Below are 288358 nucleotides of genomic sequence, written 5' to 3' on the forward strand. Positions count from 1 at the left end.
TATGTTTCCTTCTCACTTATATATAAAAGGGAGCCAAATAGAAATACTGAAAAATAAAGAAACCTAATATCAGATAAAAGGATTCCTTAAAAAATAAATAAGCAGACCAGGTAGAGTTGAGAGTAGAATTTGTGAACTTGAAGACAGGTAAAATAAATTGTCAAAACAGAAACAAAGACAACAATTTGAAAAAATAAGTACATAATAAAAGATATAAAAAAATCAATGGTATAACATCTAAGGGGTCTTCAAAAATGTATGGGAAGTGTGTATTATGACAAAACTGTGTGTGGATTTAAATATTATTTTACACCAAACAAGCTTGTAATAATTTGCTGTAACATGCCTGAACAAGATCTAGTTTGAGGCATTAAGAAGGATAAGACACCAGTTTAAAAAGAGGCCCTACCAGAGCAACATGAATTCTGCTAAAATTGAAGGAAACATAACGTCAAATTGATGGTGAAGTGTGGGTGAAAGAATAGTGAAATTGTTGATGCTTTGCAGAAAGTTTATGAGGTAAATAATTCAAAGAAACCAGCAGTTTACAAATGGATAACTCATTTTAAGGAGACATGAGATAATGTTGAAGATGAGTCCCACACCAATAGACCATCTACAACAATTTTTGAGGAAAAATTCACATTGTCTGTGCCCTAGTTGAAGAGGATAAATAGTTAACAGCAAAAACAGTAACCAACATCATGGAAATCTAAACTGGTTCAGCTGACACAATTCTGGCTGAAAAATTAAAGTTGAGCAAACTTTCCACTCGATGGTTGCCAAAACCATGGTGCCCAGATCAGCTGAAAACAAGAGAAGAGCTTTCAATGGAAATTTTAAACAAGAAGGATCATGATCCTGAAACATTTATTTAAAGAATTGTAACAAGAGATAAAACATGTCCTTACCAGTATGATCCTGAAGACGCAGCATAATCAAATCAATGGTTACTAAGAGGAAGAAGTGGTCCAGTCAAAGCAAAAGCAGACCAGTCAAGAGCGAAGCTCATGCAACAATTTTTGGGGATACTCAAGGCCTTTTGCTAGTTAACTTTCTGGGGAGCAAAAGAACATAACATCTATTTATTTTTAGAGTGTTTTGAGAAAGTTGGTCAAAGCTGAGGCAGAAAAATGCCTGGGAAAGCGTCACCAGAGTCCTTCACCATACTAATGCTTCTGCTCATTACTCTCATCAAACAAGGGCAATTTTACAAGAGTTTTGATGGCAAATTATTAGGCATTCATCTTACATTTCTAATTTGGTTTCTCCTGACTTCTTTTCATTTTTTTAAATCTTAAAATATCCTTAAAGAGGATTTTTTTTCTTTGGGAATGGACTAAATTACTCACATCATCACTTAGAAAAATGTTTTACACTTGATGAAGCTTATGTTGAGAAACAAAGTTTATATTTTATATTTTTATCTTTTAACCCCATTTTCCATGAGTTAAGTCCTCTTATATGTGTAATTGGAGATCCTAGATTTAGAAAGATGATAAAACAATGCATGAAAATTATTTAATGGCCAGTGATTTTTCTAAAATTAATGAAAGTCAATAGACTACATAACCAAGAAGCTCAGCAAACCCAAGGGGAATAAAGAAAAACAAATAAAAATAAACATATAACAGTAAGCATTCAACTAAAAAATAAAAACATCTAGACATTATCTTTTTATAGCTGAAAAAGGAAACTTTGAGACATCCCAAGGGAAGGGGGAACATTGTATCCTAAGGAACAAAGATAGGAACTACAGAACTTTTTTTTTTTTTTTGTCAACAAAGGCACAAACCAGAAGACGATGGAATAACATTTTTAAAGTTTTGAAATAAAAAGTCTGTAAGTTAAGGATTCTATAGCCAGTAAATTTTTTTAAAAATAAAAGTAAAATAAGCACTTTACTTAGAGAATCAAACCTGACAGAATTTATTTTCAGCAGACATGCAGTACAAGAAATGTTAAAAGAATTTCTTCAGAAAGAATAATATAATGCTAGATAAAAATTTCTGTCTATATAAACAAAAGTTATCCGAAATGGTAAAAATTAGGTTAAACTTAAAAGTCACTTATGTCTAAAGCATAAAGTTTAAAGTTTAAGCATAAAGTGTTGAGTTTATTATATAAAAGTAAAATGAATGACATCAATAACATAAAGAATAAGTAAAAGAAATTTAAAATATATATTGTATATACTATATTTTAAGTGGTGTATATTATATACTATATTTTAAGTGGTTGATATGCTTTGGCTGTGTCCCCACTCAAATTTCAATTTGAATTGTATCTCCCAGAATTCCCATTTGTTGTGGGAGGGACCCAGGGGGAGGCAATTGAATCATGGGGGCCAGTCTTTCCCGTGCTATTCTCATGATAGTGAATAATTCTCATGAGATCTGATGGGTTTATCAGGGGTTTCCACTTTTGCTTCTTCCTCATTTTCTCTTGCTGCCATCATGTAACATACGTCTTTTGCCTCCTGCTATGATTCTGAGGCCTCCCCAGCCATGTGGAACTGTAAGTCCAATTAAACCTCTTTTTTCCCCCCAGTCTCAGGTATGTCTTTATCAGCAGCATGAAAAAGGACTAATACAGTGGGGTATTATTTAAGACTGTGATACTGCAGACTATGACAAAGAATAAATGGGACAAAAAGAAAGCAACTAATGCCAGCAACAAACAAGTTTAATTCAAAATTAAAATCACAATATCATTTACATTACCACCCCCAAAATAAAATACTTACATATACACCTAACAAAATATATACAATAGCTATATTGAAAGCACTAAAATACCATGATAAAAGAATTCTAAGAACAAAATAATATTCCATGTTTATGGATAGGAAGACTCAATAATTTCAAGAAGTTTGTTCTTTCCAACTTGATGTATAGATTCAGGGCAATCCCAATGCAAATCTCTGCAAACTATAATACAGATATTGAAATACTGATTTTTAATTTTATTTGCGGAGGCAAAGGGTCTAGAATGCCCAACATAATATGGAAAGGGAAGAATGAAGTCAGAATGCTGACATTACATGACGTCAAGACTTACTACAAAACTACAGTAATTAAGACAGTGTGGTATCAGTGAAAGAACAGACAAATAGTTCAATGGAGTACCATAGAGAGTCCTGAAATATAACCACACAAATATAGTCAATTGATGTTTGACAAAAGAGCAAAGGCAATAATATAGAGAAAAGATAGCCTTTTCATCAGAAGGTGCCAGAAAAATTGGACTTTCACACACACAAATAAATCTAAACATAGACCTTATCACCCTTCTCAAAAATTAACTCAAAATAAAACATAAATCTAAGTGTAAAATGCAAAGCTATAAAAGTGTGAGAAGATAACATAGGAGAAAATCTAGACAACCTTGAGTTTGTCAGTGACTTCTTAGCTGCAACACCAAAGGCAGGATCCATGAAGAAAATAATTGATAAGCTGAACTTAATTAAAATTAAAAACTTTTGTTCTGATATTGTCAAGACAATGAGAAAACAAACCATATAAATTGGAAACCTCTCCACTCCATGCTCAGGCAGATTTCCAGGCACATACTCACCTGGATCAGCAGCCTGAACCACTCCACCTTTCTTGTACACAGACCACGGTGTAGTGTGGCATATTTTCCAGGCATTTGGAGTCCCTCTCACTGAAATTAGTAGCCTGAGTTGCCCCACCCTTCCAGTGCAGAGATCTGGTTGCAGAAGGGTCCTCTCTGTTCAGTGTCCAGGTAGATGTCCAGGCATTTGGAACACCCACTTGCCTGGGTCAGCAGCTTGAGTCACCCACTCTTCTTGTGCAGAGACCATGAAGAAGTGGAGCCCTCTCTCTCCACACCTAGGAATATCTCCAGGCATTAGGAGCACTCATTTGCCTGGGCCAGAAGCTTGGGCCAACCCATCCTTCTTGGGCACAGATTGCAGTGCAGGGTGTTCTCTGCTCCACACCTAGGCAAATCTCCAGGAATTCACAGGACCTACTCACTTGGATCAGCAGCCTAAGTTACCTCACCCTTCATGTGCAGAGACCATGGTAAAATAGAGCCCTGTCTGCCCTATGTCCAGGCATGTGTCCAGGCATCTGGAGCACTCACCTACTTGGAATTGTAGTTTAGCCCAACCTCCTCCTCACGCAGAGAACTTGGGGCTGAGATGGTTTCCCAGCTTCATGCCTAAGTACATGTCTGGGTGCTTGGTGGCTGTCCACTGAATTCTCCCTCAGTGCTGAAGCTTGTGCTTCCTATGGGGAAACATGTAGATGGGCCTGCCTAAACTGATCTTCACCATCTTGGCACCCAAAGAGGCTGAGCAAGAAGCTCAGACCACTGTGCACTCCATGGATCAACCCATTTCCTGAGGCAACAGAGAGCTTCTGCCAGTAAACAAGGAGCTAGTATATATCTAGCCACTTTGGATATAGGTGGGTTTTTTTTGTTTTGTTTTGTTTTGTTTTAACCCAGAAGCACCATCTACCAGCTTGTAGATCAAACTGCACAGCTCAATATGAAATATGCTAAAAGAAGTGAATACGGAATTAGAAACAAAACCAAAATCTGCTACCCAACATTCTCTAAAGTCCTACACAACATGGTGGGGGGAAGGAGGGAAAGGCAAAGGAAAAAAGTAATAACATAGGCAAAGAAAGAAAAGAAAAAAATTCTACCTGTGAAAATAATTACAAAAATTAGAATTGTCAGTGTCTCTGGATGAAAAGAAACCAGGGCAAGAATTCAGGCACCATGAATAATCTGAATATAATAACATCATCAAAGGATCACGTTAGCTCTCTAGCAATGGTCTCTAACCAAAATGGAAATTCAGAAATGGCAGTTAAAGAAATTCAGTGCATGGTCTGCAAGAAGTTGACAAGATGTAAGATAAGGTTAAACATCAACATAAAGGAATTTGTAAAGCAACCCAATAAATGAAGAAAGAGATAAGCATCTTTAAAAGAAATAAATCAGAGCTTCTGGAATTGAAAAACTGACCTAAGAAAATTCAAAATATATTATAAATACAAAATACAACACAAAACAAATTGCAATAACTTTATCAGTATACTATATCAAGCAGAAGAAAGAATTTTAGAGCTTAAGGCAAGTTTTTCAAAGTAACCTAGTCAGACAAAAATAAATAAAAATATTTATAAAAAATAAACAAAGTCTTCAAGAAATATGGCAATATGTAAAGCAACTCAACCTATTAATTACTGGCATTCTTAGAAGAGAAGGAGAAAAACTCAACAACCTGTAAAGTATTCAAGAAAATTTCCCAAATGTCATTAGAGAGGTAGACATCCAGTTAGTTACAAGAAATCCAGAGCACGCCTGAGAGATACTTTGCAAAGCAAACATCACCAAGATATATAGTCATCAGACTATATATCAAAGTCTATATATCAAAGTCAACACTAAAAAAGTCAACACTAAAAAAAAATCTTGGCCTGCTGCAGTGGCTCATATCTGTAATCCCAGCACTTTGGGAGGCCGAGGCAGGCATTCGAGGCCAGGAATTTGAGAACAGCCTGGCCAACCTGGTGAAACACCGTCTCTACTAAAAATACAAAAATTAGTCAGGCATGGTGGTAGGCACCTGTAGTCCCAGCTATTTGGGAGGCTGAGACACAAGAATTACTTGAACCGGGAGGTGGAGGTTGCAGTGAACTGAGCTCGCACCACTGCACTCTATCCTGGGCAACAGAGCAAGAATCTGGAATCTGGAATCTGTCAAAAAAAATCTTAAAAGCAGCTAGAGAAAAAAGTCAGATCACATAAAAAGGGACCCTAATCATGCTAACAGCACATTTCTAAGCAGAAACCTTATAAGCCAGGAGAGATTAGGGGCCCATTTTCAGCATTCTTATAGAAAACTAATTCAACCAAGAATTTCATATCCCACCAAACTATGCTTCTTGAGTAAAGAAGAAATGAAATATTTTCTAGACAGGCAAACAAGAAATTCCCTTTTTTTTTTTTTTTTTTTTTTTGAGGCACAGTCTTGCTCTGTTGCCCAGGCTGGAGTGCAGTGGCGTGATCTCGGCTCACTGCAAGCTCACTGCAAGCTCCGCCTCCCAGGTTCACGCCATTCTCCTGCCTCAGCCTCCTGAGTAGCTGGGACTACAGGCACCTGCCACCACGCCCGGCTAACTTTTTTGTATTTTTAGTACAGATGGGGTTTCACCGTGTTAGCCAGGATGGTCTCAATCTCCTGACCTCGTGATCCGCCTGCCTCTGCCTCCTAAAGTGCTAGGATTACAGGCTTGAGCCACTGCACCTGGCCAGAACTGCCTTACAAGAAATTCTTAAGGAAGTTCTAAACAAGGAAATGAAAGAAAGATACCTACTACCACAAAAACACACTTAAGTAAATCACCAGCAGACCCTAGAAAGCAACCACAAAATAGGAACTACAAGGCAACTAGCTAACAACATAATGATAGGCTCAAAACTTCACATATCAATATTAACCTTTAATGTAAATGGTCTAAATGCCTCATTTAAAAAGTACAGAGTTGGAAGTTGGACAAAAAAAAAATTGAGATCCATCCAGCTGTTGTCTGCAAGGGACCCATTTCACATGTTATGGTATCTATAGGCTCAAAGTGAAGGGTTAAATCTGTATCCTAGAAACAGAAAACAAAACGGAAGGAGTTGTTTATTCTTATATCAGACAAAACAGACTCTAAACAAACAACAGCAGAAAGGGACAAAGAAGGGCATTACACAATGGTAAAAGTTTCAATTGAACACGACTTTACTCACTTAAATCTATATGCACCCCACAATGAAGCACACAGATTCATAAAACAAGTACTTCTAGATCTGTGAAATCTTTTACAGCCGCTTTTCCCAGCACCATTTATTAAATAGGGAATCCTTTCCCCATTTCTTGTTTTTGTCAGGTTTGTCAAAGCTGAAACTGGATCACTTCCTTACTACACCTTATACAAAAAATAATTCAAGATGGATTAAAGACTTAAACGTTAGACCTAAAACTATAAAAACCCTAGAAGAAAACCTAGGCAATACCATTCAGGACATAGGCATAGGCAAGAACTTCATGTCTAAAACACCAAAAGCAATGGCAACAAAAGCCAAAATTGACAAATGGGATCTAATTAAACTAAAGAGCTTCTGCACAGCAAAAGAAACTACCATCAGAGTGAACAGGCAACCTACAGAATGGGATAAAATGTTTGCAACCTACTCATCTGACAAAGGGCTAATATCTAGAATCTACAAAGAACTCAAACAAATTTACGAGAAAAAAAACAAACGACCCCATCAAAAAGTGGGCAAAGGATATGAACAGATACTTCTCAAAAGAAGACATTTATGCAGCCAACAGACACATGAAAAAATGCTCATCATCACTGGCCATCAGAGAAATGCAAATCAAAACCACAATGAGATACCATCTCACACCAATTAGAATGGCGATCATTAAAAAGTCAGGAAACAACAGGTGCTGGAGAGGATGTGGAGAAATAGGAACACTTTGACACTGTTGGTGGGACTGTAAACTAGTTCAACCATTGTGGAAGTCAGTGTGGCGATTCCTCAAGGATCTAGAACTAGAAATACCATTTGACCCAGCCATTCCATTAGTGGGTATATACCCAAAGGATTATAAATCATGCTGCTATAAAGACACATGCACATGTATGTTCATTGTGGCACTATTCACAATAGCAAAGACTTGGAACCAACCCAAATGTCCATCAATGATAGACTGGATTAAGAAAATGTGGCACATATACACCATGGAATACTACGCAGCCATAAAAAATGGATGAGTTCATGTCCTTTGTAGGGACATGGATGAAGCTAGAAACCATCATTCTCAGCAAACTATCGCAAGGACAAAAAATCAAACACTGCATGTTCTCACTCATAGGTGGGAATTGAACAATGAGAACACTTGGACACAGGAAGGGGAACATCACACTCCGGAGCCTGTCATGGGGTGAGGGGAGTGGGGAGGGATAGCATTAGGAGATATACCTAATGTAAATGATGAGTTAATGGGTGCAGCACACCAACATGGCACATGTATACATATGTAACAAACCTGCATGTTGTGCACAGGTACCCTAGAACTTAAAGTACAATAATAAAAAAATAAAAAATAAAAAAAATGCACACAAAATGATAAAACAGTTAAAAAATAATTAACACCATCAATAAATTACAATTATCATGCACTGCAGTTTAAAAAAAAAAAAAAGAAATCTTTTACAGCCACACAACAGAAGTGGGGATTTCAACATGGCAACTGCCAGCATTAGACCAGCCTGGGCAACATGAAGAAACCTCATCTCTACAAAAAGTACAAAATTTTCCAGGTATGATGGCATGTTCCTGTAGTCCCAGCTACAGGAACTGAGGATGCTGAGGTGGGGGATCACTTGAGCATCAGGAGGTTGAGGCTGCAGTTAGCCGTGTTTACGCCAGTGCACTCCAGCCTGGGTGACAAAGTGAGACTTTACCTTGAAAAGAAAATAAAAATTCAAATTAATACTAATGGTTTTTAAAAATGGGAAAATATCTTTAAAAGAGCATAAGGGAGTATATTATAAACAGTATTATGCCATTTGCTTAAAATTTTTGGATAAAATCAACAAATCCTTTGAAAGTTATCAATTACGAGAACTGAAGACAATAAGAAATGGTAAATCTGAATTACCTATATTATTAAGAGGAAATTAAAACAATAATGCAAAACCTTCCTATGAAAATGTTAGGCCTAATCTTTCACTAGTGAAAATGTGAGCATATTAAAAAGATATAATGTCAGTGTTACTAGCCCTTTCAGAAAAGAGAACTAAGAGGAAAAATGTTCTAAGTCATCATATGAGGCTAGAATTTCCATGGTACCAAACCCAGAGAAGAATATTACAACAAAAAAGAAAACCATAGTCCAATAATCCTAACCATTGAAGATTACAATAGTCAGTAAAACATTACCAAGTCTAGTCCTTCAAAATTATAACATTTAATGGCCTAGTTAGCATTATCACAGGAAGGCAAGTTTGTTTTTTCATTCATAAAGCATTTAATATGTAATTAGCAACATTAATAAAATTGTCACATGGAAATTTACTTTAATAGAATGGTAGCCTCCAAGTATACTCTTGGAGGAAGAGTGACCCCAGAAGTCATGGAACTGAAAGGTTTACAGAGCAAGTTAAAATGCTCTATTCACATGATTTACTAAATCAATTAAAAACATACAGCATCAAGTGAGATGAGTTAGATGGGGATAAGTTATCCCATTTACAAAGCATGCAAACAGGTATGTGTTGCATATACATCATGGAATACTATGCAGCCATAAGAAAGAACAAGATTATGTTCCTTGCAACAATGTTGATGGAGCTTGAGGACATTATTCTAAGGAACTAATACAGGAACAGAAAAAAAATACCACATGTTCTCACTTATAAGTGAGAACTAAACATTGAGTACAGATGGCCACAAAGAAAGGAAGAACAGATACTGGGGCCTACTTGAGGGTAGAGGGTAGAGGGTTGGAGGGGGAACAGAATAAAAAAAACTACCTATCAGGTACTATGCTTATTACCCTGGTGACAAAATAATCTGTACACCAAATGCCTGTGACATGTAGTTTACCTATATAACAAACCTGAGCATGTCCCTGACCCTAAAATAAAAGTTACAAAGAAGAAGAAAAAGTATGTATATATTGAAATTAAATCTTTCTATTTTCTAAGAAGTGGAGGACGTTAACTTATTTTGATTTTAAATTGGTGACTTTTTACTGAGGACCAAATTCACATATTTGCCCAGCCTTGGAAAATGCAGTGCCATTGCAGTATCTGTCTTTGTCTCCTCTGCATAACACAGATGCCATCCTTCCAAGAAACTACTATCTTATCCTTAATAGTTTAAATGATTTTTGCCTACGCCCCCCAACCTCATTTTTGATCTGCTTAACAAATAAAATCTGTGATAGAATTCTGGAGCCTGTGCCTGGGCATGATGTCAGAAGAAAGGCAGTTTTGTTATGTTTTGATTTGTTTCCCCCAATTCTGAACTGTTTAATATTTCACCTAGACTACAGGTTTGATTTCCTTTACTTGCATTGCTGATGCCTAGATAAGAAGGTTCCAGGTGTGCTTTAATTTTATTTCCTTTGAAAATACAATATTATACTGTATTGATTTAAATATTTTGATAACATAAGCAGTTATGGAGATGATGGCATACAAATGAATAGTTGATGGGTCCTGGAGTCCCACTGCGTGAGTCTGCATTTTAAATTTGTCAATTCTAGCTGCATGACTTGGGCAAATTATTTTAATCTGTTTGGGCTTCCCAGTCCTAAAGGGGAATAGTATTAGTTTTGCCTTCAAGTGCTTGCGAAGAATATTTGGTAAAATAATACATGTAAAGGACATGGAAGTGTTTCTGGCACAGATTAAGCCCTCCATACTATAAACCATATTGTTATACTTAATATTAAGTGAAAACATCAGTGATATATTTAAAGATTTTAATATTTGCATTAGTTTGAATTTTATAACTGCCTTTGTATTGATGAAGAAATATATGATAAAATATTAAGTAAAAGTTATTCTGAGTCTAATGCATGTGTAATGCATGAAAAGCTTGACACAAAAAGTAAGTGGTTTGGAGAAATCAGGAAAGGGGGCAAGCTTCAGTGACTCTCAAAATATTGGGAGACTAATAGCATAGACTATCAAAAAAGACAGATTTGTCACAGACTTACAAATAAATTACTGAAGACAACATTAGTAGACTAACCTACTTTCAACACAACATGAAACTTTATTCCAGATTAATTTCCAACTTTTAAAAATACTATATTAACTTTTCAGTAAATATGTGTGTAATATCTGCAATGGAAAAGTTGAAGAAAGCATTGTAACAGAAAAGTCCACCAGTATATCTGTCTCTTGCATTCAGTGTATACCATAAAAAGTAGCAATAGTATCCACTAAAAGCAGAACACAACAGCTAATATGAAAATGTCCAAGTAGTAAAAGACTCCTGAAACTGAATTCACTGAAGTTCATTCTATATTATGGATTGTTTTGAATTGATGCAAATGTATATGATATATGCATATGTTTGTATACTTTGCATGTATTTTAGGAATTCATTCAAAATCATTTTGCGTGTGATTTGATTTTTATTTATGAAAGTTATTGAAATATGACCCTTTTATAATCTAATTATGTTGAAAGGCACAGGGCTGTATTAGATAGTTTGAAGAATTTTAACAGCACATACACTTATTTAATCCATAGTCCTACCAGGTTATAAAATACTTTTGTGTACCCAGAAAGTTATCTTGGTGCCCCATTTTTGCCAATCATAGTGTCTACTAGAAGCAAACATCATTCTGATTTCTACCACCATAGATTAATTTTGCTCATTCCAGAACTTCATGGAAATCATGCAATATGTCCTCTCATGCCAAGCTTCCTTCATCCAGCATAATATATTTTTGAGATTCATCCATTTTGTTCTGTGTATAAGTAATATGTTCCTTTTTGTATCGCATTTTGTATATTTATTTACTGCTAGATATTTGTGTATTGCATTTTTGTATTGCATTTTGTATATTTATTTTACTGCTAGATATTTGGGCTGCTTCCTGTTTTTAGCTATTATGACTAGTGCTGCTGTGAATCATCATGTATAAGAATTTTTCTAGACACTTTTCTTTGTCTAGAGCAAAGGATGCATGAATAGTGGATGAGTAAATGGATTCCTGGGTCATAAGGTGGGGCATGTTTTAATTTATTAGAAATAGCCAGAGCATTTTTCAAAATGATTTTACCATTAATTCCCATAAACAAAAGGTAGGAATCCTGGTTGCTGTACATCCTGGGGAATATTCAGGATTTCAAGTATTTCATTTGATCAATTCTACTAGGTATGTGATATCACACAGTGAATTTAATATCTATGTATCTCATGACTATTGATATTGAGAACTTTTCAAATATTATCTTCTATTGTGAAATGCCTGTTCAAGCCTTTTGTCCCTTTTTTGGTGAAATCATTTGTCTTTTTATTATTGAGTTAGGGGCTTTCCTTATATATGTATTTAAAATAACTTTGTCAACTGTAAATATTTGGAACTATTTCTCCCACTGTCAGTTGTAGGAGAAATATTTCTAAATTTCTAAAAAATTCAGATTCTAAAAGCTGTCTTTTGAAAAACAGATTTTTTACTTTTATAATGTCTGATTGATAAACTTTTTCCTTTATGCCTAGTGACTTTTGTGTTTTTTATGAGATACATTTGACACTTTAATATCACAAAGAGTGTCTTTTTTAGAAGCTTTATAGTTTAGATTTTATGGTTAGGTCCATCTCAAATTGATCTTTTGCTTTTGTTGTAAGGTAAGAATTGAGGTGCATTTTCTTTTCATTTTTTATATGTGATTGTTCCATTACTATTTATTTATTTATTTATTTATTTGTTTGTTTATTTATTTATTTATCTATTTATGAGACAGGTCTTTCTCTGACTCCCAGGCTGAAGTGCAGAGGCATGATCATAGCTCAGTAGAACTTTGAATTCCTGGGCTGAAGTAATCTTCCCTCTTTAGCCTCCCAAGTAGCTGGGACTTCAGGCATGCATCACCATACCCAGCTGTTTTTTCAAATTAATTTTTGTAGAGATAGGGTCTCACTATGTTCCCCAGGCTGCCACTATCATTTATTGAAAGAAGTTTTATTTCCCATTAAATTGTTTACTGCTTCTTAAAAAACTAATTGACGTTGTATATGTGTGATTATTTCTAGACTATTCTGTATTGAAATCAATCAGTATTAGTTCTTATATTTTATTTTTTTTTAAAAAAATATTGGTTAGTCTTTTCATTTCTATATAAATTATAGAATTACACTGTCAGTTACTATTAAGAGCCCTGCTTATGTTTTGAGTTGTTTCATGGTGAATCAGTAGATCATTTTAGGAAGACTTGACATCTTAACATGGGGTACTCCTCATTCATGAGGTTCTAATATGGCGTCTCTTTGCTGACACCTTTTTCTGGCCCCATTTGTCCTCAATTCAAGAATATAAATAAAACCCACAGTTAATTAGAGGCTAATCTGTATGATACAGTAATGACAGGTACAAATTATTTCATCTTTCCAACAGAGAAAGTATGTGTCATTGAGTTGGGGCATCTTCCATCTTTGGGTCCCTTTGTTCAAACCTCAATTCTGGTCCTTATACCATTCACGGGGAAGGCTAGTGCAGCAGAAAGTGAGAGACCAGGCATATAAACATTGCTTATCCCAAGACTCAGGTAGGATTACTTTGTTATATATGCAATCATGGATAGTGGTTGTCTTTTGATATAGGATGTGAAAGCCTGAAGTTTCAGGAGCTAAAAATGGGTAGGAGGCAGATGTTTGTGATTCCTAACAGGAGGGTGGACCTGTTGTGTTGTTTTGTTTTGTTTTTCTCAGTAAACCATCAAGTGGACAGTCATATCCAGTCATATCAGCTACACCTGCCCGTTTTCAGAGATCTAAGCAGTCTTGCATAGAATGTGTTAATGATGACCATAGACATAGCTCAAACACAGTAAGACTCAAGAGTATAGAAATCTAAAGTCTCTGGTTGTTGAGACAACCAGAGGAGTGATCTGAAATAAAGCCATATAAAGAACTTTCTGTTTTAAGTTGAGATGGGTTCTTGCTATGTTGCCCAGGCTGGTCTTGAACTCCAGGGCTCAAGCAATCCTCTCATCTCGACCTCCGAAAGTGCTGGGATTACAGGCATAAGCCACCATGACCAGCCTGAAGAAGTTTTTTAATGAGAATTTTTCTCATAACCATAGAAACACAGATTCAGATTTATTTCTGAAAAATGGAATGATGTGATACATATTAATGAATATTATTTGTTATTATAGGAAGTGGAATATATAGGAGATCTATTTTCAAATGGACCCTCACTCAATAAAAAATAGATAAATAACTGCAGTGGATTGAAACTCATTTCCCTTATTCTTTATCTTTCTTCTCCTGCTTAAAGGACAGTTGTTTGGGATGATTTAAATGAGCACTTTCTCAGTTTCATTGAGAGTAATTTGCTACAAACATTTACTATCAAAATGTTCAAATTAGAGATATTTAAATGGTTGTGTAAAAAGATAAAATGGGGAGATTTCCATTTATGTTTTAAAAATGTAATACATGGATTAAGAAATTATTTTCTCTTGGCTCTGATGCATTAGAGGTTGATTATGTACTTTAATTTGTTATCAAAACATAATTTTTACATCTAATATATGAATATTTTTATAAAATAGCTCTATTATAAGAAAATGGATGACCTATACCTATTTATAAGTTGATAACAGAAATCAAATATACATTTTTTTGTACTATTAATACCAGATGTTTTCACTGAATACAAAGATTTGACAAAGCATATTCTGGAATGCCTATGTGAAACTTAATCTATAAATTAAAATTATAATGTTAATTAAACATTTATTATCTTAATGGGATTTTTCAAAGCTGTGGTTAATTGAATTTATTACTAGAAGCTGCTAATCTCTGAGATTTACATTTAACAGTAGGATGATCTTAATTTGCCCCATTATTTTGCCAATTTTAACTGATATTTCCAGTTATTTCAATATTATTTTGTTTTGCATTCTGATATATAAGTGAGCGAAAATTGCCTCTTTGTAGCCCTGGGATACTTATTTCTTCATTGCAGGCTGAGATCCATAACTAAAAACCCACCACTGCCAAATTCGACATTTTATACATTAAGGCACTTTAAAAATGGACCAAAAAAAGAAGACTTTTAGCCATTTAGACCCTACTTGTTTTGAACACCTTTGTAACCTCAACCAAAATCTGATGGGAATAAATAAGCTCGGGGCTATATAAAGATTCCAAGCTGTCATTGCCCTTCTGACAATGTCATTGCCCCTCTGACCCTGAGACTCCCCACCATGCTACTGAGTGACATCACTTAAATCTATAAGCCTCCTCTCTAATCTTCACCCTGGAGTCGCTCACTCAACTCCTCTTCTGAGTATTCACCCCCACCCCATAGCCTCTGAATAGACTCCAGCTGTGAGGGACTCACCCTGCAAATCAGCTTGTCAAAGCACTGTCCCATAAAGCTTCTGTGTGCTACTGCACACACGGTCATATCTTTTTCCTTGATTAGCCCTCAAATCCTGAAACCTCTTATACATGTTTATAATAAATGAAAAGATGTATTCTGATTAAACAATATTTTAAACATATAGTTGGATTTATTTGTTGCTATATCCACCACATTTAAAAATGATTCATTAATTCAGTGAAAACCATTCTGCAATTTGTTTGGAACCATGTGAAAACAAAATCAGATTTACCTATAATTTTTTTTTATTTTAAAAGCTATTATTGTATTATTGTATAGACATCAATGAAAAGCCAAAATTTACACCTTCTAGTCAACAAATGTGAGCAGTCCAAAACCGAGTTAAATAAATAAAGCAGGGAGAAAATGATCAGAATCCATTCTTGATTGCCTAAGGAATAATTAAATTACCAGCTCACCCTCCTTGTTATTTACACTAGAAAACACCATTGAACTTTAAAATTATTCTCATAATTTGATATCACCTTCTGTGGCCTGTGAAATCTCTTCTCTTTTTCAAAACATTGTTAATTTTTGTCTTCTTTATACTATTGCACGATGTGCTTCTTTTATAACATCATACTTTACTATATTGTAGTTTATTTTTTCAAATTTGTTTTCTGTTTCAGGCTATGACTTCTGGAGGTGCTATGTGTTATCCATCTGTTTTTCTAAATACCTTGTACAATTCATATCACATAGTAGGCTCTAAATAATTGTTACATAAATATTTGAAAATAAAGCATCATTATATATAACGACATATACATACATATACACATATAAAAGTATATTTTGCAAAAAACAAGAGCCCAGGGATTACAATTTGCTCAGTTCTAACATGTGAGGGCTTATCATGAAAATGCCGACGTGTCATATTCATGTGAGCCATTTGTATTTTTAAATATAAATCTCCTTCATTATGATCTTTAAAAATTTGGTTTTGGTTAAGTACAGTCTGGAAACTAAGTGTGGAGAGAAAGAAAACCAGACCAAGGTTATTCAAATACATTTGAAAAAATTAAGTTAATGTGAATTGTTTCGAATGGCATTTATTCTTTTTAATTTTTTGTATTGTGATTAAAATAACATTATGTTAAACATAGATTATATACAATCCAAGGTAATTGACAGTTGCACTGCATCCTTAACTAAAAAAGTGATATCATGCTTCCTAACAAAGTTTGTAACATATAAAAGAGAATAAACTTGCATACACAATGAAGTAGCTTAGTCTCATCTCTCTCTTTTCCTAACACATTCAACATATGCCACACAGTGGACTTTAATTTCATTTTGAATTACATATGAACAGGTAACATTATAATAAATATTATTAAAGTATTATTGATTGAACCTAGATACCAGAAAATTGGCTGGAAGTTGGCTGATCAAGTAGATATCAAGCTTAAAAACTGAGAAGTGACTAATAATTGCATTCCTGTAGAATGTGAAGGGTGTTACAAACATCTTGTTTACTGAGAAACACAAGTGTTGGATTGCACTGGAATCATTCAATTAAGTAGAAAGAGGCATTTAAATGCAAAGAGAGAACTTACTTAAAAATAAATAAACCACAATTGTAGGAACTAAGTTTTGGAAAGCCTTTACTTTAAAAGCTTCTTAGAATTAATATCTGAATTGCATGAAATAAGATACGAGAAGATAATAAGGCAGAAAGAATAAAGGGAGATTTAATGTTAGAATATAAGAATGAAAATTCATAAAAGACTATCAAAAGATACAATCAGTAAAAAGAGGTAAGATAAAATGTCACATTGACACTAGGAGAAACCACTGAGCATACTTGTTCACAAGATAGGGACAAAAATGAAAAACATAAGAGTAAAAATGTTATCATACTTAAGGCCATATGGAGTTTTACATTTAATAAGTGCTTTCTGAATATGAGTCATGGAGCTAAAATTCGACAGATTTTATACTATTTAGACCCACAATAAGCAGTTTGGAAGGAACTTTTATTCACTCGGTTTCATAGAGAAGGAAGGTGAGCCCCCGGGAGATTTAAAACACTATTGGAGTTACATGACTATTGAACCAAATTAAAGAATAGTAGGACTTTATACGAAACATTCACCATGGAGGCCATTCTTTTAAATATTGCCCCAAAACCTTGACAAATTATATTGTCTAAGTTTCGTATTTCCCATATATCAAAGGGAAGCGTAATAGTTTCATATTCATAAAATTGTTATGAGGATAATTAGATAGTGGTGAAAGCAATTGCAAGGACCCAGAAGATAATATATTCACAAAATGTTATTCCTATTACCGTGATTATTATAAATTTCACCCTAGCTCTTCTCCTTATTGGTCAATATTCTTTGTGAACTCCTTTTCATATCATAGATAAATGTAGAATTTTTATATACAATTATAATGGCTTTTATTTGGACATATTATTTCATGCTGCATTAAACAGATGTTTCACCATCTGGTCTGAGGATATGATGACTCTTAGCCCAGGCTGCACCATTTTGTAAACCCTCGCCATTTCGCAAACCCAGTCAGAGTGGAAAATTCCACTGGGGCTCAGGCTGTGAGAAACATCCTGCCGGGCAAGTCCTAAGCCTAACCGCCTGATCTCAGGAAATTCCTCACTTAGCAACAGCTAACCACACTGCCCACCCCACTTCACAACAAGCCCAGATCTCTCCCACCCGGACCTAAACTTACCCAGTCTGTAAGCGGGGGCGGGCTCTGGCGCTAGTTGGTGTCCCCCCTCCGCGGGTGTTTGTTCGATAAACCTGTGTTGCTGTAGAGCCGCCTCCGTCCGTTTTTTCTCCCGTTCCTGCTCTAGCAATGACATTATACCAAATGTAACTGGTAAGCATCATTCTTTGAAGAAAAGTAATTTACGATACTGTAAGAGGGGCTTCAGTTAATGCGGGGGTGGGGGTGGGGAATTAGATATGGCGGCCTGACATCATTTTAATATGTCTGGCACAAGACTTAAAATATTTGCCAAAAAAATGGTTATATTTTTTGATCTTGACAAATTATATCTCAAGTTCAACTGAATTAAATCCCTGCCAAAAACAGATACAAAAGCAACAACAGCAACAAATAACAAGAAAACAACAATGGGCTATTTTTAAAAACAAGCAAGACAAGTTTTAAAAATATTGAAAAAAAATAGAGCAATTCATAGTTGCAAACATAGCTTTTAATATAAAATATATTATAAAGCTGCAATATTTCAGGGACTATGAAATGTGTAGCAGAGTCAACAAGTAAACTGATGCTAATATAACCCTGAATAATCCATAAATATTATGTTTAGTGTTTGGAAAATATAATTTTATAGGGTTATTTAATAAGTTGTTCCAAGATAATTTATGAATTATTTGCATAAAGTTATGGTAAATCTATGCATCACATCATTTATTGAAAATAAATTTTATTTAAATGTATGTGTGCATGTGTATGAGGTGTGTGTTCTTGTGTGTGTGTATGTGTGTGTACTATACACACATTTGAGACATCCTCACTCTAAAAGAAATAGATTTCTTTTTTATTTTCTGCTGAATTAAATAAGATTATGAACTATTTCATATTGTTTTGAAGCAGTACACTAAAAATCATCTACAATTTTCTATCCTCTTTTTTCTGCCTATATAATTACTGTGCTGAATTCTATTTTGGTTTTTCTCTTTAGTTTTGTGATGGTTTTCCTGACTCTGTGTATCCATAAAGAGCATATTAGTTTTACTTGATTTTATATATTGACATATGTTGTGTCTATTCTTCTGTGACTTCCATTTGGGCTTAAATTATTTGAAAATTCGTCTATGTTGATAAGTGTAGTGGTCAGTGAACTGATTTTCACTGCTGTAGTAGTATTATGATATACTAATGTGCATGTTATTTATCCGTATTATAATAATAGTGCAAATGTTTTACATATTTTGTTATGACAGCAATCCTCTAAAGACGTTTTTGCACTCTTCTATACTTCCAATAATTTGTTTTGTGTATGTACCAACTTGTCAAATGTCAGGGTGAAAGATATTTGCTCATTTAACTTACATAGTTAACCCAAATTGCAACATCTGTTTGTGCTAATTTTAAAAGGAACTTTATATAATCGAAGTCGTTTTGTAAAATGACTGCCCAAACTCAACTCACAGATAAGGGAATTTTATTTTTAGAAACAATAGCCTCCAGAAAAATAGCTTCCTTCTAAAAGTGGTCAAATGCAAAACACAAGCCAGGCATAGCTCATCTCTGTAATTCAAGCACTTTGGGAGGCAGAGGGGAGAGGATGGCTTGAGGCCAGGTGTTTGAGACCAGCCTGGACAATGTAGCAAGACACCCCTCTCTCTCTAAAAATTAAAAAAAAAATTAACCTTGCATGGTGGCATGCACCTGTAGTCCCAGATACTTGGGAGGCTGAGATAGGAGGATTGCTTCAGCCCTGGAGGTTGAGGCTGCAGTGAGCCACAATAGCGCCACTACACTCCAGACTGGGTGAGAGAGCAAGACCCTGTCTCAAAAGAAAAAATAAATAAACAAACATTTGTTAAAACATTTAAAATAATTATATAAGACAAAATAATCTGTAGGTGTATGTTGGGACTATATTGATTCTTACTGTTTTTCTCTAAGTCCTGAAGAGCGTAGGTTCAGCTTAGCTTTGTTTTATAGAAAAAGTCTTTGTGTTACATTTTCTTTTTTTTTTTAAATTTTATTATTATTATACTTTAAGTTTTAGGGTACATATGCATAATGTGCAGGTTAGTTATATATGTATACATGTGCCATGCTGGTGTGCTGCACCCATTAACTCGTCATTTAGCATTGGGTACATCTCCTAAAGCTATCCCTCCCCCCTCCCCCCACCCCACAACAGTCCCCACAGTGTGATGTTCCCCTTCCTGTGTCCATGTATTCTCATTGTTCAATTCCCACCTATGAGTGAGAATATGCGGTGTTTGGTTTTTTGTTCTTGCAATAGTTTACTGAGAATGATGATTTCCAATTTCATCCATGTCCCTACAAAGGACATGAACTCATCCATTTTTTATGGCTGCATAGTATTCCATGGTGTATATGTGCCACATTTTCTTAATCCAGTCTATTATTGTTGGACATTTGGTTTGGTTCCAAGTCTTTGCTATTGTGAATAGTGCCGCAGTAAACATACGTGTGCATGTATCTTTATAGCAGCATGATTTATAGTCCTTTGGGTATATACCCAGTAATGGGATGGCTGGGTCAAATGGTATTTCTAGTTCTAGATCCCTGAGGAATCGCCACACTGACTTCCACAATGGTTGAACTAGTTTACAGTCCCACCAACAGTGTCAAAGTGTTCCTATTTCTCCACATCCTCTCAAGCACCTGTTGTTTCCTGACTTTTTAATGATTGCCATTCTAACTGGTGTGAGATGGTATCTCATTGTGGTTTTGATTTGCATTTCTCTGATGGCCAGCGATGGTGAGCATTTTTTCATGTGTTTTTTGGCTGCATAAATGTCTTCTTTTGAGAAGTGTCTCTTCATGTCCTTCACCCACTTTTTGATGGGGTTGTTTGTTTTTTTCTTGTAAATGTGTTTGAGTTCATTGTAGATTCTGGATATTAGCCCTTTGTCAGATGAGTAGGTTGCAAAAATTTTCTCCCATTTTGTAGGTTGCCTGTTCACTCTGATGGTATTTTCTTTTGCTGTGCAGAAGCCCTTTAGTTTAATTAGATCCCATTTGTCAATTGTGGCTTTTGTTGCCATTGCTTTTGGTGTTTTAGACATGAAGTCCTTGCCCATGCCTATGTCCTGAATGGTAATGCCTAGGTTTTCTTCTAGGGTTTTTATGGTTTTAGGTCTAACGTTTAAGTCTTTAATCCATCTTGAATTAATTTTTGTATAAGGTGTAAGGAAGGGATCCAGTTTCAGCTTTCCACATATGGCTAGCCAGTTTTCCCAGCACCATTTATTAAATAGGGAATCCTTTCCCCATTACTTGTTTTTGTCAGGTTTGTCAAAGGTCAGATAGTTGTAGATATGTGGTGTTATTTCTGAGGGCTCTGTTCTGTTCCATTGATTTATATCTCTGTTTTGGTACCAGTACCATGCTGTTTTGGTTACTGTAGCCTTGTAGTATAGTTTGAAGTCAGGTAGCGTGATGCCTCCAGCTTTGTTCTTTTGGCTTAGGATTGACTTGGTGATGAGGGCTCTTTTCTGGTTCCATATGAACTTTAAAGTAGTTTTTTCCAATTCTGTGAAGAAAGTCATTGGTAGCTTGATGGGGATGGCATTGAATCTATAAATTACCTTGGGCAGTATGGCCATTTTCACAATATTGATTCTTCCTACCCATGAGCATGGAATGTTCTTCTATTTGTTTGTATCCTCTTTTATTTCATCGAACAGTGGTTTGTAGTTCTCCTTGAAGAGGTCCTTCATGTCTCTTGTAAGTTGGATTCCTAGGTATTTTATTCTCTTTGAAGCAATTGTGAATGGGAGTTCACTCATGATTTGGCTCTCTGTTTGTCTATTATTGGTGTATAAGAATGCTTGTGATTTTTGTACATTCATTTTGTATCCTGAGACTTTGCTGAATTTGCTTATCAGCTTAAGGAGATTTTGGTCTGAGACAGTGGGGTTTTCTAGATATACAATCATGTCATCTGCAAAGAGGGACAATTTGACTTCCTCTTTTCCTAATTGAATACCCTTTATTTCCTTCTCCTGCCTAATTGCCCTGGCCAGAACTTCCAACACTATGTTGAATAGGAGTGGTGAGAGAGGGCAGCCAAGATGTGTTACGTTTTTGAATTGCACAAAATTGCGTGATGCTTTAGCTTACACTAACTGAATTTCCCAGCTTGTTGTTCACCTTACATTTTTAATTGCCTTTTCTATCTTTCTGTCTAATTAGAAGATTGTTTCTTCTCTTGTAGAGTTTTTTTTTTCAAAAAAAATTTAATAAAACATTTTGTTTTATTTTTCTTAACGACATCTTTCAATGAATTCATTTCGTCCTTATCCGAATGAGACTGCTTCACCTTGATCCTGCTAATTAGCTGTCACTATGCCATTTTTTGTCTTTGGATTAGATCTGCTGTTTGCCTACCTCTCTTTTATAGATATCATTTTTTGTGATGGTGGTGTTTTTGTTTTGTTGTCTTTTCCTGTGTTTGTTGGAAAGGGGATGGGTAGAGAGAAAGAACTGTTCGTTTTGTTCTTATGGTCCACATACCTGAATAATTTTTATCAGAAACTTTTTGTAAGAGGTAAACTTTCCATATCCTCAACAATGACACATGACACATTTTATGACAAAGGGGATGTCAGCAGAAATATTGTATTTCTCAGAAAGTTTTGCTTTTGCTTTACCGACCTTGCTCAGTGGCCATCTTGGGACTGACAGTGAATAAAATGGCAAGAGAAACTGGAAAACCCTGGCATTTATATGTTTGAGCTGGTGCATCTGCTCCGAACTCCCAATACCCAAACGTCTTGTTATTTGATAAAAAAAAAAACACCGTCATCTGTGAATAGTCACTATTACTTGCGTTTTCTATTATGTGTGAAAGAATAGAAGTCTAATACAGACAATGTATATATGAGAGTGTGGGTGAGTTATCTGTGATATGTTACATGTATATATGTGGACAGGTCAATATGGAGCTGTAGAATGTGAAAAAAAAATACCAAATGATGTATTTTTAGTTGTTGACATAGATTACTTTTAAATGATACAGGAATGATGTCAGTTGGACAGAACTTCACATGAAATGATGCATGATACAAATCCTTAAGAATATGTAGGTCACTGTCCAGTAGTAGTGAAAGGGGTAAGTGAGTATCAGCAAGCACTTGGGCAATATAGTCAATGGCATAGTGAGTAATTTTCCAGTGGCTGAAAAAAAAAATAGAAATCAGTAAAATTGAACATCAGGAAGTCACAATGCATATAAAACAATATAGGAAAATGCATAGATAAAAGCTCTTTGCTTTATAAGTTTTTTTTTTTCAAATATTGCTAATGTAGGATTTTTCTCGGCTCCTTTGTCAGACTCGTGACAAGGGTGAATGTTTACTCAGCCCACCGCACTCAGCTCCTTGCAGGAGGGATCACATGAGCAAGCGAGGGCAGGACCCAGCCAGCCACTCTGGAAACTGGTGGGAGCAAGCTGTGTGTGGGGCCCACGGCCAGACCAGGTGTGAGTGAGTGAGTAGAGGATCCAGCCAGCCACTCTGGACACTGGTGGGAGCGAGCTTCATTCAGGGCCCATGGCAGCGCCAGGTGAGGATGCCTGTGACCCTGAACCCCAGAGGGAGTGTTACAGTCCTCTCTTAGCTCCTCTGTCTGTTGATGGCTATGTGTTAATAGCTCAGTTGGCTCCTTACCTCATCATGTGGGGCAACTGCCCTCCACTGGCAATGGCATAGGGACAGTGTGACAGCCTTTTTGGGTACCTGCACTCAGTGGGTACCAAGCTCTTGTCAGGCATCTAAGGAGAATGAGGTCACAAGGACACTTGAAGGATGGTGAAGGCAGATAATTTTACTGAGCAGTGGAAATGGCTCTCAGCAGAGAGGGGAGCTGGAAAGGGGACAGGAAGGGCAGGTAGTCTTTCATGAAGTCAGGTGGTCTTCTCCCCTATGTCTGGCTATCTCTTCCCCAAAGTCAAGCCATCTCTTTTCCCCAAAGTCTAGCCATCTCTCCTCTGAAGTCAAGCCATCTCTCCTCTGTACTGACAGAGTCTGGGGTCTTCAGAAAGAACCAATCGGGAGAGAGTGGGCAAACAGGAATGAAAGTTCTCACTTTGGGCTGTGGGTTTCATGCTACTTTGGCTCGAAGGTGGGCTTTCACTGGGGACCTGCCCCTGTCTGCCTAGAATTTCTCTGCCTCCTACCTCTATCATTGCTTTGAGTGTTTAACATTTCCAGATAAGCCCCAAAAGAGAATGTCATTCCCCTGTGGTTTTACAAGTCCATTCTTCCTCAAACTCCAAGGACAAAATCACTGAAGTATACCACTATTTGTGTAAGTAATAAAACTTCAAAATTTATATTAAATTTGCATGAGACACTAATAATATATGTTGTTCTAACTTGTAAAATGGAAGGAAGGAAGGAGGAAGGTTTCTTGTGAAGTTGTAGTTTGGCTGAAAACAATTACAAATAATTTAATTATTATGATTTGGAATAATGATACTTTTAGCTTGAATGTTCAATTTAGCCTTAATAATTCAGCAACTCTGCAATCTCCATCTCAGTGCAGTTCTATCATTTTCAAATTATAAAGGCCAAGAATACTATTAAATGTATTGACTTTCATCTTTACTTACAGATATATGAGTAGCCTCTAAAACTGACAAGCAAATAGGGTTAAAATTGCTTCCTACAAGAAAGCACAGAAGGAAAATGCTAAAGCCAATAAAAAACCAAAAATGTCTTTGATAACATCACAGTCACTCTACAGGATAACTAAGCCTCAGAACATTTGCCAATTCACATAAATTATCTTTGGAATGTTCTAACCTTTGAAATAAAATGAAAATAGCTACTAGCTTTATCTACATGACATGACTGGGTTTGTTTTAGCAAAATAACAACAGAAAAAAACCATATCTGATAGCAAAATTCTTACAATAATCTCAAACTCTGCATTAAACTCGGGGGAGATTTGCATCTTTGTATACAAAATCATTTGTGGGCAAAGTTTCAAAATAAATGAGATGTAAATTCTATGAATTTCATTATGTTACTAAATTGGAAACCAGTTATGCATATAGAGACTTAGGTGCACTGAGTTGAGAAATAATGCAGAGACTACACATTATATTGGATGGACATTTTCTACCCTTCATTTTTTGAAGAGAAAGATGATATTTAAGTTGGGTTTAGAGTTGAAAAGATTGTCTAGTGCAACTCACATAATCTGTTTTACTTGCATATGTTTCACATTTGTCCTTTGGTGGGTTGCTTGTGTTTTGAAGAGTATTGAAATTATATGAGTTTTTCAATTCTTAAACCTAAAACATATTTCTGTCGCCAGTAAGCTTCTCTGTTGATCATACAATGTTGCCCAACAAAGTGAGCAGTTTGAACCATTAGTTTTCAATAACCAATAATCTTGGGCATATTGTGAAATGCTCTATTTTGTTTTGTGTCCTCTCCACCATCTCCAGGAACAAAAGTTCCATTTATTAAATATAAAATAATTGAGTATCTGAATGCTGAACATTCTTCATGAATATCTTAGCACTTTATTTGTTTGGAAACACATTTTAATGTTGTTGGTAAAGAAAACATTACTCAATTATTCAGAATTTAATTATGGATCATCTTGATCTAAGGTGATATTTCATAGACTCATTTATGATAGTGGTGCAATTACACAAGGCATCTGTGTGACAAATCTCATAGATATGCAGAGATTAATGTATAGCATAAAGATCAGTTGGCTACAACTTACGGAGTCCTGAGCAATTAGTATATTGCCAATTATTACTTTTTTTCTTTTTGAAAATTTTAGTTAGAGATATGGCTTCTGTCTGTTGCCCAGGCTGGTCTTGAACTCTTTGGCTCGAAGCAATCCCCATGCCTCAGCCTCCCAAAGTGCTGGGATTACAGGCATAAGCCACTGCATCTGAAATATACATGTTTTTTTTGAGTAGCAGAGCCTTTATTTCTATACTTTCTGATAGGTACTATAGCACTGATTATAATTCAGAGGTTTGATGTGAATAATATGTTGTATAATATATGCAAATATTTCTGCAATTTTAAAGGGGCTTTATAAATTCCACCTTTATTAATGCAGCAATCTTTATTAATTTTTTATTGCTATTTATACTCATTAAATTTTTTGATATTTGCTTGAAGCCATTCTTTCACTCTGATAGCTTTCCATGTGTTTTAATAATCGTAATAATTTTAATCATTAATTTATCAATGTGTCATGTGCTAAAAGATTTAGAGATGTATAAATCAGTGTAGTAAAGTTGATATAAATATATAAATACATATATACTTTTTGTTTTTTTACTGTAGGCTTTTCCTTTTACCATTATTAGGCAAATAATCATTGTGATTTGCTGTCGTTTCTACAAATCCAAAACAATAATTATATGCAATCATAAATTGCTCAATAAGACTAAAATTCTATTATTAATTTAAAGTAATAAAATTGAGTCACTTAATTCAAGCCATATATTCACTGAACACCTGCTATGTGTAGTGCATTCTGCTGTATACTTGCAAACTTTTAAGCTTTATGAGGATTATATGCTAACTTCTTTGTACAAAAGTATCTCCTATTTCAAATTTGTTCTTATCATCTTTTATCTTGCATTAACATGATGAAATTGGATTTTTGTTTATATTCTCACTTTTTGAAAATCTTCCAGTATCATGTCAAGAAACTTTGAAGGATCTGAGATTTTAGATTACTTCTACACTAACAAGTTAGCCATGATTACCGGACGAAGAGGCAGAACTTACAGAGACAATAACTTTATTAGAGCACCATAAGCTTATGAGTATCATGTTTGCCTTGGTCCCATCCTCTTTCTCCAAGTCCCACGAGAATAACACAGAGGTGTCTACTTGATACTGCACATACAATGTTTTTGCTTCACAACTGATTAATTGCAGTGTTACAGAACCTGATTCTTTTGCAGTAGGTTATTTAGCAGATCTGCCCTTTTGCCCAAAAGGAGAACTATTTCTGTCTTCCAAGGCTATTCTATACAAATAACCTTGAAAAGACAGTCTAGAACAAAGACAAATCAGTGCCTCTGCTCACAAACATGCAAAAACATGAGACATCATGAAGAATTGTCTCCCAAGATATTATATCTTGAATTTTGAAAAGAGAAACATAATGCCATCTGAATTTATGTTATGCTTCTATTCAGATATGCTAATACATGCTGCTGTAACAAGGAGTCCTCATTTAACTTACTGTGTCCAAAATGAGTTTCCAGCAGTCCTCCATCTTGATACGTGCTTCAGTATCACTTACACAGAAAGGGTGGACACGGTAAGTCACTTGCTTGCTCTTAAAGCTTCTTCTTAGAAGTAACATAACTACTTTCATACATATTCATTTGCCTCAGCAAGACACACAGTCATATTTAGCTTCCAAAAAGGTTGGAAAGCACAATTTTATCATGTCCCAGGAAACTGATCAACACTAATTGCAAGTCTACATGTTCATGGAAGGAAGAGACAACTCTTATGTTTGTAATCAGATCTGGTGATGGCACCAATTTTTTCCAATGTGATGTTTTCATAATAGTCAATAGAAGACGAGAAACAAGGCAATTCCTGTTTGAGAACAGGATATCTTCTTTCAGAATGAGAAAATGGTGTCTTCCTTGCCAATTATTTTCTCTGTCCATAGGGCCACAGGGCAGTTTCAACTGCCCGCCAGAATAATGTGTAAAGACCACAAAATAGTCAGCTCTTCACAAAACAAGTATTGTAATAGATATCATTCTGCTATCATTCAGCTGTGATAACATAATCTCATTCGCTTTCACTCCAACATGCTACTCACTGTACTTCCATACACTCTCACCCTCTCACCTTGAAGAAATCTTTGAAAATACTGTTCAAAACTGTGGCACCATTCTGAATTCCAGTCCTTGACTTAAATCAATTTTCAAGAGCATTAGATAAGCAGAGGTCTTGTCTTAGTTTTATATGACAATGTAATGAAATGTATTGAACCACTTTGTCTTAAATATATAAACAGAAAAAATAGCATAAAAATGAAGAGTTGGAAAATATAGGGATCATTACTAAACTGATGAAAAGCTATTCCTCAGACACATTTTATAGAGTTGAAAAGATTTCAAAATTGCTAAATAACTGTAGCAAAGACAGTGCAAGTTTGAACAATCTGTAGCATAATGAAATGTCTCAGATATTAAACACAAATAGAAAAAAATGCATTTTGTTTATTAAATTGTAGGATTTTGCATATTAAAACATTAAAACTGTCTGTTATTATTTTGTGTAAACTTGAGGAAATTCCTGGCTTATCTACAGGAGAAAATTATTACACAAATAATGCAGTATACTTTAAAGCAAGAAAGAATTGTTTTTTGTTCTTTTAAAATTTATTGACTGCTGGAAGAATAATGAGATAAAGTAATAATAATTTTTTCAGGTTTATTGAGGTATAATTACATAGTAAAAATTATATATATTTAAGGTGTACAATTTCATGTTTTAACGTAGGTATACATTTTGAAATACTCACCACAATCAAGTTCTAATATATATTTTAGGCTAGGAAGCAAGAGTGGAAAATGAAACATATTTAGTTCTCACTCAGTGTCCCAGGGGATTCAGGATTATAATGCTCAGAGAAAGTAGTGAGAGCTATAAGCACATTGAAATCATAGGACAATAGCTCAACTTCTATGAAGCTCAAAGTCTACTACTCTAAGGTAAACATCTCTAGTCATTTGTCTATCTTGGGCTTCTTTTGTCCTATCTTCTCTTCTCACTCATCCTTCGTGCCTCATATCATTCTCAGTTACATGCTTGCCTGCCTTCCTACCCTCCTACCATTCCTTCTCTTCTTTCTTCCTACCTTCCTTGCTTCCTTTCTTCTTCTCTCCTTCCTTCCTTTCCTTCTCTCCTTTCTTTCTATTTCCATTTCTTTTTGCAAGATCTTGTCCTCATCTGCCACTGCAGTATTTCTAGTGTATTAGTTTTCGCTTGCTGAGGTAACAAACTACCAAAATGTGGTGGCTTAAGACAGCAAACATTTATTATTTGACGGTTCTGGAGGTCAGAAGTGAAATGAAATTCATTGGGCTGAAATCAAGGTGTCAGCAGGACTGCATTTTTTCTAGAGTCTGTAGCTAAGAATCTGTTTCTTTGCCTTTTTCAGTTCCTAAAGGTTATCCACATTCCTTGGTTCATGACCATCAGCCAGCAATTACATCACAGCAACCTCTACTGCCCTTTGGTACACCTCCCTCTCTGGCTATAATTCTCCTGCCTTCTTCTGTCAATTATAAAAAAAAAAAAACCCTGTGATTTCATTGGGCCTATCTGATTCATACAGAATCATCTGCTCACCTCAAGATTCTTAACCTACTAACATCTGCAAAGCCCCTTTTGTCATATTTACAGGTTCTAGGAGTTAGGATGTAGATGTCTGTGGTAGGCTATTATCCTGCTTACCATATCCAACAAATTGCCTGAAGTCAAGGTTCTCCTGAAAAAAAACAGAAACAACAGTTATCTATCTATCTATCTATCTATCTATCTATCTATCTATCTATCTATTGATTGACCTGTTTCTATTCTATAGCTGTTTCTATTATTCTGTAATCTATGTCTATTCTATAGCTCTATCCATCTATAGAGACATTCTGGATACACTGCTTCTGAATAATACTATCTTCCATTAGATCTTAACTCCTATAGATGGGTCAAAGTCTGTGAGGTGGTCTGAAGTCGTAGGGTTCTCCTGAGTACTTTCAGCACTTAATACCCATTGTGTTATCCACACGATAAGGGACAAACTTTTATTCTGCCATTTACAGACATGTATCAAAGTAGCTGATGTCACAGCATCATAAAGAGTGCTAATTGAATAACAACCTATTTTATTTTTCATATGTGCCTCTCTTTTCATAATAGGACACAAGGGTTCATGGGTGGTTAGCCTCAAAGACAAATATTAGTGATGAACATCATGCTGTACTCAGAATTGCTTCTCTTGACTGATAATGAAAGCTTTTTCACTAAGCCACGCTTGACTGCCTGACTCTTCTGTTATGATGAGCCCTCTCCCAGGATGCTCCTCAGGGGTTTATTACAATCGACTTCTGGAGCAGGCTGCCAGACATATAGAGACACGTCTGAATTCCGCATATGAACAGAGCATAGACTAAAGCTATAACACCTTCTCTTCTCCCAGGCCACTTCCAAGCTTCTGAAAACTGGTTTTGCCCCTAAAACCTTAATACATTGTAAAATTAACACTGTTATGTTTGAATCATAGCATTTTAGAAAAATGAAATAGTGATTTTGAAGCTACTGCTTGATAATACAGAAGAGTAAATGTCTATGCAAGGACATGAAGTACTTATATTTTTAAACTTTAAAAAGGAAAGTAACTAGACATTGGGCTTCCTTGTCATTTAAAGCAGCAGCCCCCAACCTTTTTGGCACCAGGGACCAGTTTCATGGAAGACAATTTTTCCATGGACCCGGTGTGGGGAGATGGTTTCCAGATGATTCAAGCACATTACATTTATTGTACACTTTATTTCTATTATATTACTATAATTATATAACTCAATATAATTCAGAATTGGTGGGAACCCTGAGCTTGTTTTTCTGCAACTAGTTGCTCCCATCTGGGGTTGATGGGAGAGAGTGACAGATCATCAGGTATTAGATTATCATAAGGAGTGCATGACCTTGATCCCTTGCATGTGCAGTTCGCAATAGAGTTTGCACTCCTGTGAGAATCCAATGCTGCAGTTGATCTGACAGGAGCTGGAGTTCAGGCAGTAATGTGAGTGATGAGGAGGGGCTGTAAATACAGATGAAGCTTCGCTGGCTTGCCTGCTGTTCACTGCTTGCTGTATGGCTTGGTTCCTAACGGGCCATGGACTAGTACTGGTCTGTGGCCCAGGGACTGTGGACCTCTGATTTTAAGAAGTAAGATAGCAACAAAAATAAGGATTTGTTAATTCAACAACATTGTGAATGTTTAGGAATGTCTTTTAATTTCACAGTGTTTATTTTTTGGCTGTGTTTTCTAATTATCTGTTCTATTTAATATAGAGCTCCTAAAAAGGAGTGTGAATGAAGACAGTGGTCTGCCTGCTGCCAATTTTAATGAAAAAGAAACCTCAAAAAAGTAAAGTAAGTGATGCAAAATCTGAAAAAGATGATGTCTGAATTCGATGGTCTTAAGAAAGGAGAGTATATAAATGTCTAGGATACAGAAATGGTTCCTTTAGCTTCAAGGAACCTATGTGGGGTTGCCTGAAATTTGTCTCTGTAATGGCACATGTGTGGAAGATACTGTGTGTCATTAATAACTGATTCTGTGCCAATTGGAAGTATTATTAAATTACTGTGCGCAGCATTTGATAGCAAAATAATGGGATGTTTCTTACATATTCCTAGGTATTTCTGAATTTACTCTGCTGGTTTTATATAAAACATGAACACTGGAAAATAGAAAACAAGTATCCCAAAATCCTTTCCTAGTGTGTGTGCCCATACCTCTCACTTAATGATTTCGCATTATTGATAAATTTCCTCATTGATATACTGCTCCATTTTATTAATCTTGAATTGGGCAAAAAAAGATGTAGTTGCTGCAAGGCATTTTCATTTGCCATCGTTTTCTCAAGGGCTCATATTCCTACATCTTCTGAAATACCTAATTAACTCTCGTTTAATATGAGCACATGAAGAATATAAATGGAATAAATTACTACTCATTGAAACTCAAATATTTCCAATTGAATAAATATTTGACAGAATATTAAGAGCTTTTTGAAGCTGTTTCACATAACCACTTAGAAACTATGAATCCAGGACCCACTATTTAAAAAGTACATTACCAACATTAAGCATCTTGTTCATTGTAAGTCTCATTGATATGTCGAGTGACAGTATTAAATTAGTGACTAAATAAAGCTTACTATATCTAGGGTTAAAAAAGAAGGTTGGATTTACTTTCTGATTTGTCTGATTTTTATGTAATGACAAAAACCTTTTTTCAAGAGCATAAAGTTAACCAATTTATGTTATACATGATAAACAGTGACAGTATACTACTGCACATATCTACCCGTAATAGAGAGGCAGACTTCCAAAGCAAATGAAATCATGATCATTAAATTAAAATAACCTAGGTTCAATATATGCCTTGTCATCTCCTGGATATGAACAAAATTACTTCATTTCTCAGAGACTCAGTTTCCCTGATTGAAAAATGTGAGTAATAGTAGCATTCTGTTGATGCTGTTATTAGTCAGTTCAGTATAACATCATAGAATATCACAGACTTGGTGGCTCAAGCAACCGAAACTTATTTTTTCAAAGCTCTGGAGTCTGGAAGTCCACGATCAAGGTGCTAGCAGGGTTGGTTTCTAGTGAGGCCTCTCTTCCTGGCTTGCAGGTGGCTGCCTTCTTACTATTAGTTTGATGCAAACGTAATTGCATATTTTCCCATTAAAAGTAATGGCAAAAAACACAATTACGCTTACACCAACCTAATATATCCTTCCATAGCCGTTTCTGCGTGCACACACTCCTCATGTCTCTCTTTTTATGAGGACCCCAGTCCTATTGGGTTAGAGTCCCACCTTTATGACCTAACTTAACCTCAATTACCTCCTTAAAGGTCTTATCTCCAGCTAAAGTCACACTGGGGGTCAGAGCTCCAACATGTGAATTTTTCCGGGCAAGGTAGCACATCCCATAATAGTTTTGTTTTAGTGATTAAATGGTATATGGCATGGATACTCAATGTTTAATTACACAGTGGAAACTCAGAAGTGTTAACTGTTTTATTTTAATGCCATCACCTATGAGTGAATTCTGATTTGCCTTATCTGAAGCATTACCTGGTAGACTATCCAGGTAGTTAAAGCAGCCACTGTACCTGTCACCTTCTCATCTTCCCTGCATCTCAATTACTAGGGTTTCTGGCAAGCAGGTGAATCAAACCCCACTCAGTTCTCAGAGATTGTATTATTGTCCCTTCTTTCTGGTCACCACACCCAAGGTTTTCAAATCAGTTCACCACCATTCCCCAAATCTCAAGCTTCTGCAGAAATAAAGAGCAATATTGTAAAAATAAAGAAAAAAAGGTCAAAGAAAAGGAAACAAAGGTTTGGACATGCTGACTGTGACATGTACAAACTACACACACAAACACAAAATCACTAATGGCTTATCTCTATAGATTGAATATGCGACCTTAAGAAGGCAATTAAGCATTATTAAAGGATCTGAAGGGTTCATATCTATTTTTACCTAGCTTTTATATCCACCCAACCCTCCACACACATCCCCTGACTCCTGCATTGGTTTTATTGTTCATTAAGAATACCAATTAGATGACAGTTCTTTATTTTAAATCAAGCTATGCAAATGTTGCCTACACATGCAGGTTTATTAATAAACAATATGTGTTTCATTTTCAGTTGCATTAATATTTTACACCTAAAATTGCAGTTATAGCAAGTTTACTAAAAAGACTTTGTAGCTAGAATTTAAATGAAAGAACAAAGAAAGACACTTAGCATATTGACTTTAGAAGGCTTCAGAACATATTATATTTTTAGACCAGTTATAGGAAATGTGGAAAACAAGTTCTGTATCTGGAACAACATCTCATAATCATTTGTGTTACTTCAAAACAGACTGAATAATGAGTTCCGTTTATTCATAAAAAGAAAGCAAATTTTATACCATGCTCCCAGAAATAAAATAATAGTATTTACATGAAAATAACATGGTACATTTAAGATAATTCTGAACCAATACTTTGGATAAAGTAAACAATGCTTTTCTCAATTTTTTTGGAGAAATGCATTTAAGTTTTGAAAATTTCATTCTGATATAAATCTTCCAAATAGGTATTGCCGGGAACTATTATCAGTTTAGAAACTCAGCATATTCATAAGTTCACTTTGCGTTTGTATAGTTTTTCGTAAGTCCAGATGTTTATACCTGATCTCTAGTTATTGACATAAAGAAAGATTAAGCATCTACATCTAAGATAAGGCAATCAAAAGACTGTTTCTCCTAGGAGTTTACAGTACAAATGTTTGAGGTAAAATGTATCATTTGTTGATCCAATTCAGGCCTAGTTTCTCTATCCAAGAACTTTTTTTAGGTCACTTTAACCCTACCCTATCTGTTTCAGAGTGCAAAGTATAGTTGAATGTAAGAACAAGTAATCATAAAAAAAAGATACACTTTTGAAAGTTCCAAGTAGTTGTGTAATAATATTTATCACTGACAGGTAATACTTGATACCAGCTTTTATGAAAAATGTCAATAAGCAGCAATCCATAGAGGAAAGATAATTTTTTCATTGTATTAATAGAAGCTCAGCTAATTTAGGATTTTAGAGGTGAGTGAAAATTGGCGATCATTTGTGAGGCCAGAAAAATGTACTGATAAATATATGTCCTTATGCTTTTCCTATATGCTAGGCAGTGCTTTACATGCTTTATATGTCTTCTTAACATGCTAGAAGATAAGAAGGTGCTGTTCTTGTTTAAGGATTCTCAGCCCCTAAGTGTGGAGCTTGGTTTCGTTGTGACAGAGTCGATTTCCATAGCTGGAGCACTTGATCACAAAGTTTTACTGACTACTATGCTAAAGTTATGTACATGTTATAGGTAAAAAATCTTCTAGGCATTGTAGTAGATACAAAATAAATAAACTTCTGCCCCTCAAGGTACAACTTGTGAGCAATTCATTATAATACCTTGCAGAAGTATGGAGCACTCATTAAAGTTCAAAGTGCTTTGGAGACAGAAGAAATTTTCTGACTGGAGGATTGAAAATATTTGTAAAAGGAAGTTTGTATTTTAGCTAGGTCTTGAAGAATGTATTGGATTTCATGGTGAAGTCTATTGTTTCTTCCAATTTATCACTCTCTTCTTTATAATAGAATTGTATATCCACATCCTTTAACATTTGAGCTAGCCGTACCTCCCTCTAGAGCACATGGTGTATATTTACCTGCCCCAATGATATTAAGCTTGGTTATATGCATTTATTTGGTCATTGGAATGCCTGTAGGCATTATATAAACTGATATAACAGTGTTTGGTCCCTTAGACTTCTGCCATCACCGTGAGAGAAGCATGCCCATTAAGTCACCATATGAGACAAGTGAGGCAATTCTGAACCCAACCTTTAGCCTAGTGGAAAATCCAGCTGAACCACAACTCATCCAAACTCAAGAAGAAAAAAAAATAAATGTTTCTTGCAAGAAGACACCAAGATTTTGGAGTTTATGTTATACAGTAAAAGTTAAATAATATATATTTTGACCAGGCATGGTGGCTCACGCCTGTAATCTCAGCATTTTGGGAAGCCAAGGCAGGAGAAACGGTTGAGGCCAGGAGTTCGAGACCAGCCCAGCAAATATGGTGAAACCCCATCTCTACTAAAAATACAAAAACAAAACAAAACAAAACAAAAAAAACATAGCTGGGTGTGATGGTGTGCACCTGTAGTACCAGCTGCTGGGGAGGCTGAGGCAGGAGAATCGCTTGAACCTGGGAGGCGGAGGTTGCAGTGAGCTGAGTTCGGCCACTGTATTCCAGCCTGGGCAACAGAGCGAAACTCTGTCTCAAAAATCAAATAAATAAATAAAGACATATTTTAACAGATAATGTGGTAAGAGACAGAGACTTTGAAAGAATGATGTCATCAAAGATATAGAGCCCCTAAACAGATTGAGAGAATAAATATTGAGTGCAATATCAGAGGACTGATAGAAAATCTTCATGGAAAAGTATAAGAAGTGGTAAAATCAGATTAGTCCATCAAATGTGAGTTCCATTAGGGCAACAGTTCCATTTACCTTGTCATTCTGTATCCTCAGTGTCTAAAACAATGCCTGTCACTCAAGAGCGTTTGAAAAACATTTGTTGGTTGAGCAGATGACATGAACACAATTAAGGGTGTTTAAAAATTTTTCTTCAGCTGAAATCTGGGAGCCATAAAATGATTTTCAAAGGAGGAATTTCAGAAATGGTATCAGGTTTACTAAGTCATTTGTTTGGAGGAAGGATATTTCATTCTCTGTAATACTTCCATTTGCATGTGGGAGGACATCTCATAGAGAAACACTCCTGGAATAACTCACTCCTCCACAGGGAGAATGGATTAGAGTGGCAAAAATTTGGAGGTAAATGAACTAATGAAGACTCTTCTTTGGCATACTTTTTGTGATTCTGGTAGAGTAGACTTTTGTGATTCTGGTAGAGTAGACTTTTTCATTTTTTGCCACAACGTATTGTTTTTTACTGTGTAGGATAGAAGCAAAAACAAGAAATAGAAAGGCAATCAGAATCCCTTTGGGGAATGTATTAAAATTATTTTGAGTGACTCTTATTCTTTGGAATCCTTGTTATACATTTCATGTGTTCCCAGTGCTGCTTCTAAAATCTTTGCTACCATATAGGGAAAGCCTGCTGATGAATTAAATCAAGAAGAGGAAAGCATAAAAGAGAAATGCAAAGGGAGAGAGTCTTAGTGATTATTTTGGGTGTCTAGATTCATGATTACCTGAAGCAAGAAGAACTTAAAATTTTCTTTTACATTGATTTATGGAATTAAAAAATATTTTTTTCTGTTTTGAATTGGATTTCAGCTGGTTTGTGTTTGATTCCTCATGAGTTATAGTTGAAAGTGTTGTGATTAATGAATGGAATGAGATCAATACTGCAAATGGAAGGGAAGAGGATGAAATAAGTAACAGTATGGCCCTAGAAAAGTCAATGGTAATTTATTACATATAGGGGAAGAGAAGTATAAAAGAGTTAATGGTTACTTTGAAGTTTCAATTCTGGGCAGGATAGTGGCAACACGAAACTAAAATAGGAAAGACAAGAATGAGAGCAGCTTTATGGAGTTTCATGTCGTCTATCATGGATTTAAAGAATGAGTAGGATAGCTATATGGTTGTTAACAGAGCACAGTTAAATTTTGTGATTATAGTCCAAATGAGAGGTTTGCCATGCAATATTTACTTAAATGCATTCAGCACAGTAATAGCGGAAGATTTCAGAAGAACTTATCTCTGGAAAAGAGTATAAAACTGAACTGGAGAAATGTTTGTATGTAGGAGTGGGTAGAGAAAGAAAAAGCAATGATGGAAACAGAGTGGGACTTCAGAAAGATACAAAAAGAGCCAGAGAAAAAGAAATTGGCATTTATCGAGGACCGAATATAATGCTTTCAAGCATTTTCCGTGTCATTTCATCTATCATCAGAACTCTATGAGAAAGACATTACTATCATCATTTTACTGTTGAGTGAACTAAAACTTGGCAAGGATAAGAAAATTGGCCAAGAGCCCACAGCCAGGAAGGGCAAAGCTGGAATTCAAACACAAATCTGTTTGACTTTAAAACCCATGCTCTTTCTGCCACCTCCTGCTGCCACCTTCACTAAAGGAAAGCACTATTATCAGGGCCAATGGAAAATTAACTGCAAGCGTCCAAGACCAAATACTGGAGAAAGCATTAACAGGATAGGGACTAATTTGAGATCAACTAGTTCTCCTATTATCTTGCAGATGAGGAAAATAAAGTTAAATGATTTTTCCGTAATCACACAGATGGCTAGCATCAAGGTCAGAAGGAGTACCTAGGTTTTCTGGAAGTGACTATGGTGCCACTGACCACCACATTCTGCCTTCAATGTGTAGTTCAAATCACAATATATTCAGTTATGACTAGAGCCATTAAGTAGTATGTCTTGGACTCTTGGGCATATCTTCATCATTTTCACTCCTGATTCATCTTACTGGATACATGAAACTTTTTCTTCTATTGAATTAAGCATAGTTCATACAAAAATAATTAAGGATATGTGGCACAAGGGAAACACGAATTTCACTGATGGGTTCAGGCAAATCTACTTGGCTTTGATATTCCAGTTTCTGATAATCTGACTGATAATAAAAGACTTGTGATAATAAGACTTGTTAACTAATAATAAATAAAACAGGCTTTTCCAGGATTTCAGTACACACACACACACACACACACACACACACACACACATATGTATCCCATAAATGCTAAATGCTTGATTTTATCATAAGTGGTATACTACAAATATAATCACCTTATGAATGCTAATAGCTATGAAGGAAACAAAAATGTTACTTCAAATACTTTGGAATACAGAGATGTATAGTAGTGGTGGGGAGAGAGAATGGGGGCAGGGATTTCTTCATAGAAATGTCGGGGAAGCCCCTGTGAGTTCAGGAAAATTAGAAGGAACCAGTCATGGGATGATCCCCCCCAGCAAGTGGAACAGCAGGAAAAGAAACAAATGAGGTAGAATGCTATTATCATATTTGAGGACTAGGAATATTGGCAGTAAAGATGATAACTTTCTGGCCTGCAGACAGGTTGCTTAGGCTTTGGTTTACTCATTTGTTTGTGCAGAAAGGGAACTCCTGTGGTAGTCTTGTGGACCAGGCTAAATGCATCCATATTTCCTTTGCATCTTTATCAAGAAGATGGAAATGATTGCTCAGTGTGTTGCCGGGTGGCATTTTTCCAAGAAAACTGTCTTAAGCCCATTGTGATCATCTGACTTTTCAGGGTATATCCTGCATGACCAGTATCCACAGATTAGAATAATAAATTATGGCCTAGAGGTAACTCTCTTTCTTGGCAGCTTAAAATAGTGATAAAATGTGTAAACATTCTAAAGATATTCCCTTCCAATTGTTGAAACAACAGTATATTTAAATCAGTGGGCCTCCATATTTTGTGTAAGCTGAGACACTTACACAAAATATGTACCTTGTTTCTAGAACAAGTGATTTGAGGTCAGAAAGGGGTCCGAGTATATTTTTAAAAGCTTTTCCTCTAAATCAATAGATAAAACAACAACAACAACAAAATACTTTCCAGGTCATTCTGGTACTCATCAATGATTGATAATTCTTAGTTTACGCTACAAAACATACTGGCACTATTGCTTAAATTCCATTGTATCAGCTATCTCTTGCATGTCAAAGGTGTATTACAAGCTTCCCCAAATCTCAATGATTTAAAAAAAATAAGTCTTTCTTTAACCCAAGAGTCTAATGGAGGATGTATAGGCTGGGCTTGGGGGTGGTTCTTTTTATGTCAGTTGGACTTACTCACAGGCCTGGTAGTCAGCTGACTGTTTCCAGGGGTAGTGTGGGGGACTGATTCACGTTGTCTCTCATTTGCCTGTTGTCTAGGCTGGGCAAGTAGTGACAGCAGAAAAGCAAGAGAATGAACAAAAACATAAAAATACCTTTTCAAGTCTCTCTTTTCATTAAGTTTGTTAGCATCTCATTGGCTAAAGTCACATGGCCAAGCCAGATTATGAAGTTGCTTTGAGATTCCAAGATGTTAGAGAGATAAGAGAAGAATGAGGGCATTAATACAATTAAGTTACCATATCATACATAATCATAGCTACATCAAACACAGGAAGAAACTCCCTTTTATACTTTCCCTGCTACTCCAGCATCTACCTTCAATTTAACTCGTTAGCTGAGCAGGCACAATAAGCTAGGCAGTTAGCTACAGTACATTTCTCAGCAGAGCAGATTCAGCCTGGAAGATTTTCCTGTTTAGAGAGAAACTAGTGGTAAGATCTAAGATCAATGTGAATGAGGGAAAATGTGCTTCAGCTGCTTTTTTTCACTTTAATACTTCTAACTTCTCAGAAAAGGACACGTTTATTATTATTATTATTATTTTGAGGTAGGGTCTCACTCTGTTGCTCACATTAGAGTTCAGTGGTGCGACCACGGCTCAGGGCAACCTTGATCTCTGGTGCTCAAGTGATACTCCCTCCTCAGCATCCTGAGTAGCTGGGACTACAAGCACATGCCACCATGCCCAGCTAATTTATTTTATTGTATTTTTTGTAGAGATAGGGTCTTCCTATGTTGTGCAGCCTTTAATCTCGAACCCCTGCGCTCAAGCAGTCCTTCAGCCTCAGCCTCCCAAAGTGCTAGGATTACAAGCATGAGCCATCACACCCAGTCGAAACTGACACTTTACTCTTCTCCCCTTCCTAGAACCTCCCTACTTATTTGTTATCTAAACTGGCCATCTCCTCCTCTGCTTATTCAGATATATTCTTATACTCAAGTCCTATTAAAATGATTCAAATTATAGGTTCTGGCCAGGTGCTGTGGCTCACACCTGTAATCCCAGCACTTTGGGAGGCTGAGCCAGGCGGACTGCCTGAGGTCAGGAGTTCGAGACCAGCCTAGCCAACACGGTGAAACCCCATCTCTACTAAAAATGCAAAAATTAGCTGAGCATGTTGGCAGGTGCCTATAATCCCAGCTACTCAGGAGGCTGAAGTAGAAGAATTGCTTGAACCCAGGAGACGGAGGTTGCAGTGAGCTTAGATTGTGCCACTGCACTCCAGCATGAGCAACAGAGCTAGACTCCATCTCAAATGTATATATATAGAGAGAGGTTCTAATCATAAAGTGTTGGTGTAACATCTTAATATTTAAAATGCACACATGATCTTTGATTTAGAATTTGTCTCTGATATCTGCGCCTGCAGACCATCTATTTGGGGAGAGCCCTATATTGAGTGGATATTGGCGTGCTTCTGATCAAGGCTCAGCAAATCTCATACTCCTACTCAGACTCTGATTTTTGAAAGAAGATACTGATTCACAGGAAGTGCTTGGATTTCAACTGAGGTGGAGATGTCATTTCAGCAGGAGGTTTTCTAGGGCTGTTGGCTTTGCCTGCTATTGGTAGGAGTATCTGAGTCCAGCAGGGTGTTAAAAATACATGCTGTGTTCTACCTTTCTGCGGTTTCCATGCCAGGACTCTCTGGGTTCTTGTACCTTTCTGAGATCATTTCTAGTGTTTTTCAGCCAATTCTGTGATCACATTAAAGCTAGAAAACATAGATTAAAACACTCATCAACTCGTTTCAGAATTTAGAAAATCTCCAAAGCTTACTATTATTATTATTAATTTTTATTGAAACAAAGACTACTTATGAAACTCCAAAAGTTTGAAAACCTTTGTATAATAGGTTAATTTCGTTATATTATGCTCACCATACCTCCAATTATTCCCTGCATAAAAATTCTAGAACGTGAAGATAATCATTTCCACAGCAATCAGAATATCCTGAGCAAAAGGTAATGGTCATGTAGATTTTTCTTTCAAAGTGGTAACTTATATGTTAAAGTTAAGGGATCAATCTGCAGGGCTATTTTAAATTATTGGCTCCTGGGAAGGATAACCTGGTGTCTTTCTTTCTACAATGGCATGGTGATGTACTTGAGGAAGGGAAGGAGAAGCAGGGTGAATCCACTGTAAATTTTTGTTTTCCAGGCTTTTTGTGAGGAGCATGGTGGATACATAGAAGTCACCTTAATTTTTTAATAGAAAAACTATTTCACATTCTTAGAATGTTATGCAAGTCATTATCCTTAACAACTTAACCAGCTGCTGTGCTTAACTATATTTCTCTGTATGAAAATGTGATGATTAATGTGACTAATGTAATGATACAAGTACCACTTACCTACTTTTAAGTTAAAGAACTAAATTCCCTATTCAAATGCATTGGGATTGCAATATTTTCACATTAGCTTGCACAGTTCAGTGCTTCTATCTAGAAGTTTTTTTAGAGATCTCTGATTAACTGCATTATCCTCACACAGCTTAAGCAATTTGTTTATTAGCTGTATTTTTAACAGCACCCAGGGGAGTTAGAAATTATTTTTAAGGTTAAAAATGACTGTGTTTACACACCTTTTCATTGGAGACCTAATTAGCTAGGTAATTTGAATAGCAGCAGTTGAGAGTTTTATAAAATACTAGAAGAGAGGCTACTTTATAATCATTTCTGCAATGAAAACACTCTTGAAATAGTGCTTGATTTTATGAATAAACTATATCAGGATACGTAGAGTTTTTTAAAAACTCGTACATTTTCCCTAGGATTAGGTAAAACTAACTTTGGAGGGGAATCAAAATTAACAGCTTATTACACTTTCAGATATTATTTATTCTGTAATTCTCCATTAGATTTATTCCATTTGGCACCTATGAAAGGGTTTCTTTTACTCTATTCATCTTGGTCACAATGCGTTTAAGCTTAAGCTAATTTCTCCTACAGGGTATGCAAGGCAGACAGAGGTAAACTTTCAGGGTCAGAAAAATTCAGCCCGAGCATCTTCTACACAAGGTCCTTACCATCATCAAGAGAGAAACAGTAGTTCAAACTAGGGCTACTTAATGTACTGAAAGTACAGAGATTGGCCTGAATTGCACAATTTTCAGGTGGTCTTTTATGTTGCAGTGAGAAATTTTAAACATAATTTTTGCTCACACTTTGGGTTCTTAATGCCTTTCATTCAATCAGTATAGTTGTGTTGAGGCTAAATCCTCAAATACATTGAAAAGTAGCACTTCTCCCCATGTGAGGATAAGAAAAATTAGGCCGCTAAATTATAATATTTCATAATATTTTTGATTTAGGGGCTCCAAAAGGACATACCTTTTCTACTCAAACAAATAGGAACAGTTATGAAAAACATACAGGAGTAAGGCAGATGGAGATCAAAATATCTTTACTATTGATAAAGGTGCAGGAGAATATGGCTTAGGGGCTTCCAGATGGGCTTATTTATTTGCCCTCCAGCTAAATTACTCCCTCAAATCTTCCCACAAAGGCAGAGCCTGTCATGTAAACTTACTACAGTTTGGAGCAACAAAACAAAAATGTGTCTTCTCTGCTGGCCCCAGGGCATAAAATATAGGCACAGAAGTTGCTAAGCCATATGTTACAATTTAATACATTAGTCTTTTCTTCCTGGGGTGGAAGGCAGAACTGATCAAAGCCCACTTGTTACTCTAAAAGAAGTCCCTCTATGTGGAGACATGAAGAAGGAGAGAGAACTGATACGCCTTGACAACTGCTGAAAATCTGGTATATAATGGCATATAGAATCATAGCTTTCCGTCCTTCGGTATTGGTTTATATTAATAAAAATGAGCCTGATAAAAAGAAAAGATTACCTGCCTGAAATAGAAATGGTCAGATAGATATAAATGATTATTTAAACAACCACTAGCTTTATAGCGTCATCCTGCTACATTATATAATACATCAGGTATAGAAGAGCAGTTAAGAGCAAAGAGTTCTGCTATCTTAATGCTCTTTTTATCTTTGGCCTCTGGAGAGATAGGCTGGAAAGTTATTCTTGTAATGTAAATTATAGACATGGCTTTTAGTGGTGCCAGCTGAGGCCATCATTTCATTTTACATAAAATACCAAACAGCTATTGGAAGTTAATGGACTTTCTTAATTAGCATATCAGGAACATTTAAACCAGTGATCTAGAAAAAAAAAAAACAGCCCTGCATATCTGATCGTAAATTTTGGAACTCCCCATCACCTTGATTAATATTGTCTTCAGGATTTGGAAGAATCGTATTCAAATGCATGTGTATATTAGTGTGTTTTTTATTGTGGCATGTTTTATTATTATTTTTGGAAGGGAGCCATATAATTTTATTCACTATTCTTATCATTATAATTTCCTTTTGGTTTTGTATACTACATAATGCTTTTTAAAATTATATGATACAATGTACTACACAATGCTTAAAAATATTTAGTAAGATGAATATAAATATATATTTAAGTTATATAAAATTATTTTTATGAATATATACATTAAAATTTACCTGCATTAAGGACAAATACTTTAAAAGTAAGCATATAAATTTACTATTGGTGTATAGAAATGTTATTGATTTTTTTTGTTGGTTTTGTATCCTGCAACTTTACTACATTGATTTTTAATAGGTTTCTGGTGGCGTCTTTAGAGTTTTCTCTCTCTCTCCATATATATATATAAAATCATGTTCTCTGCAAACAGGGACAACTTGACTTCCTTCTCTTCCAATTTGGACATCCTTTATTTCTTTCTCTTGTCTAATTGCTCTGGCTAGAATTGCAGCACTATATTGAATAAAAGTGGTGAAAGTGAGTATTCTTGTCTTGTTCCAGATCATAGAGAAAAAGCTTTCAATATTTCCTCTTCAATGTTATGTAGGCTGTGGGTTTATGTTTATTATATACCTAATTTGCTGATAGTATTTATCATGAGGGTCTATTGAATTTTATCAAATGCTTTTTTGGTGTCTGTTGAAATGATCATACACTTTTTCTTTTTCGTTTTCATTCTGTTAATTCAATATATCACATTTACTGATGTGTGTGTGTTGTACCATCCTTCCATCCCTGGGATAAATCTCACTTGATCACGGTGAATAATTTTTTTAATTTGCCATTGAATTCAGTTTGTGAGTATTTTGTTGACAATTTTGGCTTCCATGTTCATCAGGGATATTAGCATGTAGTTTTCCTTTTTGCTGTGTCCTTGCCTGGTTTTGGTATCAGGCCTTGTAGGATAACTTTGGAACTATTCTCTCCTCTTTAATTTTTTGGAATAGTTTGAGTAGAATTGGTATTATTATTTAAAAATATTTGGCAGAAAACAGAGGTGAAGCCATCAGGCCCTAGGTTTTTCTTTGATGAGAGACTTGAAAAAACATAACTATTACTTCAATTTTCTTACTTGTTATTGATCTGTTTAGGTATTCTATTTCTTTATGATTCAATCTTGGTAAGTTGTATGTGTCCTGGAATTTATACATTTCTTCTAGGTTTTTCCATTTGTTGTCATGCAGCTGTTTATAATAGTCTCATATGATCCTTTTATTTCTGTGGTATAAACTCACATATGAGCCAGCAATTTCATTCTTGGATATATATACATATATATGTAATAAAACTAGTATGTTGAAGCGCCTATTTACAGATGAATGGATTTTTAAAATGTGGCATACAAACACACATAAAATCACACAATGGAATACTGTTCAATTAGAAGACAGCCTGAAAGTCCTATAATATGCAGCAACATGAATGAACCTGGAGGACATTACGTTAAGTGAAATGAGGCAGGGACAGAATGCCAAACACCTCATGATCTCACTTGTATGTGGACTCTAAAGAAGTTGATCTCATAGAAATAGAAATTAGAATATACTGTAGAGGTCCCCAACCTTTTTGGCATCTGGGGCCAGTTTTGTAGAAGACAATTTTTCCACAGACCAGGGTGGAGTAGGGATGGTTTTGGGATTATTCAAGCACATTACATTTATTATGCAATGTATTTCTATTATTATTACACTGCAATACGTAATGAAATAATTATACAACTCACCACAAGGTAGAATCAGTTAGAACCCTGTGCTTGTTTTCGTGCAATTAGACTGTCCCATATGGGGGTGATAGGAGACAGTGACACATCATCAGGCTTTAGATTCTCATAAGGATCATGCAACCTAGACCCCTTGCATGCACAGCTCACAATAGGGTTTGTGCTTCTATGAAAATCTAATGCTATGGCTGATCCGAAAGGAGGTGGAGCTCAGGAAGTAATGTGAGTGTTGGGGAGTGGCTGTAAATGCAGATGAAGCTTTGCTCACTCACCCATTGCTCACTTCCTGCTGTGCAGCCTGGTTCCTAACAGGCCATAGACTGGTACAAGTCTGTGGCCTGGGAGTTGGAGACCCCTGGAATAGTGGTTATCAGAGCCTGTGGATGGCAGAAGGGAGAAAGAACGATGAGAATTTCATTAATGGGTACAAAGTTAGAATTAGGAAGATTAAGTTCTGGTGTTCTATTACATAGAAGGGTGACTATAGTTAATGATGATGCATATTTCAAGATAGCTAGAATAGAGGATTTTGAATTTTATCCCTACAAAGAAATACATGTTTAGAGTGAAAAATATGCGAATTACCTTGATTTGATAATTATGTAATGTATACATGCTAAATATGTATAATTATGTGACTATTACAAATAAAATAAAACTTTTTAAAAAGTAAGCATGTAAACTTAATCACTACTCAGACAAAGATAAGGCACATTAGCAACATCCAGAAGTCTCTTAAGCACCATCCTAATTATTAATCCCCCAAGATGAACATTGATTTCTATCTCTGTAGATTACATTACCTGTTTTTGGACATTGTAGAAATGAATTATTAGGTGTATGATGGTTTGTCTGCTTCTGTTGGCACAACAGTTTACCCTTAATACTTATCCATGCCGTTGTGTGTAATAGTAGTTTCTTTTTTTCCGTATGGGTTAATATTCTACTACATATTATATTTACTTTTTCTATTTTTGATGGACATACCCTTGAGTTTTTTCCAGTTTTTTAGTATTTGTATGTGCTTTCTATTAACTTCCTGTTCATGTGGGAAATAAATGCACTCATTTTCACTGCATATGTACTGAAGAGACCTTGACGAACATATGTGTGCATTTCTACTGGTCATATACTTAGGAGTAAAAATGCTGAATCGTTGAAACTATTGGTTCAGCTCCAGTAAATCATGTCAAGGAGGACTCCGAAATGATTTTCTCACCAGCAGCATATGAGAGTTCCAGCTGCCTCACTCTCTTGCCAGTCCTTGGTATCATCAGTATTTTCATTTTAGTCATTAGGGAGATTAATTGTTTAATCTTGTAACTTTCTGAAGTTGAAGCTTAGTTTTTTCTGGTGACAGCATTTTCATATACACACTGCAATTAGATACTCCTCACTGCAATTAGATACTCCTTTTACTTACTGCTGCCTGTTGAATGGTATCAGTCAAATTACACGGGATTGCCTATTTATTTATTGTGTGTTCGGGTTCATATATGACTCATTTGTCAGATATAAGTATTGAAATGATTATCCTACCTTGTAGCTTACTTTTAATTCTCTCAATAGTGTCTTTATTAATAAAGTACAAGGAAACACCCTCTGGAATCTTTATTACTATGATCTGTCTGCAATATAATTTTGTGTATTTATAGTATGAGGGAAGATGAAGGTTTACTTTTTAACAAAAATACACAAATGCAAACAAACCATTAAAATAAATCTGTTTCAAAGTTTCAGTGACCCCTTTTTATAAATCAAGTGACCTCATGTACCTGAGGGTTTTTTTTTTTGAGTAAGAATTTTCTTGATCGTCTCTTTTATTCATATATGTATCCACCTTTGCTCCACTTCCATCCTGCATTGATTACCGTAGTTTTATAATAATTCTTGAAGTGTGGTTATATAAGCCCTCAAACAATTTTTTTCTAACTTAAAATTATCTTTGTGATTATTGATTTTCAAGTATATTTTAAAATCAGCCTCTCAATTTACGCACACAGTTGTGCACACATGCACAAGTGGTTTTGACTGGATTTGCATTATATCCATAAGATGGAGAAAAGTGCTATATTTATAATATAGGATAGAGTTTTAGGTTTTTTATTATGTTCCTTTATTTTTAGTAATACCTATTGCCTAGACTTTTCTTTTGTGTTACTATAGCTATACCTACTCTATTATGTTATGGTTCATATGCTTTATTATTTAAACAATTTTATTTTAATATTTCTCTGTTCTTATACTTTAGGTCCTTATTGCTCTCATGTACAAATAATCTTACTTAAAATTCAGTCTACTAAATTTACAGAAAAATAAATGTTAAAATATATAGTGTTGCAGGAATTTCCCAGTTTATCTGTGCATGAGTAGCTATTATTAGACCAACATACTTTGTCATAAAAGAAGTTTAAAAACCTGGAAAAATATAATGGTAGGCACTGGAAAACACTGAATGTATCCATGAGCTTTTCTAGAATATGAGGTCCCTTTGTCATGTTTTGAATGTATGTATTAAAGGAAGAAACTAATCATAATATAATTCAAGTTATTTACCCAAGATTCTCTAAATTTTCATTTTGGGTTATCCACCCTTCATTCTTTTCTATCCTTTTTGTCTCTGGTCTTCTTTATATGTTTTATCCTATGTCTAATATGTCTTAAGGACACAAATTCCATGCATGAGAGCTCCACCATTATGGTCTAATCACTTTTCAAGGGCCACACCTCCTAATGCCATTACATTGGTAATTAGGTTTCAACACATGACTTTGGAGGTTCACAAAATTCAGACCATAGCAGGGGCTATGAGCCCAGTGGTGATTCTGGAGTTTGAACAATGCTTAGAAATATTGGCGATGCAATAAGCCAGAAGAAACAAACTCACAGGAAATCAGCTGGAACCCCAGGAACATCATAACTTATGGATAGAAATACTCTTATTTTAGATTAAGATCTTCTCTAAACTCACTGTAATAAAGTCCTAAAACAAACCTGGCAAATATAAAAGGTATCATGGAGCAAATTAACTGGCAGAAAAAAAGTTAACAGTACTTCAAGAAAGAAAAATCCAGAAACTCAACAATATTGCACCCATATTAGTAAGCATATGATAAAGAATTAAGCGATATTTGAAGAAAGAGAAAAATATAATTATTGAAAAATATAAAGTTACATAGAAACAGACCCAGAGATCACACAAATGACAGAATTGTCAAACCAGAACTTTCACAGAGCTATTTTAAATATTGTCAAAAATGTTGTAATAGGCAGAATTCCCAGATGGTTCACAAGATTACTATCTACTGGTATACCCATCCTGCATAATCCCGTCCTCTTGAGTCTATGTAAGACACGTGCATATGATCGATGTCACTCCTGTGACTGGGTTATGTTACATGGTAAACATAAAAAAAGTTGATGATGTAATTACAGTCCTTAAACAGTTTGACTTTGAGTTAAATCAAAAGAGACATTATACTGGTTGAACCTGATCTAATGAAATAGATGGCCAAGTTCTTCCATGGGAACAGAGAAAGTATCCTTCTGGAATTGAATGAAACATTCATGTTGTAAATAGTCGATGGAGAAAATACATGTCCTGCCTAGACTTTGGGCAATCTCAAGCAACCGAACATGGCCTCCAGTTGAAGAGCAGCAAAACTCCAGGGCCCTCAGTAATAAATCTCAAGAAAATGAATTTGGCCAACCTGAATAAGCTTTAAAGTTGATACTTCCCCTAACTAACCCTCCAAATATCTACCTCCTTGATTGTATCCTTATAAAACCCTGAGCAGAGTCCATGCCTTATTCATTTATATTGTTAATGTCTAATGTTTGATATATAGTTGATAGTAAATAAACATCTGTGGTTGAACTGAGTTAATGTCTTGCTTTACATATATATAATTTAATTTTTTTATTTCCTGTTTGCCTTTTATTGAGTTAATTGACAAGTCTGGAATATTCCTAAGCTTGACATAATTAAGAATTAAGTTTATATTTCAGATTTCTTTTGAAGCCAGTCATCTCTGTAATATCATAGTTGGAACATTTGCTCTACCAATTTACTAGCTTATATAGCCTTTACTATAAAACTGACACATGATCACACACGGACTTTTTTTCAATTCATTTTACTAATTTTTAAGAAATAATATCCAATAAAAATTGTACAATAGCAATGTTATTGTGTGAACACACTATCACACTGCCAAAAAATAGGTTGCTCTATTTTTTTAGTTCAATACCATTTAAGTATAGATAGAGATAATTTCCTCAACGGTCTTGATTATCCAGAAGTTTTCTTTCATTTTATGTTTATGAAGGACATTCTAGGAGATATCCTCATAGAGCAGAAGGAAGACTTGTAGTTTTGACAAATAAAAGTTTTAATGAGTAGTGTGCCACCATGGATTCTTGTAAGATAGAGTGAAGTTCTTGCTAAAATGAAATCAAGATAGTTAATTGATGCATTAAGATAATATGAAGGTTCCCCTAGCATAAAGCCTAGATGGACACCTGGGAAAAGTATGACCTAGTACAAATTTTCAGCACTCAAACAACATCATACACAGCAATATTCACCATAACCAAGATACGGAAGCAACCTAAGTGTCCATCAATGAATGAATGAATACAGAAAATGTGTTACATATACACAATGCAATACTATACAGCCTTAAAAAATTCTGTCATTTGTGACAGTATGGATGAACTTGAGAACATTATGCTAAGTGAAATAAGCCAGGCAAAGAAAGACATATACTGAGTGATTTCATTTACATATGCAATCTAAAAACGTTATCTTGTAGAAAAAGAGAATAGAATAGTAGTTACCAGAGGGTGGGGATTGAGGGAGGATGACAGAGAAAGGGTAAATGTTTGTCAAAGGGTACCAAGTTTCAGTTAGACAGGAAATATAAGATTCAGTTATCTATTTCATCACTCGGCATGGTGAATTTAGTTAATAATAATGTATACTTCAAAATTAGAAAAAGAAGATTTTAAACATTCTCACTAAAAAGTGTAAGTAGGTGAAGTATTGAATTTGTTAATTGGCTTAGTTGAATCTTTCTACAATGTATACGTCTGACAATATCACATTGTACCATATATACATATATGTGTGTGTGTATATATATATAGGGGCTTGTGGCTACATCTCTTGCTACCCTAACTTAACACCACTGTTTTTTTTTTCCTCTGTATGTATGTATGTATGTATGTGTGTGTGTGTGTGTGTGTGTGTGTGTGTGTGTGTATGTATATATAAACAGTTATTCTTTGTCAATTTAAAAAAAATCAAACATGCTATATCTTGGCATTATTGTTACTCACTCTTTCTCTCCCCAACAAAAACCCTACTTATGGGCCATTTCATCTGCTTTGGGCTCCTGGTGTTTGGATTCTTTCTAGTCTCCTCCTTTCTTTCCCATCAACCTGTCCCCAAAATATCTATACCACCACACCAACAACTCTACTCTCTTTTCCTAAATACTAGTCCTTCATGTCTACTCAGAAATAAGAACACCTGGAAACAAATTAGGTACAGGGAAAAAACAACTTTTTTATTTTCCCTTTTCCTTTCCAAATATTTGACTGCCTCATTTTTTTTTTCTTCATGCAGAAAAGACAATATATTTAATAGTTGTTAGGTTTTCCTCACTTCTTTATTATCAAATACATTTTACCTTACTACATTGTCATAACATAATGCATTGAAATATGTACAGGGATGAAGAGTAAGACAAGGGAATAAAAACCATCATGAAAAAACTACTTGAAGAAAAGAAATGAAAAAAATCATATTGAGAAGAAAGAAGTGAAAACAGTGAAAATGTCCATAGACTAGTGGGGCTTGGTATATTTAGGAAATCGAGAGAATACCAGTGTGGCTTAAAGCTAACAAGAAAGAGACTGAAATGCAGAAGGTGAGATAAGGTGGGACTGAAGGAGGTAAGTAAGGGACGCATCAAGCTGAGCTCCATACAACTGTTGGTTAATCATTGCAAACTTTACCCTAAAAGCAATAAAAGTCTGCCAGAAGGAATCCACATTAGTTTCCTATAATGCTGTAACAAACTACCACAAACTAGGTGGCTTAAAACAATAAAATTTATTCTCTCACAGTTCTGGAGGCCAAAGTTCTATAACCAAGGTGTGGGCAGCTGCCCTCCCTCTGAAAACTCTAGGGGGAGTATGTTCCCTGTGACTTTCTTCATTTGTACATTATTGGCATCCTTTGGCTTGTGGCCACATCTCTTGTTACTGTGACTTAACACCACTGTTTTGTTTTGTTTTTTTCCTTTCTGTCTATGTCTAGTTGCCTTTTAATTTACCCCTGTTTTTTGAAGTTGGAAAAGGGAGGAGTGTTTTAACAGTCTTTTCAGATAATTGTGGATATTCCCTTTGATACTACACCAAATCTCTGCAAGCGGTAGTTTCATAAAGTTTGTTTGCATTCTGCAATCTGAAACCATATCAGTAAACTTTTCTCACTTTGTTGTATTTAAACTCATTATCTCATGAGAAGTCTTTTTCCCCTCCAGCTTTATTGAGATATAATTGGTATGCAAAAACTTGCATATAATCAATGTATAGAATTTGGTGAATTTGGACAGATGTATACACTCCTGTTACCACCACTACCAGAATCCAGGTGATAAACATGTCCATTACCTCCAAAATTTCTTTGTGTCCTTATGTTTTATTTTTGTTTTTATTTTGTGTGTGTTTTAAGGACACTTAACATGAGATCTACCCTCAACAAATTTAAGTACACAGTACCCTCTTATTAGCTGTGTGCATATTGGGAAATCTGTCATGCTCTTGGTGGCAGATACAATTTTACCAAGTATCTATATTTTTGTTTGAAGGCTTGACTTTTATCACCATCAACAAATATGTCAGTGATTTTTTTGAAGTAACAGGCTCATTTTGTTTTTGAGAAAATGTCTGCCAAATGCCTAACTTTCAATACTAATACTTTGTCTTTCAATTGTTATTTCATGTAAAAATGATATTCTATGAACAAAGAAGCTGCTAGTTCAGCTTGTTGATCAAACAGTTAGCATAGATTCTTTTCCTTGAGGCAACCATCATACATCAATATGCTGCACAACTCCTTCATGTGAACTTCCAATTTTGGCACAAAAAATATTGAAAAGGTCAAAAAGGCAGGCACTCAGGGGTCAAGATTTCATGCAATTGCTAATGTTCACTGTTTCATCAAGGGTATTCCTGTATGAAACCGTCCTTTTTTTTTTTTTTTTCCACTATGAGTTCACAGTGGTAACGATGACCTATACCAGTGGTTCCAGTGCCTTGATTTGTGCTAAGGTGCCAGCAATTTTAAACACCCTTGCTTTTATCATCATCAGTGCTTAATGTCAGCCTACGAAAGTTGTGAGTGACCTGTTTGCATTATTATTATGATAGTTGTGATGTAATAGACATCCTGAAAGTTTCTTGAGCACCCCCAGTGTGTCTTGGAACACTTTGAGCACAGCTGCCTTGCCAGTTCAGTTGAGGGTGGGCTCCTCACAGTGATCTGTCTCCTCTGAGGTCACTCAACTGCATCAAGCTTCTCCTTTGCTTACTAACACCTAAAGCTACCTTTTTAGAAGCAGTGACCAGCTACTTCTTGGTTCAGCAGTGCTGTAGTTTTTCAAGTGAACGAAAGTTTGATAACACTAGGAAAGAAAATATTTCTGAGACAGGCAACTCCTGACCTGTATTAAGTTGTACATTTTGCTTTCTTATCACAATAAATTCATCCATAAACATGCTTATACATGATCGACTTTCTTCATTTTTTAAGATAAAGATAATCACAGAGAATATGAAGAAATGTTTTGTTCATTTATCAAGAAATATTTGGTCATCATAATTAAATTTTAAAAAAGCAGGCCACCACTTGTTGTAATGCTCTTTATTTAATGGATGGTTTAACATGTTCTTTTTTTAATTTCCTGTAAATAGTAATCAGATATTGATTTCATGTAGTTTCTATTTTGGGGCAAAACTGCTCCATAGGTGGTGGAGTGTATTTCTCACCTGAGTCAGGTAATGTTGTTTGTCTCTCTCTTTTTGGAGGATTCATGACTATTGACAACCATTGCCTAGATTTGTTATTTGATCACGGGTTTGCAAAATGGTGATATTTTTATTGCCTTCGTTTTTTAATTATTAGAATACTTTCATAAAGAGAAACTTTCCATCATCAACGATTTGAGATCTAGTTAGTAGAGAAAAGGTAGGTTAAATGCCTGATGCTTTTTCTTATTTTTAAAATCAGTTTTTTTTAAAAAAATTATTCCCATAGATCTTTGCGGAACAGGTGGTATTTGGTTACATGAGTAAGTTCTTTAGTGGCGATGTGTGAGATTTTGGTGCACCCATCACCTGAGCAGTATACACTGAACCAAATATGTAGTCTTTTATCCCTCACCCCTCTCCCACCCTTTCCCCCCGAGTCCCCAAAGTCAATTACGTCATTCTTATGTCTTTTCATCCTCATAGCTTAGCTCCCACTTATGAATGAGAACATACGATGCTTGATTTTCCATTTCTGAGTTACCTCACTTAGAATAATAGTCTTCAATCACATCCAGGTTGCTGCAAATGCCATTACTTCATTCCTTTATATGGCTGAGTAGTTTTCCATTATGTACATATGTGTGTGTGTGTGTATGTGTGTGTGTATATATATTTATATATTATATTATATATATTTATATATATTTTATTATATATATTTATATATTATAATATATATATTTGTATATATTTTATTATATATAATATTATATATATTTGTATATATTATATTATATATTTATATATATTTATATATATTTATATATATTTATATATATTTATATATATTTATATATAATATATATTTATATATATAATATATATTTATATATTATATTATATATTTATATAATATTATATTATATATTATATATAATATATATATTTATATATAATATATATAATATATATATATTATATATAATATTATATATATTTATATATATTATATTATATATATATTTATATGTAAATATGCCACAGTTTCTTTGTCCACTCATTAATGGGCATTTGGATTGGTTCCACATTTTTGCAATTGTCAATTGTGCTGCTATAAATGTGTGTGCAAGTATCCTTTTTATAAAGTGATTACTTTTCATCTGGGTAGATACCCAGTAGTGGGATTGCTAGATCAAACAGTAGTTCTACTTTAGTTTTTTAAGGAATCTCCACACTGTTGTCTATAGTGGTTGTATTAGTTTACATTTCCACCAGCAGTGTAGAAGTGTTCCCTTTTCACTGCATCCCCACCAATATCTATTATTATTTGATGTTCTGACTATGGCCGTTCTTGCAGGAGTAAGGTGGTATTACATTGTGGTTTTGATTTGCATTTCCCTGATCATTAGTGATGTTGAGCCTGTTTTTCATATGTTTGCTGGCCATTTGTATATCTTCTTCTGAGAATTGTCTATTCATGTCCTTGCCCAATTTTTTGATGGGATTGTTTGCTTTTTTCATGCTAATTTGAGTTTATTGTAGATTCTGAGTATTAGTCCTTTGTCAGATGTATAGATTGTGAAGATTTTCTCCCACTCTGTGAGTTATCTGTTTACTCGGCTAAGTGTTCCTTTTGCCATGCAAAAGCTCTTTAGTTTTTAATTAAATCCCACCTATTCATCTTTGGTTTTATCATGTTTGCTTTTGGGTTCTTGGTCATGAAATCCTTGACTAAGCCAATGTCTAGAAGGGTCTTTCTGATGTTATCTCGTAGAAGTTTTATAATTTCAGGTCTTATATTTAAGACTTTGATCCATCTTAAGTTGGTGAGAGGTGAGGATTCAGTTTCATTTTCCTACGTGTGGCTTGCCAATTATCCCAACACCATTTGTTGAATAGTGTGTCCTTTCCCCACTTTATGTTTTTGCTTGCTTTGTCAAATATTAGTTGGCTGTAGGTATTTGGCTCTATTTCTGGGTTCTCTATTGTGTTCCATTGGTTTGTATGCCTATTTTTATACCAGTACCATGCTGTTTTGGTGACTATGGCTTTACAGTATAGTTTGAAATCAGGTTATGTGATGTCTCCAGATTTGCTCTTTTTGCCTAGTCTTGCTTTGGCTATGCTGACTCTTTTTTGGTTCCATATGAATTTTAGGATTGTTTTTCTAGTTCTCCAAAGAATGATGGTGGTATTTTGATGGGATTTGCATTGAATTTGTAGATTGCTTTTGGCAGTGTGGTCATTTTCACAATATTGATTCTACCCATCCATGAGCATGGCATATGTTTCCAATTGTTTGTGCCATCTAACATTTCTTTCAGCAGTATTTTGTAGTTTTCCATGTAGAGGTCTTTCACCTCCTTGGTTAGGTATATTCCTAAGTATTTTATTTTTTTTGAGCTATTGTAAAAGGGGTGGAGTTATTGATTTGATTCTCAGCTTGGTCACTGGTGGTGTATATAAGAGCTACTGATGTGTGTACATTAATACTGTATCCTGAAATTTTGCTGAATTCATTTATCAGTTCTATGAGCATTTTGGAGGAGTCTGCGGGATTTTCTAGGTATACAATCATATCATCAGCAAACAGTGACAGTTAGATTTCCTCTTTATTGATTCAGATGCCCTGTATTTATTTCTCTTGTCTGAATTCTCTAAGACTTCTAGTACTTTGTTGAATAGAAGTGGCAAGAGTTGGCATCTTGTCTTGTTTTAGTTCTCAGGGGGATTTCTTTCAACTTTTTCCCATTCAGTATTATATTGGCTGTGAGTTTGTCATAGATGACTTTTATTACATTGAGGTAAGTCCCTTGTATGCTGATTTTGCTGAGGTTTTTAATCATGAAAGCATGATGGAGTTTGTCAAATGCTTTTTTCTTATGAGGACACATGTAATTGGAATCAGGGCCAACCAGATAATTCAGGTTAATTTCCTCATCTCAAAATATTTAACTTAATTAAATATGTAAAGCTCTACAGATTTGTGTTTTAAGCTATCTGAAATTGTTTGAGCAAATTTTTTTTGAAGTGAATTCAGAAATCAGGACAGAAACCACACTGGGTCCAGGACCATATTGAATCTAATAGTTAACTGGATTGGGTCCAGCTAGAAGTTTGAATGTCTGACTGGGTCAGAAAAAAAACTGGCAGTAAATGGCAATATTGCAGGGAGTGAAAGCTCTTGCTTTCAGAAACTCATGGGAATTTTTGTGTTTTATCCATTTTGCTTCTTGTTCTGTACTTAAGTAGGAAAAAAATCATCGACTAAGTTGCTCAAGGGGATCCAAGAGCCAAATCCAAGTTTTGATGTCAAAATGAGATTCTTAATTTCTGAAGAACTGAGTAATCAACCTTGCAGATATGCCTACATTTATATGTATAAGTATTAGGCCCCAGAAGCAGCAAATGCTTACAAAAAAATGCAAAATTTTACTATAGATAATTTAAAATTACAGTGGGACATTCCATATGAGCAGCGTTGCACTTTAAGAGATGCATTTCAAGATGAGATCTCCTGAATTAGGCTAATCCAGGGATGCTGGTTGAAGCTTCTGAAAAGCCTGAAACTCCCTTTTAAAAGACTTTATAAAAGGAAAACAAAAAGCTTAAGCAACCAATTGCAAAGAAAAATGGAATCTGCTAACCTTTTGGCTTAGTTATCATTCCCCTCTAAAGGTTAAAAGAAAGCAGGATAAAGTGTTTATAAGAGATAGGCCCTCAGGTAAAGTAGGCTCACTTCTTTTTTGGAGCTACTCATGCTGAGTCCAGACATAGAAAATGTTTTCTTTGCCCTATTCCTTAAGGGTCTCCACTCTGAGCTCAGTAAATTTTTGTGACTTAGATAGATATTTTGAAACTCTTTTGTAAAAGAAATTTACATCTAGAAAAGAAATCTCCCTTTGTAAGGGTGTCTGCCTCTGTGAACCTGGAGGAGAGGGAAGACTGAGTCACTTAGAAACTCTTATCATTGGTTTAAATTTACGTAACAAGTCTTATTTAAGTTTAAGGTGCTTTTTCAGGACATCTTGTCTTAACTGGGTCTTTACCTCCTCCTTTCCTTGTTTGGGTAAAACTGGTACACTATTTAGGCATAAAGTTCTAGCTGTGTGTTTTTGAGATATAAATTTTCCATCTTGTTTCACCTAAGAGTTGTCCATTTAGAAGTGATAATTTATGATTTCCTAATTAACAATGCTTAGGAAAATAAACAGGTAATTTAAAAATTGATAGTCTGAATGTGGAAAAGAAAAGCTATTTGGAATTTGGCAAAAAACACACAATCTGACTGAAAGCTGTAAGATCTATTTCTATCTGTGTCTGTATGTCAGTATGTTTATGTGTTATGTGTATATGGTAGTTCTATGTGATTTCAGATATTATTTGGTAAATAAAGCCAGTTCAAAAATTGTTGGTAAAATAAAATAGAAATGTCTTCAGGATTGCCAGTATTAAATATAATTTAGACATTTTTTGCCTGGACCTAATAGTTAGACTGGTTTATACTATCCTAAAACATGTTTTGGGGTCATAAAACTGCAGTTCCTGTAATATTTTTGATACATGCTTGATTTGTCTATAAGCTAAAGTTGTAAGTGCTGGCTACTGGGTTCCCCTGACATCTTGCCCACATCTTACTGTGAGATTAGTGTCTTTGGTTTTGAGCCTCTAGATAGGTGGCCATGGTGAGGCCTGGAGGCATATGCATGTCCTCAGCACATGTGCCACCAGCTGCAAGGCAAAGTCCTATTTTCCCTAGCCCAGGTGTACCTTCTGACCCGCTGGGAAGGTTTGTATCCTCCAGGCATCATCTTCACAGCTCTAGCCTCTGTCCTAAGCTTTATATCTGCTATGTAAATTCTGAATCCAGACAAGCTCTGTCCTTCAGAGTTATCCTGTCATATGGACAACTGGGAACCCTGGAGAATAAAAGAAGACAATAGAGATGATACTTGTGTATAATTATTTTTAGTTATTTTAAATAAATAAAATGAAATAAGTCATATTTAAGTAAGTAATAAATAATCATAAAATATGAGTCATTTCTAAGCAAGCTAAGATACTGAAACATTGTTAGATATACATTTAAGTTTTTATGCTTTGACATCTTATTTTATATAGTATAAAAAGCTATATATATTTATATCTGTTAATAAAAAATTGAGAAAACATATCTTTCTGAATGATATGAAATAATTTTCATCCTTAAATATTAATATAAAACAGTTTAAATCATATATTTTCTAGATTTTTTCACTGATAATTAGGGTTATTAAAAGTAAAAATTGTAGTTGATATATGTAATTAAAACTATTGAATATAAGAGAAACAATTCTATATACAGAGTGTATGAGGAAAGCAAGGTATATTTTTGGCAAGGAAATTTTTAAAGGCATGAAAATGTGTGTTTGTTGAGAAAAAATAATTTTATGTAGTATAAAAGTTATTTAAAGTTTGATATGGTTTGGCTCTGTGTCCTGAACCAAATCTCATCTTGAATTGTAGTTTTCATAATCGCCTTGTATTGTGGGAAGGACCCAGTGGGAGGTAATTGAATCATAAGGTTGGTTATCCCCATGCTCTTCTTGTGATAGTGAGTGAGTTCTCACAAGATCTGATGGTTTTATAAGGGGCTTTTCACTTTTTGCTCAGCATTTCTCTCTCCTGCCACCATGCGAACAAGAACATGTTTGCCTCCCCTTCTGCCATAATTGCAAGTGTCCTGAGGCTTCCCAGGCATTCAGAACTCTGAGTCAATTAAACATCTTTCCTTTATAAATTACCCAGTCTCAGGTATACCTTCACAGCAGCATGAAAAGGAACTAATACAGTAAATTTGTGCCACAGAGAGTAGGGTGCTGATACAATGATGCCCCAAAATATGGAAGCTATTTTGGAACTGGGTAATAGCCTGTGGCTAGAACAGTTTGGAGAACTCAGAAGAACACAGAAAGATGTGGGAAAGTTTAAAACTTCCTAGAGACTTCTTAAATGGCTTTGACCAAGATGCTGATAGTGATATGGATAATAAAATCCAGCCTGAAGCAGTCTCAGATGGAGATGAGGAACTTATTGGGAACTAGAATAAAGGTGATATTTGCTATGCTTTAGCAAAGAGACTGGTGGCATTTTGCCCCTTCCCTAGAGATCTGTGGTCTTTGAACTTGAAGGAGATGATATAGGGTATCTGGCAGAAGAAATTTCCAAACAGCAAAGTGTTCAAGAAATAACAAAGCATAAAAGTTTGGAAAATTTGCAGCCTGATGTTATAATAGGAAAGAAAACCCCATTTTCTAGGGATAAATTCAAGCCCACTGCAGAAATTTGCATAAGTAAACAGGAGTCAAATGTTAACCACTGAGAAAATGGGGAAAATGTCTCCAGAGCATGTCAGCGACCTTTGTGGCAGCCCCTCCCACCACAGGCCTAAAGGCCTAGGACAGTATAATTGTTTCATGGGCCATGTTCAGGGCCTTGCTTTGGGCAGTCTTGCAACTTGGTGCCCTGTGTCCCAGCCATGGGCTAAAAGTGGCCAACCTACAGCTCAGATCATTGCTTCAGATGATACAAGCCCCAATCCTTGACAACTTACACGTGGTGTTGGGCCTGTGGGTACACAGGTGGGAAACTCCACCTAGATTTCAGAGGATCTATGGAAATGCCTGGATGTTCAGGCAGAAGTTTGCTGCAGGGGCAGAGCCCTCATAGAGAACCTCTGCTAGGGCAATGCAGAAGGGAAATGTGAGGTTAGAGCCTCCAAACAGAGTCCCCCAACTAGGGTACTGCCTAGTGGAGCTGTGAGAAGAGGGCCACCATCATCCAGACCCCAGAATTGTAGATCCACCGACAGCTTCTGCCATGCACCTGGAAAAGCTGCAGACACTCAATGCAGTCTATGAAGGCAGATAGGAGGGGGGCTCTACCCTGCAAAGCAAAAGGGTGGAGCTGTCCAAAGCTGTAGGTGCCCACATCTTGCATCAGCGTGACCTGATATGAGACATGGAGTCAAAGGAGATCGTTTAGAAAATTTAAGTTTTAATTATTGCCCTATTGGATTTTGGACTTGCATGAGGCCTGTAGCCTCTTTGTTTTGGCTAATTTCTGTATTTGGAGCTGGTGTATTTACCCAGTGCCTGCACCCTCATTGCATCTAGGAAGTAACTAACTTGCCTTTGATTTTACAGGCTCATAGGCAGAAGGTACTTGCCTTGTCTAAGGTGAGACTTTAGACATGGGCTTTTGAGTTAATGCTGGAATGAGGTAGACTTTGGGGGACTATTGGGAAGGCATTAATGTATTTTGAAATGTGAGGACTTGAGATTTGAGAGGGGACTGAGTTGGAATAAATGGTTAGATGAGCTCTTTGTCCCCACCTAAATCTCATCTTGAATTGTAGTTTCCATAATCCCCATGTGTCATGGGTGGAACCTGATGAGAGGTAATTGAATCATGGGGGCAGTTATCCCCATGCTGTTCTCATGAAAGTGAATAAGTTCTTATGAGATCTGATGGTTTTATAAGGGAATTTTCCCCCTTTGCTTGGCACTTCTCTCTCTTGCTGCCATGTGAAGAAGGACATGTTTACCTCCCCTTTCACCATTGTAAGTGTCCTGAAGCCTCCCTAGCCATGCAGAACTGTGAGTCAATTAAAAGTTTTTCTTTTATAAATTACACAGTCTTGGGTATTTCTTCATAGCAGTGTGAAAATGAACTAATACAAAGATTATTTCAAATTGATTAAATAAAAAAAATCAATAAGGCTAAGTTATTTTTGTGAGAAAAGAAGATAGAAAAAATGTAAGAGATTATAAAAGATTTATGGAAATAATGTGTGATAAAAAGCTAACTGCAGGTGGATAAGTTTGTTTATAAAGTTTTATTAAAATTAGCTTTAGTATTGATAATACACTAATACAAACATAAAATTTGGTTTTCTCTTTTAAACAAAATTTTCATTTAGTGTTCATAAGTCATACTAAAATATTTTTGTTCACCTTTTGATTAAAATCAAACTTTTTAGAAAAGAAAAGACTGAGAGAGGTGTGAATGAGACAAAAATTATGTCCAATGCTGTTTTTATTAGGTCTTTGATTATTTGGAAAACTGAGTTTATTCTCTATAAAATAAAATATTTGCCTCTTAAAAATTAAAATTTTATAATTATCACTTTGTCAAAATGAATGGTTCTTATTTTACAATGACCTGTGTGTGATCCTATTTTGATTAAGTGTTTAAAATCTTTGACATATTTGACCAGCTTCTCCAAGTCAATTTCAAATTCAAGGTTAAATCTTTTTTGACCTCAAACTAATGTAGGAGGACTTTAACTTTGGAGGACTAAAGAGGACCATTGCAGCATCCAAAAGAGAGATAAACAGTCTTACATGATATGCTAAATGATATGGGAAGAATTGTCAAATATAATATAATATTTAATCTTCTTTGAGTTATATTTTAATGGATTTGTTATTACTATATGTTTCAAAATTATATGAGAGTCCTAAAATGTTGATACATCATGATATATGTTATCAGTCATAATTATGGTTATTATTCTAAATTGTTGTAGCCCAAATGTTCTTGTCAATTGCATCTTTAACCATAATCATATTAAGTCCTGAACACTGTTAATTGTTTAATTTTGATGCATTCTCTCTCTCTTTGGAAGAAATTATAATCCTAAACTGTTGTGTCTTCAAGGAGGTTCATGAAAAGAATAGAAAGTACCCTGACAATCACTCTTGAAAGGAGATTTTTAACAAAATTTGGATTATATCATTTGGAATGGGTAAGAATTCCCAGAACTCTAATGTAGAGATGGACTGGTGTATACAATGGCTAACCCAGCAGGATAAGAACTAATTGCATACCAAGAAAAAACCTTGCCAGAGTTTCATGCTAAATTATCCAGTATTGAAATTGTTAAGATATGCAATTTGTGTAAACTGCATGGTCCAAGTCAAATTACCTATGATCCAATGATAACCCACTTAATAAACACTACTATGCACATGAATTTGAGAAACCAAATTGGTATTTAAGCAGATAATATTTAATTTTAAGCATCAATTCATGGAGAACCTAGATGGCCCCCTGCTCCTTCCTGTGTTCTTTTCTTTTTCATCCTGTTTTTAAAGCTCCCATTATTAAAACCTCTGTGCTCCATGACTCATCATAAAAGAGATAAAATAATCCAGTATATTAACTAATTCAGTCATGTATTTATAGATGAACAAATGTCAATCATTGGTCAAAAACCATTTTATAAATTTAGAACAGTCACCACAATCGATCCAATTATCAATGTTAGGTCAGCTAAACTCCTGAAGGACTATTTGAATATTTGATTTTATTTAAATGCCAATTTCAATAGTTTCTGGTTGTATAGAAGTGTTTTTATGCAAAAAACCTGATGCTATTACGGTGGGTAAAAGGTTATTAGGAAATATCTTTCCTTCATGGAGCATGCCTGAAGAAATCTTTAGTGATGGAGGTACTTGTTTCATTAGACTCATTGCAAAACAATTAAATAGAGTATTATAGATACAATTACATTAGACAAAGGTAACTGAATCAACTGGATTGCATCAGTCAAAAGTATTGCAGATTGATTACAATCAGATTTACTTCCACTGGAAAATATAATTTAACCCTTATAAAATTGTCACTAGAATTATCCCCAATATTAAAAGCTCACATATTTTTCAGATATGACTAAATGTTGCAAGATTTTAATGCATTACATTAAAGTGTATTTTCACTAGGTAAAGGAAGCTTTCATGATCCACCAACTGAAGACAATCAAATCCTTCAGGATCTATAACCCAGACATTTGGTTTTATGTAAACCATCAGAGAAAACTGCACTTGCCAGCACAATGCAGCAAAATTTTGGAACCTCAAACCTTGGTCCTGTAATCTCACAACTCAGTAGGGCCCCTTCAGACTCTTGGAATTGTGCATGTATTAGAAACCTTAAAGTAAAGCTAATCAGACAAGTTTCTTCCCAGAAGCAGACAGTGCCTTAGACATGAACAGCTTTCCTATGATTGAGGATAAGATTTTTCTGCCATCATGAAACTCTTCTCTCTCTTAGTTTTGCTTTCTTACTTATGATTATATGAATTATAGAACTGAAAAGGGGGCCTTTTGTGCACCCATGGGGTATACTTTTGTTGAGGATTTCACAGACAATTTTATACATGGGAAGCCTTAGGCCTTGATGGATGGAATATGAATGTTCAATGTGGGCTAGGAATTTTAATCGTACCTTTGTTTCTCCATAGTCAGAAATAGAATATTGATTCCCTCCTCCTAACCTACATCATAGAATAGAGAGAATGTTGCAAGGAGGTCTTTACCCTTCTGGATGGGCATCATTTATTAGGTCCCTTTTTTATGACTTGGAGTAAATGCAAATGAGGCAATGATTAGAAGAAATGTATCCCTTGTAATAGGCAGTGTAGCAGATTCTATTGCAAAGATTATCGTTGCACAACAGACTTCTTTAAGTTTTCTTGCTAAAGTTGAGCTAGATAATAGAATTGTTCTACTGGTTGAATAGGGAGTAATCAGTGCAGTTGCTGACACTTCTTTTGCACATGGATGAATACATCATGTGTCATAGGGACTCGGTGGCAGGGGATTAACAAACGGGATGCTCAGTTAAAACAAATACACTCTTCATCTCGTTCATTATGATAATTCTTTATTTGAGTTGGTTTGGTTCATGGGGACCCTGGCTATAGAGTAAACTCTCAACTATTGGTATTATCCTCCTGAGAGTTATAATAGTAGTCTCCCTGGTGTGCTTTATTCTTTCAAAAGTTTTTAATGTTCACATGCAGCCATGCAGAGAATACCAAATAGTTTCTTTTCAACTGAAATGACAAAAATTCAAAGAAATATGTAATCATGAGGACACTGTAACCTATAAATGACACAATAAGAGCAAAACCCAAAATGATGGAGAACAGAAACCCAAAATGAGGTAACTGGGAGTAGCGCCAAAACTGGGAATTGTTAAACAAAATTGTGGGAGGCAATTTTCTTGGATTGAACCCACGCACTACGTCCACAGATCAAGCCAAAATGAGACACTAATACTATATGCTACATAATTAAACTGAAACTTTAAGGAAGCAGATAGATCCCAAAACAGGTAATTTTTTTTCACCTGAAAACAATAGATTTCAGTGTAATAGAGAAATCCCCACTGCTCTAATCCTTACAAAATAGTTACCTGAAGTAATCAATCAGGTTTCCTTTTTTCCATTGTTCCCACCTTACAAAACCCACTGTTCTGCTATTTTCCAGTGAAGTTTAAGACCAAATAAGTCCATTTATCATGGTGACATAAAGACATCAATGCTTAAAATTTTGGTCAACCTCAATATTTTAGCCTAAAGCTGACTCCTTACATATTTTTAAGTTTAGCCTAAAGATTTCTTCATACATAGTGAACTCTAACCTAACTGAATGTGTAAACAGACTGTAACCTACTCTTGTTGCAAATAGACACATCTCAGCCAATCACAGCAGCTGAGTTTCAGCCAATCGCAGACTGCCAACTGTTCAAACCACATTCAAAGACGCCAAACACTGACTTGTGACCAATTCAGCTATTTCTGTATCTTACTTCCCTTTTCTGTCCATAAATGTTTTGTGGCCATGTGACAGCCCCAAAAGCACTCTGAACCTATTCCAGTTTGAGAGCCTTCCTAATTATCAAAGCTTTCTTTGCTCAATGAAGCCCTGTTTAATTTAATTGTTTTAAGTTTTTCTTTTAACACTATGTTCTCAATTACAATTGTAATCAATATAGAAAATGATTCATGTGAAGGTTGCTAAATTGATTAAATTATTTTTCAAACTTCCAGTTGCTCTCACCTTGGGCTCCTAATCACTGTATTAAAAGAACAAAAATTTTGTTTCTCAATACTGATTCTCTGGCAACTCTTTTTATCATAGCAATGACTATCTACTTAAATGCATAAACTATATAACTCTCCTAATGGTTTCCTAAAATTCCTTTTAGTTTTAACATTTATGATTTTTAATGTGTTTTTAATAAATATTTATAATTATAGAGATAACTTTTATTTTGCTCACCTATTTTGAAGGATCAATATAAGAATTGGTTAAATGATTGAATAGACATGAAAACAAAATCTTACTATTATTGAATGCTTAAAGCTTGACCCGAGAGATCATTGCATTACATAATTTCTGAATAAACAGATTCTGTTATATTCTTTGTGGGGTTGGTAAAATAATGTGGTATGAATAAGACAGTAAATAGAGCTTCTGTTTTATAAAACTTCCTTTTATGTACCCTGTTGGAAAAAAAGAAAAATATTTTTTTCTCCATGAAAATAAGCTTCAGTGAAGTTAATTGCTCAGAGCAACTAGCCTTTTAAATTGTTTTTAATTAGGCACAAATCAGTCATCTGCTCAAACAGGAGGGTTTAAAACACTGCTGCCAATGCTTACACATAGTATGTTAACTAGGTGTGTTCCTTTTCTTGGTGGTTTGGGCATAAACTAATTACAAGCATATGTTATGTAAGCACCTGTTGTATATAAAGCACTAAACAAAGCAGTCTTTCTCAAGTAAGTATTTAGATTGACAAACTATTCCTTTTCCACTAAGAGGAACGAGTTAATATAAAAATAAGTTCTAGCTAATTGCATTCACTAAGTAATCCCTAACTTACTCAAAATTAAGAATCGAGCTCATTTCTAAGAACTGGCTCCAATAGCTGAAATTGTCTATCAACAAATTTTCTAAAGTTTTAAAGATGGTTACTGCTCGGTTATTTATCCATCTCTATATCCATATCTATTTTGATATTTGAGGAGCCTATTGGTTGAAAATGTAGAGTAGACAGAGTTAACCTGGTAAGATATATAGATAGGCATCAAATATATAACGATATACAAGCAAAGTTCTTAACCCTTCCTAATTGAAAATAGAGGTAGCTCTAACAGAATTGTCTGTATTGATCAATTTAACCATCTCTTGCCTGACTGGCTTTCAGAACATAAACTCCTGCGCTCAGAAAAGACAGTGTGAATGTTGTTCCAGCGTGAGGCTATATTACTAGCAGAGGCAATGCTGTCCTCACGGGGGTGGGGTGGGGTGATTACTTCATCTAAAGAAGCAAGATTGATGAAATAGGAAGAATAAGACCTGGTAGAATGAGGGACCAGAAAGCACTGACCTAAAGGGAAGTGAAGAAAAAACATCTGAAGTATGAATTTGCTATTTGTATAAAGTTTCTGTGTCTACATGTTCAGATGTAGAAAGTTTTAGACTCCCATAATTTTCTAGCTGCAAAATGTCAAAATCCTGTAGCTATTCCTCTCATTTTACATATCAGAACACTGAGACTCAAAGTAACAGAGGCTGAGTTGGTACGAAATATCAGATATCCTTCCTGTCATTTCTGAGTCTCTTTGACAATGACAGCATCATGTGTAAGTTTTAAAGTACTATATAGATGTTAGGTATTAACAGTTTGTGGTACTTGTTATTTCTCACAGTCTCACTCTTTTACTGGTAGCATGGGGCCTTTACAAGACTTGAGCGTCAATTAGTTATTGTATGATAACATTCTGTGCCTTTCCTGATGCAGTTCTCATATTTCCATGAACTTTAAATTGCAGCAGACTTCTATGAAATGAAAAAACCTGAAACTCAGATAAAATTCATACTATGAAAAAATAAATATAATCAAATAACTTGTCCTTGTATCTAAAGTAAAAATAGATAACTTCCCTGTCTCCATGATTATGACAGAATTAGTATTGTATTAAAACTGGGGCAAAGGAAAATATCAGAAAACAAAACATATTGTCTATCTTTTGGGGAGAATGAGGTTTGAAGTAGAGAAGCATTTTGTTATGCTTATCTATCACCTTCTTTGAGAAAGTTTCTGTGTAGAGTCTACACAGCGTGGCATCCCATGGCCATTTCACAGGCATGGTAAATTGTCTCAACCTTCCTTATGAATTCTGTGAAGATTTATTAAGGACTTTATGTACATGGCAAACACTACACTAAGCAATAAAAGTGCAAGGGGGACATAAAGTTGCAAATAATTAAGATTCACTAGGGTGAGCCCTAAAACTCAAATAGTAATAACAGTATAATAGTAAGGCAGGCTTTAGAATCTGTAGAGAACTTAAAAAAGATAACAGCAGAGTTGGAGATTTTTGTATTATTGAGTAGGTGTTTAAAATGTATTCAAGAAAGAGTAAAAGGCTTTAGAGAGGTATAGTTATATATACTTTTTAGATAATCAAGTAGAGTTTTTTGGTTTGACAGAGCTTTTATGGAAGGAACTAATAGCTGAAGATAAAAATGCATCCAAAATCAGATGTTAGGAACACTGGGAGTTCTCTATGGGGAAACATTGAAGGATTTTAAACAGGACCTTGTTATGAGTTTCCAAAGATCGTATTATGAAGTCACTTTTCAAGCCATATAAGTCCAATTCAATTACTCTGTGTTTTTCAACATAATCTATTTCTTGGTTTACGTCTTCTTTCCCTGGAGGTGTCTGTGGCTGTGGCAATACTGTTAGCTTCTCCTTTTCCTCCTTTTTCCCATTTCTCCTGCCTTTCCTCCTCCTCTCCCTCTTCTCCACCTCCTCTACTCCTCCTCTTCCTTCTTCTTTAACAATTTCATAACATAATCTCAAAATTACTGGTACTTTAGGTCTCAAAACTCTGTGAAGCTAATTAAAATCAAAGAGCTTTCATATTGAGTTAATAGATTTCATAGCTTGTTATGAACATGTTGAATATTGCTCTGTTGCTTTGCCCACTCTGTGAGTAGTATAATGCAAAACTTATGGCAGGTATTTTTTAGAATGATTTTGACTTAAAAAATGCAATATTTTCTAAAAATTTCTAACCAGTTCAAATAGCATTATTAATTTGGAAGACATTGGTAATAATAATATTCATTTACCATATGCATGATATGAGCTAAAAAATACTGATTTTCTATTGCTGTATAACACATTGGTACAAGCTGAGTAGTTTGATACAATACCTGTATTAACTAACAGTCTGAAGGTCAAAAGTTCAGTCACGTATGACTTGGTCCTATGCTCAAGGTCTTAAAAGGGTGAAATCCAAATATCGGCTAAATTGTGTGTCTTTCTGGAGCATGTGGTCCTTTTTCTAGTTGACATTATTACTGGTAGAATTCAGTGGTTTGCAGTTGTAGTACAACTGAAGTTTCTGTTCACTTGCTGGCTTTGATACAGAGCTTATTCTCAGCTTCCAGAGGCAAGTAAAATGCCCCTAAAATATAACCCCTTCCTTACACCCTCTTATACTTTGTATATCTCTGACACTTGAAAGGGCAGTGATTTTAATGCCTCTCCTCAGTTGGTCAGGCTCACATAGATATTCTTCACCTTCATTAACTTAACCGATTGGATTGGGTTGAATTCTTGGTACATGAACTCAGGTATATGAATCAAGGTATTTTGTGGGGGTGATCAGACCCAACACCAGGCTGTGGGGGCTATGAAGTCCGGTGGAGTCAAAGGAATGAGACAAGACAAGAGTGCATAAAGTGGGACCAGGGGGCCAACACTAGTATGGAAGCTGCGAAGGCCCCGAGCTCTGGAAGCCCGCACTATTTATTGGTGATCAAACAAAGAAGCAGGTGGTGAGTCTGTGGGGGTTGAAAGAAAGCGCTGTATCAAGCACATGATCTACAGCTGTGATGGTTTAGCATTTTCTTTGAAGCATATGGAACATGTTCTGATACTTGAGATAATGAGAAATATGTTCTTCTAGTTTAAGATACAATCGATCTATGAGCCTGGGAGTGCTAGAAGCAAGGAGCCAGCAAGGCTAGACACATTCCAGAGGCCATGAGGGGCTTTATGCCCTGAGCCCTGGATTTCATCCAAGCCACTAGAGGTTTTATGCCCTGGGCTTAGATTGTGGTGTGGCGGAGCAGGCTTCCACCCTTTGGCATGGAGCTTGGTGTTCCAAAGGCCATAAGGGGTTTTAGACCCTGGTCCCCGGACATGTTCCCAGACTCTTTTACATTATGTCAGACATACAAGCCCTGCCTCAGCTTTTTTCCCAACATTCAGCTTTTCCTCAACAGTATTTTCCAGATATACTTTTATTACATCTGAGAAATCTCTTTGCTATATAATTTAACATAATCAAGTCAGATGTATTCTATCATCAAGAAGTCCCCCACACTCAAGGGCAGGAAATCACACAAGAATGGACAGAAGTGATAGGAGACATCTTAAAAATTCTGCCTACCATATAAGCATTCTGTTAAATGATTTATATGCATTATTTTGATATCTCAATATAATTTGATTGTCCCAGATTTATAGATAAGTAAAGCCAGTCTTTGAGAGAGTATGAAACTTGGCCAGCCTGCCACGGTGGCTCACACCTGTAATCCCAGCACTTTGGGAGGCTGAGGCAGATGGATCACCTGAGGTCAGGAGTTCGAGACCAGTCTGGGCAATATGGTGAAACCTCTCCTCTACTAAAAATGCAAAAATTAGCCGGGTGTGGTGGTGCATGTCTGTAATCCCAGCTACTTGGGAGGCTGAGACAGAAGAATTGCTTGAATCCAGAAGGTGGAGGTTACAGTGAGCCAAGATCACACCACTGTACTCCAGCCTGGGCGACAGATTGAGACTCTGTCTCAAAAAAAAGAAAGAAATTTGCCCTAGGCCATAGGTGGAATTCAACTGAATTGGATCTGAAATCCAAGGACAAAATATTTTATACTATGAAATACTTCCTTGTTAACAGTTAATTCTCATTTAACAAAAGTAGTTAAATTATAACTTTTTAATGAAAAGTATAGATAACATGTTGAATCTATTTTGTTTTTTTCATTTTTTATGCTGATGCATCCTGAGAATTCACATTGATATAAACCTGAACACCAAGACATTAAAAAATATTGTTAATATCTCCCAGGTGTGTGTGTGTGTATGTTTTTCTGTGCATGCATGTGTGTATTTGTGTGTGTACACATTCCTATATTGTGAAGTGTTGGTTCAATGGCACTGGTGTTACAGGATTACATTCTTCATCAGTTTCATCAGTTGCATAATTTGTGTTTCGTGTGTGTGTGTGTGTGTGTGTGTGTGTGTGTGTTTGTTAGGTCCCTTCTATAAAGTAATACAAATAAGTTAAAACTGAACTCCTTTTCATAGAGATCATTGATCCACAAATATTGAAGGCAGAATTCTAAGATGTCCCCAAGATTCTCAATCCCTCTCATACAGGCTTTATATAATTCTCATGACTATGAATAAGATGAATTTTGCTCCTATGGTTATGTAATATGGCACAGTAGGCTTAAAGATAAAGAGCTTAGCTGGTGGGCGTGACCTAATCACACAGACCTTTTAAAAACAGAAAGGCCTGGTCACAGAAGGAAAAGTCAAAGATATCTCATGTTTGAGAAGGACGTTTTCTATTGCTGAGATAGAGAAGATCAAGTAACAAGGACTTTAGATCAGCCTCTGAGAGCTAAGAATGATCCATGGCCAGTACCTAGCAAAACAACAGGACCTCTTACGATCACAGGAAATGAATTATACTAGCGGCCTGGAAGAGTTTAGAAGTAGGCCTTTCTCCAGATTAGCTGCCAGATAAGGATAGTCAGTCGACACCTTGATTTTACCCTGGTGAGACTCCTAGCTGAAGATCGAAATTAAATGTGCCAAATTCTTAACCACAGAAGTTAACATAATAAATTTTGTGTTGCTTTAAACTGCTAAATATGAGGTAATTTGTTACTCAGCAACAGAAAACTACTAAACACATAAAAGGGAATTTTAATAGTATGGGTTCTTTAAACATTTGAGTGAATTTCAAAAACCTTGTTGGAAGAAAACCATGCAGGCATGCTCAGACATCGACACTGGTTTCTTAACAGCCAAACTAGATTGTCTTGTCAAGATGCTTCAAGGAGCTATACCCTTAAAATCCATCTGTTCAATAGCTGCGAGGTGAGATTTCCAACTGACACATGTGATTGCTCTCACGTAGACTATCCAAGGTTTGAAAAGGAGAGTTGTCACACTTGGCTGGTTACTTGGAATGAGAGACTAGGTTTAGTGTATTGAAGCCACTGAATTATAATGACGACTGATTCTCTTCATTGTCTTAAATTAAAAACAATAGTATTAATAAAATGTTAAAAATGGTAAAAATAAATGAGGGGAAAAATTAAGAAAGGCAGTAGAAAATAATAATATGGAGGGTGCATGTTGTTGTTAGGAGGTGAACTAAAACCTCAGTGAGACGTATAATCTGGACTTAATCTGGAATACATGTTTGTACTTCACATATATGGAATTACTTTCATTTACAAAGCTTTTAGATAGTCCAGCTGTTAAATATTCTATATATCAGGTATTAAAGGTTACCATAACATATGGCTTTTACAAAAAAATTGCTAAGTCTAAAATTATTTTTTCCCAAAAGGCCATTATAAAGAGATATTTTCTCCCTCCTAAAATAAAAAAAAAAAGCAACACACACATGCACACACATTTTAAACAATAGCATTATCCCTGATAGATGGATACCTAACGTTTTTCCTTCCTATAAAATAATTATTTTGAAGTATTGGCAGCTCCCCTTATATGCACATGCTGATGAGCACAGGTGTGTAAAAGCCATGTGGTCACTCTTTCTAATTCACCTTGTTCATTAAGGTGACATTAAATTTTATTATAGCACTTCAATAATGTTAGTTTTTTCATTCCTACATTATTCTATTTCATCAATATTTCAAAAACAATGCCAAGACTATTTTATATTTTATAATAAACAGGCAATGAAATTTAAATCAATAAGCACTTCAGTTCTAACACATGCCGCTTGGGTTTAGAGAGAAATATGGTGTGAATTAGCATCCTCCCTTTAGATAAAAAGACTCATTCATTAAGGAAGACATTCATATGCTGAGACACCATAACCTATTGGAAACACTTTAATAAAAAACCAATCACTTATATTTTCATAGCACTGTAATGCTCAGGAAGTAGGGGTATGGAGTCAGAGAGTCGGTTGTAACAAAATTATTTATTAATACAGTAGTGAAAAATACTGATTAAACTATTCCCTACTTCCTGCCAACTACAGTCACCTGGAAGGAACACGCTAAAAGAAATACAAAGTGTCAAAGAAACATTATGATTGAAATGTAGTATTCTCTGACATATATAGTCTTCTTAGCTAATATGATCTTTGTTGCTTTTATTATTTTTTTTTTTTGCTGTTTTTCAGCATGCATCTACATCTTGATTACAATTAAGAAATATCTTTCTGGCCGGGTGTGGTGGCTCATGCCTGTAATCCCAGCACTTTGGGAGACCGAGGTGGGTGGATCACAAGGTTAAGAGTTCAAGACCAGCCTGGCCAAGATGGTGAAACCCTGTCTCTACTTAAAAAAAAAAAAAAAAAAAAAAAGAAATATCTTTTAGCTGTTTACCTACTTCCTGGAAAAAGTAGTAGCTCTCTGTGGCATTACGGAGTTTCAGTGGAACCAAATTTTTGCCATTAAAAACTGGCATTAAATTGAAATATATGTTATATGCCTCAGTCATTTCAAACTTCATTGTAATTATCTAGCTCACAAGTTGGTGAGCATTCAAAACTAGACATGAGTCACGACATCTGTTAACATTTCTACTTTCAGATTATATCACAAGATAGCTAGGAAAAGATTAGATGGCATTTTCCTAAAAATTACCTGACAATTGTCCCTCGCTTCTCATTCTTTTTTTAGAATAGATAAAAGTTTTTATTCTATAATAAATGTGTAGGAATTCAAGGGACAGCAAAAGATAGAAAATAAATAGAAGCTATAAATAGAAATTGAAAGGCATACATCTACATAAATATGAAATAAACCCTGAAAACCTAACAGAAAAAACAAACAAACAAACAAACAAAACAAAGAAAGGAATCAATGTTAGAGCACGAAGGACAAGACTTTATAATTACATTCTGCACATCACTGCTTGAAATTAGAGCTCATTTTGTGTATAGAGTAACACTGGTAAATATTCAGTTTGGGTATTGAATATAGATTGTTGATGTATTTGTAAGAAATCTCAGGCAATTTTCAGCTTTGGACTTGTCAACATGAACTAGAACAACTTTGTTTATGGCCCTCTAGGGCTGAACAGGATTTAAAAATAAAAAAACCTACTACTACCCATTGTGTTTTCAATCTCATTGGTGTTATACAAGTAAATAAAAATGTGTTCTATCTCAGAAATTTCCTTAAAACTGAGTTTCAGAATTCTAAGTATGAGTGCTTTACATAGGTATCTGTAAGTTCAAGTCAAAATACGAATTTGGTAACAGAGTAGCTGTACTATCTGTCCCCACATGACATTTCTTTCATTTAACTGCCCAGGAAGTCAAGGTAGGTAATGAAGCCTGAATCATGGCAAATGTCAGATCACTCAATCTGCCCCATTTGAAGCATCATACAAAAGATACAATGTTATCTTGGCTTGTCTGTGGGTCTGGCCTTTATGCAATTGGTTTATCATATACTGGCTTCTAGCTTCCACTTGTGTCTCTTAGGGTGAAGCTGTTGGTATTTTCTGTGGGTACAATTTCTGCTACAGATCTGAGAGAATATAATCCTGCTGTGTTTAGCAAATCGCTCTTCCTCTGAATTAGTATTTTAAGGGGCCTTATATGGTATTGCTTAGTTCCTTTGCTGCTGTTCCAGAAGCTTGAACGGCAGATTTATCTTCAAGGAAAGTTTTGTTCTATCACCTTAATGGGGAATTAGCTACATAAAGTATTTGAGGTTCTTTTTCATGGGAGATTTGTCTATTTTTACCAATTACTTATGTATTTTATAATTTATATTATTATGAACACATGAATATTTACTTCATACTTCTGTTTTAATTCAATCCTTCTTTCTTTGTTTTGTTGTTTAAATTGTTCCAGCTTTGACAATTAGAAACTTTCATAGTTGCCCCCTTTGTCATACCCCCATTAATAAACGTTGTTGTTTTTAGCACACTTGCTTGCTTTCTGACATCATAACGTGCTCCACATTCATCTTGCATATTCCCTGCCCCAATCCTCGAATCAGGCATTATCCCAGGCTCCTTTATTTGAGAGTAGTGTTAGAAACCAAGACTTGGGTGTGATGTTGGATGTATTTGTTGTGCTACTACAGTGTCATTGCTTCTAGACCCTCTCAGCGGGTAGAGCTTGGAAAATATTGATGTATAATATATGCTAAACTCATTTAAGATTTTTAAGTAAAGGTCACTACGTATGGTTTAGACTCTGTGAGAATTGTACCTACTAGAGTTAGGGAGTTCACTGACTGCATAGTTAAGTTCAGAAGCTCTGATAAAGTTAACACTGTAGTGATATATACAATCAACTTGTAAGAAAATGGCAGAGATAGTCTATCTACTATTAGTACAAGCTGCCAATAGGAAGCAACATTTTGGGCTAAAAGCAATTGAATAACTGGACCTAACAAAAAAATCATCTAAAGATAAATGTACAAAAACATATATATCTTCCTAAAAATTTGATTTACTTTCTCTATGCTTAATGCCGTCGCTCATGCTAATAAGTATGTGAGACCATCATAATCAGCAAGGAAATTAAAAAGCAAATATGAAGAAGCTCTAGAGATATATTGTACAACATTTTACCTCTAGTCAATAATATGGAACTGTACACTTAAAAATTTTGTGAAGAAGGTAGATTGCATGTTTAGTGTTCTTACCAAACTAAAATAAAACTAAGATTAAAAAAAATTTTAGAATATTTTTAAATGTTTATTTTGAGGTAGGAAAAAGATCTGTACCATTAATAAATAAAATCAATATTGAAAATATTTTATTTTATCAAATTAAAAATATTTTAAATATGTTTATATTGTTTATAATGTCAGCACAGTGGTAGTAGAAAGTAACAGTAATATAGAAAATATTTAAATGAATGAGGGATTCTGATTTGGGTCAAGAGGGAATATTAGTAACACAGTTAAACAGAAAACTGCTTACTTCCCTTCAAAGGGGATAAAATATAAAAAACAATAGTTGATAAACATTTCACAGACAATAAAGCACTATCTTCTTAAGAAGTGGAGCAAGATAATAAAAACTAAAAAAAAAATTAAATTAAGGTCATCTCTATGACTGCCCCTGAAAGTTTTCAGGATGCAGGGAATGGAGAAAGGAATCAATGAAAACCTGGTACATTCCCTGTCTTCAGAGAAAATTCTGATTGTACTTAAGACATAGCAGGCTGAGAGAGGGTGTTGACCCAAGGGCCTTTGTGTTTCCCTCAGCTGAATTAAACTTTAGATAGGTTTCTTTCTGCCAATAGGTCTTACCTTCCTTTTATTAGAACTTCTACTTCAGAAAACTTGCAGTGATAAATTCTTCTTCTGCCTCTTTGAGATTTCGATCTTCATAAAATCCTTGTGTACTACTTAGACAACCTTGTATTGTCTTTCTCAAGAACTTGGAAGCTGTCCCTTTGAAATGTAACCATCAAAGAAGATAATACCTCTATTTCTCAGTCACTGTGAGAGGGTAGACACCTAACTTCCACGGGTGCATATTAGCAAACACAGATGACTTAATTACAAAGAAAAACATTTACATACTGAGGAGTAACTCAACATGCTCAACACAACTCATTGATCAACCTCCCTTTTAATGTTCTTCAGTACTTTTCCACTAGCTCACCCTAACTGTTCAAATACCCTTTCCTTCTGTTTTAGTGCAGTTGAGTTTGGAATGAGTTCTGCCCTCTCTCCCATTTTAACAATATTGAATAAAGTCTTCATTATCTATTCAATTTTGTCCTGGGCAAATTTTGATCTGATAATGTGATACCTAAGTAGTTGCAAAATATTTTTACTTTGTATCTTGCAAAACACAATTTATGTTTCAACCATACATTGGGCTTCTAGAATTGCACAGTAGAAATTTTGAGAAAGTTGGGAACAGAGGGTGGATTGACTAGGAGAAAGGAAGTGCAAAGTAGTAAAACATTTAGAATATAGTAGAGGATGAAAAACTGAAGTGCTTACATATTGTGATGTGAGTCAAAATAGCGGCAACATAAGTCTTAATGGAATTAGTTTGCCCCAAGCTTTACAACAGAACAATTCTCAGCAGATTGTGGTAAATATGAAGACAAATTTCTCCCAGAGGGAATCTGCTGCAGCTTCCTTATTTATGTTATTTTAGAAAATGACTTCATCAGCTTTTTCTATTGATCACAAGGGAAGAATTCCTCTAACTCATCCAAGGACCATATTTATTTTATACTTATGAAGATTTAAAGTTCCAGTTTGTGTTTTGGTTTGTTTGTTTTTGCAATAATGATCTCCATTCTAACTTGGTCTATTATCTAATTCTCTATGTCTAGTTTCTTTATCTATAATTTGGAGATAACAAGACATGGACTGGTTGCCAGGATTAAATGAATTAATATATGTAAAGTGCTTAGTAACTATCTAACATAGTTAATGCTCTATAATTATATATTATTATTATCACTATTAATCACAGTCAAGGCAGATCAACAGGTACAAGGAAGAACATTTTTTATAGTTGTTTCTTGGCAATATACAAAACAATAGGATATGGAATTTTGCATTCCCCTCACTTCATCCGTTACTTCTAAACTTTGTGTAACATCTATAAATCATCACTCTTCTATACAGTTTTATTTACCAACTTAATGCTCAATCAAGAAGTAGCTCATTTCATTTATAAAGTGAATAATGTTACTTACTCCATGTGCATTACACAGGAAAAAAATGTTTATGCTTTTTCCTTTTTATCAGTGAGGTACACTGAAACCCTAGATGAATAGTTTATAATTCAGAACGCATGCAACATTCAGGATGTCTGCTAATATTCAAATAATAAAAAGATGGTAAATAAATCTTAATGATGAATGACGCTGAAATAGAGTATTATTTAGGAAAATGAGGCTGCTTTTATGTTTTTAAAATAAATTACAGTAAGTTATATGTTTGTTGTAAGTTAATGAATGTAGTCACTGTACTTCATCTCTGATTCACATAGCATTTTACATTAAATCAGAAAAACTGACAAGATTTTCTCTTTGTGTTGTTCTGCATTAAAAAACTAGCAAAAATAATTCGACTAAAATATAGCTTTAATTTTGATTCACTATAAAGTCATGTTATTTCTAGAAATCTCTATGATCAAGAAAAAGGATGCTATTTGAGTTATAAAGTTAAGTTGCTCTGGGTCTGTGAACTATTTCTGTATGTCAAAAAATAATCAATTGTTTAAACATGAACAATCTGATATCTCCCATAGTGTCAGTAAATGTATTTATTATTGAGATCATAGGAAAATTGTTTTTTATAAATCCAGCATCATGGAATAAGCTATATAAACTTACTTGTCTCTAAGGTAATGTTGCAAAACAAACAAAAAAAATGAATAAAATGGCGTTTCTAAATATCTTACGGGCCTTGCCTCACATTTTAAATGGTTGCATTTATATGCTATAGGTACATTCTAAGTTCACTACAATATTTACAGCTACAACTAAGTTCTCACTGGGTTCTGAACATCTTTCTTTCATGCTGTTCATATTTCTTAACTTATGAAAAAAATTCAAGGGAGAATCCATGCAAACTATAAATTTCCTTCTTCCTGATTCAACTAAAGGAATCAACAGGCAATTATCATATGAGGGATTTGTGTGTGTGACTGTGTTAGCATGCCATTGTACCTGTATTTAGGGTACGTAGTATAGATCACTTCATTTGAAATATTCTGTAAAGATATTTTAAGTAATGATTATAATAAAATAAAACTTAGAAATGTACCTAAAAAGACATATTTCCCCCTTATAATTGAAACTTCATACTATTCAAACTGCAATTTAGTATATTTAAGCACAGACTTAAGACCAAAATGTATGCTTAGGCATGGGGATAAGGAAATATTTTGTTTTTAAATGTTTTTATTTTCCTTTTATATTTATGTTGCTATTTGAGATTAATTTTTTGTTGTTTCCTTCTCACAAAATTCTCAATACCAGCAATTAGGAAACATTATTCTTCTTTTTTCAGCATTGTTACTTTTCCTCATCTTAATCTTAGTCGTTTGAAGCATAGCCTCATTTCTGAGCCTATCATCATAAGTGTTCATATTAACTCTATTATTCAATACTTAATATACTAATATCAATGTAAAAGGACATTGAAATGTGACTTAAATATCATAATTTTTTACATCGGGTCTCTCATTCCAGAAGTTTCTGATACTCAGCCTAGAATTTCTATAGTGTTACCAATTAGTCACACAAACTTTTTGGGTCATTTGGAAAAACCCAGATCATTATTATAATTTTTGCAAACATATCCAACACTTATTGTCTACTTAATCTCTTAATTCTCTTGATGAAAAAAAAAAACATAGAGAAAGGAGGTAAATAAAGTAGGCTCTTGAAATCTGAATGTATTTCTTATTCCAGTAGCTGGACTAAAAATAATATATTTACACAACACTTGGAATCTTTCAAATTTTCATATCTCAGCATGTCATTTCTAATCTATTACCATGTTCACCAAATAGACTTTCCCCCCAGACTTGAATAATTAAAGAATTCTTGACTGCATGTCATTTTTTTAAGGTGTCTCCTCTGCAACCAAGTGATCGCTAAGAATTCAACTACTTCAGATTAACTTCTCTGGGGTTGATAACACAATCCCATGTTGCTAGCTATCTTCAGGTAAGGGAAACACCCCTACCAAAAGCTTCCAGCTAATCCTCATCCCCAGGCCATTGTATCATCCATTCTACTAGTCTCCCAGAATGAGGATGCCAGGATACTTCTGTCATATCATCAGTTTCTTGGGTAGAGCTCAGCCTGCTACCCTTTTGCGAGGATCTGCATTCTGAGAAATTTTTCATCTGAGTTTCCCTTCTTCCTGTCCTTTCTGTGGATCCCGCTTCTGCTTCGGAGTGAGGCGTGGACAACTTAATTTCACTCAGTCGTGCCTAATTTGTTTCCTCATCTTTTCAGTTAGTTCTTAAATTTCAGCATGTTCCTTGTCGTACCCACCTGAGGTCAAGGATTTAAAGCCGGACTGTAAACCCAGACATCCCTATGATCTTTACCAGAGCAGCTCTTTCCCAAGTCTTGTACCAAAGCTTCTGACACTTCTAACCTTCGCTTTAATATCTTTCATTTCAATATAATGAATTTTCATTTTGCCATTTTTTTATTTAATGTCTCTACTTGAAAATATGCTTTTCTGTCTTTAGCATTTTGCTCAAGAGAATTTTGTAAATACTGCTCCAGCACTCTATCTGTTTCATATCCCAGCTCAGAAACCAAAGACACTATGGACATAGCCAAGATACCAAAATTATCCAAACATACATGCATGCATGCATGCATGCACACTTGAATAGACACATTTGTGTGCATGTGTGTGTTTGTATATAAATAAGCATACTGTTTGTTTATCTGCAAGGTTTAGAAAGCTAAGGGCCAAACTTTTCAGCCTCCTCCACTTATATCACAGACAAGAATATCATTTTCTTTTTTAAAAAAAAAATTTTTAACATTACATTCTAGGTTTCCATTGCAATTCTAGTGTCTGGAAATTAAGAATGGTTCTGGAAATGCAGAAATGCACACTTTTTATATTCTCACACATCTCGTCCCAATATTGTACAAGAGTTTCATTAAGCCAGGCATAATGACACACATGTTTCAAGACAAATTGTTTGAAGGAAATTATCATTAACCAATGGAAATACTACACTGCTATTTAAGAAAACTCTTTAATGTCTCAATACTAACTTTAACCAAAATAATTTGTACTACTCTTACAAAAATCAGTGCTTAAGGTCAACTCTCTTTCACATACCATAAAATATTTATTATATACACATCTTGAAACAGAATTCTCACAGTAAAACACTTCCTTGGAATCATTCTCTACTTTAGCTTTCTCAAGGAAAGTCAATAATAAAATAGGCTATTTTTAAAACACCTCTATCATCTTTTCCATGTCTTCCTTTTTGGCATTTATTTGTTTTTAGCTTGTGGAGTCACTTTATTGCTGCATCTTTTTTTTTTTTTGTCAGATCTGTCTTTATTTTTCATGAAGGCAGAGTCCTTCATAAAAGAGATGGACCATTTCCCCAGCTGGACTTTTGTAGCCTCCTCAGTCAAAAATAATTGGCTACAAGGATAGGAGGCAGGATCTCAACAACCTATCAGAGATTCTGACATTTAGGTTTCTACATTGCCTTTAGAGAACAAGTAAAATTTACCTTTCTGGCATGTTTTTATGTTCCAACTCTCTGTCTTCACACTTGCAAAATCTTACAGAGGGATCCCCTTATACTGACTTGTTAGTGTCTACCTTTTTCTTCTAGCCATTGTTAGAGCCAGACATTTAGTAAGGAGCCTCCTCTCCTGAATTTTAGCCTTCTGGGATTATTCTTTTTTTCCTCCTCTAAAATAACTTTTCCCATTTCATCATTTGGATTATCTACCTCCAAGGATCATTTGAGACATTAAAAGATTATCCACTCCACTTTTTAGAAGTAACTCTATTAAAGAATAAAACATGAATTGATCTACAATTTTAGAAATTCATGAGTTTTTCTAGAAATTACTGCCCAGATGTTCATGATGGATGCTATTTTTCAGCTTAGCAAAATCTTCTATTTACCAGAGTCCCACAGATACATGCTCACACATTCTTCTGCTTGCTGTGTCAAATTCTTGAGACTCTGTCTACATTCCATTCTGTAGAAGGACAGGCCTACAAGGCGAGTATAATGAGAAAAGAACAACATAAGCAACAACAACCTACATTACTCTGAGCTCCAACACAGAGCACCAGGAGACGAGGATCCATATTTTTCCTATTTTCGGTCCTTGGAGTCCAGGCTTTCTTTCCAAGTGTTAATGCCTATTTAACAAGCCAAGGCAGCAGCATGGATGAATACAAGTACATGATGTATTACTTAGCACTGACCCAGAATGAAAAGGTGAGTTGTCCTTGAGTGGGTGGGAGGATGGGAGGTCTTTTTCTTTCTGTAATAACTAGTCTCAAGTTTGTTCTTTAGTCGTCACATTCTTTCTACACAACCAGTCTCAAGTTTATTCTTTAGTAGTCACATTCTTCCTACATGATTTTTAGCAAATTTCTCCACGACCACTCCCCAAGCAAGAACTAACCAGTTCTTCTTTGCTATTTACTTCATTTACCTATGTTTCTATTACCATAATATTACTAGCATCAAGCAGTGGTTCTGTTGTCAAGGCAACTAAAATGTTTACTCGTTATAATCACTGCTAAGTTCTTGGCTGTCCTCACTTTTTTTTAATTCAATAATAAAATCCATTCCTTGTTTCTACATACTTTTTTCCTGATTATGTCTTCATGAAAGTGTCTTTCTCACTCATTCAAATCTGAGTAAACTATATGTTTCTCTTGCACATACTGATTAATTTACTTCTACTATACTAACTTACTTTGGTGTTTTTGTGTCCTGCTATATCATAAATATTTCCTCCAGTCATTATTTGTCACTAACAAAAAAACACAGAATAATTATGTTTAAGGAACGAATATTAAGAAGCGCAAATATTTGGAATGGGAATGGGTGGCCAGAGTTTTCAAAAGCACACCAAAAAGGCAATAAATCCCAGAAGGCAAGAGGCAGGATCAAGAAGGAGAAACGATTAATCTTGTCAAATCATGAAATGACGAAGTAGTATACTTGAAAAGAGGAGAAAATTCTGGTAGAAAAATTTGAATGCTTAAGTCCCACATGCAATATTTTTCAAATGTCTACTATATATTTAAGTAGAAATATGAAAATACTTAAGTAGAAATATTTAAATACGAAGTAGACATTTGAAATATATTGCATGTGGGACTTAAACATCCCCAACGGTCATCCAATACATGGTTGTTTTACACTGATAGTGACTATAGTGGACGTATCTACTTCACTTAAACATAAACCAAATCAAACCAAACCAAACCAAACTTATCTCTCAGGAACTATGCTAGATGCTTTACTTTTCATCATAGTATTTGATTATTAAAACATATATTAAATTAAAATGAATATAGGAAGAAAGCAGAAAAGAAAATAGAAATAGGAAGAATGGGCACTAAGGAATATAGGCAGGGCTAAAAACATTTTGAGGAAACAATTCACTTTGCAGCTCCTCTTAGTATTGAGCTTTATTTTTATTAAAAGTAGTATTCCTTTTAAAGTGGCATTGGTCAATGACAATTTCAATGGCTTATGAGTTTTCTGACTGTGAAAGGTATTCTTCAAAAATGCCACCTTTCTTCCTGCCTTCTTCCCCAGTAATCCGCTCCTAGTTTTCTCCCCCTTGTGTAATCCCTTTTCACTTTGAAACAGCTGGCTTATCTAACAAAGAGATTGCAGTGCAGATGAGAATGCAACACTTCTGAAGCCGGATCATAGAATGCTTGTGGCTTCTTGCCTCCATTACTTGGAATTTCCAGTTCTGGGAAACAAACAGAGACACAACTACCATGTTCTGAGAAGCTCAAGCCACATGGAAAAATTACGCACAGGCTCTCCAGGTGACAACTGCAGCTGAGCAGGCATTTGAAAGCCAGCATCAGCCAGGTGAGTGAGTTTCCTTGGCATTCCAGCACAGTTAAAGCTTCATATGACAGCAGTCCTATCTAACAACTAATTACAACTGCTTAAGAGAGACACCAAGCAAAATCCACTTAGCTAAGACCACAGTCACAGTCCACCCGGCAGTCCAGAGAATTATGAACGATAGTAACACATTGCTGTTTTAAGACACTAAGTCTTGAGTAATTTCTTATGCAACGATTGATAACTAAAACATGGTTTCTAAGTAGAAGATGCTTAATAGCCCACTGCAACTTTTCTCTAGCTTCCAATTCCACACCCCATCGAAAGAAAAAAAAAAGCCAAAACAAACAAATAAACAAACAAACCTGAACAACACAGTTAGACTCACATGAAATAGACACTCCACAATTAATCTAAAAATTAATTACTTCGATGCAGATGTAAGTTGTCATTTTATTGAAATTAACTTTAGTCAAAATGTGTTGAGTTATGTGAAAATGCATCTGAATATTTAAGACATCAACTGAACTATGTTGACATTGTAGATAGGTAGGTCTAAGTGTTATATCACTGCAAAGGTTACTATTGCTTGTCCTAGGATAACAAAACTATATCTTTTTTCCTGATGTTTCCTATCAACTAGATTATATCTGAATAAATTTCCTTCAAGTATTTTGGAACCAGAGCTTTGAGCGGTTTTATTTTATTTTATTTTCTAGTGTATGTTTTAAAAATCTATTGCCTGGGTTTTAATTTTCTTTGTTCTTTCTTTTTATTATACTTTAAGTTCTGGAATACATGTGCAGAACGTGCAGGTTTGTTACGTGGGTATACACATGCCATGGTGGTATACTGCACCCATCAACTCGTCATCTACATTAGTTATTTCTCCTAATATTATCCTTCCCCTTGGCCCCCTACCCCCTGTCAGGCCCCTGTGTGTGATGCTCCCCTTCCTGTGTCCATATGTTCTCATTGTTCAACTCTCACTTATGAGTGAGAACATGCGGTGTTTGGTTTTCTGTTCCTGTGTTAGTTTGCTGAGAACGATGGTTTCTAAATATACAATCATGTCATCTGCAAACAGAGACAATTTGATTTCCTCTCCTCCTATTTGAATACCCTTTATTTCTTTCTCTTGCCTGATTACCCTGGCCAGAACTTCCAATACTACAGGAGTGGTGAGAGATGGTATCCTGGTCTTGTTCCAGTTTTCAAAGCGAATTTAGTTTGTATCATAAGTGACATATCTTCATAGAAGAAAGTACAGGTACTCAACAATTAGATAACAAAAACTGCAGAAAACATTTAAATTTGAATTTAAGTATATATGCATTAAGTATTTTTGAAAAACAATTGATTCTGCTGACATTATGTTATGTATATGTTTTTTATGCATATTAAAAACTGTTAACATGCTTTCCTGATATTAAATATGCTAGCATTTATATAATAATTTTAGTGGCTTTATAATATTTTATTTTATGGGTTTATGATAATATATATCAAAATTTCTGCACAGGATATTTTTATAAATGTGAGGTAGGTGATCAGTGACCATATTTCACATTTCAAAGTAAATACAAACACAAATTTAAATTAGCTATAATACTTATACTTTAGGAATAATTATTGTGTAACTAATTAGACCCCATCCTTGTCTTTAAAAAACCCAGAATATATTCCTGTTAATTTAGAAATAAATGCATCGATTCTCTTTTGTCTCTTCTAAGAACACTCATTCTTATGATGAATGCAAGAATTACAAAGGCATATTCTGTCTCAGTTATTCAATCAAAACAGGGAAGAATGTATTGTATTTATTCAATTGAAATAAATGGCACAGAAGAGGAAGATAAGTGAATTGGTCTATTGCAAAGTCTTTTAGAATAAGAAATTAACATCGAATTTCATATGCATTTCACTTTTAGTGTGCCAGAGAAATACTGAATTGAAATTTATATCTCAGAGGTCTGTAGGAATAGGAATTGAGTCATTTACTAAATTATTAAATTGTACTCTAAGAGTCATTAGCTTAAAAGTTTGTTATTGGATTAATCTATGCTATCACAGGATTCCTTTCATATTTAATATTCTTTTCAGATTCTCCACACACTTTCTGAAGGTTATAAAGAGTTTAAGAATGATCTCATACGAGAACACTGTTTTCTTACAGGTTAGTTTAGTTCCAGGATAGAACTACGGGCTAAGTAGGAAAATGTCTTCAATATTTCCCATGTCCACATTACAGTGATCCATTCTTTAAAATTAGTAAGTTAAAGGAGGCACTGGGAACTTTAGCTCTAGTGCGTCTATGCTAGTAAGATAAGAAGGTGTTTATTTAACTTATTTTGTTTTATAAAATTTAATCTATCATCAATAATTCTCTGGTTTGTAGAGAAAAGTTTGGCTTGACTTTTCAGCAAATAGGTCAAATATTTAGTCACTTTATTGATACCTTTTCATACAGTTTGTTGACTACTAATTCTACAGAATTTTCTTTTGGAATTGGGAAGAATTGTATAGCTGTTTTTGAGTATCCCATAGATGGTCGCTGTCAAAATACCCAAAGCTGAACTCATTATGTTTTGTAATCTTTACCTTTCTCCTCATTACTTATCTTGATGAATGATACTAGCCAATCAAGTAAAGACCTAAGGATATATGTAGATTACTTTGCTAGCTTTTAAATGTGTTTTCCTATTTCTAGTATGATCATACTGTAATGCATTTCACTTATTACTATATAATATTTATAAAATTTAAATTTAGCCATGATATCTCTTTGTTTAAAAGTACTTAGTGATGCCCTAATATTCAGAAAATATTTTTAAAAATTTTGAACACATAAGAAAACTCATATGATTTTGCTTAACAGGTCTTTCTACTACTTTCTATATGCAGTTGTATCAGTCAAAATTATGTTTAGCTTCTAATTTTTAGAGCAGATATCAGTTTATTTCTCATACATACATACAAAATCCAATCACCTGTATGTATCCCAGGCAGCAAGACTGAGGAAGAGGCAAAGAAAATTGTGCCCCATGCTTAATTTGCATGAAAACTCATCTCAACCTACATATCTTTGGTCAAATCTTAGTTATGTGGTCTTATGGAAATACAAAAAACAACTGGATATTCTAGTGATTAAGAGAGAAAGAAAGCATTGATAAACAAATAGAGAAAGGAAATTAATACTTGGTAGGCAACTAGCTTTTCTACCACAGCACTTCTAATCAAGACACATAAAATGATTTGCTTTCTAAACATATCATGATGTCTCATGGACATTCAAGGTGTTCTGTCTAGAATGCCTTGTTCTGTCTTTGCACAGCAAAATTCTGTCTATTCTTTAAAATCAACTGGAGTCCATCCAGAAACTTTCTGTGACACTTGCAGTCTTATTTACTAGTTTAGTGTTCTATTTATACCCATGTTATTATGACTTGCCATTGTAAATACTTTATAAAATTAATTTTAGTTTCACAAGCACAATAAAGTTTTTTAAAAAATCATCATTTGCTTGTTTTACTGAATTTCATATTCTTCTACATTTAGGCTAAAATCAAAGCCTTATAGAAATGATATAAATATAAGGATAAATGAGATACCAGAGAATCATAAAATGAGGGAATTTTTCACTTTTATGTGCATCTGAGAGAAGAAAATAATTAGGATTTATCAGACCATAAGCAGATTGACTTAAGCAAATTCTGGGAAATGTTATTTACATATATGACCTTTTAAGTCTTGCTAGTTTTTGTAGGACAGCTTGCAAGAAAAAAAAAACAGTGTTTTTAACCATAATTTTCTTTTTTCAGCATAGAATAAGAGCTACACTCTTTTGTGTTTCATTTTGTTTTTTGTTCAATAATTATGCTGTAAAATTAAAAGCCTCTAATGCCCTTTTCCCAAATTAAAATGCATAGAAAACATAAAAACCTCTTGTCAAAGTGTAAGTGCTTATAGCCATTGAAAATTTTATACGATTGCTTTATTTAGTTTCTCAAGCCCAGCTAAAGAGAAATGCTTGATTATGTGTGATTGCATACTATATCTTCCTGGAGGGAAATCTATTACACCACCACTGATGGCCATCCATAAAATGCAGGATCTGTTCTGACCCTAAGAATGAGACTCATTGAGCTAGATGTATATAGCAACTAGATATATAGTAAAAGGCAGGGTGCTTCTAAAAGCAAGATGGGAGATGTGTAGAAGTAACTTTAGTAGTAGGGAATAAGAATGTGACCCTGCCTTACATCTATTAAATTTATACAGTAGAAAATTGAAGCATGAACCAAACACTCATATGAAAGGAGAGAAAAGACGACTGTGAGCAAAGGCAATAGTAAAATTTTCTTACAAGGTTAAAAAAAGGGGAGCATTACCATAAAACATATACTTCTACAAGCTACTCAGGTTTAAGAAGAATTTAACTAATTGTATTTGTATTATTATTTCTTGTAATGTTCTAATATTTGAACACATGAAGAAAGAATCACACTCAAACCGTTGATAAAATCTGCCACATTTACACATCCTCCACCAAATGCATTTTGTAATTGAAAGTGTGTCCTTAAGTCTAAAGGTTTCCCTTTTAGTTGTTACCAGCTTTATTTTCCATTCTTAGTGACCTTAATAGAATATGTGGTACCTGATCTGTAATAATTTCTTTTTGGGGCGTTTTTATTTCTTTTCATTTTGACTAATAGTACATAGAATTAGAAATTACCAATGTTAAATTATATATGAACATAGAAAAATAGCCTTTGGACAGTTCTATTGGTGGCCAATCCAAAAGAAATAACATGAAAATATATGATTCAATATAAGACAAATAATTCCAGATGTGAGAAATAAGTACTATATATATCAAAACCTTCTTAGGTTTTAGCAATTAAGATTTGTTAAAAATAAAATATTATTAAGTTACCTTGAAGGTTAAAACTGAATTCTAGTGAGTGGAAAAAATAATGTGTAATCAAAGACCAAATAAAATATTTCAGGGAGAATGGTCCTGTACTTAAGAGAAGAAGTCATTTTAATAGAACTTTGTAAGCATTCTTTCATATAAGCAAGGCCAGAAGAGCATGTTAATAATAATCATTCTAATTAGTTATTGTAGGTTCCTAAGACTCTGAAGTAAACTGGGGGCTGTGGGTTAGGCTGTCTGTGCTCAAGCAAAGAAACTACCACTCAATATGCGTGTGACTTTAGCCACGTTTTTCAGTTTTTACTATTTTAACAAGAATATTTTAACTAGAATAACTAACGTCATTATATATGTAAGAATATTTATATACACTTTCCAAATTATTCCATAAATTAAATTTTTCTTAGTCTAATTATTGAAAAATAGAGGTTTGTCTATGCTATATGTTCCTCTTTCTCCCACACTTCTCACCAGGAGGGTTGATTACCATAGAGTTTTGAGCAAATTTAGCATGTACAAATATTATCAGAATTTACTCCAACTGTATATAATGATTTTGGGAATAAATTCCACTGTTAAAAGAAAATTTTAAGACAAATTAAATTTAAAAGAATGTAGGGTCAGGTAACTTGACTCACATCCATAATCCCAGCAATTTGGGAGGCTGAGGGAGGAGAATCACTTAAAGCAGGAGTTCCATCCCAGCCTGGGCAACATAGTAAGCCTCTGTCTCTACAAAATAAATGAATAAATAAAGTAACTGGCATGGTGGCGTGCACTTGAAGTCCTAGCTACTCAGGAGACTGAGGTGGGAGGATTGTATGAGCCCATGTGTTTGAGGCTGCAGTTAGCAATGATCACACCACTGCACTCCAGCCTGGGTGACAGAGCCAGACCCTGTCTCTAGAGAAAAAAAAAATTCACAGAGGTTAATTGAACAAAGAATACTTTGCAAACTGGGGAGGACTCCCGACCAGAATATGTTTCTAGTGACTTCAACACCAGGGCTGTAACATGGTCGGACATAAAAAGTTAACTGACATACAGAAAACAAAAGTGAGGTACAGAAACATCTAGGTTGGTTAGAGCTGGGTGTTGGCTTATTTAGAGAGGATTTGCTTATTTAAAGAGGATTTGTTATTTAAGCAGGATTTGAAAAGTTGGCTGCATGTAATTGGCTGAACTTCCGTGATTGCTACAAGAGTAGGTTACAGTTCACTGTGCGTGGAGAAACTGTTAGGCCAAACGTAAAATATGTAAGGAGGCAGCTTTAGGCCAAATTTAATTTAATACCATGAAAAAGTGATACCAATATTTCTTACTTGACAACTATTTCTACCAGCACATTAAACAGTCTATAATTACGATATAGAAAGCAATCACAATATAGCTCCAAAGGATTCAAGAGTATCAGAAAAAAAAACAGGCTGACTTCTCAAATTCAAATAGTACAAATCAATACATCTTAAATCAGATAAGACATTTGCCAAAGAGCACGTTTTCCCTACACATTGTCCACAATTTTGAAAATACTTCCTTTATTAACCCTTCTTAAACTTATCTTGATTTCCCTGTATTGTTTGGTGTCTGCTATCACCTTGCCTGATACAGTTATTAGTATCATAACTGGCTCTATGCAACAAACTATCAAAATAGGAGTCTGGCTTGTTTTTCTCATACATTCAAGCAGCACAGGGCTAATCTCATTGCTGGGGTAATATGACACATGTCGTTTCTGGCATACAGTTGCATCACAAGTATTCAAATCATTTCTGAGATAATATAGAATAAATGCAGGAGGAGGGTAAGGTGATGAAAATTCAAATTGTTGTGACAATTAGGTTCCATGGTAATATGGATAAATACAAAGACTTGGCTTCTTCTGACATTCCCAGAGAGCATATACAGGAAAAAAGAAAACTGAAAAGTTATGAAGACACAAATTGCAACCTGTGTGGAGAGCCAGAAGACCTCCAAAGCAACTTTAAAGGAATTTCTATTCACCTGTAGTCACCAGGCAGATACAGTTGAAGACCAACACATTATCTAATTTTTAGAGTAGAAAAATTGCAATTCCACTTTGAGGCTAAATCCTGCCAAGTCTCTTATGCTATGGTGGGGTTTGCAGGTTAATGCTCTCAGGCTACTATCTTTTTTTAAAAAATAAAGTGTTACTTAAAGATAGTCACAACATTGGTTTACATAATATTTATGGCTGCTCTTGTGTTACAATGGCAGAGCTGACATACTTGAGTTGTTTCAACAAAGACAGTAGTGTCCACAGTACAAAAAAAAATTTGTTAACTTACTCTTTAAAGAAAATGTTTGTCAACCCCTGTGCCATGGCAGTGGAACTTGTGAAGAAGATATGGGAAGCTGAGATACGGGATGGAGTCTTTGAGAAAATGTAGATGAGTCTGAGAGAAGCTAACCTCCAAAACCTATGACCTACCATACCATCATGTTGTGAAGGCAACAACACACCCACTTTTCAAAAACCACCCACTTCTATATAAGAAACTTGGATTAGTGAAACAATTGGACTTATTAAGCACCTCTATCACCTGTCATGTAACAAGAGTTACGTAAACTTGAAAGAGAAGTACAAGGAAAACATGGCTTATACTCTCAATTATCAAATGAAAAACACTGGTATCAATCATTCATAGTGTTAAATTATGTTCACTAAGAGAACTGACAGAATATTCCAATCAAGCTTAGCAAGATCCTGAAGCACATGCAAGGGAGTGCGTGTTATACAAAGGGAAATGAAATATAAGATTCTATTAGAAAAGTTTATTGACATGGGTGCACTTATCTGGGTTTGGGGACTTCATGTTGCTTTGTTCTACTAGGAGTGGTGTTAATAGTTTATTAGGTTAACTAAATGAAATGTGGACTCAATGCTAACCTCTAGTCAATAAAGTCAAACTATTGGAAATTCTTTTGCACACCGCAGAAAGAGCAGTTTAAAGATTCAAGAATTGACAATGCTGGAATTAATTTATTTTGAGCAACCTAATCAGCCGCCTGTTAATCATGACTCCCAGGAGGGCTAAGAGTATACTCCCTTCCCCAAGACCCTCAAAAGGTATTGACAAGGGAAGTTGCAGACAACAGCTTTTTTGAACTCTGTGGTGTCTATTCTCTAGAATGGTATGGAAATTGCAGAGATTAATGCCACCATAAAGGGGGATGGTGATCCCTGCAACATTCCCATTTAACTTGCTGGTTTAGGCAGTAAAACGGAGGCACAGAAAAGTAAAGTAACATGCCCAAATTAGTCTAATTCAGGGATTTTGAAACCACAATTCCTCTTCATAACAAGTACACGACATTTGACATTCAAACAGCTATGAATTTAATTGAAGTCAATGGAGGTAGAAATTGAATATCAAGAGAATGTTAGCACATAAAAGGTCCAGATTTGCTGGTGGAAAGGGAATAATGTACTTTAATTGCAAAGCAATAATGAATTATAAAACAGAAAAAGATGATACACTCAAAAATCTGTTTTCTTTTTTTGAAAGAGAGGGCAGATAAATTTTCTGAGTTTCTCTGGAATATCAAGAACTTTTGGGCCAGGCACGGTGGCTCATACCTGTAATCCCAGCACTTTGGGAGGCCGAGGCAGGTGGATCACTTGAGGTCAGGAGTTAGAGACCAGCCTGGCCAGCATGGTGAAACCCCATCTCTACCAAAAATACAAAAATTAGCCAGGCCTGATGGCGTGCGCCTGTAATCCCAGCTACTCAGGTGGCTGAGGTATAAAAATCACTGGAACTTGGGAGGCAGAGGTTGCAGTGAGCCGAGATCACGCCATTGCACTCCAGCCTGGATAACAAACAGAGCAAGACTCAGTCTCAAAAAAAAAAAAAAAAAAAAAAAGAACTTTTAGCAAAATATTGTTATTGAAAGTATTGTTCCTTTGAATCATATCAGTACCTATGAAATACCAGTTACATTATATATATGTAAAATTGAGGTTGGTGGTGACTATTAAAATATAAGAATTATAATATTTTCTATTATAAATAATTGGGAATATCAATTATAGAATTAAGATACCAAGTTTAAGGGACTCTAGTCATGGAATGTTTACAGTATATAGTGCAAAGACGTTTATCTGTTTATGACCTAGGTAATGAGTTTTTCTATCCTAAGGGAGGAAGAAATGCTCTAAAGTGATTGAAACATTCTGCAACTTCCTTTTACGATCCCCAGGGATCAAGGTCAGAAGGCAGTTCAAGGGATGAACATGGCCTCCATTTTCTCTGGCATGAGGTTGAATGATTGAGGAAAGAAGCAGGTGAAGTGACTTTTATCCTAGAGAGAATGATGGCAATAAGGATTTTGGACTTCTATGGTTGTGGATGGAGGCAGGCCCTAAGTACAGTATCGTTAAACTTATAAAGAAAGTAACATTGCATTTATTTTGTAATGAACTACTTAATATCTTAAAAGTGAATCTGAATGCTGATATTTAAAGTGACCAGAAAAGCTATAAATCAGCCTAAGCATTCATCGAAGCAAGGAATGATAACTGATGTAGATTAATAAGACAGTGAAGAGGATTTGTTTGTTTGTTTTAAGCATTGCTCTTAATTTACACCTTTTTGAGTCCAGTTCCTCAAAAAACAATAAAGGACTTTACCAGATGGAAAGCATCCGAAATAATGGTTGCATGTAATTCCTGTAAGTTCTTGAGTCATCACATTTTATGCTTAGAACAAGTATTTATCTCAAGAAACTGAGGCTCATAAGAGTTAATTTATTCCTAATGCATCACAGCATGTATCAGATACAAAGCAAGAATTCCATGCCAGGTTTCCCTGACTCAAAAAGTCATTTTTCCTACATCTCACAACTACCTGGTTAACATAATAGCAGTCAATATCAATCCTTAGATCCAAGTGACCACTTGGTTACTTTAACTGTCAGTGAAATCAAATGAGATAAGAGCCTAATGAAGGACACAGTAATACTTCAGTATAAATTTAGAGCAATCCCAAATTAGTAAAAAATGGCAGGATAGCACAAAACTGCTCCTAGATTGATTTTCACCTTTAGAAACAGATACTGTGCAGCATATTATCTGACCATATTACCTAGAATGCATTTCATTCAGAACATTTTAAATCCTGTGCTATTTGTAAGCATGTTTTTATGCAGAGCCAATTGTGCCAGACGTGTGAACCTCAAGAAAAAAACACATAGGTATTCTAGGAAAAAAATGTATTTAGAATAGAGATGGTATTGGATTACTATGTCTTTATGAACACCATAAGGATGCCTTATATATAGCAACTGTTGTCATATTTCTAGCATGTGAGTTACAGAAAAACTACTTTCAGAATGTGCAAATAAAGATATTCATTTTGTAGTCTGTAGCAATTTATGCCAATTAAGCTATATATGCTGCATTATATATGAGACAACTATTTTACTGTCTTCTTAGCTACCTTGTTGCAATTCTGTGTTTTGGTAAGCTTACTATCAAAATAAGCACACATTTTCTTGGCATTAAAACTGGCTACTTCATGCTAAATTATTATTCAGTATAATGTGTTATTCATAGTATTCAGTTACCTACGTTGAAGTGCTTATACATCTCACTGTGCATCTTAGCTGGCAGCAAAGTTTATTTAATGAATCTTTTTAACTTCCTATAAATAAATTGAATGAAGAGTAATGCAATGCAATATTGTTTTGACTTTTTATGTAAAAATAATGAGACACCATGATTAATAAGCTGGTTCTCTACAAAATGTAAAATGGAGAGAAAAAAACACAATATCAGTTATTACTGATCTACCGTCATCTGTAATTATAAGTCTAAGTCCAATACTGGGCAGTCTCATTTACGGAAAATGTGGCAGAAATTAAGAAGGAATCTAAGAAGAGCAACAAATTAATGAATACATAAAATTCCCTGTGTAATTTTCTTCTGTAGGAATACTTAGTGTAAGAAGGAAAGGAGGAAGGAGAACTTACTTCCAGTATTCAGAATTTTACAGAGCGCATTAAAAAATGAGCTTGGTTTGCCTACTGATTTACCCTACTATGAAATTTGCAACAGAGACACACAGAAATTAAGGAGTCATACATTACGAACTGGCCAAAGAAAAAGTTGTTTTATGCTTAGTTATCTTATTTTAATAAAACAAGTCTTCTGTACAATCAGTGAGACAGATATTTGTAGAACCCATTTATTTTTCTCCCTTTGTAAGGATTCAGCATGGGACGGAGAATAATAACTTCACCATATTACTGGAATTCAATCTGGGATAAAAACTTCCTCTAAAAAAATCATTACATGGGGAGAAAAGGAGAATAGTGTAGAAGCAGACCTCACTCACTAAAGAATTGGTTTTGCCTAAAAAAAAAAAAAAAAAAATCTTGGTTTCCAGAATCTCAGGCCAATTCCAGCCTACCCCCTTCTTTGTATAAATTACAAAAATGCACCTTTTCTTGAACCAAGTACCTTCACATGAGAGCCCAATGAGAAGAAGAGAGAGAACAGTAGATTTGCGAGGTCGCTAACCTTTCACAGACAGTAAGCTGCAAAACTGTAGAATGCGGCAAATTGTATTAGCTCCAAGACCTCTCATTCCTCTCCTAATCTAAGCATTTTATTCTTTTGTAAACATTCATATTTTGGTGTATGTTCAATGTTAGTGCAGATTGAAATGCCATGAAGAAAGAAACCAGGTATATCTGATCACAGTAAAAAGGTGAAAGGAGGTCACTTTCAATTACATAGTAATTTGTTATTGTCAATTTTAAAAATCTTCCAACAATACAAATAAGCAAACCTGTTGTCAATTATTTCAGAAAATCAGAATAAATGTTTCTCACAACTATCAAATTACATAATCCTTAGCCTAACAATTATAAAATAATTGTTTCTAAATATTTTGTAACTAATTCCCATGTGCAAGGAGATGTTCTGCATCCATAGTGTTCGATAAATATTCTTGATTAAAAAATTCACTTAATAAAGTAATAAAATATAAATGCCTTTTAATTGGATTTTGAATGTTGGCATAGACCAATTTCACTATCAAGTCGCTTAAGGAATACGTATTTGAAAATGTGTGTATTCCGATGCAAAATCCAAAATAAACAGTTTTAAAAATCAGTCTGATTTGTTTTAAATAGACAGTGATATGTGGCTGATGTTGAAAAAAAAAATGCAGTTAAAAGCTGCAATAAAACATTTAATCAATTTCAATGAATACAGTTTCCCAAACTGATTAAATTCATTTTGAGTTCCTATCATGTATCAGGCATTAGGTTTGGTTTTTGATGTTAGGGATTAAAAAAGTGAATAAAAGTTAATCCCCTACCTGAAAGAGCTTACAACTGGCTCTTGACAACGTAATTTTTACCAAAATGAGTTCTTGAGAGGAGTAAGAATCATCTTTGCCCTAATGCTTCCCTACAGTAAATTGGTTATTCTGACGGTGTTCCTATCTAATTCCAATAGCTTGCTTCAGAGGTACAAGTAGCTAAATTACAGGTCTGTTTATACAGTTCTCCTGGTTTCTTACAAGTATAATACACATGCTCTATTTTTTTTTTCTATCATCTACAGTGGTTGTTTATGTACAAGGATGGTTTATATAGTTTGCAAGAAAACAATGCAAATAGAAACAAATAGGCAACGAGAACAAAATTAAAATACCTTTCTAAAACTATTGTTAAGAATTCAAATTTAAAAATAAAATCTAGTTGAAACAGTTCCTGTCATTAACCAAAAAAAAAACATGCATAGTAATTTCAAGGAGATATATTTATTTTCTTAAGCTTCATACCATCAAATAAAATGACTGGTATTCATAGGACTTTATGGTTCTAAAATCATGGTGCCTTACACTAAGTAATTTTATTTTTGGAAAATAGTTTAAAGTGATAAAAAGGCCACGAAAATAAATTTATTAAAAATTGTATTTTTTTAAATGAAAGATTACATAGGCCAAGAAAATGTGGACGATGATGAAGGAATGATGAAGGCCGGAGGAAGGAACTGCTTACCCTCTCTCTTCAGTTTCATACAGTGTTCCTGTGAACATCGGCATTTACAGGCCTTGAGGATGTTTCAGCAGATAAACTTCAAAGAAATCTGAACGTGATGTTTTACTCAAAGCCCTAAATGGCCATGGTAATTAACTAAACTGTCCTTCAGAAATCGTAAGTCTCAGTGTAATTTACAGGCTTCTTCCCTCATAGATTGGGTAATTTTTGTGTAATCTTACCCTGAAGCTATAATTTGGTTTGTGGCCTACCTAGAGTTTATCCTCATAGATTGGGTAATTTTTGCGTCATCTCACCCTGAAGCTATAACTTGGTTTGTGGCCTACCTGAAGTTTATAACTCTAGAGTGATATTTTATTTTGATGCTAAATTGTCCTTGGATGGAAGTTTGCACTATGCAAATTTGTTATGTGATTCTGTAGCCACACAGACCTGGTTTAACTTTCATGTCACAAAATTGTTAGTGATTTTCGGTTTGCGTGGATCTTCAAATTGAAGTCACGTAAATTGAGTATTGCCAGATGAACCAAGCATGCAACCACAGGAAGAACATAAGTGCTTGGACTGAGGAACAAGGACTGAATTAAGAAGTAGACACCACATGGGAGGATTTAGGATCCAATCAGATCAAGCCCTAGAGTTTCTTCATGGCAGGATCCAGACAGATCCTACCTCCCAGCATCACTTCACTGCAAGGTCCAATCAGATCATGCTTTATTACTCTCTGACAATAAAACCTGCCCCACCCTCAGCTTGGAGAAGAAAAATCTAAACCTGACTCCTATCTCCTTGCTTGGCTGCCGGGATATAAACCCTTTTCTCTACAAAAACCCAGTGCTTTGGTGTTTCACTTCTGTTGTGAATGAGAAAACAAACCCAAATTTGGTTTGCTAATAATTCTGCTTCCCTTTTCATACTCTCATTTTGTAATCCCAGAGAAACTCATAGCGATAACTTTTTATCTATTTGTCTTTATTTTATAAAATTTAGTGTCATACTTTCTAGAAGTTTGAATATTGTTAAGGTTTTTGAAATCAAAAAATGAATAATTTATGTGGAGTGTCTAATTTTGCCCAGTATACTTTGTCATTCCACATAAAAAACATCTCCTAGTTATACAACTGACCTTAATTCATCTGTACTGTTTCATTGGCCTATATATCTGTTTTGGTACCAGTATCATGCTGTTTTGGTTACTGTAGCCTTGTAGTATAGTTTGAAGTCAGGTAGTGTGATGCCTCCAGCTTTGTTCTTTTTGCTTAGTATTGTCTTGGCTATACAGGCTCTTTTTTGGTTCCATATGAAATTTAAAGTAGTTTTTTCTAATTCCGTGAAGAAAGTCAATGGTAGCTTGATGGGGATAGCATTGAATTTATAAATTACTTTGGCCACAATACTAATTATTTCTATCCATGAGCATGGAATGTTTTTCCATTTGTTTGTGTCCTCTTTTATTTCCTAGAGCAGTTGTTTGTGGTTCTTCTTGAAGAGGTCCTTCACATCCCTTGTAAGTTGTATTCCTAGATATTTTATTCTCTTTGTAGCAATTGTGAATGGGAGTTCACTCAAACAAGATGGAATGTAAAAATATTGCTAATATTCAGTGCCCACACAGATATTGTTCTTATTGCAAAGGTTTCAATTATGAATGAATAGGCTGATTCATACTATCAAGGAGTGTATTGTAATTGAGCAATCTTACATACCTGTATTATGGAATTTATCATATTGCATTTTAAATTAGTGATCCACATTTATGACTCTTTAGCTGGACAGTAAGCATGAATATCAAGAATATTAATTATCCATCTACTCATCCCGAGGACCTAGCACAATGTCTGAAATAATAAATGTTTTAAAAAGAAAGAAGATATTGCAAAAAAATAAGATGTAGTTTATCTTAGTCAGGAAGGACCAAGTAGATAATTTACACATTTAGGCAACTGATCTCTGATGGATCAGAATGAGATAATTAAATTAATTTAAAATATAACTTTTAAAATTATGGAATCTCAGGTCATCTGGTCAGCAGCCATTTTATGTCTGATAGCAATCATGCCTTACTTTCTTTAGGTATTGAAACTTTTCGTTCATCTCTGTGAAGTTCTAGGAAATAGGCTGTTGTACTGTAGATAGTCTCACACCAAATGTTATTCTAACCCTGTATACAGTAAGTAATTGGATCAAGTGTTTCAGTGAATGGTCAGTACTTAATCACTGTCATTTTGTCTCATAATACGTCACTTTATCTTGCTCATTCAATTTCACTTTGACAAGAGATAGTGTTTTCCCATATTTTAGTAGTGTTATAGCCAACAGGGATGATGTATGAGTTTACTGGTTCTGCTTCTTACATATTGTCCACCCTCTAGGTTGTAATTTAGTCTCTTTTCTCTCTTTACTGTCTACATCTCTCTGAGCTCTCTCATTTACTCTCTTGAATTCAATTATATTCTATACACAGATTATCCTCAACTGTAAATCTCAAACTAAAACCATCTCATTTAGATTCTATAGATTCAACTTCTTGTATGTGTCCAATATAGGTGATATCAATCTCTGTAACATTGAGCTCATCTTCTTTGATCCTAGTTATATGCTTCTCTTCCTCATCACCTGTTTCAACAATTGTGTCCACCATCACTATTTTAATAGCTGATTAACCATTCTTTCGTTTTTATGCCCTATTCATTGCCAAATTCTATCTGGAACCTCTGGAATCTTCCCAGAATGGAAAGCTAAACATTTAGTTTGTCTGCTTAAACCTTTGCAATGGTCTCCCTCACTTTTAAGTTTAAATCACTTTGCACAATTTATCTTACCCTATAAGTTTAGCCACTGCTTACCTCTCTATTTTCCACTCAGATAGTCATGGCTCAAATGACACACACATACTCTTTCTCTTTCTCTCTCTCTCTCTCTCTCTCTCTCTCTCTCTCTCTCTCTCCTCTTACCTCCATCCCCACTACACACCCCTGGGACTATGGAGTTTCTTCCAGTGAAGAAGTCCTATTTTCTTTTTCTCTTTATCTTCATGATTGCTAGGAATTTTTTGTAGAAATCTCAGTCTAACCTAACTAATCTCTGTTTATTTTCAGGTTTATGATTAGACATCCGTTTCTCCTGTAAATGATTTTTAAATTGCTCATTGTAAGTGTGGTACCTGTTAATCATCTTACTATATGCTTCTATGGATTGTGGTATGCCTACTTTTGTACTGTGTTATAATTTCCTATTTGCCATTATGACAAGAGCCATTTCTATTGGATCAGCATTATATTTTTCACATTTAGTTTGGCACTATTCGCAAATGATAAAATGGATAGTTAATATTCATTAGATGGATATCAAATGAAGGCAAGATGCTGGATACTTCTGGTTTAGAACGAAATTAGCTAATATAACAGATCCTATATTTAAACCAACAGGAACCCAGTTTTCTTATTCTTGCTGAGACACAGACAAATTTGTTTAAAATTTCATATCTCCATGCCAAAATCTAACCAAGCATCCATGTTATAAATCTGGGATGATACTCACTCAGGAGGACAAAAGCAACTATGCTAATACAAGGAAGAAGAGATTTTGTGAGATCTCTGAATAAATTGTTGAGCCACCAGCACAAAATTATTAGCCTTGGGCTTCCTACCAAATTAAATATAAATAACCTCAATGGTATAAACCATTATCTATAGAATATTTTGTTATTTCATAACAGACACACCAATCCTCAGCCTTTTTAAATAGAGTACCTAGTAGTGTGCCTAGACCATAGTCAATATTAAATAAAATACGTTGAATGAAAAGTATAAGAAATGATACCTTTCAGCATTTGCATATAACTGAATAATCACAATCTTTCCCACATTCAAATTGATGTGATGTAAATAATTACTGTTGTTTGAAAACCTAAAATATAATAGTATAGACACATAATACTAGTTCAGTCATTCTGTTGACAATTATTTAGATACTAGCAAGTAAATACAAAGAATTGAGTAGCTAGTAAATTATTAGTCAATAGCACAATTGCATTCAAACAAGCAGACTGAGGCTAATCAACTGTACCTGAAACAGTTAATTGTATATTCATCTTGATAATTATATTACATTTAAATATTAGTAAGTACCCATATTTATGTGTAATAATTACATATAAAGCTGAGAATTATAAGGCTTTTAAGACTATATTTCCTTCAAGGAATTTGATTAGGAAATATATTAGCAATGTAAATAGCACTTTATTCATAAGGTTGCAATAAATAAACTTTTGATTTTGTCATCTTCACAAAAGTGATTCCATTTACTCATAATTCGTAAATAACTTTAAATTAAATCTTACTTTTATTATCATGTCTCTTCGAAATAGAACTAAGTCATCAGAAATAATAGCTATGAGCACTAACAGCAGGAACTACATATATCCAGCTCCCTCCTTTTGAGTAAATTCCCATTTTTTTCTAAACATAAAAATGTATTTCTATTAAATATATATATTAACATATATATAATATGTAGAATACATTTCTAGTAAATACATGCAAATTGACTTGATGGTAGGAATTGGTTTCAAGGAAAACTGTATTTTGATAGGATTGGGAATTGTTTCATTTTCTTTGATCTGTAATGATACTCTTTTTTTTTATTATACTTTAAGTTCTAGGGTACATGTGCACAACGTGCAGGTTTGTTACATAGGTATACATGTGCCATGTTGGTTTGCTGCACCCATCAACTTGTCATTTACATTAGGTATTTCTCCTAATCCTATCCCTCCCCCCGACCCCCAGCCCCCAACAGACCCCGGTGTGTGAAGTTCCCCTCCCTGTGTCCATGTGTTCTCATTGTTCAGCTCCCACTGAGAACATGCGGTGTTTGGTTTTCTGTCCTTGTGATAGTTTGCTTAGAATGATGGTTTCCGTCTTCATCCATGTCCCTCCAAGGGACATTAACATTAACTGATCCTTTTTTATGGCTGCATAGTAGTCCATGGTGTATATGTGCCACATTTTCTTAATCTAGTCTATCACTGATGGACATATGGATTGGTTCCAAGTCTTTGCTATTGTGAATAGTGCAACAATAAACATAGATGTGCATGTGTCTTTATAGTAGCATGATTTATAATCCTTTGGATATATATCCAGTAATGGGATCATTGGGTCAAATGGTATTTCGAGTTCTAGATCCTTGAGGAATTGCCACACTGTCTTCCACAATGGTTGAACTAATTTACCAAAAAACATGCCTTTTTCGCCACATCCTCTCCAGCATCTGTTGTTTCCTGACTTTTTAATGATCACCATTCTAACTGGAGAGAGATGGTATCTCATTGTGGTTTTGATATGCATTTCTCTAATGACCAGTGATGATGAGCATTTTTTCATATGTCTGTTGGCTGCATAAATGTCTTCTTTTGAGAAGTATCTGTTCATATCCTTTGCCCACTTTTTGATGGGGTTGTTTCTTTTTTTCTTATAAATTTGTTTAAGTTCTTTGTAGATTTGAATTATTAGCCCTTTATCAGATGGGTAGATTGCAAAGATTTTTCTCCCATTCTGTAGGCTGCCTGTTCACTCTGATGATAGTTTCTTTTGCTGTGCAGAAGCTCTTTAGTTTAATTAGATCCCATTTGTCAATTTTGGCTTTTGTTGCCATTGCTTTTGGTGTTTTAGTCATGAAGTCTTTGCCCATGCCTGTGTCCTGAATGGTATTGCCTAGGTTTTCTTCTAGGGTTTTTATGGTGTTAGGTCTTGCATTTAAGTCTTAATCCATCTTGAGTTAATTTTTGTATATGATGTAAAGAAGGGATCCAGTTTCAGCTTTCTACATATGGCTAGCCAGTTTTCCCAGCACCATTTATTAAATAGGGAATCCTTTCCCCATTACTTGTTTTTGTCAGGTTTGTCAAAGATCAGATGGTTGTAGATATGTGATGTTATTTCTGAGGCCTCTGTTCTGTTCCATTGGTCTATATATCTGTTTTGGTACCAGTACCATGCTGTTTTGGTCTTTAAAATGTTCTATTCTTAGAGGAAAAGAAGAACCCTTAAGGCACAATAGAATCCCTGACTTTCTAGAACGATCTATTTTCTCCTTTCATTATACTTCTGATTTTCTTTACGTGATAGGATTTAGGAAATAAATAGCATAGCTGAGGGTGGTGGGTGAAGTGAAGATATGGAACACCCGCGAAGGAACAGCTGAAAAGGTGACCCTGTATCCATAACCCTTTACTGCAGTTTTTCCACTGAGCTAGTTTAAATAGGCTTATTTACAAGAGAATGCTAGATATATGGCAAAGCAAATGCAAATATTAATGCCTTTAAAATGCAAAGATGAGTTAATACACATACTTGTCTTAATTTTTTTTAAAGGACAGATTTCAAGAACAACTGTATTGCTGTTTCTCTTTACTCAATGATATTTAACTGGAATGCTAAGTAAGCATTAATATTAAACAAATAAGATTTTGTCATCTGGGCTTCCCCCAATACTGTTTCTTTTCCAGTAAAGGCAAAGCAGAACAGAACAATGCATGCACGTGCACACACACACACACACACACACTCACACACACACAGAGGAAGATTTGTTAATAAAGACTAAAACTGTGTATTCAACAGAAAATATTTTTGAAAGTGAAACCCCAGAAGATTGTACATCCAATATCGACTTCTAGTCACATTGTAAAATGCATGTCACCCAGAAAACAAATAAAATATTATAATGTAAAGTTACTTTGTGTTTTATAATATTTCTACATTTAAGGAAATCACTAGCTACATTAAAAACAAAAGTGAATCATAAGTCTTCTAGTGGGAAGAAATAATCTATTTTTCTCATATTATTTTTCCTTCTGGTTTTAAAATTTATTTTTCGTAATGATACATGCTGGTTACTTTGCAGATTCTTTTTCTTTCCTTGTTTGTTTTAATGTTGTCACTTTGTGCCTCCGTCTGGTAATAATAATTATTGTGATATAATTAGCATTATAATAATGATGCTAATGACAATGACTATCCTTATAGCTAACTCTTATTGGCTATGTAATATGTGTGCTAGACAGTGTTCTGAAATCGTCACCGTTATTAACACTGTACTTTTCAGAGAATTCTATGAAGTGGGCACTGCTAAAGATGAGTAAATGGAGACACAAGTTAACTAACCTGTTTAAAGTCACACAGTAAAAACATGAAAAGGCTAAGATTCAAATCTGGGCTTCAGAGAGTGTGTTCTTGTTTACTACTCTATCCTGCCTCTTATAAGTAAGATTTCCTCGGCAAAAATTAATGATCATAATAATCAAATAAGAATAGACTTTGAAATCCATTAGTTTAGAAACAACTTGTATAATACAAATAAAAAGTCTAAAGTCAGTTTGACCTTACATTACATTCTAATTCCACTACATGGTCAATTTACTTAACCCCAGATCTGAAGCCTCAGTCAACTCATGTTATGCAGGAATAATACAATAATCTCTATTTAGCAAGACTCTTGAGTATTATTGCTAATGGATCTACTGTGCCTGTCAAAATTATATTATCTTTTTGTCTGTTTTTTCTGTATTTTCTAATTATTCAGAAATGACTATATGTTACTTACATTAAATTCATATAAATGTTATTAAACTGAACATAATATTTCATTTGCAGAATGAGCTAAAAAGTCTAGTTGCTATTTGAAATAAAAAATAAAGATTGTAGAGCTTTTCATTCTCTGAATTATAATATTATTAGCAGATTAATATTGATGACAAACCAGAGTCCCATATTATCACACACACAGAATTTTTTTAATTGGACATGCAAAGTATAAATTGGCTATACCTTGTCCTACCCCGCGGAAATATCTCCTCTACACCATCACTGCTTTCAAGACAGAAGAGTTAACTTTAATGTGAGCATGAGCCGGCTCATCTTTCAGGCTTCTTTTCAATCATTTATGATTATTTTATCTAGTTATTTTCTCATTTATTTCTCCAGTTATGCCAAAAACTATAACCTCCAGACATTTGCCACAAGGTAAACAGCAGATTAGGTTATTAATTAAAAACACTAATTCCAAATTGCCCAGCCAACAACATGCTACCAAATTATGCATTAGACATCAGAAATGCAAACAAAAAATTTGTATCATCCATTTTAAATTTCGTACCCTTAGTAACGAGATAAGTTAAAATATTTTCGTGTAAAAGTTATGTGAAGACGGTTGTTTTTAAGGAAATAAAAATTCCTTACATTACATACGTAACTATATGTACACAATTATATGTGTATATATATACACACGCACACACATATATATATAGCTATGTGAACATAGGTGTATAATTTAAACATATTTAGTAAGGTTATACATAAAAATGTTATACATAAAATATATGTTAATCCAAACATTAGCTAATGAGACATTTTATTTTATGATTCCATGAATTCTTGACTCCATGATTTTCTAATATTTTATTTAGTGTAATCAGCTGAAATGCTTTGAGTTGTCAGCAATAGAAATCCCAAGCTCAAAGCCTATAATCTTAGAAAATTTTTAGAAGACATATTTTTAAAGTCTGTGTTAAAGAGACATTCACAGTAGTAATTAGACATTTATTTAAATATGAAGGCCAGGCATGGAGACTCATGCCTGCAATTCTAGCGCTTTGGGAGGCCAAGACAGGAGGATCCATTGAGGCCAGGAGTATGAGACCTAGCCTGGGCAACATAGTAAGACCCTGTCTCTACAGACAAAACAAAAAACCAACCAAACAAACAACAGTTAACAACAAGAAAACCATTAGCTAAGTGTGCCTAATCTGGAGGGTGAGATGGGAGGACCACCACTTGAGCCCAGGAGTTCAAGGCTGCAATGAGCTAGGATCGCACCACTGCACTACAGCCTGAGTGACAAAGTGAGACCCTGCCTTAAAAAAAAAAAAGAAAAGAAATAAAATAAAATTAAATTAATATGAATAAAATAAAATAATATGTTATAATTGTTGATAGATTTGTATGAGAACCAAAAACAGAGTTTTTTGAACTGGTTTTATTCTACTTCAACAAGTGTCTTTGTCTACACTTAAAATTCTGCAGCATATTTTAAAATATGTCTTTTACAGCAATCTGATTTTTTTCTTCAATGAACATTATATATTGTTTAATTTAAAAGATAATGGGAAGGCATTATTCTGTAAAAGACAAAATGAAGGGATTTTAATGCAAATGTCAAGTTGCCTGTGTCTAGGATATAAGGATCTTACAGCTTTAAATTTTATTTTCTTCTCACAGATTCCTTAATTAAAGACAATGTTTAATCTGTTACCAAAGTCATATATGACTTTTTGAACAGTTCTATCAGTGGCACCTACAAGACATACTTAACATTAAATAGAATGACAAGATAATCAATTACAAGGTCTTGGAAACAAACTAACACACAAATCCAGAGGTGATTTTACAAATACACCTGTAGCAAGCTGGACAAATGCCAGAGTTAAATAACAACAGAATAGTTAAGGAAATGCTTTGAATGGAGGTGGGTGAGCTTATCAGAAGGCACTTATATTTGCCCTTCTGTTTTGGGAAAATTTTGTAACTGCCAGGTAATAAATTTTTCATCCATCTGAATTTTCTTTTTCAGAAGGCATTAAAAAGCCAGATGTTTCCAATATCCAGAATTCTGTTGCAAGCATAAAAGACTTAGGATACTTAGTCAGTATTTCACTTTCAGAAGTTTTGAAGGAAAAATATTCATGTAGTATTGTATTCCTGACAGAGATCCGCTATTTTAAATATATATACGGCTGTATTTTCTGCCAAGTATTTTGCTAAAAACACCAATGTTCAAAACAACTACAGACATTATGATATAAAGGAGGAATTCATATTTGAAATAAGCAGTAAAATCTTCAGCTCAGGCCGGGTGCTGTGGTTCACGCCTGTAATCCCAGCACTTTGGGAGGACAAGGTGGGCGGATCACGAGGTCAGGAGATCGAGACCATCCTGGCTAACACGGTGAAACCCCGTCTCTACTAAAAATACAAAAAATTAGCCAGGCGTGGTGGTGGGCGCCTTTAGTCCCAGCTACCCAGGAGGCTGAGGCGGGAGAATGGCGTGAACCCGGGAGGCGGAGCTTGCAGTAAGCCAAGATCCAGCCACTGCACTGCAGCCTGGGCGACAGCGCAAGGCTCTGTCAAAAAAAATAAATAAATAAACAATCTTCGGCTCAAAATGTTATTGTTGTAATACATTAACTTGTTTATATCACCCATATTAGGATCATACACATTTTATCAATCTCTGTTCTTCCTTTCACAGCAGCAGAGGTATTTTGCCACAGAACGATCTTCCATGAAATAGCCATCTCTGTTTTGCAAGATGAAATACACTAAGCATGTTGTTAACCACCTAAATCTCTTTGGCTCACTTGATATTCTCTCTGTCTCTCTCTCTCTCACTCCCCGCCTCCCCGCCCACCCGCGCCCCCTCCTTCTCTGTCAGACTCTTAACTCAATGGACCAGAGTCTGCTGGTGGCAAATGAGATCAATTTGAGGGGCGTGATGAGACCAAAAGTTAGAGTACTAAGACAGAGACTATGGGAGACATGCAGTCCAAATATGACTATAATTTACTCATACCCTAGGAGTGAAAAAAGTTTCAAGAAGTATTTAGGGGGAAAAAAATAGACACTAGTGACTGGATGCGAAAACATTGAGGTTTTTCACTCATTGACATTCATAAACTCAAGATCTTCTAACTCATTTACTCTCTTTTCTGGACATGAAACAAATCCTCCCACATTCTGTAGGAAGTCTTTGTGTGGCATTCATGAAGTTACTACAATGGAGAAGAATATCGAGGTTCAAAATAGATTGATGTGTCTCTTGATTCAGTCTTCATCAGTGCTTAATTTACATATGGTCTTCCTGCCTTAATTAAGAGAAGTGATAGAGCTTTCTGTGTCAAATAAAATCAGTTGTATTTTCGTAGTGCCTATTAAATTTGACAGATAAAGAGATGATGCTTTCAGAATAAAGGAAGAGAAGTCCAGGGCACTGAATCCTAAAATGACCCCTAGAGTACAGGTGAACAATATAATATAACTTTATTTTTGTACCTAATAAAGTGGGAAGATCTGCTGAGGTGTTTTTTATTACATTATGATTTATACTCAACATCATTTGCTTGCTTCTATGACAATAGAATTTTCCTTCTGCCCTTTCACTCTTAACATCTAAGCTGCTTGATCTATTGTACATCATTTTGTCTTTTAATAACCAATCACAAACTTAGTCTTAGCCATAAGTCTAACTTTTATCCTTAAAAAAATTTACTAAAGGTAGACTGTCATCATAGTCACATTAATTGTAATATTCTTGCCTATAATTACTTTTTCTCTTATTACTACTAGAAAATTTATCTGAAATTTGGAAATAGGCAAAAGGCATTATTAGGCATGTTGTCAGTGCAATCCTGGACTTTATTTTGTCTTGGCTAGGTCATTTTACAACTTGGTAGGGCATTTAACTTCTAGATTTTTGGCTATTATAAAGACAAATAATTTTGGTTAAGCAAAACATACAATCCCAGATATGTAATTTTTTTACCTTGTTGTATTATAATCATTGATATAGCTTACCCAGCAGTCTGATCCTCCTATACTCAAGCTTCTCAAATGCTTTTTGAGTTGGTTTTAAGCTCTCGCTATTTCCTTCATTATATAGTTGAATAAAATCTTATAACCTGTGTTCTTGTTTATTTGCATGAGAGTCTTAATTGTATCTTTTAAAAATTTATTTTGACAATATTGCTCATTAAGCTACAAGCTCTATGAGAATAGTGTAAAATTGTTTTTTAAAATCTTAACATTTAAGATAATATCTCTTAGTCTAGTGATATATATGTCCTTAATTACATAAATAAATATGTTAAGTGTAATGTAAGGAAAGTGTAATGTAAATTATATACTTGTATTTATCATCGTGGTACAGACTGTGTAAAATTACTGCAATCAATTCTAGGTATCACAGCAATCATTTCATGATACAGTGAAGTTTCCAGAAACAATAACATTAAGAACTCCAGTTGCTAAATTGTTTAAAGAAACATAAACTGCAAAAACATAACATGATTTGTTGATGTGTATATGAATACAGATTACAGCCACAGAAAAGTAGATATGTACACTGTGGTATACTCACACAGTGGAGTGTTATACAACAAAGTACATATGAATGTTCACAAATCCATTTTTTCTAAATGCTCCATTAATTCATACGTATATGTATAAGTAATATACAATAAGAAAGAGAAATTACTGCTTTGTTTTCTAAATACTGAATAGATTATTTATATTATTCTGAAGTGCAATGGTTAGTTACATATATGAATGTGGTATAATGACCTTATATCAAAATGAGGTCTAGAATTCTATGTGTATCGTTCCAACACTGAGAATCATCTATAGAAGACTGAATATTAAGTCATTTACTAGATAAAATATTGTTTTATTAAAATGATTGTTCTAGTGATATAAGCATTACAAATGTATATATGTTATATATACCATATAACTATGTGACATTGCAACACTTAGGCTGAAACAAACTATTTAATAATATTTAGTGGTGAAATCAGTGCAAACATGACAACTATCCAATGGAGAAAACGTAAATTCAGAGGCACTCTCGTATGCTGGAAACTGTGGCTAGACCTTCACAGAAATGGAAATATGTGAAGTTAGGTGTTCAACCTTTTAGTAATTAGAAAAATGTTTAAAATAAACCTGAGATTCAATTTTCCAACCATTTAACTGACAGAAAAATCTATAAATTAAAAATGAAATATGTCAATAATAAGCATTGGAAATGATGTGGATTTACAAATTACGTGGGGTACAAAATGGTACAAACACTTTGGAAAAGACTTTGGCATTAACCGCTTAAGTTGAACATTCATATACCTTATAACCAAGCACTTCAAATTCTAGGCATGTATATATGAATACTCTTTCACATGTTTAGTAGAAGATGTGTAAAAGGTTGTTCACAGAACCAGTTCACAGAACACTCCAGAGTTCTCAAATATGAACACTGTGATATATTTATACAATAGACTGTTATGTAACAAAGAAAACAAATGAACTACATAGCATGGGACAACATGGAGGAAACTTGAGTATATACAATTAAATTAAAAATTAAGTCACCAAAAGATGGCTTTTTATTAATATAATAATATTTAAAACCTCATGTATTTTTCAAGATTACACATAGATACAATAAGGCTTTTAACAAAGGAAAGAAATTGGAATGCATAGAGCATGTGTCTGGATGTAGGTTTTTGTAGAAGTCCTAATTTTCGTTTTGGATTATTGGTTCATAGGTCATAACATTGCTAAAAGTACATATATGTTAAATGTACTAAATGAAATTAAAACAGAAAAGTAATGTCTCAGCTTCATTTGTTAAGGATTTTCAAATTGTTTAAATGATAAAAATTCAAAAGGTGATACTAAAAATCTCTTAAATGGTTTGGGGTTTGTTTTACACATCAATGTCTAAACTAATATATATTCATAAATTATTCTGCCACCTGCATGAGGTTCTGAGTTGAAAACATGTTTTTCCCTAACTCCAAATTATTTAATATCAGAACTTGAACTTATGTACCCATTTTAACTACTAAACTGGGAACACCAAGTATACAGTACTTCTCATAAATAAATAAACACAAGTAAACCAAGTGTTATTTTTGAATGGATGTATTGATTATGGATGTGTAATGTATTAATGTCTATATAATCCAAAGATTATATTTTTAAATTATAAATAAATATGCACATATGATATCTAACATCTGATTGTCTTGAGTGTGATAATTTAACTAGATTAATTTTAGATTACCATAAAAAAATCAAAACTAACTGATTTATTCACTTTTCAACCAACCAGTCTCCTTTGAGAAAAGCAGGTAAATTGACTTTTTTTTTTTCAATTTTAAATCCTTTTTGGAATAAGGTAGTCAAGTACATACTGATTTCAAGGATGGAATTGTAAATCTCAAAATAAGAAGATCTATAAAACATATCATGAAAGTTATTAAAATACAGTAGTGTTATTTGGGAGTTTATAAAATTTATTTTTAGCATTGTTTACAAGCTTTACAATATCCTCCCCCATCTTTATCCAATGTTGAATATAGTTATGCAGTGTTCAGTGTGAGCAAAGGGCCTGCAAGTGCTGCATTGATAAGAGACAGAAATAAGACATAATTTCACTTCTCAAGGTGCCCACCAGGGAGAAAGCAGAACAGCAAAACAAGAAAGCTTGTTTCTGGAGTTTTACTTAAAGAGCCAGCAAATTACCATGGGAAATAATTACTATTAGAAAGAATAATAAAAATATGTATTTATTTCACTAATTTTTATGCCCTTTTTTACTAGAACATTTCTTTTGAGGCCTCAATAAGAAAATGTATTCTATATAAAGATTGGAAACCATCAAGACCCAGGCATTTATGAAAGCAGAACTTGATTTTTAATTGTATTTTTTTTGGAACACTGTAATATCTTTCCTGTGTATTCTTGTCTTTAACCTTTGATCTGGGGACATCCTGCTACAGAGAAATGTGTAGTATATAAAGAAAAAAAGACTTGACATTCCATCATGTTAATACACATATGTCTTTTCTTTGTGGAAAAGATACCAGAATAAACTTGAATCAAGTATATAGCCTGTTAAAAGGACAATATTTCCTATTAATTAAAAGCAGATTAAGAGTCCTTTAGTGAGTTTTCTGTCATGGCATATTTTCCAAAAAAGGATTTTAGAATCAATTTCCTCATACATATTTTTTAAAATGTGATCATTCTAGTGTTTCTCCTTCCTTCTTTCAAAGGGAACCAGGAAGAAGAACTTGATAACAGGACCTTGCATAATTAATCAATTGATCACTGAGCTTCATTGTCATATTTCTACGGTCAAATTTTGGGAGAAAGCTGTCGCAATTTCATCAGAGTGTAGCAATGCCCAAGTGGTAACTGAGTTCCATCTGGGTGAGCAGCCAGCTTATAACAATCTTGGAAAAGCTTGCAGGTTTCTCAAAAAAGCCTCAGATATTGTTTTTGGAAAACCTGGGGCTTTTCTAAGATTTGTTTTCTCAGGTTGGTTTGTCTCAGAAAGCATTTTTCTGGAGCCTGTTACAAGAGTTATGGTGTGTCAAAGAATCAGAATTACGATTTTTTTTTTAGGTAACTTAGAAAAAATGATGGCTACTAACAGATATTTATCTCAGTGTAGCAGTATACATTTTCCTAAAATTACAAGAAGGTTTTGAAATGTTTTTATACACGTAATAACTGCATTTTTAAAATGTCATTTTGAAATTAACACTCAATGAGTAAGAGACTGAAAATAACTTGCTAAGTGAATCTCATTTTATAATTAATATTTGTATATCAGGCATATATATTGGGAAATATATAATGGGAATTTAATTAGCACTATTTGTAATATAATGCAAAAATAAATTACCCTTTAAAGATAAAGTTAGTAATGTTCTGACTAAAACAAAATATATTAAATACATAAAGTGACAATATTTTCTCAGAAATGTTGGGGCAAAAATTACACAAATTTGTTGTCAACCTCAAATAGTAATACCCATTTGAAAGCTGAAGTTTTTAGTTTGTGAGACACATAAATCACATTAAAACAATGTTAACACTTTTAAGTTTATGAACATGTCTATGTTTTTAATCATCTCCTCTTCATCCACACACACACACACACACACACACAAACACACACCCCTTGACAATGTAATCCTTGAATTTTTTATTTTTGAAATACACCATATTTATTGTAAATAGCTTACAATTATCTAAAGCACTCTTTGAACTCAAACATAAAATTAGAATCACTAGGTTCGAATATTGGCTCTGTAAATTACTAGCTTTGATACTTATAACTAGCTTTATTTTTTTGATTCTTTGAAAAGCTACCTTTTAATTCTTTAGCTTGGGATTCTTTAATGTCCCTGTGCCTCATATATGTTACCTACAAATAGGATACAATAAAGTTTATTTCACATATATGCTTAAATCAAGTAATATTATGAGTTTATGTTAAAGTGCTCTATATGGCGTAACATAAATTTTTATAAATATTTATCTATTATGTGCTTAGTATACTGTTAAACTCTAATGTAAATTAAAAAATAATACATCTTTATGAAAGAATTGTAAGCAATTTGAGAGAAGAAGCAACCACATGGAGCAGTCAAGTAGTGACACAAATTAAATCAAATAGCGTAAGATCAGTGATAAATGCAACGAAATGTTACCAAATTTCATAGGCCTGGTAGCGCAATGTGGCATAAAACTATATGGGAGTATATAACAAATGTGTAGATCCTGAATTGGACAGATGAAAAGATCAGTATATTTGAGGCATAATCATTTTGATGACTGAAAGTAGCAAATGAATTAGATGAATTAACACTTCAGATTCTTGAATGGCAAACTAAGAAGCTAGACTCTGCTTCAGAAGAGAATAGAGTCTTGTATGCTTCTGAGCAGGAGAAATATTATAATGCCATTAGGTCTATCTAGAGAAATAAATTTGGCATTAGAATGACAGGTTAATTTGCCAGGAACTGCAGTGGAAATAAAAGAGAATATGTCTAGGAAACAATTTCATTAGCTTTGGAAATCTAGCACAAATTTCATTATTCAAAATTATCTTACTTTGAGTGGTGTGCATTTCATCAAATAATAAATAAGTCCACATAAAATTTGACCAAATCCGAAAATAGTAGTCATTCTGCCAAAAGCAATTATTTGCCTAAGGAACAATCAAGTGCCTTTGTCCATATTCACCTTGATGATTTATAATTAATACATTGAGAGTGTTAATAATTTGGCAAGTTATCTCTTTAATTTCACTTCATTATTCTAAATTGCACTATTCTATTCCAGTGCTAGGAATCTGCACATTATTATTATTATTAATTATAATGGAGACTGTAGTCATGATTTTGGTGAATGAGAGATTATTCTAGAATCTGGAGGTGAGATCCTGCTGTTCTCAACAATTCATCATGAGAAAAGGAATTAAACAACGGAGTTAATGAATTTTACATAGAACTCTTATATGGAATCTTCTAAGTGTCCTTATACTTAGAAAGAGTAGAAAGAGGAAAAGAGAAGGAGAAAAAAAAATCTGGGAAAGAAGTATTGGCTATGATCATCTGGTCACTCCAATTTAGTGGAGAGCTCAAAGTACAGCAGACAAACATCTGGATTTTAGAGTAGCTAGTCAAATGCACTAGGTTTATTTTGTATTATATTATAAACCCTGATAAGAATGATGTTATCCTGAATATGTTTCAATGGCAATGTTAACATGTTAATGTGAAAATAAAACCGGTGACATTCTTTTAATTTTGTCAAATATAAAATATAAATATCAATTGTTCACTATATTCTGGATTATCAGAGTAGTTCATCACTGTATATGATCCTATAAAAGAATTATTAAAAATTTTGCGGGCCAGGTACAGTGGCTCATTCCTGTAATCCCAGTACTTTAGGACGCTGAGGCAGGTGGATCACTTGAGGTCAGGAGTTCAAGAACAGACAGGCCCACATGGTGAAACCCCACCTCTACTAAAAGTACAAACAAAAGTAGCTGGACATTGTGGTGCATGCCTGTAGTCCCAGCTACTCAGGAGGCTGAGGCAGGAGAATTGCTTGAACCTGGGAAGTGGAGGTTGCAGTGAGTCGAGATCGTGGCATTGCACTCCAGCCTGGGCAACAAGAGTGAAACCCTGTCCCCCCCCAAAAAAAAAATCTGGAAGATCCCACTTCAGTTACACACTAGATGCATGCATAGAACTGAAATTTTATTTATTATAGTTCTATGCTATTTCATGGAGAAAATTAGTATTTTTACCATCTTTGCCATGATTGGGGTTGAAAAAGAAGGAATTATGGCAGAAGAAAATTATGACTACATATTTTTATGATATATCATTATTTAGAAAATAGCAATGTAACTAAAAATAGAAATATGCTATAATATAATGCAATGCAAGGTCTATTTCATCTCTTCTCAAACTGTAATACATAAAGGAATCAACTGAGAATCATGTTAAAATAAACGTTCTTATTTAGTTAGTCTGTCATGGGGAATCTTTGAAATTCTTCATTTATATCAAGTTTTTAGGTTACCAATATTCAATTTGTAAGGTTATTGTTTTAAATAAAATTTTAGCATACATATGCTTTTCCTTGGAAGAAATAATTTTCATAGTTACAAGAAATGAAATATAAGCCTATTGAAATACAGAATGATTTTGTATATCTCTCTAATGCATCCCTAATCCTAACTAGGCGGTCTACAATACATACTTATTCTTAATAGTGGTGATGATAACTTCTGTACAAAATTTGCTTCGGTTTCCAAGACAAAAAGTCCTGTATTAATTGCTAGATTTCAATGTTCAAAATCATTTTGAGAAAAATTACCTTATTTCAGGCCTTATTTTTGTGTCTGAAAGTTGGTGTCTAAATCCCATTTTGTTTTTTTTTTGCAGTTGTGAGACCTTGGGAGATGGTTCAACCTCTTCGTATTTTGTTTTTTTGCAGATAAAACCAAGATAGAAATTGTGCCTCATAATTGATATTTTGAGGATTACATGAAGTAATAAATTTATTATGTGCTAAGAAATCTGTGCCTGGTATGTTGATTTTTCTAATTATTATTTTATATGTGATATATATACACATACATGTAGGTCATATATATGAAGTTATGATTCATTCTAAAAGCTTATAAGAAGCTGATTTTTATTGTATTGTAATTTAAAATCTGTAATTTATGTAACTTAAGATCAAATAACATTTTACCTTTGTACTCTCTTGTTTAAGAATATAGAATGCTTATAAAAATACAATAAAATATAATACTTAAGTTAAAATTCAGTACTTGATATGCTATTCATGAGCAGTAGTACTGACATTTCATTTTTCATAATACCAGCTGAACCTTTTCATGAGTTGCACCGTTTACTTAGTTGAACAGCATGTAGCACTATCACCAATAAAATATCGCTTACTTGTGATTAACTTTATACACAGTAAATCACTCACATCCTCACAATCATGATTTTTTATATAATTATAACTATTAAATTGTATATAATGTTACTGCTATATTATTCCTATGAAGAAAAATATCCGTTGAAACCCCTTTAGAATTAAAAAAGGAAAGACACAGGATGAAATTCCCTTCATTTTTTATTTTTATAATGTGCACTTAAAGGAACAGTGAAACACATCAGCACATACAAAAGCTTTAGAATTTTTCCTTAAAAATATAGGATTGAAGAGTTTACTTAATTCAACTTTGAAATTTACCATAGCCTATTAACTGAAGGCATCCATTTTTTCTATAATATATCTAATCATTCATTCAACAAATAATGATTCAACACCTCCTATATTCTGGGACTTGAATGTAAACCAGACCACTGCAGTGAACATAATAAAAACCTTCCTAAGTAAAGATATACTCTTGGAATACATATTTGTGTCTGTAATTCTAGACTTGAAAATCTGTGAAGGCTTCCTGGAAAAGGCCAAGTGTAAACAGGATCCCTATTAAGTTCTCAAAGCCTAAAACTGCCTCCCTTCCACGTATTTTCCTTCAGTGTAAACTACACAGGAAACATAAGAGTTTTGCTTGTTTCCTTTTAATTGTCTAATTGTAAATCTTCAGTTCATGCCTGTATCAGTTTTTCTCTACATGTTTTCATTTGTGTGCTTGTTGTCAAAACAATTGATCACAAGATGTATTTATGCCTTATAATTAAATGAGATAAGAAATTTTAAACAAAACTATCATGTATTTGTTAATAACCAAGTAAAAGTAGGCTAAACTCTTAGTCTAGGAAGATGAAAATGTGGTGATTAAGTGATATGTGGCAATCATATGTATTATTTTCCAAGACTTGATGGTGTGGTTATGTTTTTATATTTAATTATGTGTCTACACAGGAGCAGTAGTGTTTTGTCATCTGCCAGCTACAGGCTTGGGTATGACATTGCCTGACTTAGTATTTGGGGAACCTTCAAGTATTTAAAGGTGCTCATCACACCTCTTAGTTACCTCTTTTTTTTTTTTTTTTTTTTTTTGAGGATCATAAAAACTATGAGAAACATTAAGCTTTCTTTTCAGAGTTTGTTCATTGGATGTAAGATTCTTGCCCACTCCCCCCACCACCCCACCAATGAATTTGGGCTACAATATTATACCAATAACACTGGAAAGTCTATTTTTCCAAAAGGTTGACTGTGTGTAAAATATTCACAGTTTACCAGGCAGGCAATTAGATATTGTATTCATTTAATGGAATTTTGTGGTTTCACATGTAGGCTGTAGAGTCAGGCAACCTGGGTACAAATAATAACTCAACTACTTAGCCATCTTTCACATTTTCTCTTAAAATTGTAATATACTGCCAATGTATTTTATTTTATTTTTATTTTTTTGAGACAGAGTCTTGCTCTGTTGCCCAGGATGGAGTACAATGACATGATCTCAGCTTACTGCAACCACTGCCTCCCAGGTTCAAGTGATTCTCCTGCTCAGCCTACTGAGCAGCTGGGACTACGTGCAGGCATGCACTTCCATACCTGACTAATTCTTGTATTTTTGGTAGAGATGGGGTTTCACTATATTGGCCAGGCTGGTGTTGAACTCCTGACCTCAGGTGATACACCTGCCTGGGCCTCCCAAAGTGCTGAGATTACAGGCGTGAGCCACCATGCCTGGCCTGTTTTGTTATTTACTTATATTTGAACATTCTTAACTCTGTTATTATTTTATGTAAACAAATAATTAAGAACTTTCAAAGATAAGTGTATTTTCACAATTAGTTTCATGATAATTTTTGCTGCATCTTATCCTTGTAACAAAATGCTATATAACCTCGGGGAAGAAAATTATCTTCACTGACACTTTCTTTATCTTCTAAAAAAGATTTTTAATTGAGGTGTAGCAAAAATAAAACATTAAATCTCAGTGTACAATCTGGTGAGCTATATACACCTATGTAATCATATTAATTATTGTAGCATTTTATTCTTAGAAAATAAATATAAATTTAAACTTAGAATTTCAATGTGTGAAGTACACATGAAGATTTTCATTCCAACTTATGCATAGAATACATAATTATATTTAAAAGTGAATATTCCCGTATTGAAAATTACAACAAATCTTGTTTGTCTGCTACACGAATTATACAGATGGCAGCCTATGTGATTGTTAAGATCCAAACTCCAAATATTTGTTAAGATGCAAACTCCAAATATTTTTCTTTGTATTTTTCTGAGTTATTCCACTCAAATATGTGTTGTACATAATCTTTAAAACTACTGTGAACCCATTGTCATATCAAATGACTCAATAGTTAATCTTACAATGAAAAAATTAACTAAAGATTGACTTTAGTCCACCTGTCCAATCAGCCATCTAATCAAAGCAAAATGGACAATGATGAAAATCTTTGTCTCACAAAATAATGAAGTCAGAATTTGGGCAAGTGGAGACTGAGAAAATAAAAATCAGTTGGAATGCTAAAAACCTGTCTTGTCTTTTATATGGCTAAAATAAAAAACAGACAAACTAGTTGAAGAGTTAACTGGCAAGAATATTTCTCCCAAGGACATAGTGATATGTCATAACAAATATCTTCTTTTTTTAACTTTTATTTTAGGTTTGGAGGCACATGTGAAGCTTTGTTTCATAGGTAAACGTGTGTCATGGTAGTTTGTGGTACATATTATTTCATCACCCAGGTATTAAACCCAAGTACCCAATAGTTACTTTTTCTGCTCCGTTCCCTCCTCACATCCTCCCCAATCAAGTAGACCCAGTGTCTGTTGTTTCCCTCTTTGTGTTCATAAGTTCTTATCATTTAGCTCCCATTTATAAGTGAGAATATGTAGTATTTTGTTTTCTTTTGCTGCATTAGTTTGCTAAGGATATAACCTCCAGCTCCATCTGTGTTTGCGCAAAAGACATGATCTTATTCTTTTTTATGACTGCATAGTATTTCATGGTGTATATGTACCACATTTTCTTTATCCAATCTGGAACTGATGGGTCTTTAGCCATGTGAAAAAAGATCAGTATCACTTATCATTAGAGAAAGGGAAATCAAAACCCCAATGAGACACCATCTCACATAAGTCAGAATGGCTACTATTAAAAAGTCAAGAAATAACAGATGCTGGTGAGGTTGTGGAGAAAGGGAACACTTATACACTATCAGTGGGAGTGTAAATTAGTTTAACCATTGTGGAAAGCAGTATGGCAATATCTTAAATTGCCAGCAGTCCCATCACTGGGATTGCTGTGATGGGATACATCCCATCACATTCCCAGAGGAATAGAAATCATTCTATCATAAAGACTCATGTACATGAATGTTTATTGCAGCACTAGTCATGGTAACTATCTTCTTTTGAGTGACTGTTTCTAACTCATTGTGAAACATTGCTATTTAAAAATTTTACCTTCACATATTAATTCTCTGATGCTCTTCCTTTCTTTATGTAGATGGACGTTTCTTATCTGTACTATTTTCCTTCTCTGAAGAACTTCTTTTAACATTTCTAGGAAAGCAATCTATTGACAGCAGATTCCCTGTATTTTTGTTTGTTTGAGAAAGTCTTTATTTCTCCTTCATGTTTAAAGGATAATTATGTAGGGTGTAGCATTCTAGGTTTGTTTGTTTTACTTTTTGTTTTGTTTTGTGTGTGTGTGTGTGTGTGTGTGTGTGTGTGTCTCAAAACTAAATATTTCACTGCACTAACTTCTTGCTTGCCTGATCTCTGAGAAGTTAGATGTAATTTTCATCATTTTTTTCACATATATGTAAGGTTTATTTTCTTTCCCTTCTGGCTTCTTTCAAGATTTTTTCTTCATCTTTGATTTTCTGAAATTTGAATATGATATGACTAGGTGTAGGTTTGTTTGTTTGGCATTTATCTCGGTTGCTGTCCTCTGAGATTTTGGATTTGTGGTTTGGTGTCTGACATTAATTTGGAGAAATTCTTAATCATAATTTCTTCAATTATTTATTCTGTTCCTTTCACTTTTTCTTTTCTTTCTGGTAATCCTGTTATGCATATGTTATACATTTTGTAGTTGTCTCATAGTTCCTGATAATAGTTGTCTCATAGTACCTGGATATTTTGTTCTAATTTTTAGGTCTTGCTTTCTCTTTGTATTTCAGTTTGGGAATTTTGTATTGTTACATCTTGAAGTTCAGGGATTCTTTCCTCAGCCTTGTTCAGTGTATCAGCCCATCAAAGGCATTCTTCATTTCTGTTACAGTGTTTTTTGTCTGTATCATTTCTTTTTATTTGTTTCTCAAAATTTTCATCTCTCTGCTTACATTATACTTCGTTCTTGCATATTGCTTACTTTTTTCATTTAAGCTCGTAGCACACTTATCAGATATATATTTTTAAATTCCTGATTTGATAATTTCAACATTTTACCTTATGTGAGTCATTTAACCTTCTTATGCTTACTCTGTCTCTTCACAATGTGTATTCTTTGTCTTAGTATGACTTGTAATTTTTGTTGAATGGAGGATATGATGAATCTGAGTTTAAAAAACTGTGGTTAATAAGCCTTTAGTAATGAAGAGGTAAGGTGTGGGAAAGGGAAGTGTTCTAAAATTATATTATTAGGTCACAGTCTTCTGTGCCCCTGGACTATAGCTTAAAAGATGCTTCTCGATTTCCCTATTGCTCCACTGTAGTTGGAACAGGGGTGCTACAGGGAGCTGGAGTCAGGTATTTCATTTCCCCTAGCTAGATTAGGGTCTAATAAAACACCTTTGGTAAAATTGCTTTTGTAAAATGTTTTCTCCGGAAGGCAGGTCTTGTTAGGAACAGCATGGTGTGGTGTATTTAAAAATGGTGGTTTTCCCTTTCACTGCTGGAAGCATGAAAAGATTTTTCCCTGACATTCATAAGACTTGGTAAAGATCCTGGAGGTGAAACTCACAAAAGTGTAAACTACGACTAGGTCCTCTAGAGTTTTTAACTTTCAGACTTGTGCATTCTGAGCCTTCAGCAATTCATCAACTAAAGTTAGGTTTTCCTATCCTGGGAATGATACCCAAGGTGGCTTCTGCTCATAACTTTTTGTTCCACTAAGTTGGGATACTCTGTAGGTGCTTGTTTATCTCTTCAACTTTGGGTATAGCAGTTTGCCCTGTTACCTCACTTCTCTGATAAACCTAAGAAGAGATGATGATTTTTCAGTTTGTTCAGCCATTTACTGTTTGTTACAATAGAGCAGTGACTTCCAGGCTTCTTACCCACCAGCTTAATAGACTTTTGTCAAAGAAAAAATTTACTTCATAGGTGTAACAGGCAAGAAAGACATTACTTCAGACTAAAAGAGAGAGATTAAAGAACTTTGAGAGAACAAAAAATAAAGGTGAGATAATTTTTTAACACTGGCAATATTGAGTAAACTAATGAAAAAGTTCTAGAGGACATCGCAGGGAGGTTGGTCAATGTGGTTAGTTCATCTCTGTTTGCTAACAGTAGGTAAGTAGAGTTAGACCACTGTCTTCCCACAGAGTCTGGAAGAAAGGAGCACTATCCCCTTAGATGATTGTGTTTTAAAGGGTTGACTCCAAGGTTCTTAAGAAAGACATTTCTGGGTCATACAAGATTTACATTTCAAAGGAGCAGAGAAAAAAATCTACAATTGTAAGTATTCTAAAGCAAATAATAAAACTGAGATCAGGTACTTAGTGGTAGGAAGAAGCCTATCTACACAGTTTACTCAAGTTGAGGGAAACATTCAGGCTACCTTGGTCAATTTCAAATCTATTTTCTTCAGTTATAAAAATATTAGTGGTCGTGAACCCTTACCTGCAGTAACCTCAATTCTTCTCCCCTCAGAAGAAAAAATTCGACCGAGGGATATGAGGCAAAAGGAGAGACCGAGGCAAGTTTTAGAGCAAGAGTGAAAGTGTATTAAAAATCTTTGAAACAGAAACAGAGATGAAAAGAAAGAAAGCACACTTGGAAGAGGGCCAAGTGGGCGACTTGAAAGATAAGCTCACAGGTTGACCTTTGGACTGGGGCTTTACATGTAGGTATACCTCTCCACTCACCCGTCTCCTGAGATCATATCGGGAAGCTGCTGATCAGTTTCAGGTGTTCTCTATCAACTAGGAGCCTGCCTTTCCCCGGCACCAGTTGTGACCAATTATTACTTTAGAGAGACTGTTAACAACAGTTTGACTATCACCTGATGGTCACCAGATACTTTTGGTTGGAGGGGGTAGCCCTCTCCTGCCGTGTTCATATCAGACTAGCTACCCACTGTAACACAAATATAGTCAATATAACCAGATAAAATCGAGTCAGTACTTCACATTAGTTAAAAAGTGTACATTGGAGAGAGAAACCCTAATGCTTCAATCCAGTTTCATTGTCTACTTTGTATTAAGTAACCTATCAGATTGCTTTTGTTCCATTGGCAATTAAGAGGAAAAGAGTGAAAGAAGTTATTCCAACTTGTAATTATTTCTTTCATTTCTGTATTCAGCGTATCAGCAGGTCCCTTATTAAGAAATAGAGTTAACACTTACATTTGTATCCAGGAAAGATGTGAAATTAATGTACTTATTTTACTGCAACAAGATTCTGGGTAACTGTGAAAAATTTTCCTCCAGGTCATAAATTTAATTAAGTGACAAAATATTTCAGAATATGGCAATTTTGGAACAGTAAAATATTTATTGATGGAATTCAGAATAGTTGACATGTGGAGATTAAGGAACCTTCATTCTATTTTCTGTGTAAGTGTCAGTGTCACTGACTTACTAGTTATTTCAACATTGATACACACTCAAATTATTGTCTTTTATTTCCTTTGCATTAACTGTAATTTTTCTCCTTTTTGAAATGTTTTTGCCCTTTCAGTAAATTGTCATATATTGTCTAATTTTTTGATTAGCTCAAGCTCTTCCTGAAGGTAAAGGCTTCCCTGACCATTGCAGTTGAAGACAATTTCTTTATCTTATTAATTCACATAATTCAGAAGCTGCATCACCACTTGGCACATGCTGTTTACTTTCTTGCATTGTTTTGCTGTTCCATGCAATTACTTGCAGATGCCGATATCAGAACATCCCTTAGGAAAGTGAGAATGTATTTTTTTTTACTCTGATCATTGGAAAAATTAGATGGTTTCCTATTTTCCATACTGTCTTTTAGGAAAAGGAAAGGAGGCTGGGTGCAGTGGCTCGTGCCTGGAATCCCAGCACTTTAGGAGGCTGAAGCAGGCAGATTGCTTGAACTCAGGAGCTCGAGTCCAGCCTGGGCAACATGGGGAAACCCCATCTTTACACAAAATACAAAAATTAGCCAGGCATGGTGGTATGAGTCTGTAGTCCCAGCTACTCTGGAGGCTGACCTGGGAACATGGCTTGAACTCAGGAGGCAGAGGTGGCAGTGAGCTGACATCACACCACAAAGGTGTGACATCACCACAAACAAAAAGGAGGTGAGAAACATGTCAATAACTTAGGAAATGAAGTTTCTTTCTTATACTTCCCCTTAGGGCTTTTTTTTAATGTTTGCTTATTTTGAGCTGGTTTATTTTGCGTGTTTTCCATTTTTGTTATGGAGTCAGACTTCAGGAATGAAGGATACATAGCATAGAAGATAAATTGTCTAATTCAAGGTGCCAGTGAAGCTAGCAGCAAATCTGAGGCACTGAACATGAGAGATCAGGATGGGAAAACTAGACTGAAAAAGATAGGGACACAGACGTCTGAGACTGCGGTGAGGGCAAGGGTCCTCTCCAAATAATTGGATAGTCCTTCTAGCCAGCTTTAGTGATATAACTCATAGTTTAAAAATTTAAAACTGACAAGATTGTTTTCACATGTAACCTAAATCATTGGTTTATAGTAACTTGCCATTTTTTTTAAAATTTTTTTTGTTTTGTTTCATTTGGGCTTATGAAATGTTAAAGTCATTAGTATGAGCGTTAGTAGGGGGGGGAGTTGAGGGTTTGGGCTGTTTTGTCACTAGCTTCAGAGTCCCATATATAGTTGAAAAAGAAATGTAGGGATATAACAAAAATCAAGCAACAGGAAGCACGTTTAACAAGATATATTAGGCTGCTAAAGTTTTATCTTCATAACAACTTGTGACTATGGTTTTTTCTTTGTTTCTGTTTTTGGTTTTGGTTTTGAGATAGAGTCTCAATCTGTCGCCCAGGCTGGGGTACAGTGGCATGACCTTGGCTCACTGAAACCTCTCCCTCCAGAGCTCAAGCAATCCCCCCACCTGGGACCTCCCAGCTGAGTCCACAGGCACATGCTACCATGCCTGGCTAATTTTATTTTATTTTTTCCGTAGAGATAGGTTTTCCCTGTGTTGCCCAGGCTGGTCTCAAACTCCTGGGTTAAAGCCATCTGCCTACCTCAGCTTCCCAAAGTGCTGAGATTACAGGTGTGAGCCACCAAGCCTGGCCAACAACTTGTGAATATTGAGACGGAAAATAAACCACGTGTTATACTTACTTATATCCCTTTCTAATCTTACCTTTATATACATAGTAGTTGCTCAAAATAATTTTTGAAATGTGTGTATATTAATTGGATAAATATTAAGTATGGGTTGATATACTAAATAGATGATAAGCAGAGAGTAGAGTTTATGTATTAAAATATATGTTATATTAATAACACTCATAAAATTTGGAGAGGAGAAAGAAAAACTAACAAGAGCTGAAAAAAACCACATAATTTTGTTTTTTACATTTTAATTTTTAAAAGTATTGAATATATAAGGAAACTTTACTTCTAACCATGATGAATAAATATGAATTGGATCTATTCTCTTGCCTTAAAGACAAAATATATATATGAAACAATATATTTTAGATACTGTATAGTAAACAGTCACATGACAGTCATACTTGTGAGAATGAATCAAATGAGAACTCATCACTGCCTCAGCTTATGGTCTGAAGAGTTTCCAAGACATTATGTGAGGGGGTGAGGTGAAGGACCAAAAAGAGCCCAGCTGTTAACATGAGTTGATGAGACACAATGTCTAAAGGCCAAACTCACTAGTATTTCCAGGGCAGATCACCAGGGAGGAGAGAGCTATATAGAGAGAAACTTTTGGAAATCTACAGAGCTTCCTCCTTGGATCTTCATCTAACTATTGATTAGTGCACATTCATGAGGAAAATCTCTGAGAATGAGAAAGAACTACTGAAAAGGGGCAAAGAAAACAATCTCCAGAACTCCCACAGAGTTGAGATATTCCATATTTCACCAGGCAAAATGAAAAAACATCTTAATGTACTGGTCATTGAATGGAGTACTCAGAATAAAATTGCCTCACTGAGGCACAAAATTAGCCCTAGACTAAAAGCTGTTCTTGGCCCAACTAATAAAGTATAAATGCAAGTCTCAAAATGACCAAACTGTTCCCAAGATATTTTATTGTGTGTCAATAATATATTAATTGAAATTTTAAAAATTGAATATAAACTAATGTAAAGTTAATTTTATATCAGTGTAAAATGATGTAAATTAATAACTCCTCGCACTCAATCACAATGGCCAAGTATGCCCCCAAAGGTAGGAAAATGTGACCTAGAGCAAAGAGTAAAATAAATCAACAAAATGTGAACCTGGAATGAAACAGATGGTCAAATTTATGGATAATGACATGAAACTGTTATTAAAATATATATTTTCTATGTGCAAAAAAGTAGAGGATATTATGACTATGTTATGGAGTGACATCAAAGGTATGGAGAAATTAAACTTCAGAAGATAGAAGGTACAGTTTGTGAGATAACATTTCACTACATGCCATTAAAAGCAGATTAGACATCCCAACAGAGTGGAGTATTTAACTTGAATTATAGCAAGAAAAAAAAAACAAAAGTATTGAGCAATGCATCAAAGAGTTTTGGCAAAATTTTCTTAAGTAGGACACTGGAAACATAAACCACAAAATAGAAAAAAAATAGATGAAAATTAGACTTCATAAGAAATAAAAACTTCTGAGATTTGAAAAATACTCAAAAAGGAAATGGAAAAACAAGCTACAAATGACATATTTGATATATATTGGACAAATGATATCAAATGATATATTTGACATAGGAATTATAACCACAGTATGTAAAGAACATCCAAAACTCCATTAGAAAACAAGCAATCCAATTTCATATCCAATTAAAAAAAATTGGCAAAATCTCAGGACAAGAAAGTCAAGGAAGAGATAAGAATGGCAATTAAGAAAAAAAAATACTCAATGTTGTTAGAAACTGGGAAAATGCAAATTAAAAGCAAAATAATGTATCATTACATAATAATTAGAATAGTTCAGAAACTTTAAAAAAGAAAAACCTAAATACTGGAAGGATATGAAACAATTGAAAGTCATACACATTGCTGATGGAGTGTGAAATAAAACAACTGCTTTGCAAAGTATTTGCTGGGTAGAATCTTATAGAATTCTAATTTTTTAAATGTATGTATTACTATTGTTAACTTGCACAAGATTTTCCTAAATGTGTACTCACATGTTAAACAGAATCTCTGCTAATTATTTTATTTACTTATTTATTTATCATCTCAGATTGTCTATCTGGAATTATCTTTTGTTTTACTTACATACATTCTTAATCAACAAATTTTTATATTCTTACTACAAAATTTCTTGATTTTGTTTATCTGATCATGATTTTGTTTTAGTTATAATCTGGGATTAAAATTTTGGTCAGAAATATTTTCTTAGTACAATAAAGACATTTATTCTTATATCTTCTAGATATCATTGTTGCATTTACTAAGTTGGTTTTCAGTTTCAGTGACATTTTTGCACATAATTTTTTGTTTTTGTTGATTTTTCCATTCTGAGACTTTTATTTCTTTTGGAGTTTAGCGAATTTATTCTGATGTGTTAGAGTGTGGGTTTTCTTGAGTATTTTTAAGATTCCTGGATCTAAGAATTATTTTTATACCATTATAGAAATTTCTTAGTAATATATTCTTAAATATTCCATTTTTCTCCATTCTTTCTATGATCTCCTTCAGAAAACCCAGTTATAACTGTTGATGGCCTTTTTATGCTAGCCTGTAAATCCCCTAACCTCTTTTTCAGGTTTTACTTACCTTTGTCTCTCTGAGGCACATTTTGGTTATTATGTTTCCTGTGTAGCTTCTACTCCTTCTCAACTCTGTTTGTAATTTTAACCGGTTCACTGAATTTCACATTTTACTTATTTAATTCTATAAGTTCTATAGTTGTACTTTTATACTACTTAGACTTTTATGTAGTCTTTTTTATTTTCCAAGCTGAACTTTTAAAATTTAAATGTATTAAGCATAAGTACTTATATTGTAGAAATGACAAATTTTTTTTAAATCATAATCCTCTAAGAATTGAATTCTGCTGTTTGTTACTTCTGTTTTTTCACCCTTGATATATTGACTCCTAGGCATTCTTTAAAAATGTAAGAAGCTAATATTCCTTGAAATTTTATCTTTGGAAAATGTCTAAAACCTAAAGAGAGTAATTAAGATTACTTATTCCCTGTCACCTGGGGGCATCATAGACTGAAAATAATTAAAAATGTTCTGTTTGAGGCTTTTTGGACCCCATAGGTAGTGTCTCTTTGGATACAAACACAAACACAGGCCAATTCCGACTGTAATATTTCAGCCTAGAAAAAAAATTTATTTGAAAGTGTTATTCTGGATATTTAGTCTGGTGTATATATCTTTATAACATGGTTATTAGTCTTTTATATTTTGGCTGTTAAAACACACTGTCAAAGAGCGATGTATGTTTTAATCCATCTCCAATCCTTATTCTCATTGTCTCATTTTGCCATGTAGACATAAAAACTATAGTTGTCAAAATGTTACTGGAAATATTCCAGGATTTTTAAATGAACAAACAAAGAATAGATTTTTTTGTCACAGTCATTCTGGTAATCAATATAAAATTCTGCTCTTGCAGAGTACAAATGGAAACTTATAAACAAAATTTATAAATAATTAATTGAATATCCTTGAGATAAACAAAAATCACTTTTATCAGTAGTGGTCTAGGAGATGTATTCCAATGCTCTTTGAAGAATTATGTCAATCAGAAAATTTAAATTAATATTGTTAAATTAAATTAAATTTGGCCTAAAGCTTTCTCTGTTTCTTTAGTCCCTAGGTAGCAAACTGCAACTTAACTTCATATGAAAACAATCTACAACTGTAACATATTCTGTAACAAATAACTGAGACTCAGTTAATCATAGTAGCTGGGCTTTAACCAGTCATGGGCTGACAACTGATCAGACCATGTGTCTGTATAAGGCAAGTGCTTCATCACACCATGCCTGAATCAGGTAAATTCTGAGCTATAATCAATGTTTCTATATTTCATTTCCTTTTTCTGTCTATAAATGCTACCTGCCTATGTTACTTGATGAACCTTTGTGAACCTCAACTGGTTCAGGGGGCTACCCAATTCATGAATTATTTTTGCTAAAATTAATGCTGCCAAATTTAATTTGACTAAATTTTGGTTAACAGCATATCATTCTATTTACATTAATTTTTACTAAGATGAAGGATTAAATTATTTACAGAAAATAAGACATTGTCTACAGTTATAGAATACATAAAAATATTTCTAAAGAATTTCATATATTGATGTTTTAGTTACTTTTAAAAAACTTTACAATGATCAAGTATATATTTTTAAATGATATATAAAATATATGTAAGTGAGTGTATTGTTCTGACAGAGCTTGATGGACAGATGACATGCAGAATATTTAGAGTCCAGCTTGAGAAGAAAATGCCTTCTTTATTTTCTGAGAATACTAACAATTCTGGGACAACTTTCAGAAAAAAAAAATACAAAGATTAAAATTTCTACAAGAGTGTTTTTTTTTTTTTTTAAACTTGGCAATTTAGGCAAACATTCACTTCATTGGTTGAACTGATAATTTTAATCAAGTTCCTTATTTGATGGCCCATAAAAATGGGCTTACATTTTAGTCTGTGTCCTGGAATAAATTGAATGTGAATGAATGATTTATAATTTATTATGTTTGCTGTTTTTATCAGAAAAAAATTGTGTTTACTTAAAATGTGTAGGTTTTCTAACTGAAACCAGAAGTCTAAAATTTTATTTTTTAATTAATGTCAGAAAATGACACGAACAAAAGTGATTTAAGAGAAATGCTAATTTCAAAATATTTTTAAAATGTGCTTTTTATTTTTATGAGCACATAGCAGGTATGTATTTTATGGGGTATATGAAATATTTTGATACACAAAATATTTTTAATAGCAATGTTATAGAGATATGTGTAAGGGAAGCTGAAGTAATGGATGATCTGAACTATTAAATTACAAATAAATATTATAGGATATTCTGAGGGCAGTAAATACCTAATTGGTTTTCCCTGTTCAATCTTCGAGGGAGCCTTGGAGCTAGTTTATACGAGTAGTCTTGCTGTCTTGCTTTATGGACCTCCTAAAAGCATAATTATGTAAATTATCTCATATTCCAAAGAGTTTAAATAATAAAATGAGACTATTAGATTAAAAAATTGATTTCATGTTTCATGGCTTAAAGATATATTTTATATTAAAAAGTCCTGTATAGCATATTTAAAATTAATTAATTTTAATATTTTTTAAAAAAACATAATTTTAAAACTCAGAAAGTCAAAGTTATATGTGTTGAAGATTGAGTGCTGGGGGAAGCAGACTCTAAGATAGAGATTATTTTGTAGAAAGTTATTCAGGGTTTGCTGGGGATCAAGACCTGCTGGGGAAGAGAAGGAGGCAGGATTGGGCAGAAAAAGGAATTAGACTGCAGTATAGCCTCAACTAATTGTACATAGTATTCTTGAGTGGCGATGGCTCTTCAGAGAGTTCCCTTGCTGGCCAAGAAACCAAGCCTTTATATACCCCTGTGATAAGCAGTCATAGGATTTAGATACTCCTGGAGAGAGGGCATGACTTGGCTGAGGCGTCTGTTTTCAGCTGACGTTAACCTTGGAAAAGGCTGACCATTGAGCTGTCAGTCAGCAACTGGGGGAATATGTCACTCCATTTTGAAGGGGACTTGGGGAGTCATCACAGCATCCTTCACATTATCTGCCATTTATTGTATACTATGTTTCCTCCCTGTGCTCAATGCTTAGCATGTATATTTTAGTTTATGTTCAGAATATCTCTGAGGCTAAGAAATTAATAATCCTACCCAAGCTACCAGCATGTAGGTAGTACACCTACAAGATTGGAGTTTATGTTAAGAGTCAACATTTAATTATATTTTGCAATAGTGCTTTCTATTAGTACGTTCTGAAAACATTTCTTTTTACTAAATTGTAAATTCTATTTCCATCTTTAGGAATATAGAGACAAGATAAGGAGAAGTTTTTCATGGGTCACAAGCTCTTGGTATGCAGAAATGTTTGCAAGGCAGAAAGACATTTATTATATATATCCAAGGAGTCAACACATATTAAAATATGTGTTCTGAATTACTATATTATGAGGCTCCTCAGGCAAAAAGCAATGGAGAATCCCTTCCTATTTTCCTCATTTTATCTTTTTTTTCCTAATGAGCTTACAGTTTCTTAATGCTGTGTACCAGGTAGGTTCATTTGCTATGGCTGATTCCTGGCATTATAAAGATATGCCATTTGAAGCTATTCTTTAATGTTATCCAAATTTTGTATTTATTCTTTAATCGTGTCTATGTGTGTGTGTGTATATACCACAAAAATTAGGTATATATTATAATAAAGTATATGATATAATGTATAATAGATAATACAATAAGTAAAGTATATGTGTTTTCTGCCTGTAACACTTAAAATTATTTCATAGTTACATACTCTTTGGAATTTTCTTATATCTAATTCTCTCCATCTATATAATTTTTCTTTTTCTTTTTTTTTTTTTTTTTTTGAGTCAGAGTCTTGCTCTGTCACCCAGGCTGGAGTGCTGTGGCCTGATCTCGGCTCACTGCAAGCTCTGCCTCCCGGATTCACGCCATTCTCCTGCCTCAGCCTCCCGAGTAGCTGGGATTACAGGCGCCCGTCTTCACACCCGGCTAATTTTTTGTACTTTTAGTAGAGATGGGGTTTCACCGTGTTAGCCAGGATGGTCTCGATCTCCTTGTGATCCGCCGGCCTCAGCCTCCTAAAGTGCTGGGATTACAGGCGTGAACCACCACTGCGCCCGGCCCTTCTATATAATTTTTCTATACCAATGTACTATAACCTGTTAATGGGACTTACGTCTCTTTTTATTTTGTGCCTTTTTGTTTTCTGCATACATTGACTCAATATTTGTAAAATCCTGAGTCTAAATCAGGAAGCATTGCGTTAAACAGAATGTTTATGATTAGAGGTACCTGACAACTTTTATTTAAATTCCAAGAATAATGTCAATCAAGTTACTTAAATGCATTTAATTGCCTTTACTGTAAAATAACAATAGTGTTTTTTATTCTGACCTCATACATTTTCTTCAAAGTATAAAATAATGTAAGTAAATGTGTAGAGAAACTAAAGACAATAAATTAGAATTTTTATCATTACAAATATTTTTTAATTAAAATATTTTTGTGATTTATTTCTTTGTCCAAGCTTTTTGTAAAGAATGACCAGGTCGCATCAGCACAAATTATCGGAAGTTAAGTTGCTGCTAATCTCTCTGAATTGATGCCCTCCAGACCTACTCTGTAACTGTCATTCCCAAAGTGCTTGTTTATACACCTAATCATTTCACATATTGTTACCTGCCTCTTTGCTATTAGCATTGGTGTTTAAAACTTCTGCTTTAGATCACTAACTCTTCCCAGTTATATCTAAGATTCCATCAAACAATATACTTAGCCAGTATTATACATGATCTTTGTAAAGTTACATTCACAAACTAACAATTTAAAATTTTGTTTGTATCCTCTTTTATTTCCTTGAGCAGTGGTTTGTAGTTCTCCTTGAAGAGGTCTTTCACATCCCTTGTAAGTTGGATTCCTAGGTATTTTATTCTCTTTGAAGCAATTGTGAATGGGAGTTCACTCATGATTTGGCTCTCTGTTTGTCTGTTATTGATGTATAAGAATGCTTGTGATTTTTGCACGTTGATTTTGTATCCTGAGACTTTGCTGAAGTTGCTTATCAGCTTAAGGAGATTTTGGGCTGAGACAATGGGGTTTTCTAGATATACTATCATGTCATCTGCAAACAGGGACAATTTGATTTCCTCTTTTCCTAATTGAATACCCTTGATTTCCTTCTCCTGCCTAATTGCCCTGGCCAGAACTTCCAACACTATGTTGAATAGAAGTGGTGAGAGAGGGCATCCCTGTCTTGTGCCAGTTTTCAAAGGGAATGCTTCCAGTTTTTGCCCATTCAGTATGATATTGGCTGTGGGTTTGTCATAAATAGCTCTTATTATTTTGAGATACGTCCCATCAATTCCTAATTTATTGAGAGTTTTTAGCATGAAGGGTTGTTGAATTTTGTCAAAGGCCTTTTCTGCATCTATTGAGATAATCATGTGGTTTTTGTCTTTCGTTCTGTTTATATGCTGGATTACATTTATTGATTTGCGTATATTGAACCAGCCTTGCATCCCAGGGATGAAGCCCACTTGATCATGGTGGATAAGCTTTTTGATGTGCTGCTGGATTCTGTTCACAATAGCAAAGACTTGGAACCAACCCAAATGTCCAACAATGATAGACTGGATTAAGAAAATGTGGCACATATACACCATGGAATACTATGCAGCCATAAAAAATGATGAGTTTACGTCCTTTGTAGGGACATGGATGAAATTGGAAATCATCATTCTCAGTAAACTATCGCAAGAACAAAAAACCAAACACCGCATATTCTCACTCATAGGTGGGAATTGAACAGTGAGAACACATGGACACAGGAAGGGGAACATCACACTCTGGGGACTGTTGTGGGGTGGGGGGAGGGGGGAGGGATAGCATTGGGAGATATACCTAATGCTAGATGACGAGTTGGTGGGTGCAGCACACCAGCATGGCACATGTATACATATGTAACTTACCTGCACATTGCGCACATGTACCATAAAACCTAAAGTATAATAATAATAATAATAATAATAAAAGAAAAAAAAAATAAAATAAATAAAATAAAATAAAATAAAATAAAATAAAATTTTGCTGCTGGTTTGCAAAGTAAAAACATGCTCTCTTTTTAAATGTTTCTGCATTAATTAAAATTACAAATGTCAGTAAGAAATATTTTTCAATATTTTATTGTTACTCCCAAACTTCATAGAAATACCTTCATGGGAAATCTGTCTAATTTGGTTATAGGATAAAATAGTAATAATTAAGATGTGATTATTCAAAATTCTTCCTTTTAATAATGGGAGCTGTGCAATTTCTAAAACTCTACTCTTGTTTCTGGTACTATCATTAGGAGAGATTTTAACAAAATTATTCATATGATTTTCCCTGGTGCATAATTCTTACCTCATGTATCTGTATTTTGTTTCTTCTTTTCTATCTATGTTTAAGTTCTTATTACTTTAAATTATCCAATTCAGAAGAAAGGAAAGAGGGAGAGCAAGAAGAAGAAAGGGAAAGAGGGGAAAAGAAAAGAAAGGAAGGAGAAAGGAAGAATTACATCTTTGTTTAATGTGAAGTGCATGCTGTTTTTGGTAATATAATTCCCCCTCTATGAAAAAATTAACTTCTTCACTGTGAGTACTTAATTCTGACTTTATAGATTTGAAAAGAATAATAGAATTATTAATGCTGGAGAAGAAAATTAAAGATTATTTGCTCTGGCCTTCGTATTTTACTCAGAATATTTTAATAACTTGTCTAAGACAGCTAGCACGGCTGACTAATATTCAAGTGAGAAATAAACCTTCAAACCCTACACCTTTAGATTCCTAGGCCAGGTTTCTTTCTGTTATTTAATCCAATCATCTTTAAATCTTCACAACTTTAAGCAACATACCTGGTCTCACATACTCAGAATGATCACAATATACTGAGGTTTTATGATTAATCTTGTTGCCATATCTCCTTCTTATGTGAAAAGGCAAATTCCAATTTATAAATTTTTAATTCATCACTTTCATAGAAGTGATAACTAACTTTGCTATCATCTTTGGGACTATGTCATTTGCTTAAGAATCATGTTTCTGTGTGTGAAAGGCACTGAATTTATTCTGAAGTTGCATCTTTTAGTGCATGGATGCTAATTACCCGTGACATACAAATTAGTGATTCGTGATCATTAGCAATAACCTTAAATATGTAATACATAATGATTCTGTTGCAGTCATTTTTATGGCTATGTTGAGAAAACATAATTTATCTGTAACATTTTACTGACTTTAAAACACGTATTATATATAAAGTATATTTTTAATATAGAGGCAAAATGAATATAAAATTGTTTAACTTCTAGAATTTATTTTTGAGTTAGAAACATTATATAAATAATTATATTTATTCATTTCAAGGCAAGAGACATACCTCTTATTATAGAAGAAATACCAAGTAATTTTAAGAATATTATTTTCTTTTTTACTGTTTTGCTGTTTCTTATCATTTTTGGTCTACACTTACAAATGTTTGGGCTCATAATCTGCTCTAAATATATGCTAGAAGACAAAGCTGAAGGCTGGCCCCTAGGTAGAATACAATCTTTCTGTATATGATGCATTAAATATATTTATACCTGTTATTATGTCCTATGTAAATGATTAGCTAGTTACTTAATTGATTAACTATTATAGCTAGTTACTTAATATCATTTATTAAGCAAGAAAACACAAAGGAGACAAAAATGACCATAGATATCATGTCTATACCATGTCTCTGACTTAAGTAATCACACATTTTAGAAGAGAAGACAGATTATTAAACAGATAATTGCACTGTGAATTTGATACTGCAATGCAATATGAGCAACTGCTATGGAATTACAGAAGACAGGGTAGCTTTGTGTGCTCAATTTAATCAGATATACTTTATCACAAACATATTTGAACTTCATCTGGGTGGTTAGATAAGGTTTGCGAGATGGGTAGGTGTTAGAAAATCATATATCTGTAGATAGAAAGAGAGAAAGAAGAAAAGAAAGAAAGAAAAATGTCAACAGCATGAAGGGACTGAAATGATGGTGAGGAATGTCAAGACTGAAGGAAAGGGCAGGAGGAAATGGGAAAGAGTACAAATAAGTTGGGAAAGCAAGTTTCAACAAGATTTTGAAGGCCCTTTTTGTGTTAATGAATATGAGTTTTTCCTTTGGATAAGAGTAACAATGATGTGATATGAGTTGAAAAATTTTATAATAAGACTTTGATCTTAGGAAGACAGCTACAGTAACAGAATAAAGGCTAACTGGAGAACAACATGGAAACAAAAAAAAATGCCTCTTTTACTAAATCAATGTGAGAAATAATGAGCAATTGTATTAAGGAAATAGAATTGAGCATGAAAGGAAGGAATAGTTTATATTAAAAGGTCAGAAGTCCTGTTCAGATACTTATTTTTATTGATATTTGCTGTTAATAAAGTAGCAGATCAGTAAAAATTAACAGCCAATATAATTAAGGAAAAAAATGGACTGAAATGGAGTCTGGGACAGTGATAAATGTGGGATACAATCAAAACAGCTGAAAACTCTAATGTCTAAAAAGCACTTAAAAATTTTTAGGATGTTTTGTGGTTGTCAGAACAATGGCTCCCAAAGACATCCGTGCTCTAACCCCAGAACCTATGAATGTGCAGATGTGATTAGGAAGGTTTCTTTTCAGGTCCCACCTTGGATACCAAAATTTACAGATGCTCATGCACTTTATATACACTGGCATAGTAGAGTTGGCCCTCCACAGTTGGCCCTCTGTTTTTCTATTCACGTTTGGTAGAGTCCAAAGATGTGAAATCCACATATGAATAGCAGAAATGGAGGGCAGACTGTACTGAATTTGAAAGGTAGAGATTATCCTGGATTATGTGGGTGGGCTCAATCAAATCGTGTGAGCATTTATAAATAAAGACTCTTCCAGTTGTGTTATAGAGATGAGATAGAAGAAGAGTAAGGAGAGATAAAAATATAAGAAGACTCAATCTACTCTTCTTGGTTTTGAAGATGGATGAGGGGACAACAAACCAAAGAATGCAGACTCTAGAATGTGTGAACTGCAAGGAACAGACCTCATCTAGAGTTTCCAGAGAGAATGAGGCCCTGCTGATATAGGAGTTAAAAAGAAATTATTTAGGCAAATAGCAAGGGTAAGGAAGTTCTCAGTAAGTTTTGCCTTTTAAAGGAAAGCAGCCCCCAAATCATTTCTTTTCTAACAAAGAGCAGTCTGTAAAATTGAGCTTCAGACATAGATAAGCAAGCTGGAAGCTTGCATGAGTGAATGCCGGCAGCTGTGCCAATAGGAAAAGGCTACCTGGGGCTAGGTATGTCCAATATGGCACCTCAATCTTCCATTTTCTGTGTCAACCATGTGCACAGTAAGGAACAGGCAACATGACACTAACCAAGTAGAGATCCCCATTTGCATAATAAAAGATTAGGATGAGGTGGCCAACTTCATCATGAACTATGTAAATGTCACACCTGGCCCAACCAAACTTAGGCCCTATATATTTATCAGACATTGCCTCCTCAAGCCTGTCTATAAAACCCTATGCACTCCACCACAGGCTAGAATTCCCATTCGGGCACTCCCTCTCTCAAAGGAAAGAGAGCTATTCTCCTCTCTCTTTCTTTCACCTATTAAACCTCTGCTCATAAAGTCACTCCTTGTGTGTGTCCATGTCGTTGATTTCCTTGACATGAGGCAACGAAGCTCAGGTACTACCCCAGAGAATGCCACCACTTCATTTTGGGGACTTTGTCCAGGTTCCCAAGATACATTCATTGAAACAGTGAGTCCATGACTGGACCCCAGCTCTGTCCTTTCATTTTGAGGCTCTCATCTTCCATTTTAGAATCAAATCATACCAAATACTGGGCCTCCTTTAGCCATTTAAAAGCAATTAGCATGGCTGCCAGCCTTACAAGACTTGGAGGACAGGCTTGCTGGGGAGAACATGGAGAATCCCCCAGTACCCATGGTTTGCTGGGCATATTGGCCTTGTTTACACCAGTTTCCTTTCACAGAGGACATAGCCATTGTGTGAGGCTAGAAAAAGTCCTGGAGCCACTGAGGGTTTCTGGCTGGAGCTACTCTCTGGTGTTATTCAAATAATTCTGGACTGACCCCAGCCTCCAACCACCTGATCAGGTGTCAGCAACAGGACCTCCAGCTTTTTTATTATAATTTCCTCGTTTCCTGTATCCTATCTTCTTTCTGTATGAAATGTGCAAGATTTTTACAGTTCGGGGAAGTAATCTGGTTAGGCAAGATCAGGAAATGCCATAGAAGCCGGGAATGAAGCTCAAGGGAATGCCTTTTTTTTTGTGATTTTCTAGGAATAGAGGATCTCCCCGACCCCCCACAGTGAGTGTCTATCTCTCTCACTCTCTGTCCTTGGCCTGGAGATAACATGGTATTTCAAGGTCAACACCATCACCTAGTGGAATAGGAATCCTCTCCATGAGGCACATTCTTGGCCCTTTGCCATAACACTCTAGCTTCTCAATTCTCCCCACTTTTTGTGCCCCTAGAGGCCAGGCTTTATCCCATTTCTGTAAAAGGGAAAACTCTGCCTTCAACAACAAGAAGAAAAACGTCTTCCAAAACCAAATTTTAACCTCGATACTGTCCTATAAGCAGGAAAACCACCTTTCAGTCTCTCCATTCTTTGAAGGCATCTATTCTTCCTCCAATTATAAAATGGTACCTAAATAGTCAGGGGATTTTAAGTCTGGAAGTTAACCAGAACCTTTCTCTAAGAAGAGACACTTTAGCATGGGCCATAAGAGCAGGATATATAAAGTTCAATCTAGCACTCTCCCTCCATTAAACAGGGTAGTGCAATAGTTGCCTAAATTCAACTATTATGTAGTTTTTCCTGAGATCCATCTTTCCAGGAGACACACAGGCCACATAAATCTAGGAAGTCAAAGGGACATCACAAGTGGCGAACCAGAGTCACATGGGTAAGCGTGAATAATCCCAATGTCTTAGTTCCTCTGGTTCCATGGCTGGAGGTCATACCTGCCTGCAACCATGGGTGGCATGTTTAACAATGTGCTGGGAAGCAGGAACGAAGGAGGGAAAACAGAAGGGGGAACATCTCCACTGTCTTCCCCTCCAACCTGGATCCCACCAAAATATAGGAGACTAAAGGGATGCAATTTTCTCACTTCACTTTCTAGATGGGTAACAGACCATCTTCAGCTTGCACCTTTCTGGAGTGTATTCTGAAGTACAGGGACTCCTTTGACCCTGAGACTTTGAAGAAAAGGCAGCTCATTTTCTTTAGTGCAAGGATGTGGCCTTCTTACTCTCTGACGCAGCCTGACCTATGTAAGGCAGCTTTGATTTTAACACTTTTCAACAACCATATATTTCCTGCAAATGGAAAGGCAAATGGTCCAGGGTCCCCTGTGTACAAGCTTTATTTGCCCTGCAAGACAACTCAGACCTTTGCAAGTATTACACAATTGACCCAGCTCTTTTAACAATCATATCAGGCAGTCCCAAAAGGAATGAGTTTCCAAGACTAGAAAAGCAATTTCTGGGAAAATCATCTGCAGCAGCTATTGAGTGTCTCATACCTTCCAGTCCCCCTTATCTGGGCCCATCTTCAACTAGGCCACCGGTTCCTCCACTTCCACCATCTCCAAAATTTCTCATTCCCCCACCTTCACTTTTACTCCTACAGGAAATGCCAAATGGAGGTGATATCACTAGGGTTCAAATTCCTATCGCACTGCAGGACCTTAGGCAAATAAAGGGAAAACTAGGCTGATTTTCTGATGACTCTGATAGCTATGTAGAAGCTTTCCAAACTGTAATTCAGGTGTTTTACCTCTCATGGAGGGATGTTATGCTTCTCCTAAGTTAAACCCTAACTGCGGCTAAGAAGCAAGCTGCTCTGCAGGCAGCAAAGAATTTTGGAGATGAGCAATATGTCTCCTATAGTAGGTCAAAAAGAAAAGGAGAAAATAGGGAAACTGAAGAAATAGGTGAACCATGATTCTCAATAGTTAGAGAGGCAGTACCTCTTGATAACTCTAGTTGATATCCTCAAATGCAACTTCCAGATACCCAGGCCCTTCCTGGCCCCCAATCCACATAATTGGCTCCTCCAGTTCTACCACCCACACCCCCAAATTTTTTATGGTATTTTTCCTCCTATTTCATGGTTTAAAATGGCTCCAATTTCTTCTTTTATAAAATTATTCCAACCTGGGAAAAGTTAATTTCCCCAAACTTTATAATGCTTGGCTTAGAGTTGAGTTCAGGGGAAGGGAACACAGAAGCCTGATATGCGGGAAAAAGAGTAAAAGGGTTTTTTGTTTGTTTGTTTGTTTGTTTTGTTTGTTTTTTACCAGTTGGGCTTTTGGCTTCTCTCTACCTGTGCAAACTGGCAAAAGGGATCATGAGGATCACTGTTTATATTCTCTGTGAAGTTTTAATTGGTGAAAAAGGATTTGTGAAGTTGGTCTTAAGCTGTAGTCAGTCTGGTGTGCTTTGCATGTCTTTCTGTATGATTCTGTCAAAAGAAAGGGTACCTTGGGTTAGGATGCAGGCCCAGGACCCCATAAGCCTGCTGTTCAAGCCAGCCCAACAAAATGGTCAGTAACAAACTTTGCTATAGGCCTCCATCTTGTTTTATGTCCTTGAGAACATGACCTGTAAACATGTGGTAATACTGTGCTTTAGTCTCTGCCATTTTACAATGGTGGCTGTCTTCTAGTGCTAACTCAGTTCCTGGGGGTGGGTGGGGCAGAAAATTAGATAAGCCAGTTTATCAATCTGGGTGGTGCCAGCTGATCCATCAAAGGCTGGGTTTTCAAAATGTCTTAAGCACTGATCTTGAGAGTAGTTTAGGGAGGGTCAAAAGTTTGTAGCCTCCAGCTGTGTGACTTCCTAAGCAGTAGCTTCTAATCGTGTGGCTAGTTTCTTGGTCTGGTCTGCAGGCAATAGGAAGGTTTATTTTGGGAAAAGGCCACTATCATTTTTGTTTTGTACTATATACTGTAAATCAAGCTCCTTCCAGAGGTGGTTCAGCCTACACCCAGGGATGGGCAAGGACAGCTTGGGGGCTGGAAGCAAGATGGAGTTGGTTGGCTCAGATCTCTTTCACTGTCTCAGTCACAATTTTGAAATGATGGTTTCAAAAGCTGCTTACCACCCCTTTGAAAACACCTTGTACACTCATGGTTAAGTCATAACCTAATTAAGGCTTGTTGGTTTCACCTGTGAGTTTACTTTTTGTAAAGTTTAAAAGTCAAAAATCTTCATGCTTGGCATGGATAAAGTTGAGTAACAAGGAATTTAAAAGGATTTTCTTAAAGAGCTCTCAGTTTAATTAAAAATGAATATCCGAATTATAGGTATATTTAAAAGACCTTTATGTTTTTCTCTCTTAGGTTTGTTTTATTGGAAAAAGGCTTTCTTCTCAGTTGAAAGAATTATTTTTCTCTATTTTGTGTCTTGCCATTTTTTGTTTTTGAGGTGGAGTCTCACTACAATGCCCAGGCTGAAGGGCAATGGCATGATCTTGGCTCACTGCAACCTCCACTTCCTAGGTTCAAGCAATTCTCCTGCCTCAGCCTCTTAAGTAGCTGGGATTACAGGCACCCACCACTGTGCCTAGCGAATTTTTTTGTATTTTTGGTAGAGACAGGGATTCAGCACATTGGCCAGGCTGGTCATGAACTCCTGACCTCAAATGATCCTCCCACCTCGGCCTCCCACGTGCGAGGATTACAGGTGTGAGCCACCATGCCTGTATCTTGCCACTATTAATGCACACATGAGAGGCCCTAAGATAACTTCTGGTAGCCTGGGTCTCTTTGGGAAAAAGAAAGGAGGCATCACAGACCCCACTTTGAAAAAAGCTCTGTTTCCATGAAACCCTATGTACTAAAAGTTAATGAATCCATCTCAAGATTAAAGGCTCTGATCTGTTTTGCATTGTGTGCATGTTTTGAGTTTTGGGGGTATCAGAAATTACTTCACATTATGAGAGAGCTTTGATGTGTAATAACTAGGTAGGACATATACTTTAAGAAATAGCTAACAGTATTTATGAAGAGATATTAACTCTTTGCACATTTGTATCAGAAAAGCATGCTCTTGGCCACCTGGAAGATAGGAAGACATCCCCTCCCCTCATTGAGAGATGAGACTCCAATGGGAAATGGGCTAATTGCAGAATGGGCTGATTGGTTTTAGGTTGACTTGCAATGAAATTCACAGTAGAAGCATTGTGCTGTCTTCTCTCATAGTATTTTCCTCTTTTTGGAGATGCAGGATCCACTAGAAAATTGCACCCTTAATTTTAGAGATCTGTCTTTGCCTTCAGCTGTGCCTGTTTATTAGGCCATAGAAATGCATGCTTTCCTGGCCTTGTTCCTCCTAGGGCTCTACCTCAAAGCCAGTAATCAACTGACTTTCATTTGCCAGTAAGAAACTGGCAAATGAAAATTTGTACAAGTGCTGAATCTTCTGTCTATCTGTATAGTTATATATGTGTTGTGTGTAATGTCTATAAAAAGAGTCCTAATTGATTGGACTAAAGAAAAATAAGCACTTAAATCAAATATTATTAAGGAAAAATAAAAGCTGTAATGCCTTTTAGTTCATGTGACTATAATATTTAAGAAATAAGTATAGCCTTAAGGAATATTAGTAAATGACAAGTGCCATAAAAATGGAAATAGATCTTCTAAATCATATATCAGATATTAGGTTTGCTAAATGTTTCAAGGTTGTATACAGCCTGCTTTACAACTTGGTAAGGCCTGGGGACAAACAAAATTAACTACACCCCTAACTCTGTCAGAAGAAGTCAGACTTTATCTGTACCTAGCTAATAATCAAATCAACTTGGCAGGTTTCACATTAATGTTCAAAATTGCTAGAAATTATCATTATAATATGTAGTTTAAATGACTAAAAATAGATATACATGCAAGGTGTATAAAAACAGTAAAACATGTTTTTACTAAAAGATTTTAAGAAGGCATGGAAATGTAAATTTTGCCTAAAGATGAAGGATTGTCTTAATGATATAAGATGATACTGGAAGTTTAAGCAAGTTGTGGAAGGATTGTAAAAATTAAAAAAAAAAAACTTGCAAAAATCCCATGTGTAAACATTAACTAAATTCAAAAGGGTACTACATGGTCTTTTCTTAAATTGAGTGTTGAAATAAAAGCACATTTAGGATGTCTTAAGATGCTAATCTGCCCTGCAGCAAAATAGGTTGTAAAGGGTTGTAAAAATTTCACCTCTGTGTCAAATTGGTTAAGACTGGATGGAATTGTCTATGAAATTTCATTAAAAATTGGGGTTAACATTAATAAATTAATGCAAGTGTAAAACTTGGCTTTTAACGGGATTTTTTATAATAGTTAAGACTAACAAAAGGATTTTGCCTTTTGAGTCTTCATTTTGGCAAAATACATAACCTATGGTAATCTAAAATTCTGTTTCGTAACATTAAGTGTTCTAAACCTCTGACATATTTAACAGGCTCCCCAAAATCAAACTTCAGGTTTCAAATTTGTCTTTCCTGATGCATGGTTGTCTGGATGTTTCAGAGGGCCCCTGGAACATCCAGAGAAGAGGTAAACAATATTATTTAACATGGTTAGTTACATGGGATTGCCAAAATGATGGCCAATCTTGTTTTGGTTATATTTTGGTGAATAATAATAATATATGTTCCAAGATTGTATGGGATTTCTGAATTCTAATGTCTAAGTATATGTTATCAATCATAATTAAGGTTAAAGTTATTGTAAACCACAGAAGTAACCAAATATATTTGTCAGTTGTGTTTTTAACTGTAACTACCCTGAAAATTTTATCATTTGCAGACAATTGTTGTCTTGACTTGTTCCTTTTCAAAAGATCATTTATAATAAAGCTATAGGACTTTAACAGGTGTTCTCAAATGCAGAATTTTAATAGCTTTGAAGATTGTAACATTTGAATAGAGACAAAAACGTACAAGACTCATGAAGAGCTTAAATGTCTATGAATATAAAAAGAGGAGTTAACTGCATGAACTACACTAATAGAAGTCTGAACTAATCTTTTTTCACTTTTTCTTATAACGTAGTTAATTCTTGTTTTGTATTCAAAGTCAGGGAAACCTTTCTTTTAAGCTAAGTAAGGTATGGTTCTGTGAACAAAATTTGAAGTAAATTTGTTTTTCACTGCCAGTTTCCTCTAAAATTTGGAAACCATTTGTGACTATTCTTAAGCCACAATAGGCAAAACTGGTTGTTTTTCCAAGGCTTTGACTGGAAGGATGTGTTTCCCTTTAAGGAATCAAGCTTGATTTTCAGAGTCAATAAAAGCCCCTTGGGGAGGCTGGCCTCATACCCTTGCCTAGGCAGTCCCCTTACAGGTTTTCTGGCCTGTGGTCAATAAAGGGTGTTGCTTTCTAACAGATCCAGGAGCTCCAAGTTTATCTTGGGACCTTAAGAGGAAAGGATCACCCAACTCACAGGTATTTGAGGATACAAACCCATGGCTGGGCTTGGCTTTAAAAGGACTTAACTGAGATTTCTTGTGGAACAGAGTTCCATCAAAGCCAATACAAAAGGCCTGCATAGAAATAATTATTCTTGCTGCACTTTATGATATGTTCTATCTTTTTTTTTTTTTAACCAAAAATGAGGACTGGAGAGAGAAAAGTTATGCAACAAAACTTATCATACATTTGTCATTAAATTCTATTGTCATTTGGTTGTTTTTAAGTTTTTTAGCCCACATTTTAGACTAATCCTGCTTATGCCTATGAATCAAGTAGTGATCTCCTGAAGCCCCAAAGAAACAGAATGGGATGGGTAATGTAAAAATCTGGATCAATATTCTAGCTCTGGTCAATTATCCTGCAAATCCTGCCAGATAATAAAAGTAAATAGGGAGCCCATACTTGCAGGTTTCTTTGTTTGGGAAAATAAAGCCAAGCACTTCATAGACCCTCAAAAAGGAATTCTATATATTGGCAAGTAAAATTTATATAGAAATAATCTACTATGCCACCCTTGTGGACACTGCTATACACACTCTACTATTTGCAGTAGGGCTAGACATGGTAGCACCTTCTAACTAAAATATCTGACAGAGAGTTTCCATTGCTATAGTATTTTCCTTAGTTATTATACTTATATCAGGGATAATAGTCACCAACAAGAAGTAAGCATGAAAGTTTTACCATCACTGAGTCTGCTAGGACTTTTTATTGGGTTTGTTAATATGTCACACCCTAGCTATGAAAAAAAATGTTATAAAGAAAAAAGATTTTATATAACAAATATTTCATATGGTAAATTCTTGTCCTAAAGAGAATAACTAGTTGTTTTAAAAAAAGGGATGTTTAAGACAAGTCAGAAAGTTTAAGCATGTCGTAGATGGTTTGTGGAAGTCATGAAAAAATCAGTAATTGCAGGAAAGATTTAGCCAAGGTTAACACTAAGGTTTCTCTAGCCACTCAAATCCAATTCCACTTATCCTAAAAAGAATGTTACTATTATAATATTTCAGCAACGTATAGTTTAGGCAAACTAGTACTACAACCCATTGAAACAGCTGACAGCAATCACACTCCAAGTGGTGCTGCAGACAGAACCACACATAGTCATTGCTAAACATAGACATAAACCTTTCTTCTGAGGATCTAAGATCAATTGCAAGAGGAGGTCTAGCTGCTGTTCCCCTCAATACATCCCTTTTCACTTGATCTTGGACAAAAGGCCGAGAAGAAGAAAGTAGCCAGAAAGAGTTATTGTTCAACACTCCCTAACAGCAGTTAGGGTTACCACTCCTGAGGGGAGAATGATATAGGAATTAGAAAGAAATTATTTAGGCAGATAGGGTAAGGAAGTCCTCAGCAAAGTTTCCCTTTTAATTAAAAGCAGCCCCAAAATTATTTATTTTCTAACAAAGAGCAGCCTGTAATATCAAGCTACAGACAGAGAAGCAAGCTGGAAGTTTGTATCCATGAATATCGGCAGCTATGGCAATAGTAAAAGTCTATCTGGGGCTAGGCATTTGCAACATGGTGGCTCAATTTTTTCCTTTCCTTGTCATCCATGTGCACAGTAAGGAGCAGGCAACATTATGCCCATGAAGTAGAAATTCCATTTGCATAATAAATAATTAGGGTGGGGTTGCCAGCTTCCTCGTGTGCTATGTAAATATCACACTCGGTCCAACCAATCTTTGGGCTCTATGTAGCTCAGACACCACCTCATCAAGCCTGTCTGTAAAACCCTGTGCACTCTGCCACAGACCAGAAATTCCATTCAGGCACCCCTCTCTTTCTAAGGAGAGAGTGCTATTTTCCCCTCTCTTTCTTTTGCCTATTAAACCTCCACTCTTAAACTCACTCCTTGTGTGTGCTCATGTCCTTGATTTCCTTGGCATGAGGCAACAAACCTTAAGTATTACCCCAGAAAACAACGTTGCTTCACTGCCAATATCTGGATTTTAGCCTAGTGATCCCCATATTGAACCTTTGACTTATAGAACAGTGAAATAATAAATGTATGTTTTTAAAGCTATTAGATTTGTAGTAACTTATTACCTCAGTGATGGAAAATGAATGCAGTTATTTCAATATATTATGAATTATTGAATCTTTCATTTTAAGTGATTTGAGTTATAAAACATCCTTTTCTCTTAAACTTGGATAAAAATCAGACCCAAACCATCAGTAAGATATGAGATTAAAAAGTATGAGTAACACCAGTATATAAAGTGGCTGCTTTTAACTTTCTAATAGTAATGACAGCTATTATTTATTGAGTACTGTTAACGTATGCCCAATTGGACAGACAAAATGGACTCTACATAGCTAACTGAGGTGCTCAAAGTTAACACAGACCCATGCAATAATGGCTGGGTCAAGGAGCAATCATGTACCTTGTGTTTTCAGAAATATGTAAAAGTATCACAGGACCTCCTTCTCTACAGTCACACCAAACTAGTTTCCCTTATCATGCCAAGATAAATTGTTGTCAATTTGATATGGTTTGGCTGTTTCCCCACCTAAATCTCACTTTAATTGTAATAAGATGAGATACAATTAATTACAACCTGATAATTACAATACAGGTTGTATTGTATTGGAATACAATACAATACAATAATTATAATCAAATAATTACAACCTGAGTTGTAATAATTATCACATGTCAAAGGCAGAGCCAGGTTGAGACAATTGAATCATGTGGGTGGTTTCCCCTATACTTTTTCTCATGCTAGTGAATAAGTCTCATGAAATCTGACAGTTTTAAAAATGAGAGTTCCCTCACTTCCCAGATGGAGCGGCCAGGCAGAGGCGCTCCTCACTTCCCAGATGGGGCGGCCGGGTAGAGGCACTCCTCACTTCCCAAATGGGGCAGCTGGGCAGAGGCGCTCCTCACTTCTTCCCAGACAGGGTGGCAGCCGGGCAGAGGCACTCCTCACCTCCCAGACGGGGTGGCCGGACAGAGGTGCTCCTCACTTCCCAGACGGGGCGGCCGGGTAGAGGCACTCCTCACTTCCCAGATGGGGCGGCTGGGCAGAGGCACTCCTCGCTTCCTCCCAGACGGGGTGGCGGCTGGGCAGAGGCGCTTCTCACCTCCCAGATGGGGCAGCCAGGTAGAGGCACTCCTCACTTCCTCCCAGACGGGGTGGCAGCCAGGCAGAGGCTCTCCTCACCTCCCAGACAGGGCGGCCGGGCAGAGGCGCTCCTCACTTCCCAGACAGGGAGGCCGGGCAGAGGAGTCTGGGAAGTGAGGAGCACCTCTGCCCAGCCGCCCTGTCTGGGAGGTGAGGAGCACCTCTGCCTGGCTGCCACCCCGTCTGGGAGGAAGTGAGGAGTGCCTCTACCTGGCTGCCCCTTCTGGGAGGTGAGGAGCGCCTCTGCCCGGCCGCCCCATCTGGGAAGTGAGGAGCACCTCTACCCGGCCACCCCATCTGGGAAGTAAGGAGCGCCTCTGCCTGGCCGCCCCATCTGGGAAGTGAGGAGCGCCTCTGTCTGGCCGCCCTGTCTGGGAGGTGTACCCAACAGCTCCGAAGAGACAGTGACCATCGCGAATGGGCCATGAGGACGATGGCAGTTTTGTTGAAAAGAAAAGGGGGAAATGTGGGGAAAAGAAAGATAGATCAGATTGTTACTGTGTCTGTGTAGAAAGAAGTAGGCATAGGAGACTACATTTTGTTCTGTACTAGGAGAAATTCTTCTGCCTTGGGATGCTGTTGATCTATGGCCTTTCCCCCAGCCCCCTGCTCTCTGAAACATGTGCTGTGTCAACTCAGGGTTAAATGGATTAAGGGCGGTGCAAGATGTGCTTTGTTAAACAGATGCTTGAAGGCAGCATGCTCTTTAAGAGTCATCACCGCTCCCTAATCTCAAGTACCCAGGGACACAAACATTGCAGAAGGCCACAGGGACCTCTGCCTAGGAAAACCAGAGACCTTTGTTCATGTGTTTATCTGCTGATCTTCTCTCCACTATTATCCTATGACCCTGCCATATCCCCCTCTCTGAGAAACATCCAAGAATGATCAATAAATACTTAATTTAAAAAAAAAGTTACTAAAATTAAAAAAAAAAAAATGAGAGTCATGTAAGATGTGATTTTGCTCCTCATTCATGTTGTGCCATAATTGCAAGGTCTCCCCAGCCCTGTAGAACTGTGAGTCAATAAAATCTCTTTCTTTTATAAATTACCCAGACTCAGGTATGTTTTTATTAGCAGCATAAGGACAGAATAATACACAGTTTATCAGGGCTTAATTTTTTATATGGTTTGGCTGTGACCCCACCCAAATCTCAAATTGAATTTTATCTCCCTGAATTCCCATGTGTTGTGGGAGGGACCCAGTAAGAGGTAACTAAATAATGGGGGCCAGTCTTTCCCATGCTATTCTCATGATAGTGAATAAGTCTCATGAGATCTGATGGGTTTATCAGAGGTTCCACTTTTGCTTCTTCTTCACTCTCTCTTGCCACTGCCATGTAAGAACAGCCTTGTGCTCTCTGCCATGGTCATGAGACCTCCCCAGCCATGTGAAACTATAAGTCAAATTAAACCAACTTTGCTTCCCAGTATCTTGTATGTTTTTGTCAGCAACGTGAAAATGGACTAATACAATTGTACAAACCAATCAGAGCTAAGCTGTATTTAGCAATTAAAATGTAGCTTCACCAACTAATCAGAACTAAGTAATTTTCAATCCCACGTTTGCATAAATAGACCAGATTTGGTATCTGGGTGCACATTTTGCTGTAAAACCCAAATACTCTATTTGTTGTTTGGAATCAACCATCATTTTACTTGAAGGCTCATTAGGTTCATAACCTAATCACTGAAATAAAGTCTCTTTCCTCCAAAATCTTTTCAGAGAACTTTCATTCACAGTAGAAGCTATATTTCAGACAGTTTGATATTAATGCTATATATTATTTATAAGCTACTAATTCACATTTTAATAAATTTAGGCACTTTGTGAGGGTCTTTATACATCATAAAAAGTGTCCCATTTTTATAATTTCAGTAGTATTTATTGAAATAATGGCAATGACCATTAATATGAGGATATGATTCCAGTAGGCTCTAGCTTATTTTAAAGAGAACATCTTGACAAAGAATTATAAAAATCAGTATGAAAGTTTGTATAATAAGGATGATATAAATCAGTATTTGTGTGGTATATTACACTTTCTGCTTCAGTCCCAATGTAAACCTAACCATAATCTTAACAAACATCTTTCAAGAAAAGTAGCAGACATAATCAGAATGAAAAACAAAAGCCTGACAATGTGACTGTCTTTAACTTGGCTTTAGAAAATCAGTCTTTTTGTTTTGAGCACTCAGCTTGTATTGATCTACACCACTTAATTATGAATTATAAATGCTTTTCAGATATGTCTAGAATTGGAAGCATTCATAAAATTGTTTTTTATTGATAGCATTAGTGGCTAAAAGAAATATCAAAATGATACAAATCTATATAGCAGTTAGAAAAAAAGATAAAGGCAAAGATAACTGACACTGTATCACATCCCTTAGTGTCCCATGAAGTAAGCAATAAAATCTATATACTTACACAGCTTGTGAGAACTAAATGAAATTAAATATGTGAAGAAATCTAAAACTGTGGAGTACATATATTATTTGCTATTTAAAACCTAACCTTGGATAAGTCAATTAAAAACTTAAATTGCTGTTTCCTACTTTGACTCTTTAGAAATTAGGCCTTGTTTATTCTTGAAGTCAATATTTGTTATATACCTACTACACATGAGATTTTGTTTTATGCATTTGGAACAAAAGAAGTTCTTATCTTCATGGAACTCATTTATCCCTTGTTTGAAGCAACACTTATTTATAGCCTAAAACTTCACTCATTCCTGGTGTAATTTGAAGGTGACAGTTGAAAAGATCACACTACCAAAATTTTAGCTTATAATTTATTTGTGAGATAAAATTTATCTTAGTTTATTATAAATTATTTGTTTGTTGATTTGGACAAAATTCTACCTTTACTAGTTTCTATGTGACATCAAACACTGTATTTAGCATTTAAGAAATTAACTTGGTAGCCAAGACAGCTGACTTGAAGCAGTCAGTGTGCATGGCTCTCATAGAGTCAAGAAAGGGGTGAGTACAGCACCTTCAACTGAAACATCAAAATATTTGCATTAGGACTGATGAAGAAACTAACCGACTCACAGAGAAGAGAGGAAAGTAAGGCAGGATAATGGCACATCTGGGAGAGACACGGAGCCAAGGGAACCTCCCCCACCCAAAATAGTGGTAAATGTATGACCTTGGGCACTCACAGTTCTCCCATGAATCTTGGCAACCCTTAGGTCAGGAGACTGCTTCATGAATCTCGGGCATTCAGTCTGATACACAGAGCTACATGGAGTCTTGGCAGAGCAGACATTCAATCAGGCAGTAAAGACCCAAGAGCCTTAGATACTCCAGCTTTCTGGGCTTCCAGGCAAAAGTAGCTGCAACTCTGGCAACGTGGCAGGTTAGACCCTGTAGTAATCCTATCTTGCATTGCAATAAACTACCTGAGACTGGGTAATTTATAAATAAAAGAGGTCTAATTGACTCACAGTTCCACATGAATGGGAAAACCTGAGAAAACTTGCAATTGTGGCAGAAGGCAAAGGGGAAGCAAGAACCTTCACAGGCAGCTGGAGGAGGATGGTGAAATGTGCCATACACATCAAAAAAGCAGATCTTGTAAGAATTCACTCACTATCATGAGACAAGCATGGAGGAAATACACCTCCATGATTCAGTAATCCCCCACAAGTTTTTTTCCACAACACATGGGGGTTATAATTCCAGATGAGATTTGGGTGGGGACACAGAGCAAAACCTTATCATTTTTATCTGGCTGCTCCCAAATCTCATGTCTTTTTCACATTTCAAAACCAATCATGCTTTCTCAATTGTCCCTCAATGTCATAACTTATTCTAGCATTAACTCAAAAGTCCAAGTCTGAAATCTCATCTAAGACAAGGCAAGTCCCTTCCACCTATGAGCCTGTAAAATAAAATAAGAAAACAAGTTAGATACTTCCAAGATGCAATGGGGGTACAGGCATTGGGTAAATATTACCATTCCAAAAGAAAGAAATTGGCCAAAACAAAAAAGCTAAAGGCTCCATCCAAGCTTGAAACCAGCAGAGCAGGCATTAAATCTCAAAGGTCCAAAATAATCTTGTTTGTCTACATGTCTCACACCCAGGCCACACTGATGCAAGAAGTGGGCTCTCAAGACCTTGGGAAACTCCCTGTCTGTGGCTCTGCAGGATAGAGCCCCCATGGCTACTTTCACAGGCTGGTGTTGAGTATCTGTGGCTTTTCCAGGCACTCTGTACAAGCTGCTGATGGATCTGTCATTCTGGGGTCTAGAGGATGGTGGCCATCTTCTCACAGCTGCACTAGCCAGTGACACAATGGGGACTCTGTGTGGGGAATCAAACTCCACATTTCCCCTCTGCACTGCCCTAGTAGAGGTTCTCCATAAGGGCTCCACATCTACAGGAGACTTCTGTCTGGACCTCCAGGCATTTCCATACATCTTCTGAAATCTAGGCAGAGGCTAGATTTCAACTCTTGCCCTCTGCACACCTGCAGGCTTGACACCATGTGGAGGCCTTGGCAACTTCTGACTTTCACACTGAAACAGTGGCCTGAGACATATCTGGGGCCCTTTTAGCCATGCTGGAGCTGGAACAGCTGGGATGCAGGGAGCTGTGTCCAGTGGTTGCACAGGAAAGTGGGGCCCTGGGCCCAGTCCACTAAACCATTTTTTTCCTAGGCCTCTAGGCCTGTAATGGGAAGGACTGCCACAAAGGACTCTGACATGCCTTGTAGGCATTTTTCTTACTGTTTTGGCTATTAACATTTGACTTCTCTTTACGTATGCAAATTTCTGCAGTTGTATTGAATTTCACTCCTAAAAGTGGGTTTTTCTTTTCCATTACATGGCCATGCTGCAAATTTTCCAAACTTTTATGCTCTGCTTCCCTTTCCAATATAAGTTACAGTTTTGGGTAATTTCTTTGTTTATGCAAATGAGCATAGTCTTTTAGAAGCAGCCAGGCCAATTTTTGAACTCTTTGCTGCTTAGAAATTTCTTGTGTCAGATACCTTAAATAATCTTTCTCAAGTTCAAATTTTCACAGATGTCTATATCAGGGGCACAATGCTGCCAGTCTCTGCTAAAGCATATCAAGAGTGACTTTGCTCCAGCTCTTAAGAAGTTTCTCATCTTCATCTAAGGCCTCTTCAGCCTAGACTTCACTATTCATATCACTATTAGCATTTTGGTCAAAACTATTCAACAAGTCTCTAGCAAATTTCAAACTTTCCTTCATCTTCAAGGTGTTCCAACCTCTCCTCATTACTCAGTTCCAAAGTTGCTTCCACATTTTCGGGTATCTTTATAGCAATGCCCCTCCTCTCTGATACCAATTGTCTGTATTAATTCATTCTTGCATTTCTCTAAAAAGCTACCTGAGACTGGACAATTTATAAAGAAAAAAGGTTTAATTGGCTCATGTTTCTGTGGGCTGTACAGGCTTCTGCTTCTGGGGAGGCCCCAGGAAACATACAATCATGGTGGAAGGTGAAGGAGAAGCAGGCCTGGTCTTCACAAGGCCAGCAGGACAGAGAAAGAGACAAAGGGAAAGGTGCCACACACTCTACAATAACCAGATTTTATGAGACTTCTACCATGCAATAGCACTAGGGGGACAGTGCTAAACCATTAAAAACCACCTGCATGATCCAGTCACCTCCCACCAGGCCCTTCTTCCACACTGATATTACAAATTGACATGAGATTTTGGTGGGGACACAGAACCAAACCATATCAACTCTGTACATCACCGTAGGCTGAATCCAGGATGCTGAGCAGCAATGGTCTACAGGTGCAATTTCCATGGCACTTAACAGGATAAGACCCACTGGCTTAAAATTCTAGCCAGGCATGGTAGCAGCACTGCACCTTCTTGGGATGGAGCTTCCAGGTGGAAGGGAGGGCTGCCATCTTTGCTGTTTGGGCAACAGCCATTCTGACCTTTGAGCTTTAGAGGGTCCAAACTGATCAGAGGCTGAAGGCATCTCCCAGCATAGCACAGTTGCTCTGTGAAAATGTGGCCAGACTGCCTTTTTAAACAGATCTCAATCCCATCCCTCCTCACTAGTTGGGCCTCCCAACTGGGACCTCCATCCACCCCTGTTGGTGTTCTCTGACAGAGATTTGAAAACTCCTAGAACAGAGTTGCTAGAGGGAGAGACAGGCCACTATCTTTACTGTTTGGGCAACCTAGATGTTCTGGCTTCATGGATTAGAGAGTCCAAGCTGACCAGGGGCTAAGGTGGTTGTCCAGCTCAGCACAGCTTCCCTATGAAAAACATGGCCAGACTGCTTTTTTAAGCAGGTCCCTGATCTCATTTCTCATCATGGTGTGAAGCCTGTCAACTTGGGTCTTCAGATAACCCCACCAGTGTTCTCCAGCTGACAGAGATTTCAGGCCTTTCTGGGACACAGCTCCCAGGGAGAAGGACAGGCCACCATCTTTGCTATGTGGGTGACTTGCTGAAGTCGACCCCGGAGTGGAAGCCAGTCCGTCTTCCACGGGTCCCACACAACCCTACTGCTGGCCACCAGACAGGGAACTCCTGACTTGGGTCCACAGCACAGACCCACCATCCTGGGCTGATTGCACTGAGTGATTGCTGACCCACATCTCTATGGAGCAGAGCTCTCAAGAGACAAGCAAAGTGGTGGGACAGCAAACCAGCTGACGTGCAGCCTAGTGGGCTTACTGTGTGAGTGTCTGTAGCATAGTGTGGCCAAGTACGGCCATCTCTCTAGGCTAGACTTTCTCCAATAAGAAACTTTAGCTCTACGGGAACTGTCAGACCTGATATCTGCAGGGCAGTCTTGCACATCACACAGGTCTGGCCCGACCTGAGCACTCCTTCGTCTGTTGGCCTTTCCTAGGGCACCAGCCTGGCCACATGTGCTTACAGGAAAGTCTTGGGTTTTCTCAAGGCCCACACCATAGCTTTTGTGCTGGTGGATTGTGCCTGATGTGGTGAGTGCCAGTGAGGCGGACCTTACCACTGCACACCATGTGTTCACTCCCTATATCGCAGCTTCCCCTGAGCCCATGGCAAGTCCTCACATCACTTTGCTGGCAAATGTCTGCAAGGCCAGGTTTTGCTTTACTTGCCCCACCAGCACCTGGGAGTACAGTATGCTCCCCGACCCCAGCCAACTGCCATTGCAGGTGGAGCCTTGGTGGAAATAGGGACAGCAAGCCCCGCTCCTGCCAGTGCCCTACCCTTGTGTTAATGCTGCACAGAGAGCAGGGGATTCTCCCACAAGCTAAGTGATCACTCCTGCTTGCAGGGCACAGAGAAGGCACCCAGACCTGTGCTGGCCAGCACCCCACGCCAAGCCATCACCATCTCCAGTGCAGCAGAGCTCATGGTCTCCAGCAGGGGCCCCCTAGTTCTCTCCCAGCTGCAGTGCATTTGTGACTGTGGTGAAAGCCTACAGGGAAGCAGGTAACCCTGCATCCACTAGCACTCTGCTGTAGCTGCTGCATCTCATTCCCCCCAGCGCAGTGAACTCCAAACTTCAAGGAGCCAGAGAACAAAGTGAGGTCCCAATAAAAATCCCTCAGAGTTAGAGCATGCAGTCCAGGAGTTGCGAGCTGAGTGTTGGCCCACTTTAAGGCTTCCAGAAATAAAACCAGTTGGCTGAATCCATCTTATACAACAATTAAACCATCAAGGTCATTAAATGTGATAAAACAAGACACCCATCCAAAGGTCACAAACCTCAAAGATTCAGGACAGATAAGCCCACAGATATATGAAAGAATAGGTACAAGAAGAATGAAAATTCAAAAGCCAGAGTGCCTGCTTTCCTCCAAATGACTGCATCACATCTTCAGTAAGGGTTCAGAATTGATCTGAGGCTGAGATAGCTGAAATGGCAGAAGTGGAATTCAGAATATGTATAGAAGTAAAGTTCAGTGAGCTAAAGGAGTATGTTGTAACTCAATGCAAGGAAGCTAAAAATTATGACAAAACATTGCATGAGCTGACTGAAAAAGATAGCCAGTATAGAGAAGAATGTAAACAACCTGATAGAGCTGAAAAACACATACCACAATTCATAATGTAGTCACAAGTATTAATAGCAAAACAGACCAAGCAGAGGAAAGAGTCTCAGAGCTTGAAGATTGGCTTTCTGAAATAAGACAATTAGACAAGAACAGAGAAAATGGTATGAAAAGGAATGAACAAGGCCTCTGAGAAATATAAAATTATGTAAAGAGACCGAATCTATGACTGATTGATGTACGTTAAAGAGATGGGTAGAATGAAACTAACTTGGAAAACATATTTCAGAATATCACCTATAAGAACTTCCCCAACCTAGATAGACAGGCCAACTCTCAAATTCAGGAAATTCAGAAAACCCCCGCAAGATACTCCACAGGATGGTTATCCCCAAGACACATAATAATCATCAGATTCTTTAAGTCAAAATGAAAGAGAAAATGTTAAAGGCAGCTAGAGAAAAAGGCCAGGCCACCTACAAAGGGAAACCCATCATACTAACAGTGGACATGTCAGCTGAAATCCTATAAGCCAGAAGAGATTGGGGACCAACTCAGAGTTTTATGTCTGACCAAATTAAGCTTCATAAATGGCGAAATAAGATTATTTTCAGACAAGCAAATGTTGAGGAAATTTGTTACCACCAGACCTGCCTTACGATAGCTCCTGAAGGAAGCCCTAAATATCAAAAGGAAAGATGGTTACCAGCCACTACAAAAAACAAACTGAAATACACAGATCATTGACACTATAAAACAACCAAATAAACAAATCTGCAAAATAACCAGCTAACATCATGATGATAGGATCAAATTCACCCCAACCCAACACTATCTCCAGTACAGCAGAGCGTGTGTTCTCCAGCAGGGGCACCCAACTTCTCCCCAAGCTGCTGTGCCTTTGTGACTGTGGAGAATGCCTACAGGGCAGCAGGTATCCTTGCATCCACTAGCACTCTGCTGCACCTCAGTTCCCCCAGCTCAATGAACTCCAACCTTCAAGGAGCTTCAAAATATCAATATTAACATTAAATGGGCTACATGCACCGATTAAAAGACACAGAGTGGCAAGCTGGAAGAGGGAAAAAGACCCATTGGTATACTGTCTTCAAGGGACCTATCTCACATGCAATGGCACACATAGGCTCAAAATAAAGGGATGAAAAATAGTCTGTCAAGCAAATGGAAAACAGATAAAAATATTGGTTTCAAACCTAGTTCCTGACTAAACAGATGTAAAATGAACAAAGATAAAAAAGACAAAAAAAAGAAGCATTATATACCGGGTAAAGGTTTCAATTCAACCAGAAGAGCTAACTATCTTAAATATATATACACCCAACACAGGAACACCCAGATTCATAAAGCAAGTTCTTAGAGACCTTCAAAGAGACTTTAGACTCCCACACAATAATAGTGGAAGACTTTAACACCCCCACTGGCAATATTAGACAGATCACTGACACAGAAAATTAACAAAGATATTTAGGACTTGAACTCAGCACTGGATTAAATGAACCAGATAGTTATCTACAGAACTCTCCACCCAAAACAACAGAATATATATTCTTCTCATTGCTGCATGGTATATACTCTAAAATTGATCACATAATCTGAAGTAAAACATTCCTCAGCAAAGGCAAGAGAACTGAAATAACAATCTCTCAAACCACAGCACAATAAAATTAGAAACCAAAACAAGAAATTCACTCAAAACCATACAATTACATGAAAATGTAATAAAGTTCTCTCGAACAACTTTTGGGTAAATAATGAAATTAAGGCAGATATCAAGAAGTTCTTTGATGCTAATGAGAAAAAAGATACAACATATCAGAAACTCTGGGACAACCTAAGGCAGTGTTAAGAGGGGGAAAAAAAAAACCCAGGACCAGATGGATTCACAGCTGAGTTCTAGAAAATCTACAGAGAAGAGGTGGTACAAATCCTAGAGATAGTAAGTTCCAAGATAACTGACTAGCCATATGCAGAAGATTAAAACTGGACCCCTTCTTTACATCATATACCAAAATCAACTCAAGATAGATTAAAGACTTAAACGTTAAACCTAAAATTATAAAAAAATATCATTGAAGACAACCTAAGCAATACCTTTCAAGACATAGGCTTGGGCAATGATTTTATTATGAAATTGTCAAAAGCAATTGCAACAAAAGCAAAAATTGACATATAAGATCTAATGAAACTAAAGAGTTTCTACAAAGCAAAAGAAACTATCAACAGGCTAAACAGACAACCTACAGAATGGGAGAAAATTTTTGCAAACTATGCATCTGACAAAGGTCTAATATCCAGCAGATATTAATAAAAAAACAAAAAACCCAAACAACCCCATTAAAAAGTGGGCAAGGAACATGAACAGACACTTTTTGAAAGAAGACACACATGCAGCCACGAATCATATAAAAAAAGCTTAATGTCATTGATTATTAGAGAAATGTAATCAAAACCACAATGAGGTACCATCTTACACTAGATGGTCATTATTAAAAAGTTAAAAAATAACAGATGCTGGTGAGGTTGTGGAGTATGTGGAGTAAAAGGAATGCTTGTACACTGTTGGTGGGTGGGAAAATTAGTTTGACTATTGTGGAAGATAGCGTTGGGATTTTTCAAAGACCTAAAGACAGAAATGCCATTTGACCCAGCAATCTTATTACTGGATATATACCCAAAGGAATATATACCATTATATTATAAAGACACATGCATGCTTATGTTCATTGCAGCACTATTCACAATAGCGAAGTTATGGAATCAACCTAAATGCTCATCAATGATAGACTGAATAAAGAAAATGTGGTACATATACATCATGGAATACTATGCAGCCATAAAAAAGAATGAAATCATATTCTTTGCAGGGACATGGATGAAGTTGGAGGCCATTATTCTCAGCAAACTGACACCGGAACAGAAAACCACATACCACATGTTCTCACTTATAAGCGGGAGTTAAATTATGAGAACACATGGACCCACAGAGGGGAACAACACACCTATATTCTATAGGTCAAGAATTTTAATGACGATACAATAAGATAGTATGTGTTATGTTATCTGTAATATATGCTCAATACAGATGGCTGTTTTCATGTGCATTTCTATCTCCATAAAATATTAGGAGTGATATTTTATTTATAAGTAAATGTGGAATTGACTCTTGAATCTTCAATCTGACTCATTCATGGGATATTGTTGAATATTTCTTAGTTTTTATAATTTCTATAGGATCAAAAGGAAGATGACTGCAAAAATGATTTCCCCATCTATAATTTATTTCAGTCATTAAAAACCCATAAATTATCAAATATTATGAAGAATAAGTTATGTAGCTTTTTATTACCCACATGATTGCACTTAACCAGCTTATATGCTTCTAAAACTGTGCAATGTGAGCTCATATCTGTATTCAAATATCTCAAAAATGGCAAGATAGAAATATGGCCCTTTATAAAATATTTTTTAAAAGAACTGTGGTAATGCATATTAAAGTAAAAATGCATAGGTACATAAACCAAAAAGTATCTGAGACAAGTCTCTACCAAGTTAGAAGTTTATTTTGCTAAGGTTAAGGACATGCCCATTTCACAGCCTCAAGAAGTCCTGATGACATGTGCCCCAGTTGTTCATGTTACAGCTTGTTTTTACATTTTAGGGAAACATAAGACATCAATCAATACATGTAAGATGTACATTGGTTTGGTCTGGAAAGGCAGGACAATTTAAAACGATGGCTTCCAGGTTGCAAGTGGATTCAAAGATATTCTGATTGGCAATTGGTTGAAAGAGTTTATCTAAAGACCTGGAATCTATAGAATGAAATGCCTGGATTAAGATAAGAGGTTGTGAAGAACAAGATTCTTATTATGCTGATGAATCCTTCAGTATCAGGCTTCAGAGAGAATAGATTGTAAATGTTTCTTATCAGACCTAAAAACATTCCAGATTCTTATGTTAATTCTCTCCTGGATCAGGGAAAAGACCTGCAGAAAAGTGATTCTCTACAGAATGTAGATTTTCCCCACAAAGACAGCTTTGCAGGGCAATTTCAAAATATGTCAAAGAAATATATTTTGGGGTGAAATACTTCAGTTTCTTTCAGGGCTTGCTATCTGTCATATGATGCTGTGATAGTCAGTCTGGAATTTAGTGTTTCATTGCTAAAAAAAAAAATCTTAAAATCTCCGTTGTAATGTTAATGCTGGTCAGTTGTGTCTGAATTCCAAAGGGAGGAGGGGATAATGAGGCATGTTTGACCCCACTTCCCATCATGGTCTGAATGAGCTTTTCAGGTTAATGTTGGAATGCCCTTGGCTGAGACAAAGGGTCCTTTCAATAGTTGTGGGGCTTAGAATTCTATTTTTAGTTTACATCTATTTAGTGTTTTTCATGGGTCCCTAGTTTGTCATCCCATAAGTCATTTGGTCTTTCCAAAATAATCCCATTTGTAACTCAGAGCCTTTAATATCTGAAACTAATGTGAGTGATAACAGATGCATCCTTCATGTGGGAAATACAGTGAAATCTAGAATAAAACAGAAAATATGCCAAAAAGTTATTGGGCCAATGAAATCTCAATTAAAATAATGTTCTTTGGTAAATTAAAACTTGTTTATTGAAGGGCATGGTAAAAATGGAGCATGAGATTAGCTCTCTGCAATCACAAAATTGAGAAACTAATTGGGAAAATGCAAAGCAGGTAGTCTTCTCTTTCCAGACATAATGCATGTAGGTTAAATGTGTGGAAATCAAGTAACCTAATTATAGGTTATTTTTGTTTATTTTTATTTTTTGAGACAGAGTCTCACCCTGTTGCCCAGGCTGCAGTGCAGTAGCACAATCTCAGCTTACTGCAAGCTCCACCTCCTGGATTCACACCATTCCCCTACCTCAGCCTACCAAGTAGCTGGGACTACAGGCACGCGCCACCACTCCCGGCTAATTTTTTGTGTTTTTTAGTAGAGACGGGGTTTCACCATGTTATCCAGGATCGTCTAGATCTCCTGACTTCATGATCCGCCTGCCTCGGCCTCCCAAAGTGCTGGGATTACAGGCATGAGCCACTGAGCCTGGCCCTGCTTAGATGTTATAAAGGGCAAGAACAGAAAGAGAATATTTTAAATTCTAATTATACCTACCTGTAGAGCATTAGAGTAGGTTAATTTTAACACCAGTCCAAGTTCTGGTCCCAGAACAATTTCAGTCCAAATCTCAAGGGCTGCCTACATCCTTGTGAGAACATCTTATAAATTCAACATATTGGGGGTTTTCAAGTTGCACATCAATAAAACACAAGATAGGTATAGGTAGCAGAGTCAGCATAGGCACTAATCATGTCGATGATTAACATCTTAAGGTTTTCTAATTTACATACAGCCATTCAAAGAAAGAGTATGAACAGCAATACCACTAAGGAAACCAATCACAGAAAAGAAGTTCCTCATTACAGTAAATAAAGATCCTGAGTTTTCTTACTCTGTGACACTTCCTTCCATTGCAGGGTACATACTGTTCTCTTTTCTAAGGCTTCATAGCTTGAAAAAGCATCCATACCAACCAGGTGACCAAAGAACCCAACTAGAGATTAAGATACTGCAATTTTGACCTGAGGTCAGGAGTTCGAGACCAGCCTGGCCAACATGGTGAAACCCAGTCTCTACTAACAATACAAAAATTAGCAGGTGAGGTAGCATGCACCAGTAATCACAGCTACTTGGGAGACTGAGGCATGAGAATCACTTGAACTGGGAGATAGAGGTTGCAGTGAGCCAAGATTGTGCCACTGCACTCCAGCCTGGGTGATAGAGTGACATTCTGTCTCAAAAAAAAAAAAAAATACTGTAGTCTTGAACCTCTATCAAAAAGATGTCTGTGTGTTTTCATGCGTGTGTGTGTTTGTGTGTGTTGTGTACATATTAAGAGGAAGGGTTAACTTAAATTGTAACATGATTCACAAGGTATACAATCTTAGGTATATAACCATAGTTTGGAAAAATACATATATTTAAGAGTGTTTATAAATAATAAATATTAATTAGCTAAAAATCTTTGTTTACCTTATTATAGGAAAAATATACCAATATTAGTATTTCAAATATTAGTTGTTCTAATTTACCTGTAAGTATCTTTATTGAAAACAAACTAATAGGAAAATTCAGTAGAACTTGAAAAGCACAAATAGTAGTCATCAATGTAGTAAATCATTAAAATCTATCCTTGACTAGTGTGAAATATGTAGGAAGAGATATTGGTGTTCTTAGTTTACAAAAACAAATTCGTATCCATTTCTGACTGATGTGTGGTAATATAATTTATAATAATTAATAATATAGCTAGATGTGTTCCTCTTTAAAAATTTAGTTAAAATGTGCAAGCCTACCAATGCTATAGAGTGCATTAGCTTTTACTGCCAGACAATACATCACAAGAAAATAAGTCAACTGACTGACTGTTCAGTGCAGACAACAAAAAGCTTTTATAAACACATTAATGACGGAAATAGTGTTTTTCACTCAGTATGTACTGAAACATAATGAAGTTAGGTCTCCAAATCGAAATATATTTTCCCTCAGGGAAAAATAATCATTTAAACAGCCACGGATTTGTTACTTAGTCCCTTGACACTTTAGGATGAGCTCCTTCAAAGCATGCTGATCTTACTTATCTGAAAATAAATAATGCACACAGAAAAAAAAACTCTCCTGATAAATATTTGCCCTATCAAGTGCTGCAGTGTTTTTGGGTGCTCAGTGTGTGCTTACAGATAAAAATATTTATAAATACAAATCTTGAAATATTCACAAATTTGTTTTAATGGTGTTTACTTAGAAATCAACAGTGTTCATGACATATATTATAGACTACGTTACTCCTCCCAGATATAAATTGTAGCATTTGCTATGGTTTTAGCACACAATATTTTGAAAATTTCATAACAATTTGATACTCTAAAATAATCAATATCTATATATTCAAGATAGCTATTGTAATTTTTTCTTATTTCTTGCAATGGAACATATAAATGAAACAACATAGACTGAGTTAAAATGCATTATTTATTTTACAAAAATAGAAGCTAATTTGCACTTCACTTAATAAACAAAAGTATCCTTAATATTTATTCAGTGAGAATAAATATACAACATTCTGAAATCATATAACTTGTGAACATAAAGTCTAAATGGTCACAAATCAAAGAAAGAGTGTAGATGCCAAAAAAGATAGGAAAAATTGACTTGAAAATGTAATTACTCAAATTATAACATGCTGGCATTATTTTTCATCTTACAAATAATTAGTACTTTGCCAAAAATTCTCAAAGGCTCATTAGACCCTTAAAGTATCATTGTGCTAGTGAGAAAGGCAGAAGATAGGATACATTATAATTTTCATTATAACCTCCATTAATTTACTTTATAAAAATTCAGATTTTTTTAATAAACTAACAAATTTCAGACTTAAACTATAAATTTTGAGGGTGCAAATAAGATGTGAGAAACGAGATATTTAAATGGTGTAAAATATCCCTGGACAGAATTTCTTGTTACTTTGGCTCCATTCCTTTCTCTAGGGAAACCTACATGGTTAGCTATAACCAAGTCAATACGTGAAAAAAATTAGGCTAAATTTTTTTTAGACAAAATTGGAATCGATACCCAATGCCTGCTAAAGTAATTTTCTGGCACTTGGGACATCTGTTAATTTAATATTAGATTCATTGAGCCTATTGTTTTAACTGTGTCTGGATCACTTCAAAATAATTCTGAATAAATTATTGTATAAGGTAAGGAAGTTAGCATCTTAATCAGAAATACACAGCGCAAGACCCTTAAAGCAGTTTTTGAAAGACACAATCACATGTCTTCATCCAGGTTGGCTAGGCAAAATTGTAGATTTTACAAACTAAATTCGGGCCTAGGGATTTACTCAGTGACATAAGGGATGTTAGAAACAATTGTCTGTTGACGAAGTGAATTGTCTTTAAGTTATGAGATTTCCTGGAAAGCTTCAGTTTACAAATAAGGGAATTCAGCAAGCCCTGTAAAAGCCTTTGCTGTGGTACTCTTAGTTCTTGAGTTTCTTTTGGTTGTGTGTGCCAGAATTTCACCCTCATGAAAGTTTTTTTAGAGTGCTTGAGGACAGAGAACAGGGACCTCCCTGAGCTTACATCAGAAGGTGAAAGAGTGGTTTTTGTTCTTGATTGCTAATTAATGCTTGTTGTTTTGACAGAATTTAGTCTAAGTATTATCATTGCGGTATGTCACCTCCTAGCAAAATATGCAAAAGGAGAAATATAGCCTTTACCTATTTCTAATTCTGGGGCATACTGACTTTCTTCACAACAACTGGCAATTCTAAGCCTTGTTTAAGGCAGTTTTCAACAGGCCCCAAAGCAGCACCAATGTATAAGTTTTGTATATAATGAAGCTCATATGACTTAAAAAAAAAAACATAAACAGAATATGCATGACACCGGAAAAGTGAGGATGCATTTTCCCTCATGTATGAAAGGTAATATTGGATTATTGAATGAGTGGCTGAGCTAGATTAGAGAGTACAAATTTATGCTTAATAGAGTTTAGAAAGTCATAGGCATTAAGAGGAAACAGGAAACTTTAGTAGGTGGAGCTATGAACCTATCGTTCCATATTTCAGCAAAAGCAGCTTCCCATACAGTGGAATCCCATCACAAACTGTGTTTAACTTATTTAAAGTTATATTTTAGTCAGTGAGCACATATTCAGAGTGAGATGGAAAATATTAAAAGGTTGTTTTTCTAAGTATTCATGTACTAATTTTTCCTGTGGGCATTTTATAGTACTGAGTATGATTTTACAATTTGAAGAAATACATTTTCACATGGCCTCCCTATTCATGCCAACCCATTAATGCACAATGGAAGAAATAACAAACTATCCAATTATGTAGAAAAATTAATTACGTTGTTTATTAAGAAATGTATTGATCTGAAAAGCACATCTATTAATGGATTTTTAGGATAATTTTGATTATTGTATCAGACCAAACTTGAAGCCATACCCAATCCTAAGATTAATACATGTTTCGTTTCTCTTGTCAAATACAAAACAAGCTCTAGGCTTAGGTAAGGATAAATTATACACAAAAGAATAGAAGCAATGGGTGGGGAAGGAACTATCATAATAGAGAAAATGCAATAAAGATGAGATCTGCAATATTCTCAGTGGTAAGGCAGAAAAAAAGATTTTCTTTTGAAAAGGAGTAAAAAAGACTGGAAAAAAGACACATTTGGAGAAGCAGGATAAATAGTGATAGATGGGATAGCTGATCAGAGAATAATTTTCCCTGAAATCAGGGAATTGGGTCAGATAAGAATGAATCAAAACTAAGAGTTCTGTTTGAGGAGATATACTTAATAAATGTATGGTTAGCAAGCATTTTGCTACAATTGATCAATGAAGACAAAATAGTTCAGTTCTTCATGTACCAGGTAAACAATAAGAATTTGGAGGTCTGTGTCTGGCTTTGTCATAGGTAACCAAGGGAGCATTCATGGGTCTTACCTAAGTCATAAAGAAAGTGGGGGATGTATTTGTATTAAGCCTTCTTTTATAACAAAAAAGCTTTGGGGAAAATTGTATTAACCTTCACTGTTTTTCAGGCAGCAGCTACTCCAGAAACAAATCAAGCCCATGCGTGGTCCACTGCAGTGATGAGTCGTTGGAAGTATATATTGACTTTTTGGGCTTTTTATTATGCTTTTTCAGATCTGGTGGAAAAGTTAAGTTACAAGGCAACCTAAAGTTTCAATTAGGATCTGAAAAGTCAGGTTTTAGTTTTTAATGTCATCAAGTCAAGAGGGAAAAAGAAAAATTATATATGTTTGTTTGGAGGGTGGTAGTCAGATATTGAAAGAAACTAGAAGAATTGAAGTTTGGGTAAGAATAGACAATGTGTGCAAGATGACAAGATTCAGTCTAATTTACACTTAGGTTATAAAACTGTTTTCTTTTTTCCCCCACCTATTCATCGTTAACTGGAAAATTGCAAGAGGGGCAAAATAGCTCAAAGGAAATGAACAGGGCCACGATTTGATAATCCACTAGAGTATGCTATAGTTTTCCATTAAAATACAAAATTCCTCCCTATCATCTCCCACTATTTTGATCAAAGGTAGTACCAAAGAAAGATTATTCTTTATCACAGAATAAGTCTGATCTTATTATATTTGGCCTAATTATTTAAATAAGTAGAATAATAATAGTAATTTAACATATGAACATTTTACATTTTACTTTGTTGGAAGTTTTCATGGAGAAGCTCAGAAAAAAATCCTTTTTTCTCAATGGCTTAAAATATCATAAAATCTCTAACTAAGCCTGCCAAAATGTTACTTGCTTACTTATCTATAATGCTGGAAGCCATGTAAGTTCAAGTGCTAGGTCAGTTTTTCCAAGAAGGCTTGGTAAGTGTTGACTCCAGAAAGCCATTCTGGGTTTCTTAAAGTGTCTAGTAATATCTGAATCAAGTATCATTCACAAATAAGAGATTCCATTCAAAACCTTGGTTGCATAACTAAGGTTTCCAATCTAGTTAACAAGAAAACTAGATTCTTTCCCAACATATTCAAATAATTATATTGCCATGTAAATAAGAAGCAGGTAGAGGGAGAACATAAATGTTTCACTTCATTTACGAAAGCATAGTAGACTAAATTATTATAAGTTGCAGATGGCTCAAGAGAAAAGACAAAGGGACTCCTCATATCCAAAAAAATGAACATGAAAGCATCAGTAGTATTTCAAACAAATTTCATAATTATCTCTCATTTGTTTATTCAACTGACTCTTGTTCCACTCCATCTTGGGCTATCAGTATAATGAATCCACCAGCTTTTCAACTAGAACTCTGAAAATCCTGACTCCATTTAGTTGTAGAGTCTCAAAGTTATTTAAGCATTGCCTTCAAGAAGCCTGGGCCTGATTGTACCTGGCATAGTCTTTACCTGGATCCCTGAGATGGTCTTTTTTTTTTTTTTTTTTTTTTTTTTCTGAAAATGCCTCACAATGGCCTATTATTGGTTGCTGGCACATTCAGGAAAGGATTAGAGTAAAACAAATCAAAACAAAAACTATCTCTATATTACTAAAGAATTCAAAGAACTAAACCAACTTATTACAAAATAAGGCAATAGACAAAAACATTTGTTTGCTTCTGTGATGTGCAACATTTTAAAAAGTCACAGAAGTTATGACTGAAACATTGTACTATAGGGGTCTAATGTCAGGCAAAGCAGCATTAAGATTCTGATAAATAAAAACACATAATGGGCAGCAAGGACATAAATCTCTAGGAACTTCATACAATTTCTGAAATACTTATAATACCAATATTTTACCTGTACAAATTTAACCTAGAAAAGGTTAAGCATCTCTTCTGATGTGACAAAGCTTCCCATGCATCTCGTAATATATTAAATAAATCTAATTATTTTTAACACTTCTTGTTTTGCAAAGTGAAAGAAAAAATGATTTGTGGTTTTGCAGGGCTCCTCTAGGAAATCTCAAAGACAGTTTTAAGTGCTAAGAATATCATCTGAAATTCTATTTCAGGAAGGTAAAATGTCAAAAGTTGTGAAGTGGGATTACCAAAGTGACAATAACAAATTTTAAAAATAAATAGGAGGTAACATACTTCTTTTTAAAACTGCAAATACTTTGTCCTCTTAAATAATCATGGACATGATAAAGTCAACATAAAGCACAAGAAATTAGTTTGATAAGACACAGAATCTTTGCCTTCCAGGAAGATTACTCAGAAGGTTAAGAAAAACCTACTTCATACTAAATTTTGTTTTAAATTTTTTATAAACAAACCTATCAAACCTCAGCCATCTTTGACCATGGCAAATGAAATTCTCTTTCTGCAAATCATCTACCACTTTCCATATCCACTCAGGTATTTTTCTATACATTCCTCTTTTTCATTCCAGAGTTAACAGTTATTTAACTGGAAAAATTACACTTTTTTCTTATCAAAGACACATCCTGCATAACTTATGTACTTAATTTAAGGTAAGTCTAAGCCCTTAAGTTGCTAAAACCTCTTGGAAACTATCTCTAAGTTGACATACTGTAAGCAAAAGCAAGCTTGGCTGCTGCCACTTGTAAAGTCAATAAACAAGGAGGAAGTACACTGGAAGGCAAGTGACCTTATTGCGGAGCTAGCAGTGAGTAAATGGCAAAGGCTACTATCTTAAAGAAACTATTTTATACTTGAGGCTGAAGAGGGGCTTACAAAGGGAACTTGGAATGGGAGGCATGTAGGAATGGTGCTGGGTGCCAGTCTCTATGTTGCAGTGGCTATTTTGAGTCATGGTCCACCCAGAACACAGGCTAGTATCATCTCAACAATGGCCGGATTACCTGGAATTTTGCAACTGGGTCTCCATGCTTAGTCTGTCTCAAAATTAGCCCCTGGAACTTCTAAGCAAGCACATAGTTAAGTGTGTATGGTATAAATTTAACAAGCATATAGTTAGATAATGTGCATGACGTGAGGGAGTGTATGGTGGGAAAGGGAAAGACATGGAGTTTCAAAGTACACTTCAAGGCTATATTTTAAGACTAAGAAGGAAAAAAGGTTTCTGCGGTTTGCTTCAAGGTTATATCTTGAAAGTAGGGTGGAAGGAGAAATAAGATAGAAGAAAAATATTAAATGCGTTTTGAAGCTAAACTGCTTGGCTACGATAGTATAATATATAATTACTATTGAAATAAAATGTCAAAATAAGTTTACTTTTATTACTTTCTGAAATTTTCAGAATACTTTTATAAGTATTTGATTATGTCTAAACGAATCATAATAAAACTCTTTGAGGCATTGTATAATTGAATTTGTTAATGCCATCTGAAGGCAGAAAAATACTAACTATGTATATATATGTACACACATAAAGAGCTTATAGCTTCAATTCTAAAAATTTGTATTTCTGTCTTTATGATGTTTCAGTCATAAACACAGAAATACATAATCACTGGTTTATGTAAAAAACTGACTCTTGTCCTTTCACCATCTTTATATTTTTTACCAGAAATGTTTTTCGGAAGCATGTGACAAATTGACTTTACCTGCTCTCCCCAATTGGCCATGATGTATAATCTTATGGAATATATGAATTAAATTTCAGGCAAGGGACTGAAGAGAGACCAGCTGGCCATCTGCGTGTCTCCAAAGCCCACCTAAGTGAATAAAACATCTAGACTCTTTCCAACCGGCTTTATCAGCCTCTGGTGGTTGCTTTTGGGATTATCTAATCCCCCAAGAGACCCTCACAGGGGAAGAGGATTTAAACCCAAATGATTATAGGGAATTGAGGAACTAGAGTAGGTAGAGAAAGACCTGACAAAGGTGGATAGAGTGGTGGAGGAGGTAGAAGTAGGTGTTGAAAAGGGCCAGATCAATGGACTCAGAGGGACTCGTGGAAAGGTGGCAGATGGAGTAAAGGAGGGAGAAGAAGCTAGAGGGCTGGGGCTGTTAGATGAGCCAGTTCAAGGAGATCCCAAGTTTACCAAAGCGGCTATTTTAGTTCTAATTTGTCTTTTGTAAATAATTCATCATTTCTGAAGACATTTAACTGAATTAGTGCTGTAAAGCAAATATAGTTGGAGCAAAAGCATATTATAGCAAAGTATATAGTCAGTGGGAGAAGGTGCCTGAAAGAGAATTAGTGGAGGGATTAACAGACAGTTAAACCAAAGGGATGGGGAAACTTTAAAGCTGGGGAAGAATCCCAATTGTTTAATTGCCTCACAGGATCCCCAGGTCCAAGAGCCAAGGAACCCCTCTGAAAATCGTGGGGTCAAAGAAAAGAAAAGATTTCCCTCCATGACCCCAGGTGTGAGAAGACAGAGAAAATCAGAAGAGGCCTCACATACGGGACAAAAAGAATAACCAGTTTGCTCGAAAAAAATTAAAGTAATTCCTTTGTAACAGACAAGATGCCTGTAGCATTGCTTTCAGAGTTGATCTCATTAAAAGATCCTCAAATAGTCTAGCAGGAAAGGAGTTCAAAGGTCTGACAGGGCACCATATCAGTATGAGGTGGTGGGGTCCAGTGGTGAGACCCAATCTTAATCTGAGTCTCAGCACCAAAAACTATAGGATAAAAGTCAGACTCTAGACCTTAACAGGGCTTGTTGCAAAACATGGAAAAAAGACTCTTGCAACAGAGAAAAAAAAAAGCTGTTGTAAGTAATAGGCAGAATGTTCTGACTGAGAGATCTGCCAGCATTGAAAAGGTTAGACAAAAAGGAGCTTTTGTTTTGTGAAGAAGAATAATAAGGCTAGGAAACTAGATTGGGGAAGTGGTACAAACAAGGGTGGAAAAATTGGATGGGAGGTCGGTGAAGATAATACACTGAGAAAGCCTATTTTGGGAAAGAGTATTAAAGATGTGGTGTGTGCGGGTTCAGGCTGTGTTGGATCAAAATTCAGGGACATAAGGGAAGAAGAGAATTTAAACCAAAGTTTAGTTGATCAGTGGGGCCAAACCATTCAGTTCAATTCTTCATTATTTTAAAAACGGGGATTTGGAGTGTGTGTGTGTGTGTGTGTGTGTGTGTGTGTGTGTGTCTGGCCTTGTCATAGGTAAACAAAGTGAGCATCCATGAGTCTTACCTAAGTAACATGGAAAAGAGTGTTTCTTTACCGTCTGTAAACCTTGACCAAGAACACAAAAAAGGTAGGAGAGTTTTATTAACTTTCATTATTTTCTAGGATCACAAGTCTTAGTAAAATTCAACATTGTCACCCTCAATCCTATCACCACAGATGCTGTTGCTACTGAGTCACCTGCATTGGTTTTCTTTTTTCTGTCAAGCAGTGAACCTTACATGTCTATTAGAACAAGAGAGATAAAATAGGCACTTAAGCTATTAAAGAATGCCCTGGTTTTGCCAAGAGACAAGTACATCTTAAGGAAATTCCTTTCCTTTAAATCTTACTCCCTGCAATCCAATTTACTGAGGTTAAATTCAAGAAAAATAATTTCCTCATTAATATGTCCTGCCTTATGCCATATGGATTATGGACTTAACAGGCATTTGAGGGAAGGTGGGTGGTATAACTTGGAGATGAAATCAATAGCATGGACACAGACTAGAGAGCATAAACAGATGGTTTGCACATTTAAATTTGCTATGGAAATACCACAGTTCCTGCTGACAAAGTCAGGTCACATTCCAGAATATCAGCTAACAATCAAGAGAAAAGGCTAAATCTGAGAAGGTAAGACAGAGTCACACCTAATTTTGTTATAGAGCATGGCAGATATAGGATCAATGCATTTTAATATAATGACATGCTAAGTGCAAACCATTTGCAAGAAATCCTTAGGCCATTGGAAGGTGAAGTTAAAGTCCAGATTTTTAAACTGAGGATGAAACCATACATAAAAGTGTAATTTAAGGATATAGGCAAGCATTTCAGTTAAGGTCAAACTTGTACACAAAAAAGTAGATGGGAGCCAAGTAACTGACATGAGGAGTGTGACGGGGGTTGAAGATTTGGAATAGATTGAAACACAGCTACAGAGGGCAAAGAATGATTTTGGTCAAGACAATTGTTTGTGTTCTCTTTTTCATTGTTAATAATGATTGTACTACTCTCTAGACAGAGCAAAGGTTTTTAGTGAATCTTAATTACAGAGAAGTCAGAACTGTCTGGGGGGATATTGGGAGACACCAAACTTTCATTATTGCAAATTATTTAAATCTTTGCTTTTTAATCTTTCAGACACTTAATTTTATATTTTCAAGTAAAAGAAAGTTGCATGATGATTTATCATACAATATCAAGAATTTTTTTTAGTGTAGTAAGTGTTAACCAAAAGGATTTTGTTTTGATTTGCTTGCCTCTTCTTAATAAGAAGTGTATGACTCCATTTTTTTCCCATGAGAAAAAGGTCTGTCACCAGAACAATATGAAAGTTCCATTCTCCATAGTAATGCTGTAAAGTTTAACGTGTAAGGACAATCCTTGATTACATTTCTAAATATGCCATATCTTATTGGTCTCTTTCTCTCTCTGTCTCTCTAATCCCAGCAATAAAATTTACAAGGTAAATTTAACATACATTTAGCAAGCATCTCTACCTGTCATGCATTGTTAAGCAGTTAAATAAAGATGAGAGAAAAAGGACATGATCTTGCACTCTATCATGTAGCATTGTGTTTTTTCTACTTGACTTTCTCAAAGTATATACCTTCCTCACAACCAAAAAATGTTCATCTTTCAGACAACGTTTTTCTATTTTTATTATGACAAAGTATTTGTATTTAAAAATAATGCTACTGGACCAGACTTCGTAACGTTTTGCAAAAAATGTAACTTAATATATTACTTTTAAAAGGGCAAGTGATGGCCAGAATAAGTTAGGGAGAGAGCAGTAAAAGCCTAATGCATCGTCATCTATTCTGTGCCTGAGGAAAAACAAGTCCAGTTCCCATTCCCACATTTTCTGGCAGTTGATATAAGTAGTCATGGCACTGCTTGTCTACCACCTGCTGGAGAACAGGAGGAATCAAAGGAAGGGGCCGGGTTATAGGATTCCAAAGCACACCCAGGAGACTATGGGACTACTGTTGTCATGTGCAGGAGGCACTACTCTATTGGAGACATGGGGCCTTAAGCAGAAGGTTATTTAAATCCCAAAGCATAAACAAAATTGTTGGAAATGGAAAAGCCCAATAAGCCGAAAGGCTGAGTTAACCTGCCTACCGGAGTGCGGAACGTGGACAGTTTTGGCAAAAGCAGTGAGGTCTGGGCTTTATGTCAATGTGATAAATTTTACTTCCCTTTAAATATCTTTATCAAAACCTTCCCCCAGATAAATTGTAAATCAATTGACCAAGGTAATTTACTTATTCTCAGCCGGATGTTTGCGTCAGGTAATTTTGCTTCCAGAAAAGGACGCAGCCTGCCTGTGGTTTCCTAACCATTTGGCAGGCAGGAGAAAAACAACAGGTCAGTGGCCAATAATACAGTTGCAACAGTAAATATGGGGCAGCACTTTAGAGGAGGCAGGAAAAAGGATGAGGAGCTTTACCCTCTCTGTGGGGAAAAAAACATTGCTGGATTGGCAGGACTTCCTCTGAGGATTAATAGAATTTGCTCCGGTGACAAGCACGTCACAGTAATTATTCCCACCTCTTTGTAGCTTTTCAATTGCCATTACCCTCCTGTGGCAGCTTATGGAGAATAGTTGGTGTAAAAATTAAGGGCACTGATTATTATAATTAGATAAATATAAGGATAACAATTTTATTCAATTAAGGGTTTTGGCAAAGTGACCTAAACTAAGCCACACAGAGAATCAACCCACAACACCATATTACACAAATGTCTGAATTTGCATTCAGAAAGATGGAACATAGTCATTTTGGTCAAATCATAATTCTCCAGAGGCAAAGTAAGAACCAGTGCCCGTGAAAGCAAGAGGTGATGATAATTTCAAATGGCAAGCAAAGGGATCTGAAACTTTGTATTCTTAATTTCCATCTTCTTAAGTCTGATATCATTTTTGTTAAAAAAGGCAATTTAGTTAGAAGGCACTGACATATCCCTAGAATTTGGCATTTTTCCTGGATCCAAAAAGGCTCATAAAACATTTTTTAATGAATGGATGAATTATTTAATAAGAGAATAAAGGAATGTATAAGTGAATATAAGCAATAAGTAATTGAAGTCTTAAGGGTTCTCTTGAAAATCTTATAGTATCAGTAAGGGATTCCATCAAATTAAGCCTAGATATCACATTACTAGGTGTTATTTTTCTAATGATTTACTTTTAGTGAAAAAATGAAACGTTAACACATAGTCACTACATGAAATATATGACTGCATTGCCCTTTTATCTAAATTGAAGAAAATGCTCTAAGGAAGAGATAAACAATTTTTTTCAATTCTGCACATCTATGCGAGCCTTCTTCCTATTCTTAGTTCTGTTTATTCCCACTTGCTCACTTTCTAGCTTAGTCTACTTACTTTTCCTCTTCTGTCATTGTTCTCCTCTCCCTCTTTATAGTCCATCTCTCTCCATTTCATTCAGAACTTTATCAAAAGATCTCCATAGCCAAGAAGATATATATCATTTTACTCACTTACCCTTCAAATAACCATGACATCTAAGCTACTTGTTATGCTGTCTGTTTGGCCTGCCATCTCTTCCTGCTATGCTTCTTTTTTTCTCCTTGGTCATGCCTTCTTATGTTAGAGAGCATGGCAAAATTATTTTATCTAACCAGTGTTCCCCAGTACCAGAAGAGTGAATTGATCATTCCCTTCATTTAAACTTTTGCCGTATAACGAACATCTCTATTCTACCGCATATCACCTATCACTGATATTTCTTTCTGTGCTTCTTTCAGATTGTAACTTCAGGAGATTAATGGTCATAGCACGTCGCTGTTAGTATCCATAGTTCCTGGCACATTGTAGGTGCTCAATATTTGAAAATATGAATGAAAACAGAAGGGAATGGAGAGAGTACAGAGTTGGTGGACATACATATTTTACAGTCATATTTACTTACTCAGAAATATAAAGGTATCACTGTTTTTATAACATTAAATTAATTAAAATTAGAAGTCGAATGCATTTTTTAAACTAATTAAATATGAGTAATTTTCTAAAATTCAAGTGAGACTAAAATACAAACATGGCATCTTTTCATGTCATACTTTCTTCTAACTTGCTCAACTTATAAATAAATAAATAAACACACACACACATATATATACATATATATGGCATTGAAATCTACATATGAAAAGCTACACAGAAACTGAAATAACACTTTCATTCTGTTAAGTAAATATGTGTCTGTAATGTCATTGGTTAAGTCGAATTCTGAATGGAATTTATATCAGTGCTTAGCATTATGCTTTTTCTCCTATTCATTTCATCCTTTCTTATATTTTCTGGAGCCATTTTATTTACTGCCAGTGCATCTGATTGGACTGCAAAACATGAAATGTGTGGCTTCAAAACACAGCTGGAGCCAATGTCATTCTTTAGCCAGCTGGCATGAGCCATCATTGTAGAAAGCAGCTGACTTCTGTTTTGATAGAGTAAGCATTCCAATGTGTGCTGCTTGTAATTCACTCACCATCCAACAAACAAATTAGTTTAGAAAAGAAATATATCAGCCATTGAGAGGAATGAGATTGATTGATAAAAGGGTCTATCACTCCCTCCTACTTATGGTACACAGTGTACTTCCGAGGCTTTTAGCAAAGTAGTTTGTACCAATTGCAGTGTTTTCATCCCCACAGCAAGAACCAGTGTGAAAAAACACTTGAAAGTTTTCATGGCTCAAGGACAAAAAGAACAGAGAACAACTTGGACAATCTACTTCATCTATGTACCTATGCAGATCTATTTGTCTATCTATCACCTATTTATCTGTTCTGTCCATCTATCCACAACTCCACCTGCCAATTTATCCAACTGTCATCCACCTCTCCAACTACAGGACTATCTGTTATATTTCCCTCTATCTAATTATCCCCTATTTACCTATCTATCTATCTATTCATTCATTCATTCACCCATTATCTATCTATCTATCTACCTATATCTAGTCATTTTCTCTCTCTCTTTCTCCCTCTTTTATATTCCCTTGTAATAATAAGGATAGGTGTTCATTCAGTTATTGCTTAAATTTCTCCAGGAACAAAAGACTTACCATTCGACCTTATAGCCAATTCTCTAATTGTCCAGATCTAGCACTTACAGAGTTAACTGCATTTCTATGATCTTTATTCATTAGTTATGGCTTTGCTCTCAAGAGCAGTACAAAATAAGATTATGCACCTTGCACTGAAGATATCTCCAGATTTTTGAAGAGAGCTAATTATTTTTTTCCAAGCCTTTTATTCACTAGCCTAAATAAACATGCTTTTTTCAGGATATATTTTTCTAATGATGAACTTCAATGTTCCTCTCTTGCACACCTTCCAGGTATATCATTGCTTTTTTTAATTTAAATTACTGTGCCAGATTTAGAAACAAAGGGATCTTAAATCTATTACTTATGTTGTACTCATTTCCTACATATTAACACTAATATCATATGATTTAAAAACTTGAAAATAGCCCTTTTCATGTCATATCATTTGTTTATTACTCCTTAATAAATAGTTACAAACTTAGAAGCTTAAAAAAGAACACATTCCTTGTAGATTCTGGATATTATCCCTTTGTTCGATGGATAGATAGCAAAATTTTTTCCCATTCTGTAGGTTGCCGGTTCACTCTGATGATAGTTTCTTTTGCTGTGCAGAAGCTCTTTAGTTTAATTAGATATCATTTGTCAATTTTGGCTTCTGTTGTCATTGCTTTTGGTGTTTTCATCATGGAAATTAAACAAATTTACAAGAAAAAAACAACCCCATCAAAAGTGGGCGAAGGATATGAACAGACACTTCTCAAAAGAAGACATTTATGCAGCCAACAAACATATGGAAAAATGCTCATCATCACTGGTCATTAGAGAAATGCAAATCAAAACCACAATGAGATACCATCACATGCCAGTTAGAATGGCAATCACTAAAAAGTCATGAAACGACACACGCTGGAGAGGATGTGGAGAAATAGGAATACTTTTACACTGTTGGTGGGAGTGTAAATTAGTTCAATCATTAGGGAAGACAGTGTGGCGATTCATCAAGGATCTAGAACCAGAAATACCATTTGGCCCAGCAATCCCATTAATAGATATATATTCAAAGGATTATAAATTATTCTACTATAAAGACACATGCACACATATGTTTATTGCAGCACTGTTCACAATAGCAAAGACTTGCAACCAACCTAAATGCCCATCAATGATAGACTGGATAAAGAAAATGTGGCACATATGCACCATGGAATACTGTGCAGCCATAAAAAAGGATGAGTTCATGTCCTTTGAAGGGACATGGATGAACATGGAAACCATCATCCTCAGCAAACTAACACAAGAACAGAAAATGAAACACTGCATGTTCTCACTTACAAGTGGGAGCTGAACATTGAGAACACATGGACACAGTGATGGTAACATCACACACCAGGGCCTGTTGTGGGGTGAGGGGCTAGGGTAGGGATAGCATTAGGAGAAATACCTAATGTAGATGATGGGTTGATGGGCACAGCAAACCACCATGGCACATGTATACCTATGTAACAAACCTGCACATTCTGAACATATATCACAGAACCGAAAGTATGATTAAAAAACAAAAACAAAAAAATAAATACAAAAAAAATCCAATTATAAAAAACAAACAAAAAAACAGAACACTTTATCTCACAGTTTCTGTGAGTCAGAAACCCAGGGATCAGCTAAGCTGAGTCCTCAGCTTGGGCTGCCATGAAGGTGTCATCTGAACTGTGTCCTCATCTGGAGGCTGGGAAGGACCACTTCCAGAGTCACTCAGGTTGTTGGCAGAGTTCATCTCCATGTGGCTATGGAACTGTCCTGACTTCTTTCTGGCTGATGGCTAGAGGCTTCCCCAGGGTCTTAGATGCTGGCCTCAGCATATACCATGTAAGTGTCCTAACATGAATGCTTACTTCTTCAAAGTCAACAAGGGAGAAATCTCTAGATGAAATCTGCCAGCAAGATGGACACTTATATAAGGTAACATAATCATGGAAGTACAACCTGTCATATTTGCCATCTTTTATTGGTTAGAAACAAGTCACAGGTTCCACCTACATTCGAAGGAAGAAGATTAAAAGAAATGGAAATACCAGGAGGCAGGTGTCATAGGGGACCCCTTTGAGTCTTTCTACCAAATATATAATGAATCAAAAGTGCATCAAGTGATATTGCATTGGAGTATATGATAGAAGTTTATTTTTAATGCTTCATAGAACTTTGTAAAAACCATAAGTGCTATGAGGTTTTTCCATTTCCTTGGGAGTGGGGTCTGACTTCTGGTAGACGTAGTGGATTGAGTTAATTACCTCAATTCTACGAGCCTCCCTTTGCCATGCAACTTTGCCAACTATCCCTTTGCCATGCAACTTTGCAGTGCTCTTTCCCTGTAAACAGAGCCTACTATCCTACCTACTCGAAACTATGTTCAAAATGTTACTTGCTTTATTTGTTTCTCAGGGCTGCCATAACAAATGACCACATATTCAGGGACTTAAAATAGCAAAAGGTTATTCTCTCAAGTTGCGGATGGTATAAATCCAAAATCAAGGTGTTGGTAGGGTTGCATACCTGTAGAGGCTCTAGAAGAGGATTTTTTCATATCTCTGTCTTTCTCGTGGCTGCAGGCATTCATTGGTTTGTTGATGCATCATTCCAATCTCTGTATCTGTCTTCACCTGCTCTTCTCTTCTATGTCTGTGTGTTCTCTCTGTTTCAGACATTTGTCCCTGGATTTAAGGCCCAGCCATATCTAACCTAGAGTTCTTTAACTGAATTACATCTTTAATACTATTTTTCCAAATAAGCTCAAACTCACAGGTTCTTGGTCATGGACACATGTTTTTCGTAGGCCAATATTCAAACCATTACATCTGCTTTGGCCAATTGCAGGCTTGCAGATGTGATGTGACATAGAACTTGTGAGACTAGACCTTTTTTTCTCACAATTCTGCCATGTCTATGAAAAGTACATATTGTTGTGATCCCTGCCTAGTCACAGGAAGAGGGAAGCATGCTGGAGCTTCAAAAATGATGCCTCAACCAAGCTTAGACTACAGCTGAAATCCCAGCTTACTTGAGATTCAAGATAGAGCCTAACTAAGCTCTTAGAACAACCCAACCAGATTCAGCCAAGATCAACTAAACTCCACACATATGTGAGAAATAAGTCAATATTTACTACAGCATGATACTACAGTTCTGTGGTTTGTGCTTAGACAACACCTAATTTATATAAGCATGTGTGCATACATGTATTTTAATCTCTTTTAGCATCTTCAGAATTCATTGTGTGTTATCTGTTCCTCTAATCTCTCCTAATTTCAGGAAAAAAGTTTTTATTTCTGATTTGCATTTTCATTCAGCCAAACGTGCTCCCATAAAAGTATTTGTTGCAATTTACTCTTATTAAAATGAAAATTTAAGTCATATAAACTTGCATCAGGGTTATTTAATTTACTACAAATAAGATAATAGCTATGAGACAGATACTATCACCATGGCAGTTTCAACCCACAACAAACTTAGGCACAGATGATTCAGGGAAGTTACACAGAGTCACACAGTTACTAAGAAGTGCAATGTGGTTTAATCCAGGAAACCTAACATTCAAAGACTCTGTTCTTATCCAGTAATTTCTCAGACCCATGATGATAAAATAAAATGCTGCTCCTTTATTCAAAGAATGCCAAGCATAGTGACAGAGGGTAAACAAAAGAAAACTCTTTTTGGAAGGGGTTCCTAAAATATCGATTTTGTAAATACTTTTATAAGGTTTTTGGGAAAGCCATGGGCCTGTATTGCTTACTCTGGTTCTTATCTCTAATTTGTCCAACTCTGAAAATACAAGTGTAAGAATTTACCTTTTCTTTTTTCTCTTTTTTTTTTTTTGAGATGGAGCCTCGCTCTGCTGCCCAGGCTGGAGTGCAGTGGCGTGATCTCAGCTCACTGTAAGCTCCGCCTCCTGGGTTCACACCATTCTCTCGCTTCAGCCTCCCGAGTAGCTGGGACTACAGGTGCCCGCCACCACGGCCGGCTAATTTTTTGTGTTTTTAGTAGAGACGGGGTTTCACCGTATTTGCCAGGATGGTCTCGATCTCCTGAACTCATGATCTGCCCTCACCCTCCCAAAGTGCTGGGATTCCAGGTGTGAGCCACCATGCCCAGTGAATTTAACTTTTCTTGTTAGCCACATACCTTATGATTTCCTGCTGAATACTCTTAGAATTCAAAATTCATTTAAAAAATTTATAACTATTTTGTGTTCTCTAGACATTCAGTCATATGTTAGTTTAGGTTCCCCCCCAGTGGAAGTGTTGGGATGGTTTGAATATGATAGTCTCCCCTTATCTGAGAAAAATAGGTTCCAAGACCCCTAGCAGATGCCAGCAAATGCAGATAGTAACAAACTTGATTGCTGTCAATGAGAACATATTTCTCTTCATGTCTTTCACCTACAAATTTAATGTTTTTTTCATTCCAACTAAGCACTTAACATGGACTTTACCTACAATTTTTGTAGCTTGAGGTGCAACAGCAAAACCAACATAATTTTTTTCTTTTCTTCATGATTTCATGACTAAAAAAGTTATTCTTACCATAGATTTTAGCAATTTGAAATTTATGGATTGTTTATTTCTGAAGTTTTTCATTTCATATTTTCAGACATGGGTGACCATGGATAACTGGAACCATAGAAAGCAGATACAAAGTGACTACTGAATTGCCTAATCTTGCTGATGTGGTTTGGTTCTGTGTCCCCACCCAAATCTCATCTGGAATTGTAAACCCCACCTGTCTAGGGAGGGGCCTGGTGGGAGGCCCCATGGGGGCAGTTTCCTCCATACTGTTCTTATGATAATGAGGGAGTTCTCAGAAGATCTGATGATTTTAAAAGTGGCAGATTCCCCTGCCCTCTCTGTCTCCTACTGCTTTGTGAAGAAGGTGCTTGCTTTTCCTTCTACTTATGCCATGATGATACATTTCCTGAGGCTTCCACAGCCATTGCAGAACTGTGAGTTGATTAAACCTTTTTTTATTTATAAATTACCCAGTCTCAGGTAGTATTTTTTATAGCAGTGTGAAAACTGACTAAATCAGAGAATTGGTACCTACAGAGTGGGGTGCTGCTATAAAGATAAACTAAAAATTTGGAAACGACTTTGGAAATGGGTAACAGGCAGAGTTTGGAACAGTTTAGAGGCCTCAGAAGAAGACAGGAAGATTTGGGAAAGTTTGGAATTTCCTAGAGACTCATTGAGTGATTTTAACCAAAATGTTGATAGTGATATGAACAATGAAGTCCAGACTGAGGTGATCTCAGGTGGAGATAATAAACTTAGTGGAAATTGGAGTAAATATCACACTTACTATGCTTTAGCAAAGAGACTGATGGCATTTTGCCCCTTCACTAGAAATCAGTGGAACTTTAAACTTGAGAGAGATGATTTAGGGTACCTGGTGGAAGAAATTCCTAAACAGCAAAACATTCAAGAGGTGACCTGGCTTATTCTGAAAGTGTTTAGCTATGTACATTCACAAAGAGCTGGAATGAAATCAAAACTTATGTTTAAAAGGGAAGCAGAACATAGAGCTTGGAAAATTTGCAGCCTGATCATGTAGCAGAAAAGAAAAACCCATTTTCTGAGGAGGAAGTCAAGCCAGCTGCACAAATTTGCATAAGTAACACAGAGCCAAATGTTAATAGCCAAAACAATGGGGACAGTATCTCCAGGGCATGTCAGGGATCTTCACAGCAGCGCCTCCCATAACAAGCCTTGAGGCCTAGGAGAAAAAAAATGGTTTTGTGGACCAGGACCATGGCCCCCCTCCTCTGTGCAGCCCTGGAACATGATGCCTGCATCCCAGTCACTCCAGCTCCAGTCATGGCTAAAAGGGGCCAAGGTACAGCTCAGGCTGTTACTTCAGAGGGCGTAAACCCCAAGCTTTGGTGGCTTTCACATGGTGTTGGGCCTGTGGGTGAGCAGAGGACAATAGTTGAGTTTTGGGAACCTCCACTTAGATTTCAAAGGATAGATAGAAACACCTGAATGTCCAGGCAGAAGTCTGCTGCAGGGGCGGAGGCCTCATGGACAGGAGTATAGCCCTCATTGCCCTCTACTAGGGCAACAGAGAGGGGAAATATGAGGCTGGAGCCCCCAAACAGAGTCCTCACTGGGGCACTGCCTAGTGAAGCTGTGAGAAGTGGGCCACCATCTTCCAGACCCCAGAATGATAGATCTACCAACAGCTTGTACTGTACACCTAGAAAAGCTGCTGGCACTCAACACCAGCTAGTGAATGCAGCCATGGGGGCTGTACCTTGCAAAGCCACAGGGGAAGAGCTTCTGAGGCCTTAGAAACCTACCCCTTGCATCAGTGTGCCCTGAACATGAGACATGAAATCAAAGGAGATTATTTTGAAGCTTTAAGATTTAATGAGTGTGCTGCCAGGTTTTGGACTTGACTAGGGGTTTGTGGCCCCTTTTTTTGGCCAATTTCTCCCATTTGGAGTGGGAACATTTACCCAATGCTTGTACCCTCATTGTATCTTTGAACTAACTAACTTGTTTTTGATTTTACAATCTCATAGGCAGAAGGGACTTGCCTTGTTTCAGATGAGACTTTGGACTGTGGACTTTTGAGTTAGTGATGGAGTGAGTCAAGACTTTGGAGGATTGTTAGGAAGGCCTGATTGGTTTCAAAATGTAAAAATGACATCAGGTTTGGGAGGAGCAAGAGGCAGAATAATGTGGTTTGGCTCTGTGTCCCCACCCAAATCTCATCTGGAATTTTAATCCTCACATGTCAAGGGAGGGATCTGGTGAGAGGTGGTGATTGAATCATGGGGTGGTTTCCCCCATGCTGTTCCTTTGATAGTGAGAGAGTTATCATGAGATCTAAGTGTTTTAAAAGTGACAGTTTTCCCCCAAACTCCCTCTCCTGCCAGACATACCTTACTTCCCTTTCACATTTTGCCATGACGGTATGTTTTCTGAGGCTTCCCCAGCCATACAGTACTGTGAATAAATTAAACCTCTTTTTTTTTTTTTTTTTTTTTTGCAGATGGAGTTTTGCTCTTGCTGCCCAGGCTGGAATGCAGTGGTGTGAGGCTGGCTTACTGCAACCTCTACCTCCCAGGTTCAAGCAATTGTCCTGCCTCACCCTCCCAAGTAGCTGGGATTACAGGCGCCCACCACCACGCCTGGCTAATTTTTGTATTTTCAGTAGAGATAAGGTTTCACCATGTTGGCTAAGCTGGTCTTGAACTCCTGACCTCAGGTGATCCACCCATCTCAGCCTCCCAAAGTGCTGGGATTACAGGTGTGAGCCACTGTGCTAGGCCAAACCTCTTTTCTTTATAAATTACCCAGTCTCAGGTAATATCATTATAACAGTGTGAGAATGGACTAATACACTTGCCTTACAGAAGGCATAGTATGTCATTGGCACCTATTGGTTTTTCCATTTGCTTAGCTTTATAATGCATATTAATACAAATTTAACAGTAATGTACAATCCATGTTTTTATGTAATATATGTAGTATAGAATTTTAATAAATAATTAAAATTTTAATATTCAAAGTGTGCATTATATATAGCAGGGATGTACAAAACAATTCTAATAACATTAAAAAATTACTAAGAATGCAAGGATAAAATGGCAGACAAAGACTTTGGATGTATATCATCAACGTTTTTACAACATTGTCCTCACTATTCATGGATGTGTAGTCTTCTTACTTAACTTCTTTTAATTGCAATTGTCTTTTTGTTATAATATAATTATTTTAATCACTGAAAGAATCTTTACTATTATAGCAAAATTCCTTTGATATCTCTTGCCTCTTTCTCCTATGAAACAAACTCTGCTATATTTATTATTGATCTCTTGGTCGTCATGATGTAACGTCTATTCTACTGCCTTCGTAGAATAGGCATTTGTCTTCAAATGGACATAAAGTTAATAGCTACTACCTAGTCCATCAAGAGGAAGACTCTAATTGTCATATACTTTCCAAACTGAATCTCAACTCTTATCTTTCGAAGCCTTTTCCTAGACTGTGTTAGGTTTCAATAGGACATCTGTTGTGGCACTTCTTGAATAACTTTTTTTTGTATATGTGATTCCCCTATAAAATTTAATTTTTTTAATTTAAGAAAATTATATTTTATATATTTTTATAGTAAATGTAAAAATTCTCCTGGTTAAAAAGCACTTATATCAATAAGTATTCTATTAGGAAACAAACTTCTATTCAGATACTTTAACTCAGATTTTTAACTCAATTTTCAAAGTTTTTTCTCTAAGAACTCCCCTCATCTACTTAAAAAATGCACACTCCACATATTTTAAAAAGCTGAGGATAACAAATGCTTTTGTTTATGTTGGATAAATATATCAATATTTACTGTATTAAAGTTATAATTGATTGTTAAAATATTTATTTCTTAATTTGAAATGATAAACCTATTATGTTACATATTTAATGAAAATAATTATATTCTCAAAAATATAATATCAATTGAAATAATTGCATCATATTGCATTTTTTTCAAATTGCTTTAATGTTTTGCTTAATTGAAGACAAGTAGATTTTCATATATACTTTCACATTCAATCTATTGCAATAGTTTGTTTTAGTTTAAATATATAGATGAAATCTAACCCAATGTGAAAAAAAAGTTGTTTCCATCATTCCATATCTTCCATATCCCCCTTATTCTCTATCAGCATTTTGACTTGATCAGGTTCTTTACAGTGAGTAACCCAAATCTTTCAGTTTCACAAGGTCTACTTTTTACTGGTCCTATCTTTATTGAATTACTTCTCTCCATGCTCACTGTTTAGCAACAATCTAATTTCCTCTTGGTCTTCAAGATCAGTCCTACCTGCCTGAAGAGTAACTGCCTTATTTTCATTTTTGATACATGAGAAGTCCAAAGTACCCATGGGGCAGTTCCTAAAATGAGGTTAATAAAATTAGGGCTGTATTTCCTAGTGGAAACTTTTCTTCCTTTGTAAGTAGGACCTCCAAGTTATGGGAAAGGAAGGAAATACTACTACTACTACTACTAATAATAATAATAAAATAAAAGTAGCTTAGTAAGCATAATTATGTCACGCTTATCTTCACTTTTTATTGCCTATTCAGCTCAGTTCTGCCTAAGGAAAAAGTGCCATATATTGGTTGCTGTCTTCATACATATATCATATTCTGTGGAATAGAACTCCAGCTACTCAAAATATTTTTCCCAGCTAGTATCATAAGTGAGATTTCAGTAGGCCATTCCACTCTTCTATCAACTTGACTGCTTCTGGGTGTGAGGTAGTACATCATGAGGGTAACTGCACAGGGTTGGACCTATTTCCTCAATCATATCAAGATAAAAAAAGTTTCTTTGTCACAGGCAATGGTGTACAGGGTAACATGATAATGAATGAAGCAATTTGTAAGTTCTTTAATAGTAATACACACAGAATTGTTTAAGGCATGGAGAGAAAAAACATATTTAGATTAGTTATGTATTACCAAAAGAATGAATGACTGCCTCTTCAAGAAGTAAAGGGGTCCAATGCAATCACCCTTTGTTAGGTGGTTAATAGGTGTACCTGCAAAGTGGTATTGATATGATTTGGCTTCATATCCCCACCCAAATCTCATCTCGAATAATAATTCCCATGTGTTGAGGGAGGGACCTGGTGGGAGGTGACTGGATCTTGGGAGCAGTTTCCTCCATGCTGTTCTCATGATAGTAAGGGAGCTCTCACGAGATCTGATGTTTTTATAAATGGCAGTTTGCCCTGACCTCTCTCTCTCCTGCTACCATGTAATATGTGCTTGCTTCCCCTTCACCTTCCCCCATGATTGTAAGTTTCCTGAGGCCTCCTCAACTGTGTGGAACAGTGAGTCGATTAAACCTCTTCCAATCATAATTTACACAGCCTCAAGTAGTATCTTTATAACAGTGTGAAAATGGACTAATACAAGCATCAAATTGGAAACTGACTTTCTCTCTGCTATTTGCAAGTTGGGCACTCAAAATGTGTGGTAGTCAAATCAGTCTTGGTTGGATGAAACACAGCTTGTTGAAATTATGCTTACACAATTTTGCCTCTATCCTTTGCTATAACCACTTTATAAATGTGTTCACTGAACAAGCAGCAAAGTAGATGGAGCAAGAAGATTGGCTTTCCAAGGAGTGTTCATTTTATCTAACTGATTATTAAGAGTGGAAGACATCAGCAGCTATTTCAAGAAGTTTATCTACATACCTTTTTCCAGATCTCTTTGTCAACAATCTTTTCAATGTACTCTACATATGTCACTGAGTGGCTTGGCAATCTATTAATCATTATATAGAAGACAATTATTAATAGATCCATTCCTCAGGCCATCTTTTCTTCTAATCAAAGTGGAAAACAAAATATGTTGTGTTTAAATTTTTCACTCTGGGAAAATTTCTCATCACAACTTCTATTCAGTATGTTGTACAGAAGCCTCTTTAATGTCATGTCTTTTTTTCCTTTTCTATTAAAAAAAGAAGTTATAAGTGTTGTTTTAGAAGGAAATGGCAAAACATAAAAACTAATTACCATAGGAATTGAAGATGCCTACTTATGAATCTTCATTGTGCCCTTGTGACCTGCTTGAACATGGTGTCATATAAATGGTTTCTTTTTATGCTATAGCATAAGTTCTACTTAATGGTCTGATGTATCATATGCCACTTAGTTTGTGATAGGCAGTGTATCGATGTACTTAGTGTCCTAGATTAAGCATTAATTTTTCTACTGAAACACAGGTATGAGTCCTGAGCTACTTCTAGAGAAAGACAGTTTTTAGCAAAAAAAAAAAAAAAAAGAGCGTAGCTTTGCTCCCACATTCTAAGAATCTGGACTATGATTTTCCCAGTAGATTTTTTGAGAGAGTCCATCTAGTCTTCTTATCTGCTGTAGATTCATCATCAAATACCATTGTGTCCACTAATTGTAAGGACAGAACATCTGGACCTGCTCGAGACATTCCTTCCTCATCCTTATTTAATATTGGAGACCACATCGATTAATAGGTAGCTGATGAGAATCCCATCCATATGCCAAATTTGTTACATCCTAAATTCAAAGATTCCCCTCAATTCTCATTATGTGCAGTGGATGGAACAAAAGAGAGCAATTTGTTTTTTACTTTAGAACAGATACCTGAGAGACTACTGGACTCCTAGAAAATTTAACAATAATGTTTTCACCTAAAATTTTATGGAGTTCATTTCTCATTCTAAAGTATTAATGTGTCTTATTTAAGTTACCTAAGCTACTCGCTTCTCCTACCTATAGGGGCATCAAGGTAACTGAGGTCTGTTTAGACTACATTATGACAAAGAGAAGGACACTGAACATAGATTTGAATGAAGGCTAAAAAAAAAAGTTACCAATGTTTCTTATTAAATTGATAGAAAAACAAACAACAAACATTTTTTTCCCCAGATAAGTAGTTTTATGCCAGCTATCAGGGAGTACGCTAATTTTTTCAGTAATGGTATAGCACCTGAACCTTCCATAAAGGGTAGTACTCTTTCCAAGTTTATGATAATACACAGCTACTTTTCAAGATCAATCAAATTTGTTTTTAACCAGCCAAAGAGATAAGATAACCAATCATCCTTGATCCTTCCACATTTTTGGAAGTAGCAGTAGGGTCTGTATTTTCCTTTTAAATATGGTATAGTTTTCTTTTGACTGCATTTTCCTATTAAATATGGTATTGCTTTAATTGTGTTTTCTTATTAAATATGGTATTGTTTAATTTTGACAAATAACATTCTAATGGCTTTCATTTGGTCTCTGATACCTTAGGAAGAGTCAGGGAACAATCATAGAAATCTTGCTACTTGTTCAGTGTCCTGCTTTTAACAACATATTCAGGAACCCAAGCTCTAACCGTGGGATGGGCCACTGGACCATCTATCACATGTCCTCTGTCAGATTCACTGCAATGGGTCACAGCGTTTACTCAGATCCACTATCTACTAATCTTGGGAGATATTTGCCTTTCCAGTTTCTCAGTACCTAGTTACTCTGCAAATGGCCACAAGTACATTTTGTTTCAGAATCTTACTTTCACAGGCTGTAGGTAATTGTTTATTTTAAGCTTTAATATGCTAAAAAATCAACTTCTTAAACCCACTCTCCAGTGCACAGGTCAACATATTAAATGTCAAATTCTGAATTAGACCTACTACTTTGATAAATTTGGCCCAGTTCAACTTAATATACTGTGTTATTTGATTTGACATCCTTAAGGGTGACAAGATCTTGTAATTTTCTTTGATGTACAGGCTATCTTCTGTAGAAACCTTGCATTTCTCAGTCTGGAGTCTAAGACCAGAGGCAATGAGTGATAATGGGAAAGTATCTTTACAAAAATAAACACCTGCTGGAAGTAAAGTTTGAGAATATTTAGAGAACAGATTCAAAATTTTGGCTCTAGCTGCCAAAATGCCCCTAAACCAAGTCTTCAAATCCAATTTGCTTTTAAACAGTGACCTATTCTAGGCATAAGCGACTTGAAAGTTGCACATTTACTTTAACCTGAAGTTTGATTTGGATTCTGGTCTTTGGCATGCCTTTCTTATAGCTATGAGACAAGAGATTGTTTTAAGATTATCATGAAAGCTTTCTGCTTTTCCACATATGTTTATAATTGGAAATTAAGGGCCCATAGATTATCACTTGTTTTTTTTTCTTTTGTAAGTTCTCAAGAATAGTTAAAGACAGACATTCCACCCCACAGTCTGTAATCAGTATGACTGTCATATTGATCAAATACTATCAACTGTGGATTACATAAACCTTTGCTCTCCATTGGTACTTCAACCCAAGCCACTACCTGGGATCAACCTCAAAAGCATGCAGTCTATAACAGTCCCACAGTGTTCTGTACTTACAAGGTCTTGTACTTCTTTTAATGCTCAGTTGTTATTTGTTACTGGCTTAAAATTCGTAATAATTTTTAAACAAGGGGCTAAGCATCTTATTTTGCACTGAGCCCCACAAATTGTGTACCCAGTTGGCCATGCCGCCAACAAAACTAATTTGACTAAGTCTGGTGCCAATGAATGACAAATTAAGGCTGTTCTGCATTCCCCAGCAAAGGATATCACCCATATGCTTGACTAATATGGGACCAGTCTAGTTTCAGAATCACATCTCAGCTTCTGCTTCCTGGTGGAACACTTGCAACTAGCTACTCTCTCAGGTTTTTGTTCTCTCAGATGGCCCAACTGATAGGATTTCAATGAGGGCTTATTTATAGATATGTGAGAGGCTTTACCAAATAATAAGGGAAATTGAGTTTTCTAGAGGCTAGTAATGGTGCGAAGAATCTTTCATCAATGAATTATAGTTGTGGAAAAACATAGCCACTGCCAGAACCAAATTCGAACCAAGCCTGAATTGGAGAAGATAACCTAACCTCTTTTTCTTTAGTGAAACCCAGCTGGAAGCTGGCCTGCAAAGGAATCCTGGTAATACTATCCATAACAGTCAGACAATTGGGCAGAGAAGATTGAGAATGGATCTGTTGAAAAAGGGCAACAGAAAAGCCGTGTAAAATAAAATTTTAAATTAATCTTCTCCTTTTTTCTACTCTAAAAGCTGGAATCTTTATAACATGGAAGGACTACTTAGCGTGGAAAAGCTACAAGGAAAGTATAGTGAAGACAAATATTTTATTTCCCTCCCATTCTTGAGTTACAATAAATACCCACTCCTCCTTATTTTTAGTTTACTTGGAATAAGATTAGAGCTGTGAATCTATCTGATTTCATCCCCTAAGTCCTCTATTTTAGCATGCATAATTGAAAGCCAGTTGTGAGTAAAAGGTGTAGTTCCATAGAATTTATGTTTAGTTCCTTTTAAATTTATTGGACTGTCGTGTATGTTTTTTACTGAGCAGGAAAGGACACTGTGCTTTTGTGTATTCACTTCATGTCTATAATGAATTTATCCTTTTGTTGTATTCTAGCCATTATAATTTAATGTTTAATTCTTTTGTGTTGTTTTATTTTAGTATCTTTATATTTTCATAAACATATCAGTTACATAATTGTTGAATTGTCTTAGAATTTAAGATCCCTAAATACATTCATTGTAAATATTCTGCTAAAAATTCTAGCACTGAAACAAAAGCAGTATAACAAATGTTTTATATTGTGATAAAAAGGTACTGAAAATGTCAACTCAAACCTTGATACAAACGGTATAGAGGCCAGGGATGGAGATATCCTCCTTCGCTGTGTAATTCCAGTATTAATCTGTTCTTATTCCTTTAAAATGTGCTCATAAAAAGAGAGAGAGAAAGGGTGATTAAATATTCATTTATTTATTTATAATGTGGTTAATATTATTAATGAAGTATATTCATGTAATTACTTTTTTGGTAGTTTAATCAAATGTAGATCTATAGAAAACAGCTGTTCAATACTTAAACAGATGGACGGGGGAGGGAAACATAGTGTCCTGTGTTTAAAGAGCTGAATATATATCTAAACCCATAACACTGCTACCTTTTGTGCACCAACAAAATAACCTAGCCTAAAATGCTTTCAAATTAAGGCTACATATTCTCTTCAAAGTAAAGTGGCTGTTACTATTAATAAATTGACTAATAAAATTTATATCTCAAAATATTACAAATAAACATAGGCAATTTCATATTATTTAGATTCATTACAACTGAAAACATATAAAATAAAAACAAAAGCCAATTGAAAATTAAGTAGTGTGAAATGAAGCCAACCTAATTTTGAAATTACCTTAAAAACAAGTTATAAAGGGGGAATCCAGGCAACATGCAAATGTGTAAATCATCCTTATTGCCTGATTTTAAATAAGCACCTTCTAGAATTTACCAGGCTCTTTCTACCTAGTGCTTAATAAGTAGCAAATGAGAAGCTTATGAAAGATCATCCAATTCTGTCAGACAATGAGGGCATCACAAAGCTAAGGAATGCTTTTAATGAAAGTATGGTATCTAGTGTCTTCTTGTCTTCTCCAAGAACTCACTAAAGACAATATGGCAGCAAGAGTTGACAAGTGATCTCTATACTACAATAAAAGCAATCATTACTCTCAATTCTTTTAGAAATAAAAAAGTTATAAATGAGTGAACTACTGTAGAAACATGGAGGGTAGAGTAAACCAAAAGAACTGATACACCAGAAGTAAAAGAGATCGTGGTTTGAAAGACAAGATTTGTTTTGTGCCACAGTGCTCTGGATTTGATATTATTCAAATAGCAACATAAAGCCCTTGCTTTTGTGTGCTAGAGTTTATCTAAGCATCCTTAATCAGTTAATATTTTGGTCAAATATCTCATATGTCACGAACAACTGTTTTTCTTCATTTCTTCATGTATTTACCAATAACAGGATCTGCTCTTTGCTACGTATTACCCTCTGTGTAGGACTAAAACAATGAAAATATAGTCAGAGGCTCTGCCCTCAGAGAGGTTAATTTAGATAAAATAAATAATATAGATTTTTAAAAGCAAATATAATAAATTAAAATCAATTCCTAAATGATTGTAAATTATTTTAGCTACAAAAAGGACTATTTCAAACATAGAGATAAACTGCACAAGCTGATTTAGACTTTTTTCTTGCTTTAAGAATCAAGGCAGTACCTTTGGTTTCTTACTTTTAAATTGATTTAGTTCCCTCTTGAGCTGATTTATACCACTTTGCTTCTATTATTGACTTTGGCAGTTTGTTACTTATTTCAACTACTCTTTTGTGTAATAGAATTTTTTGAATCACCTATAGGCTAGGCTTGTACTTAATTTCAATGCATGAACTTGTGTTTTTAAATGAGTTATTCCTTCAAGCAGCAGATCTCTTTTTTCCTTCTTCAATTTTTTTTTTGTATTTCAGTAAGACTTCACATATTGACCTCCTTTTTTTTTCTAAGATATTGTAAGCTTTTAAAAAGTGAAGTTTAAGCATGCAATTAGGAGCAATGAAGCACAAAATTGCTCATGCAAGAAATATCATCATTTTCCTTGTGCATCTGAAAATAAGGGATTTGTGCTGCCCAATCATGAGCTAACCAGTAGGATAAGGGCATACAATCATGCACAACCTATCATTACATTTTAACAAATTCAGTAAGAGTTTGGTATCCACAATTATAAATTCATAAACACCCACTTGATGATATGCCTTTCTTCTTACTGCACATACACTGATTTGTTCTATATGATGTGATTTTGACCTTCTGTCCATTTATTCTCTATGTGTCACAAGTTTTTTCGAGAAATATTAATATCATTTAAGAGTAGACTTTAAGGTTTTTCAAGGTTCAGTTAAAGATGGAGGGCTATGGAGGAAAAATTGTTTAAGGGGCCAGTAAATCTTTTTTAGTTCCTATTCTCATGCAATCTGTTTAAGATGCACCAGATTTAATAGCTGAAAAGGGACTGGAGCCCAGTCTAATTTCTGGTCCACAAGACCACAGTATTTTCTGCATTAAACAGCTGCATCTTCAGTTGCTATTTATTTAAATAGACAAATACACTCTCATCCTAAATATAAAAGCCAACTGGAAATTAATTAGGGTCAACAATTTCTATATGTTTCGTTATTAGAAGCTTAATATCACAATTATGGTATATCAATACCCACCTTTTGCCCTCACTGCCTTAAAAACTTTACTCGTGTTCACAGCTAGCTCTATTCCTCACCTCATTATTTTCTTTTCATGGATTTCAGATTTTTCTTTTTCTCTCACATGACTGTGACGGGATTATTTTCCTTAAATTTCTTACCCATTGGAGACAATTACTATTTTTTATTATTAGAGAAGTGATTCTACAGAGTAGAAGAGGCACTGGATTTTGCATTTTTTTCTTTTACTTTTTTTTTTGCCTATATCACTAACATCCTGTCGTTTTGAATAAATGCTTTATTTTTAAGACCCCATTTCTTTAAATATGATTATGGGATAATTATAACTGCTCTACTTATGGAAAATAAGTATGTATTTAATTAAATATCAAATGGTTAGCATATAAAGTCCTCTGCACATTGTAAATCAATAAACAACCATGCATCTTTATGACGGTGATACATATTAGTAGACACAGTTTGAAATGATTGGTTTGCTACTGATAATATTCCTTTTCTCTCATTTTGTTTGCATTGATTCATACCCCATCACTGATCCTTTCCCTATCCCTTCAGCCTAACACATTTTGCAAGATTTATTTCAAATTCCACCTCTTCCCCAAAGCTTTCCTAAGAATTCCAACCAATCTTGATATTTCCAAATAAAATGTATTATTATATAGAAAGGTTAATTTCCTAAAATGATTTATTATTAAAATATATTTTATTAAATATTTCAGAATATTTGAGAATAGATTTCCTACTGAAAATGTGTGAAATTTAAAAACCAGTAGTAAGATCTTGAGATAATTTTTTTTTTCCACATAGGCTAGACAGATCTTGGGTGGTCTTAGGCAATGCCATTTATTCCAGTTAAGTTTATAACATCTCTTTTCACTCACAGAGGGGTCCTGATTTAGATGAAAGAAAAAAATGTGTTCACCTTATCAATGGGTCAATTTCATGTACTGGCTACAAAGTGGTGGAAAACATCCACCATTAATCACCGTGTGTTTGCTGAGAACTGGAGCTGGACTCTGCCACAATAGTACAAATACAGTTGGTCAAGGAACAGGAGAGCAAGGTTGAGAAAACTATCTTAGTATGTACTAGTATCAGAGTATGCGCCAAGAAAAGGAAATGTAAAATGATTTTGCTCTTAGTTGTCATATATTCCTATACAAAGGCAATATGAAATAGCCCTTGTTAGTTTGAAGGAAGGAATGTCTGAGTAGTTGGAGTCATATTTGTAGAGTCAGTGAGAATAGATGTAAATCTCTCCATCATTCCACACCCACTTTTGCATCTTTTCTGTGTCCTGCACCTCATGGCTAGATTTTCCGGAAATAAAACTATACAGTCAATTTCGGGTGCATTTTAGGCAGTAGCTACAGGTCTCTTGGTAATTCTGTTTACAACCTTTGTTTCTGTTATCTATCTTGAGAAATTTGATGTCCCTAAATGTTTCTTATTATTTAGAATGATGTTTAAGTTAATGATTACACATATGGGGGTGGTTATTTAATAATTCTGTTTTTTTCTCTTTGTTTCCAAATATTGCAACATTATAGAGTCTCTGATTTTGAAAGAATTCCATGAACATTGCAATGTGAATTATCACATTGCACTCTGCCTGTAGTACATGTCGCTCCCTCATTCAGTTTTCATCATTACATCTGTGCTATTGGCTGTGGACATAGGGAAGCAGAAACTAAAGAAGTATCTCCAACTAGTTTGATGGTACAGGCTGATTGTATTTATTTTGGGAGGACTTATCTGATCTCTCCAGACTTCACTTAGGTATTTTTGTCAGCTATGACACTTTCAGCTGTAAGAAACAGAAGATACAATTACAATCAGCTTTGAAAAGAAGAGTTGATTAAAGAAATCTTGTGTAAGGCAGTACCAACTCATCAAGGGCCAGGATCCTTCATCATTCTCCCCCACCATCCTCAGCATTTTGGCTTTCAAGCTAAGGCTTGATGCCCTAATGATAAAAAATGCAATGGCGTGGAAGCTCCAGTTTTCATGTCCTCACAAAACCGATTTGGCAGCAGGGAAAGAGGCAGTGTTCCTCACATTCTCCCTTTTTTATCAGAAAGGAAATCCTCTCAGATACCTAAAATCTAACTTTACATTTTGTCTCATTAGCCATAATTATATCACATGACCATGCGTGAGCTAATCACTGCAAGAGGAAAGGATGGTTATTGTGGGATTTGCCTAATCAACATTTCTTCCAGGAGCTGGAAAGAGAACCAGTTTCCCTGAGTGCATGTGCCATCGGTTCCTGAACAGAAACCAGTTTCTTATAGCAAGGGATAAGGAGATAGTGGCTATTGGGAGGGATTTCTATAGCATCTGCCACACCTTTCAATGTGTTTCTGTAGCACTTACCATAGTATATAGTGCCCGCTAACTTGTCTGTTTCCCATATGTGATTGTATAAAGATAGAGATTGGCTTGAACTCATTGTCTATCCGCAAAATATCATACACAGTAAGTGATCTTAAATGAACAAATTAATACTGAATGTTATGTTGTACTATAAATGGTCAATATGACTTCAGGATACATCAAGCTGGAGTGTCTGTGCCCTTCTGTAGGCTACAGGAAATCTGCACGCTTTTATAAATATGCTTCATAAATCATGGAAAAATAAGGCAAAGTCTAATCTTTCTTTCTTTGGCATATCTTTTTATTAAATTTCAGCATAGTATTTCTGCATTGAATATGTCACCTTCAGTAATATAGGACGCTTTGAGAAAAAAGACCCATGCAGGTGTAGACACTGAAGAAGAGCTTTCTATTTTGTCATTTTATTGTTCCTAAACTTGGAATAAGGCTATGTTTCATTTTTCTTATTATATGTTTAGTAGAAGAAATTATTTCTACTTATAGCTTACAAAAGGAAGTCTAACTTAGCAACAAAGTACTAATTAATTTTCATTCATGTGATGTTATAATAACATCTCTGAGAGATGACTTAAGGCATAATGTGTTTTTTTTCTCTTTTGAAATAAATGAACTCATCTTGGATGCTAATTTGCGACTTACTTTTTAAAATAATGTTTAGTCTTTATAAACAGGAATGCACTAAAATTTAAAAACACGGAAACATATGTAGGTCATATAAATTTAAGAAATGAAAACTGTAGCATTCTCGAAAAGTTATGTTTTGCCCTTTAAGAAAATTGTAGTTTATTTCTGCAGCTAGATAAGAAAACACAGAATGAGGAAATAAATAAATATAGATAGACAGATATAGATGTTTGTACCAAAACAAGTTGATTATTCTCTTTAGATTTGGATATAGATAATGCCTTGAGGGAGGCATAAAACACTGTAGAACAGTTTCTCAACTGTGACACTATTGACATTTTGAGCTGGGTAAGTCTTTGTTGTAGAGGGTTGTCCTTTCCATTGCACAATGTTTAGCAGCATCCCTAGCCTCTACCACTAGACGCCAGTAGCATCTCCCCAGTTGTCACAAACAAAAATGTCTCCAGTCCTTACCAGATATTACAGGGAGAGAAAAGTAACCGTAAGTTAAAAACCATAGCTGTTAAGTAGCAAAATTATAAAAATTTTCATCTTAATATGTAACAGCTTAAAAAAAAGGATGGGTTTGATAAAGTTGGTGACTTTGAGTTATGTGATTGGTAATTGGGCCATAGACTATGGGAACTGAAGAAAGATGATTGATTTGTTTATAAAATATAATAATCCTTTTCCACTGTTTTACAAGACCATTTATCAGTTCTTTTTTTCCATTAGTATGTAGAAAAAAAATAAAAATAATGAATTCAGCAAATATTCATCAAGCCAGTATTCTGCATTAATTATCTTACTAAATGTTCAAGAGTCAAAAATAACAGCCCATTTCCTCACAAGACTGATGGTCTAGAAGTTGAAACATAAACAAATTATTAGACTATCATAACAGAAGAATGAACAAAGCAGCTGAGGAACTCAGAGGAGAAATAAAATACATTTTCACAGAGAGTTCAGGACATTTTTCCATAGACATGCTATTTGAGCTGATTTTTTAAAAAACAACATTAGAAAAAAATGGAATAACATGTAAAACAGTGGTGCATACTTGTGAACTTCACATAGCTCACAGAATTAGAGCAAGGATGTAGCAAGATAGAGTAGTTGAAGTAGAAGCTGTCAAGAAAAACAAAGCTGGGCTATGAGAGGTTCATATACCACACAAAAATAATTAGGCCTTTCTCCTGTACGTTTTAAACAGTTCAATAATGTGATCAGAGCTATAATCTAGAAACACTATTGTAGTCATGTGTAGAGGTTAAAGCATCTCTGTCGTGGATGATAATCCACCATGTTGACTTCTGTTTGACCCCAGTTCCAGGAATGCCTCTAAAATTTCTACTTTATCTACTGTTTCTTGTATAAGAGCATGTACTTACTGTAAATCCTACCCTTATGTCAAAACAACCTTGATCATAAGTTCTGCTCTTAGACAGATTCATGTAGCATTCTTGCCTTTTCCTACAATTGTCCTACACTCTTCTCTCCTAAGGCATATGAGCTCTGGGTCTAGGGGATAATGGTGCAGGGATCCACCATCTTGTCTTGCTGCTGCCCTAGATACAAAGATGGCTTCTGTTCATAAATATTTCTTTCTGTAAAACTGGATATGTCAGCCTCTTTCTTTGGTTTCTCAGCTTCCTCAGACCTTTGGGGTTGCACAGGCCTGCCCACTATAGAACATCATGTATGAACTTTAAATATAAAGTAAAGAAAACTGAAGGCAATGAAACCTACGTTATGAGAGAAATGTTGAAAACTTGAATAAATCCACAGAAAGAAAGAACACAAGAGTAAAAAATTCAGGTTATGTTAAAGTGTTATAAATTATATAAATAGAGAGAGAATGAAGAGGCTGCAAGACATAATGACTTCCATACTTTTGGTATAGGTAATTTGGAATATCTTGATGCTATTAAGCAGAGGTGATACATACAAAAAGGAAACAAAAAGATATGGGGGGTGAATAACACATTTTGACATATATCAAAGGCCCTTTAGATATTCTAAAATATCTGTAAAGATATTCAAAATCAGAGGGAAACAATTCTATTGCTTATCATAGATGTTTATTATTAAGTTATACGTATAAAAGTAGATGCCCAGTGATCTCAGTATCACAAAGAAATCTTTCAAGTTTAGAACAATCGAGAAACTCCAACATTTAAATGGAAGATATATGAACAAAAATGTTCATTTATCATTCTTGTTATTCTTATTTTTACCATTGTCAGGGTGGTTAAGACAAAAACAGGGGAGACTTTTTTTTCCACAGAAAGCAAGATGGAAGACAGCTTCAATAAGAAAGTTAAAAAAATTGCTTGATCTCTAGGCTTCATACATTGCAGATGTGTAAAACAATATGAGGATGAAAGAGTGCACTTTAAATGTGTCTGCTGGAAAGTCACTGGGGATCTTAGCACAGCAGTCACAGTGGAAAGGCGAGAGTTGAATCAAGGTCCTCAAGGAGGAGAAGAAAGATTCAAGAGAACATGTAGAAGAGAACTGTGATAGGAAGAATAATGACCACCCAAAGAGGCACACATTTTAATTACCAGAACCTGTGATTATCTTAAGACACATGAGAAGGAAGAATTAAATCTTTTCATGAAATTACATTTGCAGGTTGGCTGACCTTGAAATAGAGTGAGTAGCCTGGATCATCCAGGTGGGCACAATGTAATCATAAGGGTTCTTAAAAGTGAGAGAAGGAGGAAAAGGAGGTCAAAGTCAGAAGATGTAACTACAGAAGAATAGTCTGGGAGATGTAACATTACTAGCTTTGAAGATAGAAAGAGGCATGGAATGTGAGTGGTCTCTAGATGTTTGGAAAGAGCAAGGAGATGAATTTGCCCCTCGAGATACGAGAAAGAAATGCAGACCTGCTGGCGCCTTGATTTTAGGCCAATAAAACCTGTGTTAGTCTTCTAACCAACACAACTGTTAAGGTTTGTGTGGTGTTAAGGCACCCAGTTTGTGATGTTTGCTTATAGCAGCAATTACCTGTTTGGAAACTAACACAAGAATCTCAGCAGAAAAAAAAACACACCATTTTTTGAGAAATTTATTGATTCATTTAACAAATATTTACAGATCTGTTCCACCTGTTGGAGATACAGTTGTGAATAAAACACGCACACAAAAATCAATTCCTCCATTGGAGAACTTTGCTTTCAATACACAAATTTTAAAAGGATCTGGTATATTAGATATTAATTGCTATGGAGAAACAAGCAAAAGAAGGCAAAATATATTAGTTACAATGGCAGTGCAAGAATTGAGATTTCTGAATCTTCCTTGAAAAATGGACATTTCGGCAAAGATGTGAAGCAGTTAATCAAGTGATGTATACGTCATGGGGAGGAACAAACTGGAAAGAGGAAATCACAGTGTATAATCCCAGGAGCAAAATCAGAACTGGCTTGTTTAAGGGACAGCTGGAGTGCAGTCAGGCAGGAGAGATGAGTTCAGAGAAACAACACGTGGGTAAAGTTTGTCAGATCACAGTAGTAATGACTTTGTATTTCATCAGCATGGAAATAAAATCTATTGCAACATTTTAAACAGAGGGCATGATTTGATTTATGTTTTAAAAGGATAGCTCTGGGTATGGGTTTGAAAATAGACTAACAGAAGTTAGGGTTGAAACAGGCTGAACAGTTGGCAAGCATTTTCCATAATCTAGTAAATAAATAATGTGACTTAGATCTAAATTTTAGGAGTGGTCACAGGGAGGAGGAAAGGTGCTGGATGTCAGAAATAATGTGAACATTTGGTCCCCTGGATTGGATGTGGAATGTGGGAGAAAGGGAGGAGTCAAGGATAAATTCATAATACACATTTAGTTTAGGAGACCCACTAATGGAAGACAGAAAGACAATGAGGGGACAGGGCGTGGTGGCTCACACCTGTAATCCCAGCACTTTGAGAGGCCAAGGCGGGCGAATCACTAGGTCAGGAGTTCAAGATCAACCTGGCCAACATGGTGAAACCCCATCTCTACTAAAAATACAAAAATTAGCTGGGCATGGTGGCAGGGGCCTGTAATCCCAGGTACTTGGGAGGCTGAGGCAGGAGAATCACTTGAACCTGGGAGTTGGAGGCTGCAGTGAGCCAAGATTGTGCCACTGCACTCCAGCCTGGGTGATAGAGCGAGATGCCATCTAAATAAACAAACAAACAAACAAATAAATAAATAAATAAATGACAATGGAGGATGGAGCATTGCAAATATAGTATCAGAATGTATCAATAATAATCACAATAAGTTACATTTTGATAACTTTCAAACACTGAATATCATATGATCATTATAAACCACCTGCAGTATTATTAAGAATGTTTTCCTCATTTTGTAAATTAAAAATATGAGAAAAAGGGAAGCTAATTGACTTTTGCAAAGCCATCGTTACCGAATGAAAGACTGACTCCCTGGTGACAATAAACCTCTTTCATATAGTAGTGATTATGCCTTAAGAATTTCTATTTTTTAAATCTTTCCAACAATTTTCTCATTGAAATACCAAGTACCACATTAAGAGTATTTTTTTAAATTGCTTTTGATACAAATGATATTGAGAGTAATATGAACTGTGTGTACATATATGGAATATTGGAGCCACATGAATTGTAGAAAGCTTAAGAAATCATTAATATATTTCCTGCATCAGTTGGAATTACATTTAAATATTTTCAAACATATGAGAATGTATTGTTTTTCAATAGGCCTTCCATGGAGAGGAAATATAAGCCTCAAAATGCTTGTAGAATTTTTAAGCTGCAAAGTTTCAAATATCATTAATTGTATATTGTATATTCTGTCATCTTGGTAAAACCTGGAATGAAAATCTTTGCTATGCAATTATTAAATTTAGCACAAAAATGAAATTTTATTAATGTGATGGCATGCTTGAATTGTGTTTGTGATTATTATCATGATGATTTCAGGGGCCTGGATAAAAGTAGCATTTCCTTCTTTCCAGATCTCCATGGAATAGTGAAAAACAGGCTAAGTGATGAAAAAGAAGTGCCGAGAATTTGGTATGCTTCATTTTTTGAGGTACATGCACATTTAAAATGACTTGATAAAAAGAAACAGGCAGAACAAAAGTAACTGGAACAAGGAAAGAGATGAGTCCGAATCAAGAGGCAGTTTCCAGCTTACTTGTAAAAAGACATTCCCAATTTGTAGCTTAGGAAATACTATTCTTATATTTTAAGATCATTTTTCTTAAGAAAGCTTCTTTACTATTCTGAGGTTTCCTGGCTTCTCTTGACAAAAGAATTTATTGAAATAGTAGACACTACTTCTATGTGCTATGTTCCATTACATAGTGAATTCATTATTACTATTTTATTAAAATGAAATTTATAAACCCAAACAATAAGCTAATGAATAATGCTGCTCAGCTCATTAAAGCTAAATTTAGAAAATAACCATTGATCGTATTTTCAGAGCAGTTTTAAATTTCAAATAACTTATAAAGGAATCCTGAGTTTTTAATTAACAAATGGGTAGGTTTATATAGTAAAATGGTAATTTTTAGCAGAGAAATTAATTGATATGTGGCTTGTTTACCTTCTGTGTTAGAATTTCTGTATTGGCAAATTTTTTTTATATAAATAGAGATACATATTAAATGTATTGGTTTTTAAAGATGTAATGTGTGTGTGTGTGTGTGTGTGTGTATGCGTGTGTATAATTTTTCTTGAGCCCAGTTGAACTCATTTAAGCTAAAGGAGCTTGTGTGTTCATGAAGAAAATAAACAAAATAGCACCTCTTATCCCCTTAATTTATGCTTAGGATTGGAGCTATTTATCAAGGTTTAAGAAAGCTTGGTAGCTACCAATTTAATAAAAAAGAAACTCCACAAGCTCTTGAATCCCCAAGTGCAACAAGGTGCAAAACTATGTACTGGTGTTGTTCACACATTGTTCAGTATCATGTTATTCTTTATTGTGATTCATGTAATTTTGAAATAGATAGGGAAATGTTCATTATTCTTTAGGGTATATTTTGAACTGTACTTCCCAAGACACTGTAATTTTTTTATGTGGAGTTATTCTTTTTATTTTACATGTGCTGCTGTTCCTGGTTTAAAAGTAGAGCTAGATGAAAGATCAGTCTTATCATTAAAGACTGACTTAAGTATAAATACTTTTTAGCTTATTTAAAGTATAATTTACCTTAAATTGCAAAAGGTGCTTTTTTATGAGTGACTGATTATTTGAATCATCTTGATTTGAGTTGGTGAAATAAATAGGAAAAAAAGCACAGCTTTCTTTAAATAATAAATAAAGCAGGCATGTGTCATAGGGTAGAGTATATTGAAGAATGAAATAAATTGAAAATTAATCCACAAACAAGTGAATAAATGTACCTGAATATGTTCATGAATTTCTCTGAAAATGAAATAACCATGAATGATTCAGTAGTTTAGTCTACATTTTTATAGAGGATACATCTATTTTATCATTATTTACAGCTGGTTTTTTTATATATCTTCTAGTTTTTTCAATATTTTCTCAAAGCAGATAAATTGCATCTCTTCTGTATATTAATGTTTTCTTTTTTTAATTTAAAATTGAAAAAAAACTGAATACATGGACTTTAAAATAAATAAACATATCACTGCAGGCTGGTGAAGGCTAATAAAACCATGGGAACCAGAAATCTAGCTGCAAAATAAAGTACAAAAGCTCAAAGTTACCAGATGCTTTCAATAAAAATATTAAAACTATGATTGATAATAATAACAAAACCTTTATATAATGTCCAAGCATGGTTTAAGGGCATGTTTTGTATCTATTTCTGTATTTATGTGTTTATCTAGATATCTATCTGTACACATAGGTACACATGTAGACATGAATCATGAATATATACATATCTTAAGTAATTTAATTTTAACAATGCTACACAATAGGCAACATAGGGATTGCATAATTTAAGTCACACAGCTAACATGGCCGGAATTCAAACAGATTGACTTCAAAATCTAACTGTCATGCATACTGTTTCTTCTACCTCTGTGACAGAAAGTTTATCTTAGAAATCTAGGCTTTTTTTGCTTTTTTTCCAAACATAGCTACCAGTTCAACATGTCTTTTCTGGGATCATCACATCAGTGCCACAGACAAGCAGATAAAATGCAAACCAAATGAGATTCTGGGTTCAACATAAAAAGAATTCATTTTACTGATTGAAGGTTTTCAAGAGTGAGAAGAAACTGGTAGTTTACATCAAAGACTCACTGAATACCCATATTTATTTATTAAGCAGATATTATTTTATTGAGTGGCTATCCTATGCTGGGAAATGGTTTTATTTCTCAGAATAGAGGTAAAAAGATGATCCTTGATTAAAAAGAAATTATATCCCAGGGAAAAAGTAAACATGCAAACAACTAATGTAAATATGTCATGGAAATGTCAATAATGGTAATACGTACAAATAACACTGAAAAACTTAAGAAAATGAATATATGTTGGAATGTCAGAAAATGCTTCGCACAAGAAAAAGCTTTGAGATTTGAATTTCCTTGGCTCTGATGTGGTAGTTTCCTAAAGTGGATTATTATAAAGATTATATAAACACACAATATATATGTACCATATATACACATATATGTGCATAATCACATTTGTACATCTGGAATATTTGATGTCTTTGTATGTATACACATATTCAGTCTCACTGGGTCCCAACTACTAAGAGAATATACTACACTCAGTTACTAGGGCACAAATTATGGACAGAAATAGTGGTTGAGATTGGAAACATGGGTTGTGTTCACATCATAAAGTGTGTTAGGTGTCATAACAAAGGTGTTTGAACATTTATGCAGTACAATATATTAAAACAGCAAAGAAACTTGGTAAGAAACAATAATATTGACATATCTGAATATTATAGAAATGATTATCTGAAGGCAGTGTTTGTAGTTTTTTGTGCCCACATCAACATAGGTTGAATTGTACATAGATATCCTTTAATTATTTAGTTAACACATTAGATAATAATTATTATTTTTAAGTAATATATGCAAACATTTTTCATCTTTATTAAACTAAATGGTGGAGGATGTATTAGAAATGAAGCTGGAAATGGTTACCTTATTTGCCCATGCAGGAGTATATGTTTTCCTCTACCCCTGTTAAAGTAGATATTCACATTTCATATCTCCCTACTCTCTACTCTCCAATCTTGTCCTCATCATATCAGGCCTTCAGACCCAGAAAACTTGGGTGTAATTTTACTATTCAAATTTTACAAATTAGTTTCAGAGTGTCACAAAGCAATAAATACTCCACCACCATTTCCTCTCCCCCTCTGCTCTATCTGAATCTATATGATATTACTGATACTGAAGGAGGCTGGCTTCATACCACGCCCTAGAGAATGGGGGTATGATGTGGTGCAGGGTTCACATTGAGTTGATCCCAATTCTTTGAGATTTATTGAGATGTTTTATATTATAGGAGGAGATACATTTTCCTAAGCAATTCTATCTATACATGAGAAGAAAATTGTTCCTGCAAAGCTGGGGTACAATATTCTATTTATGCCAGTTAAATCAAATATGTTTAGTGTGTAAATGCTATAATGCTTACTGATTACCTGTCTGATAGATCTATCGGTTATCATGGAGGATGTAATATCTTACTTTAGTAAAAGATTTGTCACTTTCTCCTTGCAGTTTTGTTAAATGTTTGCCTCTATGTTTTGAAGCTATGCTATTTCATACACATATGTTTAAAATTATGTCTTACTGGTGAGTTGAACTTTTCATTGCTATAGAGTAATCCTCTTAATCTCCAATAACTTTTTAAAAGTATAACTATTTTATCAGATATTATATTTTAAGTAATTCTCCAAAAACATATTTTTACATTATTTGACTTTCAACCTTTTAATTTTAATTGTTATCTCATGGAACCAGCATGTTTTTAAGCCACTATTGTGAACATTTTTTTAACTACAGAGTTTAGTTCATTTACATTTATTTCTACTACCATATTATCTGATTTCTATTTATTCACTTTTTTCTCCCTTTCTTAACATCTTTTAGATTAATTTGATGTTTTACGTTTATTTTATTTCTCATCCCATTTTTTCCCCTGTACTTGTTTGGAAGTTATATGCACTCCATATATTTTAGAATTTGTTACTCTTGCCGTTTAAGGAGCATATTAAATACTAACCATATTCAATATTGTAACCTCTATTACTTACAATATAAGCATCTTGGAATAGTTAAGTCTTATCAAGGCCTTTTTAGCTTATATTCTTTTCCTTGTTTTCCAGAGTTTTAATTGTAGCGCATTTTTTACCCACTCATTGAATTCTGCAAACACTCAGTGCCCTTGGAAAAGGACCCTGGGCCTCGAAAAAAATGGCAGCCTTAGCCTATGCATTGATTACCTGAAAAGAGAGCTCAGTCAAGCTATACCCAGACTGCTAACAATGTAAAGTTAAAAAAAAATGTGAAATAATTCATTTGTGTGGTTTGTGCTAAGTTTGTGGTAATGGTTATGTAGCAATACAAAACCAATACAGTAATTAATTAATGAGGGAATTAATAAGATGCTACAACTGATTCAAAGGAGAATTCAGAAAACACTTACATAGGCAATTAGGAATACTGAAATGAATTTACCAATAGATGCAAAACTTGTCAATATCCACAGAGCAAATATCAGCTGCATTCACTAGATAATATTTTTTTCAATTTCTATGGATAAGTATCATTGACATTACTGATTACTGTCAGGTTTTATTTTTCTATAACTTAAAGAGTTGTACAAAGTTCAAAGACAACAAAAGATACAGCTTTTTATAAAATCAAATAACCCAGAAGGGTACACTAGATGGGACACACAGTGGCCTTTTTTGCTCATTTAATAGGTTTTTTCATAATTTCTTCCAGAGCAAATGAAATAGGAATGTGATTTACCTACTTTAAACATTGTTAAAGTGTATAGAGAGATCATATATTTAGGGGTGCTACATGGAAGGTGTAATTATTATTAAAAATATCCAAAACAGATGACTAATAGGTGCTTGAAGCTCTGCTAGAAATGCTTGCAAACTAGAACATTTACAAGTAGGTGCTAACAGTATTTCTGCCAAAGCAAGCGCTGTACTGTTTTGCTATGTGGCAGTGCTCTATCATACAGGGAAAATATCCCCCAGAATTTATTCAGTTGATTATCTATTACCTGAAACTTCTGTTTGAGAAGCTCTACAAACACCTTGCAGTGAAAAGAAAACAGAGAAATGTGCTAGGCATGGAAAGAAATTCTACACGTACAAATTCAGCTTAGGGAATATTTGCCAATAAATGTCAAATGCTAATAACTGGTCCACTAATCATTGTAAAAATAAATTATCCCACTCAGGCATTCCTCTGAGTATCATCTAAAAGGCATGCTCTAGTTTTTAAACTAAAGAGAGTTTTAAATTTAAGAATTGCCTACTTTCCCGATAATTCTATTTGTTTTCTTGAGGATCTTTTTTACGAACGGTTGATGCCTCTGCTACAACATAATTGTTAAGTATCTTTTTCTTTTCTTTTTAGTGATGAAATCCACTCATGGAAAAGTCCATGTTTTTCAGGAAGTGTGTGGGAAGATTGTATTTTTGCCTGCTCTTCAGCTTGGCAAGAAATCATTACTATGTGGGATAGATGCCATCACGTGCTTACTCTTATGTTTTTGTTCAGTTCAGAGCTGGCAGAAGGGTATTTTCTGTTTATGATGAGAAGTACAAGTAGCTGTTGCCAGAATTTGGCCATAGGAGCTATTAGTTAAGTTATAGCTAAACACTGCATCTAGACTTTGATAAATCCAAGTAGCTAATTAAGAGTCACTTGTATCCTAAACCTGGAGTAAACGGAATAAACTTTTCATTTGAAACTCCTCTAGAGGACGGACGCAGTCGCTCACTCCTGTAATTCCAGCACTCTGGGATGCCAAGGCGGGTGGATTACCTGAGGTCAGGGGGTTTCAAGACCAGCCTGGTCCATGTGGTGAAACCCCGGCTCTACTAAAAATACAAAAAAAAAAAAAAATATATATATATATATATATATATATATATATACACACACACACACACGCACATATAAAATAATCTGCTTCCACACTCATATATATATATATATATATATATATATGCAGGGTGTGCTGGTGGTCACCTGTAATCCCAGCTACTCAGGAGGCTGAGGCAGGAGAATCACTTGAACCTGGGAGGCGGAGGTTGCAGTGAGTCAACATAACTCCCTTGCCCTCTAGGCTGGGTAACAAGAGTGAAATTCTGTCTCAAAATACAAAAACAAACAAACAAACAAAATTCCTCTAATCTTTGGTTCTGGTATTCAAGACTTAAATAATACAAATTCTCATGTTAAAGTATTCTACTGGGTTTCTGAAATTCCTCCAGTTCAGTGTTGGGACCACATGGGATAAAGTGAGGATCTGTATTGATGTGTAGAAATGACTATGTTTTTAATCTAAGAAATCCTGGTATGACTTTTGCATACTTTCTACACAAGTTTCATTTGGAAAATAGAATCTGCTCCAAAAATGTTTGAAAATAACCAGCTCAGAAAGCATTAGTTTTTCACCGCTAAGCAACAAAAATTACCAAAAACTAGCCACTAGCCACTTCAACACGCATTTATTATCTCACAGTAAGTAGGGCAGAAATTTCGATGGGCTCAATTGGGTTCTCTGCCCAGAGTATGGCAAAATCTTATTTTTTTATTTTATTTATTTATTTATTTATTTATTTATTTATTTATTTGAGACAGAGTCTCGCTCTGTCACCCAGGCTGGAGTGCAGTGGTGGGATCTCGGCTCACTGCAAGCTCCGCCTCCCGGGTTCACGCCATTCTCCTGCCTCAGCCTCCCGAGTAGCTGGGACTACAGGTGCCCGTCACCACACCCGGCTAATTTTTTGTATTTTTAGTAGAGATGGGGTTTCACCGTGTTAGCCAGGATGGTCTCGATCTCCTGACCTCATAATCCACCCACATGGGCCCCCCAAAGTCCTGGGATTACAGGTGTGAGGCACCGTGCCCTGCTGGCAACCTTAATTTTTATTAAGATGTCAGCCTGCCTGGTCTCTTAACTGTAAGTACTGACGAATAATCTGCTTCCACACTCACTCATTTAGATTGCTGGACAAATTAAGTTCCTTGTGGTTGTAGTACTGAGGATTTTTTTTTTCTTTCTGATTCAGCTGGGAGTTGTTCCTAACTTCTACAGGCTGCTAGTCTTCCTTGTCCCATCACACTCTTCAAAGCCACCAAAGATGGGTCAAATCTACTTCATGCTTGGAAGGTTTTTGACTTCTGGTACTGGCCAGAAAATTCTGTCCTTAAAAGGCTTGCATGATTAGATTAAGCTTGCCTGATTAGCTTCCTATGTTTAAGGTCACCCGTGCCATATAACCTAATCATGGAAGTGATATATTAACAATTTCACAGTCCCCAGGATTAGGGTTTTTCTACCTAAAACACCGAGGTAGATTTGTAGTTGGAATTCTATTGAGGGTAGATGTGAAGGGAGCAATTTGACAATCAATTACCCAAGTGATCAGAAGATTCTTTGGAGTGACTCTGGGAATGGTGTTTTTGTGGTTGAGAATTGTTAGTAAAGTAAGTGTTTAGATGAGCTACATACAAGTGAACTTGCATAAATATAAAAACAATAACAATTGGGTACCAAGACATAAGGAGAGCAATATAATATATAAGGAGAGCAATATGTGGCTGATTTTAATAATAAAGGCTGAGGTTTTCTTTTAAAAAAAATAAACCACAGTCTTATTTCATCTCAGTATTTATATTTCTTTTAAAAGTCATAGTTGTATCACAAAATACAATTTAATTAGTTTGCATTTTTAATCAATATTATTAAAGTAAAAAATAAATATATGTTTATGATTTTTAATACTTTTTATGACTCTTTACAGAGCGAATCCCCTGTTTTGTTCCCAAATACAAGTATCTTTCTGAAAAACATTCATAGTAGCCACTGCCTCATTTGTTTCACTAGTGTATGAAAGGAGATGCGAGATTTCTAGGAGTTCAGTCTTGCTATTCCAACCTATGACAACCTGGAAAATTTCACAGTGCCTGGAGATGAAGGTTAAGCATTTGAAGAGACTATTTTCTTATCTAGTCACTTTCCTTACAAAGAAATAGAATAGTATATTTTTATCTGCATCCTTTATCCAGAGAAACTTTTTAAAGCCATTAGACAAAATACTTTAGATAAAAAGAAATCCAATTTTGGTTTTGCATGTTCTTTTGTTTACTTCTTTACACCATTAGGAATATTGCTTACTATGCTAAATAAAAGTCACTTGTGATGGCATATTAAAGAAAATGTGACAATAAGACAGGTAGTGTAAGGAATCCATTATAGTTAGACCATGTTGTTTAATATGTAAATTAACTGCTTTCTAAACCATCCAGTTGAATAAATAAAATACAACCTGAAAAAATAAGAGTATAAATAAGAAAAAGAAATACTTAGAATGTAATTTTTCTTTTTTTCTCATCCATTCAAGTTTTATTATAAAATTGTAGCAATTCAGTCAGATATTCAGGTTCCATTTGTAATTCTAGCTTTCTTTTTTTTTAAACATGTATTACTATTTTATTTTATTTAAGTTCTGGGATACATGTACTGAATGTGCAGGTTTCTTACATAGGTATATATTTGCCATGTGGTTTGCTGCACCTATCAAGCTGTCATCTAGGTTTTAAGCCCCACATGCATTAGATATTTGTCCTAATGTTCTCCTTCCCCTTCCCACTACTTCTGGACAGGCCCCAGTGTGTGATGTTCCCCTCCCTGTGTCCATGTGTCTTCATTGTTCAACTCCCAGTTATGAGTGAGAACATGTGCTGTTTGGTTTTCTGTTCATGTGTCAGTTTGCTAAGAATGATAGCTTTAAGCTTTATCCATGTCCCTGCAAAGGATGGGAACTCATTCTTTTTCATGGCTGCGTAGTATTCCATAGGATATGTGTGCCACATTTTCTTTATCCAGTCTATCATTGATGGGCATTTGGGTTGCTTCCAAGTCTTTGCTATTGTGAATAGTGATGCAATAAACATATGTGTGAATGCATCTTTATAGCAGAATGATGTATAAACTTTTGGGTATATATCCAGTAATGAGATTGCTAGGTCAAATGGAATTTCTGGTTCTAGATCCTTGAGGAATTGCCACACTGATTTCCACAATGGTTGAACTAATTTACACTCCTGCAATCAGTGTAAAAATGTTCCTATTTCTCCACATCCTCACCAGCATCTGTTGTTTCTAGTCTTTTTAATGATCACCATCCTAACTGGCATGAGATGGTATCTCATTGTGGTTTTGATTTGCATTTCTCTAATGACCAGTTACACTGAGCTTTTTTAAATATGTTTGTTGGTTGTATAAATGTCTTCTTTTAAGAAGTGTCTGTTCATATCTTTGAACAGAAAAAGCCCACTCTTTGATGGGGTTGTTTGTTTTTTTCTCATAAATTTGTTTAAGTTTCTTGTAAATTCTGGATATTAGAACTTTGTTAGATGGATAGATTGCAAAAATTTTCTCCCATTCTATAAATTGCCTGTTCACTCTGATGATAGAATTTTTTGCTGATCAGAAGCTCTATAATTTAATTAGATCCATTCATCAATTTTGGCTTTTGTTGCAATTGCTTTTGGTGTTTTAGTCATGAAGTCTTTACACATGCCTATGTCCTGAATGGTATTGCCTGGGTTTTCTTCTAGGGTTTTTATGGTTTTAGGTTTTAGGTTTAAGTTTTTCATCCATCCTGAGTTAATTTTTGTATAAGTTTTAAGGAAGGGATCCAGTTTCTGTTTTCTGCATATGGCTAGCCAGCTTTCCCAGCACCATTTATTAAACAGGAAATCATTTCTTCATTACTTGTTTTTGTCAGGTTTGTCAATGATTGCAGATGTATGGTGTTATTTCTGAGGCCTCTGTTCTGTTTCTTTGGCTTACATATCTGTTTTGGTACCAGTACCATGCTGTTTTGGTTACTGCAGCCTTGTAGTATAGTTTGAAGTCAGGTAGCATGATGCCTCCAGCTTTGCTCTTTTTGCTTAGGATATCTTTGTTATACAGGCTCTTTTTTGGTTCCATATGAAATTTGAAGTAGTTTTTTTCCAGTTCTGTGAAGAAAGTCAATTGTAGCTTGAAGGGAATAGCATTGAATCTGTAAGTTACTTTGGGCAGCATGGCCATTTTCATGATATTATTTCTTCCTATCCATGAGCATGCATTTTTTTTTCCATTTGTTTGTGTCCTCTTTTATTTCCCTGAGCAATGGTTTGTAGTTCTCCTTAAAGAGGTCCCTCACATCCCTTGTAAGTTGTATTCCTAGGTATTTTATTCTCTTTGTAGCAATTCTGAATGGGAATTTACTCATGATCTGGCTCTCTGTCTATTATTGGTGTATAGGAATGCTTGTGATTTTTGCACATTGATTTTGTATCCTGAGACTTTGCTGAAGTTACTTATCAGCTTAAGGAGTTTTGGGCTGAGATGATAGGGTTTTCTAAATATACAATCATGTTGTCTGCAAACAGAGACAGTTTGACTTCCTTTTTTCCTATTTGAATACCATTTATTTATTTCTCTTGCCTGATTGCTCTGTTCAGAATTTCCGATACTATGTTGAATAGAGTGATAGAGAGGGCATCCTTGTCTTGTGCCAGTTTTCAAAGAGAATACTTCTAGCTTTTGCCCATTCAGAATGATATTGGCTATAGGTTTGTCATAAATAGCTCTTATTATTTTGAAATATGTTCCATCAATATCTAGTTTATTGAGTGTTTTTAGCATGAGTGGGTGTTGAATTTTATTGAAAGCCTTTTCTGCATCTGTTGAGTTAATCATGTGGTTTTTGTCATTGGTTCTGTTTATGTGATGGATTACGTTTATTGATTTGCATATGTTGAACTAGCCTTGCATCCCAGGGATGAAGCCAACTTGATCGTGGTGGATAAGCTTTTTGATGTGCTGCTGGATTCAGTTTGTCAGTATTTCACGGAGAATTTTTGCATCAGTGTTCCTCAGGGATATTGGCCTGAAATTTTGTTGTTGTTGTTGTGTCTCTGACAGATTTTAGAATCAGGATGATGCTGGCCTCATAAAATGAGTTAGGGAGGAATCCCTCTTTTTCTATTGTTTGGAGTCATTTCAGATGGAATAGTACTAGCTCCTGTTTGTACCTCTGGTAAAATTCAGTTGTGAATCCATCTGGTCTTAAGCTTTTTTTGTTGTTGTTGGTTGTTAGGCTATTAATTACTGCCTCAATTTCAGAACTTGTTACTAGTCTATTCAGGGATTTGACTTTTTCTTTGTTTAGTCTTGGGAGGGTGTATGTGTCAGGAATTTAACCATTTTTTTCTAGATTTTCTAGTTTATTTGCATAGAGGTCTTTATAGTATTCTCTGATGGTAGTTTTTATTTCTGAAGGATCAATGGTGATATCCCCTTTATAATTTTTTAATGTGTCTATTTGATTCTTCTCTCTTTTCTTCTTTACCAGTCTGGCTAGCAGTCTATCTATTGTGTTAATCTTTTCAAAAGACCAGCTCCTGGATTCATTAATTTTTTGAAGGATTTTTTGTGTCTCTCTCTCCTTCAGTTCTGCTCTGATCTTAGTTATTTCTTGTCTTCTGCCAGTTTTTGAATTTGTTTGCTCTTGTTTCTGTAGTTTTCTTAATTGTGATGTTAGGGTGTCAATTTTAGATCTTTCTTGCTTTCTGATGTGGGCGTTTGGTGCTATAAAATTGTCTCTAAACACTGCTTTAGCTGTATCCCAGAGATTCTGGTACATTGTCTCTTTTTTTCCATTGGCTTCAAAGAACTTTGTTATTTCTCCCTGAATTTCATTACTTATCTAGTAATCATTCAGGAACAGGTTGTTCACTTTCCATGTAGTTTTGTGGTTTTGAGTGAGTTGGTTAATCCTGAGTTCTAATTTGGTTGCACTGTGGTCAGAGAGGCTGTTTGTTATGATTTCTGTTCTTTTGCATTTGCTGAGGAATGTTTTACTTCCAATTATGTGGTTGGTTTTAGAGTAAATGCTATGTGGTGCTGAAAAGAATTTATATTTTGTTGATTTGGGGTGGAGAGTTCTGTAGATATCTATTAGGTCCACTTGATCCAGAGCTGAGTTCAAGTGCTGAATATCCTTGTTAGTGTTCTGTCTCGTTGATCTGTCTAATATTACAGTGGGGTGTTAAACTCTCCCACTATTATTGTGTGGGAGTCTAAGTCTCTTTGTAGGTCTCTAAGAACTTGTTTTATGAATGTGGGTGCTCCTGTATTGGGTGCACATATATTTAGGATAGTTAACTCTTCTTAGGATTGCAACTTCTACTTTTTTTTTTTTTTTTTTTTTTTTTTTGCTTTCCATTTGCTTGGTAAACATTCCTCCATCCTTTATTTTGAGCCTATATGTGTCTTTGCACATGAGATTCGTCTCCAGAATACAGCACAACAATGGGTCTTGACTTGTTATCCAACTTTCCAGTCTGTGCCTTTTAATTGGGGCATTTAGCCCATTTACATTTAAGGTTAATATTGTTATATGTGAATTTGATCCTGTCATCACGATGCTAGCTGGATATTTCACACATTAGTTGATGCAGTTTCTCATAGTGTGGCTGGTCTTTATATGTTGGTGTGTTTTTGAAGTGGCTAGTACCGGTTTTTCCTTTCCATATTTAGTGCTTCCATCAGGAGCTCTTGTAAGGCAGGCCTGGTGGTGACAAAATTCCTTAGCATTTGCTTGTCTGTAAAGGATTTTGTTTCTCCTTCACTTATAAAACTTAGTTTGGCTGGATATAAAATTCTAAGTTGACAATTTTTTTTATTTAAGAATATTGAATTAGGGCCCCACTGTCTTCTGGCTTGTGGGGTTTTTGCAGAGAGATCCACGTTAGTTCAGTGAGCTTCCCTTTGTAGGAAACCTGGCATTTCTCTCTGGTTTCAAATGCTCTTTAAAATGTACCAGGAAGAAGGTGAAGGTCAAGGTTTGCTATCGAATTTGAAGTAACCCCATATGCATGTGTCTTATATCAACAAATCCTATATGCTTATTTGTTCTGTAGCAAATAAATTTCTCTTTAATATATGTATATATTCTAATTAGTTATTTTGATGCGTAGATTTCTTAGTGAGATTTAGGAAATGTTTCCTGCCAATTCACTGACATAGATATTTTGAGTGCCTATGGGGTGCTTACTTCTACTTTTTGAGAGGTTAGCATTGACACGTAAGGGCAGAGATTAGAAAGGCTTTCTTAGCTAAATGTGAAGGGGTCAAATATTTAAAAACAAAAAAATTTTCTCTCATTCTGTAGGTTGCCTGTGCACTCTGATGATAGTTTCTTTTGCTGTGCAGAAGCTTTTTAGTTTACATAGATCCAATTTGTCAATTTTGACTTTTGTTGCCATTGCTTTTGTTGTTTTAGTCATGAAGTCTTTGCCCATGCCTATGTCCTGAATGGTATTACCTAGGTTTTATTCTACGGTTTTACAGTTTTTAGGTATGTTATTGAACACAAGTCATAATAGCAAACACTTGGAACCAACCCTAAAGCCCATCAATGAGACCAGATAATGAAAATGTGGCACATATACACCATGTAATACTATGCAGCAATAAAAAAAGGATGAGCTCATGTCCTTTGCAGAAACATGGATGAAGCTGGAAACCATCATTCTCAGCAAACTAACACAGGGCATTTAGCCCATTTAAAACCAAACAGCACATGTTCTCTCTCATAAGTGGGAGTTGAACAATGAAAACACATGGACACAGGGAGGGGAACATCATACACAGGGGCCTCTCAGAGGGTGGGGGGCTAGGGGAGGGATAGCATTAGGAGAAATACCTAATGTAGATGATGGGTTGATGGTTGCAGCAAACCAACATGACACGTGTATACCTATGTAACAAACCTGCATGTTCTGTACATGTATCCCAGAACTTAAAGTATAATAAAAAAAAGAAAATATTACGTATACTAGTGATGGAATGTCTTAGAAGGAACATTTGTTGGTGGTTATAGATAATGAGAGATAATTAATAGAATTACAGCAGTAATTTTCTTTATGCTGTCTTCAAGAATACCCAAGGAATGATGCCACCAAGTATCCATGAGTGATAGGTTATTTTTTAGTATTTAGTTCTGGATTTTTAATAGAAGAAAGTTAATCTAATCTTAAAAATGTATACTGTAAGTAGGATACTAGTGGTGTATGGTAAAAGTTTTTTGATTCTTATTTTTACCTTCATTTCTCTTTACTCAGTTTTAAAGATGGATATTTGTAAAATGCTATACTTTCATTTGTTTACTTAAGTTTAAAGATGGATATTTGTAAAATACTATACTTTTATTTCCTGGCATTCTATAATAGGTTTTCGTTTGTAGTGGTATTGATACTCTCACTTGAAAGCTATATGCATTCTATCTCTTTCTTTACTCTTTATAAGGAAATGGAGTTATTAAGATTTACTCAGTACCTTCTACATGCCAAGGACCGTGTTTTCCACTTAAGTTCCTTCATTTCATGCAATCCTTACATGATTTTTTTAAGTGTCACATACTCTGGTAAGTAGCTACAGCATAGTAATTGAACTGTTAAAACAAGTTTATCCTAAAGCTGCCTCCTTACATATTTACATACTTAAATATGTAAGGTTTTTCTCCACATCATGAACTATAACAAGTGGAGGTGTAAAACGACCATAGCCAACACCTGTGCCAATCACTGAATTTTAGCCAATCAAATGTAGGCAACTGTTCATACCACATTCAGATATGGCAAACGCTGAGCTGCAACCAATCCAGTTGTTTCTGTACCTCACTTCCATTTTGTGCACAGTAACTTTCTTTTTACTCTCCATAAATCTTCTTCTACCACGTGGCTGCTCTGGAGACTCTCTGAATTTGCTGTGATTCTGGGGGGCTGCCTGATTCACAAATTGTTCATTGCTCAATTAAACTTGTCTAAATTTAATTCAGCTGATGTTTTTCTTTTATCAGAACTGATTAGAAAAATGAGGTTCAGTGGTGTAATATATTAATAATTTGTCCAGATTCTCACATATATTCAGTGTGGTACTAGTATTCAGCACAGGTATGCATTTTCATAGCATTGTAACACAACTACTTTATGTGAGGTGTTAGTTTATTGACATTTGGTAAATAGCTCACTCAAGGCTGCTGAGAAAATGATAAAGAAACAATTAGAACACAAATCTTCTGAGTTCTAAAATTTGCTTTCTATCAGCTATCTTAAAAGTTCAAAAATAAAAAAAAAAAAATTGAAAAAATTCTGATAGCCAGAACTGCCACATAAGCCAAAGAGTTTCTATAAAGACAGATAAACTGAAATGGGTCCACAGGTAAATCCAAGTGTAAGTTCCACCCAAAAATAATCATATAATATGAAGTATGCTATAGCCATATAATTTTTAAGTGTCCCTAAAAATAGTATTATCTTCTGAAATCCTCCACAATCTTTTGACGAATCCTTTCATACTCAATAAACAAGTGCATGCATAAATAATATATACATAAATATCTTAATATTTCCATTATGGAGAGAAATATGCAAAGTCCTATATATGGCCATAAGAATACCATGATAATAAAGTGTTTCAGAAACATAGGGGAATAAATTAGGCCACTTATATATATATATGCTCTAATAGAAACAGAGGTAAACATTGATAATTCAGTTGACTCTCAAACAGCATGCGGGTTAGGGATGCTGGTCCCTTTATCTGCAGTTGAAAATTATCATATAATTTTTGACTCCCTCAAAAATTAAGTACTATTAGCCTACTCTTGACCAGAAGCCTTACCAATAATATAAACAGTTGATTAACACATATTTTGTGTTTTGCAAAAAGTGCAAGGTTTTCACACCTGCTGAAATACTGTGACACGGACTTTACAAATTTTCTTTTCTTTTTCACAATGGTCCATAGGCTGGATTCATTATGTGAAAATGACAGGTAACTGCAGCGGCAGACCTCAATCTACAGTACATACCAGGCAATTCAACTTTTCTTACAATGTCATGACATTTCTCTGCTTCTTGGGAGAACTTCCAGCATCACCAGTGGCACATCGCATAGGTCTCATGGTGTTTCTCAAGGTTTACAATATTGCACTAAACATTGCAAAAAATGTGTGAGAACCATGACAGATAACTTTTTACTGTGACATGTAATTTACTGGAGAGGGACCGTTTATGCAGTGATGATTAGCGTCACACAGCTTTTAAAGCAGAGTCTCGTGATACTAGAGCTCACTGCCACAGAAGCAGGAAGTGGCTATGAAATTATTACATTAGTGCGGTGTGTGCTACAGGTAATTTATGCAATTATAATTTAATACTGAATTATCGTGTTTATTTACATTTTTCCCAATTGTGATTGGCACTATGTAAGGTCTGTAAATGTTTCTGTGCATAAGTTTTGATAAATTTAGCATTTTAATAATAGGTTTGTGTATATTTTATGGTACTAAATGATAAAGTAGACTCATATCTACATGTATTTTGTGCATTCATGCATTTCTTTTTATTATTTTTTATGTATTTTTAGACTATATTGCTTATCTGTGAGTTTTTTCAAATTGTCACAAATCTCTCCAAAAAATTGCCCAATGTATGTATTGGCAAAAATCTGCATGTAAGTGAATACACACAGTTTAAACCCATGTTTTTTAAGGGTCAACTGCAGTTGCAAACATGCACTGAAACACAAAGAAATGCCCACCAATGTTTTACATTAAAAATACTCACACAGAGTTGTTTTTAAATTCTGAATCTCTTTTAATATTTTCAAATAAACTTCAGTGTTCCTGAGTCTTCTAGTTTAAAATGGCAGGGAAATAAAGCTAAAAACTTTACTGTATTACCAATTAACATTTGTTTTTACACCTTATGTGACGACAGATGGCCAAAAATGATCTGAACAATAACATCGAGTTAATAAACTATCTTTGGAAATCAGAAAAAGTTACAGGTAGGACCTTTGATACATTCTAAATTGATCAATTCTTTATTCTTGTGCCTGCAAACTTAAAAAAAAATAATTTCTGTATTACCAAACTGTGCAAAGCAAAATTGAAAATGGCATAATATAAGCTAAGTAGAGATTCATTTGAATATAATTATTTTGAGCCTTTAGCTCTTTTTGATTTTATAAGGCTGAATTTTGAACATTATTCTTCCAAAAAATAGCTTACAGCAAATTTTATAAAAAATGACTCCTTGAATTATTAGGCTATCAATTGTTTTCATTTATTTATTCATCCACTCTTTCATTCAAAAATGTCTATAGAACATGACCATCAATATTGGATGTGCAGAAATATATGAAATACTGACCATGCCCTTGTATTAATTCTAGAATGAAATCACACAGTCAAATAAATACTAAAAATGCGCTCCAGCCAATGGAAAATAAATAAATAAAAAGGCAGCATGGAGGTATAAGAAATGAGAGAGATACTAACCTCTTCAGAGAGTGGAAAACAAGTATTTCCTGGATGAAGAGAAACTGTATCAGGATATGAGTGCATTATATGATCCTAGACTCCAATCTTAAATGAGAATTTGAGAATCTAGGGAGGGTGGTGAATATATTTTGCACGGAAAAGGATTATAAATTACTATTTCCAGAAGGAGAAATATGAGAGATTGCAAAAATGATCACAATTTTCCCCTTCTATCAAGAGATGGAGTCTCCTTCTCCACCCATTGAATCCCTACTGGTCATATGCATGGGGAATTGTTAATTGCAAAGCATGCATAGACTTTAAAAATGCATTTGTACATTGTGACTTATCGTTACTTGCTGTTTTGCAGACATTTTGTCATCACATTAATGAGACTGGATTAGACTGGTAAATGAGGAAGGCTGTGCCCAGTGGCTCCCTCTGGCTCAGCTGTCATCCAATCAACCTCTCGTAACAGATCTGCCAAGCTGACCAGAAGCTGACCACATATAAATGGATGAGACCAGCACAAATATTACTTGGCTTAGCCGAGCTCAAATTGTTAACTTTCAGATTCAAGCTCAATAAACAATTGTTAACTTCAAGGAATTAAGTTTTTTAGTAGTTTGTTACCACAAAAACAATAAATGATACAATGCCTGAGTAGTCAGTTTGTCTCTCACTATGGTGTAAAAAGAATAAGGTATACATCACACTATTCCCACAATGACAAAGTAGGAAATAGTATAGATAAATCTATTACTGAAGTTATAATGATGATCTCTCATGAAGAGGATGTTTGTGAGGTTGGATTTAGAGTAAAACATACTTCTCACAATGAAGTACTCAGTATATAATGATGTTGTACTCACAATATAATCTTCCCTTTGCAATTCTCCATTGTTTCTACAGGACCTTATCGTTTTCTTATGTGTTGGCTATTAACTGGGCAAAGGAAATTTTAAAATTTATTAATTTGCTTGCTTTTACTTCTTTATAGAGAATAATTACAGTGCTTCTCACTGTGAAACAGTAATTCACTTCATTGAGACTAGTCATTCTTCACTACACCTTCACAACCAGTAAGTAATGGACAATGGACAATGTCTTCAGACTACAGCTTTGGGCAGATCCCTCAAAGTGAACAACATAAGTGTCTAAAATATATATAAAAATCATATATATGTGTGTATATATATATATCAAAGTTGAGTCCATATATCATATCAGTAGCATAATACCCAGCTTTGATCTTGATCTGGGCTTTTTTTTTTTATTTTTTTGAGATAAGATCTTGCTCTGTCACCCAAGCTGGAGTGCCATGGTGCTATCACCACTCACTGCAGGTTTGCCCTCCCAGGGTCAAAAGATTCTCCTGCCTCAGCCTCCCAAGTATCTAGGACTACAGCAGAGGCCACGACACCCAACTAATTTTTGTATTTTTTGTAGAGATGAAATTTCACCATTTTTGCATAAGCTGGTCTTGAACTTTTGGGCTCAAGCAATCTGTCCACCTTGGCCTCCCAAAATTCTGAGACTTACAGAATACAGGCCTTAGCCACCATGTCCTGCCGATCAGGCCTTTAAACCTAAGAAATTACCAAAAGTAATTTTTATAAATTATTACCACCAAATCTTACATTAACCTTCACTTACCTATCATTTAGAATAACTTTCTATTTTTTTAAAATTTTTTCTTCTTCATTGTGAAATTCAAGGTGTTGACTCCAATTAACATTGTCTTAGTCCATTTCGGCTGCCATAAGAAAATACCATAAACTGAGTAGTTTATAAAATATAGAAATTCATTTCTCACAGTTATAGACACTAGGAAGTCCAAGATCAAGGCACTGGCAGATTCAGTGTCTGGTGAGGGCCCCTTTGCTGATTTATAGATGGCACCTTCTAGCTGTGTCCTCACATAGTAGAAAGGGTGTGGTAGCTTTTTGGGGCCTCTTTTATAAGGGCACTAATCCCATTCAAGAGGGGCTCCACCCTCATCACCTAATCATGTCCCAGAGGCCTCCCTTATTAGTACCATTTCTTTGGGTTTAGGTTTTCAGCCTATAGATTCTGAGTGAACATAAGCATTCAAACCATAGCAAACATAAAAGCAAATCTTTGTGTAGTTTTATGTCTCAGTTGCCTTGGAGATTGTCTCTTTCTGCATATGCTGCTAGACAATTAAGTAGAATGGCTAGCATCTGTTACCAGTCCCCAGGATTGACTCCTTTTGATTTAATTTTAGTTTGGGATTTGATGTACTCACAGTAAGTACGGTTTAATAAATTTAATAAATGTTTTAAGGCACACCGTCAAAAAATGATCTAACGTGCTATGCCTGATGTTAACTCTTTAGAACATGTAGACAACTTACAGAGAGTTAATAAGCAGAACATGTCAGGAAAATGCCAACTTATTAGCAGGGAAAAATAATGATTCAAAAAGTCACAAAACTAATCTAACATTTTATCTAACTTTATTTGCATCGTGAGTGTGTGTGTTCCTCTCTATGGAAGGAGCCAAGCTCTTTTTTTTTTTTTTTTTTTTTCTTTTTTTTTTGAGACGGAGTCTCGCCCTTTCACCCAGGCTGGAGTGCAGTGGCGCAATCTCGGCTCATTGCAAGCTCCGCCTCCCAGGTTCCCGCCATTCTCCTGCCTCAGCCTCCCGAGTAGCTGGGACTACGGGCGCCCGCCACTACACCCGGCTAATTTTTTGTATTTTTAGTAGAGACGGGATTTCACCGGGTTAGCCAGGATGGTCTTGGTCTCCTGACCTCGTGATCTGCCCGCCTCGGCCTCCCAAAGTCTTAGAATTACAGGCGTGAGCCACTGCGCCCAGAGCCAAGCTCTTAATGGAAATTATTACTTGGTCATTCTTAATCATCTTTGGCCATTAAGAATCCTCAGGATGATCTTCAAAATATTGATGCAGGGGCCACACCTTCAGAGAGTCTAAGATCTGGGATGGAGCCCAGTTACAGGCATTCTAAAAATTCCCCATTTGATTCTAATATTCAGCCAGGTTGAAACCACTGGGCTGTAAAAATAAATAGTTTCTTTTGAGCATAATATAATAGAGGCAGCTTTCTCTTCTATGTCAGAAAAAAAGACATGAGAAAAAAAACGTTCATACCTTTCCTCATTATAAATAGCCCACATTGAAGCCACAGAAGTAATTTCTGGACAACTGCAGTAACTCCCAGAACTGAGAATTACAGAAACAGAATGTTTCATGAGATCATTTTCTTTGCTATAGTATAGCAGTTTAGTCTCTATTAAATAATAGTAAGTATTGAATACTTACTATACACTCATGCTTTCTATACATTATCTCTTTTGATCTGCACAGTGGTTTAAATGATTTTTTTTATCGAGCTGAAAAAACAAGGCTAAGATAAATTAAAATTATGTAAAGGTGATTTTGTTGTTTTATAACTTACTTTAGAATACCTAGGCATTAACAGGAAAGAGAGAGAGAGTCCACACAAAGTTTAATTTTTAATGCTCTAATGTAGGGTTGACTATTTTTTCTAAGAGAAATACTTGTCCAGTGGCCTGTCAGCTACCTATTAAAGGCTTCTAATCTGAAGTCTATACTCAAGAGATGGCCCTAAAATTTTTAATTTTTTTCTGCTATCTTGATGTCTGGACAACACTAGAAACTGTTAACTTACATAACTAATTTTGGACATACTTCATCCTTGTATAAGCAGGATAGAAGAATCTAGATAGCCCAGTAGTCAATTCTCTTCGGAATGAGATACACTTGATTCCGACAAGATGTTATATATAGAATATTATTTCTTCCCCTTTGTATCCAGCTTTATTAAGGTGTAATTAGCATACAAGAACTGCACAAAGTGAAAGTGGATAATTATTCATACAATGAGCCCATGCAGCACCGCAAAAGTGTCCTGATACCATTTTGTAATTCCTTCATTCAGCCTTTCCAAGTGTCTCCCACTCCCTCCCACACCTCCTAATCCTAAGGTAATGATTGATCTGCTTTCTGTCACAGTAGATAAGTTTGAATTTACTAGAACTTTATAAAAATAGTGTTATATCATCTGTATTTGTTTTTATCTTTTTTATGCCAATCATAATTTTGATATGACATTAAAAAGATAAGCAAATATAGGGCAATATTTTTCATACCATGTCATTATTTTGAGATTTATCCATGAATGGTGTACATATCATGCCTTATTGTTCAGTAGTGTCCCACTGTATGCATATGCCCAGAATTTGTATCTGTTCACCTATTGATAGATATTGTCTGTTTTTTTTTCCATTTTGAGGCTATTACAAGTTAGACTGCTATAAACATTCATGCAAAAGTCTTTTTACGGATGATTTATTTCCCTTGGGTAAATATCTATTAGTGCGATGAGTAGGTCATATGACAGGTGTATGTTTAACTTTTAAATAATTGCCAAAGAGTTATGCAAAGTGGTTGTACCACTTCCATTCCTACTAGATGTGTTTGAGGTTTTCAGTTGTTCCACACTTTTATTAACACTTGATAAGTTTCTTCTTAATTTTATTATGGATTGAATATGAAGTGGAAACCCATTGTGGCTTTAATTTATATGTTCTAATAAACCATGATGTTGTACACCTTTTCGTGATTGTTTGCTGTTTAGATTTTTTAGTAAAGCGTTTGTTCAAATTAATTGTTCATTTTAAATTAGGCTATTGGCCTTATCACATTGTAAGAGGACTCTGTATTCTAAATACAAAATCGTTGTCAGATATTTGTTTTTCACATGGTTTCTTCAAATCTGCAGCTTGCATTTTGATTTATTTAACAGTGTTTGCAAGAAAATAAACGTTCGTATTTTACAAAATGCAATTTATTACTATTATTTCAAGAGTTTGTGCACTTGGTATCTATTTAAGAAATCTTTGTCAAACTATAGTCAATAAAATTTTCTCCTAGATAATATTTTCAGGTTTTCTTTTAGAAGCTTGCCGTTGGGAGTTTTATTATCCTAGCTGTTTTATTTAGATATATTATCATTTTGAGTTAATATTTTATACAATGTAAGGTAAGAGTTGAAGTTATTTTTTTCAGTCTGAACTATTCAAAGGTTCTAGCATCACTTTTGAAGAAGGTATTTATTTCTCATTGAAATGTTTTGATATTTTTTCCAGAATCAGTTTATTATAAGTATGTGAATCTGTTCCTGGGATCTTTATTTGCTCCATTGATCATTTTTTATTATCTTTATTTCAACACCAAATTTTCCTTATTGTCATAGCTTAATAAGTCTTGAAATCAAAGATCATAGGTCTTCTATCTTTAATCTCCTACTTTAAGTTTCTTTTGGCTATTCTAGATCCTATGTACTTTTATAAAAATTTTAGAATCAATTTAGTTTTCAATTTCTACAAAGACTACTGGGATTTTGGTTGGGTTACAGTGCATCTATAAATCAATTTGCAGAAAATTAACATACTGTGATCAGAGAATATATTGTATATTATTTGAATCCTTTTAGTTGTATTGAGGCCTATAATATGAGCCAAAATATGGCTTACCTTGGCAAAATTTCTATATGCATTGGAAAAGAATCTGTGTTCTTCTGCTGTTTAATGGTTTGGCCTAATAATGCCATAATTGGGCAAGATTGTTGATTAGTGTTTTTTATGTAGGTCATATACTGATTGATTTTCTCTCTATCTATTATATTAATTACTGAGAAGGGATTTTTGAAATTCCCAACTACTTTACTTCATGTATTTTGAAGCTGTGTTATTAGGTGTATAACCACTTAGGATTGTTACATTTTCTTGATGATGTTACGTTTCTAGATGATTTAGGATGTCCTTTACTGCAACAAAATGATTGTATTTATCCCTAGTATTATTTTTACTTTGGAATCTACTTTGCCTGACATTAATAAAATCAATGAAGATTTATTTTTATTTATGTTAGTGGGCAATTGTTTGTTTATTTTAATCAGTCTTTTACATTTAATCTCTTTTAGCTTTTATATTTAAAGGGGTTTTATTTTTGCCAGTACATACGTAGCTCTTACATTTTATCAAATATTATAATTTCTGTCAAATAACTATAGTGCTTAAATAATGTATATTATTTATTTTATTGTTGACAGTTTTGGGTTTAATATACCATTTTGCTGTATATTTTTATTGGTATTATCTATTCTTTGTTTCTGTTTCTTGCTTTTGTTTTGCCTTTTACTCTGAGTAGTCTTGATGCCTGAACTTGACCATAGTTTGAGATGAATACTCTTACTGAAATATTTTGGCAATTTATTTTAGTGAACTTTTCATTTAAAATGAGAGTATAATACAAGAAAATGAAAGAGATTTTGGAATTGATAAAACACATAGTACAATTTTTGTGACACCTGTGTGGCGCCTTGTAAATAAATGCTAGCATGATTGATAGAATTGGGTCTTAGACTTGTTTTTATGATAAACTGAATGAAATATTAAATTGAAAACCTTTAGCTCTAATGATAGCATTATGACATTTAAACTTTTATTTAAACAATTAATTTACTTCCCCAGATCACATATCTACTAAATGATATTGCAACCATCGCATTAAAAAGAAAGTTCAATAAGTCCAACTCTATCTCTTTTAATGTCTTCCCTTATTTGTCAGGGATTCCATTTCTTGGATCATAGTCTCTAAATCTTGATATAATTTAGAAAGCATTAAGTCAGTTACTTATCCATAATATGAAAAACTTAATACCTGATGATTTAAGCAATTTGTTCTAATTCAAAGAGTTATTGATCACAAACACTGAAGTTGAACTTAGACTTTTTGTCACAGTCTGCCAAAATCTTTCAGTTTGGAGATTTAACCTGCTTACCTGCTGTTTAGCAGGCCTGTTACAGTTCCATGGGTGTTGGTAGAAGTCTTGAGATTCTGGGGTCAGAGACACAGGTCAGTTTATTACTCACAACAGTAGCAGTAGCCAAGAGTATCAACATGTATGCTTTTTTATGAAGCTCTGTTATCTATAGGGTGACACAACGTGAGCCATGTGACATCTGCTTATGTGGTGCATTGTGTACTTTATAATGAGCAGTAAACTTGCATAATTTTTTCCTGAGGGAGGTACTATCATTATTACGCTGGACAGTAAACAAACCAGTTATTTGCTCCAGACAGAGACATTCTCTCCACCTTCTATGACTGTTTACTATCTATATATTTGTGAAAAGATCCTCTGATACAAATGGAATCAGTGTCTTTGCTCAAAAGAGGTGCAGAAGCACAACTGTCTCCAACCCAGTCCAGAGGACTTCTCACTATAATTTTAAGGTCTTTATCTTGTATCTTCTAGCTTCTTGCTAGAGGCCTTATACTTTCCATTTGTAACTTTCTGTTGTGTATTTTCTCTTTAAAATATTATAACTGAAACTGAAAGATAGTCACTCATCATTATGCTAATATTACAGATGAGACATACATGTCAAGTTGATGTGAGTAACTTTCTCAAGGTCTAATAAATATATCACAGTGGAAATATACCTAGGATTTTCTGGCTACTAAAACCAAAACTATTCATATGAAAGCTTTTTATATTTTTAAGTGCATTTATACAGAGGCCTGACAACTATCTAGTTAATCCTTAGGAGACCCACTACTTAGTAAAACTTGGGGAGCTGTAGGCTAGGGAACATGATAATGCAAGTGTTTGTGTGTGTGTATGTGTGTGTGTGTGTGAGAGATGGCATTATGATATTTACAAATTTAAAAATACTATATATAATATATATCAAATATTAATATCAAATAGTAATATCAAAGAGATAGTGATCACAAACACTGAAATTGAACTTAGACTTTTTGTCACAGTCTGCCAAAATCTTTCAGTTTGGAGATTTAACCTGCTTACCTGCTATTTAGCAGGCCTGTTACAGTTCCATGGGTGTTGGTAGAAGTCTTGAGATTCCAGGGTCAGAGACAAAGGTCTGTTTATTACTCACAACAGTAGCAGTAGTATATATTCTACTATATATATATATATAGAGAGAGAGAGAGAGAGAAAGAGGAGAATAATACAACCCAAGCACCTTTTTAATAAAACAAATGGATACAATTCAAACTGAAGAGGCAGTCAAACAAAGATAGCCAGACAGTTAAAATGACAATCGCTGCTGCAAACACAGTTGCTTTTGATCTGTGGACAATGTTGAAAACACTGAATAATAACTTTCATTTCACACACACACACTCACACTCACAAGTACCCACCAATCGTTATTCCTAGTACCATCAGTACACTAGAAATAAAATAATAAATCTATTAAACATAACTTTAAGCCATGAAAAAAGTGAGTTTGGAATTAAAAAGTGAAAATGTTGGCTGGTACGTTTTACATGGATGAGTTATTTGTATAACAGAACTTGAAAGTTTGCCCCTTTTTACTCTGGTCACATACACAGATAACGTACTTTTTGAAGGTCCATCAGTTCTGAGAAAAGCTGCAGTCTCCAGTTAAGGGAGATGATGAGAGTGTCCCAGTACAGTAGCAAATAGTGGGCTACTTTGTTTAATGCAGGAGGGAAGCAAGCTAGTAGATTTATTTGATCCAGACATAAAGGTGGTTCTCAGAATGGGATGCTTTGGAAAAGCATATATTTGACTGTACTTTTAGGAAGAAATAGCAATTACTAATATTACAACTCCATTGCTCGGGTGCACTCTTTCAGTGGTAAAAACAGGAACTGCATAATATTAAAATAATCTAGAGAATTTAGGTCATTCAGAATAGTGCTGTACCAACACTTATAAGAAAAGCAGCAGCAAATGGATTTTAAAAATTCAAAGATGTCTTTATACATCCACTAATAAAAGACACCAAAATGCTGTTAGTAGCAGATTTAAAGAGACTTATTGTTTGTGATGATTAAACCCAGCAGGTACTTGTTTTACAAACAGTATTCTGCCATCCTGTGTGTAATTTGCATATACAGACAATGCACTAGCTCACACACTATACATATACATATAATACCTATAAGTACATAGAACATGTGTATACATATATATACATGTACACATATATGGTTACACACAAATACATATGGAAATCAATGTATTTGTAAACCAAAATAAAATTCTAAGTCCCCAAACTGACCAAATGAACGCCTTCTTTCAGCCAAGAGGATTTCAAAGAAACCTAGATAGCAGGCCCTAAAAGAAATCCAACTATTTTACTCCAAAATATATTTTTTGACATATTTTAAAATGGCCCTGCCAAACTGTCTCTTGTTTGGGACATTTACATTCTGTAGAGAATCCCCTTTTCTTTCCAGGTCTTTCTCTGATCCTGAAGACATTAGCTGAGAGTCTAGCACCTTTTAAATATCTGTATGAAAAAAATATTGCCATCTATTGCCTCTAAGGGTGGTCACCTATGATACCTCATCTGCAAAATGAGAATCTTGATCTCCACAGACCCTTATCTTAAGCCAGAGGCTCCTTTCTATTGATTCCAGGTCTTTAGATAATAACAACTCTTTCAACCAATTGCCAGTCAGAAAGTCTTTTAATCCACCTGTGAAGTGTAAGTCACTGCTTTGAATTGTCCTGTTTTAATGTCTTATGTCTCCCAAAAATGTATAAAAAAACAAGCTGTAACCTAACCATCTTGGGAACATGTTCTCAGGACCTCTTGAGACTATACCTTGGACCATGGTCACTTATATTTGGCTCAGAACAAACCTCTTTAAATGTTTTATAGAGTTTGCTTTTTTCATCAGCATCTTAAACACAGCAAAACATTATTTAATATTGAGATTGAATGGCTTTTATGTGATTAGTGCAATGTTTTGGTGTTTCATTTTCTTCTTTTTTAGATATATAATATGGATGTTATCATTCTTGTTTTCTACAAATATGTGTTTTATTACTAAGGCAGACTTTGATATCTAAGTGTCTTCTGATGTAATCACTTGACAGTTTCTTCTTGCCCACTGCATACACAAAACTAATTAACTGAGACAGCAGTATTACAGTAAAAAAGAATTCAGTTGATGTGAGGACAACCATGCAAAAGAACTGGAGTTATCACTGAAATCAGTCTTCCCAAGGGCTCAGAAGTTAGGTTTTTTCAAAGACAGTTTAGAGGGCAGGGGACTAGGGAATGGGTGCTGCTGATTGGTTGTGGATTGAATCATGAGTGTGGAAAATGGTCTTCTTGGGCTGAGATTGTCTCTGGCTGTGGCTATACAGGACTGGTTGAGTCATAAATTATACATTCAGGTGGGGTCAGCCACTTGACAGAATGCAAAGGTCTGAAAAACATCCCAAAAGACTAATAATAGGTTATAAAATTGTGATGTTATCTACAGGAACAATTGGAGAAGTCACACATATTGTGACCTCTGGCCACATGACTCCTGAGCAGTAAGGGATCATAGGAACTATGCCTACATCTTAATAGAATGTAGGCCCCTCTCATAATCCTACCTTGTGGTCTTTCATTAGTTTTACAAAAGTGGTTTAGTTTTAGAAAGGGCTATTATCCTTGGGTTAAAGATAAAGTATAAACTTAATCCCTCCAATAGTTAGCTTGGTCTATGCCCAGGAATGAAAGAGGACAGCCAGTCTATGAGGCTAGAAGAAAGACGGTCAGTTATCCTATATTTCTATCACTGTCTTACTTTTTGCATAATTTTTGCGAAGGGAGTTTCACTAGCTAAACCATTTCAAAAAGAGTAGAAAAAAATAAGTGCCTCTGGAATGCTTTACTTAACATTGTGCACACTGCTATTATTTTGTTTTATTTTTATTTTCTTTTATTTCCTGTTTTGTATAAATTCTAAATTCTAATTGGTATCTATCAGCAGGAGCTTGCATGCAGAATTTAAACTGGAACATCACAACTAAGACCAAGTTTTGGTTAGGAAAGTCTCTGGTTGCTTAAGACTTTTGGGGAATATTTGTGAAATCTGGTTCCTTGAATGAGGATGCAAACCAAGCCAGTTTCTCTGTGGTTCATTCTGATAACTTGCTCTCTGTAAATATACTAGAAGGCTCAGGCCTTATATTCATGCTTCTGAGCAGTACATGACATCAACATAATTGAGAATGGAATACTTAACTTGCTGTTTTACTGGATGAGAAGCATTATCAAGAGCTCTACCATGTTGAAAAAGTATCACAGAGACATTGATTCAAAACTTACATCCTTTTAGTTATGCATTGTCTATTAGATTAAGTATGTTTTACCTACAAATACAAATATTAATCTGAAATATTTAAGTGAATTTTCTCAGATAGGGAAGTAAAAAATAAAATAATATATCTTTCAGTAGTTTATTACCGGCCTATACTTCTCCTTTACTCAATACAAACAAGAAAACCACAGCCTTGTTTTGCTCAAGAAACTTGTCCCCACAGTGTCCCACTTTCTTTTTGAGGAGAATATCAGACAGATTGCTGTAATTTTGGAACACAGAATCTAAAATTGAACAGAAAGAGATACGATCAGAAAAACTAAGAAGAAAGGAAAATATTTAGTAAGGCAAGGTAGATTGTTCAGCATAACAAAAGTTGTGAGATACCTAAGGGAGAAGAAAAGAGCCCTCGTCTAACGTTCAAAATATTGGGGTGGAATCTCAGCATTGGAGAATCAGAGATTTGGGTAGTATGGGCTGAGAGAGAACTGGTCAACAAGAAAATGAACTGTGTTACAGGGAGGAGTGTGGATTACACCTTTTAAAATATTTGAGAAATAGAGAAGAGATTGAAATTTCCTACATCTCCTCCTTCTTCCCTCTCTTAATTGCTTTTATTTTAAAAACTTCTGCTTCATGAATTTAGATTATCTAAAGAGAAACCAGAAAAATGTGGGTCTTGATTCATCACTGTAACAAAAAAAGTCACAATAAAAGCAATGTAAACACTTGAATCAAGCATAAATAATGTCCCTGGGAGACTAATACTGAAGTAAGTAGCTCTCAAAATGTAAAAGATGAAACTAAATAGTAGGTTTAAGTAGGGGTGTACAATCACAAGCCATATGACAGAAGCACAACAAAAATGCAAAATTACACACACACACACACATATCTTCTGCCATGATGAACCCTTAGACCTCTAGCAGAGATAAGAGGTTTTATTTTAATTCCAATAGTTTTAGGGGTACAGGTGGTTTCTGGTTGCTTGGATTAATTGATGAATTATACAGTGGCAAAGTCTGGGATTTTAGTGTATATTGTACCTAACTGGTAATATTTCATCCCCCACTCCTCTCCCACCCTCCCTCATTCTGAGTCTCCAATGTTCATATATTATTATTTATGCCTCTGCATACCCATAGCATAGCTCCCACTCATAAGTGAGAATATACACTGCATTTAGTTTTCTGTTCCTGAGTCACTTCACTTAGAATAATGGCCTCCTGTTCCGTTAAAGCTGCTGTTTCTTCTTTTCTTATGGATGAGTAGTATTCCATGGCGTGTGTGTGTGTGTGTGTGTGTGTGTGTGTGTGTATCACCCTTTCTTTATCCACTTATTGATTGATGGGCATTTACATTCATTCCATAGCATTGCAATTGTTCATTGTGCTGCAATAAACATATGAATGTGAGTGTCTTTTTGATATAATGACTTATTTTCTTTTGGTAGATATCTAGTAATGGGATTGATGGGTCAAATAGTAGGTCTACTTATAGTTATTTGAGAAATTCCATTCTGTTTTTCATAGGAATTGTATTAATTTAATTCCCACCAACAGTGTATAAGAATTCCTTTTTCACTGTATCCATAACAGCATCTATTATTAAAAGTTGACTTTTTAATAATGGCCATTCTGAAAGGTATAAGATGGTAAGAGATAACAGCTTGATTTATTCTTGAGGGGAGAGGTTCTGGAGGGTAATAAAAACATGAGAAAATTTAGCCAAGTTGTAGCCCCTGAGGAGAATGGCTAACAGGCCACTGACTCAACTAAGAAGGGTTGATGTACATAGAAAAATTAGTGTAGAGGTTGAGTAGGTGAAAAATCAAGAAATAGGGATAAACTGAAAAGAGCTAGCTACCAAATAGTCTGGAAGGTCTACTGGTGGTTTGGTGATAGGAACAAGAGTTTTAGGAAAATTTTTGTTACATAACTAATTACCATAACCTTAGCAACTAAAAGCAACAGAAGTTTATTATTTTACGGTTTGTGTTGGTCTGAAGCCTGGACATATTTGAACTAGATTCTATGTCTGGGTCTTACAAAGTTTCAATCAACGTTCCAGCTTGACTATGTTCTTTTCTAGAGCTCAGGGTTCTCATTTAAGCTCATTTGGTTATTGATAGTTCTCTGGTCCTTATGGTTGTAGGACTGAGGGCCCTGTTGTTTTGCTAGCTGTTGGCCTGGAGCCACCCTCAGCATATGGAGACTGCTTGCAGTTCTTTGTTGCATGAGTGCTCCCATTGCCTCTCTCATGCTTTGGATTTATCTGGCTTCAGAAAGGACCCAATGTCTCTTTCAGACAAGATCAGGCATGCATTCATGGTGGTATGGCCTTAGACACAGTGCCCCTTTCAAAGTCTCACCTGATTAGGTCTGGTCCTTCCAGATGATCTCTCTTTTTATCAACTCAAAGTCAACTGATCAGTAAGTAACTTAATCACAATAGTGATATAGCATCATATTTACAGGTTCTACCTGCATTCAAGGGAAGGGCAGTGTACAAAGGTGTGGAAATTCTGTGGGTTATCTTAAAAGTCTGCTTACCACAACAGGCATGATGATTGAAAGTGAAGTTTTGGAAGGGGTTGGAGACATTTGAGGCAGATCCACTCTATCTAGATACAGGAGAGGGGCCACTACATGATACATTCAAACATCATTTGAAAGGGCTTAAATAGAACAAAAGAGTAATTAATATTTTTGTTGGATATAAAGCTATAGCCTGATAAGTTTAATAAGACAGATATTAAAAGTATACCTTAATATTAATAATATGCTAATAGTAACAATTCTGATTTTTGCACCAATGAGGGATATGAGGCTAACACAACTAAATGAAATATCCTGAGGATGTATCACTTTTATCGTTAGATTTCATAGTTATTTGTGTATGCATGTTATCTTCCTATTAGTATTTCTTAAAGGTAAATATTGTATCATTTATTTTTGTATACTTCCAGGAGCCAGCTTAATATTAGCACTCTATACATATCTGATAAATTAACAATTATAATTGACACTGTTAATACTTTATAACCCTATTCTATTTATCTGGTCTCTTGACATATCTATAGTCAGATGACATGATTTTTAACATGTATTTTAAAAATAGTTTGTAGCATACATACCACAGGATATCACTTTAGAGTTCACCTATGTGTTGTAAAGCTTGTTGTCATTCTACAAAGAATCCTTCCAAGAGCATCACGGGTAAAATTAGTATAAATACTGTATCTCAAACATGGGTGAAGTCTAGAAAGCTTTTAAACACTGTTAGCTTGGTTTTCTAACAATATGACTAGTCTTGTTCCTTTTTCCTGTGCTGACTTAATAACTTATATTAAACTAGTTCTTTTATTGCTGTGCATATTTATCTAGAACCAATAGCACCACTACTTTTTTTATTGCAAGTGGATGGTTAGCCCCCAATGGTTCTTTCATGATTTCATCATGGATTTCTAGTTACCTCTTGTCCTTCTATAATCTTCATAGCAGCCTTGGTGGTCTTCTTAATGGTGGCAGAAGTTCAGAAAACTATTGGCTACTTGTCATGAAGTACTTGCAATAGACAGGTGAAAAGTTTAAAGTATGAATAACAATAATTTATTTTAAGTATACTTCTGTACTCTTAGATTATAATATACTAGTAAAATGTCCTGTGCCCTTAAAATGTTATATAGTATAGAAAAGTTCCCATATTTTCCCACAGAGGGATTATGTGTGACCCTCATTCTCTACATTCAAATTATGTACGTCCATTTATTTAACAGAAGTATAAATTCCTCTTCTATACTCTCTCCCCAATGTAGAGACTTAATTCTCTAGAGTTACTGAAATCAATATAATAAAACTTCCTTGGCTTCTAGAGACTTTAAAGTAAATTCAAAATTTAGCCCGCTCAGCAGTTAGTACGGTTAGCAATAGTTTCAAAGCCCAAACTTTAATTCTGAATCTGTTCAGTCAGGCTGCTTGCAATCCATGTGGTTCTTTAACTGCTCAATTAAAGTTTAAAAAGTGGGAACTCAGTTGAAAAAGTCATTTTCCTCTTGTGTGTACTTCACCAAAATAGACCCTTCATTGTTTTCTTTTCTTTTGAAAATAATTCAATATTTTCAAGTAGAAAGTATTATAATTTCTATTAAAAAACAATATTCATGTGTAATTCTAAAAATCAATCAGCACTTTGCAGTTCTTTTCCCTCCAGTATTCTTAGGCTTAAACTTGTCTGAAAATTGTGTTTACATTATTCATGGAGAACATATTTACTTCAACTTCATTGAGTCCAAAGGGAAGAAAAGAAGCCACAATTTATTATGCACTCAGTTTTCTGTGAAGAATGAAGGTGAACAGTGATTAGGTATATAAAAGGAGCTGAGTTGCAATCCTGGTTGATTTGGCATGGAAGCACAAGTATGCTTTCTCTTGCTTATACTACTACTTTGTCCAAAGGATCAAGATCAAAATATTGACATGACCATAAAGGTATGCCTAACCAAGGTTAAGCCAGATCTCCAGCCTTTCACTTGACCTCTTTTAGTGGCTTCAACGTTCAAGCCACATCTGTTTGCTTTTATTCTGGATGCCACTGTGCTCCTTCCAAACTTAGAAACGCTTGATCTTTGTGCTTGGAATGTTCACCATTCCCAAATCTGTTTGCTTTGTTCTGTTTATGTTTCTGATCTCAAATTAAAAATGACTTTCTCAGGGAAAGTCTTCCAGTTTACCAAAGACTAAGTCATTACCTTTAAAATATATACTCAAAACTGGTCATCCTAATCAGTTCTAAGTTAATTTTTAGGTGGTTATTTGATTGAAAACAACATTTAAAATTCCTTTGAATGCACTTTTGAAAACATTTATTGGATGAATTGGATAATGATAACTATAGTAATAATAAAATTCATCGTATGCTTAATATGACAGGAATTATTCTAAAGTCATATATAAGTACTCACACAGACACATGTAAACTTAATTCTCATAGGAAATCTATGAGAAAAACCCTGGGAGACAGTTCATTATGTGTCTGCCTATCCTGTAAGTGAAGAACTGTCCTTTTTACTGAATTATCTTTCAAGGATATTTATGTAGAGCACAGACTTGGAAGACAGAGATAGTGTCTTTCTACAGGGTAACGAATGCACATGTTTACAGTCCAGTTTAATATAGATAATGTCTCCTTCCAAAGCTAAAGAAGTAGGCGTGCTTATAGCCCATTCTAAAGATTCAGGTTACCTGAAATCAAAGTTTCTCTCCTGCAATATAATCCTTAGTGTATAAGGGTCATGTGGCTCTCTTTGCATAGCTTTGTGAAAACCAAGGTTCAGGGAGCAAACACAAAAATGGTGGTAATCTGGCTACTGTTATTTTTATGTATAACAAATCATTCTTAGTCTCTGACCTGGAAATCTCTTGTCCCTTCCAAATCTCATGTTGAAATGTGATTGCCAATGTTGAAGCTGGGAGGTGTTTGGGTCATGGGGGTGGACTTCTCATAAATTATTTGATGCCCCCTTTGTTGCAATGAGTTAGTGCAAAGCCTGATTGTAAAAAAAAAAAAAAAAAAAAAGAAAGAAAAAAGAGTCTGGGACCTTCCCTCACTCTATCTCGCTTCCTCTCTTGCCATGTGATATGTTGGCTTCCCTTTTGCATTCCACCATGATTGTAAGTGTCCTGAGGCCTCACTAGTAGCTGAGCAAATGCTGGTGCCATGCTTGCACAGCCTGCAGAATCATGAGCCAAATAAACCTCTTTTCTTTTTATAAATTACCCAATCTCAGGTATTTTCTTTATAGGAACACAAATATATTAACACAAAGGATGAATGAAACTATGACAGGACAAACAGTTAGCTTGCAAGTAGTGTAAAATGTCAAAACTGCTATGGTTTTGAAAGTGAGAATTATTATCATTATTATTATACCCACTTGACAGAAAAGACAGCAGAAGTACAGAGAGGTGAAGAGGCCATTTATCTTTTATTATCTCACCTTCTTTATGCACAACCAAAATGGCTAGAACTTTTGAATTTTTTTCATACTTAATCCCAAGCTACAGACATGTTGAATATACTACACTAGGCTGACAACTTGTATTTATATCCATTTATATCAGCATTATAATGCTGAAAGTGTTAAAATTACCACACTAAATTATTGTCTAATTTAAATCAAAGATGTGTATGAAATACGTTATCTACAAAAAGTGAATTATGTATTATTGGTTTTCATTGGGGATTTAGATTCAAAAGCTTAACTCAGAAATTCACATTTTTTAAATTTTTCATAAATGTCATAGCAACATATTCCTAATTGAGCAATTAAATTAATTGTTAAATAATGTGTGCATATTCAGATAGTTTTCATCTAAAATCCCATTATGATAGATACTAAGTAAATTATATTTCAACTATGTGATGGGGAGGTATAGTCTACCAAAATGATATTTATAACAGGTTTAGTGGCTTAAGTGATAATTTTAAGGAAAATTATCTGGATAAAAATTAGATGCATTTACTGTGATCTCATACTACATACAAATAAACAGGTATATGACTGAAACAAAAAGACCATATGAATTTTACCAGTGCTTATATCTACTCAGGAGAACCTTGGTATCAACAGTTTTTTTGTTAAAATAAAAAAATAAAAATAATCATATAATACATTTATGTGGAGAAATAAAATAACAATATCTGATGTGGTACAGATATAACTGGCTAGTTAATTTTGTTCTTGCAGATAAACAACTTGAATAATGTTCCAATAGAGCAAAATGGTCAGGAATGTGTTTTCTACAGCGAGAATGTGTGGGCTTAAACTTTTGGTGTTGACAATGGGCACCATGAAAGTTACAGTTCAGATGGTCAGAATATAAAATTGTTGACAATCTTGGCAAAAGTGAGAGTAGGAGATTTAAAAAACGCAGTTATCTGCTTATGTGCTGTAATTTAGATTTCATGCTTGGATCCTTGAATTTTCCACCAAATAAAGTAGAAAAATTTGGCTTTGAGTTTCCTTAAATGCAATACAAACTCCAGAACATAATCAGCACTACATTAGTGCTATTTGAAATAATGAATAAATAAAGGAATAGATGCTAAATGGTGTATGATTCCATCATCCCTCAAAATATCCAGTTAAAATATAGAAGCTATATATAAATTTATTTTTTGATTATTTTATCAATCTAACATTAATAAAGTACTAAAGAATTAAGACATCAGAGCAAGCAAAATTTAATCAGTAAAAATAAATTTGGAGAATCCCAAGGACAGTTTATATTAACTGCATACCTGCATAGGGAGGCATATTTAAGTGTAGAAGATTGAGCACCCTTAAACAAAATGCTATAGGGCTGGTCATGACTTGAAGCCCAGTCACCAAAAACTTGAGCATTTCTGCAAAGCAGTATTAGGATATTTCAATTACCTTTAATGTTTTGCTTAGTTGTCCCCCTTAGATAGTTATATTTGTACATTTTATAATTTAGGTTAAAATAAAAAATAATAAATTCATTTTGTTGAAAAGGTAAGCTAAAGTCAAATAACATTTTAGAGAGTTTATTTGAGTAAACAGCAATTTATGAGCTGGGCAACTCCAAAGCAGTAATGATTTAAAGTAAAGGCTCTAGTGAAAAGTCACAAGGGACCGGCTTTTACAGGGTGAATGCAGAAGAAAATATTAGATTGTTTCCAATTATAAAGTTACCTTATTTGGTCTATCTTGCTGGAAAGTTGTGAGTTACATAAGTTTGCTGGCTGCTTCTGATTGATTGAGCTTAAGTTCTCTTAATAGGATAGGATACTATTCTAAAGTAATAAATAAGTTGTTTTCTGGTTGTTTTCTAGTACAACCATTTACAAAAAAAAAAGCTCAAGTTAAGTTTCACTTGTATTTGCAAACCAAGTAAGATTAGATTCACTTGTGCAGACTAACTAGCTTTGTCTGCTCAAGGATTCTTCATGTCTGGTCTCCATTGTAACTTATATTAGCAACCTTTATATACCATGAAATATGCACTGGATTCTATTCTGAGCATTTTAATTAAAATACATGTTTTACTCTGATATTCACTCTATGATCTATTCTTTTTTTGTAGATTAGAATATTGAGGTACAGAAAGAATTAGTCACTTGTCCAAATCCTGGTGGAACCAGCATTTGATCCCACAAATTATAGCTGTAGAAAACACATTCCTGACCACTTTGCTGTATTCTTGCATTCTATTTTATTTTACTGTCTGATTAAAAACATTGGCAAAATGAAGTTCTGTGTAACTCATCATGTTTGAATAATGCGTGCTCCTTTGTACAAATTTTTAGTAAGTTACATTTTAGGGAATTGTTTGTAATGTAGAATAAATGGAATATTCAGATGATCTGGAATTAGATATATTCAATGGTTACAATCAAACTATCTTGTATTTTTGAATTTTAAAAACCTCCAAAATCTGTACATTATAAAGCTTTTATTTTTTTTTAAAGTGACTATACATTTTAAAAGAAAATTAAGAGCTATTTTCTAGCCTGCATTTCAAACAACTTGTTGTTTTCTCTTTTCAAATTGTTAAATTTCAAAGACCTTCTTGGAGAATAAAGCAGCTGTTGCTTTAGCTAAAAATCTTTCAGTTCAACTTCAACCTACAGAACATTACCCATGAGATTAAATAAAGTTCTCCCTAACATTCTGGTGTGTTGAATTAGAATGTATCTAATAAAAGAAATTTTTCTTAGCATTTTAACAACCTAAAAAGAAAGAAAAAGAGAGAACTAAATATTTTTAATATTCAGTGTGATAGTTAGTACTGAGCGTCAATTTGATTGGATTGAAGGAAGCAAAGTATTGATCCTGGGTGTGTCTGTGGGGGTCTTGCCAAAGGAGATTAGCATCTGAGTCAGTGGGCTGAGAAAGGCAGACCCATCCTTAATCTGAGTAGGCACATCTAATCAGCTGCCAGCACTGATAGAATATAAAGCAGGCAGAAAAACATGAAAAGGCTAGACTGGGTTAGCTTCCCAGCCTACATCTTTCTCCCATGCTGGATGCTTTCTGCCCTAGAATGTCAGACTCCAGGTTCCTCAGCTTTGGGACTCAGACTGGCTTCCATGCTCCTTAGCTTGCAGACGGCCTATTGTGGGACCTTGTAATCTTGTGAGTTAATACTGCTGTATAAACTCCCATATATATATATGTGTGTGTGTGTGTATATATATGTGTATATATGTATATATGTATATATAGTGTATATATGTATATATGTGTATATATGTGTGTATATATGTATATATGTGTGTGTATATATATGTTGTAAGTTTCATTTCTTTAGAAAAGAAAGTTATATATATTATATAATTATAATTATATATATCTCCTATACATATTTATTATATATATTTATTATATATACATTTATTTTATATATATATAATATATATGTAGGAGATATATCTATATCTCTTAGCTCTGGCCCTCTAGAAAACCCCCACTAATACAGATTTAACCTTGATGTATACATTCAGGTAACTATTGTTTTCCGACTCTGAATTTTACCTTTTATGTTCTATGATATGCTACCCTTTCTGAAAAGACAAAGAAAGTGGACGTGAAAATTGAGAGCATGAGAAGAAACACATTAATGTTCAGACTATGCCCTGGGGAAATTGTGAATAAACGTTAATTTTTAGTGCCTTTACAGATGGGAGGAAAAGTTGGAGATAATAAAGAAGTCACTTATTATATTAGTCCATTTTCACACTGCTGACAAAGATATACCTGAGACTGGGTAATTTATGAAGAAAATGATTTTTAATGGACTCACAGTTCCATGTGTCTGGGGAGGCATCACAATCATGGCATAAGGCAAAATGCATGCCTTTCATGGCAGCAGAGAATAGAGAACAAGAGCTAAGCAAAAGGGGAACCTCTTATAAAAACATTAGCTTTTGTGAGATTTATTCACTACCACAAGAACAGTATGGGGGAAACACCCCGTGATTCAATTATCTCCCACCAGGTCCCTCCCACAACTATGTAGGAACTATGGGAGCTACAATTCAAGATGGGTGGGGACACAGCTAAATCATATCACTTATCTCTCTAAATAATTGGCTAATTACAAGATATTAAGTCTAATGAATTTACAAAACTCACCTTAAGAAAACTATGCAATCCAATACAAATAACATTAGCATAGCTCCATATGCTGAACTTGAATGACTCTGCCATTCTGCAAGTCATTTAAGTTTTTTCAATAAACATTCAAGGAAAGGAAAGAGAAAGGAAGGGATGAGAAGGGAAGAAAAGAGAGAGAAAGAGAAGGAGAAAAGTCAGAATTGTCTTAGGTATCACAAAGGCAACAAAGTCTTGAGTGTTTAGGAAAGGGTGAAGGAATAATCAAGTCATTGCTGTTTCTCATACAGAAAATCTAGAAAGAAAAACTTTATATATAAAGCTTATATGTGTGCGTATAGGCTGAACTACAAATTAAAAAGAAACTAATGTGTATAACTTTCCAAGTGCTCCCAGCGTTTTCTATAATATCATTATCAGTAAAATTATAAATATCCACTGAATACAATATCTAATGATAAATTTTCCACTCAATTTATAGACTTGATCAATATACATATTGACACACACATACACATTCATGCACACACAAAGATAAATAGATTTATCCATCAATCCTTGCAACCGTACATACGATTATAGATACATACATTCATAGAACATTTTAACTGTGTAATATTACCTAATCTTTAAGAAGATCTCCTGAGATTTCCCCCAATTAGCACGTTATCTAGAAGCTTATTTAAATTACTGAAACTTCACAATTACATGCTAACACATTTTTCAGAATTAGTAATATACAGTAAGTGTATTTTAGTAACTTGTTTTGGAGGCACATTATTCCAATTAAAAATGTTTAAAATAGAAAGTTGTTATTTGTGTGTATTTTAATCTGTTTTGGTCATTATGCTATAACTCTAAAACTCTTCTGGTGGTATCCTTCTAGGTATTCCACAAGAAGAGAGTTCAAGTGGAAAGAGAAAAGTCATGTTACATAAGATTGTCTCTAATCAGTCAACCACTGGAGTCAGATAAAAATAGAAGATGAAAATCTGTCAGATGAAATTTCACTTTGGAAATATTGTTTGTGTTCTTGAAATGTATAAGATTTGTGTTTCTGTCCACAAATTGTGTATATAGCAGCACATTAAAAGAGGTAGTTTCAGCTGATGATCTCCAAAGTGCATATCGTACGTCCCAATGTTTCTGCATATCCCATACTTTAATATCTAAATTATATACAGTCTCCATCTGTTGCACAAAAATTTGTCCTTCCGAAGAGTTCTGAGAATTCCTAGAAAATGCCTGCATGTCTCAATTATTTCTTGTCATGTCTTCCTCTGAATTTTTGTTTCAAACTGCCCTTCATTATTTCTGGCCATATCCTTTAGCCTCAGCCATGCCTTCATGGTTCCTCTCTGCATATTTTGCCTGTGAAAAAGAACTCAGCCTTTAACTTTATTTTCTAAGATAGTGAGAACACAAAACTGCTTGAGGATGCATAGGTAACTTACAACTTAGAAAATAAAGTTATAAATTTAAATTTATAGATTCAATGCTATCTCCCTCAAGCTACCACTGACTTGCTTCACAGAATTGGAAAAAACTACTTTAAACTTTATATGGAACCAAAAAAGAGCCAGCGCAGCCAAGACAATCCTAAGCAAAAAGAACAAAGCTGGAGGCATCAAGCTACCTGACTTCAAACTATACTACAAGGCTATAGTAACCAAAACAGCATGGCACTAGTACAAAAACAGATAAATTGACCAATGGAACAGAACAGAGGCCTCAGAAATAACAGCACACATCTACAACCATCTGATCTTTGACAAACCTGACACAAACAAGCAATGGGGAAAAGATTTCCTATTTAATAATTGGTGTTGGGAAAACTGGATAGCCATATGCAGAAAACTGAATACATATCTCCTGAAATGTTCAACATATGTCATCCTCACTTCTCAATCTATCAATTATTTTCAATCTTAAAATAATCTCCATCAAAAATCCTAGAAGAAAACCTGGGAAGTACCATTGAGGACATAGGCATGGGCAAAGACTTCATGTCTAAAACACCAAAAACAATGTCAACAAAAGCCAAAATTGACAAACAGAATCTAATTAAACTAAAGAGCTCTGCACAGCAAAAGAAACTATCATCAGAGTGAACAGGCAACCTATAGAATGGGAGAAAATGTTTGCAATCTATCCATCTGACAAAGGGCTAATATCCAGAATCTACAAAGAACTTAAACAACTGTACAAGAAAAAAACAAACAACCCCATCAAAAAGTGAGCAAAGGATAACAACAGACACTTCTCAAAAGAAGACACTTATGCAACCAACAAATATGTGAAAAAATGCACATCATCACTGGTCATTAGAGAAATGCAAATCAAAACCACAATGAGATACCATCTCACACCAGTTAGAATGGCGATCATTAAAAAGTCAAGAAAAAACATGCTGGAGAGGATGTGGAGAAATAGGAACACTTTTACACTGTTGGTGGGAGTGTAAATTAGTTCAACCATTGTGGAAGACAGTGTGGTGATTCCTCAAGGATCTAGAACTAGAAATATTATTTGACCCAGCAATCCCATTACTGGCTATATACCCAATGGATTATAAATAATTCTACTATAATGTCAAATGCACTCCTATGTTTACTGTGGCACTATTCACAATAGCAAAGACTTAGAACTAGCTGACTATTTATCTTGATCTGGCTTTTTCATTTCTAGATATAAATCTATAATTCTAACTGACTTCTATCTATCTAGGTAGAATAAAATAATTAACCGATCAACTTCTGGACTCAAAGACTTTCCAAAATCCAGAAATACGTGTTTCCCTGCTTTAAATCCTACACAATAAGAGCTAAAGTCTTAGAGATAAAATTGGAGATTAAGGCCACCTACAACTTTGAATTTTGTCCCATTATTTCTTTCTATTCCCTTATTTCAGATCAAGTCAAAATACGTGGTTGATTTGGACATTTTTCTAATTTTTTTTTCTGTTAGCCTTCTGCTTGCAACACTGTCCCTGTATACATTACCTCTTTTTTAAGTTCAGTTAAAATGCTATTTTCTTGCTGATGCCATTCCTAATCACTTCTTTTGTCAAAGAAACTATTTGCACACTCAGATAACATATAATTTCTATCTCTCATCTGCACTTATAACACATGATCTTACATTTTAATTATTCATGTACTTTTCTTATCTCCTGTCATAGGTTGAAAGTGCCCAATGAATTAAGTGATAAAAGTGGTATTTAAAGTGAACTTCAGTGGAAATGAACCTGCATATGATTGAAGAAAGGCAAATGAATGAAGTGATGAAAAATAGATGACTTAGTTTGAAATGATTACCATTAAAGGTCTAAAAGCAGTTCTAGAACAAAAAGAATGGCATGTTAAGATTATTGTGTAGGTGATAATCATGAATAATATGCTAGTATGGTAACACTATCCAGGCTCACATTCCAAAGTTTAATGTTAATATGGCAGAAATAACCCTATGCTAAAAACACAAAAGTGAAGATATAGTGGAATATTCATAATGCTGCCTATTATTTGGAAGGCCTTGGAAACTTGCAAAAACAAATAAATAAATAAATAGAAAACACTGTACCTTTCTCACTTACTCCAGCTCTGAGGATCCAGGAGCTGCATGTTGCACTTGGGTGTCTTAAGTGAAAGGACCCTCTTTGACATAAGTGATAAGCAATGCAGAAGCTCTCTTCCTTGCTTCTGTACATAGCACATTTACGAGCCAGGGCATTGGCATTAAAGTAAGTTGGCGTTGTACATGCTTGTCTGTTTGGTCTGTTTACATATGTTACATACCACTTTAGCAATCCTGGTGTGACATCATTTCAAAGTCTTGCTCATACTCTCTTTCTACCCCAAGCCTTACAGAAGCTCATCACTGTATTTCACTAAAACATTATAGTATGGAAAGAAAGAGCTACTCACTCTTTTTCTTCCTAGTCTACTCCTCTTTCTCACTTTATCATCTATTAAGATGGACATAAACAAGGAGCGCTCTGAAAAGCTAATGAGCACTTCTATTACTGCTGTTACATTATCTCAAAAATTTTTCTAAAATATTTCCAATTTATTTGAACCCTGTGAAATCACAATTCTTTTTTTACTGATTTATTTCTCTGTCATGCTTATGAGCCACACTTCTTTGGTGAAAAGGAGCCAACGCATTCTCACTACAATCCAGAGAGATTAGAAAATGTATTTTCTTTGTAACATCAAAAAGACACAATTTTGCTGTGTAAGATCACCTTAGACTAAACTGTGTTGCTATGGCACAGATGATTTGGAGCAAGGGCTAAAAACAGTTGCCGACTCATTTCTCCTAAGGCCTTTGAAATACTTGTCAACAGGAAATGTGGAGTCTTGATTAGACTAGTGTAATTGTATTCCCACAACATAACTTCTGTGAGCGAAATTTCTCTCATCTGCAAGAAATGAAGCTAAAAATACCTACCAGGAGGATTTTTTTTGAAGATTAAATGGTGTAGGATATACAAAATACCCAGTCTGTAACAGGAACTCAAAAATGTTTCTCCATTTCTTCATATTTGTCTGAGTACATGTGAATAAGCCCAATTTAGAAACAACTGAAATTATTTTTAAAAGATAGATACTAATATTTTTTGAAAGAATTTTGTGCTAACTTTCTTACAAACATCTGTGAATAAAAATAGCTGGAAAATGCCAAATAAAATTCTTAAATATTCAGATAAGCAAAGATTTGCTATGTAATTTATACTCAGCAAATTCTAAGGGAGTCACTCTACAAACACTCATCTGCATTATGGATTTTTTATTTTCCATGGAGACAATCATATAATTTCTTTTTACTACATTCTGAATAGTTCTAAATAAAAAAGTAGCCCACCCCCATTATTGATCATAATTCACATCCCCATGATATCTTTTCAAGACATCCTCATTATTGCAGTGAGCAAAACAGTTGCTTGCAATAAAATTTTAACAAAAGAGAGAGGAATAAAAAGGAACTCCATTTTTCCTATTAAATCACATGACAAAGAAGTTGCTGAAATGGGAAATCAGAAGGGTGTGTTTACTATTAATAGAGGCAAACCACGTAGATACCACGAGAAAAGTTGTGTGTCCATCTGTGTTTTCAAGTGTAAAAAGAAACATGCTGACAACCTGATTTAAACAGAAACTCTTACAATTTATCTAAAGAAGAAATTGGTCCTCATTTTTATAAATTTTAAATATTAAGTCTTTTTTGAACCAGATATATCCTATTTCAAGTTGGCAAATAAAATCATTCAGGTTTTTTATTTGTTTGCTTTTGCTACATTGAGATGAGATTTGAATATCTCAAGTTGTTTTATGTTAATCTTTTCATTTTGTTTATCCTTTTTTGTTGTTGTTAAGTTTACATGTAATCAAATATGTGTATGTTAGGGACAGCTGGATTTTTCTTGAAGACCCAAAGTTTGACAAGGAATGGAGAAAGAGTTAGTACAAAGTAGAGTTTTTCAATTATAATTATGGAAGCAGGTACTATGTTCATGAATAAGTACAACTGGCTGTAATAGAGAAGTATCAGAAATGAATTCTTAACTCCTGTCAATTTTATATAGCTATTAACCTCTCTTTCAAAAAAATCAGCATCTTTGTTAAATAAATCATTTTCTTTTTACATAGTAAGCTAATTTGTTAAATTATTAAACAGATGACATTAGTAAACAATGGTTCATTTTAAATTAAGATATCTGTGTTCAAATCTCAGCTCTGCTTCATATTACTGTCTATTGGGTGCACTTGCTCTACTTGATTTGTTTTTCTCTTGGATGGGAATGATACATCTCAAACAATTGGTATAAATATTATATAAGGTACAACATAGGAAAATTGCTTAGTGTGGTATCTAACACATTGTAAGAACATGATAATGCATGGCTATCACTATAGGCCAGATTGGTTACTGAAACTAAATATTGTATTTAGTAGACACTTAATGCCTTATATATTCATGATGGCTTACGTACAGCATTATATTTTCCATTTAATGTACAATACAATGGCAGGAAGGTTAGCTGAATTTCCCATCCTGGAATCTGCTCCCATACTCATTTTGCCCTCCTGTTGGGAGGAAAAAATTATCTGCCATAAAAGCCACCATATACCTTTGTCTAACTGGCAATGGGATGACAGGTTTATGGACTGCAGGATGATGGAACAGGGAATATTCACATATAATTTACTTTCCATATGTGTTTTAGTTAAACAAATATGTATGTCAGATAATGCTGGATTCTGGAGTTACAGCAATGTACAAGAGGAAGAAAGGACCTGCTTTAGTAGAATTTATATTCAAGTGGCTAAAACACTCTTGATCAATTATATTATTGTTTGCCCTTTTTCATTTTTCTCTTTTTTAAAAGAGGATTATACATCTCCATTATTTCCATGTGACTTGCCAATGTATCCCATTGGAGATACAGATATACATATATAGATACAGATATAGGTAAAGATATGATATAGAAAGCTAGATAGATATCTTCTGATCTCATTGGCTCTGGCTTTATTCATGGGGCTTATTTTGAACAATGGAATATGAGTGGATATGATGTGAACCATGTCCAAACAGAAGTTTTCAATAGTGTCATAAGTCTCTCTCTCTCTCTCTGTTAAAAGAATATACATATCTACATAAGAATGAGACTTCAACTTGATGCCTAAGATGAAATAACTAATGGAACAGAGCTACATCTTACCCACAGATTGCCATAGATTGCCATAGAGCCATAAGACCATAACTGCAGCCTCTGGTAGCATACATGTAATGTGACAGAGAAATAAACCATTATTGTTATAAGCCACTGTGACTTGAGATTATTGGTTGCCATTGTCAAGCTGACAAACACGGATAATAAATAAGAAATAACCCTTCATAACATGCTGATATTTAACATTAACATGGTAACATGGCATAAAGATATCTAAAAAATAATTTAGATATCTTGGTGAGGGAATGCCTCTCTGTTGAAAACAGGTCCCCAAATCTGGCCACAAACTGGCCCCAAAGCTGGCCATAAACAAAAGCTCTGAAACACTGTGACATGTTCATGATGGCCATGACACCCACAGTGAAAGTTGTGGGTTTACCGGAATGAGAGCAAGGAACACCTGGCCTACCCAGGGCAGAAAACTGCCTAAGGCATTCCTAAGCCACAAACAATAGCATGAGTGATCTGTGCCTTAAGGACATGTTCCTGCTGCAGATAACTAGCCAGAGCCCATCCCTTGTTTGCAGCCCATCCCTTTGTTTCCTGTAAGGAATACTTTTAGTTAATCTACAATCTATAGAAATAATGCTTATCACTGGCTTGCTGTCAATAAATATATGGGTCAAACTCTGTTTGAGACTGTCAGCTCTGAAGGCTGTGAGTCCCCTGATTTCCCACTCCACGCTCTATATTTCTGTGTGTGTGTCTTTAATTCCTCTAGCACCGCTGGGTTAGGATCTCCACAACCAAACTGTTCTTGGCAAGTGGTTCCCATATGTGGGGTCTCAAACCTAGGTTGAAGGGTCACTGAAATGACAGTTAGAGAACATGGAATTAGGCTGGAGGACACCTGAGTACTTTTAAGCAATCCCTGCGGTGAGTAAGAAAGGGAGCTCAAAAGCATCAGGGTAATAATGCGACAAGCATGGGCTCTGGTTCATTTCACCTTGGAACCTTTTCACACTAATGATGAGGAGGAAGGAAAGTACAAAAAAGGAACAGAAGAGATGACAGAGCAGGTTTGTTTGCCAGCTAAAGCTAAAGCGGCAAAGGAGGGAGAGGTTAGTCCCTGACCCTTCTGCACTCCCACATTACTTTTAAGAAAAAGAGTGGCCTGACCCTCCAGATGTTTCTTTTCCAGAGGACAATGGGCAAAAAGTGGTTGCCCCAGTAACTTTTCGAGCAGCACCTCGAGCGACCGCTCTCAGTTCTATTCAGGTAGGAATCCAGCAAGCTAGAAGAGAGGGTGATTTAGAGGCTTGGCAGTTCCCTGTTAGAATACATCCCCCAGATCAACAGGGAAATATTATAGCTACATTTTAGCCTTTTTGTTTTACATTTGGGAAATGCCATGAGGGGCCCATGCCGGGCTCCATTCCAAACCAGGGTATTTCTGGCTCAGGCCATTCCCTCACCCCTGTACAATGTCTGTCCCCTGCCACAGCTGGTAGTGATGCAGTAGATTTATGCTGCACAAAAGCTGTGAGCCTTCGGCCTGGGAACCCCCATAAAAAGTTCCAACAGGGGTCTGTGGACCCTTGCCAGTGGGGATGATAGAATTACTTATAGGCAGATCGAGTTTTAATTTAAGAGGAGTGCAAGTACATACAAGAGTCATTGATTCAGATTACAATGGGGAAATTCAAATTGTTATGTCTCTTCTGTTCCCTGGAAAGCAGAGCCAGGAGAGTGCATAGCACAGCTCCTGATTGTGCCATATGTGGAAATGGGGAAAAGTGAAATTAAATGAACAGGAGGATTTGGAAGCACAAATAAACAAGGCAAAGCAGCTTATTGGGTGAATCAAATTACTGATAAACATCCTACCTGTGAAATAGCTATTCAGAGAAAGACAAAGGTTTGGTAGATACAGGAGCAGATATTTCAATCATTTCTCTACAGCACAGGCTGTCCATGTGGCAATTCAACCTGCTCAATTTAACATAGTTGGAGTTGGTAAAGCCCCTGAGGTATATCAAAGTAGTTACATTTTGCCAGTGAAGGGCCCAGTGGACAACATGGGACTATTCAACAAATTGTAACTTCAGTACCTATAAATTTATCGGGGAAAGATTTATTACAACAATGGGGAGCACAAGTTTTAATTCCAGAGCAATTATACAGCCCTCAAAGTCAACATATGATGCATAAAATGGGGCATGTCCCTGGTATGGGAATAGAAAAAAATTTGCAAGGTGTGAAGGAACTGCTTCAAGCAGGAAGACAAAGTTCCTGCCAAGGTTTAGGATGTCATTTTTGATGGTGGTCATTGTTAAGCCTCCAGAACCTATACTTTAAAATGGTGAACAGATAAGCCAATTTGGATAGAACAATGGCCACTGAGTAAAGAGAAACTGGATGCTTTCGAGGACTTAGTTACTGAACAATTAGAAAAAAGATACATGGCTCCAACGTTTTCCCCTTGGAATTCTCCAATTTTTTGTAATAAAAAAAAATCAGGTAAATGATGTTAACTGACTTAAGAGCCATTAATTCAGTTATACAACCTATGGGGACATTGCAGCCAGGACTGCCTTCTCCTGCTATGATTCCAAAAAATTGGCCTTTAATAGTCATAGATTTAAAAAACTGTTTCTTTACTATCCCCTTAGCTGAGTAAGACTGTGAATGGTTTGCATTTACAATTTCTGCAGTAAACGGCCTGTAGCCTGCTAAGCATTTTCATTGGAAAGTGTTGTGACAAGGCATGTGAAAGAGTCCAACACTTTGCCAGACTTACATAGGGCAAGCAATTGAACCTACTCGAAAAAATTTTCAGTGTTACATTATTCATTGTGTGGACGATATAATTTGTGCTGCCCCCACTTAAGAAATATTACTCCAATGTTATGGTCACTTGCAAAGCTTGATTTCTCATGCCAGTTTAATTATAGCTCCTGACAAAATTCAGACTACTACTCCTTAGTCCTACTTAGGGACCTTAGTAAATGACACTACCATTGTGCCACAGAAAGTAACCACATGTAGGGATCAATTGAAAACATTAAATGACTTTCAAAAATTGCTAGGGGACATGAATTGGATATGAGCTGCTGTAGGCATTCCTACCTATGTCATGAGTAATCTATTTTCTATCCTTAGAGGAGATCCTAGTCTCACTAGCCCTTGACAATTAACAAAAGAAGCTGAGGCAGAGATGCAGCTAATCAAAAAGCAAGTCCATAAAGCTTAGATAAATAGAATAGATCCGGAGAAGACTCCAGATTTCCTAATTTTTTCAAGTCAGCATTCACCTACTGATGTTATTGTTTAAGAGCAAGATCTTGTAGAGTGCCTTTTTCTTCCATATACGAATTCACAGACTCTTAACTCCTTATTTGGATCAAATCGCTACACAATAGGAAATGGGAGAAATCAGATTGTTAAATTACATGGATATAATCCTGGAAAAATTATTGTCCCTGTCATGAAGGCATAAATACAGCAAGCTTTTATAAATAGTCTTACTTGGCAAACCCATTTAGCTGACTTTGTGGGTATTCTTGATAATCATTTTCCTAAAATGAAACTGTTTCCATTTTTGAAATTAACTAATTGAATTCTCCCAAAAATAACTAAATTTAAACCAATTGAAGGTGCTGAGACTGTTTTTACAGATGGGTCTAGGAATGGTAAATCTTCTTATTCTGGCTCAAAAGGTAAAGTTTTTCAGATGCCCTATACTTCAGCTTAAAAAGCAGAGCTTGTAGCTGTGATCGAGATATTGACTGCTTTTGATATGCCAACTAATGTGATTTCTGATTCTTCATACGTGGTTCATTCCACACAATTAATTGAAAATGCTCAGTTGTGATTTCATATAGATGAACAACTAATGACTTTATTTACCCAATTTGAAACGGTAGTTAGGAGTAGAATGCACTCTTTTTACATCACTCACATTAGGGCTCATACACCTTTTCCAGGACCTTTGCCTGCAGGGAATCAAATGGCTGACTGCCTAGTTGCTACTGCAATATCTTATGCCAGGCACTTTCACAATTTAACCCATGTTAATGCCTCTGGTCTCAAACGCAGATACAGCATTACCTGGAAAGAAGCTAGAGCTATTATCCAGCAATACTCAACTTGCCAAATGGTGCATTCCTCATCTTTTACAGGAAGAGTTAATCCTCGAGGATTCATACCTAATTCTCTTTGGCAAATGGATGTCACACATGTTCCCTCATTTGGGAGACTAGCTTATGTACATGTATGTGTGGACACATTTTCTCACTTTGTCTGGGCTACATGCTAATCAGGAGAGTATTCTGCCTGTGTTAAACATCACCTTTTGCAGTGTTTTGTGGTGATGGGCATTCCAGTTTCTATTAAAACAGATGATGCCCCAGGCTATACTAGCCAAGCTCCAGCTACATTTTTCTCTATATGGAATATTAAACACACTACTGGCATCCCATATAATTCTCAAGGACAAGCCATAGTAGAAAGAATGAATCTCTCTCTGAAACAGCAGTTGCAAAAGCAAAAGGGGAGAAACAGGGACTATAGGACACCCCATATGCAATTGAATCTAGCATTATTAACTTTAAATTTTTTCAGCCTGCCTAAAGGCCAGATGCTATCAGCAGCTGAACAGCATCTACAGAAACCAGCTGCAAAGACAGAAGCAGAACAACTGGTTTGGTGGAGAGATCTGATAACAAAAAGTTGGGAAATAGGTAAAATAATAACCTGAAGTAGAGGTTATGCTTGTGTTTCTCCAGGCCGGTATCAACAGATGATTTGGATACCATCAAGACACCTGAAACCTTATCATGAGCCAGATGCCAAGGAAGAGATTCCAGAAGGATCCTGAGGACCCCCTAGTTGCAGCCATGTTGAGACTGATGCTGAGGAGGACCCAACTGTCATGAGCAACATCCATTAAACACAGCCACCTATGTGGGGACAGATCAAGAAGCTGTCACAGATGGTGGAAGAAAACCTGAGGAAAGCAGGACAACCAGTCACAATGAGTAATTTAATGATAGCTGTGATACCACTGTCATGAATATTCCTTCAACAAGGGCTGACACAGAGAAAAATTATACTTATTGGGCATATTTATCAATCTTGGCTGGCAATAATGCCCAGATGTAATCACTCTATGACATAGTTACACATGCATTCTGATCTCAATATTTACCGTAATAAATCTGCTCCTGTAATTGAGGCATACCACCCTCAAAACCTATTTGTAAACAGAATTGGACCTGGCCAGAAAAAATGAACGTACTTGTTTGGGAAAATTGCACTGCAGAACAGGCAGAGGTGCTGAGCAACAATTCTAATGGAATCATTATTGATTGGTCCCCTTAGGGGATGTTTAGCTTGAATTGCACCTCTCAGTCTGCATGCCACGGCCACATTATGTTCAGCTGGTCTGAACAAAATGGTCAGATGGTAGAAATGGTAAGAAGTATGGCAAGAATTCCTATTATCTTGAAACATGGCAGTATAGTGGCACCTCAACTTCAAATGATATGGCCCACTGTAGGAACTAAACATAAGGATTTGTAGAAACTATTAATGGCTCTTAAATAAGAACGAAATTTGGGGAAGAATAAAAAAGCATCTAGAAGGACATTCTACAAACTTCTCATTGGATATTGCAAAATTAAAAGAACAAATATTTAAAGCATCCCAGGCACACCTGACCTTAATGCCAGGAACAGAAGTGCTTGAAGGAGCTGCAGACAGATTAGCAGCTATTAACCCATTAAAATAGAAAAAGACACTTGGAGTCTCTGTGATTTCAATGAGGATTGTGCTTTTAATCTGTGTTGTTTGTCTTTGTATAGTCTGCAGCTGAGGATCCCAACTTGTGCGAGAAGTAGCTCACCGCGACAAAGCTGTCTTTGCTTTTATCACTTTGCAAAACAAAAAAGGGGGACATGTTGGGAACAGGTCCCCAAATCTGGCCATGAACTGGCCCCAAAACTGGCCATAAACAAAATCTCTGCAGCACTGTGACATGTTTGTGATGGCCATGATGCCCACACTGAAGGTTGTGGGTTTACTGGAATAAGGGCAAGGAACACCTCACCCATCCAGGGTGGAAAACCACTTAAAGGCTTCCCTAAACCACAAACAATATAATGAGTGATATGTGCCTTAAGGACATGTTCCTGCTGCAGATAACTAGCCAGAGCCCATCCCTTTGTTTTGGCCCATCCCTTTGTTTCCTGTAAGGAATACTTTTAGTCAATCTATAATCTATAGAAATAATGTTTATCACTGGCTTGCTGTAAATAATGTGTGAGTCAAACTCTGTTTGGGGCTCTCAACTCTGAAGGCTATGAGTCCCCCAATTTCCCACTCCACACTCTATATTTCTGTGTGTGAGTCTTTAATCCCTCTAGCACTGCTGGGTTAGGTTCTCCATGACTGAGCTGGTCTTGGCACCTCTCTAAAGTTGAAACATTTAAGCTGAGATCTGCTGAAAAAGTCATCAAAGAAAGTCAGACGGAAGACCATAGGAAAAAAAAATGCAAAAGCCCTCAAGCAAGAAAGGTCATGATACGAAAAGAATATCATGAATCCAAGGACACTGAAAATGCAAGTGTGGCCTTCTGAGTAGAGTACATAAGAAAGAAAGTGGCAAGGGACAAACTTATGGAGTTAGGCTGACACCAGTTCATGTGGGGCTTTATATTATAAATTATGTTCAATACTTTAGATTTTATAAAAAGAAACTGGAAATGTAAAAGCAGAATAGGAATATAATCTAATTTTCATTTTAAACAGATTACTCGGATAGCTATTTTGACAACTGTTTTTAAGAGGACAATAGTAGAGACTGGGATATATTTGTAACTTCTGAATTAGTCAAGGTAAGATATGTTGATGACTTGATTAGAGTTAATAAATAATATCCATTTTACCCTGTTGCCATCCAGAGCTTGGGGTCCATTTCTCTTTTTCTTTAGCTAAGCTGATTGCAAGGAATCTTTTCAGGAGTGATAGAGTCTGCTTCATTCAAAAGTGGTTATTGTCTGATTAATTCATGGGTCAATTTTTGTCTCCATCAAACAAGGTAAAATTCCTCATATATGAGGCAAAGTTATTTTATGTTACTTTTCATGATTGTGAAGAAGGATTCCTATAGATTCTGCTGCCAATTGAACTTTTTAAAAATTATCTGGGCCATAATATAGCTTGTCCTTTCTCACCATGATACATCATGATCTATTTAAAAATTCCCCTTATGATGAGATAGAAAAAGAATGTTTTTGCAAATCTTTTTATTTTTGTATTTAAAAATAAATATTGTGAGATTTTAGAAGTAGATAAAAAGGCTCAAACTGATTGGCAGGCTTTATTTTTCCTATACAAACTTTCTTTCAATTATTCATTTTTCCAGTAAAACAAAGATGTATAAAAGATTTTATGGTAAAAATGGAAAAGGCAGTATGAGGCAAGCAATAATTAAGTCATCTGATACAATTTCAACCTTCCGTGCATTCTCAATACTTAATAATTTTTATCAATTTTTTGTTTTATGGGCAAATATGATGCAATTCCATGTTTCTATGCATTCTCAATACTTAATAGTTTCTATCAATTTTTTGTTTACAGGGAAATATAATAATCATTATAGATATTATATACTCAGAAAATAATATCAGCCAAAAACACAGATGATAAATTAATTTATCTACTTTTTTATATATAATTCATGTTGCTTCACACTAAAATAAAATTGAAAAATTTTTGCCATTTGTTTTTATTAAGGTAAGAACATTTACTTACCACAAGATCTACTCTCTTAACAAATGTTTAAGCATGCAATGCAATATTGTTAACTACAGCACAATGTTGTACAGCAGAACTCTAGAACTTACTCATCTTGCTTAACTGAAATCTTATACCCATTAACCAGCAATTTCACATTTTTTCCTCCCCTCAACTCCAGGCACTCAGTATTCCACTCTTTGTTTCTATGAGTTTGACTATTTTTGATATCTTATATAAGCAGAATCATGCAGTATTTCTATGACTAACTTATTTCACTTAATATGCTGTCTTCAGTTTCATCCATGTTGTTGCATATGGCAGGGTTTCTTTATTTTTTAAGGATGAATAATATTCCCTTGTTTATATATCACATATTCTATGTTAATTTATTCATTGGTGCAATGGGTTATTTCTATGTCTTGGTCATTATGAATAATACTGCAAGGAACATGGGGGTGCAGATATCTCTTCAACATACAGATTTTAATTCTTCTGGATATATAGTCAGAAGTAGAATTTCTGGATCATATGATAGTTCTATTTTTAATTTTTTGAAGAATCAGCATACTGAATTAGAATTTCTTCACATCCTTTACAATACTTGCTGTCTTCAATTTTATTTTATTTTTGATAAAAGCCATTCTAGCAAGTGTGAGGTGATACCTCACTGTGGTTTTTGATTTGTATGCCCTTGACTATTATTGATGTTGAATATCATTTCATATATCTGTTGGCTATTTCTATATTATCTTTAGAGAAAAGTCTATTCAAGGACTATGCCCATTGAAAAAATCAGGTGAATTGGCACTTTTGCTATTGAGTTGTAGGAGCTCTTTATATTTTTGGATATAACCACTTATCAGATACATAGTTACATTTTTACTCTGTTGATTATTATTTTTTTCTGTGTAGAAGCTTTGTAATTTTATTTAGCCCCATTTATGCATTTTTGCTTTTGTTGCCTTCTGCTTTTGGTATTATATTTAAGAAATCATTGAAAAGACAAATATCATAGACATTTATTTCCTATGCTTTAATCTAAGATGTTTTAGAGTTGCATGTCTTACATTTGTCTTTAATTCATTTTGAGTTGATTTTTGTATATGGTGTAATACAAACAAATGGTGAAGTTTTCTAGCACCATTTGCTGAAGAAATTATCCTTTCCTTATTCTGTATTGCTGGCATTCTTGTTGAAGATCAGTGAACTGTACACTACTGGGCTTATTTCTGATCTCTCTCTTCTGTTCCATTGTTCTGTACACTGGTTTCTATGCCAGCACTATATGGTTTGAATACTGTAGCTTTGTAATATATTTGAAATCATGAAGTATAGTGCCTGCAGTTTTTATCTTCTTTCTCAATAATTGTTTAACTATTAGGGGTCTTTTGTGATTCCAGATGAATTTGGGGATTTTTTTCTATTTCTGTAAAAAGTGGCATGAGATTTTGATTGGGGTTGCATCAAATCTATAGATTGCTTTTGATAATATGGACATTTTAACAATAGTATGTCTTTCAATCTGTTAACACAAGATGTCTTTCCTATGATTAGTGTCTTTAAGTTTTTCATCAATGTTTGTAATTTTCAGTGAACAAATATTTTCCCTCCTTGGTTAAGTTTATTTCTAAGTGATATGGTTAGGCTTTGTGTTCCCACCCAAATCTTATCTTGAATTCTAATTCCCATAATCCCCATAATCCCCACATGTCATGGGAGAGCCCAGGCAGAGGTAAGTGAATCATGGGGGTGGGTTCACCCATGCTGTTCTCATGATAATGAGGGTGTTTTCATGAGATCTGATGGTTTAAAAGTGGAAGTTTTCCATGTGCTCTCTCTCTCTCTCTCTCTCTCTCTCTCTCTCACACACACACACACACACACACACACTGGTGTCACCTTGAGAAGAAGATGCTTGCTTCTCTTTGCCTTCTGCCATGATTGTAAGTTTCCTCAGGTCTCCCTATCCATGATAAACTATGAGCAAATTAAACCTCTTTCCTTTATAAATTACCCAGTCTTAGGCAGTTCTTTATAGCAGCATGAAAATAGACTAATACACTACATATTTTATTTTTTATTGTATTGTAAGTGGAATTGTTTTCTTAATTTCCTATGTAGTTTGTTGATTGCAACTAGTTTTTGTAGACTGATTTTGTATCCTGTAATTTTACTAACTTTATTTTTTAGTTCTAATAGATTTTTGTGTTATCTTTAGTGTCTTATAGATAAAAGATAAGGTCATCCTCTACATCCTCTAACAGATAAATTTTACTTCTTTCTTTCTGATTTAGATAACTTTATTTTTTTCCCACAGGGTAAGATATTAGCTGAATATCTATTACATATTGCCTTTATTATGTTTAGGTAAATTATTTTTCTTATTTTTTTGAGAGTTTTTAATATTTAAAGGGTGTTGAACTTTGTCAATATTTTGAGATGATCATGTGATTTTTTAAAATTTTTCATTCTGTTAATGTGGTATATCACCTTAATTGGTTTGTATATTTGGGACTATTCTTGCATCCTGGGAATAATGCCACTTGGTCATGGTGTACCATGCATTTAATATTGTATTACGCCATTTTCACGCTGCTAGAAAGAACTTCCCAAGACTGGATAATTTATTAAGGAAAGAGGTTTAATTGACTCACCTTTCAACTTGGACGGCAAAATGTCAGGAAACTTACAATCATGGCGAAGGCAAAAGGGAAGAAAGGCACCTTTCTCACTAGGTGGCAGAAAGGAGAAATGAGCAGGGGAACTGCCAGACACTTTTAAAAACATCTGTTCTCATTAGAACTCACCACTATCGGAGGAACCACCTTTGTAATCCAATCACTTCCCACCAGTTTCCTCCCTTAATACCTGGGTTTAACAATTCAAGATGAGATTTGCGTAGGGACAAAAAGCTAAACCATATCAAACATACTGTTGAATTTGGTTTGCTAGTATTTTGTTGAGGATTTTTACATCTGTATTCATCAGGGATATTGGCATATACTTTTATTTTCTTGTAGTTTTTCTGGCATTGGTATCAGGGTAATGCTTGCTTCATAAAATGAGTTTGAAAATGTTCCTTGTTTTCCAAATTCTTGGAAGATTTTATGATGGGTTGATGCTAATTATTCTTTAAATATTTAATAGCATTTAACCCTGAAGCCATCTGGTCCAGGTCTTTTCTTTGTTGGGAGGTTTTTTTATTATAAATTTAATCTTCTCATTTAATATTGTGATAGTGACTGAGTTCTCATGAGATCTGATGATTTTATAAGGGGCTTTTCTCTCTTTGCTCAGAACTTCTCCTTCCTGCCACCATGTGGAGAAAGATGTGTTTGCTTCCTCTTCTGCCATGATTGTAAATTACCTGAGGCCTCCCCAAACACTGGGGCACCATGAATCAACTAAACCTCTTTTTCTTTATAAATTACCCAGTCTCTGGTATGCTTTTTATTAGCAGCAAGAGAATGGACTAATACAGTCTCCATATTTGGTCATCTGTCTGGATGATCTATCTGTTTTGAAAACATAGTGTTGAAGTCCTTTACTGTTATTGGATTGCTGTTTATTTCTCTCTACAGTTCTGTCCATGTTTGCTATTTATAAGTATATTCTCTGATGTTAGGTGCACATATATTTATTATTGTTATATCTTCCTAATGAATTGATTTTTTATAATTATATGATGACCTTCTTTGGCTTTTGTGATGGTTTTTGACTTAAAGTCTTATTTTCTGTTATAAATACAACTATAATTTCTGTTGAATATCTTTTTCCACCCATTGAATTTCAGCTATATGTGTTCTTAAAGGTAAAGTAAGCCTCTTATATATACAATATCTTTGGATCTTTTAAATTTTATTTTAATTCCATTCAGCCACTCTATATTTTGTATTGGGGAGTTTAATCTATTTATGTTTAAAGTAATTATTAACAAGGAAGGACTTAGTATTGCCATTTTGTTAATTATGACTTGTTTGCCTTATATTTCTCTCCACCTTCTTTTCCTTTTGTGACATCTTCCCTTGTGATATGTTGATATTTTTGTGTTAATTATTCATCAATACTTTTTTTATCTTTTGTGTAATTTCTAGAGATGTCTTCTTTGTGTTTTGGTAAAGCACACATAAATGATCTTATAATTATAGCAGCCTATTTTAAGCTGGCAACAACTTAACTTCAATCAAATACAAAAATTGTTACATTTTACTTTCTCTCTCTCCCACACTTTAAGTTACTGATATCATAATTTACATCTATTTATATTGTTTATTTATAACATATTTTCAAAATTATTTTTATTTTAAATAGGTTTGTCTTTATCTTTTACAGTAGAATTAACTTATATGAGCACCATCATTATGGTATTACAGTATTTTGTGTTTGTTTATATATTTACCAGTGAATTTATAGTTTCATATACTTTTGTGTTACAGTTTAGTGTTCTTTTAACATGAAGATCTCCTCTTAGCATTTAGTAAGGTAGTTGTAGAACTGCCTCCATATTTGTTTGTCTGGGAAAACATTTATCTCTCTTTATATTTGAATGATGGTTTTACTGATTGTAATATTCTTGATTGGCCTTTGTTTTTTTCTGCATTTTGACATATTTCACTTCCTTCTGTCCTGAAAATTTTCTATTGATAAGCCCACTGATAGACATGTGGAGGTTTTTCTTTATGCTATAATTCATTTTTCTCTAGGTAATTTCAAAACTTTATTTTAGTCCTTAAGTTTTAACAATTTCATTATAATGTTTCTCTGTGTATAATTATTTGATTTCATTTTATCTGAGGCCATCAGGCTTCGTGAATCTGTAGATTTATTTCTCTCCTCAGAATTGGGAAATTTTTATCCTTTTTTTTTTTTTAACATAGGCTGTTCCTTTTTTCACCTCCTGAGAATCTTGTAATGTTTTTATTCATTGACTTGATGGTGTCCCATAGTCCTTTAATTTTTGGGGGGTGGGGTCCTTTTCATTTATTTTCCTTTTTTCTTCATTAACTGGATAATTTATAATAATCTATTTTGAAATATTGCTGACCCTTTTTTCTGCTTGATCTGTCTGCTGCTGAACCCTTCTAATGTATTTTTATAAGTTATTGTATTTTTTATTTCTAGAATTTTTATTTAGTTCTTATTTATAGTTTTTATTTCTTTGTTGATATTCTCATTTTATTTTGTTTCTTGATTTTCCTGATTTTGTTTAGTTGTCTACTTGTTCTCTTTTAACTCACTGAGCTTCTTTAATATTATTATTTTGAATTATTTGTCAGGTAATTTGTAGATTTTTATCTCTTTAGGTTGATTGCTGGAGATTTATTGTGTTCCTTAAACTGGGTCATATTTTCTTAATTTTTTTTATGTGTAAATTTGTGTTGGTATCTGTCCGGTTGAAGAAACAGCCACTTCTCCCATCTTTACAAACTGGCTTTAATAAGAAAAATCCTGGGCCAGGCAAGGTGGCTCACGCCTGTAATCCTAACACTTTGGGGGCTGAGGTGGGCGAATCACGAGGTCAGGAGTTTGAGACCAGCCTGGCCAACATGATGAAACCCTGTTTCTACTAAAAATATAAAAAATTATCTGGGCATGGTGGTGGGTGCCTGTAATCCCAGCTACTAGGGTGGCTGAGGCAGGAGAATCACTTGGATCCAGGAGGCGGAGGTTGAAGTGAACCAAGATCACTCCACTGCACTCCAGCTTGAGTGACACTAGAGTGAGATTCTGTCAAAAAAAGAAAGAAAAGAATAGTAAAATCTGTCACCAATCACCAATGAGCCTGGTTAGAGATTCTGGATGCTTGTTAAACTTTATCTACAAATATTTCTTCTCTAGATGTGTGTATTTGATTCATAATTAGAGAAATATATGAGATTATTTTTTTCTGGTACTTGTACTCTCTTTTCCACTGTGGTGTCTGACTACTGTTTCATAAGCCGGGATGCTGGAGGCACACTCCACTCTTCTCCCTCCTTGAGGGGAAGCCTCAGATGCTGTACCTTCTTTCAATTTTGCAAAGCTACGTGGGACATAGAAAGTCACTCACCCTCTTCCTTTGTTTAAGGTGCCCCCAAGGAACTAAACTATGTTGGTTTTGGCAGTGCTGTAAGTGAGGTGAGAAAGGAACTGGCATATAGGGTATCAAATAAAAAAGCAGGGGCATTGGATAAACACTCCATTCTCTCTTTCCCACAAAGGGAACAGAGGTGGACTGGGGCAATCTCTCTCAATTCTGAGATAAGCTGTCTTGTAGGAGGGGCTGATGTGAGTTAAATTAAAATGCATTTCTTAATCATTCTAATGTAGCTGATCTTGGCTTTGTGTTCATGTGAGACACTAGAACTTCTGAACTGGATTCCAGACTTCTCATTAAGGTATTTTAGTTTACACATCATTGTAAATTGCTATAATTTCCTACTATGTCATCTTTTTGACGTCATTCACTACTTTGTTGTTGTTTACAATAATGTAGTTATATCTGTGTTATGTTTATAATAATTTTGAAAGTATTGAGAATAAGTTTTATCATTAAAAACTATTTCAAAGTTTTTGTTCAACACTAACTTATAATTGACCCAATTCCTTTAAATTTTAGCTAAAATTATGTGTATCAATAATAGATTTTAATTTATTCATTTTTGTATCCTCAGTTTTTTTAATTGCATTCTTATTGTGTTTATGTTATCAAGTTATGTTGTTTCTTAAGGGAGAAAGTTTTGTGGTTTTTTTTTTCTGTATTCTTTATGCAAGACATTTTCTTCAATCTTTTTTTCACAAGTTTTGTAATGTTAGCTTTTAATGAATACTAACTGATTTTTCTATAAAATTGAAAAATTAAATTTTATCAGTTTAGATATATATACTTTAAAGTGTGTGTTTATTTTTTAAATATCATATATGAATTATTTCTCAGAATAATGTTTTTCTCAGTGTCTTATTTTACTTTATTTAGTATTATTTTTGCTGGATTATTTTTATGCTTCTAAACATCTCAGTCTTTAAACTAGGAATGTTTTATAATAACAAACAATAGTTTCATTCTGGTAGCATTTTTCTTTGTTATCTTAAATTTAACACACTCCTTTTATAATCTTATCAACAAAAACAAAAATGCCTCCAACATTTATTTATTTTCTTCTTCCATGTGAATTTTTTTAATTTTCTTGCTACAATTATTTACTTCTAAACCAAAAATGATACTATTAAATTAATAAAAAGTACATTAAAATTTTTAAAGATGAAACATTTGAGATCACTCATTCAGCAAAAGAGTTTATGGCCTTATCTTTCTAAAGAAAACAGATTGATTTATCGCTAAAGTCTTTATATATACATACTCCAAAAACCTATACACCCCATTTCAGAAAACTGCTTGCCATAGAACCAAATGAATTAAGTAGAATGTTTCAAATCATCTCATAATTAAATAGCTTTTGCTTCTATACTGCTTTGTATAGATCTACTAAACCAATTATCGACTCATGAGATTGGAAGAATTAAATAAGATAATATATGTAATTCACTGAAAACAGTCCTGAAATATAATAAATTCTCAGAGATGGTAACAATTATCTCTACCAAATAAACATTGTATCATTCCATTTTCACACTGCTGATAAAGACTTACCTGAGACTGGGTAATTTATAAAGGAAAGAGGTTTAATAGACTCACAATTCCACATGACTGGGGAGGCCTCAATCATGGTGGAAGGAGAAAGGCATGTCTTACATGTCAGCAGACAAGCCAGAATAATGATAGCCAAGTGAAAGGGGAAACCCATTATGAAATTATCAGATCTCATGGGACTTACTCACTACCACAAGAACAGCATGAGGAAAACCGCCCCCGTGATTCAATTATCTCCCACTGGGTTCCTCCCACAACACGTGGGCATTATGTAAGCTACAATTCAAGGTGAGATTTTGGGCAGAGAAACAGCCAAACCATATCATTCTACCCTGGCACCTCACAAAACTCATGTCCTCACATTTCAAAACCAACATGTTTTCCCAACAATACCCCAAAGTTTTAACTCATTTTACATTAACTCAAAAGTTAACTCAAAAGAGCAAGTTCCTTCTGCCTATCAGCCTGTAAAATCAAAATCAAGTTAGTTACTTCCTAGATACAATGGGGATACAAGCATTGGGTAAATACAGTTATTTCAAATGGGAGAAATTAGCCAAAACAAAGGGGTTACAGGCCCCAGGCAAGTCCAAAACCCAGTGGGGAAGTCAAATTTTAAAGTTCCAAAATGATCTCCTTTGACTCCATGTCTCACATCCAGGTCACACTGATGTAAAAGGTGGGATTCCATGGCCTTGGGCACCTCTGCCCCGTGGCTTTGCACCCAGGTCCCCCAACCAGCTGTTTTTATGGGCTAGTTTTGAGTGCCTGTGGCTTTTCCAGGTGTACGGTGCAAACTTTCAGTGGATTTGCCATTCCAGGTCGTGGAGGACAGTGGTCCTCTTCTCACAGCTCCATTAGGCAGTGGTCCAGTGGAGACTCTGTCTGGGGCTTCAACCCCACATTTCCCATTAGCACTACCCTAGCAAAGGTTCTCCATGAGGGCCCCAACCCTGCAACAAACTTCAGCCTGGACATCCTGGCATTTCCATACATCCTCTGAAATCTAGGTGGAGGTTCCCAAACCTTAATTCTTGACTTTTTGGCACCAGCAGGCTCAACACCATGTGGAAGCTGCCAAGGCTTGGGAATTGCACCCTCTGAAGCCATGGCCCGGTCTGGACTGTGGCCTCTTTTAGCCATGGCTAGATCAGCTGAGATACAGGGCACCAAACCATTTATTCCTCTTAGTTCTTCAGGCCTGTGATAGGAAGGGCTGTCACAAAGGTCTTTGACATGCCCTGGAGACATTTCTCCCATTGTCTTTGCAATTAACATTTGGATCCTCATTACTTATGCAAATTTATGCAGCTGGCTTGAATCTCTCTTCAGAAAATGGGTTTTTATTTTATACTGCATTGTCAGGCTATACATTTTCCAAACTTTTATCCTCTATTTTCTTTTTATAACTAAATGCTTTTGACAGCACCCAAGTCACCTTTTAATGCTTTACTTCTTAGAAATTTCTTCCACCAGATACCCTAAATCATCTCTCTCAAGTTGAAAGTTCCACAGATTTCTAGAGCAGAGGCAAATGCTACCAGTCTCTTTCAAAATGCTACCAGTCTCTTTCACCTATACTCCCATTCCCAACAGGTTTCTCATCTCCATCTGAGACCATCTCAGCCTCGATTTCATTGTCCATATCATTATCAGCATTTTGGTCAAAGCCATTCAACAAGTCTCTAGGAAGTTCCAAACTTTTCCATATTTTCCTGTGTTCTACTAAGCCCTCCAAACTCTTCCAACTTCTGCCTGTTACCCAGTTCCAAAGTCACATCCCCATTTTTGGGTATCTTTACAGCAGTGTCACACTCCCAGTACCAATTTACTGTATGAATTCATTTTCACATTGCTGATAAAGCCATACCCAAGACTGGGAATTTATAAAGGAAAGAGGTTTTAATGGACTCATATCTCCATATGGCTGGGGAGGTCTCACAATCCTGGTAGAAGGTAAGGAGGAGCAAGTCACATCTTACATGGCAGCCAGGAAGAGAGAGAATGAGAACCAAGTGAAAGAGGCTTCCCCTTAAAAAACCATTATATCTCATGAGACTTATTCACTATACCATGAGAACAGTATGGGGAAAACTGCCCCCATGATTCAATTATCTCCCACTAAGTCTCTCCCATAACATATGGGAATTATGCAAGCTACAATTCATTATGAGATTGTGGTGGGGAGACAGAAAAACCATATCAGATGTCAACAATTATTATATCTACCACAACATTGTGCAGAATGCCAATTACATGGTCAGTTATTTGTAAATTCTGTTGAATTGTTTGCCTTTTATTGCAGAAGACAGTTTAATTTATGGTTTTACTTTGTAAATTAGAAATATTAGAAATACATAAGAAATTCATTTGAATTTTTTTCTTCTACCTGGTTTAAAGACCACCTATCAAATCCATTTAATTTTCCATTTGAAAAATTTATATAGACACAATTTTATTTGGTACCTGCTCATCCACAACATTACTTGACTTAATAGACTAAATTTTAATGACCTGAAATTGAACACAAAATATTTTTCAGCACATAATTCAGCTATAACTCCAGGCTTAAGGACAAAAAAAAGAAACTGGCAGAATTACAGGAATACCTCAGAGATACTGAAGATTCAATTCCAGACCCCTACAGTAAAGTAAATTTCACAATAATGCAAGTCACAAAAATATTTTTGTTCCCCTGGGTATATAAAAGTTATGTTTGCACTATAATCTATTAAGTATGCAATAATATTATGTCAAAAAAGAATGTACATACCTTAAGTTGAAAATTTTTTGTTGCTAAAAAATGTTAAGAATCACCTGAGCCTTCAACAAGTTGTAATCTTTTTGCTGGTGGAAAGTCTTGCTTCAATGTTGATGACCACTGCCTGGTCAAGGTGCTGGCTGCTGAAGGTTGGGGTGACTGGCATTTTCTTAAATAAGAAAACAAAGTTTGCCAAGCTGATTGACTGTACTTTTCACAAAATATTTATCTGTAGCACAAAATGTTGTTTTATATCATCTTACCCACAATAGAACTTCTTTCAAAATTGGGGTCAATCCTGTATAACTCTGCTGCTGCTTTATCAATTAAGTTTATGGATTATTCTAAATCTTTTGTTGTCATTTCAACAATGTTTATGGCATCTTCATCAGGCTTAAATTCCATGTTAGTAAACCACTTCCTTTGCTTATCCATAAGAAGTAACTCCTCATCTGTTCAATTTATATCATGAAATTGTAGAAATTCAATAACATATTCAGTTTCCACTTCTAATTCTAGTTCTTTCACTGTTTTCACCACATTATTTCCTTCACATAAGTCTTGAACCCCTCAAAGTTATCCTTAAGAGTTGGAATCAACTTTTTGCAAACTCCTGTTAATGTTGATATTTTGACCTTTTTCTATGAATTACAAATGTCCTTAATGGTGTCTAGAATGATGAATACTTTCCAGAATGTTTTCAATTTACTTTGCCCAGATCCATTAGGGCAATCACTATTCATGACAGATATAGCCTTAAAAAATGTGTTCCTTAAGAAATAAGACTTGAAATTCAAAATTACTTTTTGATCAATGGTATACAGAGTGGATGTTGTGTTAGCAGGTATGAAAATTGAATTAATCTCCTTGTACGTCTCCATTAGAGCTCTTGGGTAATTAGGTACATTGCCAACAAATAGTAATATTTTGAAAATAATCTTTTATTTCTCAGGTGTGGGTCTCAACAGGGAGTTAAAAATATTCAATAAGGTGTTCTGTAAACAGATTTGCTGTTATCCAGGCTTTGCTCTTCTATTTATAGAGTATAGGCCAAGCAGATTGACTGTAATTCTTCCAGGCCTGAGGAGTTCAGAATGATCAAGAATCATTGGCCTTAGCTTAAGTTACCAGCTGCAATAGTCCCTAACAAGAAAGCCAGCCTATCCATGAAAGCTTTGAAGCCAGGCCTTGACTTCTCTCTAGCAATGAAAGTCCTAAATGGTATGTTCTTACAATAGAAGTGTGTTTTCTCTACATGGAAAAATGTGTTGCTTAGCGTACTCACATTCATCACTATCTTAGCTAAATTTTCCAGAAATCTTGCTGCAGCTTCTCCATCAGCATTTGCTGCTTCACCTTGAACGTTTATGTTATGGAGACAATTTCTTTGATTAAATCTCATGAACCAACCGTTTCTAGCTTCAGACATTTCTTCTGCAGCTTCCTCATCTTTCTTAGCCTTCATAGAATTGAAGAGTTAGGAGCCTGGTTCTAGATTAGGCTTTGGCTTAAGGGAATATTGTGACCGGTTTGATCTTCTATCCAGATGACTAAAACTTTCTTTGTATCAGCAATAACACTATTTTACTCACTATCATTCATGTATTCACTGGAGTAGCACTTTCAACTTCCTTCAAGAACTTTTTTATTGCATTCACAACTTGGCTAACTGGTGCAAGAGTCTTAGCTTTCGGCCTGTCTTGTCTTTCAATGTGCCTTTCTCACTAACCATACTCATTTCTAGCTTTTGATTTAAAGTGAATGATTGTGACTCTTCCTTTCATATGAACACTTCGTAGGAGGACGCTGTATGGTGGTTAACTTGCATAATTTTAATGTGCTGTGTCTCTGGGAGTAGGGAGGCCTGAGAAGACAAAGAGAGATGGGGAAACTGCTATCCGGTGGAGCAGTCTGAACACATGGACTTCTCAACTAAGTTCATCTTATATAAGCATTGTTTGTAATGTCCCCAAATAATTATAATAATAATGTCAAAGATCATTGATAATAGATCACCGTAACAGACGTAAAAATAATACAAAGTTTGAAATATTGTGATAATTACCAAAATGTGACACAGAGACACGAAGTGAGCACATGCTGTTGGGAAAATGGTGTTAATAGACTTGCTTGATACAGCGTTGCCACAAACCTTCAACTTGTAAAAAACTCAGTATCTGAAACACACAATAAAGTTAAGTGCAATAAAAACAGGTGGGCCAGGCGCAGTGGCTCATGCCTGTAATCCCAGTACTTTGGGAGGCTGAGGCAGATGGATCACTTGAAGTCAGGGGTTTGAGACCAGACTGGCCCACATGATGAAACCTTGTATCTACTAAAAATAAAAAATTAGCCGGGTGGTTTTTTGTGCCTGTAGTCCCAGCTACGTGGGAGGCTGAGGTGGGAGGATGGCTTGAACTTGGGTGGCGGAGGTGGCAGTGAGCCAAGATTGTGCCACTGACTTCCAGCCTGGGAGACAGAGTGAGAATTCCTCTCAAAAAAAAAAAAAAAAAAAAAAGAAAAGAAAAGAAAAGAAAAAGAGACAGGTGTGTCTATAGCTAAGCCAGAATTTGAACCTAAAAATCTTAATAAGCCATGACAAGGAGTCTCTATTTAAAGCCCTTATATTTTTATATAACTTGGGCTGCCCTGGTACAAACACATCAAATTTATAAAATTAACAAATATTAGAGACATAAAAATCCTTATAAATTGTATAACTTAGCCAATGTTTAAACAAATGAACTGATATTAGATTTGTCCTTTTTCATTAGCAAAACTAAGACTAGAATATAGAACTCCTGATTTCCAACTTAGCACTTTTGCCTGACTGTATATTGATGGTCATGTAAGCAGTTGCTCAGAAAAGCTAGAATTAATGGCAGAGATCTCAGTTTTATTGGTATATACTTTTTAGTAGAACATGTAATAACATATCTAGGCATTCTCTAACTCTCAGTGTTTTTTCTCTGTTGCAATAGATTTCTATTTTTTTTCCTCCCTCCTGCATATTTTATTTCCTACCCAGTATAGGTTTCTGGTGCATAGATGTTTCTCAAAAATATTTATTGAATGAATAATAAAATTAAATGACGATTATCAGTTGACTGTGTTGCACCATATTTTATGGAGAGGTTCTAAGAAGACAGAAAAAAATAGCACACTAATGAGGATCTACTTTATTCATGTCATTTCTTTGTTCAGCATATTCATCACCAGAATCTGTAGGAAGTGAACAGTTTTTTTTGTCTGTTTGTTTGTGTTTTGTTTTGTTTTGTTCTTGTGAGATGGAGTCACCCTCTGTCACCCAGGCCAGAGTGCAGTGGCCGATTTTGGCTCACTGCAACCTCCACCTCCCGGTTCAAGCAATTCTCCTGCCTCAGCCTCCCGAGTAGCTGTGACTACAAGCGCACGCCACGACGCCTGGCTAATTTTTTTGGATTTTTAGTAGAGACGGGGTTTCACCGTATTGCCCAGGCTGATTTCGAACCCCTGAGCTCAGGCAATCTGCCCACCTCGGCCTCCCAAAGTGTTAGGATTATAGGCATGAGCCACTGCGCCCAGCAGAAGTGGACAATTCTTAAATAGAAGAATAATGTTTAATAAATATTCTCCATGTGTGTCTGTATTTTTGAGCATGCCTACAAACATATATGTTTTCATTTGAGCTCTGTACTTTCTAGGCCCTAATAGTCTTCCCCTTTCCCCACATTTTCTCCAATTTACTGGGAAAAAACGAAGCAGCTGGACCAGAGACATCTTTGGTTTCTTCTATCTGTTGCATCCTTATGATTCTCATATGCTATACTTCTAATTAAACTCCTTGATGCTAATTAAGAATGAGAATAGAACAAATGGCACTAGCTGAATCCAGACATCCTTCTGTTAAACTTAGTTCTTCAGGGCTGGGCGTTCAGATATTTCCCCTAATTAGGATTCATTGGCACTCACACCCTGTCATATGTACTTTATCATCAGTTCCATAAAAATAATCCCAGAGAGGAGATCAGAAAATACCTGTCTTCTCTAAAGTACTCATAATCACAAGACTGTTTTGTTTTGTTTTTTTTCTCAGCAGTGCTACAACATCCTAATAATCTGTGGTTTGGCAGATGGTGTGATGCAGTGTGTAATTTGGCATGCTATGTCTATCAGCCTGTGGTAACCCTTAGGCATTTTATTTCTACAGGAAACAATGATGATGGTGAGGACATGTGGTGACCCACAGGAACATAATCATGTTGACTCCTGACTCTGCAAAAACTTAGCACGTGGCATTGTTTTTAGCATCTTCTAAGAAACCGACATTGATTAAATAGACATTTGTTTGACTGCATTAGATTGCTTCTGGGTGGTTTGTTCTTTCTTCCATTAAATTTACCAAAGAATGTACTAGAGTAGTGTGAAATTGGAAGTCTGATAACTGATCAGCATCACCTCTGCTGCTGCATACACTAATAACTTCAACTCATATTTGGTAGTTTTTAAGTTCTCCCATGCAATCAGAAGACCTTAAATTCTAATATTTTTCTATCAATGCTCTACAGCATTATGTCTCATTTCAAATGAAATATTAAATATTAAGAAAGCCAATTTACATGGCTTATATTTGTGGCAAAAAATGATGAATGTTGTAGAAAGAGATGTGTAAATGTGAATAAGAAAATAAGCAATTATTTCTTTTCTATCTTGAAAAATGAGCAAAAAATGAAGGTGAATCAAAGCAAGGTTCATAAAAATATAAGCCTTATATTTAAAGACACGATTTAACATTTTTGTTCCCTTCAATTTTTTTCACAGGGAAGGACATACAATCCACCTCTTTTCTCAGGATAAAGACCTGTAAAATAAAATATTAACTATTAAGTTTAAGACCTATAAGTGAAAGAAAGAAAAAAATCACAATATGCAATGAATTTCTGTGTTACCCTGTCTTCCTGTGAGAAGATTACCTATTTTTCTCTCCTTCTGTAGCAATATATAAAGTCACATCTTTAGAAATAAGCAACTTCAAAGTGCTTTTTTCCACGTAGTATTCCAGTGAGAAAATTGAAAACTAAATAAATCAGTTGAAATAATTTTTATTCCTTGAGCTGATCTTTATTCAGTCCATGGAGGAACAGGTGAACTTGTTTAAATCTGCATTAAAAATGCCAACAATTTTTATTACCACAGGTGAAGGGAGGGCTTCTGAATCCAAAGCTCCAGAGAGTGATGGGAAAGCCCTAACACAGTCTCCACAGTGTGCTCGAAGAAGATTTTGACCTTCAGTACTCACTAAATCTAACAAGTGTGAAGTAATATCTCATCATGGTTTTAATTTATGCTTCCCTGATGATTAGCGATGGTATGTTTTCACATACCTGTTGGCCACTTGTATGTCTTCTTTTGTGAGATGCCTATTAAGTTCCTTTGCTCATTTTAAAATCAGGTTATTTGTTTTCTTGCTATTAAGTTGAATTATCTATATATTTTAAATATTAATCCCTTAACAGATGTATGAGTTGCAAATATTCTCTTGTTCCCTAGATTGTGTTTTCACTTTTTTTATTGTTTCCTTTGCTGTGTAGAAGCTTTTAGTTTGATATAATTCCACTTGTCTATTTTTGCTTTTGTTGCCTATGCTTTTTTGTCATATCCAAAAAAACTCATTGCCTAGACCAATGTCATAGAGCATTTCCTCTATGTTTTCTTCCAGGAGTTTTCTAGTTTTGGTTCTTGCATTTAAGTCTGTACTTAACTTTGAGTTTGCTTTTGTGTGTGATGTGAGATGAGGGACTAATTTCATTCTTTTGCCTGTGATATCCAGTTTACCCAACACCATTTATTGAAGAGACTATCCTTTCCCCATTGTGCGTTCTTGCCATCTTTGTCAACAATCTGCTGACTTTAAATACATGAATTTTGTTCTGGGCTTTCTATTCTGTCCCATTGTTCTGTCTCTCTGTTTTTTATGCCAGTACCATCGTGTTTTGATTACTATAGCTTTGTAGTGTATATTGATGCCAAGTACGACGATGCCTCCAGCCTTGTTCTTTTTGCTCAAGATTTCTTTGTCTATTTGGAGTCCTTTGTGGCTTCACAAAAAAATTTTAATTTTTTTTCTATTTCTGTGAAAAATGTCATCAGAATTTTGATGAGGATTGCATCAAATCTGTAGATCACTTTGGGTCATATGAAAATTTTAACAATATTAATTCTTCCAACCCTTAAACATGAATATCTTTAAATTTATTTACAGCTTCTTTAATTTCTTTATTAATATGGAGAAATGAAAATGCTGACACACTGTTGTGAGAATGTAATTACTACAGCCACTGTGAAAAACAATATGCAGGTTTGGGCTGGGTGCGGTGGCTCACGCCTGTAATCCCATCACTTTGGGATGCGAGGTGGGTGGATCATCAGAGGTCAGAAGTTCAAAACCAGCCTGGCCAACATGATGAAAGGTCGTCTCTACTAAAACTACAAAAATTAGCCAGGCTTGGTGGCACCTGCCTGTAATCCCAGCTACTAGGGAGGCTGAGGCAGGAGAATCACTTGGACCCAGGAGGCAGAGGTTGCAGTGAGCCAAGATTGCACCACTGCATTCCAGCCTGGGTGACAGAGTACAACTCTGTCTACAAAAAGCAAACGAAATAGAAGAAAGAAAGAGAGAAAGAAAGAAGAAAGAAAGAAAGAAAGTATGAAAGAAAGAAAGAAAGAGAAAGAAAGAAAGAAAGAAAGAAAGAAAGAAAGAAAGAAAGAAAGAAAGAAAGAAAGAAAGAAAATATGCAGGTTTCTAAAAAAATTCAAAATACGGTAGGGGACAGAAAAGAATAAGGAACTTTTAGTTAACAGATTTGAAGTTACAGCTATAAGAGAAATGTAAGTTCTCTAGGGTTCTATAGCACTGCAGGGTGGATATGATTAATAATAATTTATATTTTCAAAAAGCTAGAAGACAGGATTTTGAACTTTCATAGCACACAGAAATGATAAATGTTTGAGGTGATAAATACCCTAATTACTCTGATTTGATTATTACACATTATATACAAGTATTGAAATATTACTCTGCATTCCATAAATATGTACAACTGTTACATGTCAACTAAAACTAAAAAGAAAAACCATTAAAATAGAACTGCCACATGATTCTGCAATCTCACTTCTGGGTATATATCCAAAGGAAATGCAATCATTATGTTGAAAAAATACCTGCACTCCCACGTTCATCGCAGCATTATTCACAATAGCCAAAATATAGAATCAACCTAAGTGTTCATCAATAAATGAATGGATAAAGAAAATGTGGTATTTGCCCATTGGAGTGCTTTTTAGCCTCACAGGTGTGAGCCACCGCACCTGGCCTTGTTTTTTAACAAGGAAACCTTGGCCAGGTGCTGTGACTTACATCTGTAATCCCACCACTTTGGGAGGCAGAGGCGGGCAGATCACCTGAGGTCAGGAGTTCGAGACCAGCCTGGCCAACATGGTGAAACCCCATGTCTACTAAAAATACAAAGATTAGCCGAGTGTGGTGGTGCATGCCTGTAATCCCAGCTACTCAGGAGGCTGAGACAAGATAATTGCTTGCACCTGGGAGGTGGAGGTTGCCGTGAGCCGAGATCGTGCCACTGCACTCCAGCCTGGGCGACAGAATGAGACTCCATCTCAAAAACAAAAGAAGGAAATCTTGTCATTTGTGACAACATGGATAAGCCTGGAGGACATTATGTTAAGTGAAATAAACCAGACACAGAAAGACAAATGCCACATGATCTCACTTGCATGAGAAGTCTCAAAAAGTTGAACCCATAGAAACAGAGAGTAGAATGGTAGATACCAGGGGCTGAGATAGGAGGGAATGAGTGGTTTGACTAGCTGTTGGTCAAAGGATATAAAATTTCAGTTAGATAAGATGAAAAATTCCACAGATGTACTGTACAGCATGGTGACTATAGCTAATAGCAGTATATTGTAGTCTAAAAATCTTTATGAGATTTTCAATAATCTTACCACAAAAAATGTAACTTTGTTAGAAAATAAATATGTGAATTAGCTCAATGTGTATATATATATGTTATATATTTCAAAATGTCATGTTGTATACAATAAATTTAAACAATTTTGTCAATTAAATGTTTAATAAAAAATAGTTCTAAACTGTAAATCATCACTAAAAGTTATATAGGAACAGAATTTATGTTCATAATAGAAAGCTTCTTATAATTGAAAATATTTATAAACAATTACCAGCAAATATGTTGTTAAACACGGTATAAAACAAAGTTGATGAAAACTTTTAAGTGAAATGACCAATCTCTATCAAATATAAAAAGAATTGAAGGAAACAAAGATAATATTTTAAATATTTATTCCCAGTCTACTTTAGTTTTATGAATCTGTGCCTTATTCTTTAATATATAATCAGAATACATTGACTATCTCTCTATATTCTGTATCTTGAATATATAGAATATCAAAATAGGCTTGGAGTCTATTTTTATATGTTTCAAACAAGAAAATATCCTTTCATACTGCCTCCTAGCAGCTAGACCTTGGGCACAATCTCACTAATAGTAGCTTTGGCTACAGATTCAAGGTGTGAAAATGTGAAGTTGCCTTCACAAGTCCAAGAAGAAAGTCATGGGGCTCTTCTAACCTTTATGAATTCCGGCATTGACTTTTATTCTATGCCGTGATGGTCACTTGCTATGGAAGCCTGAAAAATTTAACAGATATTTAAGTCTTAATTAGTTTTTATTCAGAATCCCCAAAATAAAAAGGATATGCTCTGTAGCCTCTTATCAAGGACCCACTTGTACAAGGGCATCTTGCCAGATAGATGTCCTAGAAAGACATTTAGCCCAAAAGCCACATGGTCTTTCTTTGGTATCTTATTTCTAATAATCCCTTACTCAGTTTGAATTCTTTTTATTTTTTTTTTTACTATATCTTTTAAGTAGAAGGCTTTTAGAAGTGTGTCATGGAGACAGAAGCCCAGACTTACCTCCTGAGCATCTATGGAAAATTAAGAGTTGGCTTTTATTATAGGTCTCTCAAGGGAGCTAAGCATAACCAAGCATAGGCTCCTACTTAAGGTATTACATTTTTAGAGAGTACTGAAAAGGTAGGGGTCCTTCAAATTACCTGGGATGAAGGAAAAGCTTTGGAGTCCCAAGGAATAGCACAGGGAGAATAAGGACGGCACCTGAATGTGGTGTAGAGGTTCCAGGGACCAACTTCTCAGGATCCTGAGAAGACCACTGCTCTGCATGATTGTATGATTCCTCTGGGGCAATTCCCACCCATGACAATTCCTTCACTATTTTTTTTTTTTTTTGAATCAGGATGTTTCTCTATCATCCAGGCTGGAGTAAAGTGGCAGGATTGCAGCTTCAGCCTCATGGGCTCAAGCTATCATCTCATATCAGCCTCCTGAGTAGCTGGGGTTACAGGTGCACACCACCATGCCTAGCTAATTTTTAAATTTTTTTTGTAGAGATGGGGGTGTGGGGTGTCTCACTATACTGCCAGACCGGTCTCAAACTCCTGGCCCCAAGCAATCCTTCTGCCTTAAACTTCCACAGTGGTGGTATTACACGCGTGAGCCATCACATCTGGCCAACTTCATTTTTCTATGATCTTTCTGTTGTCCTTTCAATACATTTCTTTTCTTCTTAAGTTAATGAGAAAATATTTCTTTGCTTTACAATGAGGAATCTTGATGAGTATATTGTTATGAAACAACCTTAAAATGGTCAATAGAATAAAAAGTCCAAAAAGTCTTCTTTATACTATTCTAAAAAATAGGTTTGTTATGGCCAGAAATGGGGTGGTAAAAAGAGGTGTTCTGTAGCTTAGCAGAGAGTAAGAAAAGTGTCAAAAATAAGAGACTCATCACATATATATTTAGAAAAGGACTGCTTGTAACATCTACTAATTCACAAGAAGACTTAAGAAAGAGATTTTAGTTAGTGTCTTCTATGTGTTAAGAAGGGCGTTTGATGGAAAGAATTATGATTCTATAATTAATACCAAATTTGTTATGTTTCCATCCTGTATTTTGTGTGAAACCTTGGGAATAAATTCTGACTGCTAAAGTGGTATTGATTTTAAACTTGACTCACCAACTTCACAGGGGTTAATACAGATGTGAAAAATCTTGAGTTATAAGCTTCCTGCATGCATGAGACTTGTTTTTATTTTGCTGCTCTAGTATTATTGGTTTTATTATGCAAAGAGAAAGAAGGCAGGGAATTCATAGTCAGGAGATTCCTGGTCAGGAGGTTCATAGTCAGAAGATCTATACTGGGTCACAAGAAATGACAGAATTTAAGCATTTGAGCCTGGGAATAAGAATGTGTGTACTCTGCCTGTGTTTTCCACATTCATTTTACTCAGCATTGCACTGTCATCTTGCTCAAGAACAATTCAGTAGGTCAGAAACATTGGATTCCAAAGCTGTTAATGGTTTATTTTCCATTTCTTGCCTTTGCAATTTCTGAAATAAAGTTATATCCCAGATAACTGATGGGAAAACAGGGTTCAAGGCTATAGGATATATGGCTCATTTAACATAAAATTATTCAAATTAATGAATTAACAAATCCTCTTGTGCTTATAATAAGCAAATATAAGTTTTACCTTGTCTATTGTAAAAGAAATATCTAAACATTAAGTGCAAAACCAAACTAGGCAGCAGGAGAAGGAAATTAGTTATGTTGTTTTTATAATAAGGATTGTAAAACCAACATCTTAGTGAAATTCTCAGAAAGCTTGATTTAAAAATTTATCAAAATTCTGGAGTTTTTTTGTTTCATTTGGTCTATTTGTTAGTGGTTTGAGGTCTTAGTTCTGCAGCGACATCTTATGGAGTTGGTTAGTTTGCACAACCATTTAATAATGTCTGCCAGAACTTATCATTGTTCTAACAGATTTGATGCAAATAGGATCTCTGCCTGTGCTTTGAATGTGGAAGTAATTAAACGGATGCTATGAGGACTTTTATTTTTTTCTCTGTTGTTGCTTATCTAAAATTTCCTTATCATGGCAACTGTATAATTTTTAAGACACTCCAAAATATGTACTGAGATCTGAAATTCTCACTACATATTCCAAGTTAGGATAGGAAGGGAGAAGGAAGCTGTTGAATAGTGAAATAAGACAGCAGTAAAAGATTACAGTACAGCTGGTGTTTGTTGGCAAGAGTTTCCACTTAAAAATTTGCAGCAGTGCAAGTACCTCAATTATTATTGGCGCTTTTCACTGTTCGTGATCACCAGGAGTGAAGAAAAAAAAAAAAAGGAAAGAAAAGAAAAGAAAATTGAATTCTTTGAAACTCAGAGAAGTAAACTGTGAAAAATTTTGAGTGCCTAAATTTACCCATTTCTTCTTCTGATTGTGTTCTTTTGACAGAACACATTGCATTAAACTCTAGAAAGAAAAAAAGTGACTGTTTTCATATTTTTATGATTGGAGTCACATTCTTAAGATCTATAATGTAGATTATAGCACCATTTTATTACCTGCTAGAAGAAATATAGCTAATCATCTCTAAATTAGTAATGTTACATTTTATTTTGCTTCCTATTTACTAGTGTGGCACATTCTGATAACAGAAAATTTCCTTGAAGGCAAAAGCTTTACACACAGTAGGATTTCACTCAGTTTTTGCATATATTGACCATTGCAGAATACAAACAACTGTTAAGTAATTTCTCCCAAAGACAGGCCATAATAAAGAGGAAAAATATAAACTTATATGACACTAAAAATCTTGTTAATCTTGATCAATCAGTGAATGAAACACTAATTGTGCCAAACGACACATTCTACCTGAATGAGAGGAGGAAACTGCAGTATGTTTCTATGAATACATAGCAGCTCTTCTATGCCATTATTATCACTGGTCAGTAAAGATCATGGTGAATCATCGTCTAATATCTTGTGATCTTGCTTGCATATAAAAATTGCCAGGGCACTTCATTAATTACGATTGCATCTTAAGGGCTCTGGACATTTTCATGAGTGCCACAGGACTTCTAGAAAATAATTGCATCTTTTGAGAACCATGTGCCAGTGACAAGGTAAAGCTCAGGTTGTATATTCCAGAGATTCTCTGGCAAATGAGCATTGCATGCCTTAATATTCTAAGCCCATCAGTTGGAAAAGGCTGACCCTATGACTTAAAATTGCATGCTGCATGATTAGAAAAATAGATAATAATTTATTTTAAAGAATTATTTGTATCTCACATATGCCCAACAAGATTGAATGATTTTAATTGAATTGAATATTGGTAAATTTGCTAGAAACAGAAAAATAAGAAGTTAAATTTTTTTATTGATGGTGTGAAATATGATGACTTTTATTTCAGTTTTGTGATCTAGAGGTAGCAATCACTCATCCAAATAAGTAGCAGTTGGCAATGTGAAACTGAATATAAGAGAAATGCGAGACAACAGTTATATAGATTTGAAGAGGAGTGTTAGATAAAATGCACTTTGGTAAATTCTTGAAAGATATATTATAGAAGATCATAAATACTTCATATCCCAAATAGTGGATTATTCCAGACATGGAAATTTTTGTCAAGATGCTATACTTATCTCCTTTGTAATAGTATCACACTGCTAGCTGATTAGTTTGAGATACACTTTTTCGAACTTGAGTGAGATTCAGTATGTTACCATGAGGAACGCTGACTCAGTCTTGAAATACAATGGTAACTACTGGCAGGAATGTCAGAGGCGTTTGAATAAGAGCAACTCTATCTTGAATAGGAGCTGGGTAAAATGAGGCTGAAACCTACTGGGCTGCATTCTCAGGAGGTTAGGCATTCTAAGTCACAGGCTGCAATAAAGAGGCTGGCCAAAACCTAACAAAATCAAGATGGTGATGAAAGTGACCTCTGGTCATCCTCACTGCTCATTATATGCTAATTATAATATATTAGCATGACAAAAGACCCTCCCACCAGAGCCATGACAGTTTACAAATGCCGTGGCAATGTCTGGAAGCTACACTATATTGTCTAAAAGGGGGAGGAACCCTCAGTTCTGGGAATTGGTTACCCCTTTCCTGGAAAACTCATGAATAATTCACCCCTCGTTTAGCATATAATCAAGAAATAACTATAAGTATACTCAGTCGAGCAGCCACTGCTCTGCCTATGGAGTAGCCATTCTTTATTCCTTTACTTTCCTAATAAACTTGAATTCTCTTCTGTGCCAGGTCCAAGAACCCTTTCTTGAGGTCTGGATCAGGACCCCTTTCTGGTAACAGGAATAGATCATAAATACTTCATAGACAAGGCAACTTCTCAGTTCAGAATATGAAGCTACTCTACACATAGACGGTAACTGATAGCAACATGAGCATATGTCACCAATAGGATACCAGTAAGAGCATGCAGACCTTTGAGGCCTGTAGGTGTTTAAAGTTAAGATTTTAAAATAGAAAGTAATTTATTCCATGTAAGTATGTAATTATGGATAATCGAAATTTGGTTCCCTATCCCTATAAAAAGTACAGAAAAAGATAAATATGCTTAAGATAGCAGACAGAAAATATATTTTTAAAAATAACCAACTTGAAGAAAAACAAGGTTTTACCACTAACTTCCTTTTAGGGTATAGGTAGATTGAGAGTTTCAGCTTCATCTATTTTTTGAGAAGTGATATAAGATTGAATCAACCGGAGGAAGATGACAGCTTTTTCTATGCCAAAATATTTTTTAAAGCAAATAGGAAGACAACTGGAAGCAACACACATAAACTGCTGGGTTCCAACATTCTGTTTCTAATTGGCTAATTTCACATTAGCAGTTTTACATCTTTTCTTCTGATGTGAATCATCATGGGGAAAGAAAACAAGGCAAATGATTTCCTGGCTGAGAAAAACATCTTTGCTTCATTACATAATTTTAATTTGTTCTGGTTTCTATTCTGAACACTGAGAACTCAATAGAGAAAATGTTGCTTTTTAACATATAACTATATGCATTTATATAACTATGTACATTTAAAATGTTAAAAAGCCAACTTCCACCCCATCCCGTTGTTTGTCACATTCTGCTTCCCAAGCCTTTCAAAATTAAAGTCTGTGATGCCTGTTAAGTGCAGATTCAGTCCCATCAATTATTGAGATAATATTTTCCAGGAAAACATAATATATCAGTAAGCACAGTCTCACTTGAGTAGGGCCTAGAGATAGTCATGCAGCTGAAGTCATACTATTTACCTAATTAGATTGGGGTAAGCCACAAGTACTTGTGAAGTGGCTGATACTAAAATATTAACACAAGCTCTAATAAGAGCTGTCATTTAATATGTATTTATAATATATAGAAATTCACAGAACGTTTTTCTTACTGACAGGGCTGGGAGAACAAAGAATTAAAGTGCTAATCCAGTTACGAAGAAAAGTCCTTGCTAACAACTAAAATTTTAAGTTAGTCTCAGAAGGCCTACTCACTGGGAATAAGAGAAAACTGGAAATAGATCAGTCCTCACAGACACTAAACCTCCAGTTCCAATTATTTAATTCTTTACTTGATTATAGTCATCATTGCCCTTAGGCTAACACCCTGGCAAAGCAAACTTAATTACACTTCTGAAGAATATCTCATACAAAACTTCAAATTATCTCTAAATTTTTATATCTCCAATGATTGTCACTCAGCAAAAACAAAACAAAATAATAGAAAAACTAACCAAGCATATGAGGACATCAAATCACATCACCACACAGAGAAAACCCAGGTAAGACAGTCACATTAAGATCCAGATAATGGCGATAAGGGTCATGAATTTTAAATCAAGTACTCTCTATGGCTTCACAAATATCAACAGGTTAGAGTAAAAACTTTGATGGAGAACTGGAAGCAATAAAATAAAGCAAATGAAAATTTTATTGTGAAAATTTATATGTAAAACCTTGAAAGAAGATCTCGAAAGATGGTGTAATAGCAGATTACACTTAGTTGAGGATAGAACTAGTTGCTCTATAGGTCAAAAGAAAATATTCAGATTGAATTACAGAGAGAAAAAAAGAATGAAATACTGAAACAGTATCATACATATCAAAAATTATAATACTAAAAATAAAAGAAGTATGACTCCTAAAACATTTCAATGATATTTTACTAGACATTATAGCCGGTACTGTAAGACAAAAAAAAAAGGATTAAGGAAAGAGTTATAAAACAGTGATTTTCACAGATGACATAATATCTTTCGTAGAATATACAAACAATCTATAAGAAAAGTGATAAGCTTAACACATAAAAGATATTAGGTGCAAGGCCAATTAGAAAAAAAAGGCATAAAAAATTTAAAATGTAATCTAAAATAGATGACTTTTAAATATCATAAAACACCAAATACCTAGGCACAAATGTAACCAACCATAAACGCACAATATTTCTATGGAAAAAATTTAAAATAATATTGAGAGAATTTTTAAACGTGCATAAGTTGAAAGATACAATAGAGTCATAGATTGAATATTCATTTTTCAAAGACATCAATTTTTCACAAACTGATCTATGGCTCTAGTGTAATCTTTAAATTTCTAGCCATTTTAATACAAACATCAATGTTGATTCAAATTTTATATAAAAATATAAAGTGTAACAGAGCAGGATATACTGAAAGAAGAATAAAGTGTGAGGACTTAATCTGCTAGATCTCAAGGTTTCACAGATATACACCCTAAAGCAAGTTTCTCAACCATGTCATCATTGACATTTTGGGGAGAATGATTTTTGTTTTGGGGGGCTGTCTTATGACTGGAGGATGTTTTTGCACATCTCTGTTCTCTACCCACTTATGCATCCACAGTAACCACTCTTTACAGTTGTGACATACATAAATGTCAACAGACGTCAAATGTCTTCTGGGGAGGGGTAGGAATCACTCCTGTTGAGAATCAGTAGAAAACTTCATGCCTATATGTAACAAAAACCATGTACAAGAACATTCATAAATTAATGTTTGTATTAGCCAAAAGCATAAACAATCCAAATATTTATAAACATTAGAGGAATCAAATAATTAGTATATTATTATAACTGTACTCCATAAACACTGACACTAAGCTAATTTCAATTATACATAAGGATACAAATATATTGTACTAGCACAATATTAAGCAAATATAACCAGACCAAGAAAGAATATCTGCTCTATGATTCCATTTATATAAGTGTCAAACACAGACAAAGCTAATATGTAGTTTTAGAAAACAGCACAGTGATTATTTTGTGGAGAAAGAGGAGGAAGAAATTAGAGACTAAAAAAAGGGATTTTGGGCCTCTGGTAATGTTCTATTTTTAAATGAGTTTTTATTACTTAGATTTGTTTTGTATTAATACATCAAAATCTACAAGTTTATCGGTGTACTTATCTGTGTATAGATATATTAATGACATAAAACTTTTAAATGTTCAAGTCTATCAAAAATTAATTAAGAATGTAAAAAAAAAGAAACAGAACAGGTGGCACAAAAAGAAAATTCAAGGAAAAAATGATAGACATAAACTTAACAATAACAGTCATTATATTAAATGTAAAAGAATTATATTATTTAAACCAAACTAAATTTGTTAGACTTAAGTAATTAAACGTTGTTTTACAAGAGCATCTAATATAGCTAACATATATGTATATGTTACAGTAAAAGAAAAGAAAAATAACTCAAATAGTATTAAAAAATCTGAAGAATTTGTGTCTTAAAGCTAAAGGCAATATTAGAATGATATGTACCATAAAAATCATAACACTAAATTAAAGAGAATGATTGATATTCTAATAAACTTGGATTATATAAAGCAAATATTGTCACAACTACAAGGAGAAATAACTGACCCCACAATTCTCTCATTAACTGATAAAATATCAGTAAAAACGAAGACAGTATAAACAAGGGACACCTATAATGCATTGAGTATATAGAGAAAGAACATTCCATCCAGGAATTGCAGACTATATAATCACTTCAAACATATATGCTACCTTTATAAAAATAATCCTCATGATATTATTCAGTACAGAATGAGAAGTTATGATGAATGACCACATAGAATAATGTACATTCTTTTTACATTTTTTAAAATAACACTTTCTAGAAGCTGTTGTATAGATGAAACAAATACTTGTAAACTTTCTAGTTTGTTGGTCTTGGTAGGTATTTTTTAACTGTTTGAGCCTTTTCTTTTGATATAGCTTTTCAATTTGCCTATATTTGTTGTTCTTCTATCCTAGCAATGAAGACATTGATGTGGAATCAACACATTTTTTAAAAATCTACACAACTTGAACTTTTAGTCATTATTTTATGACCTTTATAGGTTGAAGAAAGTTTTTTCTTCTAGACATCAGGAGCAGATTTTTATATGCCTCATATTACAATTTCCACTTCCTTTTTGTTCTTTGATCAATTGCACACAAATTTTGTCTCCTCTTATAAGTTTGAATTCCTTGGAAGCAAGAACTCTATCTGACGAAACATAATAATTATGTATAATGCAATAGCAAGTGGAGTACCTGATTTTTTAACACCTAAGAACCTAAATGGAAAAAAAAAAATAAGAAGTGTTTAGTATATACATACATACATATAAATGTATGCATTTGTAATTGTTTCTATTGTATTGCTTCTAACTTATCCTGAAAAAGAAGGGAAATAATCTTTCCTTTATTCCAAATAATAAATTCATATATACATATGTACTTGTATAATTTTCCAATTCTACTACATTCAACTGATTAAAGCCATTTTAGTGCATTTAGAAAAAATAATAGGCTGGCTGTGGTGGCTCATGCCTGTAATCCAAACACATTGGGAGGCCAATGTGGCTGGATGGCTTGATGCCAGGAGTTTGATACCAGCCTGGATGATATAGCAAGACCCCATCTCTATATTTTAAAAAATAGACAAAATAATATTACTTCTTTGAGAAAGGTATTTGCTTTCCATTGTGATCTGGTTGAAATTATAATAATCATTGTTATGAACTGTCATATGTATATACTGTGTTGAGCACACACATGTAGTATTTTACTCTTCCAACCCATAAAGTCATGATAGGGCACTATTATATATCATCTTTTTAAGATGAGGACACTGAGAAAATGATCATATTAATAGATACACAGTGAGAAAGAGTGTACCTGGAATATGAAGCCAAACCGTTTAGTACCAAAGTGCTTGCTCATGACCAGGACACTGTACTCTCTCTTCTGCTGAGAAGGCTTCTAATCTCCCCTGTGACTCTGAGTAGTGTTTTCGCAGACAGGTGTTCATATACAATTACATTACATAATGTGAACAAAGAACAAGACTTCCGAATAAGCATTGTCAATAAAAGTTCATTCTACTTCCCAAAATTCAGAACTGCCATTACTGAGTAACAATTGAATATTAATCCAGCAAACATCACACGAACTTTAGACATTTAATTTTTACACTCCTGTGAGACAAGCAGTGTCATCCCCACATTATGGATAGTGAGACTGATACTCAAAAATACTAAGTAAATTGTTCAAGAGTATAAAGATGATAAGTGGCAGAGGCAAGTTTTGAAACTAAGCTTATTATACTATACTATACTATAGTTAGGAAACTTTTCAATATGCCCCACTGCCCTACCTGGTAGGAATGAGCTTATAATAAGATAGAAAAATATGAAAAGCAGTTTTTCTGGAGGTGATTATATCTACCATGAGCAAAAAAGATATCAGTCAGTGATGTCATTTGATTTTGAAGAAGAAAGAGAACGGAAAAAGGTTGTAAACATCAAGATTATTAATTTGTAATCCATTTCAGATATGATCCTAGAACTTAAAAAATAACTTCTATATTAGTCAGGATTCTCTAGAGGGAGAGAATTAATAGGATATATATATACGTGTATACATATATATATAAAATAGGATGTATATGTATATAATAGGATATATACATATATAAACTTACACAATAAATACATATATAACAATATAAATATATATTTAAATATTCATAATATATATTTAAATATATATTTATTTTATATATAAATTTATATTTATTCACAATATATATTTATATATAATATATATTTATATTATATATAAATTTATATATTGTGTAAGTTTAATACTCCTTAATAAACTCCCATATATGTATATATCCTATTATATACATATATATCCTATTATATATATAATATATAATAAACTCCCATATATATGTATATATCCTATTATATACATATATATCCTATTATATATATATGGGAGTTTATTAAGGAGTATTAAACTTACACAATCAAAAGATCCCACAATAGGCCATCTTACACAATCAAAAGTCCCACAGTAGGCCGTCTGAAAGCTGAGGAGCAAGGAAGCCAGTCCAAGTTCCAAAGCTGAAGAACTTCAAGTCCAATCAAGAGCAGGAAGCATCCAGCTTGGGAGAAAGATGTAGGCTGGGAGGCTAAGCCAGTTTAGTCTAGTCTTTTCACGTTATTCTGCCTGCTTTATATCCTAGTGCCACTGGCAGCTGACTAAATGGTGCCCACCCAGATTAAAAGTAGGTCTGCCTTTCCTAGCCCACTAAGACAAATTTTAATATCCTTTGGCAACACCCTCACAGATACACCCAGGATCAATGCTTTGCATCCTTCAATCCGATCAAGTTGACATTATTAGATAAAGTTAACAATAATTAAAGGCTGATATGAAGTAAATAAATCTTAGGTCACATGATAAAGCAAAAAGGAAATACAATGAAAATATTTTCTAAGTACAAGTGTATACATGAACAACATGTTTTTAACAAAAGGAGGAGAAAATACTTATGATAGTTATAGTCTTCATTTCTACATCTGGTCAGGTTGTCATAACTGGTATTGATGACTACCTTTTTCTACTCCCCATTCTGTATTCCCTTTGCCATCAGCAAGTACCTCAGCAGGTCATGTTTTTTTTTCCTGGTGGAATGACCCCAACCTTCCTCCCTGAAGGGTCTGGGCCATCTGTAGTCCTGCCTGAATTGGGCTGTTGTAGTTTCCCATTGACCTTAGTCACAGGGCATGGTAATAATGAGAGATGCCCTTATGGATCTCCTGTATTCCATGCATACTCTTCCTTCCTCCCTTGTGGAATAGTAGACTGATTTCATCTTGGTAGTTCATGTCAATCCCACTAACCAACACTTTAACTCCTTTCTTAGCCTGTTGACTTAAAGGTAGGAGGATCCCAAAGTGTCCAGGTAGCAATCTTAACTTCAGGTTTAATGAAATTGTTGTTGTGTCTCCTAGTGGCAGCATTTCTCCCTCTAGAACTAAGACCTCTAGGCCAGCAGAATGTAATGTCATGGGAACAGGAAGCAAAAATTTTGCTAGTGGATCACTAGGGGTGATGGTGAGTGGTGCCACTTCCATTTCCACCCTTTGATTCCTGGACTTGTGAATCCCGGCTATGAGAAAAACTGTATCATATATTGGATGCTGATTCAGAGCATACACAGCCTTCTGAAAAACTTTGCCCCAGGACTGTAAAGTATTGCCATCTAGCTGGCATTGTGATAGTGACTTCAAAAGGCCATTCTACTGTTCTATCATTCCAGCTGCTTCAGGATGATGGGGAATATGGTAAGACTAGTGAAGTCTATGGGCGTGAGCCTACTGCCGCACTTCTTTAGCCATAAAGTGAATGCCTTTGTCAGAGGTAATGCTGTGGGAAATACCATGTCAGCGGATGAGGCATTCCATGAGTCCATGGATGGTAGTCTTGGCAAAAGCACTGGGTGCAGGATAGGCAAACCCATATCCACAGTAAGTGTCTATTCCAGTGAGGACAAATTCCTGCCCTTTTCATGATGGAAGAGGTCCAATATAATCAACATTCCACCAGGTTGCTGGCTGATTACCCTGAGGAATGGTGCCATATTGAGGGCTCAATGTTAGTCTCCGCTGCTGGTAAACTGAGCATTTGCCAATGGCCATAACCAGGTTAGCCTTGGTGAGTGGAAGTCCATGTTTCTGAGCCCATGCATAACCTCCATTCCTGCCACCATGGCCACTTTGTTCATGGGTCCATTGTGTGATGACAGGGGTGGCTGAGGAAAGAGGCTGAGTGGTGTCCACAGAACGCGTCATTCAATCCACTTGAATATTAAAATCCTCCTCTGCTGAGATCACCCACTGGTGAGGACTCACATGGGATACAATTATTTTCACAGTTTTTGTCCACTCAGAGAGGTCCATCTACATACCTTTTCCTCAAATTTCTTTGTCACCAATTTTCCAATCATGCTTCTTCCAAGCCCCTGACCATCCAGTCAAACCACTGGCTACAGCCCATGAATCAGTATGTAATCACACATCTGGCCGTTTCTCCTTGCATGTAAAATGTAGAACCATGTGCACTGCTTGTAGTTCTGCCCACTGGGAAGATTTCCCTTCACTGTCATCCTTCAGGGATGTCCTAGAAAGGGGATGTAGTGTTGCAGCTGCCCACTTTCAGGTGGTGCCTGCATATCATGCTCAACCATCTGTGGACTAGTCCCTAGTCTTCTTTTCCTGTGTCATCTGATCATAGTAAACTCCCCATGAGGCCATTGTGCAGGCTGGGGGAGAGAAGGCGGGGTGGCAGGAGTGGAGACCATGGGCATTTGAGCAACTTTCTCGTTTAACTTACTTGTTTCTTCAGGACCTACTCGAACCCAATCATGTATATAACACTTTTATTTGATGATGGAATGCTGCTGTGCACAACCCACTTTATGTCTAGATAGGCCAGAAAACATCCAGTTCATGATAGCTAGTTCAGGTTGCACGTTGACTTGATGACCCACAGTCAAACGTTCAGTTTCCACCAATAGCAGGCCAAGAGCTGTCTCTCAAAAGGAGAGTAGTTATCTGCAGAAGATGGCAGGGCCTTGCTTCAAAATCCTAGAGACTTCCACTATGATTCACCTATGGGGCCTGCCAAAGACTCCAAACAGCATCCCTATCTGCCACTGACACTTCAAACACCATTGGATCTTCTGAGTCATAGGGCCCAAGTGGCAGAGCAGCTTGCACAGCAGCCTGGACCTGTTGGAGAGCCATCTCCTGTTCTGGACTCCACTCAAAACTGGCAGCCTTTTGAGTCACTTAATAAATGGCCCTGAATAACATACCCAAATGAGGAATGTGTTGCCTCCAAAATCCAAATAGGACCTCTAGGTGTTGTGTCTCTTTCTTGGTTGTAGGAGGGGCCAAATGCAGCAACATATTCTACACCTTAGAAGGAATATCTTGACAGGCTCCACACCACTGGACCCCTAGAAATTTTACTTAGGTAGAAGGTCCCTGAATTTTAGTCAGATTTATTTTCCATCCTCTGGCATGCAAATAGCTCATAATAAGTCTAGTATGTTTGCTACTTCTTGCTCACTGGAACCAATCAGCATAATGTCATCAATGTAATGGACCAGTGTGATATCTTGTGGAAGGGAAAAGTGATCAAAATCTCTCAGAATAGGATTATGACACAAAGCTGGACAGTTGATATGCCCCTGAGGTAGGACAGTAAAGGTATATTGCTGGCCTTGCCAGCAGAAGGCAGATTGCTTCTGGTGGGCCTTATGGACAGGACTGGAGAAAAAGACATTTGCCAAGTCAATGGCTGCATACCAGATACCAGGAGATGTGTTAATTTGCTCAATCAATGAAACCACATCTGGTACAGCAGCTGCAATGGGAGTCACCACTTGGTTAAGCTTATGATAATCCACAGTCATTCTTCAAGATCCATCTGTCTTCTGCTCAGTGCAAATAGGAGAGTAGAACTGGGATGAGGTGGGAATCACCACACCTGCATCTTTCAGTTCCTTGATGGTGGCACTAATCTCCACAATCCCTCCAGAGACGCAAAATTGTTTTTGGTTTACTATTTTTCTAGGTAAAGTCAGCTCTAATGGCTTCCATTTGGCCTTTCCCACCCTAATAGCCTTCATCCTACCAGTCAGGGAGCCCATGTGGGGGTTCTTCCAGTTGTTAAGTATGTGTATGCAAATTGTGCATTCTAGCACTGGGGAAATGACCACAGGATGAGTCCGGGGACCCACTGGACCCACTGTAAGTCAGATCTGAGCTAAAACTTCATTAATTACCTGATCTCCATAAGCCCCTACTTTAACTGGAGGACCACAATGACGTTTTGAGTCTCCTGAAATCAACATCAGCTCAGAGTCAGTGGCCAGCAGTCCCCAAAATGTCTGATCATTTCTCTTTCCCCAATGCACACTTACCCTCATAAAAGGCTGGAAGTTTCCTTGGGGAAGAATGGAAGAAAGATTAACAGCATAAATTATCAGTAGTGTAGTGAGGTCCTTCCTCAAAAGGACCTGGCCTCTCCTTCACTCAAGGGGTTCTGGGTCTCTAAACTGGCTCAAGTCTGGAAATTGATTGAGGGGCAGTGACTCTGTTTTTATCATTTAAATTAGACTTTTGTTCATTTGACTTGGAAGTTTTCTTCTTATATAAATTAAGCAAGAATGCAGTAAGGTTCCTATCAATTTCACTTCTAGGAATACCGTGATTAATTAGCCAATGCCAGAACTCTACATGAGTCAGACTATTCTGCCTGCTGCTTTGCCTCTGCTGTCCATTTTAGTAGCTATACCCACCTTGCCTTTGATGTTTGAGTGCTGCCACTTGGCCCCTGCCACCTCAGGATCTGATTATTCCTATTGTATTTAAATTTTGTAGTTGGGTGACTGTAGTTCCTACTGGTAGAGCTGACATACAGAGTAGAGTAATTTTAGGGCTCTTCAAAGATGAAGGTGCTGCACTCACAAATCTATTTTGCAAAGCACTGGTCAAGGGTAAATTTTCTAGACCCTCCCAGCTGGGATGAGTAGGTCTAAAGTGACTAATTCACTCTACCATTCCAATCTCCCTAAGCCTTTGGATCCCTTCCTCTACATTAAACAAAGAGAGGTCAGGCTTTTCCAGCTGGCTTACAGTGGGCTATTTTTTAATCCATATTTCAGCTAACCAAGCAAATAAACTATTAGAACCTCTTTTAACTCCCCAAGCCCCAACATTAAATGCAGAATCCCTACTTAGTGGGCCAAAATCAATAAATTCAGCCTGATTTAACTCTATGTTACTTCCATCAATAAACCACACCCTTAATATTCATTCTCATGCCTATTCTCTAGATTTCTTCTTATGCAAATTAGAAAACATAAGCAGTTCTTTTCCAGTGTAGTGCCCCTCCTCATGGGTCACACTCTCAACCTCACCTCTAGGGGCCCACTGGGACTTTGGCCTACTTATAAATCTAGAAGCAAACACTCGTGCTGGGTAGAGTCAATATTATCTTGCCTGAGGAGAATCAACATTATCTTGCCTGGCAACTGCCTTGAGGGAGGCCATCATTGTTGCCCTAGGCAGCACAGGGTTTATCTCCTCAGACAAAGGTGGAAATGTTGATGGCAGCATGGGTCGTGGGTCAGGGAGGAGATGATGCCACTACTGGGGATGGACAAGCTGTTTTTTCTGACAAAAAAGTTTCAGCAGAGTTTACAAGCTCAGTGTTCCAGCTTCTTCAGTGTCTTCCCACACATCCCCATTCCAAGTTGCAGAGTCCCATTCTTTTCCAATCCATACCTTCACTTTAACAGTGGACACCTGGTGAGGCTGTGCATGCACCTTTTGTTGCAGGTCAGCCACTCGCATGATAAGAGCTTGGGTCTGTTTTCCCACAATTTGAGCTTTTTCTCTACAGGAGATAAGACTCTTACTCAGGGCAATCTTAGCAGATTTGAGGCTCCATATCTGCTTCTGAAGCCAGAAGTTAGAATCCCCGAGTTCATATTTACTTTCATCACTGTGTCCAGTGAACTTAGGAGCAACCAACCAGCTTCATTATGTTCCTTGGTTCCGCACATATGGTCAAAGGTGTTATGTATGGAGTCACTAAACTCCTTGCCTCTTATGAGCAGTGAAAAGAGTGTCAAATGCATTTATTTTGCATAACTCTCTAAACAATTCATGCCAAAGACTATCAGTGTTCTCCATACTATTTGAAGTAGAGTTCAGGGCCAGGCACGGTGGCTCATGCCTGTAATCCCAGCACTTTGGGAGGCCGAGGTGGGTGGATCACAAGGTCAGGAGATCGACACCATCCTGGCTAACATGGTGAAACCCCATCTCTACTAAAAATACAAAAAAATTAGCCAGGCATGGTGGTGGGAGCCTGTAATCCCAGCCACTCGGAAGGCTGAGGCAGGGGAATGGCGTGAACATGGGAGGCGGAGCTTGCAGTGAGCAGAGATCGCACCACTGCACTCCAGCCTGGGTGACAGAGTGAGACTGTGTCTCAAAAAAATAAAAAATAAAAAATAAAATAAAATAAAATAATTAGAGGTCTGGAGTGGTGGCTCATGCCTATAATCCCAGCACTTGACTCCTCACAAGGTCAGGAGTTCAAGATGTGCCTAGCCAACATGGGGAAATCCTGTATCTACTAAAAGTACAAAATTAGCCGGGTATGGTGGCACGCACCAGTAGTCCCAGCTGTTTGGGAGGCTGTTCATGAGTTTATTAAGAAGTATTAAATTCACACAATCACAAGGTCCCGCAATAGGTTGTCTGCAGGCTGAAGTGCAAGGAAGCCAGTCTGAGTTCCAAGGTTGAAGAACTTTAAGTCCAATGTACAAGGGCAGGAAGCATCCAGCATGGGAGAAAGATGTAGGCTGGGAAGCTAGGCCAGTCTAGTGTTTTCACATTATTCTGCCTGCTTTATATCCTAGCTGTGCTGATAGCTGATTAGATGGTGCCCACCCAGATTAAGGGTGAATCTGCCTTTCCCAGCCCACTAACTCAAATTTTAATATCCTTTGGCAACACCATCACAGACACACCCAGGATCAATACTTCGCATCTTTCAGTCCAATCAAGTTGACACTCAGTATTAACCATCACAACTTCCAATTTTGATATTTCAAATAGTACTCTGCATTTCATAAACTGCTTTTTATATCTATTCTGACACTTCAAGAATTTCATACCTAGAAATTAATCTTATCGAATAATAATTCTTCTGCTCAACATCACTAATCATCACAGAAATGCAAAGCAAAACCACAATGAGAGATCATCTTACCCGAGTCAGAATGGCTATTATTGAAAAGTCAAAAAGAAAAAACAAAAAAAAAATAAAAACAAAAAACAGATGTTGGCAAGGATGTGGAGAAAAGGAAATTCTTAGACACTGCTGGAAGGAATGTAAACTAGTACAGCCACTATGAAAAACAGTATGGATATTTTTCAAAAAACTAAAAGCAGAATTATCATTCAATTCAGCAATCCCACTACTCAATATCAACCCAAAAGAG

At 35.3% G+C, this 288358-nt stretch overlaps 1 long non-coding RNA gene across 4 annotated transcripts; it reads left to right on the forward strand.

Annotated features, from left to right (window-relative positions):
• The first annotated feature begins 17706 nt into the window (after positions 1-17706).
• LOC129058941 (uncharacterized) lies at positions 17707-132921 on the forward strand. 4 transcript variants are annotated; one of them, XR_008524422.2, is made up of 8 exons: positions 17713-18025; positions 23216-23446; positions 27069-27193; positions 30973-31053; positions 114535-114626; positions 127191-127375; positions 129400-129645; positions 132565-132921. It is a non-coding gene; the product is annotated as an uncharacterized LOC129058941 (long non-coding RNA). The 4 variants fall into 4 exon arrangements; XR_008524420.2 differs by lacking the exon at positions 23216-23446 and having other exon boundaries at positions 17707-18025; XR_010139656.1 differs by lacking the exon at positions 23216-23446 and having other exon boundaries at positions 17713-18064.
• The last annotated feature ends 155437 nt before the right edge of the window (positions 132922-288358 follow it).

This window comes from Pongo abelii, chromosome 3, assembly GCF_028885655.2.
Source record: "Pongo abelii isolate AG06213 chromosome 3, NHGRI_mPonAbe1-v2.0_pri, whole genome shotgun sequence".
In the NCBI taxonomy this organism is placed as follows: domain Eukaryota; kingdom Metazoa; phylum Chordata; class Mammalia; order Primates; family Hominidae; genus Pongo; species Pongo abelii.